Source organism: Dipteris shenzhenensis, chromosome 2 (assembly GCF_047967505.1).
Source record: "Dipteris shenzhenensis isolate YYH24624 ecotype China chromosome 2, Dip_SZ_1.0, whole genome shotgun sequence".
NCBI classification, from domain to species: domain Eukaryota; kingdom Viridiplantae; phylum Streptophyta; class Polypodiopsida; order Gleicheniales; family Dipteridaceae; genus Dipteris; species Dipteris shenzhenensis.
This window is the reverse complement of record NC_141597.1, coordinates 46045456-46333813: the sequence shown is the minus strand read 5'-3', so window position 1 is coordinate 46333813 and position 288358 is coordinate 46045456. Positions and strand designations below refer to the sequence as shown.

General features: G+C 43.4%; 2 protein-coding genes and 1 non-coding gene across 8 annotated transcripts; 2 read left to right on the top strand and 1 right to left on the bottom strand.

Moving 5' to 3' along the window:
* The first annotated feature begins 58793 nt into the window (after positions 1-58793).
* Positions 58794-58865, top strand: TRNAT-UGU (transfer RNA threonine (anticodon UGU)). Its single transcript has one exon. It is a non-coding gene; the product is annotated as a tRNA-Thr (tRNA).
* Positions 58866-79508: 20643 nt separating this feature from the next.
* On the bottom strand, positions 79509-238313 carry LOC147904850 (SET domain-containing protein). Of its 6 annotated transcripts, none has more exons than XM_087388705.1 (16): positions 238184-238313; positions 230187-230304; positions 219013-219106; positions 218407-218584; positions 217141-217246; positions 195049-195131; positions 194756-194782; positions 176668-177095; positions 144439-144522; positions 124396-124454; positions 124199-124255; positions 123746-123817; positions 93511-93762; positions 80367-80467; positions 79942-80025; positions 79509-79827 (listed from the first exon to the last, which is right to left on the bottom strand). In XM_087388705.1, the coding sequence occupies exons 2-16, from the start codon at positions 230274-230276 to the stop codon at positions 79632-79634; spliced, it is 1911 nt and encodes a 636-aa protein (XP_087244831.1). In that variant the 5' UTR covers positions 230277-230304; positions 238184-238313; the 3' UTR covers positions 79509-79631. The 6 variants fall into 6 exon arrangements, with proteins under 6 accessions (XP_087244831.1, XP_087244823.1, XP_087244840.1 ...); XM_087388697.1 differs by having other exon boundaries at positions 230187-230295; XM_087388714.1 differs by having other exon boundaries at positions 80367-80461; positions 230187-230295.
* A 30887-nt stretch (positions 238314-269200) lies between these two features.
* Positions 269201-276875, top strand: LOC147904849 (guanylate kinase 1-like). Its single transcript, XM_087388684.1, has 11 exons — positions 269201-269424; positions 269690-269841; positions 273031-273147; positions 273264-273337; positions 273893-274025; positions 274197-274559; positions 274655-274776; positions 275014-275149; positions 275331-275391; positions 275679-275781; positions 275893-276875. The coding sequence occupies exons 1-11, from the start codon at positions 269283-269285 to the stop codon at positions 276020-276022; spliced, it is 1533 nt and encodes a 510-aa protein (XP_087244810.1). The 5' UTR covers positions 269201-269282; the 3' UTR covers positions 276023-276875.
* Positions 276876-288358: the final 11483 nt, after the last annotated feature.

Sequence of the window (288358 nt, the reverse complement as noted above, 5' to 3'; positions counted from 1 at the left end):
TGATGCAACTAGGAAAGTGTGGGCTTATGCTATAGCTCGAAAGAGCGACGTGTTCCCGGTATTTCAAAAATGGTTGGCTTTGGTTGAAAGTCAGTCAGGTAGAACGCTTAAGACTGATAATGGTGGAGAGTATATCTCTCATGACTTTCAGCATTTCTGTGATACACATGGGATTAAGAGGGAGTCCATGTCCCCTCGTACTCTAGAGTAGAATCCAATTGCAGAATAGATGAACCGCACCATTCAGAAAAGGTTGCAATGTATGCTTTCCAATGCAAGTCTTTCTGGTGCTTTTTGGGCTGAGGCAATGAAGACTGTAGTGCATGTGATCAATAGATCACCTTGCAGGGGTTTGGATGGTGGTATTCCTGAAGAGGCATGGAGTGGCAAGAAGCCCTCTTACTCTCATTTGCGTATATTTGGGTGTGAGGCATATGAACATGTGCCAAAAGAGCTTCGGAAGAAGCTAGATCCTAAGTCTAGGAAATGCATCTTTCTAGGTTATGGTGAAAGTGGAGAGATGGGCTATCGTCTTTGGGATCCACAAGCAAAGAAATCATATGAAGCCATGATGTGGTCTTCAATGAGAAGAAGATGCATAAAACGCCCATGAGGGATGTGGAAATGAGAAGAATCATTTTCCACGATGTGAATCCACTTGCATATGTTGATAGACAGTAAGCTGTCCATGCAGCAAATGTGCAAGAAATGGTTCCACCAGGTACTTCCATAGGTACCCAATCAAGGACAGATGATGGATCATCTATTGGTGACAATGATGAGCCAAATGTGGCTATATGTAGGCGGGACAACAAGCTAAAATGCCCTTGAGAAGAACATCTAGAGTGTCTAGACTACCTGAGAGATTTGTTCCAGGGGTAGAGTATGTGATGCTTACTGATTGCGGGGCCTTCTTGCTATAGAGAGGCTATGATGCACAAGGATCAGCGCAAGTGGGAGTATGCTATGCAATCAAAGATGAGTTCACTCATAAAGAATAAGACTTGAGACTTGGTTTCTTTGCCACATGGAAAGAAAGCATTGCCATGTAAATGGGTCTATAAGATGAAGGTCACAGGTGATGATGTGCCTAAGTACAAGGCCCGTTTGGTTGCTAAAGGGTTCAAGCAAGAGAAGGGTGTGGACTTTGATGAGATATTCTCTCCCGTTGTGAAGATGACCACACTTAGATGTGTACTTGGACTTGTGGCAATAGAGGATATGGAGCTTATGCAGATGGATGTCAAGATAGCTTTCTTGCATGGGGATTTGCATGAGGAAATTTACATGATATAGCCAGAAGGCTTTGAAGAAAATGGCAAAGAACATTTGGTTTGCAAGCTGAAAAAGAGTCTCTATGGCCTCAAGCAAGTGCCTAGAGAATGGTATCACAAGTTTGATGCTTTCATTCGGTCCCAGGGTTTCAAAAGAAGTGATATTGATCACTGCCTCTACACTAAAAGGGCTAAGGATAATAGCCTGTTACTCCTGGCACTTTATGTGGATGATATGTTATTGGCTAGCAAGAATACTTATGAGCTTGATGCATTGAAGTACAAGTTGCATGAGGCCTTTGACATGAAGGATTTGGGACCTGCAGGTCATATTCTTGGTATGCGCATCACGTGTGACCGGAGTAGGAAACTCCTTTGGCTTTCACAGAAGGAGTATGTTACAAAAGTGTTGCAGCATTTCAATATGGACGGGGGAAGGTAGTAAGTACTCCATTGCCTCCATATGTGAAACTGAGTCAGGCAGATAGTCCCAAATCAGACGAGGAGAAGGCCATGATGGCCAAGGTTCCTTATGCGTTAGTGGTTAGGAGTCTTATGTATGCTATGATAGCTACTAGACCAGACATTGCATTTGCTATGGGAGTTGTTAGCCACTGGTATATGGCTAATCTAGGAAAGAGGAATTGGGAGGTAGTTAAGTGCATCATGAGGTACATGAAGGGTACCAAGGAGATGTGTATCTGCTTTGGCAGAGGAGAGATGTGTGTATTTGGGTACATAGATTCCAACTATGCAGGGCATGTGGATAGCAGGAGATCCACTTTTGGCTATGTGTTCACCTTTGCAGGTGTTGCAGTGTCATGGATGTCTCGTGCACAGAAGTGCATTGCTTTGTTGTCTACCACAGAGCTGGAGTATGTTGCAGCCACAAAGGGTTACAAGGAGGCTATATGGCTTGATCGGCTAGTGAGGGTTGCAAGGAGGCTATATGGCTTGATCGGCTAGTGAGAGATTTGGGGATTCATACAGGTTTACCGACATTGCATAGTGATTCCATGAGTGCTATTCAGTTAGCATGGAATCCTGTCTTTCATGCAAAGACCAAACACATTGAGGGTTAGGTACTATTTTATAAGAGGGAGTAACTTGAGGACAAGTGCATAGAGCTTATCAAGGTTCATACAGATGATAACCCTGTAGATATGCCGACAAAGAGTCTACCTAGTCACTTTTGAGTATTGCCATGTATTGATGGGCATTGGATGGTATGGTTGTTCTCCCTTAAAGGCACATTGGCCTTTAAGTGGGAGGGTGTGGGGGTTAAAGTCCAATGTACCTTAACCTTGGTTATGTATAATACTCAAACACATATATAACAACATGGACATGATACACCATGTGCCTCTCTTTCTAGTGATGCTCCACTTCTCAGGCCTCCTAAAGGAGTATTGTACCATCCTCACTCCATTGGGAGACATTTTAGTTGGTGGTGGAGTCACCAGCTCAGTCGATAACATCAATGGGTAGTAGCAGATGACAAAGTCCCTAGACTTAGGCTGATAGTGGAGATGTGAGGACACAACGGAAGCTGAGAGGGACCTTGAGAGACAAGTTTTGGTGGGTGCAGAACACCCTAATCTTCTATTTCATCCAGAATCCATGGTACTAGGGAATGAAGTAAACTAGGCATGGGTCTAGCAAGAGAGGGGTTTGAGATATCTCGACAACGAAAGCGGAATAGAAGAAGGTCAAAGAGAGGGAGAGCTAGAAGAGAGAGCCACACAAGTTTTGGTAAGTGCATAACACCCTAATCTTCTATGTCATCCATATATATATGTATTTGAGTATTGCACATAACTGGGGTTAAGGTACAGTGGCCTTTAACCCCCACAACCTCCCACTTAAATGCTAATGTGCCTTTAAGGGAGAACGACCAGTGGACATACTATCCAATGTCCATCAATACACGATAATACTCAAATTGCTGGCTAGGTAGACTCTTCGTCTACATATCTGCAGGGTTATCATCTATATGAACCTTGACAAGCTCTATGCGCTTGTCCTCAAGTACCTCCCTAATGAAATGGTACCTAACCTCAATGTCTTTGGTCTATGCATGAAAGACTGGATTCCATGCTAGCTGAATAGCACTCATGGAATCACTATTGCAATGTCGGTACACATGTATGAATCCCCAAATTTCCCGCTAGTCAATGGCCTTTAACCCCCACAACCTCCCACTTGAATGCTAATGTGCCTTTAAGGGAGAACAACTAGTGGACATACTATCCAATGCCCATCAATACATGACAATACTCAAATCGCTGACTAGGTAGACTCTTCATTAGCATATTTGCAAGGTTATCATCTATATGAACCTTGACAAGCTCTATGCGCTTGTCCTCAAGTACCTCCCTAATGAAATGGTACCTGACATCAAAGTGTTTGGTCTATGCATGAAAGACTGGATTCCGTGCTAGCTGAATAGCACTCATGGAATCACTATTGCAATGTCGGTACACATGTATGAATCCCCAAATCTCCCACTAGCCAATCAAGCCATATAGCCTCCTTGCAACCCTTTGTGGGTGCAACATACTCAGCCTTTGTGGTAGACAAAGCAATGCACTTCTGTGTGCGAGACATCCAGAACACTACCTGCAAAGGTGAACACATAACCAGAAGTGGATCTCCTATTATCCACATGCCCCGCATGGTCTAAATCTATGTACCCAAGTGCATGCATCTCTCCTCTACCAAAGCAGATATACATCTCCTTGGTACCCTTCATGTACCTCATGATGCACTTAACTACCTCCCAATGCCTCTTTCCTAGATTAGACATGTACTGGCTAACAACTCCCATAGCAGATGCAATGTTCGGTCTAGTAGCTATCATAGCATACATAAGACTCCCCAACCGCTGATGCATAAGGAACCTTGGCCATCATGGCCCTCTCCTCATCTCATTTGGGACTATCTACCTGACTCAGTTTCACATATGGAGGCAATGGAGTACTTACTGCCTTCCCCCCCTCCATATTGAAACGTTGCAACACTTTTGTAACATACTTCTTCTGTGAAAGCCAAAGGAGTTTCTTACTCCGGTCATGCGTGATGTGCATACCAAGAATATGACCTGTAGGTCCCAAATCCTTAATGTCAAAGGCCTCATGCAACTTGGCCTTAAATGCATCTAGCTCATAAGGTTTCTTGCTAGCCAATAGCATATCATCCACATAAAGTGCTAGGAGTATCAGGCTATTATCCTTAGCCCTTTTAGTGTAGAGGCAGTGATTAATCTCACTCCTTTTGAAACCTTGGGATCAAATGAAAGCATCAACATTCTGATACCATTCTCTAGGTGCTTGCTTAAGGCCATAGAGACTCTTATTCAGCTTGCAAACCAAATGTTCTTTGCCCTTTTCTTCAAAGCCTTCCGGCTATACCATGTAAATTTCCTCATGCAGATCCCCATGCAAGAAAGCTATCTTGACATCCATCTGCATAAGCTCCATATCCTCTATTGCCATAAGTCCAAGTACACATCTATGTGTGGTCATCTTCACAACCGGAGAGAAGATCTCATCAAAGTCCACACCCTTCTCTTTTAGCAACCAAATGGGCCTTGTACTTAGGCACATCATCACCTGTGACCATCTTCTAGACCCATGTACATGGCAATGCTTTCTTTCCATGTGGCAAAAAAACCAAATCCAAAGTCTTATTTCTCATGAGTGAATTAATCTCTAATTGCATAGCATACTCCCACTTGCACTGATCCTCGTGCATCATAGCTTCCCTATAGCAAGAAGGCTCCCCGCAATTAGTAAGCATCACATAGTTTGCCCCTGGAACAAATCTCTCAAGCAGTCTAGACACTCTAGTTGATCTTCTCAAGGGCATTTTAGCTTGCTGTCCTGCCTACATATCAGCCACATTTGGCTCATCATTTCCACCAATAGATGTTCCATCATCCGACCTTGATTGTGTACCTGTGGGAGTACCTGGGGGCACCATTTCCTGCACATTTGGTGCATGAATAGCTTACTCTCTATCAACATATGTGGGTGGATTCACATCTTGGAAAGTGATTCTTCTCATTTCCACATCCCTCATGGGTGTTTTATGCATCTTCTTCTCATTGAAGACCACATAATGGCTTCGAATGATCTTCTTTGCTTTTGGATCCCAGAGATGATAGCCCATCTCTCCACTTTCACCATAACCCAGAAAGATGCATTTCCTAGACTAGAATCTAGCTTCTTTCGAAGCTCTTTCGGCACATGTGCATATGCCTCACACCCAAATATACACAAATGAGAGTAAGAGAGCTTCTTACCACTCCATGCCTCTTCAGGAATACCACCATCCAAACTCTTACTAGGTGATCTATTGATCACCTGCTTTATAGCCTTCATTGCCTCAATCTAAAAACCATCAGAAAGACTTGCATTGGAAAGCATACATTGCAACCTTTCCTGAATGGTGTGGTTCATCTATTCTGCAACTAGATTTTGTTCTGGAGTATGAGGGGATGTGAGATCCCTCTTAATCCCACGTGTATCACAGAAATGCTAATGAGAGAGATACTCTCCACCATTGTTAGTCCATAGGCATTTAAGCATTCTACCTGACTGATTTTCAACCAAAGCTAGCCATTTTTGAAATACCTAGAACACATCGCTCTTTCGAGCTATAGCATAAGCCCACACTTTCCTAGTTGCATCATCAATGAATGTCCCAAAGTATTCTCAGCCCTGCCTAATGACCATGTAGGCATGGGACCACATACATCTGAGTGCACCAAATTAAGCCTTTCAAGCTCTTTCTTTCCCCTTCTTTTATGGGTTGATTTAGTATGCTTCCCATAGAGATAGTGCTCACAAAATTCAAAACTCAAATGCGGTACATAACCCAAACAGCATAAGAGTTTCATTCCATTCTCGCTTATGTGCCCTAACTTGCAATGCCACAAAGAGGTACTTGACTGCTCGGTTATTGCAACAACATGATCAGACACCTCTGATACATGTAAGGGATACAAAGTCCCACTTGGCACCCTTGGCCAAAACCATAGAGCCCTTTTGAATTTTCCAAATCTGAACGCCAAAAGTGGTCTGAAAACCAGCATCATCTGGTTGACCCACTGAAATGAGACTCTTAGTCAGCTTAGGCACATGTCTCACATTTTTCAAAACAAATGCAGACCCATTTGCAAAAGAAAACTTTATGTCACATGCTCCCACTATGTCACATGCATAGTTATTTCCAAGATGCACACAACCTGTCTTTCCACCATAAGTGGAGAACCATTTCCTATGGGGAGTAACATGGAATGAAGCACCAAAATCCAAAATCCAATCCTAGGAATATGCATCATCTAAAGTGGTAAGCAAGTCTACAGGTAGACTAGTCATGAAGAGAATGTCATTGTCACTATTATCAGTGACTACATTAATCTCCTCGATCTTCATTTTTTAAAATTCCTCCCTTGGAATCTCTTCCTTCTTATTTGCACCCCAATTTGCATTCTTTTGCTTATCCTTTTTCTCTCTTTTCAGCTTGTAGCATGCCTTTTTCATGTGGCCCTTCTTGCCACAATGGTAACACTTAATGTTGTGTACCCTGGATTTGCTACGAGACTTCCCTCTTTCTTGGGACTTCCCCCTGAATTGTGATTTGCCCCTTTGCACATTCAAGGCTACATACTGCTTGTTGCCTTCCATAGACTTCCATATAATCTCCTCGGCCAACAAGCTACCCAAAACATCATAACGTCAATACTCCACCAGGTGCAAAGTTACTGACAGCTATACAAAAGGTATCCCATGAGGATGGCAATGAACACAAGAGAAATATTGCCTTAGTCTCCACATCAAAATTCATATTTTGAGCCTGAAGCTAGCTGAAAATAATATTGAATTAATTCAAGTGAGACGCAATGGAGACTCCTTCCTTCATTTGTAGCTCAAACAACCTCTCATTTGTAGCTCAAACAACCTCTTCATGAGATAAACTTTATTAGAGGCAGTTTCCTTCTCATAAGTGGCACATAATTTCTTCCACAAATCTTCTGTAGTTTGCTCATTTACTACTGTGAAATAGACCGACTCTGCAAGATGAAGTCAAACAATAGACTTTGTTAATGCATCCAACTCATTCCAATCATCCTCAGGCATATCTTTAAGCTTAGCTCTAATCCCTACCAAGGGTTTAACCTACTTGTTTTGAATCAGCACATCCCTTATTTGTTCTTTCCATAAAGAAAATTTTGCCACATCAAACTTTTTAATGTTGAAAAACTCCTTTTCAGACATGGAAGAGAATGCCATAATGCAAATTAAACAAAATCCCAAATGATAGTGCCTATAAGAAAGAATCACACGAAATACCAAGTGCACCCAAATGTGTATGCCAAAATGGAAGGTAATATCACCAAACCTCAAAGGCTCAAAGCATCAAAATGCATCTGACTCATGTGCATATACTATGCATCCATATGAGCAAATCCGGCCCAAAAGAAAATGCCAATTGTAATGGCAATCCCAATGCCAATAAGTGCCAAAATGCCTCAAGCATAAATATTGTCCATGAGCATATGCATCAATAAAATCTCATCCAAGAGATCATAGCACAACATGTGCATCCACTGTAATATATCAAAGCTATCCCTCAGCATAAAATAGCATCTGTGTGCTAAACGTCCATTAATAAAGCATCTCACAAGGCAATCTGGGCCTATCTACGCATCCACAAGGATCACAATGCATACAAATGGCATGTAAAACATCCAATGTAGCCCAATGCAAACCACAAATGAGCGCACACTGCAACCAAAGTGATCTGCATAAGGTATATCCAAGAAATCATGGCCCCACGGCAATGACTCCTAGTGAAAATAAAACCTAGGATGCGTCAAAACATGGGCGTCACTGCATAATCAAACTCAGCAAGACAATCTACAAATATCTATCTTCTGTTGGAACTCCAAAATCACAACCAATGAATGGGAAATGGGGAGTGAACCCTTGTAATTAACCTGTAATCAGAGAGAGGGAGAGCCAGAAGAGAGAGCCACACAAGTTTTGATGGGTGCAGAACACCCTAATCTTCTATGTCATCCATATATATATGTATTTAAGTATTGTACATAACTAGGGTTAAGGTACATTGGCATTTAACCCCCACAAGGTTCACTCCACAAGGGTCCTAGTGGTGTCAGGGTATTTTAACTGGAGAAGGAAGACCCCCCTCCCATAAATAGTGACATCTTATATGTGGTAATCCTTAAGAGCTAAACTTTCATGAATCTAATCTCACACCTGGCTCCTCGTAGGCATGAGTCTGACTATCTAGCCCATGGCCGCTTTGTCTTGAAGTGACTCAATTGATTTCTTCACTTGCGACTTGTCTTCTTGCCTTGGGTTTTATGAAGACTCTTTGAATAGTGAGAAGATGCTAGCAATGTGGCTAGTCGATTGGGTTCCTTTTTGTGCGAAATGGATTTTGATGTTTAGCCTTATAAAGGTCTCGATGCTTAGATATAGATTTGTCTTGTTAGCTTGATTTGTTTCTATACTGAGAGACTTTGTTATTAATTTATTGATGATTGGAGTCCTAATTTACTTTTTTGTTTTTGTTTTTCTATGAGCTTTAGGATAAGTATATATAGCCATCGTGGTGGTGAGTAGATAGGATCCAACATACATGGAAGTATCAAATGGAGAATATAAGATGTATTATGAGACCAGTGGGAGCATGTGGATGGGTCTACACCTAGACCATTTGGCGACCTCGAACTAGATCCTACCATTTCTCCTGCACAAGAAGAATGGGACAAGAAAGACAAGTATGCATATCATTTGATCTCGAACTAGATCCTACCATTTCTCATGCACAAGAAGAATGGGACAAGAAAGACAAGTATGCATATCATTTGATCAACTAGAATGTTCAAGATGTCATGGTTGGACCACTCAATGCAGCTAAGACATCAAAAGAAGCATGGGATATGTTCTCAATTCTTTATGACTCCAAGAACACTTCTAGAATTTTGACATGTTGAGATGGCATAGTGAAGCTAGCAAGTGTCCTTCTTTGATTGTTTTTCCCAAAAGGTGATATCCTCTAGATTTATCTGTATCAAAGATGACTTTATACCAATGTTTCGCCATTTGTCCAACTGACAAAAGATCTTGTTGAGTTTTGGAACATAAAGTACATCTTTCACAAATCCTTTCATACCAATAAAATTGTTCATAGGGACTATGCCTTTCCCTTGAATTGGATTCAGTATGTTATCTATAGTGTAGATAACATTCTTGGGTTCTTCCAATCATTTGACCTCTGTAAACCATTCGTGATGCTTTGTCATGTGAGATAAAGCACCACTATCAATGTACCATGGATCCTAGTCTGCAATGTCCACTTGATAGCAACATTCTTCCTTGGATTCACAATCACACTTCTACAACAGTATGCGTTCATTGGAATAATGACTATGACTTTGATTTCTACCATGATGATTTCCTATCCCACGAAAGTTTCTGGTATTGTTGCTAGATCGATCTCCTTGGTCATGTTGCTTTTTGCAGCATAATGTTCAATTTTGTGATAGTTGAATGTCCTCACCACAAGTAACACTCATTATACCTCTTCAAGTGTTGGAACTTGCCTATCCCATGAAAGTTTCTGCTATTTTTGTTAGATCGACCTCCTTGGTCATGCTACTTTTTGCAGCAATCTCTTGCATAATGTCCAATTTTGTAATAGTTGAATGGCCAGAGTTCTAAGTTCATCACCAAGTAACACTCATTCTACCTCTTCAAGTGTTGGAACTTGCCTTTGAATAGTAGTACTCTAAAATAGATTCTCATATCCCTCGCCTAGTCCATTGAGGATGACTTGAACCATCTCTACTGGCTTCGTTGTCTCTCCTGCTCCTGTAAGTTGATTGTTATAGTCATTAATCCTGAGCACATAAGCATGACCAAATTCAAAGCTATTATTGCAAAAACTTTGATGGATCTGGTTTCTAAGTGTCATCGTAGACGGGTATGTTACTTGTCACAATCAATCACATGGAGGTAGTGAAGGTGTTCCAATTGCCAAATATAGGTGATGACTCTATTGTCCTAACTACAACCAACTATGATGTGCTCTTCAATGAAAATGTACGGCAATAGGGGCATGGTATGTAATGACCAAAGCAAAAGACATGGAAGCAAACAACTTTCTTAGATTTCTGTGTCTAAATGAATCTAGCTAAGTACGTTGTATACATGTGTACTACAAATATTGGTATCGAAGGCATTGAAGGTGATAGGATGAGCACAAGTCAATTAGCAAAGCTGTTGACTTTGCAAATCAACAATCAAGTAGTGAGTATCGAAGTGGGGTATCAAAGTTAGAATACGTGGGCTACCATACAAAATGCCCATGAACTATGTGTGCAAAAGGGGACCTTACCTGATATTGTCATGCCATGCTCTGAGGGCAATGAACCTCATGTGATATGTAGTGAAAAATTTTCTACCACCAAGGGTCATTGAATATAGGGTGCAAATACTAGAGGAAGAAAATGAGTCACATTGGTAGAGCAAATACTACCACTATCAAAGAGGAGGATCATAGAATATTCAAGTCTCTCTCTTGCTTTGCTTTGCCTTGACTGGTGGGCTATAGAATCAAGTTCCTTTGTCACACATTATGGTATATCAAATCTCTTCCTCTACATCTCATATGCATGTACCAATCTACTACTAGATCCTACTTATAAGTTATCTAAACCTCACCCACAAATAGAGGATTTTTCCCAATACTCCTAATGACATTTCATGTACCTCATTGGCATCTTATTACATGTAGAAATGAACCCAAAAGAATAGGACACTTACATTGAAACAATTACACTCAAAATTGACATGAGGTGACATGAGGCATGGTGATCTTTGTCCTCAATCCATCTTTATTAGAATGAATCTAGTCCCATTTCACCTAGAGTGGTGCATGGGTGCTTTCCTTCTGCTAGATCTCCTGAATCATATTTGTTGCCCTTTCTTCTCAATTGCCAACATGACATTAATCGATTGGTTCTCTTATTGCACCCTCTATAGCTATTTTGATCAGCCTTGTATCTTGATTCTTGAATTTAGAGGCTTGTAGCTCGTCGACTCAAACATGGTCCAAGTATCTCTTCAATTGTGCAATTGTCTTTGGGGTCTTTTCCTTTAGATTAGCCAATTGGGTTTTGATCACGGATCCTCTACCCTTGGAGGCTATGTTCCCATTCTGCTACTTTGTATAACAAGGCTTCCTTTCAAAATGTTTTTCCCCAATTGTGAGCTTGAGCGTACTACTCTTCTTGCTACAATTGAGTTCGATGGCTCATCATTTCATAGGCCTTTTAGGTCTACCAAATGCGCAATACTTAACAACTCTCTATGTATAGTTTGGGGTATTATTTTTTAAAATTATAGGCTTGATCTTGTTCATTGGATTCATCCTCATCTTCATCTTCCTCATTATGCATATCTTCTCACTCAAAGGACTCCTTTGGAGGAAAACCTAACACTCATTGAGTAGAAGAATCCTCTTAAGCAAACCTCCTTTGTGCTATCGAGGAATAGCCAAGCAAGTTCAATAATGTGGCTGATGTTGATGAGCAAGTAGTCAACTTCAACAATATATTGAGGTTTGTTGCCTGTAGCCATCTTACAAAATCCTTAAGTAGATGCAAAAAGGATATAAGAGGGAGCTATTGAAAAATGACCGTGACCTTAGACACGATGATGAAAGTTTTATGAAGACAAGGAGTCTAGTGAAATTTTGATAGAGTTTCAATAAGTAATGGAAAGAATGAGGTAATATTCTCACTCTTCCTTCCTTCTTAACATAGCTCAACTTTAAACCATTGATCACCATACTCTTCATTTCTTCTTAGCATAGTCTAGCTAGCTCTAGCTTAAACCATTGATCACCATAGCTAGGGACAAATTGTCTATTTCTTTTACCCTTTTCGCATCATGAATTTCTCATAGAACTAAGGGGATCTTACAAATCCAATCTAAGGTAGAGTTTTGACCAAGATTAACTTCTTTAAACCCATCACAAGGTGTCTACTTTGATCTCTGAGATTACTTATTTAAACACAATCCTTTTGAACAATCATGGATCTGACAAGAGTTATTAGATGGATTATGTGGTCCTTTTGATATAGAATTTGTGATTCTTTTTATGTGAATTTTTTGATTCTTTTGATATAAAATTTCATTTGAAAGATGCTTTCAACCAGTCAAAACATTTTCAACACTAATTCACAAAATAAATTACTATGCAAACTACTTCTATTGAATATTTGTTAGGCATGTTCTTAGTCTACATCATGCAAACTCAACAATGGTGAGGTTCTTTGTTTTCACTATTTCATTTACTTTTTGTCTCTTAGGAAAAGAAAATTCTTGTGTAGTTCCTCACTATTTAAAAATCCCAACAAATGCTTTGGAGACATTCTCCCTTGAGAATTGGGCTAAGTTTTTACGATAGGCTTAAGCTCTATAAACTTTTTAAGAAGTTAAGACCTTTTCTTCATGAAGTAGAGAAATATTCTTCTAGTGTATTCATGAATAAATGTGACAAAGTATTTGTTACCATTGAATGAAGGCATATTATTCATGTACCCTCTAGTGTACCTGCGCACTAGTTCTAATGGTCCCTTGGCTCTAATGGCCCGATCTTTAGAAAAAGGCTCTCTATGTTATTTCTCATAAAGGAATCCTTCACACAAATTTCCCACTTGGATACATGGGAGTTTATTGAAAATATTTGTGCATTCAAGGAGCTACATGATATAAATTGAAAATGTCCATATCTCTAGTGCAATGGAAAGTTAGGAAAGTTAGTATGTGCAATCATTGCATGCTCTATGTCTAAGAGGTGTGACTGCCAACTTGTAAAAAATGCCATCTCTCAACCCATGTCCAATGGTCCATTCTTGCATGAATAAGATCATCTTCTTTTCATCAAAGAGAACCTACATATTTTAAGAGCAATGTAAAACTAGCAATAGATTCATGGAAAGTCCCAACACATAAAGCACATTACAAATGGATTTGCTCCAAACATTTTGAATATGAATTGGTATGTCACTAGCCAGTTTGAATGGAACTAACTTTTTTGTCTCTAGCATGAGCATTTGACACTCTACTAATTAGATCAAATTTCTTGAGCCAATCACAATTGCAACACGTGTTGTGATGCACCTCAATCTTTTATCCAAACATCACGATCAAATTTCTTTCATGCAATAAAAGTTGTGCATAGTTTGATGTCTTTGACATGTCCAAGGTCTTTACATGGCCTCTTTACAATAGCTAGCACCCTTTCCATTGCAGAACTCATATTACATAAGGGTTTACCTCTTTTCAACTGTTTTAAAGTATAAAAAATATTCTACTTTTGCTACATGTGCCCTAAACAATGTCTTTCCATGGTTGTCATGCCCAACCTTATGCTTGTTGATGAAATCTTTAGCAATGTGGCTTAGCTCACCATAATCATAACAAAGGTCTCAATAAGTTAATAACAAAGATGGGATCATACTGGTGTAGCATGGTAGCTAAGGAGACTTTAGAAGAATGTACATAGTTACCATTTTTGGAGCTAGGAGATTTATGTCTAGATCATGAGAAGGGGAAGATTTTGACTAGGTTGTCTTAGACAGGTTAGGAGTCTACCATGAAATAATAGACTAGGTTGTCTTAGACTGGTTAGGCATCTACCATGAATTAGCTATCAAATCTATAGAAGTGGCCTAATAGCATTACTAGATTGTGCAATAAACTCCTCCCTAGTACCATGTTCAATAGGCTATCTTCATCAATGGTTAACTAAGAGATATGATGTGGCTAATCGCAAGATTAAGGGCAAATATCTAAGGAAACCTAGGGATACTAGAGCTAGTAAGGTTCACAAAACCATTCGATATATCCTAGAATATCTTAACATGGTAGAATTGGCACAACATGAGCTAGGAGATAGTCATAATGCCTCAATCTCAAAAAAAATTGTGAGGGTTTCATGAGCATCCTATGTTACGTAATGAGATAAAGAAAGGGGGAAAAACCACCTTGACTTGCTACCAATGTGGAGCATTAGAAAATATTGTGAGATCATGTCCTATACCTCAAAACATATCATCAATTAGAGCATCATAATGGTTAGGTATAAGGCAAGAAGACCCTAGGGTTGAGTAATTGTAAGTAAGGAAAAGTAGGAATAAGAGTCTGCTATGAGGACCACTAGATGTTGTTGTTATATGCTAGATTCGATGGAGGTACCAATGATGAAGAGGATATTGTTTTGCATAAGTTAAGATTGCGGCAATAGTATGTACCCTTGATCAAGGGACTAATGTAGATAAATTAAGGAATTTTCCATCATCCTTAGTTATATAAGGTAGCAAAATTGTGGTATGCATGCTATAAGACTAGGCATTTTAGATCACGAGAATAGTAAAAGTTAAATCTCTTAAACCTTTCCCTACTAATGAGGTTATAGGAGTCAACATGATATAGCTCGAACCAATAGGGATCCCTATAGAGTTAGAGGGAGATGGGGAGATCACAGTTCGAAACTACACTCCATGCCTCTCAAAGTCTACCTTGGGTCATAACCACTTAAATACCCAAGTGGGATTATCCAATGTGGAAATGTATGAAGAAGGTCAAAATCCAATACATTCTCAAGTAGATATTGTTAGATTAATAGGACGTGGTCCACATTAATAAGAAGGGTTAGATCCCTCACGATACAATAAATAAGTTTTCCTATTGTAAGAGTACTTAAAAAGAATGGAAATATGAAGGTTTTTTTAAATAAACATAAGCCCATAGTTATAGTACCCAAGAAAAGCCAAAAATAGAGAGTTTGTATAGTTGATCAGTTACCTACCATTGAGGACATAGGGGCTAACATGGTGGAGGTAGAGCCATCAAATCTATCAAACATATAGCAAGTTTGTTGAGCTTAGAGGAGAAGGTGGAAGAAAGACTAGGGATAATCCTCTCTCTTTCATAGAGCACACAATCAAGACTACTAAGTTAATTGAAAGACCAACTTATGCTCAAGGAGGATCCTTAATGCAAGATCTTGTGGAAAGGATTATTCCAAACCTATGCCTATGTAAGAAATAAACCTCAAGACTAATGAGTAAAAAAAGATGATGGCCTTGGGAGCACAATTGCGTGTCACACACACACACACACACACACACACACACACACACACACACACACACACACACGCGCATGCGCACACACACACACACACACACAGCTCAATATGCTCAAAAAATCGAGGATCTATTAACATGATCCTACAAGGATTTGAAAGGTATTCCTACAAAGATTTGTTAGTGTATGATATATCTAGAGGATGAGTTTGCCAAGCACCCTATCAACTAGTCCCAAAATAGTTAAGGAGTGATTTGGTTTTATGTATCCCAAACCATACCATCAATGGGTATCACCCATTGTCATTATTCCAAAGAAATCTTCCTTTAAGTCTAACTGGATTGCTACGAACTTAATGTTGCCACCAAAAAGGACCCTTTACCATTATTATTTACAAGCATTGTGTTTGATAATATAGCTATAAAGGAGTTACACTCTTTTGGTTTAGTGGGTATAATCAAGTGAGTATACATTTAGATGATCATATGTATGTATGTGTGTGCACCCGTGCACATGAGCACACACATACACGCATGCACACACATGTATGTACATCCACACATGCATGCATGCATGTATACATACGTATGTGCACATGTAGTATGTATGTACGTACAAGTGTATGCATGCACCTGCACACCTACATATCTAAATGTTGGCATACACACACACACACACACACACACACACACATGCACACACAGACACAAACACACACATTTTAATTGTACCCTCTCACATACACATACACACAGAGGTATATGCACACATATTTTATTTTATTTTTTTGTTGTTGGTGAGACTTGGGAAATATTTTGCACACCCATTATGTACCTTTCTTGATAGTCCAGTTCTAATAACTATTTATTGGATTTACATACATGAGCTAGTCCATACATGTCATGACACCGTTTTTGATAATGAATATTTAAAATAATGCTAAAACTTATGAAAATCCTCCCCTAGCCCTACTATTGTCATACACACACACATTCACTCACACTTTTTAGCCAACTCATAACTTCGCACACACATACACATTGGTTTACAACACACTAGCAAACCCAAATCTTTTATGACACCTGTACTAAGTCCTAATCTATCACTTATGTGGATTTAATGAGTAAAAGTTTTTTCAAAATGTATGTATTAGAAGGAGTAAAAGACGCATATAAATCTTTTTCACTACTCCCTCCCCCCTCGGTTACCATGCTACAATAATATTTGACACTCTATGGACTTATGGATGAACATTTGGGTATCTAAGAACAAATAGATTTATACCTTACTTAAGAATTTCATGGTTAGATAAGAAGATGGGATGAGTTGGCATCTTGGGCCTACTTTGTGGTGCATGTGATGGAAATTTATTAGTAGGAAGATGCTCCCTATTTCTATAGTGCTCCCTCCCCCTTCTAGCTATCTAAACTGAGCTCTGTGCAATCTCTGATTTTATGATAGGCTTTTTTAAGCAACAAGTTCTGCTCCATGAAATGCCTTGCTCGCTTCATTAGTCTTTCTGTGGTTAAATGCTTCATTAGTCTTACCGTTGTTAAACAGTGAGAAATAGGATATGATTTATGTCAATTGTGTGCTGTGCCTATTTTTGTGTGTAGTTGTAGATTGCCGATTAGCTTTTAATGTTACTTATAGTGTTACCTTTAGTATTACTATTAAATGTTACTTATAGCGTTACCTTTAGTGTTACCATTAGTAATGTCTTAGTCCTTTTGGTAGCGTTAATTTTAGTGTTAGTTTTGGTGTTCCATCTAGCATTACGTCTTTTACTTAGTCTTATAGGTTAGGTGTTCTAAGGTGCTAGATAGTGTATGGTTCCGTTACTATAAGGGTGAGTCTATAGATATGGGTGACTTGTACATTAGCATGTTTATTTTGGCAAGTGCTTGGTCATTAAGTTAGCTACTTACTAAACAACATCCTTTTTTGCTATCTAATTGCCTATGCCCCCCCAAAAAAAAAAATCTTTCCTTTTGATTTTTTAATGGGATTTTGTGTTGTCATCTTTTCAACCCTTGATTGGTGTACTTATTAGGGCATTTGGAGACATCTCATTTACGTAGTTGATTAGCTAGAGTACAATGCTACAACATCATGATTTTCCTATATAGATATTGGATAGTTCAACATACTTGAGCTGACTCATGAATGTGCTATCTGAATCTCTCCAAAACTCAATTCCAAGACAATAGTGCATAAGTCCAAGATCTTTCATGTCGAACTCTGTAGATAAGTCTTGTTTCAATTTTCTGATGAAGCTATCCTTGCTTCCTGTCACAATCAGATCATCTACATACAAAAGTGCAATAGTAATGTCTTCCCCTTGAACTTTGTAGTAGAGAGTATGATCTGCATTGGATTTCATGTATCCTAGATCAGCAAAATACTTGTCAATTCTACTGTACCAACTTCTGGGTGCTTGCTTTAAGCCGTAGAGACTTTTCTTGAGATGGCAAACCTTATTCTCCTTTCGTGGTTCAACTTAACCTGATGGTCATTGCATGTAGACTTCCTCGTCTAGATAACCATTGAGAAATGCATTCTTGACATCGAGCTGGTACACATTCCATCTACTGAGTGTTGCTAGTGAAGAACCATATGGAATCCATCTTTGCTATTGGAGCATAAGTCTCATCATAGTCTTGACCATATTGCTGTGCAAATCTGTTTGCAACTAGTCTGGCTTTGTATCTTTGAATACTGCCGTCTAGATTGTACTTCACTTTGTATACCCATTTGTTTGCTATGGCCTTCTTTCTTGGTGGAAGGTCGCATAATTCCCAAGTATTATTCTTATACAAAGCATCCATTTCTTCATTCATAGTAGTTTTCCTAGTTTGCTTTCCCTAGTAGACTGCCATCTGAGCTGGAGGTCTACTTTCTTCATTCCCTAGCAAATATCCATTGTATGATCCCATCAACCACAAGGTCATTATCTCCAGAGATGTAATCTTTGATGAGGAATCAGAATGGAAAACCTCACCTACACAGGAGATAGAAGCATCAACTTCAGAGTCATCTACAGAACAGGATAATGAAGAAGGGCAAGAATTGCTAGCAACACCCCAAGCAGAGCCACAGTAGCTCAGATGGTGGTTGACTAGGGAAAGCTCAATCTGGCTGGAGGTATGCTTTCCCTAGTAGACCGCCGTCTGAGCTACTGTGGCTTTGCTTGGGGTGTTGCTGGCAATTCTTGCTCTTCTTCATTAACCTGTTCTATAGATGACTGTGAAGTCGATGCTTCTATCTCCTGTGTAGGTGAGGTTTTCGATTCTGATTCCTCATCAAAGATTACATCTCTAGAGATAATGACCTTGCGATTGATGGGATCATACAATTTGTATGCTTTGCTTTCTTCACTATAGCCAACCATGATGCATTTGCATGACTTCTGATCCAATTTTTTGCGATGATCATCATGTATGTGGGCATATGCTATGCAACCAAATATGCGGAGATGCCCAATGTGTGGCTTGTGTCCAGTGAATGCTTCATAAGGAGTCATACCTTGTATCAGTTCGGTAGGAAACCAATTAAGCAAGTAGTTTGCAGTGGCTATTGCTTCTGCCCAATACTGATTTGAAAGATGCTTTTCACTAAGCATTGCTCTAGCATTGTTTGCTAAAGTCCCATTCTTTCTTTCACCTCTTGCATTTTGCTGAGGAGTATCTGCACATATGAATTGTCTTTGTATGCCATGATTTTTGCAAAAGTTCATGAATGGTGAAGACATGTATTCACCTCCTCTATCTGATCTCATGACCTTAATCTTTCTACCTGTCTGGTTTTCTACCATGGCTTTAAATTCTTGAAATTTGGAAAACACTTTAGATTTCTCTTTCAGAAAGTAGACCCAACAATATTTGCTGTAGTCGTCGATGAAAGTCAAGTAGTAAAGTGAACGATTGATGCTGCGGGTCTAGGCATAACCCTTACATCTGTATGTATCAAATCAAGAATACCTCATGCACGAGAGATACTTCTGACAAAGTTGGCTTGCTTTTGTTTGCTGAAGCAGCATGCTTCACAAACTTTTCCAAGAAACTGTAGCTTCGGAATCCCAATTGCCATATTGTGATTCTTGAGATCTAACAAGTACTTGAAGTTAACATGACCATATCTCTTGTGCCATTTTGCAGATAGTGGCATTTGTTGCGGTTGAGCTGACATGGCATGCTTATTAATGGCTTCATTTTTGTGAACCATTCCTGATGATTTGTTATGTGAGATGATCCACCGCTATCGATGTACCAAGGAGCTTGTTCCACTTGGTTGACTTGATAGCTGAAATCCTCTTTGGGATTGTAGTCAGTGATTGGGTACATTGTATCAGTCTGATACATTTCCTCGCTTGCAAGAAACATATTTCCATGTTCATTTGCAAAATGATTGTGACTAGAATGTCCACCACGATGATTTCCTCTACCTCAAAAATTCCCTCGATTACTGTTGGATTGACTGCCTTGGTCGTTCTGCTTCTTGCGGCAATCTCTTTCATAGTGTCTAAACTTGTGACAGTAGTTGCACTAGATCTTTGACACATTGGTGGATGCATTCCTTCGTCCTTGAAATCTTCCTCAGTTGGAATGATTTCCTCTTTGCTGATTCTGATGTTGCTGATGCTGACTTTGATTTTGTTGCTAATGATGACCACTTTTTTGATATGATCTACCTCCACTACCTTTGCCTCTGCTTCTGTCTGAAGCTGTGAATGCCTGATCATTAGAATGACCTTTACGTGCTTGGATTGCCTGAGTCTTGAGTTCTTCACCAAGTAAGACTGCTGACTGAAGTCCTTCTAGTGTCGAAATTTGCCGTTGGATGGCAATACTCTGGACTAGATCCTTGTATCCCTCTCCTAGTCCATTCAGAATGACTTGAACCATTTTTGTAGGGTTCATAGTCTCTCTTGCTACTGCAAGTTGATTGTTGTAGTCTTTTATGCGGAGTACATAAGCATGACTAGTTTCACTACTGTTGCAGAAACTCTGGTTGATTTGGTTTCTTAGTGTGAGAATTCTAGATGTGTTCTTGGACTCGTAAAGAGCTGCAAACATATCCCATGCTTCTTTCGATGTCTTGACTATGTTGAGCTATCCTAGCATGACATCTTGCACATTCTACTTGATCAGATGATAGGCATACTTGTCTTTCTTATCCCATTCTGCCTAAGCTCAGGCAATGGCAGGATCTGCTACTGGTGCGAAAAATATTTGTGTAGCTGTAGATGCGGTTGTAGATCCCGTTGCTAGTGTTGTGACAACAGATGGAGTAGAGCTACTGGTGGTTGGATCAGCCAATGGTCTAGGTGTAGACCGATCGACTGTTGAGAGATATGGTGCCATGAGCACATAGATTAAAGGGCAAAGGTATGTGATAAGGAAAGAATTAAAGTAGCCACCCTAGGATGTGGACTACATGATGTGGAGATGTGGATTGAGGATATCCACAAGGAGAGATGTGGATGAGAGGATCCCACATGGTTTGACTATTCTTAAGGCTCTCTCTATATAAGAAGCCTATCATGTATTGTTGAGAACATAAACACATTGCAATAGATATAGATTTGCTATCTCCCTCTCATGTCTTATTTAGTGTGCTTTGAGCCTCCTTAGTTCTTCTGTTGATCTTGTGTGCACTAGGCTTAGTGGCGATCATATATTGGACCTTTCTCATGGTATCAGAGCATAGGTTGCCCACAAGCCTAGGTAGTTTAGAGTGACTGGCACACTCTTATCTCGATGTTAGGGAGAGTTTGTGCGATTATGTCCAATAGTTTCACTTCATGAACGAGGTGGATTCTTGAGTGTTCATTGAGAGCTTTGAGATTTTGTGAGAATCCTTTGTGAGAGAGTGTGTTCATTTTGAGAGACCCTTAAAGATCAAACATCCTCTCCAACATCCGACCTTATGCTTCTTCAACAAGCACTCAACAAAGGCGCATCTCCAACTAAGGCTTCTCTTCAATAGCCGCTCCAAGCCTCTCCATCGTGCCAAGCCTGGCCAAGTGCTGCAGTAGTCGACCCACACTACAAGCAAGTCCAAGATGCCTCGAGCGACTACCATAGTTTAGATCTTCAACCTTGATCTTCAACGACGACCACTGCTACTACGACGGCCTAAATCTAGTCACGACGGGCTCTATAGCTCTCAACAGCTGCCCATCTCTACTATGCGCTCTGCCAGCCCTGAGCGTACCTTCAGCAGCCAAGCCAAGCCTCCTCCAAGCGGAACCGCACAAAGGCAAGGGGGTGTAGAAAACGCAAACGAAAACGATGCCCATGCAAAGTAATTGCCATGGAGGCTCTTCATCAACAGACTCTACAAGGCAGCCACAGCACAGAAGTCCTCTCCAATAGTGCCTCTTTCAAACCAACGAGCCAAGCGGCTCTCAATAGACTTCCTACTCTAGCGAGCAGACGTCCAACTCCAACAATGAGTCTGCTTCACGTTGGGAACTTGAGCTACCTGCGAAGGATGGCCTATTGCCAGAAAAATTTCTATGTTTGAGCACTGTTGGTTGAGTCGGTGCCTTCCAAACGACTTCTCTGGGGAGTCCATCGGAGAGATTAAGCATGAAGGCTTGCGTTTTTTGGTGTTTCAACATAGATGCCCACGAGACCAAGTGCTTTTCTGAGCCACCGACACACCCGTATCCTGGCTCACCTCCAAGTTCCTCTACACAGCTCCGTTCGCCCCATTAAAGCTTTAGCGAAGTTTCCATCGATTTCACAGTGGACAAAGGTGTTGTAAACAATCAAAATCGGTAGGCAGCAAGCTTCCACCAACATCGGAAGAGATCTCGTGCCATCCTCCTCCTCCACGTCACTGTCGTTTTCGAGATCGCGCGCCATCATCCTCCTCCGCGTCGCCATCGTCGTAGCTGCAAAGAAGCTTCAAAGCTTCCATTTCTTTCTTCTAAGCTGGTAACCTTAGGACACGTGGTAGCCAATGGTAAAGACACGTGGCAGACACTCAACCTAAGTCCAGCTACCTTAGGTTAGCCTATGGTTAGGATTTTGACATGTGTCAAGATGTGATGTGACCATGGTTAAGTTTTCTTAAACGTGGGTTAATTCAGTTCAGTTAAGAGATTGCCACATGGCATAGTGCCACCTAAGCACAGTCCTGCAAGCTGCATGTGACCAACCTCTGCCACATCATCAATTGGCTCCCCTTCTTCACAAAAACTTTTGACAAGCCGTAACTTCCAATCCAGGAAGAATTTGGACACGCTCCAAAAAGGAACAGTGATCGCCTTTTCAAGCTCTACGCGCCTGTCAGATCAGAATCATTGTATGCAATTAGACACTGCCAATATTGAAAGAAATCAATTGGTAAGACCTTTGCAACAATTGGAAAAGCAAAGCATGAATGCAAACATCGATGTAAAAAGCAAGCCGAAAGCACAAGTGCATGAGATGACCATAGCAGAAACCATGGCATCCACACATAAAGCATCAAGGCATATGGTAGAACAAAGCATCATGCAGGTAGCTACACCAAGCAAAGAAGCAAACGAGTCGTCATCAAGCCATGAGCCAAAAGATGACATAAATGGAATGTATTGAAAAGCAAAAACCTTACCAACCTTGCCTATGTTTTGTAATCAAACCTGACCACCTGAGAGTAGCTATGAAAGCACCCAGGGGAGGTATTGACATGTAAACCACACTTTACCACCTTAAGTAGCAATGCAAGCACTAAGGGGAGGTGATGGAATGTAACTCACATCTGACCACCTTGCAGTAGCCAAAGGATTATGGCACCAAGGGGAGGTGTTGAGAGATATGGTGCCATGAGCACATAGATTAAAGGGCAAAGGTATGTGATAAGGAAAGAATTAAAGTAGCCACCCTAGGATGTGGACTACATGATGTGGAGATGTGGATTGAGGATATCCACAAGGAGAGATGTGGATGAGAGGATCCCACATGGTTTGACTATTCTTAAGGCTCTCTCTATATAAGAAGCCTATCATGTATTGTTGAGAACATAAACACATTGCAATAGATATAGATTTGCTATCTCCCTCTCATGTCTTATTTAGTGTGCTTTGAGCCTCCTTAGTTCTTCTGTTGATCTTGTGTGCACTAGGCTTAGTGGCGATCATATATTGGACCTTTCTCATCGACATACTCCCATTTGTCTTGAATTACAAGAATGGTCTCCATTCGGTATTTCCATGTACTGTAATTAGAATTGTCTAACTTTGAAAATGCCTCCAAATTGAGGTTGCTAGTTGTAGACATGGTGCAAGAAATGTACTCAAAAGTGTCGTGAAAATCTCTGTATGAATCAACTGCAAATACACTGACTATGCCAAGTGAAATCTCTGAACCGTCGGTGAAGATACAAATGCAATATATAAAATCTAATATGTATTACAAGGCTTGTGGCAATGATGCCAAGAATAGCCAAGAGGCTTTACAAGGCTGAAATGATGTGCACGATGCCATGAGATAGCCATGTAGGCTTTACAATGGTGGCATGTGTGTGTGAAATCAAGTGCTATCTGACCACTGAAACAATCTGCAATGCCTCTATACTCTCTGAAGTTTGCTCACTGAATTGATGAACATAAGGTTTCAGGTGTGAAACCATATGTGAGCATATGGACTAGGTACTAGTCGAGAATTTCGGGCATAGCTTAGATTGGCAACTTGGGGAAATTCAAAGCGTCCCCTCTATGGCAATCTAGTCTACTCTGATCTAGATCTATACCAACCGTCGATTGATGAAAGAACATCAAATAATTCCTTTTCTTTTGTTCTTTTTAAGTGCTAAGTTAGATGCGTTGATGTAGAGGCAAATGTGTGTGAAGGAAGTGATTTTGACGGCGAGGCTATTGTATGCAGGTGCCAATCAACATCTTCAGAGATAGAAGAAATCTCTCGTACCTTTCCCTTTTTCTTGCTCCTCCTTGTTGAGAGCCCTTGCTACAACTCATGTCTCACCTTAGGGCTTAATGCTATTGGTTGAGGAAGCGTGATGCTCAAAGATCGATGAGCAAGGTCCTGAATAACTGAATAATCTTCTTGCCTTGAGCTGGTAGGGAAATGTGAGGGCGACCAATTACTCGTGCGAGATCTTTTAGGCTTCTTTGTTGGTGGGTTTGTCATCTCAGCATCTGAGGGCTCTGAGAAGGAAACCTTCTTCCTGGGGTAGCTCGATGCATGGTTTGGAGAGGGGTCCGAGGTGGTACAACTTCTCTTCCCGAGGTCAAGGACCTCTATGTTAGAATCCTCGGTGCCTGATTCACCTAGAAGATTCACCCTTGGAATATTAGGACATTTGGTGAGATAATGACCCTTTTGGTGGCACTCGTAGCACACAACATTGGCACATTCTCTTAGAGGGCAATTGGCTTGATTTTTGATGCCCACCATCTCAAGCTGAAGATCATTCAGGGCCTTGGCAAGGTCATTGACTCTGCATTCTTTAGTAGGAGGGGCCAAGGGAGTAGGAAGGAGGGGGGCTCATGGGTAAGGTTGGGGAAATCTTCCAGGTAGAGGGTGAGGATATACATCTCATTAAAGGTAAGCATCCACAAGCAAAGAAAATCTTACGAAGCCATGATGTGGTCTTAATGAGAAGAAAATGCATAAGACACCCATGAGCGATGTGGAAATGAGGAGAATCACTTTCCAAGATGTGAATCCACCCACATATGTTGATAGACAACAAGCTGTCCATGCACCCAAATGTGCAGGAAATGGTGCCATCAGGTACTTCCATAGCTACACAATCAAGGGCAAATGACGGATCATCTATTGGTGGCAATGATGAGCCAAATGTGTGATATGCAGGTGGGATAGCAAGCTGAAATGCCCTTGAGAAGAACATCTAGAGTGTCTAGACCGCCTGAGAGATTTGTTCTAGGGGTAGACTATGTGATGCTTACTGATTGCGAGGAGCCTTCTTGCTTACAGAGAGGCTATGATGTGCGAGGATTAGCACAAGTGGGAGTATGCTATGCAATTAGAGATGAGTTCACTCATAAAGAATAAGACTTGGGACTTGGTTTCTTCGCCACATGGAAAGAAAGCATTGCCATGTAAATGGGTCTACAAGATGGTCACAAGTGATGATGTGCCTAAGTATAAGGCCCATTTGGTTGCTTAATGGTTCAAGCTAGAGAAGGGTGTGGACTTTGATGAGATATTCTCTTCGATTGTGAAGATGACCACACTTAGATGTGTACTTGGACTTGTGGCAATAGAGGATATGGAGCTTATGCAGATGGATGTCAAGACAGCTTTCTTGCATGGGGATTTGCATGAGGAAATTTACATGATACAGCCAGAAGATACAACCAGAAGGCTTTGAAGAAAATGGCAAAGAACATTTGGTTTGCAAGCTAAAAAAGAGTCTCTATGGCCTTAAGCAGGCGCCTAGAGAATGGTATAACAAGCTTGATGCTTTCATTCGATCCCAAGGTTTCAAAAGAAGTGAGATTGATCACTATCTCTACACTAAAAGGTCTTAGGATAATAGCCTGATACTCCTGGCACTTTATGTGGATGATATGTTATTGGCTAGCAAGAACACTTATGAGCTGGATGCATTGAAGGAGGCCAAGTTGCATGAGGCCTTTGACATGAAGGATTTGGGACTTGCAGGTCATATTCTTGGTATGCATATCACGCATGACCGGAGTAGGAAACTCCTTTGGCTTTCACAAAAGGAGTATGTTAGAAAAGTGTTACAGCATTTCAATATGGAGGGGGGAAGGCCATAAGTACTGTTGGGGTAAAGGCAGTGTGCCCACCCACTTGTACAATGCCCATGTATACTCATATATATATGATAGAGGAATAAGTTGGAGTAGCTTTTGCTCCACCACTTTTGGTGTCTCCTTATCCCTTTGTGTGTGCTCTCCTCTCCCATAATTGGTATCAGAGCCCATGGTGTTCGATCTACGAGGAGCTCGGTGAGAGGAGAACGGGCACTGCTTCGAGAGATCTACCGAGAGCTTTGGAGAGCTCGATTCTCTCATTCATGGAGAGATTTTGGGTAGACATCATCCAAACATATTTCTTTGCCATTTTGCAGAGCTTGTTTGAAAGCCGTCCAGGAGCTTGTTGAGTAGCTGGTGGTGGCATTTCGGATTGCCTGTGAGCCCTTGAGCTCGTTTATGAGAAGGGTTGTGGAGTCAATCGCCTAGCGTTGGAAGGAGACTGTCAATGGAGATCATTGATGATGTCGTGTGTTGCCAGCTTATGGAGCCGTGGAGCAGCCATAGATCCCCTTGCAAGTGAATCTTGCTCGTCATTGGAGGTGAGGCGTTGCATGGAGGGCTATAGGGAAGCTCTTTGTAGATGCAGCTGCTGCAGACGGCTCGTGAGCAGGAGAGTATTTCAAGTCTGAGGCACTTGTAAGGGCTGATGGAGCCATGGACACTAGAGGTGCCCTTGAGAGGATGGCACGAAACAGGCTATTTCAAAAGGAAGAGATGTGAGCAAAGGAAGAAGAGCATCCCAGCAGCACTAGTAGCAACTCGCTGTTGGCAAGCTTGTGGATTGCATGTTTGATGCAGTTGTATGCTTGGGAGATAGCCGGTGTTGCATTTGAGGTCTTGGAGCTGAGCATTGGCTGATTTTGGTCTCTTTGCGAGACATTTTGCAAAAGTACGCCTTGTGGACATTGTGTGGGATATGTGCTTGTGCACTATGCAGCTTCTTTCGGTTGCAATTGAGCTTTGTTAGCTCATGTTTTCCCGTGCATTTGGGTCCTGTTGGACATAATTTGCTGCATCTTGTCCATGCTGGGCATTAGACTGTCAGTTTCTTTCAGTTGGTCTGGCTCGAGGACAGGTGTAGGTCTCCCCGAGTGACAGTAGGCTAATAGAGACTCAGGTTAGGAGTTCTCTTGTTAGAGGCCATTGCAGATACTTTTGTCGACTAAGGACACATGCTTTGAGGTCATTTTGACACTGATTCAATGGACATTTTGATAGTTTTACACCTACATGTATGGTGGTGTTTATGTAAGTTCATTGAACAGCTGAGGATGTATTGTCAATGACTTGCCATTGTTTGGAGCACATTTCGGGGCTGTTTTGCTAGTGCTTTTGGGCTATTTTATTGTTGATCTATGAGCATTCTCGGGGCTGATTTGGTTGGGCATTGTACTTGCCATTTTGCTGGTGTTGCAGTTGACATACGAGGTGATCTGCTGGATGTATTTTGACCATTTTTGGGGCTGTTTTTTGCCAGAGCAGATGAGTGCTATAAAGGGCAGCAAACATTCAAGGAAGCTGCTGTTGCTATTTTTATGACAAAACAGTCATTTTTCAGGACTAAATATCTCTTTCCTGGTGCGGAATTGCACTTTGTGCCGAACTGGAAAGTTGTAGTTCATAGAACATACTACAACTTTGCTTTTGGGAGCAAGTTGGTCTGGCATAAGCTGCAGGAGTTACAGCCTCTAGAGACTCAGGTTAGGAGTTCTCTTGTTAGAGGCCATTGCAGATACTTTTGTCGACTAAGGACACATGCTTTGAGGTCATTTTGACACTGATTCAATGGACATTTTGATAGTTTTACACCTACATGTATGGTGGTGTTTATGTAAGTTCATTGAACAGCTGAGGATGTATTGTCAATGACTTGCCATTGTTTGGAGCACATTTCGGGGCTGTTTTGCTAGTGCTTTTGGGCTATTTTATTGTTGATCTATGAGCATTCTCGGGGCTGATTTGGTTGGGCATTGTACTTGCCATTTTGCTGGTGTTGCAGTTGACATACGAGGTGATCTGCTGGATGTATTTTGACCATTTTTGGGGCTGTTTTTTGCCAGAGCAGATGAGTGCTATAAAGGGCAGCAAACATTCAAGGAAGCTGCTGTTGCTATTTTTATGACAAAACAGTCATTTTTCAGGACTAAATATCTCTTTCCTGGTGCGGAATTGCACTTTGTGCCGAACTGGAAAGTTGTAGTTCATAGAACATACTACAACTTTGCTTTTGGGAGCAAGTTGGTCTGGCATAAGCTGCAGGAGTTACAGCCTCTGCAATACCACAAAAAGTTGCAGTCTACTATCTATTTGTGACCAATGTGCAGGAAGCTATTTTTCAGGTGAGAATATCTAAGAATCCACAAGGATTCGGCTCTTGAGGTCAACTGATAAGTTGTAGATCTTTGTACAAGCTACAACTTTGCTGTTTACAACTTTGGCATCCGGTCTTTCGGTGAAAAGATATCACTGTTCAAATACAAGGACAACATGTTATCTTGCCCAAAGTGGATGTGATTTCTCTTGCACAACAGTAAATTACAAAAATTGATTGGGATCTCACTTCAGTCCAAGGGCATTATTGGCATTTTGGCAAGTCACTTTGGCACATTTGGCAAGTGGTGAATGCTTGATTTTGTTGCCAAAGGATTGCACACTTGAGGTGATGCATTAGTGATGCAGTAAATGCCATTTCGATGTATTATGGATTTGCATTGGTGGATGCCGCACTGATGTTTATGGATAGTTGAGCTAGGCTTCTATTGCCATTGGTTGAGCAGGCATTGCTCATTTGGTTCAGTGCATTTCTTACTTGGATTGCCAGGCATTGGCAGCTTATTGGGTTGCATATATTCTTATTTATGCCTCTTTATGGCTGAGTATTTTTTAGCATTGGATCAGCCAGTTTATTTGGAGACCTGATTGGTCTGGACAACACTATATTTTTTGGTCATTTGGGTTGCCTATTGCACTATACTGCTCTTTGGTTGTGAGCTATTGTGCCACAGATCTGGCATCTACAGCTGGTAGTGCCCTCTTTGATATTGAGAGGTTGGATGGATCAAACTTTCAGTATTGGGAAGAGCAGATTTATGATGTGTTAGTGCAGAAGAGGCAGCATAAGCCCATTCAATGCAAAGGTGTCAAGCCTAATGGCATTAAACAGAGTGATTGGGATGACATGGATGAGCAAGCATGCTCTATCATTCAGTCATCACTCTGGAAGTCAGTCTACTTGCAGGTACATGATGGTGTACAGGGTGTAGACTACCATGCATATGAATTCTATACTTGTATATGCCGGATGTATGACCATGATAGTGTTATGTTACAGCATGATGGGTTGAAATGTCATGATGGGCTGAAATACAGCCTTGATATGCACTCCAGAGGTAGATCAATTGGTAGAAACAGGTCATGTTCAAGGGGGAATTCCAAGAGCAAGTCTAGCTCTCGGACTTGTGTTAGATGTTTCTATTGTGGAAAGTATGGCCACATGAAAAAATATTGCTGGAAATGGCTGAGAAAATACAAGAAGAAAAGCAAGGTTAAGAATGACAGGAAGAAGGAGAAGAAGCATGTTGAGCTTCAAGGCGTGGATGCTAGGGTTTCCACTGACAGTAGCAGTGATGAAGGCATTCTTTTGTCTATGTCTGACACCTCCTTCTTGGCCACTAATGTACCCATTCTTGGTGATTGGATGTTAGATCCATGTGCTTCATGTCATATGACCCCTCATAGATCATGGTTCAGTGCATATCAAGAATGCATTGTGGAGAGTGGTATGATGGGCATTGATCATTCTATGGATGTCTATGGTTATGGGGATATCCACCTTGTTATGCCTAGTGGCTCTATTCTTGTTCTACAGAGGGTTAGACATATACCAGGACTTGCTACAAGCAAGATCAGTACTGGACAGTTGGTTGAGGTAGGTTATCATGTCTCTTTGGGTGATCATGCATGGAAGATTGCTAGAGGCAATCTGGTTATGGCTAGGGGATCACGGGTTGGATTCTCTTATGCATTGCATGTATCAGGTGTCCAAGATAAGATGCTTATGATTAGTAAGCAGCCATCAGTAAGTTTATGGTATGCCAGACTTGGACATATGTCTACTGCAAGTATGGAAGCCCTTACAACATTGAGATACATTCCTGTTATGGATGTCTCTCAAATTTTATGTCATGATTGTGATGATGATTAGCAATCAGGATCCTCTTTTGTGATGAAGACAGTCAGTGAGAGGTATGTCGAGCCATTGCAGTTGGTTCATAGTGCAATTTGTGGGCCTATGCCTATCGTTTCACTAGGTGGCGCCTCTTACTTTGTGACATTTATTGATGCTGCTACAAAGTACATATGGGTATATTCAATTCGACAGAAGCATGATGTATATGATACATTTCAGTGCTTCTTGGGTAATGCTAAAAATCAGTCACGAAAGAAGCTATTGAGCTTGATGACTGATGGTGATGCGGAGTTTACCTCTTCTAGATTTTAGCATCTATGTGATACACTTGGTATCAGGAGGGTGTTGACCACCCCTCATCTTTCTGCTCATGATGCCTTGGTAGAAGGCATAAATCAAATTTTATTAGGCAGGATTGGTAGCATGCTACGGTATGTAGGTCTTACCGAATGCTATTGGGTTGAGGCATGTAAGACAACTGCGTACTTGCTTAACAGGTCACCCAGGAGATCTCTGAATGGTAGAGTGCCATTTGACTTCTTGACAGGTAGGGCATCATGTTATGAGCATTTATGTGTGTTTGGCTGCGAGGCTTATGCTCATGGTTCCCGATCGAGGAGGTGTATCTTCCTTGGATACAGTGAGTCCAGTAGGGACTACAAGTTATGGGATTCTTCAACTAGAGAGTTGATGTGCAGCCATAATGTCTATTTCAGAGAGGATGCTATGTTTAGACAGCCCAGGATTGTGGATAGCAGGAGAGTGGTGTTCCAAGAGGGTGTAAGTGCACTAATACCTCCGAATTATTTGCAGGGGCAGCCCATATCCCTTGGAGTGGGAGGTTTTTCCCATGGTGAGCAAGTTATAAAGTTGGGACAGCCACGATTACTTCATGGTTTTGGTCAAAGATGGTCAGATGTCTCGAGTATTCCACAGGTTTATACTCCTATGGAGATTGTTGATGCATCTTCTATGGACAGTTACAGTTTACTCCCAGGATGCGGAGTGCCTCTTGCAGATGAGGATGAGGCTATGCATGGTGAGGAGGATACCTTGGTTAATGATGCCTGGTATGATCCATTGGCTGGTTATGCCAGGACAGATGTGGTTTCTGCAGTTATTGGCTCAGGTCATATTGCGCATGGGCAGGAATCATTGATATGTTTGCTTCGTAAGTGCCTCCATGGATCAGCCCCTTGAGCTTGGCTTTAGCCAAACATTGCATTTGCAGTGGGAGTTGTTAGCTGGTATATGGCTAATCTAGGAAAGAGGCATTGGGAGGCAGTTAAGTGCATCATGAGGTACATGAAGGGTACCAAGGAGGTGTGAATCTACTTTGGTAGGGGAGAGATGCGTGTATTTGGATACATAGATTCCGACTATGCAGGGCATGTGGATAGCAGGAGATCCACTGTTGGTTACGTATTCACCTTTGTAGGTGGTGCAATGTCATGGATGTCTCGTGCACAGGAGTGCATTGCTGTGTCTACCACAAAGGGCGAGTACGTTGCAGCCACAGAGGGTTGCAAGGAGGCTATATGGCTTGATCAGCTAGTGAGAGATTTGGGGATTCATACAGGTGTACCAACATTGCAGTTTCCATGAGCGCTATTCAGCTCTAGCACGGAATCCGGTCTTTCATGCAAAGACCACAAACATTGAGGTCAGGTACCATTTTATTAGGGAGGTACTTAGGACAAGTGCATAGAGCTTGTCAAGGTTCATACAGATGATAACCCTGCAGATATGCTGACAAAGAGTCTACCTAGTCAGCGGTTTGAGTATTGTCATGTATTGATGGGCATTGGATAGTATGCTCATTGGTTGTTCTCCCTTAAAGGCACATTGGCCTTTAAGTGGGAGGTTGTGGGGGTTAAAGGCCATTGTACCTTAACCCTGGTTATTTACAATACTCAAACACATATATATATGGATGAAAAGAAGATTAGGGTGTTCTGCACCCACAAAACTTGTGTCTCTCAAGCTCCATCTCACCCTCTCAGCTTCTATTGTGTCCTCACAGAAGTTTGGCATTTTCGTTCCTTTGAAGGGGTATCTCCTTTTGATTCATAGGATGCTCATGCTAGTGAGTCGATGATGCTATTCTGAGTTCTTGAAATATGCTTCACTTGAATCTCTTCAAAGTTTTGACAAAGTTGAGTAGCCTGTTGATGGTGGCCTATCAAGGCTTCACTTCTCACTTTCCACTTGCTCACTTGTTGGCATACCAGTTGTGAGTCGCCTCGTACCTCTAGCTGAGTGATTTGATGTTCTTTGGATTTTTGCAAGCCAAAAATGAGTGCAGAGTATTCGGTCTAATTGCAAGTGTCTGTTGCCATGGGGTTGCCATACAAAAACTTTTCTCCATCAGGTGAAGTCAAGGTCACTCCTACCCCTGCCACTTTTGTCGAAGGTCTATAAGCACCATCAAAGTGTAAGACCCAAGCTGACATCATATGAGCACCAAGACACGTACATCCCAAGTCTCCTGATAATCTAGGATTCAGAGGATGAGTGGATGAGGGGATGCCAAATTCTCAGCAAGGCGTTCTACCCCAAGCTCAAAATTTTCTGTTGAAAATTCACTTTGTGTCAAACAAAATTACCACATGAAGTTCATGATGCGGAACAAAAGGTTGATTAGGAACAAACGGGTTCTGAGGGTGAAACATCTTAACCATATAAATGCATGTTATTACATAAGAATTTGGAGAACCCTAGCTCCTTGGCATAATCATAGTAATAGCTCCTTGGCTTTTCCTGGACCTTCATCTTTTTCTTGAACATGCTTTTCTTCTTGACCTTCAAAGGGACAGAGTAAGATGAACAACTAGATTCTGGCATTTTGTCGGCCGCTTGAGAGAATTATCTAGAAGAGACTCACTTTTCACTTGTCTCCTTTGCCTAGGAATACCTTCTGATTTTGACCAGCCAGTTGTGAAGAGCTCGGAGAACTAAACACTTCTCCTTTTCGCGTCACCAAGAAATTCCAACCCATCAAAAAGATACGGCCCCCAGAAGCTTTGTTGCCATAGAAGATGTAGGATGCAAACCAGGAAGGAGGCATGGCAGCGGACGCGAAGCACGAGGGAGGAGTGGATAGGGAGGTGGGCAAACACGATGCACGGAGCATGGAGCTGGCAGCACAAGTAGAGGTAGCAACGGGATCGACGACGACAATAGCACAGGTGGTAGCAACAGTGATGGTGCAAGCAGTGGCACAACCAGAAATGGTAGTAGGATCGGTGGTGGTGCATGGCACAGATGTCAAGGTGCGGGACACGGTGCTCGATGGTGGTGCATCGTAGTGTGGCAATGAGGCGCAAATGGAGAGAATGCAGGTGAGAGAGAGGAGAGGAGAGAGGAGAGAGGAGAGAGAGAGAGAGGAAAAGAGAAGTAAAAAACTTAGAGAGAGGAGAGAGGAGAGAGAGTGAGGGGAGAGGAGAGAGGAATAGGGGAAGAAAATAAGGTGGGGGAAAAGAGGGACTAGACGGAGGACTAGAGAGAGAAGATGAGAGGGAGAGGGGGTGAGATGAGAAGAGAGGGGGAGGGAAGAGAGAATTTGCACAAGAGAACTACCAAGTTGTCGAAGGTGGCATGATCCTCATACATGGAGATTCGTATCCCAGCAGCCACACCATTTCTATTAACTAGAAAAGAAATCAAGGCATGAGGCTAAATGCTAGGCATGGCGATGCTCGAGGGCCATGGGGGAAAGGGAACATGAGGGGAGAAGCATGAACATGGGTGGGGAAAAGGGATTAAGAGGGGTGGGAATGAAGAGGGAGACTATGGCATAAGGGGGAAGGGAGAGGGGGAAGAGGAGTATGTACATGATGGGAGGTGGAATGTAGAGATGGAGACATCAAGGGAAGAGAGTCATGCTTTATTTGAAAGGAAGGATGGGGGAAATCAAAGTACTAGCATGGTGGCTTTACAAGAATGAGCGTGTCACATCAAGGACTAGCCCCCTCCTTTTATAGCCAAGAGAGGGGGCCTCTCCCAATAAATGCATCCTCCCACATGCATGGTGTGTATGGAGGAATCTCCCATGTGGGCTAGGTGGGTACGCACTCTCAATTGTGTGCGACAACCCTTTGCCTCATTTTTCCACATAAATCAAACCCCATATCCCAAGTCTAAGTCTCAATTTTATAATACGTTCAAACATTTACGAGGACAAGTGGAGGGTTGGCACAAGGAATCTTGCCACCTCATCCTACTTTCCCCATTATTTAACTTGCATTCTTGGACTATCTACACCTCCCCCACATGGGCCTATCCTACATGGAGGGAATAATCCAATATAATATCCATCTCCACCTATTTTATATTACTTCTCCCATGGTCCTTGGGCCATGTCTCACTAAATTCAGGCATGGGACCACCTGGGTGGAGGGGTGGCACATGGAGGAACCATGCCACCTTAACATTTTATAATATTACTACCATGGATTATGTACAACACACCTATGGGTCCTCTTATGTGGAAGGGTGGCACATGGTCATGCCCTGCCACCTCAACCCTGGGCCCTATGCACACCATATTTTATTATACTATTACCACACATACGAGCACACACACATATTTATGCCTTTTACCTTGGTCAAATTTATCCATAATGTGGGGGTTAAAGGTCACTGTGCCTTAACCCCAGTTATGTACAATACTCAAACACATATATAAATGAATGAAAAAGAAGATTAGGGTGGTTCTGCACCCACCAAACTTGTGTGGCTCTCTATCTCTCTCTCTCCTTCTTCCGTTCTTGCTTCCGTTGAGAGCACTCTCAACTGGTATCAGAGCTCGGGTGATCTAGCTGAGCGTGCGTGAATGCTTGGAAGCTCAGCAGCTCTGTGGGAGGAAGGAGAAGCTTTGTGGGAAGCTTTGTGGGTGACTTTACTTGCATCCGAGTGTGCAGAGACCTTGGAGGAACCTTTGGAAAAGTCACTTTGGCTTTACGAAGTTGTTTTGAGCGCCTATTAAGAGCTTTCAAAGAAAAAGTCGTTTTTTGAGCTTTTCCCTGTTCCGTTCGATGACAGAGACTCCGTATTGACTTGTGGAGGCAACTATTGCTTGCTTTTGGTGTCCACATTACTTCAGGAGCTTGGAAACATCTTCATTCTTGAATCTGAGATCATTTCAGTGGATTTCTGACTCACTGTGTCAATTCCTGCGTTTTTTGCCCGGGTGTTGGAACTCAAGTTTGGAGCAACCATTTGCAGATCTGTTAGTTCCGGTGGACTCAGGAGATCCTAAAACTTCTATGTTGCTCATCATTCGCACTCCGGTGGAGTTTACAGATAGCTCTGTTTCCAAAAACGTTTTTCAGTCTGTGTGTTGGACCCAGTGATTGAGGCCACGGTTTCCAAAACCGTCTGTCCCATTGCGTTCCGAATGCCCAAAAACCCCTACCTATCAGTTCTTGCGTGATTCGGTGGAGGATTTTCAGAGTTATAAATCTCTGTGTATTCGATTTCGTCTCTTTGTTATGCATTTTTCATACTAAGGTTTTGAAACCTTAGATTTATGCCACATGGCAGTGGATAAGTGTTGACTCCCATTTCTCACTCATCGGTTGGGATTTTGGAGTTTTGGCAGAAGAGAGATATTTGCAGATTTTCTTGCTGAGTCCGATTATGCAATGGCGCCCATGTTTTGAAGCATCTCAGGTTCTATTTTCAGTAGCGCTCATTACCGTGGGACTATGATTTCTTGAGCATACCTTATGCAGATCACTCTGGTTGCAGCAGTGTGTGCTCATTCGTGGTATGCATTGGGTTGCAGTGGATGATTTATAGGCCATTTGGATGCATTGCGGTCCTTGTTGGATGCGCTGATAGGCCCAAATTGCCTTGTGGGATGCTATTTTTTATGGATGATTTGCACATGGATGCTATTTTTAGCTGAGGGACAGCTTTGACACATTGCAGGTGATGCACTGATAGTGCTATGCTCTCTTGGATGAGACATTATTGATGCATATGCCAGTGGACAGTGTTTATGCTTGAGTCATTTGGCACTTATTGGCATTTTCTTTTGGGCCAGATTTGCTCATATGGATGCATAGTATATGCACATGAGTCAGATGCATCTTTTGATGCTTTGAGCTTTGAATTTTGGTGATATTTCACTCTATTGTGGCATACACATTTGGGTGCACCTGGTATTTGGTGTGATTCTCTCTTGCAGGCACTAGCATTTGGGATTTTGCTTTATTTGTATCATGGCATCCTCTTCCATGCCTGAAAAGGAGTTTTTCAGCATTAAAAAGTTTGATGGGACAAACTTTTCTTTGTGGAAAGAACAGATAAGGGATGTGCTTATTCAAAAGAAGCAGATTAAACCCTTGGCAGGGATTGAAGCTAAGCCTGCAAATATGTCTGAGGATGATTGGAATGAGTTGGATGCATTAGCAAAGTCTACTATTAGACTTCATCTTGCAGAGTCAGTTTATTTCACAGTAGTAAATGAGCAGACTACGGAAGATTTGTGGAAGAAACTGTGTGCCACTTATGAAAAGGAAACTGCCTCTAATAAAGTTTACCTCATGAAGAGGTTGTTTGAGCTGCAGATGAAGGAAGGGGTCTCCATTGCTTCTCACTTGAATGAATTCAATATTATTTTCAGCCAGCTTCAGGCTCAGAAAATGAATTTTGATGCGGAGACTAAGGCAATATTTCTCTTATGTTCATTGCCATCCTCATGGGATACCTTCCGTACAGCTGTCAATAACTCTGCACCTGGTGGAGTACTGAAATTTGATGATGTTGTGGGTAGCTTGTTGGCCGAGGAGATTAGACGGAAGTCTATGGATGGCAACAAGCAGGATGCAGCCTTAAATGTGCAAAGGGGCAGATCACAGTTCAGGGGGAAGTCCCAAGAAAGAGGGAAGTCTCGTAGCAAATCCAGGGCACGGAACATTGAGTGTTACCATTGTGGCAAGAAGGGCCATATGAAAAAGGATTGCTACAAGCTGAAAAGAGAGCAAAAGGATAAGAAAAAGAATGCAAATTGGGGTGCAAATCAAAAGGAAGAGAGTCCAAGGGAGGACAAAGGAAAAGTGAAGATCGAGGAGATCAATGCAGTCACACATGATAGTGATAATGATGTTCTCTTCATGTCTACTTTATCTGCAGAGTTGCTTACCACTTCAGATGATGCATATTCCCAGGATTGGATTTTGGATTCTGGTGCTTCATTCCATGTTACTCCCCATAGGGAATGGTTCTCCACTTATGATAGTGGAAAGACAGGTTGTGTGCATCTTGGAAATGACTATGCATGTGACATAGTGGGAGCAGGTGACATAAAGTTTTCTTTTGCAAATGGGTCTGCATTTGTTTTGAAACATGTGAGACATGTGCCTAAGTTGACCAAGAGTCTTATTTCAGTGGGTCAGCTAGATGATGCTAGTTTTCACACCACTTTTGGCTTTCAGAGTTGGAAAATTCAGAAGGGCTCTATGCTTTTGGCCAGGGGTGCCAAGCGTGGGACTTTGTATCCCTTACATGTATCAGGGGTATTTGATCATGTTGTTGCAATAACCGAGCAGCCAAGCACTTCTTTGTGGCATTGCAGGTTGGGGCACATGAGCCAGAATGGAATGAAACTCTTATGCCGTTTGGGTTATGTACCGCATTTGAGTTTCTCTGATTTTGAATTTTGTGAGCATTGTCTCTATGGGAAGCAGACTAAATCAGCCCATAAAAGAAGGGGAAAGAAAGAGTTTGAAATGCTTGATTTGGTGCATTCAGACGTATGTGGTCCCATGCCTACACGGTCATTAGGCGGGGCTGAATACTATGTGACATTCATTGATGATGCAACTAGGAAAGTGTGGGCTTATGCTATAGCTCGGAAGAGTGATGTGTTCCAGGTATTTCAGAAATGGCTGGCCTTGGTTGAGAATCAGTCAGGTAGAACGCTTAAATGCCTACGGACTGACAATGGTGGAGAGTATCTCTCTCATGACTTTCAGCATTTCTGTGATACACGTGGGATTAAGAGGGAGCTCACATCCCCTCATACTCCAGAGCAAAATCCAGTTGCAGAAAAGATGAACCGTACCATTCAAGAAAGGTTGCAATGCATGCTTTCCAATGCAAGTCTTTCTGGTGGTTTTTGGGCTGAGGCAATGAAGACTGCAGTGCATGTGATCAATAGATCACCTAGTAAGAGTTTGGATGGTGGTATTCCTGAAGAGGCATGGAGTGGCAAGAAGCCCTCTTACTCTCATTTGCGTATATTTGGGTGTGAGGCATATGCACATGTGCCAAAAGAGCTTCGAAAGAAGCTAGATCCTAAGTCTAGGAAATGCATCTTTCTAGGTTATGGTGAAAGTGGAGAGATGGGCTATCGTCTCTGGGATCCAAAAGCAAAGAAGATCATACGCAGCCATGATGTGGTCTTCAATGAGAAGAAGATGCATAAGGCACCCATGAGGGATGTGGAAATGAGGAGAATCACTTTCCAGGATGTGAATCCACCTGCATATGTTGATAGACAGCAAGCTGTCCATGCACCAAATGTGCAAGAAATGGTGCCACCAAGTACTCCCACAGGTATACAATCAAGGGTAGATGATGGATCATCTATTGGTGGAAATGATGAGCCAAATGTGGCTGATATGCAAGTGGGACAGCAAGCTGAAATGCCCTTGAGAAGATCATCTAGAGTGTCTAGACCGCCTAATAGGTTTGTTCCAGGGGTAGACTATGTGATGCTTACTGATTGCGGGGAGCCTTCTTGCTATAGAGAGGCTATGATGCGTGAGGATCAATGCAAGTGGGAGTATGCTATGCAATCAGAGATGAGTTCACTTATGAAGAATAAGACTTGGGACTTGGTTTCTTTGCCACATGGAAAGAAAGCATTGCCATGTAAATGGGTCTACAAAATGAAGGTCACAGGTGATGATGTGCCTAGATACAAGGCCCGTTTGGTTGCTAAAGGGTTCAAGCAAGAGAAGGGTGTGGACTTTGATGAGATATTCTCTCCAGTTGTGCTCCTACTATCCACATGCCCTGCATAATCTGAATCTGTGTACCCAAGTACACGCATGTCTCCTTTACCAAAGCAAATGCACATCTCCTTGGTACCCTTCATGTACCTCATGATGCACTTAACTGCCTCCCAATGCCTCTTTCCTGGATTAGCCATATACTGGCTAACAACTCCCACTGCAAATGCAATGTCTGGTCTAGTAGCTATCATAGCATACATAAGACTCCCAACTGCTGATGCATATGGAACCTTGGCCATCATGGCCCTCTCCTCATCTGATTTGGGACTATCTGTATGACTCAGTTTCACATATGGAGGCAATGGAGTACTCACTGCCTTCCCCCCCTCCATATTGAAACGCTGCAATACTTTTGTAACATACTCTTTTTGTGAAAGCCAAAGGAGTTTCCTACTCCGATCACGCGTGATGCGCATACCAAGAATATGACCTGCAAGTCCCAAATCCATCATATCAAAGGCCTCATGCAACTTGGCCTTTAAAGCATCTAGCTCATAAGTATTCTTGCTAGCCAATAGCATATCATCCACATATAGTGCCAAGATTATCAGGCTATTATCCTTAGCCCTTTTAGTGTAGAGGCAGTGATCAATTTCACTCCTTCTAAAACCCTGGGACCGAATGAAAGCATCAAACTTCTGATACCATTCTCTAGGTGCTTGCTTAAGACCATAGAGACTCTTTTTCAGCTTGCAAACTAAATGCTCTTTGCCCTTTTCTTCAAAGCCTTCCGGCTGCACCATGTACAAGATATCTGAGAGGAGGCTAAGACATCACCATATGCAGCTCTTTATCAGTCCATTGTCGACTTCTCAAGCCACAGGGAAGTCCTCCTAGTTAAGGACTTCAACGCAAGGACAGGCACCTGTCAAATTCCACTCCTCCACTTCAGGGATAATTCCATTCTTCTCCCAGACATTGACCTTGAGGGAGGAGGTATGTTGTGTGTTTCGGCTAACAGGCAAGCACCAATCACATCTTATGGATAGGCCTTATTAGATCTAGGTAGGATGCATGATCTCAATCCACTTCTGGTTATGTGTTCACCTTTGCAGGTGGTGCAGTGTCGTGGATGTCTCGTGCACAAAAGTGCGTTGCTTTGTCTACCACAGAGGCTGAGTATGTGCAGCCACAGAGGGTTGCAAGGAGGCTATATGGCTTGATCGGCTAGTGGGAGATTTGGGGATTCATACAGGTGTACCGACATTGCATAGTGATTCCATGAGTGCTATTCAGCTAGCACGGAATCTGGTCTTTCATGCAAAGACCAAACACATTGAGGTCAGGTACCATTTCATCAGGGAGGTACTTGAGGACAAGCGCATAGAGCTTGTCAAGGTTCATACAGATGATAACCCTGCAGATATGCTGACGAAGAGTCTACCTAGTCAGCGGTTTGAGTATTGTCGTGTATTGATGGGCATTGGATAGTATGCTCACTGGTTGTTCTCCCTTAAAGGCACATTGTCCTTTAAGTGGGAGGTTGTGGGGGTTAAAGGTCACTGTGCCTTAACCCCAGTTATGTACAATACTCAAACACATATATAAATGAATGAAAAAGAAGATTAGGGTGGTTCTGCACCCACCAAACTTGTGTGGCTCTCTATCTCTCTCTCTCCTTCTTCCGTTCTTGCTTCCGTTGAGAGCACTCTCACATAACAGTAGGCAGCTACTTGTGATTTGATAATTTTTAATGATTTCCTAACATAGTGTCAGAGAATCGTTTCATGCCTCCTCTATGGAAGGCTAGATGTTTGTGTTTTAATACAATTTTCCCTTTTACTGTCTCCTTTTTGCTAAGCTAATTTTGCCTCCTCTATGGAAGGCTAGGTCTTTCCCTGTTTTTAAGTTCTAGATGCCTCCTACATGGAAGGCTTAAAAATCTATCATGCCTCCTTTATGGAACGCTAGAAATTTTCTAATGCTCTTCTATGCCTCCTATATGGAAGTCCAGGTAATTTGACTTCAAAATTATTGCCCTTCCTTATGCCTCGTATATGGTAGGCCAATACTTTTGTCTCCAACATTTCATGATGTCCCCCTAGCATTTTTACTTTGTAACATGCAATTTTGAATCTGGATGGGTCTCTGTCTCCTAGGTAAAGCAATAACAAGCCGGGGTCTGTAGGCATTACCTGTCTACCCATTTAAAACTCTGTTGTTCTAACAACTGGTTTTTTCTAGATGGTGGCAGGTAAGTGGACCCTGACCGTGGAGTATTGGACACTTGAAAGATTCAACTTTGATTTCCTGATGTATTTGCAAGCTTTACATACTATTACAATATAATACAGAGATTACTTGTTACAAGCTTTTAAGGGCTTCAAGTACCATGTTCTTGGGGTGTTTTTGTCTACACACACACACACACTTTTTTGTGTGTGGTAAAAAGCGTACATGCATACACGCACACACTTGCCTTGCACACTTCTACTATAAGGATTGTGTACCAAATGGGGTTGATGAAGAAGAATATATGGTGTGAATGATTTGTATTGGTATAGTTGACACTCAACAAAGAGAGAATGAGGAATGAAATTGATCACCAATATAGGAGAGCAATAATATGTTGTATGTACATATAGTTGACAACCTTTAGACAAAGGGTTAAGTAGCTCCCCCTCTTTAATCTCCTTCTAGTTTTTGTGTTTTTGTATACCTAAGAGTTTGGTTTTTGCATTAGATTTCATTGACACACCCATGAGCTCCCAAACAAGGAGGACAAGGGTCAATTGACCATAAGTGGTTAGGGTTATGTGTTGCATAGTAGTTGGTACTATTTTGGAGTAGTGGGTTGCATGGAGGAGTGGTTGGATGGAGGAAACACCCTAGAACGTTTGCGGCTTTACATGACATATATGTGTGGTAGGAGGGGTGAAGGATAGCTAGGAAAGAGCATTACTAGGGCCTATTTATAACCTTGGTAGTAGGTGCGTACTATGGAACAGAGTGCAAGACAAAGAGAAGTCAAAATTAGGTGAGATCTAGTTGGGGGATTTGATAGTCCCAGTCAGTGTTGCAATAGGCCTAGTCAGTTATTTTTGGGTAAGTCCTCAACCTATACAAACCCCCTCACTTCTCCACATCACATAGTACATTCACTAAAACATGCTTATTGCTGGCAACATGGACTAGATAGAGTATGGAGTTGTATTTTGGAGAGTCCTTAGCCGTGCAATCGCTTGGATTAATGTTTTGTGCTTTTAGTGGAAGCCTTGTACTCTTTTGTAAGTTGTTTTCCCACATCAATGGATTAATCAAACCTTAGTAATCTCTCCCTTTTCTCTTCAATTTGCTATCTACTTTTTACATGGAGGCTATCTTTATATGACTGCACCTTGAGTGATTAGGAAGGGTTTCTAAGTTCATTATATTATGTGACGTTTGAGTGGTTTGGACCTCTATTTTCTAACATGGTATGAGAGCACCATGCATGGCTTTGAAATAATATTGTGGCGCATAGAAACCCACCCTTATTGTATTGTGTATGGATGAAACCGTCTCTCATGTGTCAATCTTACGATAGGTGTGGTGATTGGATTACAACTCTTGTTTTCACAAGGTGTCCCTCCAAGTTTGAAGGCAACCCCAATTCAAAAAAAGGTGTGTTGTTATACCGAGTTTGTTGTTATACCGAGTTTCATTTCATTTCTTTGTGATTCTCAAAAGTAATGTGTAAATCTACTCCCACTTTTATTCCTAATTGTATTCCTTTGGTTGCTACTGCTTCCACAATCACTCCTTCTATGTTAATTCCAAATTTTGGAGAAGTAGGGAGGGCATGGATGGTCTTGAAGGATTTGTACAAGATAGATAACATATCTAGGATCCTATCTCTCTAGTACCAAATTTTCAACATGAACATGGAATAATGGGATGACGATATCACAAAGATGAAGATGATGAGAGATAAACTAGCTTTAATTGGCCAAAAAATTAGACTCAAGCCAACTAGCATTGCTAGTACTTGGGATGTCTCCAATAAGTTTGAAACACTTAGCCTTTGACGATCAGGAACTGACACTATATTAGTAACTTTGGGAAAATCTCAATTCCCAAAATTTTTTAGATCCCAAAAATCAAAGGCGTTTTGGTTGTTTTGGAAGGAAATTAATAGAAAAAATCATATATTAAAAGATGTATTTGAGTTTTAATTTGGCTAAATATTATATCCTTCCATTGAAATATTGACAATACTATATCATTATATTCAAATATAAAAGGTGTTTTGCCATGACGTGGAGGAAATTAATTGAAAAAATCATGTCTTTGAAGATGATTTTGAGTTTTTATTTGGCTAAATATTATATCATTCCATTGAAATATTGACAATACTATATCATTATATTCAAATATAAAAGGTGTTTTGTTTGATGTGGAAGAAATTAACAGAAACCGTTCATGTATTTGAAGATGATTTTGAGTTTTTATTTGGCTAAATATTATATCATTCCATTGAAATGTTCCAAACATGCTCATATAATTGCCATGCATTGTGAATCCAAACAATGTGAATTTTCTCAAGAAAAAGATGGTATTAAGCACCAACATATTAAATTAAATTGGGAGTACACTAACATAACGACAACGGTTTTACATCTTAAAAATCATACTCACAAAACAACTCCTCTCCTGCATGGATATCTCTAAGAGAGTAGACAACAATAAACCCTAACATATTAGTAGGGAAAAAATCTCGTTTGTCTTTGATCCAAGGTGGTATTCTAGGGTCATATACATACATAACATTTTTTCTATCCTTATAATGAACAGAGCTATTGATGTATCCAGCTACATTACCATACCACACATCTCTTACGATGTATTGCATATCCTCTTTTGGTGTAACATTTTGATCTCTTCAAGGAGGCCATAGGTCCTAAACCTTGGAAGGTAAGAGCAAAGAGTAATCCAACTATAGTAATCATACTTTGGGCTTTCTTTGCTTTTACACCCGTATGTACAAACAAGCCATAACCTATGCCTACAATCAATGATGTCTTGACTTCCAATTCAACATCATTGAGCTTGAATATAGAAGCAATTGGTATCGGTAGATCTTGATCCCACAAGCCATTCAGCTTAGAATCAAAGTGAAGAATTACTTTATTCTTCAATTCTTTCGGCATGTCTTCGAACCCTGTGCAAAAGAAAAAGAATGATGAGTTATTGAATAGTTACACATAAATAATGAGAAGTCAAAGGAAATTACAAAAATAATGCATCACAAATAAGCAAATAATATGAGTAATTACCATTCTCAAATATTTATTACATGTTTAATGCAAGTGAAGCTTGTAGTCTTGTATGTACACTTTGGCAGAAGTTCCAATGATATACGGTTGATCATAACCCAATTCCAGGGCATACAAACAAGCTTGCATCTCATTCAAAGAATTTAGCCACTTTATCCTCTTCAAGAGATCCAGTTTAGAAGAATCCAAAGTACCTTCGCATGTTTTGAGCTATTGTTCTTAGGCTTTTGATGATTGTTCCTTATTTGGCTCACAAGCATCTCCCCTTCCATTACTATGTTGGACGATCTCCAAATGACTTGAGTTGGTCGAGCTAATCTTTTAGCTTGGAGCAGATTCCTCCAAGGAGTGTTTTATGTACTTCGTAGTGAACTCCTCCCACTCCAAAATCACTTCTTTGAAATACATATACTAATGATGATTGGTATGTATTGGTTCATTTCCATAACGGTCAAGCTTGATAATATTTCTTATATCTGATGCATCTCTCCATCGGAGGAGATAAGGGAGAAGTTCAACATTCAATATGTCATCAGTCTCACCTATGTCAAAAGTATCTGGATATATACCATTTCCTTCTAGGTTCACATAGCCCTTAAATGGACAATCATCAATAAGCAAGGTATTACTAGGATTAAACTCTTTATCATTTGCCCAAATGGCAAGCTTGAAGGGCTTAAACATGCATTGAACACCTGGCTTGTCCAATCTATACAATATCTCTGTAAGTGGTTTGTAGCATTGATCTTGCCCCATAATTTTGTAGAACAAAAATTGTTTCTTTGCAAGCTTCTCCATTAAATGAACCATGTAATTCACATTCTTAATTAACGCAGTTGACCATAGGCACACATGAAAGTGCTCAAACAATCTATCCAAGAATTGAACACATCCATTTCGAAGCACAATCCATGTCCTCTTAAAAATTTGTATGCTTTTGTGTTTATCAGAAGGTTTATTCGACTTGAGGAGCAAATTTCCATTCAGGTACAAGTAATTTCTTTGTTCTCATAGATGGAGAACATTGAATGTGTTCCATTGACTCATCTGATTTTTCTCTATGTGGTATTTCTATATGCAGGCGATTTCCATCTGTATCATGGCATGCAAAAGTATCAAGGTGTGAAGTTAGGATTCAATGAATGTTGTCCATGCTTAGATTTAAAAATGTGAGCTTAAATCTACATTATATTCTCTCATTTACATTGACAATGGTAACCTAAGTATTTTGGTGTATTAGATTATATCTCCAATCTTCACAGGGGTCTCATCATCAAAGGATATAATTTGTATTTACTAAGTTAAAAAAGCATTGATCATAATCCAAATGCAAATTCGACATTACATTTCCATACACAAATCTAAATTAATATCTACATAAACATCATATAAAATATGAAGATAACAACTCAAAACTGAATTGTATGTTATATTTCCAAACAAAAGTTCAGCTTTACAACCGATCTCAACATCTCATAATCCACCAAGTGGGAGATGTTAAGATCGATTATAAAATCGATATTAGTCTTTCATCTTACTTCCATGCTCTTTGTGTTGGAGTTCATAAGATCGGTTTTAAAACCGTTCTTAGCCTCTCATGCTGAAAGCCAAGATTGCATTCAAAACTGATCATATCCTCTCATCATTGGTAAAGGATGACAGACTAAGTTCAATAATCGTTCTTAGTTACATAATAATATAGCACTTGCAAAATCTACATGAACAATTCAATTTTGGAAGCATTAATCAGTTTCAAAGATGCACTATAATCCAAAAGATAAATTTAAATAAGTGCCTCTAAAATTGCTGAAGATTTATGACTTCTAACTTGCTCTTTTGGATGTGAATATCTGCTCGGCCATTTTCTCAATATCCTCAAGGGTTCGTTGGTCTTGTACACCCATTGGTCCTGCCAATTGTTGCTCAATTGAAGTCTGCATGTCTGCACCATGCGATTCCTCTTGGTTTTTTGTAGTTTCATCCTCTAGGTTTGCCCATACTCTCAACTCTTTAGATGCAGAAACTAGAGTCGAGCACCTTCCATTCACTTCAATCTCATCTTGATTCCTGGCTACAAATGCAAGTGTCTTTCTCTTTATCTTCAATGACTCTATGGTGGCAATTCCCTCTGTGAAGGCATCAACAACACATTGATCTGGCCGACAGAAGTACTCAATGAAAGAAGAGATAAAGTTTTGCATTCCGCAAGTGTTTGGGGGCTTCCTCCTCATCAGTATCTTCACTGTTCTCGAAATCCTCATCATATAATCCAAAACATGCAGATGACTTGGTCGAATTCTTCTTTAATTGATTTATCATTGCATCACAAGATTCTTTGTAAACCACACCCAAAACAACCAAGTCTCCAAGGGCATCTTTAAACAAAGCATCTTTTGAAGACTCTATGTCATACGCACCCACTTGATACTTGAATTGCAAGCGTAAGCCTTTGATTACTTCCAACAAATATGATACATTTTTTATCGAAACAAAGGAAAGTAATCCATATTCGGGTGCTTCGTGTGTTATTTCATTTAGCATTACAAAGAATCTTTCAAAGAAAGACACGTTCCATTCTTGCTTCAATGGAGCCTGTGTCAAGAACAACTACTCCAATTTGTCATTCTTCTATGTATCTGTTCACACTCTCTAGTCCCTCTAACTTGCCTCCAACATTTACGGTCTTCCATGGCATTTCTTTCACACTTTAACTGGAGGTACCAAATTTAGAGTTATGTATCCAAGTAAGGAATGTCAAAGCAGTTTGAGGTAGCATTGCATCTGTCGTCTTGCTAGGATTTAAGTGGTCTTTTAACCACTCGTTTGCAATATCCAAATATAGTCTGATACCTATCATTGGTGATGTCATAAAATAATTTCATCTCCTCCCAACTCTTACCTAGATTGTCTTGTGACTTTGCCTTGAGGAAAGTAGCAATCTCTGGTTAAAGGACTTTGTCACTTTTCATTTCCCAGCACCTTTCATCCATGGTTTTGATGCTTGCTACCTTGGAACCAGATAAAATCACCTTTTTCTCTAAGATTTCATGCTACAAAGTGGATATCATAGAGTCCTCCATGCCCAACAAATAGCAGAACATTGTCGGTCCTAGTCTTTTCGTGCCCTTTGCTTGATTGATTTCTCCCACTTTATCGAAAGTGGGAATTTGTGTAGTGCTCATCTCTTGGACTGATACTTGACCCTTTTAATTTGGCAAATTTCCCTTAACATATCTATGCATGATATCCATCCATCCTTGGAAGAGATCATCTAAAAACCGAGCTTACACAAGGAAAAGAAAGCAGAAACAACATGGAATCACATACTGCTCTCGAGATCGGTTTTAAAACTGATCTTGTACCGTTAATAAATAACACCTCTGAGAGAGAGTGTCCACCTTGTTTTTGAAATGGACCTCAAGCGTGGTGATGGGGACTCTAAGTGCAACTTCGATGTCCTCCCAAAACATGATGCAAATATTAACGATGGAGCACATGATGGCGACGTCCTCCCAGACCGTGATGCAAATAAAAACGTCCTCCCCTAGAAAGTGATGCAGATAACAATATCCTCCCAGAGCGAGATGCGGATTCTCAACGTGGAGATCTAGACCTTGATGTAGAATCTGAGAAAGATGTAGACTCTTAGCATGGACCGTAGCGTGATGGCAATTGCGATGGCGATGGGCAGCGTGCAGATGATGCAGAGTTTGACGACGATGGCAATGGCGATGTTGATAGGTAGCATGCAGAGGACTCCCTAGACGGCGCAGAGCTTGATGGCGATGGCGAGCTGCAAGACGTTGGTGGCGCTATAGCTCACGATGGTGGCGAAGGTAAGATTCGACTCCTAAACTAGCTTTTGGACTTTAGGTTTAGGATAGTTAAGTCTAATTAGTATATTAGTTTACGTTTATATGTTAGTTGGTCATATTAAGGTTAAACATTAGTTTAGGATAGTTAAGGCTAATTAGTCATATTAGTTTAGGTTTATACATTAGTTAGTCATATTAAGGTTAAACGTTAGTTTAGGTTAGGATTAAATGTTAGTTTAGGTTTAAATGTTAATTAGTCATATTAAGGTTTAAACATTAGTTAGGGAGTGAGTTAGGAAATTTAAATAAAACGTATGATTAGGGAATGTAAAACATTAGTTAGGGATTAGTGATTTAAGGCATTAATTTAAAATATTTTAAAGCTAAATATTAAAGCTAACACCGTAATTTACGCATTAAAGCATTGTAATTTAACATTTTTAGGGAGTTAGTTAGGAGATTTAAATAAAACATTAGTTAGGGAATAGTTTGAAATATATTTAGAACCCCATAATAAAGAATTTAAATATATTTTAGTTAGGAATAAATAAAACATTGGTTAGGGAATTTAAACCAAACGTTAGTTAGGGAGTTGGTTAAAATTAATCATTTTTAGTTTAGGTTTAGGATAAATTTTAAGGTTTAAAACTTTAGCCTAATTAGTCATATTAGTTAATTTAAATCAAATGTTGGTTAAGGAGTTTGTTAAAAAGTTAGTTAGGGATTTAATTAAAGAGTTAGCTACTATTTAATATATTTTGTTTATTACATATACATATTTTATATTCAGTAGGGTTTATTTATTAAAATGTAAGTAATATATTTTATTTATAACATTTTAATAATATACTTTATGAATATAAAATATTTGAATTAATAATGGATATAATATGGAAGAGATTTAAAATATATTTTCGTATTCTATTAATATTTTATTTAGTAAAACATATTTGGAATAGATAAAAGTATAGACAAATGGAACTTCGTATGAATATAAAATATTTTAATCTTATTAAGAAAAAATATTTATAATAGAATGTATTAATATAAGTAATTTTATTGCATTTTTACTATGTCTTTTAGTACACTTTAATCATTAAAATATGTTTTGATAAGGGAAAATACATTAAATATATTTAGAACCCCATAATAAAGCATTTAAATATATTTTAGATAGGGATAAATAAAATGTTAGTTAGGGAATTAAAATAAAAGGTTAGTTAGAGAATTTAAACAAAACATTAGTTAGGGAGTTAATTAAAATTAATTATTTTTAGTTTAGGTTTAGGATAAATTTTAAGGTTTAAAGTATTAATATAAGTAATTTAATTACATTTGTACTATGTATTTTAGTACACTTTAATTATTAAAAAATGTTTTGATAAGGAGAAATATATTAAATATGTTTAGATCCCCATAATAAAACATTTAAAAATATTTTAGACCTCACCACACATGAGAGTCCAAGACTGATTTCAAAACCGATCTTAAACTGTCCCATGATGAGAGATGTAGATCGGTTTCAAAACTCATTCTCCCCAAGACACGATGGAAACCATGATCGATCTTAAAATCGATCTCAAACTATGATCCTCCACAACATGCATGAGAGTCCAAGATCTGTTTTAAAACCGATCTTAAAGTTTTCCATGATGAGAAACAAAGATCATCCTTAAAATTGATGTCGGTTTCATCCTCCACATGACATGTTGGAGGCCATGATTGGTTTTGAAACTAATCTCAAACTTTCATCATTAATCTGGCATGAGAGATTAAGATCGATTTTAAAACCGATCTCAAACTTTCATCCTTCATCTGACCTTGAACTTTTATTCTCCACCACGCATAAGAATCCATGATTGATGTTAAACTTTCCCATGGTTGAGAGATGAAGATCGGTCTTGGCTTGAACCTTCACATGACATGATGGAGACTATGATCGGTTTTAAAAACAATCTCAAATTCTCTTCCTCCATTCGGCATCCGACATGAAGATTGGCTTCAAAGCCGATCTTGATCAATGATCCTCCAACTCGCCTAAGAGTCCAAGATCGGATTTTTTTTTTTTTAAATCTTTTCCATGAAGAGAGACCATGATTGTTTTAAAACCAATCTTGGCTTCATCTTTCATATGACATGGTAGAGTTTGAGATCGGTTTTAAAACCGATCCAGACATGAGATATCAAGATCCAGATCTAGATCCAGATCAGTTTTTAAATTTCAACCCCCATTACATATGAGTGACCATGATCTATTTTAAATCCGATCTTCTACTTTAATCCTTAACACGCATTTTGTACTAGATCAGTTTCAAAACCATTCTTGACATCTCATCCTCCATAGGACAAGAGAGACCAAGATTGGTCTTGGAAATTATCTTAAACTTTCATCCTCCATCGGGCATGAGGGATGAAGATCGAGATGAAGATTGGTTTTAAAACCGATCTTGAACTCTTGTCATCCACCGTGCACAAGGTTTTTAAACCGATCTCAAACTCTCATTATAAATCACAAATGGGAGACAAAGATCAATTTTGAAACCACCATTAAACTTCCATCCTTCATGAGGCATGAGAGATAATGGTTTTAAATCAATCTTGAACTTTTATCATCCACCGTGCATGATAGTTCAGGATTGGTTTTAAAACCGATCTTGAACTTTCATCCTCCATCAGGCATGAGAGACAAAGATCAGCTTTCAAACCACTCTTGTACTTTTGGCTCCCAATTAGCATGTCAACAAGAGAGAGAGAGAGAGAGAGAGAGAGAGAGAGAGAGAGAGAGATGAATTATATAAGATGATGATGTTAGACACATGAACATTCTATAGGCACAGAGAGAGAGAGAGAGAGAGAGAGAGAGAGAGAGAGAGAGAGAGAGAAACTTTATTCATTTAAAATTTAGTAACTTATATGTTCATTTAAAGTTTAGTCATTTAAAGTTTAGCCTAGTTGAAGAGACTCCATGCAATTATGCCTTATCGTTGACTTTCATCGTATGTATACTAAGCATGTTTTCATTATAACTGCTTCCATTGTTTAAAGATGTCACTTTGGAGTGGACTACCCCCCAATTACATTCTATTCTATTAAAAAGGTTATTCATCCCTTGAGGACTCTAGTATCGATTTTTTATCATTTGTTGTAGACCTAGTTGGTTTGATTCCTCTTTGGTTTATAAAATAAAAAGTTGAGAGTGACTAACCTAAGGGAGTGGAGTATCCCCCACTTCATTTTTTTCTTTCTTTTAAGGGTGTGGACTACCCCCTTACACACTTTGGTGGCAAACTAATGATGGATTTGTGACACTGATTATACATTTTACATGGTATTTGCAAAATTTTAATATTTGTGAATCTAGACAGATGTCTTTGTTCCTAGGTAAAGCAATAACATGCCAGGGAACACAAGCATTACCTGTCTACCCAATTGAAACTATGATGTTCTAACACCTAGTTTTTCTTAGGTGGTGGTAGGTAAGTGGACCCTAACCTTGGATCCTGGACTACTTGACAGATTTGACACTTTTTGTACCAATTGTATACATATTTTATGTGCACCCATAAAATGGAAAATTTATTATCCACCCTTATTTGAGCATCGTGTGCCATGTTGTTAAAAGGTTTTATTTTTTTAAATGCGTGCACACACACACACACACGCACGTGCATGCATGCACTAATAATAGCAATAATATTTGACAATGATGCAAGTGTAGCTTTGGCATAAAATACCAAACATGGTATAGGAACTAGAGGATTCGATCATAATGGACAATGGAGCTGTGTTAAGTAGTAAAAATATATTTTTTTCACAAAGAGATTATGACCACAAGTAATTATTTTCCCTATAATAATGTATATGGCATGTGATAATGGAAAATGACCATGTTTGTGAGAGCCTTTGATGACAAGTGCATGGATTTGAGGAAATGAAGAGTTGTGGGATATTAAACAAATCTTGATTGGGTTGCTTGTTAGGGTAGAGAAGAGGCTATATGATTATGCCATTTTGACGTAAAAACCAGCTGCATCTATTGCTCACTATGAGAAGTTGATCCTCCAACTATTCCATATAGGCACCAGCTTGAGGCCATGAGGTCTTATCCATGAGAGGCCTCATAGGAATATATATCTAGCATAGACAACTTGGCTTTGTTGATGCCTTGGGGGCTCAAAACTTCTTTCTCACATCGGTATGATTGTTTTGGCAATATTACACGCATGCTGTACTTTCTTTGATCATTGGTTCATGATAATTTGTATAGTGGTGCATGCTGCTTTGCTAGGTATGTGTAGTCACCTATCTTACATGTAATTAAGAATAATTATCGTGATATTCATATAGAGTCCAAATGATTATCTAATAGAATAAAAAATAGATTGTTATTGGTCATCGACGACGGCAATGGTGAATCCTCCAACAATAGTCTTCACCTTCCTGTGATGCTAGCTCAGTAGGCAAAGCTCTTGTAGCATTCGCCATTACACTCAAGCCAGTACTGGAGATCCTAGCCAACACTTACTGCTGCTAGGCATGGGTAAGGATATATGTAGGTCACTGGAGCTTGTCCTTTGTCCACGTGTGCATCATGGGGCCCTCAACAATCAATGAAATTTTTTGGCGCAATGCCTCCAACGAATGGTGTGCCTATGTGGCACTCAACCTCCATGTCAACCCAAACTAGCCATGTCACATGCCTCATCTACCAACCTTGTCATCACATCATCACTTACATAGCTCATCACTAGGCCAAAGTGGACCGAGTAGTCGACTGGTGATTCAATGATCCTCTGACTCCATGAAAGCGTTGTCGATGCTCAAAAATTTGAAAGTGCATTGGAGATTCCAAGGTTGGCATGTTTAACAAACTTTTTCTTGGAAGTTGGAAGCCAAAACGAAGAGGCTCAGACCTCCCTACGGACGAATAAACAAAAGATGGACTGACAAAATCTTGCCCTGGGATGTGTGCAATATAAACGTTCTTCCTGTTTCCAATTGAAGAGCCCAGGTAATCCCAAGCCTCTTCAGCTCATGTCCATGGTAGCATGTTTGTCATCCAATGAGAAGAAAAGATGTCAATGCGTGGACTGTATGGGTGTGTTGGCCATGAGAAGGCAGTGCAAGCCTATCATCCATGACACACTAACTCTCTTGCTTGTTGTGGTAACTACTCATTTACTCACACCTAAGTTTGCACTTAGCTCTTTGATCCATGTCCCGTTTGTTGAACTTTTCTTGCCTTCTATTTTGCAATAATACCATTTAGTCTCTCCTCCACTTCACCCCATTGCTAGGTCATTTTTTGTCTACCCAAGGAGGAGGGAAATAGGATAAGGTGGTGCAATAAAGATGAGGGAGGAGATGAAGTGAAGAGGAGGCAAGACACTTGAGCGACTACATGATGGTAATAGAGGGTACTGAGGAAGGTAGGGGGATGTGGTAGAGATTGTAACAGAAGAGGAAGTGAGGTAGGTGATGAAGCAAAACACAATTATGCTATTTACCATTCCAAGGAGTGAAGCTTAGTCCCACATATGACTCAAAGGCACTCGATGTGTTGAGAGTTCACGCTCAACATCATGTGATCATATGTGCATAGCACTAACCCAATAGAGTGCTATAAAGGAAAGGGTTAGATGCCCTAACCCTAACCCTAAATGGGTTTGTATATATTCTACATTTTAACCTAAATCTAGTGTACAGCTAGTCACTTGTGGTGTGCTCTCTAGCTATGCCCTCTCTCCTCATCATCGCAGGAAATTGGATGTGAAGTCACGCAAATGCATCATGGTTGGCTACAGTGAAGAAAGCAAAGCATACAAGAAGTATGATCCCATCAACCGCAAGGTCATTATCTCTAGAGATGTAATCTTCAATGAGGAATCAGAATGGAAAACCTCAAATACATAGGAGATAGATGCACCAATTTCACAGTCATCTATAGAAAAGGTCAATGAAGAAGAGCAAGAATTACCAGAAATACCCCAAGCAGAGCCACAACAGCTCAGATGGTCTACTAGGGAAACCAAACCACCACCCAGATTGACATATGCTAAGAAAGGCAAAGCAATTTAGGTTGAACCCACCAACTATGCTCTTATGACTACCATCATGGCTACAGAAGAGCCAGTGTACTTCGAAGATGCAGTAGACAAGCCGAATGGCAAATTGCTATGAATGAAGAAATGGATGCTTTGTACAAGAATAAAATTTGTTGGGAATTATGTGACCTTCCACCAAGAAGAAGGCCATAGCAATTGATTTAACAATTTCTTTTCTTTCAAACTACGTTTCACCATTATTTATCTCAACCAAACACCTATAAATGCTCAACATTATCCCTGTCGATCCAACATGCATGATTTGGAATTGTCTACTTGCATAAATGACATCAAAAAATCTATTGTAAAGGAATTCCAATTCATGTATGATCCTCCATAGTGAGAAAGAGCTTAACTTCAAAAGATTATTATTTTGGAGGACTCAATGACTTTGAGCTTTCATTTTCAAGAGTGTTAATTTAAGAGGATAGTAGTAGATGGCAATAGCCACAATATTGTAAACCAAGATACCCATGATGATTTTCAGCATATATATGTGATTTTGTGGCTCCAAAACTTGTAATAGTAATGCTTACTATGTCTTCAAAATTATAAAACAATTTCATATCATTTTTATTTACTTTTCTTCAAATCTTTTCATAACCTCAATTAGAGACTTTTTATTGAATATCATTAAAATCTGAAGTTTGTAGGTGGCATTGATGAGCATTGTCCATATATTCTTATGATGTAGATAACTAAGTGCAAATATCAAAAGAGGCAACTGGTGTTTTGAAAGTTAAATGGTCCATGCTTTCTATGACAATATTAGACAAGGTATGGTAGAGGTTGTGTTGTATGTGATGCTAGAAGGCTTGCTATAAGTCAATCACTTTCACTAATAGTCAAAATTACAAGGAGATTTGCTATTTTCATGTTTGGCATTGTATGTCACTAATCTATGTATTCTATGCATTCTAGACTTTTATATGCTATTCAAGATGAATGGTTCAAGTTAATGTGGTGAGCACACTACTCAAAACTGCAAGTTTTAATCTATTGGCATGTATGTGTTCCATGTCTTCTAACTAGAATGTTTGAAAGTTCTCAGAATGAAGAACATGTTGATACTAGGCTGCCATGCACTTCAAGTGGTGTATATTATCTACTTGTATGTGTTCTATGTACAATGATTTACAAGCTTTGAGGCTCGAGTTAAATAGGAGAATGCACAAGTGAAGATGGGCAAAGTGGATTCATTTATTTTTGTGAGGAAGGCAAAGCCTCTTAAGCAAGTAAGCAGTCATGCAAGCATTGTGCAAGATGTGCCATCCCAACATAAACTTCCCAATGTAGAGCACCCTCTAACTATTGTTGAGGTGTAGAGAACAACTATAAAGGAAGGATAGAAAAGTAATCCTCTTGAATGGAGAAAGCCCCTCCAGCCTATAGCTCCTCTTAGATCTTCCAATGAGAAGGGTTTGGTTACATCAAAAAGATTGTTAACAAATAGTGGGAAGGGATAGTTTAGCAAAAAAATTTGTAGGGCATGGTGAGATCTATAAAGATACTTAGTAGTATACAAATGGCAAGGACAAACCCACCCTCAAATCCAATGAAGATACACAAAGCCACTATAGCAAAACGAACCCATTGGCCCTGTAGCATCACATCAAAGACCCACATAGCATTGGCCCTCATTGGGAATATTACAATTACCAACGAATGCCCAATGAACTAGAAAAGGAAGCAACAAAGAATTCCAATTACCAACGAATACCCAACGACCCAGACTGAGCGCACCCTCAGATGCAATAAACCCATGAACCTAGACTGAGCACATAGATAAAGTTTGGGATTTGGCACTTATCGTGTCTTCATGGCACCCAAGCACCCAATTGATGCTTGACTCATCTGAAGCATTTCCCTCGATTCATCAATGTATGCCCCTTCCCCTGGAGCAAATGCTTCCGAGACATATACATTTGTAGTTGCTTACTTCTCCTCGTCCTACACATTGGCTACCTATGCTGGAATCGTCATTGTCTCCTAGAGCCATGGCTGCTATCTTCAAGAGAGCAGAAGCTACAATCGAGTTGGCAGAATTTGGGGACGAGCATCCATGGTAGACTCTCGGGTTGCAGAGGCAAGGAGGAAAGCAAGAGCTCCAAGGACGAACACTCTGATACAACAAACCCACAAACCTGGGCAGGCAAGGAGGAAAGCAAGGGATTGACAAACAAACACTCTAATGCAACTAACCACAAACCCGTAGCGGCAAGGAGAAAAGCAAGAGCTCAAAGTCTGATGGGAGGGAAATTGAAATTATAGACGTCTTCCTCCCTAATAGTTTGCATGGCCCACTCTGAGTACTGCATATGACATGCTAGCATGCAGCTGGGACTGTGAGCGGCTTATAATAGAGGCAAGGTAACCATATTGAGATCCATAGCCTCGCTTGTTTCACGCAAAGTAGAGGCTTTCTTATAATCATATGTCACTATGACTTGCAACTTGGGTAGTAGGCATACTAACCTTCAAATACTCCTCCTATGTGGACACAAACACACTATGAAGGTAAGCATCCCCTCGAGGCTAACTTTTTGGAGACCTAGTTTTGTAACCATTTAATAGTAGGTGACGGTGATGGTACTCTTTGGTTCACACAAGTTTTGGTGTCCCCATATTGTATATGGCACCCCTTAATGTGAACTATTATGAGTTCTAAACTATTGGATGCTCATGTCGCCTTCACGAACCACTATTGATAACAGGAGACTTCCACACGAAGAGAATGATAGATAGCTACTGTTGCAAAATGGTATTACCATCCATGGGCAGTCATGAGATATTTTGTACATTTAAACTCCATGATATGGCTCTTTCATTGGGACTTGGCACCTTTGTAAGGTTGTGCTATGATTGTAATTGGATCCTTCACAAGGTAATGGCTTGAAGCTTTGCATACTTAGCAATCCAACTTGACTTTAATGATGCATGCTCTTAGGATGTAATATGAAGTACTCACTGCATAGCTCTATAAGCATTCTAGCCTGTAACCCATTGGAGCATTTCTAGTTCACGGCCTAATTGAGTGGTAGCTCTCAACTGCGCAATAGCCAGATTTAAAGATCATACGATTTGGGACTAGCGAAATTCAAAGCCCATAAAAGTCTTGAGGTATTGTACACTTATGATTATATACTTTGAAGCAAAATACATGGACTATGTGAGGTTAATTCTCATCAAAAGTTAAATTTGTCCTTATGGCATATTTTATTCATGTGTTCCTTATTATGTAAGTAAGGTTGGCGATGTACACCTCATTGAGGATAAGATGATTGCTATAGGATTTGATCCACAAGACCTATGTGTGACAAAAATTGACATGGTTCTTTTCTTCTCAAAGTCTTGACCTCATAAAATTTCAATTGTATTATTTTTAGTATGTAGCATCTCAATGATTCTTAAAGAGAGCAATTTGAGTAGTAGTGAGCATGTTGATCATCAGAGAAAAAAGTGGTTGGATGAGAGTGATGGATGTACACAATGGGAGAGGGAATTTGAAAGAGACAAAGCAAAGTAAAATTTTCAATGACACCCGGAAATGTCCCAAACTTCACAGATGTTTCAATGAGCTCACTCACTCTTAGAGGAATCGAGAGAAGCTTGGGACAAGTTCCTTCAATGGATGTAGTAGGAAATGCAATATTTATTTCACTCTAGCTCGCGGTGTCCAGCACATCATGTGCTCCCTTGTTTGTTCTCCTTAATACAAAATTTGAGTGTTCCAGAAAATTAGAGAGAGCTCACTAGGCTGCCTACTATTTAAAAAATAAATAAAATTGTCAAACAAAGCTTAAGTCCCGTTAAACATACGTTTGCTGGAGCTCGTGCACGTCGTCCCGCGGCTGCATTTTCGATTGTCCCACCGATTGATTCCACAATGACCTGAATTGCCTTAACGTTGGTCACGCGACGGAAAGTATTAACGCTAAGACACGTTGAAGCCTTTTGGAAATCATCTAAAGATAACTCATTGTAACGGTATCAAGCACGACGATCAGCGGCAAGTACCAACAAAGAAAGTCACGACCGTTTTGTTTTCCCAAAGCGCACGAGATTCTCATCGTTGTCGTTAGCCAAAAGCCACGACATGCGAGAAAATGCTTGAGCTGTTATGGGCTGTTATAATACAGGTATTAAAAAAAAACTGTTATATATAATGTTTGGCGTGCCTTTATAGCTCAGTGGTAGAGCGTCAGTCTTGTAAACTGAAGGCCCGGAGTTCGAGCCTCCGTGGAGGCAATTTTGAGAGCATTCAAATGATTGTACTTACATTTACAGTGAATGCCTGAATCCGTTTTTCCAGTACGCATTTCGAGCTTTACCCCATTTGAAGCTTTGATTAAGTACGCATTTCGAGCTTTACCCCATTGGAAGCTTTGATTACAACATGCGCTTGTCACTTATTTGGTACATAACCCACACCGAGACACGGACTGTTGCACTGGGTGAATCCATTTTTTATCTGCCCCTCAAGGTAGCCTTAGCAACGATGAGATTTTGGCAAAGCAGAAATTAGGCATTTCTTAAATTTTTGGAAGTGCATTTTTCCTATTGGCTCTTCTTCATTGGACTTGAATGCAGACTTTAAAGTGGTTGACTTAGACTTTAAAGTGGTTGACTCTCTCTCTCTCTCTCTCTCTCTCTCTCTCTCTTCCCTTCTTTATCTCCTCAAGTCTTCTTACACACTATCTCCACCTTTTCTCCCACCTCCCACACCCCCCCTTCTCTTTCTCTCTCTCTCTCTCTCTCTCTCTCTCTCTCTCCTCTTCCTTCACACCATTTTCCACCTTTTCTCCCACACCCCCCCCTTCTCTCTCTCTCTCTTCCCCCCTTTAGCTCCTCTTCCTTCACACCATTTTCAGGATTCCTTTTTGTTTACTTTTTTTATCTTGGGAAGGCCTAATGAATGATTGAATATCATTCACCTTAGCTTTGGCTTTTAATCCCCTTGGCTTTGGCTTGCATCAACCATGGTAATGCCATTGGAAGCTTTGTTTTGCTTTGAGATGTATCGCTTACAAGATGTGCTTAATGACCACCTTACTCGACTCCCTCAACCTCGATGCATGGCCCTTGACCTTGACGTCACCCATGCTCCTTTTTTAGTGATTGATATAAGAAGTTCATGAGGTTGTGCTCCTTGTGGCTTCAACACTGGGATGCTTGTCATTGAGTAAGAAATTCATTTATTTAAAAACAAAAACTAGATCCGGGCAGGTAGCTGTATCGACCCGAGAATATGTTTCATTTGAATTTTGTAGTTTTAGCATATAACCACACGTTCTGATTTTAGAAAATTGAATTTTGTACATAGCGATTTAAATATGGTACATAGCACTTTGCATTATGCACATAGAACTTTGCATTTAGCACATAACCACATATTTTTGTGGGGGAGAGTTGGTAGAGTTTCTCTCCAAAGACATAAGACCAAGGAGTGCTCCCTTTCTTAGGGTCCATTTCAATTTGCATTTAGTACAAGAAATTTGAATTTTGCAATAGCGATTTGAATTTGGCACATAGCACTTCGCATTTGGATTATAGTACATTGCATTTAGCACATAACCACACATTTGTGTGGGGGGAGGGTTGGCACATTTCCTCTTCAAAAATTATAAGATCAAGGAACATGCCTTTCCTTGGGTTCATTTTAATTTATATTTAGCACAAAGCAATTTGAATTTTGCACATAGCAATTTGAATTTGGCACATGGCACCTTTGCATTTGGCTTATAGTACTTTGCATTTAGCACATAACCACACAATTATATGGGGGGAGAGTTGGCACACTTCCTCTCCATAAATTATAAGACCAAGGAATGTGCCCTTCCTTGGGTTCCATATAGATTTGCATTTAGCACATAGCAATTTGCATATAACATGTAGCAATTTTAGCATATAGCACTTTGAATTTAGTATATAGTACTTTTCATTTAGGTCTAAGGTTCATTCAAATCACATTCTAAATTTGAATTTAAATTTGAGTTTAGTAAATAGGAATTTAAATTTAGTATTTGCATGTGGCACATAGTCTTTTTTATTTTGCATATAACCACACATTTGTGTGGGAGGAACTAGCACACTTCCTCTCTTAAAATTATAAGACCAAGGAATGTCCCCTTTTTTGGGTTCATATCAGCTTGCATTTAGCACATAGCATTTTTCATATAGCATGTAGCAATATGCATTTAACACTTTGTATTTCACACACAAAATTTATAACACCTCTACCTTAAGTTGATAGCAATTTGAATGTAGGACATAGTAATTAGCTCTTTGCATTCTGCACATAGCACTTTACATTTTGCACATAATACTTTGCATTTAGCTCATAACCACACGTATGTGTGGGGGGAGAGTTGGCACGCTTCCTCTCCAAAAATTATAAGACCAAGAAATGTGCCCTTTCTTGGGTACTTGTACTTTGTATAAAGCAGTTTCAATTTAGCACTTAGCAATTGAATTTTACACATAGCACTTTGGATTTTTGCACATAGTACTTTGTATTTTAGCACATAACCACACTATAGTATGGGGGGAGAGTTGGCACACTTCCTCTCCAAAAATTGTAAGACCAAGGAATGTGCCTTTTCTTAGATTCATATCAATTTGCGTTTAGCATATAGCATGTAGCAATTGAATTTGGCATATAGCACTTTTCATTTAGTACATAGTACTTTTCAACTTGCACTTAGCACAAAGCAGTTTTGATTTAGCACTTAGCAATTTGAATTTTGCACATAGCACTTTGTATTTTGCACATACTAATTTGTATTTAGCACATAACCACATGTATAGTGTGGGGGGAGATTTGGCACTCTTCCTCTCCAAAAATTATAAGACCAAGGAACGTGCCCTTCCTTGGGTTCATATTAGTTTACATTTAGCATATAGCATCCTGCATATAGCATGTAGCAACTTGAATTTGACATATAGCACTTAGCATTTAGTACATACCACTTTTTATTTAGGTCATAATGTTAAAATATAGTCTATTATTAAATACATAAAATAGCATCTTCATTATGAATTAAGAAATGTTCTATTATTCAAGAACTTTATTGCTTAATTATCTTAAGAAATTTTGTTATTTAAGTTTTATAATTTAAGCATATAACCACTAGCTTTTAAATTTAAAAAAATTAAATTAGCACATAGCACTTTGCATTCAACATATAGCACTTTACATTTTGCAAATAGTACTTTGCATTTAGTCCATGACCATACATATGTATGGGGGCACAGTTGGCATGCTTCCTCTTCAAAAATTAGAATACCAAGAAATGTGCCCTTTATTGGGTTTATTTCAACTTGCATGTTTTCACAAAGGAATTTCAATTTAGCACATGGCAATTTGAATTTTACACATATCATTTTACATTTTGCATATAATACTTTGCATTTAGCACATGATGACATGTATAGTGAGGGGGGAAGAGTTGGCACACTTCCTCTCCAAAATCATAAGACGAAGGAATGTGCCCTTCCCCGGGTTCATATCAGTTTGCATTTAGCACACAACATTTTGCATATAGCATGTAGCAATTTGAATTTGGCATATAGCACTTTCCATTTGGTACATAGCACTTTTCATTTAGGTCATAATGCTAGTTATATTTTATTATAAAATGCACAAAATAACATTTTCATAATGTATTAAGAAATGTTCTATTGTTTAAGAAATCTATTGATTAATTACCATGAGGAAAAACTTCATTTGAATTGTCGTTTCCTTTTTTGAATTCTAATATAAGAAGCTACTTTTTATTTTTTAATAATTGATGTTTTCATGTTTGAGTAGGTGAACTAGGAAGATATACCAGGCCGATCATTTAGCCTACAAAGGAGGAGACAGCCCCAACCTCAGCTACATCAATACCAAATCACAATACCAATACTGAACTTGAAAAACCACCTAGTAAGTGAACTAGGAAGATACACTTGGCTGGCCATTTAGCCTATAAAAGGGGGGCAGCCCCAACCTCATTAAACATCTAGTTGCAGCCTTCAATCACCAAGATGGACCTTCAAAAGAGTATCAACAAGCGTCTACATATGCAATCAAACTGTAGTAATAGCAACCACTCAACTGAAACACAGATTGGCAAGCTAGATTCATTGTGATAAGCCAAAGCCACATCATATCGTTTGCTATTAAGCAATGAGGCATTCGTATCTAGATCTAAAAAGTACCATGGAGAGCTAACTTTTGGCATTTCTAGAAGCAAGCTCTCCTTATAAGCTTTTTCCCATTGTTATATTATTAGTTCATTTTGTACTTCCCCATCTTGGAGTATTTTGAGTGCACCAATTTTGAATGTTCATAATACAATGTGCATTCACGTTGTGTATCAAAGTAAATCCTAGTCAGCACCACCCACTACTAAATGAGTTAAGCCTAGCGCACATGGTTTATTGAAGGCCTCTTTTCTCCAACAATCATCACAGCTGAGGTGTGAAGGTTCCTCAACCTAGTTCATCAGAAATGGAAATAGCCAAAGCTAAGGAAACTCTAAGTGCATATTTAGAATGGCCCTTGGCTCACCACAAAATTCATCTGTGGCATCATCGTTCATCATAAATATATACATGATGAGATGATGCATAGCAAGACAAACATTGATATGCACCAATGTAGAAGCCCATGATGGACTTTGAAGGGACTTGAGAGGATGAATTATCCATATCCATACAGTATCATGCCAAGGCATCACTAGCTTCAAGCTTGCCTTATAGGCCCAAGTCATCAAAACCATTAACCCCATGCTCTATGCAATCTAGTTCAATGGCTTAAAAAAGGATCCTTTCAACTGAGCTTCCAAGTCCAAGTGAGCCAATATCAAGAGTCTCTCTATTAATGGCATGTCTGGAGCAAATAGAAACTCATGCTTGGTGACATCCCTATACATGATCCACAAGAGCAGCCTACAGGACCCAACTAACATCTCAGCACATGCATAATTTGGTCCTTTGCTAGATAGATTGGTGACCATTCTTGAGGTTACAAAAATAAGGTGGGTGGAGCTGCCTATTGCTCTCATTAGCATCCCTCTCCAAGATGGAGAAAGATCACAGTGGGAGATAGTATGATCTTCAACAGGACAGCATCCAGATCCTCCACTAGCAATTGTAACTTTGAGACTTTGTCATCCATCCAAATTGAAGCCACCATTGTGGGGGTCTCCAATAGTATGCCAAAATGCATACCAATTGATAAAAGAATGGCCCTATACTTCCCAATAGGCCAACAAATCTCAAGACAACTAGAAACAAGGGCACATGGTGCATGGTTTCCATAGCATCAACTAAAAAGCCATGGTACCAAAATATGATGGATACAAGGTGTGAGCTTAAGTACACTATATTCGCTAAAGCAAGGACTAAGCTATCTATGATGCAATAAGTTGAAGAAGAAATACTCCCCTAGCACATATTGTCTCATCGTAGATGTGGTCACCCTCCAATGCCAAGATGTCTATGAGCTCCCATTCAACATAGGCTTCTCAAGTTAAGTGCTCCTATCCTCTTTTGTCAAGGTTTACACATTCTTGGGCAGCTAGATCACGAACACAAGCATCTCATGCTAGAGTTTGTCACTCACACATTGCATCAATTGTCAATCTATAAATTCTTATGGAACACTAGAGCTAAATGCTTAATAGATCCTACAAGAGGAATTCATGAGTGCTTAAGTAGTGTATGACATTCTGGTGGTTCACTAGTTGAGATACTCTATTCCGTATGCATTCTTAAAACCAACTAAAGCTTGTGGAGGTTTTTAATAGACTACCTTTTACAAAGCAGACCAACCCTATGTACATCGAGCATCAGCAACAATACCAATTAGAAAACAATAGTTCTCCATGGCCAAAAAGGTCATTGCCTATGCCGCCCTACAATTACATTTTGTATTGCCTTCTCTTTGACCTAAAAGTCTTGAAACCTTAACTTCACCTCCTTGAACTAGTGTATGCTTCATCAAAGACGTTGCATAAAGAATTTGAAAAGTTTGTACTTGTATCTCAAAGGCTCTCACAATGAGTCCTTGATAAACTCACATACCTATGCAAGCATGTTGGCTTTTACCTAGGCAAGAACTCAGCTATAGTATCCACTATCAAAATGCCCAATATTCTTTCCAAGTGGAGCTCATGGAGAAAACCATTCTCAAAACCCTTCCAAGTGAAAAACAAGAAGTCCCTGAGTGAAAAACCAACATGTCTTAGACCTTCATACAATTGGTCATGAATAGCAACATGGCACTTTCTCTTCCAACCAATTGGTAATGAGAATCCCCCAGTATTGCCACAACCCTGCATGTGAAAGCAAATTTGATGTAAATTGGGATGCTAAGACATTGTCAAGACAAACCCAATTTTCTTAAGCTGGTTCCACATGTTAGTTTCCTTCCGAATAGCAAGTCGTAAGGAGTCCATCTCATGTAGCTCCATTGATGCATCATTCTTGATAGCTGTTTCAGAAATATTTTTGGACCCAATGACTTTGTTGTTTACTCTCAAAACAATGTATCTCTTCATCAAACTAAATGCTTCTGTTGGATATGGAGCAATAGAAAAAATGAGCAGTTCCCAATAAGTTAATTTTCTATCGGTGAATTTTGAAAACTGACAAAAGCATGCATGGTTGATTGTGGTAGGAGTTAAAGTTTTAGATCTTTGCAAATAAACAATGCACGGAAGAAAGGCATAGTAGGTAATCATGAATTATTGAATGACTTGCATTCAAAAAAATGTTCATTCTGAAATAAAATGTTATTAAGCTTGATCTTGACCATTTAAGACAATATAGAGACTTTTGAAGGACAACCCAAGCTGGCATAAGACGATGGGATGTGAAGGAGTGAGGGCAACAAATAAACTTACTTCCAAGATTGAAAGTGCAATTTCTAGGAAATCGATGGATAGAGTGATACAGAGGGTGTCTGCTCGTGTAATTTCTAGGAAATTGATGGATAGACTGATACAAAGGGCATCTGCTCCATGTGCCCATAGGGCTCCAGGAAAGTTGATCCAAATAATTTCAAACTTGAGAAGACGTAATCACCTCCATCACTGCTATCCAATATGAGAGAATTCTACCCTCTTGCTAAACTAAGGACATCCAAGACAAGCTGGATCACTCCCAACTGGGTCATAAAATGAGAAGAGCGATAACGCCAACTAATAAGGCACATATCCATGCAATGCTTGATGCTTGGCTTCTAGAAAATCGTGCAATATTTCTTGTACACCTCTCGAGGCAGCAACAATGAGCCTAGTGTGCTTTTGCCTAGGCCTCTCTCCGTAGCGTACAAAGAAAACTGAATGTAGAGACTCGAAATTATTCATACTCCAATTGAAGCCACAATTCGATTGTCTCTCAATGCAATCTTGCTTTAGGATGAGATGGAATGTCATTATGTTACTCAAGATGATGCGGATTCCCTACGCCAAGAATTTGAGATGTTGTGAACATGATCCTCCCAAACTCTTATTCTTATTCATATATCATCGCTCTTCAATTTCCAAGCATAACAAACCATTGACGGAGATGAAAGGAGATGGAAACGTTTTGACATTGGAAAGATATGCAGGGCAACTATGGAGACGAGACAGTTGGTTTGAAGTTTCTTTTCATTAAGAAAATTAGAATTAATATATAAAAATTATGACACATGGCTCAACCATAAGGCATTATTTTATTTCATGTCACAATGCTACCTGCCTAATCATTATTAAAGGATGCATCTTATAAATTGGATTGGTTATATTAGTAGCTGATCTTGGCTCTCGTTCCACATAATCTAGTTGGTTTGGTTGAAGAAATATTAATAGGGGCCGCTAGTTAATGTTTTACAGGTATTGATTAATTAGTAGCTTCAGTGATGGTCAATTAAGAGAACGTAGTTGGCTCGAATTAATGTGAAGTTTCTAGAGTTCAAAACTCCAGAATGTTCTATCGCCGCCTCAGCGACAATGAGTCTATGAGGAAAGGGTGGGGGTTGACGCAAAGAGGGGGAGAAAGGGGGAGGGAGAGGGGGAGAGATGGAGACACAGGGAGAGAGGGAGAGGGAGAGGGAGAGATGAATGAGAGAGAGGGGGAGTGAGAGGAAGACAGAGGGGGAGGGGAGAGAGCGGAGCAGACAAAGAGAGGGGAGGGGAGGGGAGAGAGGATGGAGGGGAGCTGAGTAGAGGGGAAGGGGAGAGAGCTGAGACAAAGGGAAAGGAAAGAGAGGGGAATTAGGTGAGGGAGAGAGTGGAGTGGAGCTGGTAGGGGGTGGGAGGGGAGGCAGGTGGAGGCGAGAGGATTACAGGTAGAGCAGCGAATTGCTCAATTAAATGCATTTAAACATAGATTAATTGCATGCGACTACAGAGAACTAATTAATTAATTGATTAGGAGCCAGTAGTGATTATAATTGATTGTGTTGAAGTATTGGGCTATCATGGCTATGGCTATAGATTATGGAATAATTCTATCGAATTTGGTTCTAACAAAAGTAGTGTTGCTTAAAGGATGAAGCTTATTACCAAGATGGTTTTATTGTGGATTGATCGAACTAATCATGACCTATGATATAGTGAGATCTATTAACTCAATGGCTTTAGTAGTAAAAAATGGGGGCTTCTTTAGAAGAGTTGACTCTGATTTTTTTATAATGATAGGCCTGACCTCATTGGTATTCTACTTATTCTACATATTCTAGTATATCCAATTCTATGTCTTCTAGGTTTTCTATCTTATAAAATTTGGTCTAATAAATCTTGTCCTGCCTTGTATGGCCATGGGGATGTGATATACTAGGTCTAGGCTTTCAAACTCTGTTATGCACTTAGGTTGTTAATGCAAATGGACCTTCTGGATCAAATATGTTTATCAAAACCATGTCCTAATGCATCCAAACCATGTCCAAATTAGGGTTTTGATGCATTCAAACATTTCAATATTCTTTTCAAAAAAATATCAACAAGTCCATAAGCATGAAAAAACGTAAATGGTTAACTTTGGTGAAAAAATATATGCCTCTAGACCCCTCATCTATTAACGTGAATTTGAAGGCCATAAAAAGTGACCTCCAAATGCATTGTAAATGAATGAGGGTCCTAGTTAATTTTTTTTGCACCAAAATTCACCATTACATGCTCATGGACCGTCAGCTTTGAAAATTTCAAAAAAGGAAAAAATCATATTTGCATTCAGCAATACCTTAATTAGGGTTTTGATGCATTGAAAAATTTTGGTAGTTTTGTCAAATCTTTTTTATCCACAAGGTCCATAGGGATGCCAACACCTACATGGTGACATTTGGTGCTTAAAAAACACCTATAGGCCCATGTCCATTGTTTTGCTGCAGTTCAACCATCGGACGTGAGATGAACATGAGAATGTGAAGTTCTGGGTTGCAAAAATGGTGGACGTGAGCATGGATGACCAGGGGAGAGCTACAACATTTATAGCGGTATGGTATGAGCAAAAGGCATAAATGCGAACTAGGATAACAATACACTATATACTAGTTGTTTGAAAAAGGAATGGGTCCCAAACCATGAAGCAATTTTAGAGATTTCCATAGAGATAACCATAGTATCCTAGAAATCAAGGACAAAGAAAACGAAGATCTCATTGACTTTGGAACTAAAGAAATTTATCTAGAGATGATGGTGTTCCAACCCTCCCCACATTCCATGCCCACACAAGTCATAGCTCCCTACACCCTCTTGCCACATTGGGCACTAATACTATTTGGTTCTTCAAGCCTCTTTGTTCTTGTGTTCATCCATTATGTAGAATGGAAGACATCTTAACAATGAACTATAAAGCTTTTGCAAGAATTCCCTACCATCCACACTGTGCTCACTCATTGGATTTCTCCACACTAATGATATCAAGTCACTTTCCCTCAATACTTTGACATACCATGAATCTCAAATATGTTAAGCTTGGATACCCTCACCTCATCACACCATTTTTTATGGTACTACTCAACACCCTCATGATATACATTTTGTTAAAGGCTGTTATCTTAGGCCTCAAGATTTGTGGTAGCTTTGCGTTCACCTTTAATTCGATTTAGTGGGTGCCCAACTCTGTTTTGAAGTTCTAGTCTTTGCCATCGCAATGTATGTCATTTAGATCTAGGTGTGTCGATGTCATCAATTACACTTGCTTTATGCCTCTAATACAGCTAATGGTACCTTCTCTCTTTTTATGGGACACTCTAAGCGATCGAGGCCTGGTACAACACTAGCATAAGGAGGTCCAAAATTCAAAGCTAGTAGCAAATTCACAAAGACTTAGTGCAAATCTACAACCAAATCATAACTAATGCTCAATCACCTTTGGTAAGATGTCCAAATCAAACACTCTTGGGCTCCATCCTCCATCTAGTAACATGTCGAAGCTCTTGATGTCATGATTGATGATCGGTGACACTCCACTCCCCTTGCTACTTTGAGTGCAATCTAGACCTTAATCTACCATGGGAGGGCTCCTGTTCCCCCTCCTCCTTTTGCTCTCTCATCATGTGACCGTGTAGTAGCATCCCATTTGGCATGAAATTGTAGAGCAACATGGATCCTCTAGTCTTCTTTGTTCACAATACCCAACCAACCTCATAGCTTCTGTGCTAATGGTTTCCCCCAAGTATTTTGTCGCACAGAAGAGATGATTGACTTACAAATGCTTTGCTTCTTCTCTACAAGGTGGATGTAGAATTCTATCCACCTCACCATCCTCACAAGAAGGGCAAATTTTTTAGTTGTCATCATGCAATTGATGCTCCCTACGAGGGGAGTTCATGGTGGTATCTATGCTTAGTAGGGGTACCTATGCTTCCCAACAATTGTCCGATACCTCAAAGCTCCATTCTCCATTATGTGCACCATCTTTGATAGATTGTCTATTATTGCTACCTCAAAGCTCTATTACTTTAATGAAAGGTGATGCAAGAATCAATTAGCCCACATTCACCAAGCACCTGCCTATGCTTTCTCAGTTTTGATGCATGTTTTGCAAGAATCATGCTTCTTTAAGTAGCGATGATTTATTTAGGAAGTTTTTGCTTTCGTCTGTCGTATGTCTACTCTAAAGGAGAAATGGAGAATCATCCTAAGTTACGGCTGTTTGTCTTTCCTCTTACCTATTTCTGAGTGTTGTTCTTGGCAAAACCAAGCTGCATATCTATGCTGCATATCTGTACTGTTGTTTGCCACTACTTTGGCATATGCTTTCAAAGACATGTTTTTCTCCCATCCATGTTTACTATGCTCTAAAGCATACAACAGCAGCAGGTAGCAGTATAAGGAGCATCCAAAATCTAGAATTGTGCGGACCTCGAGGATCTTACTAATGTAGAAGGGACAATTGCAGAGGATCTAGGCTAGGATGTCCAAATGTGATAATGGAGAGCTGCAAAGGATGATTTAGCATGATGAGGAAGAGCTAAGGAGTTAGGTGCAGATTCTCATCGCTTGGAGATAGCTTGGCAAAACAACGAAATCAACAGTCAGTCTGAATTTTTGCTAATCTTGGTGAGGTTTGGTGGCAAGCGAGAGTTGTCAGGTGGAGTACCTCAGAGATATAGAGATAGAGAAGAGAAGAGATAGAGATAAAAAAGAGAGAGATAGAGATGGAGGGGAGAGAGAGAGAGAGAGAGAGAGAGAGAGAGAGAGAGAGGGAAGGGGGGGTTGTGTATGTGTATGTCTTTTGTGTGTGTGTGTGTGTGTAGAGAGGGGAAGAGAGAGAGAGAGAGAGAGAGAGAGATGTGAACTGAGACAGTCGTGGCCAACTGAGAGAGAGAGAGATGTGAACTGATATAGTCGTGGCTAAGCTCTTCAATTTAGGTAGTCATCGTCATGCGATAGCGTATGACTCAGGCTAAGGCTAGCCAATTTTGTATAGCTCATAGCGAAAGAGGCACCGATAGACAAAAGTGCATCTCTATTCATCATATGTAGTGCTCTCACAGTCTCTTCAGAGAACTCAATGACCACAATCATGAATGGGATTGACCACAACCATGTTCTCAGCTTGCTGTTGCAACCCAGAGTCCATCGTTGGCAAATATAGGAGTGGAGGGTGAGCATAAATGACTCTCTGTCATCTCAAGGAGGTTGCTTATCTCCTTCAAAGGCTTTTGCACTCCATTCATCAAAAAGCAGAGGGATCAAACACGAGAAATGGGCATGACAAAAACTCGTGAAGTAGTGTGCTAATCCTATGCAATAACTAGATGGTCACCTTGCTTGTCTTCACCGTGCTCTCACGAGCACTTAGACCACTCGTCTTGAGGGAAAGCAGAGGGGCGTAGTAGCCTTGTAAAATGTATCTATTCAAAGCTCTGGTGTTTCTCGCCTGCAATGGTGCAGAGGGAGCTCCCACAAGTAGAGGTGCTTGTTCAAGCATGAAGGGATAGAGTGGAGAGATGACATCACTCTACAGAAACTTGCATTTGACACTAAAAGAAGAATATCCAAAGTCAAGTGTCTCTTCTGTACTAGACTCAAGGTTGAGGGAGGTCTAGGAGTTATTGACATATAGAAGGCCTCCTACAACCTTGCTTCCTTTTGGGTTATAAATGCTTTTCTATATCTTGAGACTGACTAGGCTAAGCTATTTCTGAGAAACTCCAAGTTCATCAAACCCTTAAGAGCTCCCAAATGGAAAAACTACCCCTCTCTCTTGGCCCAGTGCAGCCCTCAACCTTGTCAGACCAAGGGGAGCAAGCTTTGCCTTTCAATGAAATATCTATAAAATTTAGAATCTACCAATACATATTATCTCGTAACATTATTATTTTTTTATACATACAAGAATTGTTGGGAAAAGTAACCAAAATGTCACATCTAAAGTGCTTAGTTGGCATTATATTGTATCTTTACTATGACATGTTCTTGTTCCCTGCATAATTTGCACATCCATCCTAGTTCTAAGCTCTTATAAGTATGTCATCTTTGTTTTTATGAATTACTTGCAATTAACAAAGAAATCAACAAAGAATGGGAATGGAAGAAACCAGCTTAACGTAACATTTCGTCCACCAATAGTTGGCTTCATAGTATTTCTCACATCATTGAAGATTCTATTTTTATACGATTTGCTGCTTGGAAGTAGCCACTTTGGACTGTCAAAAGAAGGCAAGTGAAGAGATTCTAATCTTCCATACTGGCCTTCGTGATTCAACATAATGTACATGGAGTCATAAACGAATGTGAGACCTTCATATGAAGACTATTGATCTCAGCATAGGGACATACAACGACCTACTTATGCATGTGGCAGGCTCCTACTCTACATAATAAGATGGATACAAATCTGCCAAACAAATGCAAGGCATAAGGAAGTTGTGTCAAAGTCCCCAATTAAATGCAGATACATTTAAGCATGGCCCAATTACACTATCAAGTAGTTATGATTCGGCCTACAACATGGAAGGTCTACATTCTGATGCTCATATATATCTATCTGTGTGAGTGAAAACATGTTGAATATATACACGAGTGATTGTCTGCTTGCTAGGAGAAATCCATGATTCTCCCCTTTTAATGTTTTAAGAGGTCCCTTACATCCCTCCATTTATCTTTATTACATCCATGATTAATGGGCTGCATTGTGATCCAAGAAAATTTTTTGTAAAGTTAGGGAATGCATTCCTCATGTTCATCCTTGATGTTCTTTTAAACATGTAACAAACTGTAAACTACCTCGATATCTATCATTTTCCATAATCCTTGTTCTAGTATCATATTATTAACAATAGTTCTCTTCCTCTCTCTCTCTCTTCTCACCCATAAACAAACATCGTACTCATTTGAAATATCCCTCAAAATTCACAATCTCTCTTGCTCTCTCTCTCACACACACACACACACTCTCTCTCTCTCTCTCTCTCTCTTTTCAAGCTAACTCCTCACACGAACAGACAAAAGTTTATTTCAAAAGACTTACTTCAGGATGATGTGATCTCTCTCTTTCCCCCTACCCACCACTCATACAAACAAACAACATTATTTTGAAATACTTATCGGGATATCATCTCTCTGTCTCCATCTTGCAAAATTAGTAGCTTAATTTTAAGATGTGATCTCTCTCTCTCTCTCTCTCTCTCTCTATTTGTGTGTCAATCTATCTCTGTCTCCCCCTCTTCCTTTCCTTTTGCAACATATAGATAGACTATGAGATGAAAAAATATATACTTAACAACAAGACAAAATGTAAAGTAAATTCATTACCTTGAAAGTATGTGTTCCTTCTTGTGAAGCTAATTCTCTATACTCCAATAAGACAAAGAAAGCTGCAAAAAAGATAACACATTCATTGTTTATAGTCTTTTCAAGTAGAGTTGGGTTGCACCCTTGGTTTCTAACGGAGAGAGAGAGAGAGAGAGAGAGAGAGAGAGAATGAATAGACATGATTAGTAAAATAGAAGAGAAGAGGGAAGAAAAAAGCTTGGACATAATTTTTTACTAAGAGATTTTCACAAGTGAAAGAAAAACATAAATAAAGAAGAGTGAAAATGTATAATCAAGAGTGGAATGAAGATATTTTGAGAGAGTTGGTTTGGAAATCAAAGTCCTAGGCCAAATGTTCGAACCAAAAGAAATACGTGAGCATAGTTCTATTTAGGGGAAAGTTTAGATTGGAGAAAAGCAAGGAGGCCTGCTTAAGGCAATTTCTTGTTGTGAGCGCCAAGGATTTTGTTAAAAGGTATTTTGGAAAAAAAGTGAAAATTTTCATAAAGCCTCTATTACAAAGAAGTCCATATGGCATAATATCCTTCATGGATTTGATATTCCCTTACTCAGGCATCTATTTTAGTAATTCTCCAAAGGGCCCCTTTATTAGTCCAAATTTTTGTAATGCCACCCAATCACTCAATGGGTATGATCAGACTGCACCCTTGAATTGTTCAAATCACCATTTCCTCCTCTTTTCATGTAGTTGATAGATCCACACTACATGTTGGACCCTTGGTTGACATTTTAAAAATAAAACATTTTTCATCCAATAGGCATTGCCTTGGAAATTTTTTGCCATCATATTTTTCTTTAGTATAAGTAGACCAACATAGCCTTTATTGAAAAGTAGCCTCGCCTTCAACTCTTGCGCAATTAGCTATCTAAAATTGTAACATTACAAGTCTACTATTTAGAATGTGGGTACATCATTCTAAAGTTCAACCAATTGAAAATCACTATACCATTTATTGATTCTCAATTGAAAATCACCCTACCATTGATTCCCAACTAGGGGTACCAACTCCTCAAGAATGTCGATCAACTCTGTCCCTTTTAATAGTCTCCCCTCATCAAGTATGAACCTACAAGCTCTTTGGTAACACTCATTTGAACTTTCAGAAGCTTTTAGGTCCCCTCAAGCTGAGCACATATTTGCTAATTGGGTTTTGTTTGCATCAAGCTTATCTTGGTGCCTTGCCTTTAGAGTCATTGTTGAGCTTTGAATGATCTCTTCTTAAGGCTACAATTTGAGCGATCTCTTTGAGTCATATCCTCTTATGGCTACAATTAAATCTATGCGCTTTGAGCTGCTAGGTGGTATGATTAATAAGGTGAAGATTCTCAAAAAATGGTACCTAATGAAGCTACATAGATCTCCAAAAAATGGGGGGCGTTGAGCCCCCTCTTTCTTTTAATGAAGCAACATAGATCTATGACGAAAGATGGGAGGCTTAGCTAGTATAGGCCACCCTTTTTTTGTAGAAACAAATGCTATTAATGAAATGAACAAAAAAAAGGAGGGTAAGGGGGCACATAGTTCTAAATTTAGATAAGGTGGTTTGAGAGGTATGCCTCATCATGCTTGCTAGAAACTAAGGCAACTATCCCTCTAGAAGAGGGATCATCAGATGATGTAATTAGTCTTGGAAGTTCACAACAGAAGTGCATGAACAGAGGGAGGGCAAGGAGAGCAAGAGTGAGAGTGTAAGACATGGCCACAAAAATGAAATTGCACGTACAAAAATGGGAAAACAAAAAGCTCCAATGTATCAAAGAGTCCTTGGAATGGAAATTCAAATTGGACTTCTACAAGATGTGCTTGATGAATTTTTAATTTAGAGAAGAACAGGTCCCCGTTCTCTGATTCCACTTTGTAGATTGATTCTAAATGAGGTAATTCATGCATCTATAGTGGAGGTTGATGCCTTGTGAGATAGCTTTGATTCAAGGGATTATGCTATAAACAATGTACCATCGCTAGTTTCTTTGTGATGGAAAGTATTAGTGTTTTTTTACCAAGCTTGATCAGACATGGTTTTCTCCGATTAGAGAAGCTAACCATTTCTCTAATTAAAGAAGGTTTCTTGGATTAGAGAAAGTAGACATGGTTTTCTCTTATTAGAGAAGGTAACCCTTTCTATAAATCTATCTTGCATCTTTTCCATTAGATTTGCATTGCCTACAATTATGTCATGCTTATTTGTGGGTAAGATAGGCCACAACTTATTCGATCATGGTGACTTGCCACATACAGATGAGATGCCAATTCATTGAGGTCAAAATTCTCAAGAGTTAGAGCTAGCACTTGTCTTGAAGTCAACCAACGAGTAAGATAACTTCTAGTTATACTCTTATGTAGAGTGTAACCTCCCTTTACGAATTGATCACACCATGTATGCTGATTGGTATTGAAGATTGCACAAGCACATGTAAAGCCTTCATAAGAGCATGCGGTGCTCAAAGTGGAGATGCCATAGAAAGGAAGAACAACGACCCATGGTACACACGTCTTGCTATCTTCCTAGCATAGATTGTTTAGAAGATATCCACAGAAACTAGAAATATTACTTGTTCTATGAAAGATATGCACAAACAAGTAATGCTATCATATCTCCTTCCTTGGAAGGATAACTTTTCATGTGTAGTCAAGATAGCCACTCAAAATCTTTATCATCCAAGATGAGTCTTGAGGAGTACAGTAGCAAATTCACTAAGGTTATTAGGCATGTGGAAGTTAACTTCTATTATTAAGCCCATGAGATAGTGCCCATTACCAATCCCACAAATGGCTATAGCTTCTTCTAGATTCATTTACTTATGACTAAAATTAAAAGGGGGATCTTTCTTTGGACAAAGTGCAGATATTATCGTCATCTCATCTCAATCCAATTTATGTTTCTAGACAAAATAGTTCTATTATTGATGTAAATTATTTTTGTACTTGCCATTATAATAATAGGATAGGAAGGAGCTTCTGTAACAAATGTTGAAAGCACATGGAAATGATAGAGTTGCATCTTGCCAAGTATGAAAATAAGGAGAAGGTTCAACTGTATGAGCAAAAGAAAACATACTAGTAGTACTCGCTTAAGCAAGGGGTTTCCATCATTGACAATTTACAAAGCCATGATTTGAAATTGCCAGAAGGGTTCCATGATTTGAAATTGCCAGAAGGGTTCGAGGCATTCGTTGAGAGCAAAGTTGACATCACCCTAAGGAAGCCTTCCATGTTGTTTGGAAGGATATGAAGCCTCTACAAGTAACCAAAAATGCAAGAGTTGTCATTACACATGGTATATCCCTTCTTTTTGGGCTAATTACCATTGTGCTTATGTATTTAAATACTTCCATGCATAATAGGTGGGTACAATCTTTGCATGAAAAATAAAAAACTGTTTGGGAGAATGTGTCCTTGGTGGGATGGACTACCCACTGGGAAAAGGACATCCCACTGAGATACACACACAATGCTCTACTTGTAGCATCTACATCTAGATCTAATTTATGGATATATCTAGGTATTTGGGTACATATAATCAAGTTAGCAACATTTTGTGCTTATAGACTTTGAGAACCCTTGCATGTCACAATGCCAGAAGATTTTGATGTAGAGAACCCTTGAATTGACATCACATTCCGACCGACTAGCGGAGGGGAGCCAACTATCAAGAAAAGACATTGAGACCCCTACCCACCCATACTAATTGAACCCTATGATGATGATAACATTTATTCATGTTCTTCTCACTCATTTTTATTAGTTTGATTATGTTTTTCATGTCCTTCTTAAGGTTGTTACTTTCGATGTTAATTGAAAAATGATTCTAGGTAATAAGTTTGTGAAGTTTCCCATTAAAGGACGTATTGTTAATTCTACTATCTAATTTTAAATTTGTTAGCTTTTAGCCAAAATAATCTTCAGAGATGTTAGAAATTCAACCCTTGTATGCACCTACCTATTGTTTAAGATAGTTATTACTGTCCTTTCACAAAAGTTTTAAAACTTATAGTAATGATTATTCCTTTAAGGTAGCTTTCTAGTACATGATGTGGGTTTGCAAGTACCAAGCAAGTGACTATTTTGGTGTCCACCTTAAATGGGCAAGCATACCTCATTATTCTCACAACATCAGTTTTTTTAGTTCCTCAAGGATCTATAATACTTTAGATCTAACTTCACACGTGTGCACACACAATAGATGGTAGATACCACTTTGCTCTAGAAATAAAGCAATAACATAGTAAATTGTGCAAGTTCACAGATAGTCGCCTGTGTCACAATACTTATAGCCACATGGTTGTGCATACTACCTTTTATAGATGGGAGGAGTAGACCACCCCACATGCCCCCACACACGATGACTACCTATGGAGGACCTAGATCCCAATGCTAACCCTGCAGATCCACTTGACCTATCCAAACAAGGGACTGAATTGTTGTTGGCCGACCCCACCCTTTGCTTTGGGGTTGAACCCAAGTTGGACCTTGATGTCCCCATTTGGATATGTAACACATGATTCCTCCCTACAAATAGACTCTTCTCTAAGCCATCAATCCTTCCATAATGGGCATGTATTTTCCCATATGGTAGCCATGCCTACTACCCATACGAACACAGGCAAACCTTATTTGGGTAGCCATGTGGCAATTTTATGTGCACTCATTCCTTGTGGCATTTGCATTAGTCCCCAAAATTATTCCAAGAAGGATTCAAAGGTATCAAGTCCTATTGTACTCCACATTAACCCTTATCTTTTTGGCTACTAGTGGGCCAAGGCCTAGCATTCATACCTCAACTAGGGTTCTCTAGATGGTTCAAGGGAAGCATCATGAGCATGCCTACTGTTATTGGACAATACACCAGCTTGTCCTACCCTTCTTAGTTTAACTCCTCACCATGTGCTCCATCTAATAATGAAACACAAGTCCACCACAATCTGCTTCACTATGTCCAAGATCCATTTGAAACTTATTGAAGTATAGGCAAGTGGAAGATTAAGGACTCACTCAAAGAATAGGAGAAAAAGGATAATAGAATATGGGACTAGAAAGTTAGGTAAAGTGGATATGATGACTTGGCTAATCTTTCATAGGCCTTTCTTGACAATTGAAAAGTAAAGGAGACTGAAACTTGACAATGACATCATCAATTTAGTAAAGCAATCAAAATGGCTAAATCAAATGCATCATCAATTGGTAACGAAATTTGGACATTCCAAATCATGGATGTCGAAAGCAAAATGAGCTGAAGTGTTGTACTCATGCGACTTCTATTTTATTGGTCACTACAGAGCTTGAAGTAATACACAAACCATGGTAGCAATCGAGGGCATCATGAAGTAACTCCCTACAATGTGAGAGGGTAGTGTTGAATCCTCCAGCATCACTAAGTAGTGCAAAAGTTCATTTTACATACTAGTTGTTTATGCAGGTTATGCCCCAAGATGATCCATTGATCTTAGGAAAAGTTGAAGGAGACCAAATTGCATTCAACCTTCTTTTCTACCCTCTCAAGTCATCCCTCCTTTCTTGAACCTTATTTGCATATTCAAAGCACATTATACAAAACTAGAGGAGCTTATCACAAGTGCAAATCCCTTCTTGCTTGAATCTTATTTGCATATTCAAAGCACATTATCCAAAACTACAGGAGCTTGTCTACAATTGAATCTCCAATTGCCAATGCAAATCTAAATTAGTGCTTTGTTCTTCCCATCCAACCTTCATAAGCCTAAACTTCTCGTGGAGTATGTTAGCATCCTTTGGACATGATAAATGGCCCCAATGAGCAACTGAATCACATCCACATGCTCAACATTGGATTGGATAGTTGGTCTTTTGCATTGTTTATATGTGCACTACCCTTATATTTTACATTTTGCACTTCTATTTTGGTTAACTAAGCTTCCATTTTTGTCTCACATAAAACTGCTACCCAAGCACACTAGTTGTAAGGTGTTGCATGTAATTGAGTCACTACTATTGTTGACTCATTGACCATTTCAATATCATCTAGGTTGCTAGTAGAGAGAACATGTACCAAAGGGAATGGTGTTGGAATGCGTGATCTTATGTAAACCAAAAATAAATAAATCCAGCAAATGCAAAAAAAACCTGCAATAAAAAGATCACAAGAAAACCACAACCACTATCTTAACCGTAGAAACAATATCCTACACAGTATCCAAGTATTTCTACCGCAAGAAACAATGTCCTTAAATATTACAATCCATACAAGGGGTGCCTTAATGATCCAAAATTTCTTATCTCCTAATCTATGGTTAGAGACAAGGCTTTTACCCTATCTACTGAAGCTATGGAAATGTCACGATGTGGATCTATCTCTTTTGTAGTGTGTCCAGATTTTTGGATGGAAATATATATTTTGGTGGTTTCTCTATTTGGCTGGTTCATTGTCTATTGATGAGTCTGCACACCTATTTTATGCACATCAAGTAAAGAAGTTTGTGATTCCACACCCCACACGCACACTGTGTGAGCTCCTAGGCATTACTATAAGTCTTCCGTTGTGCGTACCCTGTGTTGGGTCATTTCTAACAAGGTATATATATATGTATCTAGGTATATATATATATGAATATATGTATATATATATGTATAGGTATATGTATATGTATAGAGTCTAATATAGAGGACAGATTCGAATTGATATCGTTTCTGCCAAAGCTAGGGCAACCCATCAAAACTGATATTCAATCTAGTATGAAGAATAGCCTTGAAGATAATTGCTGTTAAGCTGTGACAAACTTAACAACTGTCTGTGATACTGTCACCGTCGTTTACTGCTTTACATTGCTCTTCTGAAATACACAGCTCAAGCAGATGTTCTGATTCTTTCAGGAACCGATTGGCAAGATATTTCTGCCCCTTACGATATATTACACAGGCACGCTTATTTTGTGACAAAGAAAGATTTGAAACCAATGCTCTCTCCTTACAGTCACTGCCAAAGGAATCCAATGACCATGTTTTTATTAGCATCAAACTTGCTTAGGTACTCAGCATAAACTTGATGGGAAAAATCAGATCCTTAAAAAGCATCATGAGTTCAAGATACCTATTCAACCGGGCTTGACAGTCTCTTTCAAGGAGCTCTTTGTCTGTGTCTTCAGAACCACTCCCTTCCTCAAGATCCAGCATTCTTCAGCAATTGAAGAAATGATCTAAATTAACACAGGTATAGGTGCGAAAGAATTGCCAACTATACAGCAAAAAATGTACTACAATGACGAGCTCTTTGTCTGTGTCTTCAGAACCACCTACCTCCTTGGATCCATCAATCTTCAGCACTTACAAAAACCATAAGCATTAACTAAAGTGGGAAAAGATTTTCAAGCAAACAGCCAAAAAATGGACAGAGGCAACACCACCAATGGTTATACATATGCCCCTACATAAGATATGCCCTCTTTTCATAGGCAAAATAGTTTTTCTATTAAGTGTATGACTACACAAATACTTTTAACAAAAATACCAGGTTACCTCGCTGCAAGGAGGTCAGTGAGCAATTGCAAAGCACCAGTATTCCCACAAATCTCCCAGACTGCAGCTCTCACATCTTCACCCGAGGGTGGCCGCTGTAACTGCATACATCCCATTAGCCAGATCAAAACAGACGTGTGCGCGTGCGTGCGTTATTAACTAGAAAAGAAATCAAGGCATGAGGCTAGACACTAGGCATGGCGACGCTCAAGGGCCATAGAGGGAAAGGGAACGTGAGGGGAGAAGCGTTAACATGGGTGGGGAAAAGGGATTAAGAGGGGTGGGAATGAAGAGGAAGACTATGGCACAAGGGGGAAGGGAGAGAGCATGTACATGATGAGAGGTGGAATGTAGAGATGAAGACATCAAGGGAAGAGGGTCATGCTTTATTTGAAAGGAAGGATGGGGGGAAATCAAAGTACTAGCTAAGTGGCTTTACAAGAATAAGCGTGTCACATCAAGGAATAGCCCCCTCCTTTTATAGCCAAGAGAGGGGGTCTCTCCCAATAAATGCATCCTCCCACATGCATGGTATGTGTGGAGGAATCTCCCATGTGGGCTAGGTGGGTACGCACTCTCAATTGTATGCGACAACCCTTTGCCTCATTTTTCCACATAAATCAAACCCCATATCCCAAGTCTAAGATACTCCCTTGGTCTCTTCCTAATTTTATAATACGTTCAAACATCTAGGAGGACAAGTGGAGGGTTGGCACAAGGAATCTTGCCACCTCATCCTACTTTCCCTATTATTTAACTTGCATTCTTGGACTATCTACACCCCCCCCCCCCTCACATGGGCCTATCCTACATGGAGGAAATAATCCAATATAATATCCATCTCCACCTATTTTACATTACTTCTCCCATGGTCCTTGGGCCATGTCTCACTAAATGCAAGCATGGGACTGCCTAGGTGGAGGGTTGGCATATGGAGAAACCATGCCACCTTAACATTTTATAATATTACTACCATGGATTATGTACAACACACCTTATGGGTCCTCTTACGTGCAAGGGTGGCACATGATCATGCCCTGCCACCTCAACCCTGGGCCCTATGCACACGACATTTTATTATACTATTGCCACACATATAAGCATACACACATATTTATGCCTTTTACCTTGGTCAACTTTATCCATAACAGTTTCCCCCCCCCAGGCAGGGAATGCACATCATTTCCATGCCTGGGACCATCACGCACAAAGAAGGGCTTGAGATAACGCTTGTTGATCACGTTCTTGCCATATGGTTTATGCAGCTCCTGAACTTGTACAAACCCATTGCTATGTTCCTTGATGACTTTGTATGAACCGGTCCACAGTGGAAGGAACTTTTCATCCATTTGGTGGTCTAATCTGTTGTCAAAGCATAGCACAACATTCCCCTCAGCAAATTGTCTTTCCCATCCCTTGTGAATCTTAGCATCCAAGCGAGCCTTTTGTCGATTCTTTTAGAACTCTGTTTGATGTAGTGCAAGGCGTCGGGTTTCATCTAACTTCTCAAGTAATACCAACCTGGCCTCTACATGTTCATCTTCTGTCATCCTCTATTCTTGTGCCAATCTCAAGGCCGGAATCTCTATCTCTAGTGGTAAAACTACCTCAATACCGTACACCAACTCAAAAGGAGTATGACCTATAGACGTTTTACGGGTGATGTTGTAAGCCCACACGGCTTCAGTGACCTTCTGATCCCACTGGCTCCTGTACCCTATGGCCATTTTTCCCATGGATTTACAAAGGAGGCCATTGGTCTACTCCGTTTGTCCCATGAATGCTGGATCCCATGAATACTTGATAATAGATGCTAGAAGTGCGATGATCAATACCCATGAGATCCATGAGCAACTCCACTGCTTCATTTAAGAATGGACTCCCATGGTCAGATACTATTTCCATGGGTGTCCCAAACCTTGTGCAGATACGTTTAAATATGAAATTTAAAACTGCCTTACCATTTGCAGCGGGGAGGACGATAGCTTCAGCCCACTTAGTGACATACTGAGTGGCTACCAAAAGATACTTCTTTTTGCGGACAGTCATGGGCAAGGGCCCGACAAAATCTATTCCCCACCTCTAAAACAGATGGATGGACATCACTGGGTGATGTTGCCTAGGACACAAATCCTTCCTATCAAAGAATTGGCATGGTTCACAAGTTTTGCAATACATAGTGACATCCTTGAACAAGGTCGGCCAATAGTACCCAGCATGTAAAATCTTCTTAGCTACATAGTCACCGGCATAGTGGCCTCCACAAAATCCATCATGATAATGCTTCAATACCTTAGGTACTTCATCTGCATCAATGGCCTGTCTTAGTATCCCATCCATGCTTTGACAGTACAACATCCCATCAAAGAGAGTGTAGCGCCTACTATCTCTACGGATCTTCTTTCTCTCATAGCTAGTACTTTTCGGAGGAAAGGAGAAAGTGGTCAGAAACCTGTATATACCACCATACCATGGATTCCTAACTTCTATGGCTGCTACAAGGGTTACATCGAGGCACTCCTCTAAATCAATCAAAGCATTCTTCAAGTTGGAACAACCCCCTTTTACAATTTTGAAAGAAAAATCATATTCTTGTAGAACTGTCAACCATTTAGCTAACCGGCCCATGGGATTTGGTGATTGAAGAACTTGCTTTGCAAGACCATTGCTAGAGATTAGAATGAAGGACTTCCCAACCACATAATGCTTAAATTTCTCAATGCATAACACCGAAGACAAGGCATGCTTGTCAAACTCAGAGTAGCGTCGTTTAGTTTCGAGCAGTTGTCGGGAAGCAAATCGAACGGGATACATGAACCGATCCTCCCCTTGCCGGAGAAGAATACCCGCCAGAGTGTACTCACCAAACCCAGGATTGATATAGAAAGTCTTTGACCAATCAGGATTGCATAGAATGGGTTCTGAAGCCAGAGCACTCTTGATTTGTACAAACCCATGATCACAATCCTCATCCCAAGAGAAATCAACCCCATCTTTTAATAGCGTAGTCATGGGTCGCGTCAAGGCAACATATTGATCAATGAAGCGGCCATAGTATCCTACTAGATTGAAGAATGAGCGTACTTGACGTTTGGTTGTTGGCGGGGAGAGCTTGAGGATAGCTTCTACCTTCTCGAGGTAGGCTTGACGTCCTCGGATGAGACAATATGTCTCAGTAACCTCCCTTGAGTGGCTCCAATGGTGCACTTATCAGGGTTGAGATTGCCATTCGCATCATTGACCCTTTGGAAGACCAACCTAACCTTCATGACGTGCTCCTCACGTGCCGAATATATACAGAAATCATCTAAAAACACCTCCAAGGAAACCCCCAAATAAGGAGCAAACACCATCTGCATAAATCTTTGAAAGGTAGCAGGAGCATTGGTGAGGCCAAATGGCATTACTTTGAATGCAAACGTCCCCCAGGGTGTGGCAAATGTGGTTTCAAGCACATCCTCTTCGGCAATTCTGATTTGATAAAACCCTGAGTAACCATCACAGAAAGTATTGTGAAATGCTATACAGGAAGAATCTTCAACATAAAATAGCTCATAGATAATCTTAAAAGGACCAACCCTTATTGGTCGAGGCATGATATTGCATCCATCTTTACATACGAGGGTTAGAGACACGGCGCTGCATGAGGTTGTTCATCAAGGCAAACAAGAATGCCATGACAAATATCAACAGTTGGAGAGCTTGCACATCACCTTCATCTTCTTCCAATTCTTGTAGTCACGATGCTATTTCTTTAAGGGATGTGCGGTTTGGCATCCTTCTTTTAAGCAATGTCTTTAAGGACCTTTCTGATGATGTTCTGAAGTCTGTAAACTCGTATCAAATATGCACAACACTTAGTTTCATGATGACCACAACCTTTGCATTCTTTACAAATGATCACCCTCATTCATGGCTTGCGGCTTTGTTAGGGCGGTGCTTCCACTCGTTTCATGCGTGATTGAAGTTTGGCTGAGCTCTAGAAAAGGAGCTTTCTTCTGATGCTCTCCAACACCGGAGCAAACTGTTGTGAAGGAGAGATGCCCACCCCAACCTGGCAGCCCAAATATCTGACGGAGACACCCCTCTGTACCCAAGTGAAACCAATATCATTACCCCAATCCGAGGTGTCATCATCGCAAATCCAAAAACCATTGGATTTATGCCAATTAATGTGTGCACCTGCAGCCGTGCAAAATAAATCCAAGGCTGTCCGGAAGGAAATGAGTGTCCTAGGGAAGGCATCCAAAAAAATTGGCGTGTCATGAGCCAACTCACTATCCAGGAGCTCTTCTTCCCGGCGGAGAGGAAGCCTCAGCCCATAAATATCAGCTTGAGATCTAAGGTAGATACTCATAGCTTCCGCCACAAACAGAAATAGAAAAGTGGCAAGAGGACATCCTTGGCAGACTGATCTACCGATCTGAAATCTGTCCCCTCATACCCCCCCAATAAGCACTTGGCTATGGGCTGATCTGTAGAGAGAGGATACTCCTCTAATCCATGCATCTGAAAAACCAAAGTGAGATAGAGTACCCTCTAAAAAATCCCGGTCTACTCTATCGTAAGCTTTCTTAAACTCCAAGAGTAGAATGGCCAACCTTTGGCAGCTCTGCATGGCCCATTCTGAGGCCTCCCAGAATGAGAAAATATTATCGAAAATACTTATGCCATGCACAAACCCTGTCTGCGTGTCATGAATCAAATCTGGAAGAAAAACCTATAGCCGCATACTGATGGCTTTCGCCAAAATCTTGTAAAAAGTGCCCAATAGCGTGATTGGTCTCCATTGTGACACTAGATTCCTATTACCCCCCTTTGGGATGAGATGAATGAGACCATATGTAAGTGAGTCAGGCATCTCACCATAGTCCCACACGCCTTGCAAGGCTGATGTAATGTGATCACCAATCTGCTCCCAAAAACTAATTAAAAAAGAAGGGGTAAGTCCATCCGAACCTGGGCACTTGCCCTTGTGAAGGCCAAGTAATGCATTCTTGAATTCTGCATTGGTGAAAGGTGCATCAAGAGAAACATACATCTCATCCTTCACCAATACACGGATACACTGCCAAATAACCTCTCTGGCATCATCTATGGCCTGTGTGCCCGGATCTACAGTAAAAAGGGATGCAAAAAAATCTGAAGCTACACGCATGACGGCATCAGGATCTGACTGTGATACCCCGTCTGAGTCAACACGCTGCAAGACACTATCTCTACTATGTCTGGGCCGATGAGTAGAGAAAAAGTGTTTGTTGACCGTGCCACCCATCTGAATCCAAAAGGATTCCCGTGCATGAAAGGCACACTCTGCTCTCTGATCCAACAATATCTGTATATGAGCCCTTGCTAAAGCAAGGCGCCCCTGAATCCAAGCATCTGTGGGCCTCTTCTGCTCTTTCCTATGAAGGGACGTTGATTGCTGGCGTATACCAATCTCACATCTGAGAATCTCACGTCTCTTGGAATCAGTGAATTGTATGATAATAGTCACTAATTCCGCATAAGGCTGCAGCTACCTGAGATGGGTGGGCAACTCCACCCTGTATGTGAGTAACCCAAATCTGTAAAGTATCCTCCTTGAGGCTCTCCTCTACATAAAAAGCATCCAAAATCTTGACACTCGCAGAGCGTCCTCTCTGATGAGGCTCAAGAATCTGCAACACCACTGGAAAATGATCTGAGGTGGTAACCCCAGTAGAAATGCATACAGATCCGCCTCTGTCAAGTGCCTAATCGTCTACATAAAATCTGTTAATACGTGCATGAATGGGCATGTATACTCTTCTGTTCGACCAAGAGTACAGGAGTGACTATGGCATAACATGAAAGGCATCATCAAACCAAGTGTCCCTGCCACTGCACTGAAAGAGAAAGGCATCCCAGGCTGCCCTCTCCAAAGAATGAATTCCAACCTGTCTGCCTCCCTTTTTGTCTGATGGCAATTCAACCATGTTGAAATTGCCACCAATGATCCAAGAATCTGCAATGAGGGCCCAAGATAGTAACTCCTTCCAAAAGGAGACTCGCTCCCCTCTGTTGTTGGGGGCATACAGATTGAGAAGACCAATCTTACGCCCTCCAATAAAAATAATGATCCATTCAGCTCTAGAGGGGGAGATAATACCATGACCAGCAGCCAAGGGTAGAATAGAAGGAGAGACCGAAATGCAAGTACCTTCCCTTGTGCCCATAGCAGGCGACCAGAAGGTATGTCCTAAAAGAAGTTTGCCAGACTTAGAGCAATCACTGGCATCCAACTTATGTTCCTGGATAAAAAGGATATCAATAGCACCTCTAGTGACACCTAGATGACGCTGATTCCGGATCAACTGCCTACAACGACGGTGTGGAACTCCGCCTAGGCCATGTATGTTCCACCTAACTATCCTCATTGACAGGAGGATGCTGGGTGGAAAGGCTTACCCGACCTAGTAGAGGAGACCAGCTTCCAGTGAGCCGAAACACTCCTGCTGAGGGCAAGAAACTCAACAGGTGAAGGGATCCCCACACCTACTGAGAGGGAGGCCCTATCAAAAGGAATGCCAATGACCGGGACCCCTAAGGTGGAGGGCACAAACTACTCATCATCCATGAAAGTCGCCAAATCTGCCAGTGTCGAAAAAGAGTTCCTAAGAAGCAAGTCTGGCCGAGGAGTGCGAAGAAGACCTGCACTCGTGGAAGATGGAGAATGAGGACCTGCCAAGCCTCACTAGAGCTAGGGGCTGAGGAGGTTTGTGTCTGGGCTGAAGAGGAATCTGGAGTCCTCATCTGTGCATACATTCCCTCAGTCGTCTTGACTATGGCAGGAACAGTCTGTGGGGAAGAGGTATCGGTAGCTCGCTCATGATCAGAAACCAGAGTGACTGGGGCTGGTACTGGTGCATCTAAAGGCCCCTCTTGATGTGGAACTGTAGTGTCTCGGGCTGCAGCAACATGTACCTCTCGAGTCTGGATGGCGTCTGTCTGAACCAGATCAAAGGTCTCATCCTGAGGTAAGGGAGTCGCTCTAATCGCTCTCCATCGTGGTACTGGGTGTGCAGCGGGCTTTGGGCGCCCTACTACCCCTGGTGGTCCTGGGCTGCGCGAAACAGGGCGCCCTGCTGCTCTTGGTGGTTCTGGACTGCATGGTATAGGGCGCTGGGGAGGTGCAATCGGGGTAGTACGTGAAGGAGCCGCACCAAAAGACCTCTTGGGTCTTTTTCTCTTCCTTGGGCAATCTCTAGCAAAGTGCCCAAGGGTCTTGCAAATCCTGCACCGGTCCTGTCTACCTGCAATCTCAACTCTCTGTCGAAAGAGAGAGCCATCTGGGTGTTGAAGCATGATGTGGTCGTCTGAGATGTTAGGGTTAGAGACAATGACCCTAACTCGAGGCACCCCATCCGCTCTGACTACCTCTGTCGAGGAAGAAGGCATGCCAAGAAGAGGGGGGATCTCAGTGACCACTCCAAATGTAGCTCCGATAGTAGCAAGAAGTCGATGGTAGACCTGAGAAAGACCAGGAAATCTAATGAATAGTGATGTGACCTCACTGTCCTCCTCGACCGGATTGATGCCCAAGGTGTAGGGCAAAAGAAAAATCCTCCTCAAACCCAAAGCCAGAGGATTAGCTTTGAGAACAAGGGCTGTGGACTCATGGGAGTCGAAAACCACTTGGAAGAATCCACGTCCCAAAAGTCAAACATCTCTGAGGTGTGGGGTGAGATCTCCTGGTAACGCCGCCAGCATCCAGTCTCTAGTCTGTGATCTGGAAGGATGTGACCCAAAGATGCAGGCGAAAAGTGATGTGGAGCCCTCTAGTTCCACATTTTTCTTGAGTTGCTGCAACTCGTCTTCTGAAAAAATGACGGTTCTCGCGAACAATGGAAGTGGACGAAGATTGGCTAAGTGGGGATCCATTTGCCAATCGATGTGAAGAGGCCGATTCAAACACTGAAAAAGTTCCGCCCGTGAATTGCTGCCCAGGACGCCCTGAAACACGCGCGCTAGAGGAAGAAGAACAGGAGAGGGTAGGAGAGAGGGGAAGAGGAGGAGAGGAGACCGGGAGGCAGCAACAGGGGGGAAGGAGGGGGGCAGGGGAGAGCAGGTGGGGGGAGGTGGAGGGGAGCTGCGGGTTAGGAAGGAAGGAAGGGGGGGGGGGGGCGGGGGAGGGGGCTGGCTGGGAGGGAGAGGGTGGGCGGGGGAGAGGAAAGGAGGGGGTGGGGCGTAGGGGAGGGGGCGGGTGGGAGAGTGGGCGAGGGGGCTGGCAAGGGGGAGAGGGAAGGCGGATAGGGGGAGAGGGGACAGGAGGTTTTGGCTCCGGTACTAGCACAAATGTTCAACCATGCCATATGTCACGGCTTCCCACCCTCATGGAGTACCAACACCATCATACCGATACACAAGGCAGGTGACGCCATGGATACTCGGAACTATCGCACTCTCATGATTGGCCACACGCTGGCCAAGATCTAAGGATCGATACTAGAGAGGGAGATCAGCAGCCATACAGAGGCACATGGGCAACGTGCTCTAAGGCAAGCAGGTTTTCAGAGACAGCACTCCACTCTAGACTACATCTTCACCTAGAGGACTATCATTGAGGAGAGATCGAGACGCCAGAAAGTCTACGCTTGTGTAAACTTTCGGAAGGCCTTTGACACTGTCCCGCGATCCTGCATGATCAGGAGACTACAAGATATGCAGATTCCAAAGGTTCTGATATGGGGAGTGGTGAGCCTATATGAGTTCGTCAGAGGGAGTCATGCCCCAAGAGGCCTATCAAACTGGGTTGAGAGCACGATCGGGGTAAAGTAGTAGGATGACAAGAGCATGCACAATAGAGGTCCAGCCAATCACTGCTCTACGCAGAGGAGACTGGCCGACCCAAGGTGTCACCCTTAATATGGCTCATTGGATACAGAGATCCCGAAGACCACACCCCCCGCCACAGCGAGAGACAGCGAGACAGCTCTAGATACACGACATCTTTGTGTCTCATCAGAGGACTACCACAACCCCTGGATATGTCCTACCTACTTGAGTCTCTTGAGAGTTTCTGGCCTTTTGAGATTATTAGCCCTCCTTCCTTAGTTGCACAACCCTCCAGCTTTCCCTCCCTGCCAAACGCGATCCCCCCTAGCCCTGCCCAGCCATGCACCACCCCATGCATACCCCCACCCCCTCCCTTTCATCCATGCGACACTCAATAGTCCCCCATGCTGGCCACAATCCCTCTCCAACCCCTGCCCATCCCCATCCCTACAGGACCCCGCCCAGCTCCCCCCCCTCCCCCGTCCATGCCTTTCCCCCCCCTCCCTGCCCCTTTCCCCCCCTTCCCCTCTTCTTCTACAAATTTCAAGATTTGAAGACCTTCAGGTCAGCTCCTGCAGCTGACCTACTGCTGTTGCTCGTGCTATAAATCTGAAGGAGGCGGCTGCTGCTACGATTCTGAAGGGACCAGCTGCTGCTGCTTGCTGATACAAACTTGAATTTGAAGGGACCTGATGCTGTTGCTGCTTGTCAGCAGGTCAACAGTAACCTGCTGCTGTTGGCACTGATTAGCATTGTGGCTATTGGACTAGTTGATGCTGCCACCAGGCTGACTGGTGGAGGGAAGAAATCTTGCTGATGACTCTCTGAAGGATTGCTTTGGTTGCCACCGCATCCATATAACATGTAAGGACTGTAAGTCACCAGCAATATACCAGCAAACAAATCTGAAATCTGTCATGTAAGGAAAATTGCAAGAACAGGGTCTTTTGGAGAAACAGGAAAGTGCAGGACTGCGTGCCCACCTTGACAACATTGATGACATGGCGCTGCATGGAAGCTGCATGGAAGACAAGGGGGGGAAGCAGGACATTGAAAATGCTATGAGCTCCTACCTGGTAGGGACACCTCCTAAGGCCATGTCTGAAGTTCTTGTTCACCTTAAGAAAATATGTTTGGTGCTAATTGGAAAAACTGACAGTCTAGAAGCCACAAATGTGGTATTAATGGGTGAGAAGACACATGTGGACAAAGTCCTTGCTGAAGTGAAGAAGCAGGGGGCGGGGGGGGCGGGGGGGGAAAGATACAAGAGGAGTGGAAGAAAGAGAAACATGAGATTTTGGACTGGTTTTTCAGCCTCCTTCAGCTGAATTTCGTTTTTTTTCATAACTCCTCACCTGTTTGGATTGCTGCACTCTCTCTCTACACACACACACATGGGCACGCGTGCACACACACACACACACACACACACACACACACAAATCTCTCTCTCTCTCTCTCTCTCTCTCTCTCTCTCTTTCATTATACAAGCAACCCCTCAAATTGAGTGGGACTTAAAGGACATAGTTTGTGCTGCCCAAGTTGGGACACAAGCAAAAGCGGTTCTCATTGATATGATGGCAAGAAGCAAGGTTCTCAAGCAAACCAATAAGCTGAGAGGCACCAAGATATGGATTTAGGAGGAGCTCACCTCAACTCAGCTCAAGATGAAAGCCATAGAATTGAGCAAAGTGAGGGACGCTTGCAAAGAAGGAAAATGGGCTGTTTATAGAGATGGAAAACCACTTATCAAAGACTTCAAATCCAAACCCAAAGATTCTCAGTCTTAAACTAATGTAATGCAGGCCGATTATCTTTCGTAGATGCTATATGCACTACCAAGAGACTCTCAGTCTATAAGTGATGTTGGTATTTATCGTCTCATAGGCCTGTGACGCCTCCTCTAGATGATAATACATCTCTATCTCTCTCTCTCTCTCACACACACACATTCATGTGTGTGTGTGTGCACGCGCGCGCGTGGAGAGAGAGAGAAAGAGAGAGAGAGAGAGAGAGAGAGAGAGAGAGAGAGAGAGAAAGAAAGAAAGAAAGTTTATTAAAGTCTTCGGGAGACCGTGAAGGTCTATGAGACTAAAGATAACTGATACAATGAGCATAACGATGGTGGTCTCAAAACGGGCCAACCAACCGTTTCTACAAAAAAGAGGTTATGAAGGACTATGTGTCTAGTCCTAATACAAAAAATATGTGTCTACCTCCAGATGATACAAAGAAGAAGAAGGGGGGGGCACAAAAAAATGGGGTAGAGGGGGGAGATACAGTATACATGTACAGGTGGTGATCGTCAGAGACCAATCATAGAGGGGCCGTCAAATGGGAAGTCGGAAAAAACCCTGTGATAGATGATTGGCCTCTGACGTCACGCGGCCTAGTCGAGCTCGGTCGTCGGGGGCGACGGGTGGCCCTGTGGATGAGAGCAACGGTAACCCCAGTGGGGCGGGCCGAGAGCAGAGACGCGATGTCATGGACCTGGATGTGTGAGTCTGTCCGCTGACGCAGTTGTCGTGGCTCTGGCTCTCGCTCACGTCCGCGTCGTCGGCTAGACTGAAAGAGGTATCCTGTGACTGAAAGAAGTCAGTGATAGGCCGCTGGGTGTCCTCACGCTGTGTGTGCTGCTCGTGTCGCTGTGCTCGGAGAGAAGTATCTCGGTGGCGGGTCATCTCATGTAAGAAAGCGGCTAGGCACCGCTGATCCGGGAATTGTAGCATGTGTGGGAGGGAGCCGAATCCGTTGCGGAAGAGGCAGTGGTATCGGCCTCGAATGGCATAATAGATAGGACATCTGAAAGCAAAATGCTCCTCCGACTCGATCTCCTGTAAGTCGCAAAGTGGGCAAAGGCGGTCCTCTCGTGGGATACCCTCTGCGCGTCCACTCTCGATCCGTAGTCGGTGTGACGAGACCCTAAACTGACCGAGGGAGATCCGGAGCGCATGTGGTAGATGAAGTTGTGTGTAACCCGGAGGTGTGATGAAACCCTTCTGTGAGATCTGGAGGCAGTGTCGGCGGTAGAAGTCGAGCTTCACAGGAAGCTCGGAGTGAAGAAACCATGTCCGCCAGGTGTGGAGCTGGAGCAGATCCGCCCGAATGAGCCGGTTGACCTCCTAGTCAGTGGGGGAGAGAGGAGATGGTGGAGCGTCGAGGCTGTACTGAAAAGGAGGCAACCGGTCTAAGTCGAGGCCCAGTCGGGTGAACCAACTGGAAAGACGACTATACCAGCATCGCTGGTCCCCATCAATGGATAAGGCCATAGAGGAGGATAGGGCTAACCAAGGTAGGCGGAGGCGACCGTCAGCGGAGGAGCCAAAATCCCTGACTCTGTGGAGGTAGGTGATAGCCTGAAAAGCCGCATCAAGCTGTAGGGGTGAGGCGCCGAACTCTGCTAGAATGATCTGGTGTGGTACCGATGGTTTACTACGGATCATCCGAGCAAACATCAATATCTGCAGGCGCTCAACTCGAGCCCACTCTGTGTCTGAAAGGTCGACTCCCCACCAAGGGCTACCATACATGCCTGCTGGGCGGACCAAAGAATCAAAAAGGAGAGACTTGGTCAGCGGGTCCTGGAAGTGGGAGTGGTAGCACTGTCGCTCTAGTCTGGCAAGAGCGGCGTATCCCTAGCTGATCCTAGCCTGCATGGCCGGGCGCATCGTGAAGATCGGGCCTGAGAAGACAACGCCCAAGTATGTGCAGGAGTCAACTATCTCAACAGGGTCGCCGGCAAAGAGGAACTGCTCTCGGTGCATAGCGGGTATGGAAGTGTTGAAGATCATCACCTTGGTTTTCCCAAGGTTGACCACCATATGCTACTCCACAGCCATGAATTACTAGTTGGCTGCTAGCACCTCAACTATTGACCAGCTCGTGTTGCTGTGTTGGTTGACAGTCTCCTCCTAGCCATATGCTACTCCACAGCCATGAATTACTAGTTGGCAGCTAGCACCTCAACTAATGACCAGCTCGTGTTGCTTCGTTGGTTGACAGTTTCCTTCTAGCCAATAGCTACCCTTTCTTCTTGTGCACTTTCTTGACCTACTCATGTATCTTTTTCTTAGTCTACGCCCCATGTTTACAGAGCTTCACATGACTACATTCATGGAATTCAAAGAAAATAGTACATTTAACAATAGGATTGTCAAATTATGATAAATTATACTAGAAATACAAATCAGAATCAGCGTCAAGATTTTTCTCCCCATTCCAACACCAGAGATTTGAAGTACAGTTCGCCTATGGGTAGTAAAAAAATGCCGGGTTTAAAAAGAAAATCCTAGCTGTCTTCATTTTCTGGAAGATAAAACAAGGCACACAAATGGCAAGAAACAATTACCTCTTGAAGCATAGACATGACAACCTGCAGATTATTCTCTTTCATGGCCACAACCCGCAATGCCGCAAGTGTTTCTTCAGGGAAAACACATTGATCTTGATACGTGGGAAGCTTTCGATTCCCACTCCAGCTGTAACTAGAGGGTACCATCTCTTCTCTTGGCTCCCTCTTGTTCAGAAATGTAGTTATCTCTTCTCTATAAAAGCCTTTCTTTAGCAAAGCAGTTGGAAGTAGCCACCGTAAAGACAACATCTACACCATTCACAAAAGCCATCAGAATTTATATTTTACCCTGGCAAGATTCTCTCTCAGCCAAGCCCGCTTCTCTCCGCTCAGCCCAGCCTTCTCCTCCCTGCTCAGCTCTGCTCCTCTCTGCTCAGCCCAGCCCCACTTCCCTCCGCTCAGCCCAGCCCTCGCCGCTTAGCTTCACTCCGTCCTGCCTCCCTCCTAGAGTGAAGCTCTGGACTGGGAGGGTGCCCCACCCAGTCAAGGGGTTAGGACAATTGGGGTCCAGGAGAGAAGAGGCTAGGAGGACAACAGCAGCACGAACAAGGATCTTTGAGAAAGAAGCTATGCACTGGCAGCCCTGAATACTCCTCCTTTTACAAATACGTACTACACCAGGCAATCTACCAAACTCCAGCCCAAGCCAAGCCCACTTCCCTCCACTCAGCCCAGCCCTTGCCACTTAGCTGCACTCCGTCCTCCCCCCCTACAAGAGTAAATCTCTGGACTGGGAGGGTGCCCCACCCTGTCATGGGGTTAGGAAAATTGGGTCCAAGAGAGAAGAGGCTAGGAGGACAACAGCAGCACGAACAAGGATCTAGGAGAAAGAAGCTATGCACAGGAAGCACTGAACACTCCTGAACTTTTACAAATACCTACTACACCAGGCAATCTACCAAACTCCAGCAGGACTCAAGGGGTTTATTCTTGCAAAATGCAGGAGGAACAGATCTGTCTACTACAGCTACGTAAATGGAGTAGAACATCAACAAGATGGACAAAGGAGGAGAGGAAGCAGTAGCTAAAGAGAAGGTGCTTGAACCTATGGTAAGTAGAATCTGGGAGATGGAGAAGGAGAAAGGCAATGTACCACTACTGGAATGCAATGCATCTCCTACTTCACAGTTGGTTTCTACTGTGAAAACAGAGATGAGGTCAATAAAAACAGAAGTGATAGTAGAAGTGGGCACAAAAGTTAACAAAAATGACATCTAAGTAGAGATCACAAAGAATCAGGTGACAGCCAATAATGCTTTTCTATTAGAATCGGGGGATTAGCAGACGGATCAGGGAATCTTTCGGAAGTAGTGTTTGAGACGAGAGACGAAGAAAGTCAGTAATTTCATAGGAAGGATACCCTACAATGATTGAAACCATGAAGATATATCAAGCAGAAGGGAGTACACACTCAGTTTTGTTGCAGGGGCAAAGAAGCAAAAGTAAAGATCATGAGACAGACTAACAAACTGAAAGACACGAACATACAGATAGCATGAGACCTTACTCTGAACCATAAAAATCCACGGAACTTAAAGGCTGTCTATAGACATGGCAAAGCACTTATTAGGGACCTCAAGCCTAAACTCTTGTAATAGAAATCTTTCTCCCTTTTTGCTTCAATTTGCCTCTACCACGTAGCAAAAGTTAGGAATGCCATGTAATAATCTTGGAGGGGCTCCATGTACCCCTACAGAGATGCCATGTATGTACTCCCACCTGGACTTTTTATGTAATGGTTACCTTTTTGGTCCCATAGATCATTTTTGTCTTCAGCATACGTTAATAGAACTTTCCTTCTTTCTTTCTTTCATTCTATCTATTTATCAATCAATCACATGCACACTTTTTTTTTGCATGAAATCCACATGTATTATATTACAAGAAACTATGAAACTGTCCCCGTAAAAAGAGGGGACAAGCAGTTACAACATCAAAAGATCTCATTATAGGACAAAAAGTAGGATAATCCAGATCCTATGCATGCAGGCAGTCAAAGAATGATTACCATAGAGAAACATGGAAGAAATGATACTTAGATAGGATTACGGTCCTTCTATAGAGTCCATAGTGCCCAAAAACGGACCCAATGAAAGAAAGATCAAATCCCTACCTGACAATATGAACACCAAACATCCAGAATAGCTTGCCAAAAGTAGCTGTAGGGAAACAAGCTGTAAGTCATTGTTGAAGCATAAATCACAAGAATCCGGGCAATGACAAAATAAGCGAGGCATAGATTCACACACGCGAGCGCACACACACACACACACACTTTTTTTTTTTTGGTGGTAAACCCATGAGAGGTATATTACCAGCAAGATTTACATGAGGGTCTCAAAAACAGAGAGCCTCAACAGGAAATCAAAAGCAAAGAGAAACTATTTCCAGGCATGACTGAGGAAGATCTCCTTGATGGCAAGCATCATAGATAGATTGCCGTAGGGAGAGTCTGAAATATTCATAAGATTGCAAGAACGGATTCCCAAAATATCTCATGTTGTGATCCTGCCATATGGTCCAAAAAGCCCAATATCTGACCCAGTACAAAAATAAAGAGTAATGGACCAAGGTTGTAGGAAGTCTGCCAAAAAGCCAAAAATGTTTCCCAAAAGGAGAGTTAGGGAAACGAAGGCGAAGCAACATGGAAATTTTGCATATGAAGGTCTTAGTGTTGGAGCACATCCAAAACAAATGAGGCACCGTTTCAGAAGGGGCCATGCATCGAAGACAAGAAGCAGATTACACGATTGGCAGTTACACCCGGTGGGCTCAAATTCTCGTCCTGTTACTCTTTCTGACCTAATGGTTAGGACGACATACTCTTTCCTCCAGCCGTCACCATGGATTCACTTACATGCTAATTCTCTTTGGCATATGGCAAAATCACTTGCTTGGTGGCGAAAGAATCTCCGCAATTTATGGAGGAGCAAATTGCCTCTCAAGCAAAAGCTTTTCCTATGGCGTTGTCTTACAGGAACCTTATCCATGGGGGTCACTCTGGCACACACACACACACACATGTAAAGGTACATGTATATGTACATAGACACACATACTAGATAGATACTCATACTGACAATGTACATAGACACACATACTAGATAGATACTCATACTGACAAGGGAGTACGAGGGCTAGGAGAGAGAGCAATATTTCCCACTCATATCCTCAGTCACAGGTCACTATCACAAGCACGATGTGTGTGTGTGTGTGTGGGTGTGTGTGTGTGTGTGTATGTGTCTGTACATATGCTAGAAAAGAAAGACCCGCAGATGCCAAGCGCCGTCCTTCTCAGCCTGCATCACAAGATGATGAGCTTACTATGGAAGCTCAATATGTGTTTGATACACTTAAGGATGACTTTCAGCAGTCACGACAGGAATGGGGCAAACCAGTTCCAGAGGTCACATACAAATTGAAATTGCCCTCCCTTGTGAATCCTCTCAGGAAGCTATCTCAAACCGCGGTAATAATTTTCTTTCCAGGAAGAATCCCAGCAGCCAGAGATGTTGCGCAATGGATCAAGTCCATCCTTGGAGGATGCTTGGAAGAGGGTGTCTATTTTGCATCCAGAGGCTTTTATGAGGTGCACTTATCAGATCCCTTGTGCAAGTAGAGGCTACTTGAGCTTTCTCCCCTCTTCTACGGGAAGCAGATGGTACATGCCATGCCTTGGTCCCCAAACAAGGATTACCAAAGTCTTATATGACATCATTGTCCTGTATGGGTTGAGGTTGTTAACTTCCCGGATTATATGCATGAAGAATTGCCTCGCCTGGCTACTTCATTGGGACAGGTCATTTGTCCTCCACGCCCCATGGGAAATCGTAACAGATTCTGCATCCTCTGGGACACTGACACACCTACCCCTCCTTCTATTGCAGTGGAAGTTGAGGGTGTGCAATTGGGGAAAACGTTTTTTTAATTGAAATGGGGTGTGTTTGCAGGCGCTTGCTTTACCTGCCACAAGTTTGGGCATCTAGCCTCTGAATGCCCAATGGTTCTGCATCAACCCCCTCCTAATGCTTTGCCGCCCCAGACACGGGAAAAGAATGAGAATTTGCAAGCTAAGGCAGCAAATCAAAATGGAGCAAAGAATGCTAAACAAATTAATCACGTGCAATCACTTGCTGGAAAAGGAAAAGAAAAAGAAAAAGAGAAGATGAAGGAATCTGTGGGGACAGATCGGGATGGTTTTCAATAGCCTAAGAAGGTGGTTGCATTGAAGCAACGCCCCTTTCAATCTCGTCAATGGGATGCTTCTTCTTCCTCACCACGACAGGCTTCCACTTCAGCTCCTGTCCTTCAAAATTGGGTGGGGGTTTTGAAGAAGGGCATCCCCATATGTGATTCTGAAGAAGGGGAGAATGCTATATCTTTCATGGATCATGAAGGCATGCAACCCATGTAGGCAGAGGCTTTGCCTCTCTGATAGTTTCATACTTATACTTTCCTGTATATATCTCTTTCATGCATCAGACACTTAAGTGCTTTACATACAATGTACAGAGCCTCTGCAATGTCTCAAAGTGGAGGCTTTTCTGGAATTATGTATATAAAATGCAGCCAGATATTGTTTGTTTGCAAGAGCATAATCAACACTCTAAGGCTGGTCATCATGATCACTTTGGCGGCTATGATATATATTATGCTGGCACCACTACCTACTCAGGTGTATGCATAATGGTTAGACATGAGCTGAAGCCTCAGTTAGCATTCAATGACAGCAGTGGCCGATGGATAGTCATACAATGTAATGTCAATGGTGACATTCTTGAGTTTGCATCAGTCTATGCCTCCTAGACCTCTGCCATGAGGGCTTTTTTATGGGATTCTTTAAGCAAATATCCATGGAAATCCAATGCATTTATCTGTGGAGATTTTAATAATTCCCCTCTACCGAGAGATAGCACCACTTCAAGATCTCATATGCTATCATCGGAAAGACAGAAATGGGATAACATGCTTCTTTCTGTGCAGGCTGAAGATTTATGGCTGCTTCTACAAGGGTCAATGCCTGGATATACTTTTCATCATAATGCATTTACTACATACTGGGCAAGGCTTGACAGATGGTATTTGTTTTATCCACGACAATATGCAGATTTTAGCCTTCATCTCCTCATAGATTTCTCATTGGGCTTGTCAGATCATGCCCCATTATGGATAAATCTGCAATTTGGTATGCCACTGGATGATTTGCCGGCTCTTTCCAACAGATTACTGCATGTTAATCAGGCTTATCTCCGACATCAATATTTCCAGCAAATGATCAGACTTGCAATTCATCCTTTGCCTTTGCGTGCCCAGGAGGACATGAATTATGCTTGGGATAGTTTTGTCTCTCGTATACAGAATGTCATTAGGGAGTATGGAAACTCGCACATGGCTACATGGAGGAATGAGGTCAAATGGGCAAAAAGGACAGCACAACAATTGACTGAATTTTCACATTTAAGGCCTCTCTCTGAATCAGAAAACGATTCCCTCTCACAAGCCCGGATCAAACTGACTGATAATGATAAGAGGAAATTGCACAAATGGCAGATTAGAGCAAGAATGAAGCCCCTCATGGATAAGGGCTGCTCATCAAAAGCCTTCTTCCAGGGCCTGCATGCTACTCGAAAGAAAAACTCATGTCTAAGGGTAAGGAAGCTAGATGGCTCTTGGACGCACTCTTTCTCTGATCTCCAAGATGAATGCCAAAATTACTTCCAGAATTGTTCTCTACCCCTGGCTCCCCATCAAATCAAATGACTGATGCGAGGACTGAATTTCTTCAATATGTTTCTGAGATAGTGGAAATGGATGATGCTCTTACATTCGAGAGACCTTTTACTGACACAGAACTTGATAATGCATTGTCCCACCTCGGCAAATACAAGTCCCCTGCCTGGGATGGTCTTACGGTGGAATTTTATATTTCCTTTTGGGATGATTTGAAAGATGTTCTCTTACAAATGATCAATGTTGCCTGGCAAGAAAATCAATTGCCGCATCTTTGGAAGCATGGCATAATCAAACTTGTGCCCTAAAAAAAAATGTGTGATCATATGTCAGATTGGAGGCCTATTACTTTGATGCCTGTAGTTTACAAACTCATTGCCAAATGATTGTGTATAGGCTTCATGGGATACTGAATGCGGGCCTTCATCCTCATCAGTATGGGTTTGTGCCGCGAAGACAAATCCATGACAATATCTCCAACTCCAATGCATTGACTGCAATTGAATATGCTAAGTACTTGCATCAAGATGTGCTCATATTGTAGGTAGATATCACTAAGGCATTTGACACTGTTCAACGGGATTTTATCTCTCAAACCATCACAAAGTTGGGCTTTGGTCCCAAGATAGCAAATGCAATTTATTGGCTTTATTCTGGCTCTACCTCTCAGTGCATTCTTGGGAGTCATCTATCTCGGTCATGGACATTGGGTAGATCAGTCAGACAAGGCTGCCCCCTTAGTGCTCTCTTCTATGCCATTGCAACCCATCCCCTCTTGATGTATCTTGATCATCTTACAAACACAGGACAGATGACTAGTCTTAAAATCCCTGGGGTTGCATCTTTCTTGGCACAGGCATATGCTAATGATTCCTTCTTTATGCCACAGTTTTCTCCCCGGGAAGTCCGCATGCTTATGACCACATTATCATTGTATGGATTAGCAGCGGGATTGCATGTCAACTTTGACAAATCCAAGTTGCTTCCCCTGAAAGAATGTGACTGGCATTCTATTCTCTGGCCAGGTCAAGTAGTGCATTCCAAAGATGTAGTCAAGCATTTGGGATATCCTATAGGATGGCATATCACCAGGAAGCAGCAGCTAAAATGGATCTTCCAAAGACGTCAACATAAATTGGAATATTGGAAAATTTCCACTTGGCCACTTCATGTCAGGCTCAGAATAGTACAGTCTATTGTAATGTCTTATGTTCAATTCTTTTTGCCTTTGCTACATTGGTCCTCTAGAGATATTTCAGCCTTTATGTCTCAAGCTATGGAGCTATTATGGAGGACAAAAACTGCTGTGAAAGCATTGAGACTGCTGAAGATGGAAATGGTGTGCTCTCCTAGGATGCATGGGGGACTTAATGTTCTCAATATCAGATATCATGTACTTGCAAGGAAGGCGACTATGCTCCATACTTTTTTCCGTCAACAATAGCCATGGACTTGTATGATAGCATCCATGTGTATCAACATGAGGACATCTGCTTATGGCCATTGGACTATTGATTATTGGGAGGTTGTCATTGGGAGATTTGTAGGGAAGATTCCTGGCTGCCCTTTCTCTACTGCTCTGATACTTGACTGGAAACAAGTACTTTCTAAGGTCAAATGGGCTCCTGATAATCGCTCGGGGACAAACTCAATGAGGAAAGAAAGTATTCATTGCAGTGCCATCTTTGACATTCCACTTGCTTTACAGGAACCTGTTCGGGCATTAGATACATCAATGATGTGGTAGATGATCAGGGCTATGTCTTCTCTTTTCCTTAGGCCACTGCCTCCTATGCATTGGGAATGCATCATAGGTTGATATGGAAGAAAATTGCTGATCTATTGCATCCTTTTCTACCTATTCGTCCTGTGGCTGACACAGACAGGCTTATGGATTGGCAATTGCACCCCTCTGCTACATGCACTCATCCTATTCCTCTGCCTGTTTTGACCTCCATCAAAGCCTACAAGCTTCTTCAGCCTGCCCCATGGATTCATCAATATGCTAATACTCTGTGGCATATCTGGCAGCCCCTCTCACGGTGGCGAAAGAATCTCCGAATATTATGGAGGTGTAAAATGCCTTTGAAACAAAGACTTTTTCTTTGGAGATACATGACCAGCACATTGTCAGTGGGAATCACACTTGCCAAACGTCACATTGCACCACCCACATGTTTACGGTGTCAGGCTCCTTCAGAGACTGTCCCTCATTTGCTTTGGCACTGCCCGTCTTCTCGGAACCTCCTTGGGAAAATTTCAGATCATCTTTGCCTCCGTTTCCCGAGTCACAGATTTGGGAAACATTTTTGGTTATTTGGTAGATTTATGAGGTATTTATCTCAATACTCACTATTTCTCTCATGGGTGAGATATTGGGCTCTTTGGACAATCTGGGATGAGCATAATTTGGCATACTTGGGCCGCCAGATTCACAAGTCATATGAATCTTTCAGAGCCTCATTGCGGCAATCTTTATATGATGCCTGCCATGAGGGTGATATACATGCTTCTTGCATAGAGCTTTTCTTTTTATGCTTCTAATCTTTGGGATACTCTCCATTTTGGAGACTTCCCATCTTGTAAAGTTATGAGAATATAAATACAATGCACTGGATTTTACCCAAAAAAAAAAAAAAGTGTGTGTGTGTGTGTGTTTGTGTGGGGTGTGTGTGTGTGTGTGTGTGTGTGTGTGTGTGAGGAGATATTTTGGAAAAGTAAATCTCACAAAAAGGCTTTGCGACTACTTCCCATGCAGTCTGTTTGTTCTCCTAAGACTCATGGGGGACTAAATATTCTCAATCTTCAGTTTCATATGTTGGCAAGAAAGAGCACTATGATTGCTGATTTTTTTCAGCAAAAACAGCCATGGGCTATTATGTTAGCAGCTATGTGTGGAAACATGAAGTCCCACGCATATGGGCATTGGATTACAGATCACTGGGAAGCAGTCATGACCACATTTCAAGGGAAAATTCTTGGCTGCCCTGTTTCTACTGCTTTTATTCATGATTGGAAGAGAATTCTCTCTTATGCTAAATGGTTAGGTGCTTCCTCCCATCATGGTAGTTCTCTTCGTTTGAAAAGCATCCATTGGAGCAAGGTGTTTGAATCGCCTCTTGCTTTACACGCACCTATTAAAGCATATAATCTTATGAAATTGGGCATAAGATTTGTTGGAGATGTGGTGGATCAACATGGTTATGTGCTTTCATTTCCACAAGCTTGTAGGACATTCCCCTTGGGTCTGCATCATAGGCCCATTTGGAGAATACTTACAACTATGTTGCAGCCATTTGTTCCTGTTCCTCCGCGGTTTGTACATGACAAATTACTGGACTGGAATCTGACTTCCTTGTCTCCTGCTACCAATTCACTTTCAATGCATAATTTGACATCCTCGATGGTCTACAGATTTCTTCTTCCACCGCCATGGATTGATAAGTGAAGGGGGAAGAGAAGAGGGAGAAGAACAACAGGGAGAGAGTGAGAGAGAGGAGTGACACTAAAGATGCGGGTGTGAAGTGATGAGCCACACCACAAACTCATAGGTTTTATTAGGATTAGGTTTTTCCCCCTATGACTGTCTTAAGACAGTCATAGGTGTCATATCTTTAATAAAGGGGTGGCAATGTGCCTAAGAGAAGAGGGAGAAGAACAACAGGGAGAGAGTGAGAGAGAGGAGTGACACTAAAGATGCGGGTGTGAAGTGATGAGCCACACCACAAACTCATAGGTTTTATTAGGATTAGGTTTTTCCCCCTATGACTGTCTTAAGACAGTCATAGGTGTCATATCTTTAATAAAGGGGTGGCAATGTGCATTTACCCCAACAACCTCCCACCTAAAGGCCAATATGCCTAAAGGGGAGAAAAGAATAAAAATTACAGCAATATACAGTTACTGTATACAAGACCATAAAATAAGAGTGGTCTCATCCTAATCCCATGATGTGGCGGCAATGTGCAAACCGCTCTGTAGGCAAGCTCTTAGTGAGCAAATCTGCAGGATTATCATCAGTATGCACTTTCACAAGCTCAAGTCGCTTGTCTTCCAGTACCTCCCTGATGAAATGATATTTCACATCTATGTGCTTGGTCTTTTGATGAAAGACCGGATTCTTTGCTAACATGATAGCACTCTGACTATCACAATGCAAGACTGGCATATCTCCTGTAATGCCCAAATCTCCCACCAGCCGAGTAAGCCATATTGCTTCCTTGCAAGCCTCAGTGGCTGCAACATATTCAGCTTCAGTAGTTGACAGTGCAACGCATTTCTGCAACCGAGACACCCATGATATAGCACCTCCTGCAAATGTGAAAATATAACCGGTAGTAGATTTCCGGTTATCTGCATTCCCTGCATAGTCTGAATCTGTAAAACCATGCACCAATGCATCCTGCCTACCATAGCATATGCACAAGTCTTTGGTACCCTTGAGATACCTCAAGACACCTTTCACTGCTTCCCAGTGCCGCTTGCCTGGATTTGCCATATATCTGCTGATGACTCCCACCGCAAAAGCAATATCCGGACGAGTGGCAACCATGGCATACATCAAAGAACCAACTGCAGATGCATACGGAACCTTGGCCATTTCAGCCTTATCATCATCTGATCTGGGGCTGTCCTTACTGTTGAGTTTTAAATGTGGAGGCAACGGGGTACTAATTGACTTCCCCCCCTCCATTTTAAACCTCTGCAGTACTTTGTCAATGTACTCCTTCTGTGACAGAAACAAAAGTCCCTTGGACCTGTCACGAGTAATCCGCATGCCAAGAATATGGTTTGCATCACCCAAGTCTTTCATGTCAAAAGACTTATGCAGTTGTTTCTTCAAAGCACTAATCTCCTGCTGAGATTTACTGGCAATCAGCATGTCATCCACATATAGAATGAGTAGCATCAAACTGCCATCCTTTGCCCGTTTGGTGTACAAGCAATGATCGGTCTCACACCTATGATACCCTTGGGACTGCATGAAGGCATCAAACTTCTTGTACCATTCTCTTGGCGCCTGCTTGAGTCCATACAAGCTCCTTTTGAGCTTACACACAAGCTGCTCTTTCCCTTTAACAGCATATCCCTCTGGCTGACTCATATAGATCTCATCATGGAGATCTCCGTGAAGAAAAGCAGTCTTCACATCCATCTGACATAAATCCATGTCCTCATGAGCAACAAGAGCTAACACTGCTCTCAAAGTAGTCATCTTGACTACAGGGGAAAAGATCTCATCAAAGTCAATGCCCTTCTCCTGCTTAAATCCCTTGGCAACCAATCTGGCCTTATACCTCGGTAAAGCATTTGAATCCACTTTGACTTTGTAAACCCACTTGCATGGCAAAACCTTTCTGCCTGCAGGTAGCTGCACCAAGTCCCATGTATCATTTTGAAGTAGGGAGTCCATTTCTGACTGCATGGCTTTCTCCCACTTCCTTTTCTCTGTTCTTCCCATAGCTTCCTTGAAGCTGGAAGGCTCACCACAATCTATCAGCATAATAAAATCAGCCACATTATTGGCTCCTGGGACAAACCTGTCAGGAGGCCATTGTACACGGGTGCTCCTCCTAACAAAATGTTCCGGATTATGCTGCTGTCCAGCCTGTTCGTCATGCATGACGGGTGGCTGTACCACCATATTTGGCTGTTCTACAGCCCCATTTGCTGGCATATTCTGTGGTGCATCATTGGCAAAATTATCTGGCTGATTTTCAGCCTGTATACCCTCTTGAACAGGGTTATCTGCAGCAGCCTGCTGCTGCATATTAATGGGCATTCTTTGCTGTCCAACATCATCATAAACAACCCTCCTGTATTCCACAGGTTGCACGGGTTCTTTGTGTACACTATCCTCTTTAAAGATGACATCATTGCTGCGTATAATCTTCCGTTTGACGGGATCCCATAACCTGTACCCCATTTCACCTTCGTCACCATAACCCATAAAGATGCATCTAAAAGACTTTGGCTCCAGTTTGGTGCGCAGTTCTTTGCGTACATGAGCAAAGCACTCGCAGCCAAACACACGTAAGTGCTTATATGAGGGTGGCTTGCCAGACCACACCTCCTCTGGCATTTTCAACTCCAAAGCCTTGTTTGGCGACCTGTTAATAATGTGAACTGCTGTTTGCACGGCTTCTGCCCAAAAGCCATGGGGCAATGCAGCATAAGACAACATACATCGAACCTTCTCCTGAATAGTTCGATTCATCCGCTCACTCACACCATTTTGAGATGCATTATGAGGGGCTGTGAGTTCTTGTTTAATGCCCTTAGCTTCGCAAAACTGTACAAAAGCATGTGACACATACTCACCCCCATTATCGGATCTGAGGCATTTCAGCCTGCGACCTGTCCGATTCTCAACCTGAGCGACAAACTTCTTGAAAGCATCTAAGGCATCGCTTTTATGCTTCAAGAAATAGACCCACACTTTGCGTGTGGCATCATCAATAAAAGTAATGAAATACTTTGCACCCCCTAGTGATAACTGTGGCATTTCACACAAATCAGTGTGCACTAGATCAAGCGGTGCTCTATTTTGGGGAGTTCTCCTCTTATGAGGAGTCATAGAATGCTTGCCAAATATGCAATGATCACAAGTAGGCAAATCTGAAAATGAAAGAGACGGCAGATAACCCAAACGTGACAGTTCTTGCATTCCTTTAACGGACATGTGTCCCAACCGGCTATGCCACAATGAAACCTTTGGCAGCTCGGTTATGGCAACAACATGATTACCTACACTGGAAACATAAAGAGGGTACAAGGTATCACTCTTATAACCCTCAGCCACTACAACCTGGCCATCAGTAATCACCCATTTGGAATCCCCAAATGTGGTGTGGTAACCACTGTCATCCAACAAGCCAGTGCTAATCAGATTTTTCTTGATTTGTGGCACATGGCGAACACCATCAAGCATAAATGTGCGTCCATCAGGGAATACTATCTGTATATTGCCAATCCCTGCAATCTGACATGCATAGTTGTTCCCAAGGTGAACAACTCCATGAGTACCTGTGTAGGAAGTAAACCACTCCCTATGAGGAGTAACATGAAAAGAAGCACCTGAATCCAAGAGCCAGGTGTGCATGTCATGGCCATCAATAACCAAAGTATGTGCAATTACAGCAGAAGAGCATAAAACATCATGTCTGTCACTGTCACTGTCCTCTGCTGCAACATTCACTGCATCCAAGTCATCTACCTTGGACTTGCCTTTGCCTTTGCTTCCACTGCCTGCATCCTTTGCTTCAGCCTTCTTGGCTTTCTGATCCCGTATAAACTTGAAGCACTTAGACTTCACATGTCCCTTCTTGCCACAATAAAAGCATTCAATATCCTTTTTACCACGGGACTGACTGCGGGATTTGGACTTACTAGCAGATCTCCCCTTCTGCTGAGTCCTGCCTCTTTCCTGTACCTGCAAAGCATTTGAAGACTTGCTGCCCGCATTATTTTTCCTGCTCATCTCCTCCATGAGGAGAGAGCTCTCTACATCAGCATATATAAGAGTGACATTTGAATTAGACAAGGTGGTCTTGAAAGTGTCCCAACTCTCAGGAAGGGTACACAACAAGAAAGTAGCCTTGAACTCCTCATCAAGGTTCAACCCCTGTGCAATCAGCTGTGTAAAGATGGCATTGAACTCACTCAAGTGTGAGGTCATAGCTGTACCTTCCTTCATGCGAAGATCAACCAGCTTCTTCAACCAATACACCTTACTGGCTGAACTCTTTTGGGCATACAACTCTGCTAGCCTCTGCCATACACCATAAGAGGTCTTTTCAGCTTGAACATTGTACACAAGAGAATCACTGAGAGTAAGCATGATAGCAGCCCTCGCGGACAAATCTAGCTCCTCCCATTCATCATCTGACATCCCAGATGGCTTGACACCCTTCACCCTTATGGGCTTAGAAATCTTCTTAAGCAGAAGTACATTCAAACACTGTTCTGCCCATAATGCATAATTGTGTGCCCCTTCCAATTTCTTTATGTTCAGAATTGATGATTCACTTCCCCCTGATGCCATATCAGATAAGGAAAGTACCTGACTCCCTGTAAGTTTAAAAAAAAGGACTGAATAAAATTCTGATTTCTCAGAAAAAACCTGCTCTATCAAGAGCCAGGAGCACTCACAATAGTGCTGTTTTTTACTGTCAGAAAATCTGCAGCAAAACAGAAAATTCCCTCCAGTTACTGTACCTTCTGACACACTGTACCGTGCTCAAATAGGCATAAAAACAGTAATTTCAGAATGCTGCAGCTGCTCCACAAGTGCTTTAACAGTGCATCATCAGCTGACAAAGCACAAAACACTGCTGTCCTGATCACTTCTCCCACCTCAGATGAGGTATTGCACTGATTTAATATGCATAAACAACTTGGCATACACTGTTTTGTTCACTGAAAAAGAGGCTCCAGACACTTCAGCCTGTCACAAACCTGCAACAGAAAATGGGATAAATCCCAAGCAATCACCCTTCTGCCAAGGGGATAAAAGGCATCTGAAGATATCTGACAGTAACCCAAGTGCTCTCAAGCAAAATCTGGGCAAAAGCCCCTTGATTTAACACCTGTACCAAGTGAAAAACACCTCAACACTGAGGTAGCAAAGAAAATACAGCGCTCTCCTGGCACTTTCACCTGACAATGCAATGCATAAACAGCCCTATGTACACAATAACAACACAGATCCCAACGTACAAACACTGAAGAGAAAATCTTTTGAACACTGTCAACGATGGACAGTTAGGGACCGAGTAAACTCGATGCGCCCTGGCCAAACGTGGCTCAACTGAGATTTTCCAAGGTGTCGTACACAAAATGTGACCTGTAGAAATGTCACTGAATACACTGCGGAAACAAGACCAATGTGGGCTCCCTGGCTCCACACTGCCTCAAGGCATACACTGCATAAGCTTCCAGGCAAAAGCCCTTTGAAAATGTCACCCAAAAGCTGAGATTTGCACTCAGCAAAAGCATAAAAATCCTCTGCAAAATCAAGGCATTACCTTCCCGAAACAAGATAACTGTGCAACCACCACACACTGTGGTACTAGTCACCTCAAGCACGAGGGACAAGAGTGTACTTGCTGTACCTCAAAAAAAAAAAAAAAAAACACAATTGAAGGACTGAACAGCCGGGAATGCTCTCTCTTTGCCTTCTTTCCCCAAAGAAAAATGCTGTACTTGCTGTACCTGTGTACTGGCAGCACTGTACCTGCTGTACCTGTGTACTTGTGCAGGGTACGAAATCCCAGAACAGAGAGAGAAAGAAAAAACAATTTCTGAAATGCTCTTCCCTAATGCAGCTCCCTGTCAAAGAAGTTCCTGACGCTGCTCCCTGTACGTACGGCAGCGTCCGTACAGTACGGACGCCTGTACGGAGTCCGTACGGCGGTACGGACGGCCGTACGGCCGTACACGTGCGCGCCTGCGCGCCGCCCTATGCGAAGCCCGGAGGCTTTAGCAGCTAGCTGCTGCTGTGCAGCTGTTGACGCTGCTCAGCGCCGCCCTGCTGCAACCCGCGATGCGTCCTGCGCTCCTGCCCGCGCTGTCCCGCTGGCCCGCGCTGCTGCGCTGCCGCTGCAGCTGCCCGCGCTACGCCCTGGCTGCTGCCCTTGCTGTCCCGCTGGCCCGCGCTGCCTGCGCAATGCTAAGGGCACGAAGCCCGAGGGGAGGGGGAAGGGTAGAGAGAGGGGTAGGCAGGGGTAGGGGGGGAAGTGAGGCTGGCTCTGATACCAGTTGAAGGGGGAAGAGAAGAGGGAGAAGAACAACAGGGAGAGAGTGAGAGAGAGGAGTGACACTAAAGATGCGGGTGTGAAGTGATGAGCCACACCACAAACTCATAGGTTTTATTAGGATTAGGTTTTTCCCCCTATGACTATCTTAAGACAGTCATAGGTGTCATATCTTTAATAAAGGGGTGGCAATGTGCCTTTACCCCAACAATAAGCATGCCAACACTCTTTGGAATTTGGATAGGCCTTTATCTTGGTGGCAATCAAAACTCAAAAAATTTTGGAAAGCTAAATTGCCATTGAAACAGAGGCTTTTCTTTTGGAGATGTATAGTGGGAGCTTTTTCCATTGGGGTGAAATTGGAAGCACGTTGTATTGCTTCCTCTTCCTGCCCCCGTTGCTCTCATCACCGTGAGACAGCTCCCCATTTGTTATAGTCTTGCCCGCACTCTCGGATATTGATCACTCATGTCTCTCATTTGCTGCAGCTTCGGTTTCCCTCTATCAGATTCGGGAAACTATTCTGGATGTTTAGATGCTTCTCATCTCAGATGTCTCCATTCCTCCTTTTCTTTCACTGGGCTCGTTTTTGGGTACTATGGACTGTTTGGACATAGAGATTGCATTTTAGGATGGGACAACAGTTTCCTCAGGCATATGCTTTCTTCATAATGTCCCTCAAGCAATCTTTATATGATAGTTATGCTCCGAGGGACTTGGATGCTACTAGCCTTGAAGTGTTTTCTCATTGTTTTTGAGTTTTTCCATTAGGCTCTCTTTTGGAGTCTAATGTCATGTACATTGATTTCATGTTAATTTTATAGTTACTGGTTTCACAAAAAAAAAGTGTGTGTGAGGATTCGTTTTCGTCGTGTGTGTGCGATGGAGCCCTCCTTCTCTCCCTCCCTGTTTCCGTCCGTACCATCCCCGTCCGTACCATCGTCGTCCGTACAATCCCCGTCCATACAATCCCTGACCCTGCCGGCTCCTCTGTCTTCAGTTCAGTTGCCGTCAACTGTACGGTTTTTCGTACCGCTGACGTGCAGGATGCTACCTTCCGTACTGCCGCCCTTACAATCTCCCGCGCAGTCTCTCGTACTCTTCCCGTACCCTGTGGACCCCCCCGTACAACCCTCCGTTCCTGCTGTACGGACTTCCGTACAGGCTGTACGGCAGACCGTACAACCTGCACAGTCCCCTCTCTCTTTTGTTTTCTCGGCCTCGGGACCTCCTTCTGCCTCTGCTCCTACTCGTGTGTGCCTTCGCCGAAAGCATGGTGGTCTGCCTGCCTCCCCTTTCATCAAATCGGCAAAGCTGGATAATTCTGATGGCCCTTCTTCTTCTCTCCAGTTGGATCTTCTTCGACAATTGTGCTCTGCCTCTATTACAGAAGTTCTTTCATCGAGTTTCCCGCTTGTTTGTTCCTTGGATTCTGCCCTTTTGGTCTCTAGTCTTCGACAGGCTCAACAATTTGGAGTCTGCCTATACTTCATGGGTAGGGTTTTATTTTCAGCTCAGCTTCATCATTGGGCTGATGTTGCAGTGGGTCTGGATTGTATTTCTTCCTTTGTCTTTCTAGGCAAAGGATTTTACTATGCCCAATGCACTTCGACTGAGGTGGTAGAGCGCCTTGTCAATGATGCTGGCGTTCCTAGAGCAGGTTTCTTTGCCTATGTTATGCCCTGGGATCCGCTTTTCGATCCTTCTGCAACACTTCTGACTCACTGTCCGGTTTGGATTACTCTCAAAGCGCTGCCTGTGTCTCTTTTTCAGCATCTTCGAACTCTTGCAGCTTTTTTGGGAAGGCCTCTCCATATTCTGAGACAAGAGTTCTTGCAAGCCTCCCGTGATGTTCGTCTTTGCATCCTGTGGGATATGACGCAGCCCGTGCCATCTACTTTGGATCTTGATTTGGGATTTGCTCATCCGATGCGCATCAAGCTCCATTTTGCATCTTTCCCCACTGCATGTTATCGCTGCCGACAGGTTGGTCATTTTGCACATGTTTGCCCTTCTATATTCAGGCCCATACCACCTGCTCCTTCTTCAGCTGTCAAGGTTACTCTCCCTTCTCCTTCGGTTTCTGCTATGGCTTCTTTGGCAAAGCCCTCTACCGATCCGAAGTACTACTGGAGAAAGGTTGATAAATCACAGGCAAATCCTCCCGTGATGTTCGTCTTTGCATCCTGTGGGATATGACGCAGCCCGTGCCATCTACTTTGGATCTTGATTTGGGATTTGCTCATCCGATGCGCATCAAGCTCCATTTTGCATCTTTCCCCACTGCATGTTATCGCTGCCGACAGGTTGGTCATTTTGCACGTGCTTGCCCTTCTATATTCAGGCCCATACCACCTGCTCCTTCTTCAGCTGTCAAGGTTACTCTCCCTTCTCCTTCGGTTTCTGCTATGGCTTCTTTGGCAAAGCCCTCTACCGATCCGAAGCACTACTGGAGAAAGGTTGATAAATCACAGGCAAATCCTCCTCTTGCTGAAGAAGCTCAGGATTGCACCATTGTTGAGCACCATTAGTTTTCTTCTACTCAGGATATGGATGTACCCCTTGCAGAGGGCAATTTACAGGATGACATGCATGCTCTCTCTCAGGATACCACCCCTGCTTTTACTCAGATTGATCCTCCGAATGAAGCTCAAATGCTGAACCCTGCTTCATCAGATGCAGCTTCTTCATCGGAAGATACGGATGTTGATTTAGCTTAGCAAATGGTGCATGTTTTGCCATGGTCTCCCACAAGGGATTTTCAGGCTTTGATCCGACACTGATGTCCGGTCTGGGTTGAAGTTGTAGATTTCCCGCAATGCATGGCTTCACTCTTGCCTAAAAATGCAGCGACTTTAGGCAAAGTGGTTTGCCCAGCACGGCCTAATGGCAATTCAAATTGATTTTACATTCTCTGGGATACTAATAATCCCACACCAGAGTCTTATTCAGTCACAGTGAACAATGTTGACATGGGAAGTGCTTTTTATAAATTGAAAAGGGGCTTATTTGTAGGGGCTTGCTTTGTCTGTAAAAAATTTGGGCACATGGCTTCGCAGTGTTCAATGAGTCAGCATAAAATGCCTCCTGCCACTTTACCTGTTCATATGCCCACTAAGGATGCTCCTACCTCTATTGGAAATAAAAATAAAGGTAATAGACAGCTTTTTGTGAATCAGGATAAAGGCAAAGCTCCAATGGTTTCAAATGGGACTGCTTCTTCCCCTTCGCTTCCTGCTATTCAACCCTCAGCAAAAGGACCGAAACCTCCAATTGATGGATGGCAAAGTCCAAGAAAAGTTATTTCTATTCGACAACCTCCACCCCCTCGCACTTGGAATGGTGCATCTTCTAGTGGAAACTCTCCAAAGGTCAATTCAGGAATTGGGATCACTTAGTCTACAGTAACAGTTAGTAGAACCCTCTTCCTTGAAGAAGAGGTTGCTGCTTTGCTGTCTACTCCTCAGGCAGATGTTTCTTCTCAGGGAAGAGGCCCTGACTCTGAGGTAGAAATGCAGGGTTGATATCCCGAAAGTTGCTGCTGTACATAGCTGTTATTCTCCTATAAATATCTGTAAATATAACTGCTCATATCAAATGATTTACACTTAATGTTCAGGGGATGTGTGACAGTAGGAATGAAATTTGTGTGGCTGTATATCAATAGATTTCAGCCTGATATAGTGGCACTCCAAGAACACAATCAACATGTCTATGCAGGAAAGACAGGTCATTACTGTGGCTATGATATCTTCTATGCTGGGGAGCACTCTTTCTCAGGAGTAGTCTTTCTTATCAAGCATGAGCTTCAGCCAGCTATTGCTTTAAATGACAATCAAGGCAAATGGATTATTCTTCAATGCATCATTCAAGGCGAGGTGTTTGAATTTGCTTCTGTCTATGCACCTCAATCTTCTCGGAATAGATCTCCAATTTGGGATGCCATGCAACAATATCCATGGAGATATCATGCCTTTATCTGTGGGGATTTCAATAATGCTCTGCAACAGGGTGACAATACATCAAGACATACTCATATGTTAACCCCTGAAAGGCATGCATGGTCTCAATTACTGATGCACCTTGATTTGGTAGATCTTTGGAAGGAATTGCAACCTTTGTCACCAGGTTACACTTTCCAACATAATGCCCTTCCCTCTTATCAGGCACGTCTGGTCGTTGGTATAGTGTAGCTCCGCAACAGGATGATGATTTTACATGCAAAATGTGGATTGACTATGCCTTTGTGCATTCAGATCATGCACCTTTATGGTTGAGATTATCTTTTTATGATATGCTAGATGATAGACTGCCATAGCTATTTGCAACATGTTGCTTTCAAGGCCATGGTTACTGAAGCATCTCACTCTCTGTCTTCTTAGAGCCACTTTGATATTGATAATGCATGGGATTCTTTTGTTTCTAAAATGCAAGATGTAATTAGAGGTTATGGCAAGTCTTACATGAAGACTCTGAGGGAAACTGTTGCTCAGGCCAAATTAACTTGTCAAGACCTCACTGAACTCAGTCATCTTCATCCATTGTCATTGCATGAGCAAACAACACTATGCCAAGCTAAACATTGTCTTCAAATCAATGATCATAGGAAACTGGCTAAATGGGAGACTAGAGCAAGACAAAGAGCCTTTACAGATAAAGGCTGCTCTTCCAAACAATTTTTTAAAAGCTTGCATCAGAAGAGATTAAAAACAAACATTTGCAGGGTGCTTCTGCTGATGGTCCATGGACTACATCACGGTCACAGCTTGCTTCTGTTTGTGTACATCATTTCTCTCAACAGTTTGGTTCTGCAGATCCTCTCTTGTAGTAGGTTTTATCTGCAAGAAATTTACTTTTACAGCATGTTTCTCCTATTATTTCCATTACTCAAGCTTTGGAATTGGAGGAACCTTTTACTGAGAGGGAATTGTCAGATGCAATCAAATCCTGTGGAAGATGGAAATCTCGAGGATGGGATGGTCTTACAATTGAGTTTTTTCTAGAATATTGGCCTCTATTGAAGCATACATTGCTGCATATGGTAAACTCTGCTTGGCAAAACCAGGAAATGCCAGACACATGGAAGCGAGGTCTTGTTAAACTCCTTCCAAAAAAGCAAATTTGTGATCTTTGGCTGATTGGAGACCTATCACGCTTATGCCGGTCATTTACAAATTTACTACCAAAATGATTGTTGATCGGTTGAAAGGCTATTTACATGATGGGTTGCATCTTGTGCAATATGGTTTTGTTCCTCGTAGGCATATCACAGATAACATTGCTAATGCTTATGTTGGAATCTAATATGCCAAATATATGCAGCAGGATGTTTTGCTATTGCAAGTTGATATTGCCAAAGCTTTTGATACTGTTAAGTGGGATTTTATTTCATCAACTATGCAGGCCTTGGGATTTGGCCCAAAAATGCAGCAAGTTATCAATTGGTTATATCAAGATAGTAAAGCTGCTTGCATACTTTCAGGGTATATTTCTACAACCTAGACTCTTGGTTGTTCTGTTCGGCAAGGATGTCCCCTCAGTGCTTTACTTTTTGCCATAGCCACTCATCCAATGCTTCAATATATGGACCACCTTTTGGACACTGACATGTTGCATGGATTGGAAATTCCTGGCAGCCGTAGCATGATGATTCTTTCTTTATCCCGAAAAATATTCGGAGCAATCTCTCCATGATTATGCAGGCTCTTTCTACATATGGTTTGGTTGCTGGTCTTCGTGTCAATTTCCAGAAATCAAAATTATTGCCGTTGCATGCTAAAGACTGGCATAGTCTTTTGTGGCCTGGGGAAATTGTTCCAACTTCTCAACTGATTCAACATCTTGGCTATCCTCTAGGTTGGGGGCTTACTCGTTCTCAACAAACTGATTGGGTGCTTACAAAGTTAAGGGCAAAACTTAAATATTGGAAGCTTGCAACTTGGCCATTACATGTTCGTTTGCGAATAACGCAATCCATTTTGATAGCATACATACAATTCTATCTGCCTCTCATCATGTTCACTAAGGCAGATCTAGTTTCCTTTATGTTTGCTATCATGGAGATTTTCTGGTGTTTAAAAAATGGCAAGAAAAGTTTCAGATTACTCTCTATGCATCGTCTCTGCTCTCCAAAGATGCACGGGGGTCTGAATATACTCAATATTCAAATGCATATACTTGCTCACAGGGGGAAAATGATGTTGCAGTTCATGCAAGGGGATCAGCCTTGGGCTTTCATGATTCGCTCTCTTTTGTTGCATATTGATACTTCTACTTTTGGGCATTGGCAGCCTACACAGTGGGATTTCCTATTTGGCTCTATTCAAGGCAAGATCAGAGGTTGTCCTTTTGTCTCTCGTTTGCTTCTTGATTGGAAGCATATTTTATCCCACCTGGAATGGTTGTCGGGAAATTCCTTGAGGGCTGAAAATATTTATTGGTCCAAAGTATTTCACCCTTCTTTGGCTATACAAGAACCCAGGCGTTCTTACTTTATATCTTTCAAAGGCATTTCCTCTGTGGCGGATGTACTTCAGGATGATGGCACTCTTTTATCTTTTTCTATGGCTGCTAGCAAATATGGTTTGGGAGCTCATTATTGTCCTTTATGGCATCAAATTTCAGAAATGCTTCAACCATTCTTGCCGGTACCTCGGTTGGAACTTCAGAATAGGCTTGAGGATTGGACTCTGCATTCTTCTTCCTCTTCAGCCCGTCCTTTGAAGCTCTCACATATCACAGTGCCTTCTCTGTATAACGTGTTATTACTTCCGCCTTGGATTTCTGACAGAGCAAATTCTGTTTGGCATATGGACCGCCCACTAAAGTGGTGGAGAAAGCGGCTGCGTCTCCTTTGGCATTATAAAGCCCCTCTTCAGCAACAGCTTTTCCTTTGGCGAGTCCTACTAGGCATTTTTCCATCTGGGCAGTTACTCGCACATAGACATATTGCTCCGGCTGTTTGCCACAGATGTCTACATTCTGCCGAATCTGTGCTTCACATCTTCTGACACTGTCCACACACTGGTGATTTCCTTGCTCTCATCCGACAGAGGCTTCGAGGGAGATTTCCTACTGTTACATTTGGCAGGTTCTGCTGGTTATTTGGTTTTCATCCAGCTAGACAAGGTTTTAATTTATTTTTTGTTTGGGTGCGCTACTGGGCACTGTGGACTCTATGGATAGACAGAAATCATAGAGTCTTTGGTGATCCTACTTTTCCATCTTTTTGTTTTTTTCAAATGATCTCTGCGGCAATCGTTCTATGATTGCTTTGAGACTCGTTTGATTGATCATGATGTATATACAGCTTATACTGAGATTTTCAGTTGAGTAGTAGTTACTCCAATTTGGAAGTAACTACGAATGTAATTATTTCACATCAATAAAATATTTCTTCTCACAAAAAAAAAAGTGTGTGTGTGAGCTGCGCAGGTGTGTGTGAGAGAGAGTTGCGCACAGGTGAGTGTGTGAGCGAGACGACTTGCTCCACGTTTCCTTTGGATTGTGTGCAGCCTGTTCGGAGCCCTTACCTCTGCTCATGGGAGATTTTGTCACTGTTTCGCCATCCTGTGTGCTCTCTAAAGCCACCTTCAACGCCTCGTTTTTGGTTTCCTCTTAGTTTTTGCCCACTTTGTCAGTGCGTTGGATTAGTGTAAGTTGTTTGTAATGCAGTATTCCTGCAAGCTTTATTGTCGCAACAGGTTTCCGTGCCCTCTTGTCCAAGTCTCGTGCTCTTCTGTCCAAATCCCGTGCCCAGCTGCTAAAGCGTTGCCGCCCTTTTTCTGGTTTCAACCCAACCTGTCTAGTTTGTGTTACTGTTTGGTTACTCCCTCCCTCGCTTGGATATTGCTCCGCTTGTCTATTCCTTTTCAGCTAGCTATCTGCCCCGACTGAATTCTCTATCCAGTCTGTTTATTTCGTCTTAGCTCTCATCCCTCTCTATTTCATAGCTTGTTACCTAACTGCAATTTAAAATTTGAATCTTTCTATTGAATCGACTAGCTTCAATGGCAGAAACAAATAAGTATTATGTAAAGAGGGCGCTCTCTCTAGAACCCGAAAGACAGTCAAGGGAGACTCTGTCCCCCATAGCTCCTTCATCTGAAGATGCTTCCTATGTGTTTGATATGTTGAATGAGGAATTTCAACAAAGTAGAAGAGAATGGATGCTACCTGCTCCGGAACTCACTTACAAAATGAAGTTGCCTTCTCTTGTGCATCCTTTGAAGAAGCTCTCTCAGACTGCAGTCATCATCTTTTTCCTAGGGAAAATACCTTCGGCTAATGATGTGGGACAATGGATGAATTCCCTCCTAGGTGGATGCTATGTGAAAGGAGTTTATTTTGCCTCCCGAGGATTTTATGAAGTTCATCTCTTGGATGCCTTGACAAAACAAAAGATGCTGGAAATGTCCCCTTGATTTTTTGCTCGTCAGATGGTGCACATCATGCCTTGGTCTCCTAATTATGATTATCAAAATCTCATCAAGCAACATTGCCCTGTATGGGTTGAAATGGTTGATTTTCCAGATTACATGAGAACGGAGCTTCCTGGCTTAGCATTGACATTGGGACAAGTGATCTGTCCCCCTCGTCCCACAGGTAATAAAAATCGCTTTCGCATCTTATGGGATACTGATAGACCAACCCCTCCTTCTATTGCTGTTGAGATTAAGGGTGTTAATTTGGGAAAGAAATATTTCACTTTGAAATGGAAAATTTGGAGCTTGTTTCTCTTGTCACAAGTTTGGGCACCTGGCTTCTGAGTGTCCCTCTATCCTTCATCCGCCTCCTCCAGCTGCCATTCCTCGGCCATCTAATAAAGGAGGTCAGAGGACTTATGTGGAAAAGACAAAAGCCAAAGGAGCAAAGCCTTCAGTTCATACAGGGAGCCAAGTCATTTCAGCTCAAAACAAGGATAAAGGAGAGAGCAAGCTAGTGGAAAATAATTCATCCATGAATGAAACCTGCCAAACACCGCAAGTCTGGGTAGGACAAGAAATGGGCTAAAATCCCATAACTATCTCTGAAGAGGCAGTGGAAACGTCCTCGGATCTCATAGTACATAGGACACCTGAAGATGAAATGCTCCTCTGTCTCAACCTCCTGTATGTCACATAGTGTGCATATGCGCGGCGCCGCTCCTTGGGTAGTCGCTCTGCTCTGCCGCTCTCGATGCGAAGTCTGTGTGAAGAGACCCGGAACTGCCCAAGAGAGATCCTCATCGAGTGGGGTAGGTGAATCTGTGTGTATCCTAGTGGGTCAATGAAACCCTTTGCTGTGATATGTAAGAAGTGATCTCTGTAGAAGCTAAGCTTCACTGGGAGTTCACTCGGTTCCAACCAGGCCCAAAAAGTGTGTAGCTATAGTAGATCCTCACAGATAACCTGGTTGACCTCGTGTGATAAGAGGGGACAGAACGGAGCATCCATGCTATACTGGAAGGGAGATAGTCTATCCATGTGGAGCCCCAGTCGCTCAAACCATCTCTCTGTACATGCATACCAGCACCTCTGATCTCCTCCTACTGCAAGTGCCATAGAAGAGGATAGAGCTATCCATGGTAGCCTGCTACGCCCCAAGGTATAATCCCCATATTCCCTAACTCGGTACAGATATGTGATGACCTGAAATGCAGCATCTAGCTGTAAAGGGGGTGACCCAAACTCAGCCTGAATGATCTGGTGAGAAATGGATGACTTACCACGAATCATCCGTGATAGCATGAGAACCTATAGCCGTTCCACACGGGCCCACTCTGTATCCGACAAGTTTGACCCCAACAAGGGCTGCCGTACATCCCCGCTAGGCGATCCAAGGAGTCAAAATGCAACCCCTTGGTGCGTGGATCATGAAAGTGTGAGCCGAAGCACTGCCTCTCTAGCCTGGCCAATGAGGCATACCCTCTACTCAAGCATGCCTGCATCGCGGGTCTCATAGTAAAGCTCGGTCCGGAGAAGATAACCCCAAGATAAGTTTATGATGAAACTATCTCAACAGATGACCCCGCAAATGTGAACTGCTCCTGACGCATGATGGCTCGAGATGTATTGAAGATCATGAGACTCACAAAAGGATTGTAGTGCGTCTAGGTGTCTCTGAAGCCCCACTGCTGAGGAAGACAAGAGAGCCACGTCATCTGCATAGAGAAAAATCTGGATCAGCATGCCCGCAACAGAGCAACCTACACCCCCCTGTGTATGCATCACTGTCTCAAGCTCGTCAATGTAGAGGCCAAACAAGGTAGGCAACAAAGGACACCCTTGTTTGACCCCGATGGTACTCATGATCTCGTCTGTCCACCCGGATCTTGCCCGAACTCTGGCAGAAACTCTCTCGTAAAGTGCCATGACAGCCCCAATGATCTCCTGGTCATAACCCAAGTCCTGTAGGCGCCGTATGAGGCGGGCTCTCAGGACCGTGTCAAATGCCTTGCGAAAATTCACAAAGCAACAATAAACCCTCTGCTTCCGTGACCTCGCCTCCTCGATGATACATCTGAGCGTCAGAATGTGGTCCATGGTTCCATGATCATGTCGGAATCCGGCATGTCCTGCTATTCTGAGTCCTCGACACTCTGCAAGTCTGTTAACCTCAGAGTCAAGTACTGATGCATAAATCTTGGACATGACATGTCCAATCATAATGGTCCTGTAGTTCTCCAAGCTCATGGGATCCCCTGCCTTGTGAATGGGTGAGATAGTGTTAATGGTCCAAGTGTGTGGGAATCCCAAACAAACCGCTTCATTAAAAAGCTTTGCTAAGATCGGGGCTAGGAGGTTAATCCCATATGCAATGAACTCAGTGCATAGTCCCTCATGATCCTTTGTTCGGCCATTATGAAGTTTCATTACAGCATCCTTTACCCCTCCTCTAGTGAAGAGGGTGCCAGATGTGGGACAAGGCATGTGTGAGAGACTAGGGACTGTGGCTGATTTGGGATGTCATAAAGTGTGCGTGCATAATCAAACCAGATCTGGGTGTCAGTGAGTAGCGGAGGGGACCGTCCTTCTAGAAATCTCCGCCAGAAGTCCTTAGAGATGTTACTAAACAAAATGTTCAGTAGCTCCTCTTCGTTTCGACGAACGAAGTCTAGTTTCTTCCTCCGTACTGGTCTACGGTATTCACGTAGCGTATCTGGTGCACTCGGAAGACTATTTTTGGTTTTGAATCTGAGTTGACGGCGTAAGGCCTTACACTCATCATCGTACCAACTATTACAGGGTACAGTTCAGGGGGTGGTGGGCGAGTGGAGCGGGTGGTGTGGGGAAAAGCGTGAATGGCAGCCTCGTGTAGTGAGCGGGTAACAAGGGCAGCACGGTCCTCTAAAAGGGGTATGAAGTCAATATAAGCGAGAAGTATGTACACACGGCCAGAGTAAGAAGGTGAGTGATCCTGATCAAAGTGTATATCGTGGTAAGTGGAGTAAGCACTGAGTGGGGTGGAAGGTGCTGTGCGAAGGGAGGTGGAGATGCGAAAGAAAAGCTATGTATGATCAGCCCCTAGGGGGAGAGGTGCTGCAGTGAAGTCAGTAATGCGAGATGTGAAGACAGGGGATCCCATGATGTAATCAACAACACTGGAGCCCCCCCCATGTGGAAAGCATGTGAAACCACCTGAAGAGGGCCATCTGTCAAGACCATTATAGATAATGAGATCATGTATCCTGCCTAGGTCTAATAGGGCCTGCCCATAGGATGAGAATAGACCTCGCCTGTCAGCCGAAACCCGTAGCATACCTGCCTCCTCAAGGTCAACATCTACCAGTAGAGTGGAATCATCTCTGAAATCAAGAAGTGGTACCTGACGGGCCCTTGTCCTCGCGTTCAAGTCCCCCACTAGAAGGACTTCTCCGCGGCTAGAAAAATCAACGATGGACTGATAAAGTACAGCAAATACATCACCTCAAATATCTCTAGCAAAGTGGGAGGTCTCCGGGGGGAAGTAGCAAACTGTGACAAACATCCTGGCTGTCCATGTGTCGTATCCGGGATCCAAAGAAATCTGGAATGTGTATCTCTCTGCTCTACTGAAATGATCCCCCAAAGTGTGGATCTCAAAAGGACTACAACTCCACCTAAACTTCGAACTCCTCCTGTACCCCTCGTCTCATCTCTGTAGGCAGACTCCCATGTATATCCACTCACTATTGGAAGAGAGCGCTCTGGACTCTGATGTGTCTCTGTATGGAAGACTATGTCGTGGCTTGTATAGGATTCCAAGAAGTTCCCTGGTTCTGACCATAAGGTACCATTACAGTTCCAAATGGTGCAGGACAGGGTCTCGGATATCTGAGTCTCATAGACCCCGCTTCCCTATGTAGGGGAGGGGATAGGTATCCTACGAGGGCCTGTAAGAAGGCGTCCCTCTCGTACCACTGTCCACTTTCCCTCCTTCCAGACCTGATCCTGCTGCTGCAGCAAAGAGCGCCTTTCCTCAACCTGTAGAGGTGTGAGGTCCTCATCCATAGAGATCGCTGGTTAATCTCGAAGGACTGACTTGCGTCGTAGAGCTGAAATTCATGCCTGAGTGTCATGAAATCGTATGATCAGGGGTTGCTCTCGGTTGGGATCTCTCACCACGAGCCATGCCCTCTCTATCCTGTGCTCAGCCCCACCCAGATAGCGGTCACGAATGCAGTCGCATCTACCATCGGTGTAGCCTCAGTGCGTGGGATCCCGCGTACTCTGATGTTGAGAGCCTTACTGGCTCTCTGATGCTGCTCCATGAGGGTAGCCGAAACGGTGACCCTTGCAGGTTCCCATTTGGCCACGTCAACCCATCTGGAAGTCTCCTCAATAGTAGATTGCATGCTCACAATCTGTGCCTCGACCACCAGGGTACTCCCTGGGGCAGTGTGTATGGCTGTGACCTCCTGTCAGAGCTGCATGATATCTTGTCTAAGTCCCTGAATAAGATCCGCCTGCTCCCGAATGGCCCTAGCTTGCTCCTGTATGATGCGGCTCTGCTCCTGGTTGAAGTGGACTTGTTCCCGTGCGAAGCGATCCAGCTCCATCTCACGCTCACGGAAACTATGTATCTCCGTGAGCACGGTCTCACGGGCCTCTGGTGTATCAATCCACCCATGTCCATGCTGAAACTGTGGTGACTGTGGCATGAAAGAGTGGGACCGAGTCCGAAAACTGGACGGTGGCTGAGTGAGGAACAGAGATGACAATGGAATGGATGAGGCAGTCCCAGCGGGGTGTGGGAGTGTGGGCTGACTGAGAGGGAAAGGGGAGAGTGAATCGTAATGCGGCACAGTGTATGACACCTCCGAAGTAGGGGTCATAAGCTGTGCAAGAGCTGTAACAGGAGAAGAGGGAAAGGGAACAACAACCGGCGCCATGGGCATGAGTATGTCACTGATCGTAGATGTAGATGGAGTTGAGACTAGAACTAGAGCTGGGCCTGAAGCGGGGATTGAAGTCGAAGTAGAGACAGAGATAGAGGGAGCTGAGGTTGGAGCTGAAAACGAAGCTGACACTGTAGCGGGAGTTGAGGTTGAGGTAGAAGCTGAGGCGGGTCCTACCTTTGCCTTGCTGTCTACCCCGAGTCCACTTCGGTTGTAATGTGTGTTCACATCCTCCAAATTCAGTTGTGTCGTTTGCTTTTTTTTGTTGTTGTTGTTATTTTCATCTTTCTTGGCTTTGTCCCCCGTTTCTCTTGGGGTGCAGGTGCAGATCTTAGTGTTAGTGTTCAGCCGGGAGCGGGAGCACCGGTTCCCCTCCCATAATGGGAGGCACGTCCAGTGCGAGGTGGTGGAGAAGTAGGGCGGAAGCCTGAAGTGGAGAGGCAGCCAAGAGGTGGAGAAGGAGGAGAGGCTAAGATGGCGAGGATGGTGAGGATTTTTTTTTTTTTTTTTAAAAGGTGGTTGTGGTTTCTTTTTTTTTCTTCTTTGAAGTTCCCACGGGCAAAAAAAAAAAGGTGGCGAGGGGAGTAGAGAAGGGGGGGGCAGTGGATGAGCAGAAAAGAAGGGAGGGAGGTGGCTGAGTGAGGGGGTAGCGGGGAGCGAGGGGCTGAGCGAGGGGTAGCGGGGAGCGAGGGGTGGTTGAGGGGAGTGAGGGGTTAGCAGGGAGCGAGGGGCTGAGAGCTGCGAGGGAGAGCTGAGCGGGAGAGCGTGAGCGTAGAGGCAGTGAGGGAGCATGAGCGAGGGGGCTGAGCATGAGCGTGAGCGAGGGGCTGAGTGAGGGAGCGAGGGCGTGAGCGAGGGGCTGAGCGTGAGTGAGCGAGGGAGCATGAGTGAGCGAGAGAGATAGCAGTAGCAGTGTGGACGGAGGGGCAGAGGCTAGGCGGAGCAGAAGCAACGATGGAGGCTACAGGAGCAGCGATGGAGTGGCTACGGGAGGCTACGAGCAGGCTACAGGAGCAGCAATAGGAGCGTTGGGGAGGATAACACAACCACTTGTTTAGGGGAGAGAAAACTTGAAATTTCCCACTTGTTTAGGGGCTCAAGAGTAGATGCTCCACTTTTCAAAGTGATTGGACAAAGAATTTCCCACAAAATCCCATGAAAAGTGCTCTGATACCAATGCAACAGGACTGCTCCTAACTGACAGTAAACACCCCTAAATTTGGTAGAATGTGCAGGAAAGTTAGAGTGCCAGAAATAAACTCAATGAAACAACAAGATTACACAAAATCCTTTTAATCTGGTGCAAGACAGCCTACAGCTACAATTTGGACTTTCTAGGCATGCACATATGATTGAACATTTTGTAAGTATATGGTGTGTCATGTTGCACCTGCTCTTGAAGTAGCTGGATTTTGGCGTCAGCACAAACATCTTGTTCAAGGGCCTCCTTAGGGAAATGCACCTGAAAATTGTCCCCGCCCCCCCCCCCCCAAAAAAAAACACTAAACGTCACTTAAACTTTAAGGCTCTCGTGATCCTACACCTGATATTTTTCTTACCTCCACAAAGTGTGTTGAAATAGTCATATGGACAGAACTCATTGCAAATAACTATGTTCAAGGAATCTTATGAGGTTGATTTACAAAGCACATTAATTTTCTTCCGTTTAGCATATACTTGCATATGTTTAAGAAGATAATGGTATCACTGCTTCAACATGAAGCGCTGAAAAATTTTGCACCACCACCTATGTGCATATGGGAGCACTCTATTGCACGTCATCTTCCTATTTGTGTATTTACTTCTTAGCTTCATGAATTGATTTCCAAGATAGCCAAATTACCATGAGGTAGTCATCAGGATTATCTTCCACAACAAATCCATAAAGAAAAAGAAGTTCCTGCATAGCCAAGATTACCATCAGTACCTTTAGAGTACACCGAATATAACTTACCCATATTTCCCATAGTCCTGCACTAAGTCTCTAAGAGAAGCTGCACATGCACCACACAGTGCCTCTTTGTAATAGAGAAAGCAAACCTCATTGCCCTTTTTTCCATAGCTAATAAAGATCTCTTTGTCTGCAGGAATAGCCACATCTGATTTTTTTAAACAAAGCAAAAAAAATTATTAAAAGTCATGCTCTTATCAGATGATAAAAATATATATACCTCCATAAGACTAGAATATATCCAATCCTACAAATTAAAACTTTTTATGGTACAAGCAAAAGAACAAAGGAAAGAAGAGAGTTTGTAAGCGACTTCAGAAAAAATTCAGAGTAGAAGACAAGAAAAAAGTAGTAATAACTGAGTAAGCAAAGCTACGCTCATGTTCTCATCAGTACCCAAGCAATAAGCTGCCATCTAGGTTTCAAAAGATTCCAGAATCTCTTTGATAAGCATACAAAAACAAATTATATATTGGAGTTCAAAAACAGAAGGAATAGTCACGTCTGTCCATTCATTAGCAAAGAAAAAAAATTGGCATCCATGCTCTTATTAGATGATGAACATAGAAAACAAATGATATATTGGAGCCCGCTGTCGTGACAACCTCAGCATCAGCCATAGCTTCATCAGCATCATCCGCATCAGCATCAGCCTTGATGTGCCCCTCCAGCCCAATCCCTACCATACCCCCTTTTGCCCCCTTGATGTGCACCTCTCAAATGTCTCCCCCTCCCAGTCCTCTGTCGTTTCCACCTCCCTGCCTGCTCTGATTAAATGTCCCCAGCTTATACTATAGACATGCAGATGTCGGAAACAGGATACTCCTCCCAGCCTTTGCATTCAATGTTACAATTCTGCTGCTGCACACACCCAGCTTGGGTTTCTTTTCAATTTTTGTAATAATTTCTAGATTGTCTTTGCAACATGCAGATGAATGCACCCCATCTCCCTAGAAGGACCGTTACTATTCCTAACTGCTTGCCAGTCTTAACCCTTCCCCCATGCATGTATTAACTTTTTGCCCCTCTTGGTCATTTCACTGATTTATTAACCACATTTTGTCCCTAGACACTTACCCTAGGTGAATGGCTAATAAATTAACCAATATTAATACGCATGGAGGTATACGAGCCTTCTGGTTGTCTTGGACCTTGGTCATCAACAACCTCAACAACTAAATCCTTGAGAAATCCTTTTAAATAGAACATATGTACATTTATATACATTACCATTGCTCTCTCTAAGGACTTTATGTCATCGGACCCATTCGGATCATGCTACATTGTAACCCAAATAACATTCCTTCTTCAAGCATGAGTGTCCTCGATGATAAAGTCCATAGGACATGTCATCTCATAGAATTGAATCTCTATGGACATGATAACATTGAGGTGATCCAAAATCAGGCGATCTAAAGAATGGTCATGACGTATGTTCCTCCTGAAGAGATGAGTGGGATAGAAGAGGTGCATAATGACACAAAGGAAGAGCACAAGTGAAGGCAAAATCAAGGCACCTCCCTACATCAGTGGCAATTAGCCCCTACATCATAGGAACTGGCTAAATCAAAGGAACCTCCCATGTGGGGGCCTTTGCACTTACATCATCACTTATGTCATGGTCTAGACACCTCATAACACTAGGTGTGCTTCTACTACACACACACACACACATCTGACTCCCCTAGATGCACACATGCACCTTAGAGCAAGCCCTTGATCACATTTATCCCAGCGTACCCCCCTTCAAGGGTTTGCCTCATGCTATGTCAAGGATACATCTAGTCACATAGTTTCTCATGCCATCTCATGGTGGTCACACATGCCATCTCATGATGGTCACGGATAAATCTATGGCTAGGATCTCATGCTAGCAAAGGTGCCCAAGGGTCTAGGTTTACAAAAATGGAATAGACCAAACACATATCACATGGCCTACATCATATGGTGACCAGAGGTGATTTATAAAAGACAAAACACATAACATTCTTTTTGGAGTACTACTCCAAGGAGAGAACCTCAAAATTTGACAAAGTGATGATAAATAAAATTTCAAAGACAAAGTGCTCAAAAGGCATAGTCTTTGTCTTCTACCACAAAGTTTGATTCTTCATTTGTTGATGGAGTTCTCTCTTCAACTAGATTTGTCATGTTTTTCTTCTTCTCATTGCAAAATTTCTCTGAATGATTGTTCTTGCCACAATAAATGCAAGGGTTGATTTTATAACAATGCTTCTAAAGATGATTGTTTTTCCCACAATGCTTGCATGCCTTCTACTTGCTCTTTGATGAAAACTTTACTGCAAGTGCTTCTGTGTGCACTTTACCCATTCTTGAAGTGTTCTTTCTCTCCTTCTCTTATAAAGCATTGATGATGCCCTCCAGTGTGAGTTGGGGAAGATTCTTCAAAGTAGTCACAACATAATCATAGTCTTGAGGCATACTCTTCAAGAGCACAACCATAGCATCATCTTCAGTAACTGGAGAGTTGATTGCGGCCAATTGTGTCATAAGACTCCTCAAAGCATTAACATGAGCTGCAACATTGTCTCCATCCATCTTAAGTTCAAAGAAATTTATTTTCAAATTCAACTTAGAAGTATATGAGCTAGCACCAAATAACACATCTAACTTATGCCAAGCCTCAAAAGGGGATTCCAAATCTAAAATGTAATGCACATAATCATCTCCCAAACCTAAATGCAATTATTGCATAAGCTTTCTCTATCCTTTTAGCATCTGCAGGTGTAGTTGAAGAAGAGTCACTTGCCTTCCCTTTACCTTTGGTTGTGGTTGATTCACCTTCTTGAGATGATTGATTCCGTGACTTGACCAAGTCCCACAAATTCTCTTTCATAAGCACAAATTTGATTTTCATTTGCCAAGTGTGAAAACCTTGGCCATTGAACTTGTCAAGCTTAAAGGTAGCCATGAGAGGGTCTTACCTTTATCAGGCAGTGTCTACTCTCTTACAAAATGACTAATCTTGCTCAACAAAGAAATCTCCCTCACCATATAAATGTAGATTGCTAGAGAGAAACTCAGAAAAGCCTAGTTGTTTAGCATATGCATACCCAGTTGGCTTCTCCCAAAGCTTCTTAGCCGGGGTCTTCTTTACCTTGTACTTTGTCCTCCTTGTAGTCTTCTTGAAGTGCTTAGCATTGAAAGAGCATTGAGAGCTTGGCATTTTGACAAGATATCAATGCCAACTGAACTTCAAACTGAAAAAGCATTCTCTGAACTGTAGTTTAGCACCACTTCATACCTCAAGCATCAATTAGCATTTACTTTAGCAGCAAATTTCAAGAACTGTAAAAAATGCTTGCAAAAAACTGAGTAACTTGGAGACTTGATATCTCACTCCATATAACTTTACATTTGGGGCTTTGTGAGCTGGAATGAAGTCCCTATATCAAAGAATAAGCACAGAGGAGGAGCGAAAAATTGCACCACATTGCCCGTGAGAGTCACACCAATGCCGACTGGTCTTTTGCTAAATTCTCAGTAACCACTGGACCAAATGGGCTTAGATTTAACTAGGAGCAAGCTCTTAGCATTGCCTAACTTGTCCTTGAAGGGCAGGTTGTCATTTCTACTGTAGAGGCGGAATTTTGCTAACAGTCGCAGAGGACAGAGAGTGTTGGTACGCACATCAGAGACGATATCTCGGGGAGTGCTTTGAGCCAAAGGTGCGCCCCAAGGGGAAGACACTTCAGTTCAAAGGGTTTGGCAAATGGTGCAATGGATGAAGAGAACGGAGCTTAGCAAAATCTGAAGAGAAAGGAGGAGGGAGCTTCAAAAATGGAGGTGGTGGAGAAGATGATGAGGTGGCACTTTCAAACTGGATTCTCTAGAACCTATAAGCTCTGATACCAAATGAAGAGATGAGTGGGATAGAAGAGGTGCATAATGACACGAAGGAAGAGCACAAGTGAAGGCAAAATCAAGTGTATTGAAATGAAGGGAGAACCTCCCTTATATAGAGTGGAGAGGAAGGTGTCCTAGATCATAGGCACCTCCCCTACATCAATGGCAATCAGCCCCTGCATCATAGGAACTGGCTAAATCAAAGGAGCCTCCCATGTGGGGGCCTTTGCACTTACATCATCACTTATGTCATGGTCTAGACTAGCACCTTAGAGCAAGCCTTTGATCACATTTATCCCAACACCTCCTCTGCTTGGAAGATGTTTATCATGTCAAGTTTTCTCACTTTCTGACATTGTTGCCTCAAAGCTTCCCAATGGCTACATAACGCAAAGCATAGTTTTCAACAACTCAAGCAAGTACTTAATTTGACATCGGTAATGCCTACTAATGACCAAATCTTTCATTTCAGGTCAACCATAGGTGTTCTAATATATAGTCAACAATTCCAATAAAGGACAAGGTTTGAGTATTGCTTATTCTTATTGCACGCAAAAACATTATAGGATAGACACCCACTCTATGGTGACTACAAATCACCACTCAATTAAACCTCATTTTCTTAATAGGCGCTCTTATGCCTCCCCTACTCCCACTCCTAGATGGGCTAAACTCCATGGCCTAGCCTAGGGGTTAGACCTCACCTTGGAGCCTCCAAGAAGAGGAGCTTACTGGAAACGAACCTTGGGAGGTCCCTCGCTGGCCGCCATTCATCATCACCTAATCCCAAAATTTTGCCAGGCTGCTGCTCCTAACTGGTTTTTTCACAGACAGACAAACGAACACAACTTTTCGAGGTTTGCTCAAATCACTTTGAAGTAAAAATGTTATTCCTTGGAAGATAAGATACAGATTTGTCTTCTAAGACATAATCTGCATCGGTTCGTCACCGCAGCATCGCAAGAAAGGGTAGTCCATGTACACTCTTATTTTTTGTTTCTCTAATGAGTGACAGAAAACTAGGGAAGCAGCCTTCTTTGCTGCAACAATAGCATCACCTCTGACTAACACTAGATAGAATGAAGCCTTATAAACAATAGATTCTCCTTCTCAAGAAGGAGAGCAGTGAGCTGAAGCATAGGTTTGAAAGTTGTTGAGCTCAAACTAAACAATCCAACTCCCACTTGAGGAGTTAGTTTACATTCAGATGGAAGAGATGCATAAGAAGCTTAATGGATTCAAAGGAGAAGTGAAGCGCTCCTCAGATTCACAGGTGCAGAAGGAACTAAATGAACAGGACGAAAGGATCAACTCAAAGAAGCTCAAGATTGGAGGACTACCAAACAACTAGAATGTAGCCAAAGATTCTCAAAATGAGATCTTCGAAAAACTCAACAAGCAAAGCTTTACCAGGCATTGATTGGGAAGACATAGCTTTCGATATTGGTCATGAAGAAGCTCATGGAATTCATACTTTCAAAACGAGAGAGCAGATTCTTAGACAATCCAACAAGTTTTTTATTCCAAGAAAAAGGAACTTCCTATTAATGCTTGGAAAAATCAACCATACAAGTCAACTATCTCGAAAGCGCCAACCTAGGGAAAAACAAAAGGTTGACAGAAAGAGAAAACCATCCTGCTTCCCGAGAATCCAGCTCACTATCAAGGGTATCTCAGAGACAGTGGCTAACAACCAGGGAGAGGACTATACAGCCAGCGAATCCCTCGCAGCTTGAAAATGTAGAAAGTGCCTACAAGCCATGCCTTGTAGAACCGCTCCAACCTTTCGCAGTGGTCTCGCTCCGGAATCCGATGACCCGTGCTCCAAAGTGGCGCGCAGAGTATAGATGATGACCTACTAAATAGCAACCAAAGTGGTCACTGGTGGAACACGGTGCTTGCCCATCACTAGGCTTCAACGCACAACCCATATGTTCCATGCCATGATGCTGGCCACTATCTCCCACACACCGTCCTCATGAGAAGGAAGAAGACACCGCTGAGATGGAGGGCAAGTCATTCAGTGAATGCTCTGCCCGTGTAGCTTGTAAGCTGGGAGACCTCACCGATGTGGAAGACATGCCCCCCCTCTGTCACCAGGCCATCATGTCCCAAGTGAAAACTCGGAGAATACTTTGTATCCGGGTCACGAACTAGACTGGATCCCAGCCATATCCTCTACGTGCTCGGGCAGCTCCAAAGGCAATGTCTCCGGGACACCATCCATGCAGTGGTGGCAGTGCCCATCCACCATCATCTGCACCAACTAGGGGCCTATGGGTAGACCCTCGGGGGGGCAATCAACCGAAAGAAATACAAGATCTTCGCTGGTCAAAGCCTAGACCATAGCCACATCCAAAAACAGGCTCTGACCTCCTAGAGCACCTGTTGCTGAAAGCGGTCCAAGCTGATGCCTCCATCTATAGCCGCCGTCTAATCTGTTTCGTGTAGGAGAAAAAGGCCACCTCCACTCTTTGTGTGGCCTACCCTGGACGGCCAGAGCCTACCCTCGATGGCCAGAACCACTCTCCTAGATCCCGCTAGATCTCCCAAAGGAGGCAGCCCTTTCAAAGCTAGAGGCACCACCGGGGGGCATCCTGGTCCAGGATGCTTGGAGGGTCGATAAACCATGCCTTGCCTAGGCAGCCCACCATCCTGATCAATTGCTGCTAATGATGCAAATCCAGGCTCCCATCCATTTTTGGGTTTCTCTATGTCACTGGCTAAAGGATCCCTCCACGCCCTACTCTGACGAAGCTGGCTCGGTTGCTACCTCGCCTAATCATAACCCTTAGAGGGACTGATGTCCTGGAGAACTGACCCACATATCTGCATATAAGTCTGCATTGCTGCCCTCCATGTCTCAGGGATGGCTGCATCTCTCTCTCTCTCATCTGTTGTCCTACTCCTTGGAGATGGGAGAGAGCGCCTTTGCATTCGAGGGGAGCCTACTCCATGTCCCAAAGGAGCTGGTTGGGCAGTCTCTCATTGAGCCCATCCTATATGTGTCTACTGCCCAAGCATACATCCATCTTGTCGAACCTCCAGGTGCCAAATAAGTTGTTGACAATTGAACTCCTCTTTGTAGTAGTGAGGTGGGGCCAGATGAGTCCTCCCTGCCAATCTCTGCCACACCCAAAAAAGGCTCCGCATCCCTTAACCGTGAAGAGGGCCTCTAAGAAAAGCCATCGGTGAGACTGTTGCCATTGACCGCCTATGTGTGGGGTGTTCCTAAGAAGCCCCCTCTATAGAAGGAGCTTCCAGGCCTCTAACCTTGGAGTGAGTCACGTACCACTAGTTTGCCCAAAAGGGCCCCGCTCTGCATCTCTGGATCAATGATGCCTAAGTCTCCTCATGCATGCGGTATAATCATTGTCTACCAATTAACTTGGGTTATGGTGTTCCTCGTGCCATCCAAACCAGCCCGCACCAGGCGCCTGAGCTGCCCCATGTAGCCCCCATCACAACACCAGTAGGAGGCCATGTACCAAGCCGTGGCTAGAAGGACCTAGTTGACCACTAGAGACTTACTTGCCATGGAGATTTTGGCCAAGCTTCTATACATAAGCTTCCTCTGGACACTCTCTAGAACTGGGCCAATCTGATTACCCTGCTGAAATTCAATCCCTACCTAGCATCCCAGAATTCACGCTGTCTATCCCCCTGGAATCCACTAAAAACCAAAGGCAGCCCCTCAGTCTCAAACTGGACCTTCTCTACCCCTGTGAAGAAGCCAATCCGTGGTCCAGTTGATATGAGCTCCAGAGACCTCGCACTAGATGGCTAAGGCTTCTCTAACTACCTCAAGGCTCGCTACCGATCCCTCCACGTTCAAGGCCATGTCATCTATGAACTCTAAATCCAAAAGCTCATGCTCCTGCCAGATCGAAAGCCTCATCTCAGACAGTCTAGCAACGTGGGAACGTAGGAAGTAGCGTAACACCTCGGCTATGAAGAGGAAGGGGGTGAGGGCACCCCTATCGTACCGATCGAGCGAGAAAGAAAGAAAGAAAGAAAGTTTATTAAAGTCTTCGGAAGACCGATGGGTCTATGAGACTATGAAAATCATGGTACAAACGAGCTATGAGGGTGGAGCTACTAAACGAGCATCCACACCGATGCAGAATGCAAAAAATGCAGAATGGTAGTACTAAGTACTAAGTACAACATAGTCATGACAGTGTATCAATCTCATCATCATCATCATCATCAGAACATCAAGGTGGATAAGGCAATGGAGGCATGAAATCCGCGATAGAGGGTTGTCGACCACTCACAGATGTGGCCTTGTCACGTCTCCTCGTCATAGCTCTGCGCCTAACAAGGGCTACTATAACCCCTGTCAACCGGGCCCCGATTCTAAACAGGGAGGGGCTATCCCCAAGTGTAATTTGCGCGTCAATCCTCTGTCTAAGCTGTCAAGTCACTCGCTCTAGGTCACAATCATGTCGAGGCCTCTTCTCATGGGGGTCCATGTGATCTGGCTGGAAGAACTCCGTGATAGAGCTCTGAGAGGGATCTGCAAAGGAAGAATTCTACTCCTGTCTCCGTGATCGAAGTATCCTCTCGCGGTGCCTGAGTACCTCATGAATGATGCCTGCCAAGCATCTTTGGTCTGGATAGGGGGACTAAACCCCATAGCTATCTCTGAAGAGGCAGTAGAAACACCCTTGGATCTCATAGTAAACAGGGCACCTCAAGATGAAGTGCTCCTCCGTCTCAACCTCCTCCATGTCACATAATGTGCATATGCGCCTCTCCTTGGGTAGGCACTCTGCTCTGCCGCTCTCGATACAAAGTCTATGTGAAGAGACCCGGAACTGCTCAATAGAGATCCTCGGTAAGTGGGGTAAGTGGATCTGCGTGTATCCTGGTGGGTCAATGAAACCCTCCTTTGTGATATGTAAGCAATGATCCTGTCGAAGCTAAGATTCACAGGAGTTCGGTCGATCCCAACCAGGTCCAGAATGTGTGTAGCTGTAAGAGAACCTCATGGATTCCTTGGTTGACCTCGTGTGACAAGAGGGGAGAAAACGGAGCATCCATATTGTACTAGAAGGGAGGGAGTCTATCCATGTGAAGCCCCAGTTGCTCAAACCATCTCTCTGTTCGTGCATACTAGCATCTCTGGTCACCTCTGGCTGAAAGTGCCATAGAGGAGGACAATATTAGCCATGGTAGCCTGCTGCGCCCAGAACAGTAATCCCCATACTCCTTGACTCGGTATAGATACGTGATGACCTGAAACGCAGCATGTAGCTGTAATGGGGATGACCCAAACTCAGCCTGAATGATCTAGTGAGGAATGGATGGCTTACCGCGAATCATCCGCGATATCATCCGCGATACCATAAGAACCTATAGCCACTCCACACGAGCCCCCTCTATATCCGACAAGTCTGGCCGCCAGCAAGGGCTGCCATACATTCCCCCCTAGGCGGACCAAGGAGTCAAAAAGCAACCCCTTGGTCCATGGATCCTAAAAGTGCGAGCCAAAGCACTATCTCTCTAGTTTGACCGATGAAGCGTATCCTCTACCCAAGCGATCCTGCATCGCGGGTCTCATAGTGAAGAGGGATCCGGAGAAGACAACCCCAAGATATGTGTATGATGAAACTATCTCAACACATGACACATCAAAGGTGAACTGCTCCTGGTGCATGACGGCTCAAGATATATTGAAGATCATAACCTTGGTTTTACCAAGGTTGACCTTCAAATCATGAGACTCACAGAAAAATTGTAGTGCGTCAAGGTGTCTCTGGAGCTCCTCTGCTAAGGAAGACAAAAGTGCCACATCATTTGCATATAGCAATATCCGGATCAGTGTGCTAGCAAGAGAGCATCCATCTCCCCCCCAAGTGTCTGCATCACTATCTCGAGCTCGTCAATGTAGAGGCCAAATAGGGTAGGTGATAAAGGACGCCCTTGTTTGACCCCAATAGTGCTCATAATCTTGTCTGTCCACCCAAAACCTACCCGGACTCTACTTGAGACTCTTGTAAAGTGCCATGACAGCCCAAATGATGTCATGGTCATAACTCAAACCCTATAGGCGCCAAAGGAGGCAGGCTCTTGGAACCATATCAAATGCTTTGCGGAAATCCACAAAGCAACAGTAAACCCTCTGCTTCAGTGCCCTTGCCTCCTCGATGATACACCTGAGCGTGAGAATGTAATCCCTGGTTCCATGATCACGTCGGAATCCAGCCCGTCCTACTGCTCTAAGTCCTCAACACTCTGCAAATTTGTTGACCTCGGGATCAAGCATTGATGCATAAATCTTGGACATGACATGTCCAATCATAATGGTCCTGTAATTCTCTGGGCTCATGGAATCCCCTGCCTTGTGGATGGGTAAAATAGTGTTAATAGTCCAGGTGCGTGGAAACCCCAAACAAACAGCTTCATTAAAGAGCTTTGCTAAGATCGGGGATAGGAGGTTAATCCCATATGCAATGAGCTCAATGATAGTCCCTCATGATCCTTCGCTCAGCCATTATGAAGTTTCATTACGGCATCCTTCACTCCCATTTAGTGAAGAGGGTGTAGGATGTGGGGCGTGGCATATATAATAGGTCAAGGACTGGCTGATTTGGAAAGTCATATAGTGTGCGTGCATAATTATACCAGGCCTGAGTGTCAATGAGTAGTGAGGGGGACTGACCCTTTAGAAATCTCCGCCAAAAGTCCTTAGAGTTGTTACTAAACAAAATGTTCAGTACTAAACAAAACACGCACTTTTTTTTTTTTTGAAATTTTATATTTCTGTGTGGGAAACCCCAAAAAGGGGTAAAAAGCCACCAATAAGTACAAAGTAAAAATTTACAAGTAAAGCCTCAGAGTAAAAGTCATGAGGCAGCCAAGTAAAAAGTTACAAAATTCAAACCGGAGGAGGATCAAAGGCAGCATCCTCCAGTTTCAAATTGTTGCTTTCTAAAAATTGACGCAGTGAAGAAACTGCACCATCAATAAAAACCACATGTTTTTTGCCCTTGTGATTCTTCTTTATATAAGCTGGGAGCCTGAATTTTTTAATCACAGGGTAAAAAACCTATTGCAACATAGGATGAAAAGACTCCACAGAAAAAGAGACATCTGCATCTTGAGAAAGAGACTTTGGCATAGTCATCACAGGCAAAGGAACTGGAGCAATGTCTGCACTCTCTGACGAAGGAGCTGCATCGGATAAATCAGGGCTGATCATATTAGCTTCACTTTGAGTATCAACCAGACAAATAGCAAGCACATCATCTTGTATAATGCCCTCATCAAGGGGCACATCCATATCCTGAGGAGAAAGAGGTTGGTGATGCTCAATAGGATTCCGATCCTGAACTTTCGTAGCAGCAAAAAGATTGGCCTATGACTTATCTACCTTTCTCCAATAGTGCTTCGGAACAGTAAGGAAGGCTTCTCTAGTGAAGCCATAGCAGAAACTGGAGGAGACGGGAGAATAGTCTTGATAGCTGGGGAAGGAGCAGGAGTGGTCTTGGAAGCAGAAGAGCAATCACGTGCAAAGTGACCAACCTGGCGGCACCGATAACATGCTGTAGGAAAAGAGGCAAAATGCAACCTGATTCGCATCGGATGAGCAAATCCCAAATCAAGATCCAGAGTACAAGGCACGGGCTGCATCGTATCCCATAGAACACAAAGTCGAACATCTCGAGTCGCCTGCAGGAACTCCTATCTCGGAATATGCAGAGGCGTCCCCAAAAAAGCTGCAAGGGTAGGAAGATGCTGAAGAAGAGGCACAAGCAGTGCTTTGAGGGTAATCCAAACCGGACACCAACACGGCTAACAAGACTCTCCACCACCTCAGTCGTAGGACACTGGGCGTAATAAAACCCTTTGCCCATTTAGACAAAGGAAGAAATAATAGAGAGAGAGAGAGAGAGAGAGAGAGAGAGAGAAGGCTTCGCCTCTGTGACCACCGATAAGCACGTGACTAGAGCTCCCTGCATAGAGAGCTGAAATCCCCCAGATCCATCGGTCTGAAAAGCCCAATTTGTGCATGGTGCCCTCCAAGAAGGACCACTCCACCCTATTCTTGAAGTTCAAGAGAAGGATAGCTAGAGGCTAACGTTCCTGTAGGGCCCAATCTACTGCCTCCCAAAAGGTGAAGATGTTGTCCAAGATACTACACTCTTGAACAAAGCTGGTTTGTGTATAGTGAATGATATCGGAGAGATGGGGGGGATGAAGCCGCAAGCTCAAGATCTTGGCTTAGTGTGCGGTATCCAAAAGGATGATCGGTCTCCACTGGTGGATGTCTGACTTGTCTCCACCCTTCGGGATCAAGAAAATCCAGCCCCAACTCAGTGAGTGAGGAAGTGATCCGGAGCCAAATATCTCCTGACAATAAACTCCCACAAAACTCCGAAGGAAAACCGGAGATAGGCCATCCTCCCTAGGGCACTTTTGAGGTGAGAGGGCCTTGATGGCCTCCCATAGCTCGTGATTTGAACAGTGCCTCTAGCTGTCTGCTCAAGCTCAATGAGAACACTGTTGGAACCAGATCCCATACTGCCTCTCGGGCTACAAGGACCGTATAGGAGACTCCTCCTTGGACTGGAACAACTACCGGTAGTAGAAGTCTGTGGTCATCTCGAGAATCTCCTGGGGGTCCGTGTGCATCCGTCCCTGTCATCCCTCAGTCGCTAGAGGTCCGTTCCAGCTGGGTTCCGCGGTCTGAAATAACTACCTAGTCATCATGTCTCCTTGCATGGCATGGAAAAAGTGGTACAAAAACTCGGCTTACCGGACATTTGTGCCCTGAAGATCAAGCCTCGCGCTCTCAAAACGTCCACTGAGATACCAATGTAACATGCAACGATAATCTGATCGTGTAATTCACAGCAAGACCTTCTTTAAACCTTTAGCGAGGAATGAGCATTGTTTACCATAGAGAGAGAAAGGAGATGAGGGTAGAGAGAGGATAGAGTCGACAACTGATTGGGTCCCTGTACCCACATAGGGCCCCCTCCCCCAATCAGGGGAGAATTTGCTTTATACTTGGAGAACTGAGAAATACAAAGAACACTCTTTGAGAGAGCACGGAACGCGCTTTTGAAGAGCTCACTGTGCACACGTATAGTAGACCCAAGGACTTGAGAGGCAATGCCAACCAATACCGAGACCTTGATGCTGTCCACACTGATGATGTAGGACGCTTCTACAAGGCAAGGGAGAGGCTTGTGCTGTCTATCGGAATGCAAGGTGAAGGATCGAATAGAAGAGAGAGAGTGTAGGTAGCAAAGGGTCGCAGAAGAACGCCTGTCACGTCAAACTTGGATTAAAAGAAAAAAAAGAGTACAAGGTACAAGTACCTAGACCTAGGACTAAGTGTCCTAGGTGTCACATACAACTAAGTGTCCTATGTGGCCTAAAAGACACTAACACTATAAGTGTCTTTATTTATGCCTACAAGGCACATACCATGGCCTATAGGGCATCACTAGAACCACCAGAGGATGGCCTACAAACCCCCCCTCCATGGGATGGGCTGAAGTACTTTGGAAACGTCTCAGAATACCTGGTATTTTCTAGTCATGGTGGCGGATGTTCATCCAAAAGGATATAGCCACCTATAAATGTACAAGGGATGTCAGATCATGTAACAAAGGGAACCAAGTGTAAAGCCTGTCGAAAGACTTCGAACTTGGGACGAGGAAGTGCCTTTGTAAACATATCTGCTATGTTGTCCTCTTTGGGAAGATAGGACAACTCTGTCTCCTACTGACAACCGCTCCGGAACATAATGATAGTGAACTTCAATATGCTTGGTACGCGCATGAAACACTAGGTTACGTGCAATGGCCAAAGCACTCTGGCTGTCAGTGTAGACAATAGTGGAGGATGTCTGGCGAATACCAAGATCTGTAAATAACAGTCGAAGCCAAACACACTCTACTGTAGCAGTAAAAGCTGTCCTGTACTCAGCCTCACAGCTAGACGTGGCAACTGTTGGTTGCTTCTTGCTGAGCCAAGAGATACATAAATTGCCAAGCAAAAAACAATTGCCAGTATGTGACACTCTGGTGTCGGAACATCCTCCCCAGTCACTATCCGTGTAAGCATGCATGGTAAGTGAACCCTGATCACCATAGAAGGGGGTAAATCCTGAGTGCCTCTAAGATATCTGAAGACTCTCTTCACTGCCTACCAATGCTGTGAACTGGGCATGTGCATGAATCTGCTGAGCTGAGATACTGCATACTGCAAGTCAGGTCTGGTGTGACATAGATAAATAAGGCATCCAACAGCTTGCTGATAAAGAGTGATATGGCATGGTGGGCTCCCATCATGAGCTGAGAAATTGAAGCCAAGGTCCACTGGAGTAGAGATTGGCTTGCAATCCTCAAACTGAAAACAATCAAGGAGCTGTCCAATATACTTGGACTGAGACATCATGATACCCCCCTCAACATGATCAAACTGAATGCCCAAATAATAATGGAGCCGTCCCATGTCTGACATGTCAAAAATCTGCTGCAAATCAGCCTTGAAAGCTGCAATTTGCTGAGTATCTGGGCCCGTGGTGAGCATATCATCCACATATAAAATCAGCATTAAAAAATCAGATCCACTTCCACAGACATAAAGAGTGGGTTCGGTGGGACTATTTTGAAAACCAAGGGATAGTAAGTGTGCATGAATTTTGGCATACCATGCCCTGGGTGCCTGCTTCAAACCATAAAGGGCTTTTTTAAGCTGGCATACCTTATTTTCAGAATTGACAACCTCAAAGCCAAGAGGTTGTGTGACATAGACTTCTTCCTGCAGATCCCCGTGAAGAAAAGCAGTTTTGATGTCAAGCTGGTGCACTTGCCAATGATGATGGTTGCAATGGCAATGACACATCTAATGGTAGTCCTGGATGTACTATCTAGAGTTTGTAGAAGATAAGCAGGGAGCAGCTTCCTTCGCAGAGATGCCGACGGCAGAGAGGAGCACTCGGGAGCAGTTCATCTTTGTGGTTAGCAGCAAAGACCTATAGAGAGAGGGGCGGAGTTTACTAGGATCCTAGGAAGCCTCCTCTTTTTTTCCGGATAAAGGAGACACGACGGTTTGTTGGAGCGTCTCGACATATTCTAAGTTGGGGATTCGGCGTTGCACAGGGGCGGTTCCATCGAAATTTTAGCAGGTATCTTGATGTCGGACCACTTCTACGTAGCTGTGCTTCACCTAGAGCAGCCCCGTAGAGGACTTTCCCAAAGGGGGGTTCGCATCCCCAGATGACCTCTAGGATGAGGAGGTACAACAGGTAGTAGCAGAGATTTGGCAGTAGCCAGAGGGTGGGCTCAAAGAGGGATGGCCCTCGTGGGTGGCTGAGGTGATTCAAAGGAGCAGCACTGAGTTATAGTCTCATGCTCTTATGAAAAAAACATTACTTTCATCTTACTCTAAAACCTAAACACATCCAATATTATGAATTGAAAAAAGTGTTCTAATCTATAATTTGGAAAACATGACAAATTACAAAGGAGAAGTAACTATTCTATTCAACTGGGAAAGTACTTGGACCTTTTGCTTAAATATATGAATTATTTTTTAGTGTTTAATTGTCTAAATTTTTATAACTCAAAACCATATACAAGAACTTTCTATAGCTTGCAATGTAAACATTTCTACACATTGCTGAATTCCAATTTTCTTTCTTTTTTCCCTTTTTAAGCGTCTTTGAATCAGCTTTCTCTTGAGCACTTTTGTAAAAGAGTTTTATACCAATCACTTCCATAGAAGTAACAACATTGCCCTCAACTATAAGTTTTGTATCAATATATGTTTCGAAACTCCATGTTGTATGTAATGTGCTATCCATAAACCTATAGGAATGCATTGTCTTTAAAAATTCCTTCTTTTTATATAGTGTTAATCCAATGCTTGAATTTAAGAAAATTTCATAGGTAGTTATATGGAATTTATGGCCATAGAAGAGGTTTGTTGAATGTAAAGATGTTTTTAGATTTAAATATTAACTAAAGATGTTTATCATCTTATATTATTTGGATCAAATAGTTAAAATTTGATCTAAATAGTGACAATTTTAAGTTTAGCAATTTACGTTATTTCAATCCCAGCCGTTGTGATGTGAACTTGGATTCTGGAATCCCTAATTGGGTGACGCATTGATATTTCCGTCAGAGGGAGTGAAATTTCTGTCCAAAAAAAGGAAGAAACGATGTGTTTCAAAATGTTTGAAATCTCACTTTCATCCAATGAAAATTTCAGTGCCAAAATTTTCCACCAATGGAAAAAAATTTGTCGGTGCCGGAGAGGTCCTTGAGACGAGACTTAGCATATATAGAGACTTAGAGAGCAGTACCCAAGTTCCCAGTGCTTTAGTCTGTATCCAGCTTGACTACCGTGAGTGTATGGTTGTGTTGGGATTCGAAAAGGACACACAACAAGCGCCATGGAAGGGTCACCAACAATCTCGAAGACTTTGAAGAGGAGAAAGACTACCAACAAGATACACTTCCGCCAAATGCTCAAGAAGTGATGGCGAACCTTCTAGAGCAAAATCGGGTCCTCCTGCAGCAACTCGAAGAACATTCATCCCTGCTAGAAGAAAGCAGAAGACAGCTGGACCAGACAAAATGACGTCTGGAGGAAAAAGAAGCAAAAAAGCCGCTGGAAGAAAGAGGAACCACAAATTTTGAAAAACTGCTCTTGTTGATGCGTGAGAAACGCAAAAATGAGGAGGCATTGCGACGCCCAAAGCTTGCACAGACGGAGAGGCAACAAAAGCTAGACCAAGAGGCGATGCTTTTCTAACACAAACAGATGTTAGCTGCTATGCAGGCAAGTTTGAGTGCAGCAGCCATCTCCACCACAGCTTCCACTTGGTCTCGGTATTGGTCAGCGTTGCGTCTCAAGTCCTTGGGTCTGCTATACGTGTGCACAGTGAGCTCTTCAAAAGCGTCTTCCGTGCTCTCTTAAAGAGTGTTCTTTGTAGTTCTCAGTTCTCCAAGTATAAAGCAAATTCTCCCCTGATTGGGGGAGGGGGCCGTGGGTACAGGGACCCAATTGATTGTCGACTCTATTCTCTCTCTACCCTCATGTCCTTTCTCTCTCTATGGTAAACAACGTTCATTCCTCGCTAAAGGTTTAAAGAAGGTCTTGCTGTGAATTACACGATCATATTACCATTGCATGTTACACCAGCCTCTCCTTTGCTGCCTCCTAGGGTTTTTGCCTCATTTCGCCTCCCTCCTGCCATTTGCATCTGCTTTTAGCCCCTGCTGCCTGCCACCTTGTTGCTGCTGCATATTCGACTGCCTTTGCACCTCCATAGCCTTTTACCTGCTGTTTTTTTTTTTTGGCACATCTACTGCATAGCAGATATTACTATCTGCTGGTCGGCTCAGTTTTCAAGTCGTTTTTTCATACGTGTGGCCCGTCGAGGTCATTTCAGAGCATTCTATTGCCAAAAATCAGGGTTTCCAGGCTGCTGCAGCAGAAGTCGACCACCTATGGACATTGGTTGCAGAATTTCGAGGCTTTTGAAGGCTTTTTCGACCCGTTTTGGAGCTCCTATTGCACTTTCGAGTCGTTTTAGGGTTGCTGCTGCAGAACCGCCTCAATATTTCAGAGATTTTCTTGCTGTTTGGAGGATATTTCAGCCAACTTTGGCATTTAGCATCTGTTCAAGGCACCTACAGCACCGACTTGTGAAGATCTCCCTCACCTTGTGACCTGCGACAGCATTCGGAGCTGTCTTGCTGCATTTCGAGGGTATTCCTGGTGCTTTTTCATTAGGGTTTGCCTTTCCAAACACCCTCTTGCTACGTTTTGATCAGGGTTTGCTCCGAGGCTCTTCTTCGCATTCGGTGACTCTCTGATCGGCACATTGAGAGTCATGACATGATCTCCCTTGGTAGCTGCTCCTATGGACTTCATCGACACATCAGGGCATCCTCGCCTGGTTCTTCACCGACATACCTCTTCGCATCAGGATGTGCACACTCTTGTGTGGTAGCTACTTTGGGATCATGGGTTCTTTGCCCTTGCTATGCATAAAATGAATGAAAATATTTATATTTTTATATGTTTGAGTTAAAGGTTCTCAGCCTTCAGTTGTCCCTCTAAAATGAATGTTTGAATAGTCAATAAGAGGTCCTCTGCCCTGGGTTGTCCCCCAAAAATGATTGTATTGTGTTTTACTTTGGTTGATGGTATTGACCACCTGGTTCACAGTAAGGGGGGGTGACGAGTGATGGTTTGCCCTTGCCAGTCGCAAGCTGACTGAGAAGTCACTATCACACGGGAGGTGTTGGATAGTTGGACTTGCTCTTTGTAGTATTGCGGTGGAGGGGGACTCGGTCTACTCTTGCGTGTTGGGTCTCACACCTCTTTGCTCTGAAGGGGGGTGTTGGAGATATCATAGTCAAAGAGTGTGTTGGTGTGAAGTGTTAGTGTGTAGTACTAGGTAATCTAGTACTAGTTTATGTGTGTGAGTGCCACGTGTCATCATGGGACTTATCCCATATGCACTAGGTGCTAGAGTGTTAGTGAGTAGCCTACATAAGGCTTGTACTTCACTTGTCTTGTCATACTTGATGAATGAATGAAAGCCATTGTCATGTCTTTATTTGAGCATCATTTCCTCACACCCTAACCTTCTCTCTCTCTCTCTCCCTTCACCATGTTTCTAACATTCCTCAAATCAAAGATGATTATTTTCTTCTCATTCGCAAGTGTATTCTAGATCACCAATAACACGCAAGTGTATTCTAGATCACCAATAACATGCAACACAACATCAAGTTATCACCCAGTTACTCATTCGTTGACCTGATCTTGACAACTCCAATGCTATGTGGTAGACTATTGATGACAAGCAACAATATCTCCATATCTTGTAGCAGGATTTCCAGCATGATACACGATTCACTATACTCCCGTTCATCTTTCCACTAGGATTTTCTATTGAATGGAAGAGAATGCCACAATCTGGCTTAATCCTTTCCTAAACTTTTTAAATTATGAATGGTTCAACAAATGAACTTTTGTGAAAGGGTATGCTCTTTCCACTAGAGACTCCGCATGAGGTACCACCCTTCACAAAGGGACACTCCTTTATGAAGAGGACACTTCTATTGTATAGTGATACAATTTGACTTATCACACTTCATGTTTGGGTTTGAGTGGTTTTTATCTCCCCAAAGATGTCTATAATGCCTTTAGAATAGCTACTATGCACTACCATCCCCTTAGTTTTTTCAAAGACTCATATATTGCATTCCAAATCCATCCTTCTATGCTTATTGAGTTAACACATGGCTAATTACACACTTTGAAAGGACGTGGACCACATGGAAAAGATTCATGGAGAGTTAATGACAAGAAGATCTACTTATGTGCATCGTTGTAATAGATGTCAACAATTCTCTCTTAGGATTGGGAAGAATTGCATTTTGGTTTCTATCATTTAAATCATATATGAGTTTTTGGAACTTAAAACAGAATTTCAATATTGGTTTCTCATTACCATTTTCTTGGGTTTGGTGAATTGAAATTAGTTACAAAGTCCCTTTCTTTTCCTACCAGCAAGCATGGTCTCATTAGAAAATTATGTGACAATGTTGCTACTTATTTAGCCCATTTATCACGGATTTATATTCTAAGAGTACATACTTTAAGACTAAGGAACATCAGTATGTTTCAGTCTACGTGTACCCAAAAAAAACATCTTGTCCTTGGCTTTGCCCAAAAAGACCATGATCTATTCTATACAATCCTATGCAGAAAAGCAATCAGGCCAAGGATAATGAGCATCACTCTTACTCTTTGTATTAAAAAAATTCATGTTTACTTGGCAATGTATGAGTCACCAACGTCACACCGTACCCAAAAAAAACATCTTGTCCTTGGCTTTGCACAAAAAGACCATGATCTATTCTATACAATCCTATGCAGAAAAGCAATCAGGCCAAGGATAATGAGCATCACTCTTACTCTTTGTATCAAAAAAAATTCATGTTTACTTGGCAATGTCTGAGTCACCAACATCACACAAGTATCAACCTTAAACCTTATTTTTCTGGTGTGTATATCTAGGAAGGCCTGGGCTTCAAATTCTTCTCAAAAACTCAACCAAAGACATCAGGCCACCATAACACATCATTGTACCCTTACTCTCAATTCTACCCCATCATACGTTAGTTCACAAGTTGTACTGAGATGATGTCATTCATGCTTTATGTTCCCCCCAGGTTAACCACGTTTTGTCATTCTAAAGTGGTGATTATACTAACCTGCTGTCAAATACATTGAATTAGGGACTCCAGTCGCATAACCTTCCTTTCCATCAACCTCCCAATGGGCCACGCTTCTGGGATCTGCAGTTTCATAAGGAAACAGCTAGAGAAGATCCAAAAAAACTCAATACAAGATTGGAATTCTGCATTGAAGTAATGAATCTTCTTGCATGGTCATGACTTATTATATAAAAGACAGAAAAGAGACATTGAATACCACCTGTTGCAGAAACATCATAAGTAAACACCTTTCGCCTGAACAGCTCAAAAAACTCTTTCCCCAAAAGTGCCTTCACCAAAATCACAAGACAGAGACAAATGCTTTCATTTCATATTTTCCTCAGCCCCTCCAACCTTACCACTGCAGGCAGCTCTCCTCATCCCCCTTGTCCCTGGGCTTCTAATGGCACAGTCACCCTGAAGCCCTCTATTCGAGTTGCCCGTGCTAAGGTACTCCCTCATCTCACCTTTTTCCCTTGTCCTGCTTGGGCCAGAAAGTTTAAGCACTTGTGAGCTCTGCACTTGCCCCCAGCCCTGTGTCCTGCATTTCCTCCCCTACCTATACCTTGCTCTTCATCCCCCACCTAAAAGCAAAAATAACTCCAACAAAAAGAGATCAGAAGATTCCACATCATCACTTCAATTTTAACACTGAAAAGCTTATGAATTTTGTGTAAATATACTTACAATCCTAGCTCATAGAGCTAGAGAGTTCGAAATCACCTTGCACAATCTTGGAGTTTACAGTCACAAGATATCCTTACAATCCTAATTCACAGAGCTAAAGATTTTGAAATCAACTTGCACAAACTGGGAGTAGAGTCACAAAGATGCATTTGAGAGGTAAAGCAAAGGAGAATAGGGAGAGGAGGTAAGGTAGCAGCAGCCTGCAGGTCATAGTAGCAAGGACAATTTGAGGGGGACCAACGTGAGTATCAAAAGAGCAAAAGCCTAGGCAGTGTTACATGTGGTGGGTAGGACTGTATAATGGGATTAAATGACCTGCATCATTGGCCATGGCAGCAAGCTGACAAATGCCAAACCTGCAAAAAAGAAAATAGAGGGTTGTTTTGCCCCCTCCCTTTTTTCCTCACCTTGGGATCAGTGGCTTCACTCTCTCTTACAGGGCTCTAAGCGTTCTATAAGAGGCGTGGCTGTTCTTGGGCTTTCTTTGTTCGACATCTCTCTGGATGTTGTTACATTCTCTCCATACAGACCTACACATGCTTCGGTGGACACTTCGCGGGAAACGATATCAAGCATTTCAGCCTGGCATATCTTGAAGTCCAGATGCACAGAGGTAGTAGATGGCTCCCAAGTCCACCCATCTCACACTTCGGTCAGTTATTGGATGGACACGATACATACTCTCATGACCATTTGGTTGGATATGGAGGGCTGCTACTTCCAGGAGGACTACTTCCTTAGAGAATGGAGAGGTTGTCTCTTCTTTTAGAGGTTACTACAGGATTGAGATGGCACTTTCAGCCTCAGTCCTGGCTTTTTGGTTGAGTGGGGCTTCACCCTCTCAGTTTATTCTCATGCTATGCATGATGTACTTCTTGCCGTGATCTTTTCACTCTTGGGGCTTTTCTTATACCTGGTAGAAGTCTTTTTCATTTTCAGTTTTTAGTTCTTTAAAAGAAAATTAAAAAAGAGGCCCGCCATGACATTGCCTGGCCCTTATAAATCTGTTTCTGGTCCTCGGGAGTATTTCCCCGGCCCTGGATTGTTTTCACCTAAGATATTTGGTTATCTTTGGCTTCCCTAGTCTTTAAGATAACTTGGATGTCACAAACTATTCTCTAAGTGAAAACCTGCTTTTGCCATGGGCCAAACTCAATAAAAGGCACCTAAGAACGAGCAAAAGGAATTTGGAATGCCTTTGTAGAAAACTTCATCATATGCCTTTCAAGCATATGCCAAGCCTATGTTAGTTGTACTCGTGGTGTAGTTAGACTACCACGTATGTTTTTGGTTTGGGTTCACATATGAACCACGTATTCTAGGCTCCTGTTTTGTCACATATCGTAATGAATGCATTTGTAATGTGTTTCGCATGTGATGTATTTTCTTACTTCATGCTCTTTGCTTAGAATAAAAGCTCAAACATCCAGAACTGATACAACACACAGTATATGTCACGAGAATTTATGGATTTTTGCATGTCACATTGAGCATCACAGCATAGTGTTGTATGCCCAACCAAAAAATAGGACAACGGTAAGACCCAATAGGGCTCTCAAGGAAATTGCATGTTATGTGCTAAAGCATAAATTTTGGCAGATAAAATTTTCAGCCAAGACTGGGATTGTAGCCAACTACATAACTGATCATTGCTCCACAAAAGAGCTTGTAAATAAGACTCCATACCATGCATGTATTGGGTCTGAGTATTATGTTGGAGAATTCATACGTGACATGTGCTAAAGCCTTGCAACAAGAGATTGAAATGCATTTTCATGGATTGCAATATGCAATAAAGATCCACCCACTTTACAATCAAGCCATCAAAAGACGTTGACCAGCCAAGGTGCTTTTGCAAAGGACAATACCATCCAATCCAAGATGTTTCAAAGTATATAGTACCCCTATTCCATTTTATGTTGAGCGTGATGGACCTGACGATGATGAGCAGCTTGTTAGCAGCCACATGAACAATCATATGTTGATGTACAGCCATAGCGCAAGGGATTGATGATCGAGCTTCTTTGCCTCAATCACAGGAGTCTTCTGCTCAGTCCACATGTGGAACCAGCAGGACAACAGGAAAGTAGAGTGATTTGGGAAGAATCACATGACTAAAAACATGTAGTCCAATCTAGAGGGGACAACAAGACATACAAGACATGTTTGCAAAGCCAATGATCCTTTAACGACTACTTTGATGCATTTTCAAGAGCCTCAATCCCGTGAGGATGCCAATGGCAAAACTGCAACTTATGCAAAATGGCATTGGGGAATCAGTCAAATCCCCTACGTGGAAACAACATTACAGGCACTAATTGGGTCTGTAAAACTAAAGTATCATGCAGATGGGACAATTTGTAACAACCCATGTCATCTTAGCATAGCCTTGCTTAGTTAAAATAAAAACTCAAGCATACGCTTCCCTACATTGGCATTAACTCTCATCACCAACAGAATCACATTACTCATATTCAAATATAAAATCTCATACAACATTATTGACTATTAAAATTTAAAGAACTTATAAATGCTTAATAGGCAGGTCAACATGGAGGCCTCTACCCCGTCACTGTTGCTCATTTTATTATTCATCCAACTTCCCATAATCTCTTAACAACAATGACGACTCGAACTCTCCAAGAGTTCTTCATCCTTTTCCTTGGTAACATGAACTCTCCCAAAGTCCACCATCTTCCTTCCTATCCAAAATACTTGGACAGGTCTTGCAAAATTTTAAAGAAAGATTGGAACTAAGAGTACATGACAATATGAAGTGGGACTAAACAATTGTGATAAAACTGGTAATTAGCTAAATGATGCCAACGATAAGACTAGTCAAGGGCTCTAGCCTTCATTGGTTCTCCAACCCTGACAGAGGATGCCTTTCATACGATTCATGGTGACATGGGTTAGAATGGAAGTCTCAACTTGCTTATAGCAAGACCTTAGCTACCCGTTTCAAACTCTAAGAACTGTGTTGCTCTCTAGGTGTGCGTCCGGGTATCCCTGTCTCGATCCTCAACTTGTAGGATAAGATCCGCATTTGTCCAATGGCAATCCTCAATGCATGTGAGAATCGTATGTCCTCCAAGTACCTGATAAATTTGGATCGTGGTAGGGAACTCCTCGCTTTCCCCCCAAAGTCCATGACGTATAGAGCTGGAGTAGTCCCTCTACAGTTGCAGTCTCGACACCCTCTCCCTATGCAAGGACATACCAACTAGGAGGTTTTACGCAGGCTATCATTGGCCCCCAAGAGCAGATTTTCTATCTACAGCAAGAAGTATGAGAGCTAAGGGTGCAAACGGCAACTCTGACAGCCCGAATCTAGGTTTTCGGAGGGCCGGTAAGCCAATAATCAACAAGGCAATTCACACCTGCAAGGCTCTTCTCCTACCCTTCAATTAGTTTCTACAATCCAGGATCTTGCTCAAATGAAGGTGGTCTCATCACACGCCTACAAACACTGGGATTTGATCAGGAGATCATCTGGGCAGTCATGGCACTTTATGAGAGAGTCTCAAGCCAAGTTCGAACAGGCGCAGCTTGGACAAATGAGATCTTGAGTACCATAGGGGTCAAACAGGGTTGTCCCTTATCACCAACCCTATTTGGCCTCTACATCGATGAGCTTGAGACTTTCATGGGGGATTCCAGAGGGACCAGTTGCTCACTTGCTGGGATCATCATCAGGATTCTTCTTTATGTAGATGACGTGGCACTCTTGTCGTCCACACCCGAGGGGCTCCAGCCACACCTGGATGCACTGCAGGCTTTTTGTTTATCCCATGATTTGGAGGTCAACCTTGGCAAGACCAAGCTCATGATCTTTAACACGTCTCGAGCAAACATGCAACGGAAGCAGTTTACTTTCGGTGGGTCACCAGATGAGATCATATCCTCATACACTTACTTGGGGGTTATCTTCTCTAGCTCGATCTTCACAATGAGCCCAGCAATGCAGGCCAGACTGAGTAGGGGATACGCCTCACTGGCTCAGCTAGAGAGACAATGCTTCCACTCCCACTTTCAGGACCCTGGACCAAGGCTCTTCTCTTCGACTCCTTGGTCCGACCAGCCGGTATGTATGGCAACCCTTGTTGGGGACCTGACATGTCAGAGATAGAGTGGACACGGGTGCAGCGCCTGCAGATTCTCATGCTCTCACGGATGATCCGGGGGAAACCATCTGTACCACATCACATCATTCAGGCCAAGTTTGGTGCTTCTCCACTCTAGCTAGATGCAGCCTTTCAAACCATCACATATCTACACCGAGTTAGATCATATGGGGACTGCACATTAGGGAGACAGAGGTTGCCATGGTTGGCTCTCGATTCCTCCATGAGGTTGGCAGCAGAGGGAGACAAGCGATGCTGGTATGCACGGACTCACAGATGGTTTGTGAGACTAGGGTTTCACATCAATAGGATACCTCCTGTTCAGTACAGTTTAGATGCCCCTCTGGTACTCCCACCCACCATCCCGATCGAGCCGCACACCAACCAAGTCATTCGAGAGGATCTCCTGCAGCTACACAACTTTAGGACCTCGTTGGAGCCGAGGGAGCTTCCAGTGAAGCTGAGTTTCTAAAGAGATTACTGTCTTCGTATTTCACAGGAGAGATTCATCACACCACCGGGGTACACTGAGCTTCATATGCCTCACTCAGTATGGATCTCCATCGGACAGTTTCGGGTATCATCACACCGCCTCCGTATAGAGAGCAGCAGAGCAAAGGGGATCCCTAGGGAGCATCGCATATATGCACAGTGTGCGACTGTCAAGAGGTTGAGTCGGAGGAGCGTTTTATTTTCAGGTGCCCAGTGTACTACGAGATCCAAGGTCCCTACCATTAGCTCTTCGGAGATGGCTCAAAGCTCCTTTCCAGATTCCTCACCTACCCAGATCAGAGATGCCTCGCAGCCTTCATTCACGAGGGGGTCCGACACAGAGAGTACTTACTCATGCGATGCCTCTTAGAGCAGGATCACAGAGTTCTTCCCATCGAGTGACATTGATCGTCCAATCTCTAGCCGCAGACGTGACAGAGACCCCGATCCGACGACCGCAGCACAACACACGAGACATCGAGGGGACACATAGATCACTCCGTGGGACCTCCTATCATTGTTTAGACCCGGATACATCCCACGGGAGTCACGGTGGCTCTGGTCTTGCATCGAGCCTCCTGCAGGAGACCGAGATGCACGAGACCCCTTGACGGACGCCATCGTCCCATCACCGGCTATGGACCAGCCAGGGTGACATGACATACGGAGGATTCCGTTTTGCTCCAGTCTTTTTTCTTTTCATTGTCATACCCAGATGTATTTGATTATGTATGATCAGACTTAGGATTCAGCACGGATGATGATCCAGTGGACCATTTTGGGCAGACTGGGTCGGTCTCCCAATTGAGTCTAACCGACTACGACTGGTGGCTATATCTGGTCTGACCCTGGGAACTTCTCAGAGTCATACACTGGACGCGACATCGCTTTCTATACAGAGACACATGAGAGCCCCGAGCGCCCTCTCCCCTTGGTCAGTGGCTATACCTGGGAGTCAGTATTCCGTGAGGAGACCAGATATACTGGGGGGGTCCGAGGGTCAGGCAGAGTTGCAGTACTCCTTCGCTCAGCGCTCACGAGCTTGACATCCGTGGTTAGACGGGATGCCCATGCCGTTAACTATGGCTCCGATTCCGACGCCCCTCCACACGCGACCTCTTTATTGCAGTCTGCTATTTTCCTCCTGAGACGTCACATTTCGCGAGGATATGGGGGTATCCCCCTATCTAGATCTCTACTCAGACATTGTGGAGTTCCCCAGACGCGGAGAGGTCCTCCTACTTGGGGATTTCAACGCAAGGACAGGTGCACGTCAGACATCACTCCTAGATTTCCACTCAGATCCGGTCCTATTACCTGAGATAAACACAGAGGACTCGGGCTTCCCTCGCTCCTCGGCTGACAATCGCGCTCCCGTTACTGGGTATGGGCAGGCTCTTTTGGACCTTGGACGTATACATGATCTGGTCATCTACAATGGACTAGATCGGTGGCCTGCCTCCTCTGGTTTCACATGTTTCCCACATGGCGGAGGAGCCAGTGTCGTCGACTATATTCTGGGATCTCCTGCTTTAGTCCCACAGATCACTGACTTCCGCACTGCACCCTTACCCCCAGGAGCCGATCACACTTACCTTTTCTTTCATATACTTGCGTCTCGAGCCCCTCCCAGCCACACCCCGCACTATACTACCTATCATGATATACACTTCGATCATAACCTCTCACCTGATTACTCAGCCCACCTAGCCTCCCTCCTCAGACACATAGGCACCATACCCTCTCTAGATCACCAAGCCACCCTTATCACCCACTCCCTTCACAATGCAGCCCGCCACATCTTTCCTTCCACTGCCCGGTCCACTCGCCCTCCACCCGCTGGCTCTACCCCTTGCAACAGATGGTATGATGACGAGTGCAAAGCATTACGCCGCACACTCTGACTCACAACCCAACGAAACGCTAGGGCCAACCCACGTCTCACCAGGGATTATCGTCGACTAGTCCGTCACAAGAAGCTAGCCTTCCTGCGCCAGAATGAGGATACGCTACTGAACATTCTGTTTAGTAGCAACTCCAAGGATTTCTGGAGGAAATTCCTAGAACGCCGATCCCCCTCCCCCCTCACGAACACTTCCCTCTGGCACACCTACGCACGCACACTCTATGATATCCCTGACCAGCCCCCTCCCGACCTCTTAGCCACCCCCCGCCCCAATTCTTGTATCCTCTTCACAACTCAGGGAGTCACCCACGCAGCACATAAGCTTCATAACGGTCAAGCTAAGGATCATGAGGGCCTATGCACAGAGTTTGTTGCCTATGGCATCAAAACTCTAGCCCCCATCCTGGCAACGCTGTTCAATGAAGCTGTCTGTCACGGGTTCCCCAGAGCCTGGACCCTGAACACTATCACACCCATCCACAAAGCAGGAGATCCCATGGATCCACGGAATTACAGGACCATCATGGTTGGACATGTTATGTCCAAGATCTATGCATCAGTGTTAGATGGCGAGGTCAGTGCTCGCGCAAAGATACAAGGGCTCAGGGCATCCGGACAGGCCGGCTTAAGGACGGATCACTCGACTTACGATCACATTTTTACACTTAGAGGGATCATTGAGGAGGCCAGACACACGAGACAGAGAGTATATTGTTGCTTTGTGGATTTCCGCAAGGCATTCGACACCGTTCCCCGCGCCCGACTCATCAGACGTCTGTAGGAGTTAGGCTACGACTCGGCGATTATCTAGGCAATAGTAGCTCTCTATGAGCGGGTGACGGGGCAGGTCAGGATTGGCACCAGCTGGACCCCAGAGAGATCACGAGCACTATCGGAGTCAAACAAGGATGTCCCTTGTCACCGTCTCTATTTGGCCTCTACATCGACGAGCTGGAGACCACCATCAGGACACTCGGAGGTGCAGGCTGCTCTCTTGCGGAGACTGCCATCCAGATTCTCCTATACGCAGACGATGTAGTACTACTATCCTCTTCTGCTACTGGTCTTCAGCGACACTTGGATGGACTTCAGGCCTTCTGTGATACACATGACTTGAAGGTCAACCTTGGGAAAACCAAGGTGATGATCTTCAACACTTCCAGACCCACTATGCACCGAGAGCAGTTCCTCTTCGCCAGCGACCCTGTTGAGATAGTTGACTCCTACACATACTTGGGCGTTGTCTTCTCAGGCCCGATCTTCACGATGCGCCCGGCCATGCAGGCCAGGATCAGCCGGGGATACGCCGCTCTTGCCAGGCTTGAGCGACAGTGCTACCACTCCCACTTCCAGGACCCGCGGACCAAGTCTCTCCTTTTTGATTCTTTGGTCCGCCCAGCAGGCATGTATGGTAGCCCTTGGTGGGGAGTCGACCTTTCAGACACAGAGTGGGCTCGAGTTGAGCGCCTGCAGATACTGATGTTTGCTCGGATGATCCGTAGCAAACCATTGGTACCACACCAGATCATTCTAGCAGAGTTCGGCGCCTCACCCCTATAGCTTGATGCGGCTTTTCAGGCTATCACCTACCTCCACAGAGTCAGGGATTTTGGCTCCTCCGCTGATGGTCGCCTCCGCCTACCTTGGTTAGCCCTATCCTCCTCTATGGCCTTATCTGTTGATGGGGACCAGCGATGCTGGTATAGTCGTCTTTCCAGTTGGTTCACCCGACTGGTCCTCGACTTAGACCGGTTGCCTCCTTTTCAGTACAGCCTCGACGCTCCACCATCTCCTCTCTCCCCCACTGACCAGGAGGTCAACCGGCTCATTCAGGCTCCAGCTCCACACCTGGCGGACATGGTTTCTTCACTCCGAGCTTCCTGTGAAGCTCGACTTCTACCGCCGACACTGCCTACAGATCTCACAGGAGGGCTTCATCACACCTCTGGGTTACACACAACTTCATCTACCACATGCGCTCCGGATCTCCCTCGGTCAGTTTAGGGTCTCGTCACACCGATTACGGATCGAGAGTGGACGCGCAGAGGGTATCCCACGAGAGGACCGCCTTTGCCCACTTTGCGACTTACAGGAGATCGAGTCGGAGGAGCATTTTGCTTTCAGATGTCCTATCTATTATGCCATTCGAGGCCGATACCACTGCCTCTTCCGCAACGGATTCGGCTCCCTCCCACACATGCTACAATTCCCGGATCAATGGTGCCTAGCCGCTTTCTTGCATGAGATGACCCGCCACCGAGATACTTCTCTCCGAGCACGGCGACACGAGCAGCACACACAGCGTGAGGACACCCAGCGGCCTATCACTGACTTCTTTCAACCACAGGATACCTCTTCTCAGTCTAGCCGACGACGCGGACGTGAGCGAGAGCCAGAGTCACGACAGCTGCGTCAGCGGACAGACTCACACATCCAGGTCCATGACATCTCGTCTCTGCTCTCGGCCCGCCCCACTGGGGTTACCGTTGCCCTCATCCACAGGGCCACCCACCGCCCCCGACGACCGAGCTCGACTAGGCCGTGTGACGTCAGAGGCCAATCATCTATCGCAGGGTTTTTTCCGACTTCCCATTTGACGGCCCCTCTATGATTGGTCTCCGACGATTACCATCTTCACATGTATACTGTATCTCCCCCCTCTGCCCCATTTTTTTGTGCCCCCCCCTTCTTCTTCTTTGGGGCCCGTTTTGATACCACCACCGTTATGCTCATTGTATCAGTTATCTTTAGTCTCATAGACCTTCACGGTCTCCCGAAGACTTTAATAAACTTTCTTTCTTTCTTTCTCTCTCTCTCTCTCTCTCTCTCTCTCTCTCTCTCTCTCTCTCCGGCAAATGCATAGGGGTGTGTAGAAACGGCGTGGCACGGCGTGTAGTAACAGGTCAGGGTCGCAAGCCAAGGCGCAACTAGCAGGTCTAGAGCGTCACATAGACGCACCTAGGAGGTCCAAGAGGTGTCGCATAGCCCCAAGGTCAACCACCAGCACAGGCTACAGGTCACCGGGGGGGGGGGGGGGGGGGACACGTTCCGAGTTCGGCTCAAACCCCTAGACCATCTTGGGGATTAACACAATAGTGACAGGGGTTCATAAGCATGCACAGGCCGACATTTGGATGCCCAAGATCAAGACTTTCACCCCCATGAAGCCCTTGTACTCTTATGTTGCAAGTTTTGCCCCAACCCCTGGCCCATATTTGAAAACATATCACAAAATGAAGCCCCCCAATCCACAAGAGCATGTGTACTATTTAAGCTTGAAGTTCGAGAACTCAAGCTTCGACTTGAAGCTCATGAAAGGAAAGTACATGATCTGGAGGGAAATGGAAAGCAAAAAGCCATGCGTGTTGTATCTCCACCAACAACACAGCTGGTTTCTAAGCTATGCAATGAAACAAGAGATGACAGCAGATGTGAACCACAAAGGGATGACAGCAGATCTAAAGCATACCTATATTCTACCGCAGATGACAGCAGATGAAAACAATGAAACAAGAGATGACAGCAGATGTGAACCGCGAAGTGAACAAAACTGGTCTCTACAAGGAAGTGAAAGAACAGGGAACCAGAGAAGCTAACAAGTTCATCCTGAGCGTAGGGGGCCTACCAAATGGCTGCTCAGTCACAGAGGCATACACAGAAGACAAAATCAACTACCTCAAAGAGACGATACTGCAAGGGGAATGGGATCCAAATGCTATCTGGAATGTCCAGCAAAAGGGGACACAGATACAAGTCTCTCTCAATGAGACAAGGCAGCAAAGATCAAGATTCTCCAACAAACACACAAGCTCAAGTGCACAAAGATATGGATATCTAAGGAACTTACTCCAACCCCAGCTCAAGCAAAGATCATTGAACTCACTAAAGTGAAAGAAGCCAGGAAAGCAGGAAAATGGGCTGCCTACCATGAAGGACAAGCACTAATTAGGAGTTCAAATTGAGGAGTCTTAAACTGATGTAATGAAGGCCATACTATGATAGCACTAGAATATAGGTATGCTTTAGAATAATTGTGAGATGCTTTATACACTCTGTAGGAGACGCCTTCTGAGCTGCTTTATGCACTCTCTAGGAGGTGCTGCCTTGTGCACTTTCTCTCTCCTTGAAGATGTAGTTTCTCATTTGATGTGTACTTTTGTCTCCTAGGCCCGTGAGGCCTTCTACAGAGGTTAATACAACTCTCTCTCTCTCTCTCTCTCTCTCTCTCTCTCTCTCTCTCTCTCTCTCTCTCCAGAAGAACAACATGAATGAGATGGCCCAGAAAATGCTAGCCATGGACAGCAAGATAGATAAGGGATATGCAAAGGTTCTGAGCATAGAGCATGGAACTGAAAATATAAAAGGAAATATCTGGGCAAAAAGGGCAGGTAGAGACAGAGCAGAAACTTGCACAACAGATGCCAAAAAAAGAATACATCATTAACACCATTGACGAGTTGGTCAATATTAGAATGAGGGAGCAAAAACAGCGGCAAGAAAAAGCTCTAAACATTATGCACTTGGGAGAAGACATAGCTCAATTCTCTACAGAGCATATTATCCTCGCCGGAGACTTTAACGCAAGGACAGGATCATTACAAGGGATCGTTTACAATGGAAGGGAAAGATCCCATTTGGATGAAGGAAATGGAAGAGGACAACGCAGAAAGAAAAGGCTGGAAAAGGACATCCAAACATGATGGGGAAATCACCCAAATGGGAAGGCAACTCCTCGCCCTATGCGGATGCTTTGGAATACAAATTTGCAATGGCACCCCGTACTTCAAAGAAACGGAGCGATACACATGCAAAACTCCTCAAGGGTCGAGCGTAGTTGATTATGTGATCATGAACCCACATGAAAGACACATACTTGAGCACTTCAAGATTTAAGAGGAGTCTATTGATTCCAATCACAGAGCAATATCTTTGGGCATCGTAGGGACAAAACATATAGTAAAAACACAGGAAATTCCTGCGCAACCCAGGCTGAGATTGGATTATAAAAAGGCACACATATGTGAACAGAAACTAGAAGAAGAAATAGCACGTTGTCAAACGCCTTCCACATACCAAGAAATGGTTGAATACATGACAGACTTACTGCAGAAAACAGCTCATGAATGCTTTACAAAAAGCAAGGGGAAGAGCAAAGGCATGCCCTGCAACCACTGGTATGATCAGGAATGCAGAGTAGCAAAAAAAGCATGGACAACAGCAGACACAACCGAGAAGGAGGACAAAGCTAGAGCCTAAAAAAAGTTGGTAAGAAACAAAAAAAGAGAGTTTCTCAAGAGCAAACAAATTGAGAGCTTTGATGAGCTTAATCAATATCCCAGAAAAGTTTTTCCAAAAGCTACATGGCAGCATACCCCAAGAGAGGAAAGCATCATGGGAAGACATGACAGATTTCGTCAAAGGCCTCTATGAGAGAGAGGGAGAAGAGAGGGTCAATAATAACTTTTTCCATCAAAGCTGTAAATGCTGTCATAACAGAGGAAGATGTGGGAAAGGGTCTGAAAAAGCTCACAAACGGGAAGGCTCCAAACACACAAGGGCTAGTGGCTGAAATGCTGAAATGGGGGGGTGAGAAGACAAAGAAAATGCTGACTACACTCATGAATCAAGCCTTAGAAGAAGGCTTTCCCAAGGAATGGCAGCTTAGCACGATCGTACCAATCCATAAGAGCGGGGACAGCAAGGTGGCCAAAAACTACCCCACCATCATGGTGAGTAGCCTAATGGCCAGGTTATATGGCACAATAATTGAGCAAAAACTCAGCAAATGGGCGGAAGAGCAAGGAGCCAGGGCACTGTAACACCCTTCCCAAGTTAATTCCTAAACTCATGTAGTCACGGGCGTTGGCAACTCGTTTATCCACCCAGCCAAACTCTCAAGATAGGATTCGTCTTATTACGTATCTTTCTTTATGATTTTTTTCTCATCCTTATCCTTGAGACCCCAATCTCCCTAGATAGTTCTTGGCCACATGTCACATTTTAGGCCCTTACTTAGATGCATCCTTTTTTCACCCCTCTCTTGGAGTTCCCTTTTAAAACAATTGCCCCTTGGCAATTTACACATTAGATGCACCTAGGCCCTAGCCCTATTAGAACTATCTAGTCAATGCCATTACGCCCTCACCTAGGACCTTGGCAGTTACTTCTCTTGACCATTTAATTACGCACATTAATTATTACAAAAGTTGGTCATCTAAGAGAAAATGCCCACCGATCTATCCGAGGTCATGCTATCTCGGCTAGAGCATAACATTCCTTCCCTCTTCAAGCATCAGCGTCCTCGATGATGAAATCTGGGAATGCTCTCCGCAACTGGTATACGGATTCCCAGGTAGCTTCCGATAGAGGCTGACCATGCCATGCAACCAACACCGTGGGTATCTTCCGATTTCGTATTTGCATTGTTCCTCGGTCCAGGATCCTTGTTGGTTTGCGTCTTGCAATATCCTCTATCTCCTGAAACAAAACCACACCTTCGATTAGTGAGTCACCTGTATGCAAAAATTTCTTTAAGCGCGAAACATGAAAAACCGGGTGCACCTTACACCCCTGTGGCAATTCTAATTTATAGGCTACACTGCCTATTCTCTTTAGAATTAACCACGGCCCACAGTATCGAGGTGATAACTTAGCACACTCTCCTGAAGTCAACGACTTCGACTGCGAAGGAATTCTGAGAAAAACTTTTTCTCCTTCTTCAAATACTCTTATAGACCGACTTTCATCCGCATATACCTTGGCTCTATCCATAGCCTGGCGGATATTAGCTCTCGCAAGTGCTAGCATCTCCCGCATCTGAACTACAAAGTTCGCGGCACTAGGCACTTTCTGAGGTACTCCAACTATAGTTGGATTGGCTGGCCTATAACCATAGTTCAGCTCAAAAGGACTGAACCCAGTAGATGAATGTTTCCTATCATTGTAGGCAAACTCCAACAATGGCAACCACTTGTCCCATGTATGTTGCCTCAATGACACATATGCTCTCAGCATATCCTCTAAAGTCTGGTTGACTCTCTCCGTCTGACCATCCGTCTCAGGATGATTCCCACTACTCATTCCCAACTCAGTCCTTAGTGTCTCAAATACCGCTGTCCAAAAATGACCGGTAAACCTGACATCTCTGTCTGACACTATGGATCTAGGCAATCCATGCAGACGAAATATATGTCTAATAAATAAATCCGCTACTTGCGGGGCACTAATAGACTCTCTAGTCGAAATGAAGTGAGCCATCTTGGTTAGACGATCAACCACCACAAGGATAGAATTATACCCTCCTTGCGTTGCAGGTAACCCTACAATGAAGTCCATGGAAATGCTCTCCCACTTACTTAGTGGTATTTCCAGGGGCTGTAAAAGTCCGGGTGGCTTCACCCGCTCGGCCTTACTTACCTGACACGAGAAACACCGTGTCACATATTCATGAATATGCTTTTTCATCTTTGGCCAAAAGAAATCTCGCTTCACGAGATCATATGTCTTCTCGACTCCTGGATGTCCCGCACACGGGCTATCATGGCACTGTCGAATGACTCTCTGCCTGAGATCATTCTGACCAGGTACTACAACCTTGCCATTTCTAACTAGCATACCATCCTTTATGGTATATCTTGCATAAGTTTGGCCTTTTCTGGATGCCAGGTCATCCTTTTCATTTTCCCCGGGTTTTAACACATGAGCCTTAGGCCATAAGCTCTGGACAAACTCGTCCACCTTCTGAGTTTCTCTAATCTCGGTCATTAGAGCACTCTCTAATACCGTGAAACTCAGGTTGTGCATAATGCGAGACAACGCATCAGCTACCTTATTGTCTTTTCCTCTTCGGTACCGAATCGTTAAATTAAACTCCTGCATGAGCTCTGCCCACCTAGCTTGGCGGCCCCTCAAGTCAGGCTGTTTACAGAAATGTTTCAGAGTATCATGATCCACATCCACATAAAACTCTGAACCATACAGATAATGCCTCCATGTTTTCAAAGCATGGATAACAGCATACAACTCCAATTCATGAGTTGGCCAATTCCTTTGAGAGGGAGAAAGCTTCTTGCTTTCGAAGGCTACTGGCCTTCCCTCTTGAAGGAGGACTGCTCCTACCGCAATGCCACTTGCATCGGTTTCTAGGAACAACGGTTTCTGGGGATCAACTATTTTTAACACCGGTCCTGAGACCACAGCTTGTTTTATGGTGTTAAAACTTTCTTGTTGATTCTGTCCCCAAATAAAAGGTACTTTATCTGAGGTCAGATCAGTCAATGGCGATACTATTTCGGAATATCCTTTGATATGTCTTCTATAAAACTGGACAAATCCCAAGAATGATCGCAGCGGTCAGACTCTGAGGGATTGGCCAAGTTAGTATCGCAGCCACTTTCTTCGGATCCATTTCTACCCCCTGTGGAGTAATTATGAACCCTAAATACTCAAGCCTAACCATACACAGTATAGTTTTCTTTTTATTCACGTAAAGACTGGCTTTTTTCAAAGTACTGAACACTATCCTTAAGTGTTCACAATGCTCAGTAACACTTTTACTGAATATCAAGATATTGTCAATGAAATGTACTACGAACTTTCCAATATACGGATGTAGTAAATCGTTCATAAGCATGACGAAGGTCGCTGGAGCATTGGTAAGTCCGAAGGGCATTACCAAAAACTCATAATGACCAAACCTGCTTCTAAAAGCGGTTTTATGCACATCCTCGGCTCTAATCCGGATCTGATGGTAGCCACACTTAAGATCTATCTTGCTGAAAATCACGGCTCCATGTAATGCATCTAGCAAATCATCAATCCGAGCCATCGGATACCTGTGCTTAACAGTGATATTATTCAATGCTCTGTAATCTATACAGAGGCGAAACGTATCATCCTTTTTCCTCTTTAATATCACTGGTGAAGCAAAAGGTGAGAAACTTGGTTGAATCTGCCCCAACTTGAGGTATTCTTCCAGTTGCCTACGCACCTCCGCTTCTTCAGTAAAGCTCATTCTATAGGGAGGTCTATTTACAGGTTCTGCCCCCGGGATCAGCTCAATCTTATGCTGAACTTTCCGTTCTGGAGGTAACCCATAAGGTAGTTCATCCCTAAAACATTCAGAGAACTCCTCTGTTATAAGATTAGCCAGCTTGGCCATCTCACCACTTTGCGTAACATCAGTGCTAGTCGAAGAATCATCCACCGACTCTACCGATGCTGTGCAAAGGTATAAAAACTCTACTTGAGCCTTTCTGATTTCCATCACGGAAACCAACGGTCCCTGAGGTATATCTTTTTCACCTCGCAAGACATAAAGCACATCATTCATCTTGAATTGATATACGTGCTTTTTCCAATCAATGGCTGGATTCTTCCTAGAATGCCACGCCATTCCCAAGGCTATATCTGCATGAGCAAGCTTGGTCATTTCAAAATCAAGCTTCTCAGCATAGTCCTGAATTCGAAGCTCCAACTGGGTAACCCTTTGGTCCCATACTTCAGTTGAACTTCCATCTGCCATCCTGACTGTATACGCATAGTCAGATGGACTTGTCTTTAATTTCAGCCTCTTCACGAGCTTGGAGTTAATCACATTGTGAGTTGACGCTGAGTCAAACAACACAATGACATCATGACTGGCCACTTGCCCTTTCATTTTAATTAACTCCGTATCATTGAAGGCTGTATACCCCGTTGCTGCGGGCTTAGATAGGATGTTATCAGGTGCACTCGTCACTAACTTAGCAACAGATACACATAACAAACAAGGTACTAACCTCTGAGAAGGTCCCGCCAGTTGCATCTGCATATGTTCCGCACTGGGACTCTCCTGCATTTCTACGTCGCATTCAGATATTATCATATTAGCCGTGCGACGATCTTTATTCAGTGGACAATCCTTCCACTGATGTCGCTGAAGGCAGCCGAAGCACAATCCTTCTTTCCTAGCTTTCTCTTTTTGTTCAGGGGTCAATGAGGACTTTGACCAAGCCCGGGCTGCCATTGGAGTTATTTTCCTTTTCACCCCAACGGTGGTACTTGTTTTTGTTGGTCCCTCAACCGGCTTCACCTGCTTGGTTTGGCCACTTGGCTGCGAGACACTTGTCTTTGAAACCCATTTCCTCTGAAATCCCCCTCTCCTCGGGTGCTCATACTGAGTCCCTGCCTGCACAAATCCACCAGACCTACCTCTGGCATCCTCATAGTTCAGGGCTACTGCTATAGATTCATCTAATGTAGTCACATATTTAGCCCGAACTTCCATTTTTATCTTGTCGTTCAGTCCATAGATATAGTCTTTTAACTGAACCGACATAGGGAGAGGGTCTGTTATTTTCATAACACATTCCCTAAATTTGTCAGTGTACTCTGCTACTGACAAGCTCCTCTGACGAAGATTTCTATAAGCATCCCAAGCTCGGGATTCTTCATCAGGTGGGAGAAAGTGTTTCTTGAACTCAGCTTTAAACCCTTCCCAGGTGGTTGGAGCAACTTGATCCTTTTGTTGCTTTATCCACCATCTGTCCGCTGCCTCAATAAACAGGTGTGTGGCCTCGCGGATCTTCTTTAGATCGGATCTAATCTCACAAATGGCGAAGGCTTCTTCCCACTTGTGCAACCAAACCTCGATCACATCAGAGCTGCGCTCGGTCATCCGACCAGCGTACTTCTCCGGTCTATAATTAGCGATATTAGGCACTTTGACCCTTGCGCGCTCTAAGGAATGTACACTGGGCTCTGGCTCTGCTGGAGCTTTGCCCTTGTCAATCCTAGACGGTCTAGCCGACAAGGCTTGCACCATCTCCCTAATCTCATTTTGACCAGCATTCACCTGAAGCTGCTGGTTCATAACCTGTTGTAAAGCATCCTCTAATATTGAAATCCTACCAATCAAAGTAGGTGCTGCCTGATGTGACATCTGTTGTGTAGATTGAGCTCTAGACTCGCTAGGATTCACCCTTGAACTCTGCCCTTCTGCTTCCATTATGTTGAAAAGGGAAATAAAAATTTTTCTCTTCCTTTTTTTTTTTTTTTTTTTTTTGGGTGAAATAATAATAAATGCGAAAACTCCAAAAGTACCGCACTTCAAAATTCCTTCCTGTACAGGAACAAAGTCCCGCAAACTAAGAACTTGAAATATATATATCCTAAAGAGAAAGAGATGCCCCCTGGTTATCCTTGATCTGTCAATCTAAAATGATAAACAGCCTGCCGTCACCACGTGAGCGCTGATCAACGAATCCAAACGACGTGGGGAAAAAACTGGGGCCGTTCGTAGCCGTCGAATGTCAGCAGCGAAGCATAACAACGAAGTATAACCAAATATACTGCGCTACTTCCCTTTCGCCACACAGGCCCGTTGTTTCTCCGCCAGAGATCGTGCCACGTCCGTTCCAATCTCGTTCCTCGCAGGTTTGAAATTGCTGAGATTAGATTTTCATCACGGCGAACCGAAGGTATTTCGATGCGTCATCTCTCCCCGTTCGTAGCTCGTCGTCATCTTACGTGATACCAAGTGTAACAGATTTTTCCCCCTTGATTTCGTCTGCAGATCCTGTCTAATAGTGTTCCTGCGCACTGACTTTTCACGCTCACGCTCAGTTCCCCCAATCGCTTGAAATCGCGATCACTTTGCCCCTTCTCAATTCGCGATACCGGTTCTAACTGCAACCCGTATGATCGACAATTCTTTCTGCATCTCCTACTCGTCGATCTCCCCCTTGCTGCGCTCTGATACCAAGTGTAACACCCTTCCCAAGTTAATTCCTAAACTCATGTAGTCACGGGCGTTGGCAACTCGTTTATCCACCCAGCCAAACTCTCAAGATAGGATTCGTCTTATTACGTATCTTTCTTTATGATTTTTTTCTCATCCTTATCCTTGAGACCCCAATCTCCCTAGATAGTTCTTGGCCACATGTCACATTTTAGGCCCTTACTTAGATGCATCCTTTTTTCACCCCTCTCTTGGAGTTCCCTTTTAAAACAATTGCCCCTTGGCAATTTACACATTAGATGCACCTAGGCCCTAGCCCTATTAGAACTATCTAGTCAATGCCATTACGCCCTCACCTAGGACCTTGGCAGTTACTTCTCTTGACCATTTAATTACGCACATTAATTATTACAAAAGTTGGTCATCTAAGAGAAAATGCCCACCGATCTATCCGAGGTCATGCTATCTCGGCTAGAGCATAACAAGCACCATCCCAGGCAGGGTTTCGTCCTAAACATTCGACAATAGACCACTTGGTTGCCATACGGGCTGCAACGGAGGGGGTCAAGAATAAGAAAGAAGTAGTCTATTGTTGCTTTGTAGACTTTAAGAAAGCATTCGACACAGTTCCATGCAACAAGCTATGGGAAATACTGGAAAAGCTCGAAGTCCCTCATGAGATCAGAGAAGCCACATACATGTTATATGAGAGAGCATTAGCTCAATTAGCGCAACCACTTGTAGATGGCTCATACTCTAAAGGAAAAGTCATCATAAGCAGTGACATAGGAGTCAAGCAAGGCTGCCCCCTCTCACCAACTCTCTTTGGTCTGTTCATCGATGAATTGGAAGAGTGGAGGAGAACACACAGCGGCAAAGGTGCCCAGATTGCAGGCAATGCCCTCTTATTGCTTATTTACGCAAATGATGTAGTCTTCTTTGCAAAAAGCAAGAAGAGATGCAAACACATTTGGATACACTGGGAAAATTCTACAAACACTCAGGAATGCAAGTCAATATATCCAAGACAAAAGTGATGGTGATTGGGACTCGGAATAAACACGTTGATTTCACTTTTGAGGGAGAGCCTCTAGACAGTGTCACAACATACAAATATTTGGGGCTGGAATTTGCAGACACTTACAAGTGGAATGCATGTGTGGAAAGAAGAATCCTGGGAGGTTTGAAAGCTTTATATAGCTTCCAAAACAAGTGCAGAGAGGCACACTTATGGAACTGGGAAATGAGAAAGTTTTTGTATACCATGCTCGTACAAACAGTGCTCCTTTACGGGTGTCCAACTGGGGCACCTGGGCTCTCTAGGGCCTACTGGAACCGAATAGAGACTTTGCATAAACAATTTCTCATAGGGGAGTTAGGGGTGAAGGCACAAACACCGTACCCCATCTTGTTGGCTGAGACAGGTATGATACCTCTCGAAGGAAAGGCATTGTGCCAATGCATGGCATACCTCAACAAAGTTGGAAGATGGATGCCAATAGGATACCACACAAAGAAATGGAAACTACACGAATCGCTGGATGGCACAAAGAGGGGCTGAAATGGATGGAATTATGGGGTATAACCGCTGCTGCTATCCCCGAATATGCATGGGAAATCAGGGAGTTAGTGACGCAGAGAATGCTACAGAAGCTATGGCAAGAACCGGGGGCAAAAATGCAGTTTTATAAGTAGGAAATCAATCCGATGGACAGCTATGGAATGCAGAAATACCTCGGGGAAGACATATCAACATTTAAAAGACATTTAATTTGCAAAATCAGAACCAGCTCAAATGATCTCGAGGTGGAGAGGGGAAGATGGGCAAGACCCAGCGTACCAAGAGAGGAAAGAGTATGTAAAATCTGCCCCGCAGGAGAAGTAGAAAATGAGCAGCATGTACTCCTAACATGTCGAGCATATGCGCAAATCAGAGAATGTTATAGGGGCAATAGAAGCAACCTGAAATCCCTACTGGAGTGGCCAGCCAAAGAGCTAGGCAACTACATAAAGGAAATTTTAGAATATCGCAACAAAGTACCTGGTCTAGCACAAAGGCTAGCAAAACAAGTACTCACTACATAGCACATTTATGCTTTTATTTATGCTATTTTCTTTCAATGGATGTAAACAATCACTACTTGTTGATAGTGATCACTGTCCCATAGATCCTGAAGGGTCTCATGAGGACATTAATACAATCATATCATATCATATCTCTCTCTCTCTCTCTCTCTCTCTCTCATCATTGAGCCACCAGGTTACTTGGATATATGGAACCTAAGCATGTACTAGGAGCATTAGCTCTAACACCTAATACTCTTCTATTATTTTGCTACTCTGCTATTTTGTTCACTAGCTTTGCACTTTAGCTTTCGGGAAGCGCCTTAGGAGGCCTTTGCTTCAGCCCTTAGTGGCTTGTATGAGTAACATTTTGGTTTTGCACTTTGTCTCATAGGTCCGCGAGGTCTCCTACACACGTTAATACATCTCTCTCTCTCTCTCTCTCTCTCTCTCTCTCTCTCTCTCTCTCTCTCTCTCCTACACACGAGTGATGGATTATGAGGATCAGCATTGCCTAGCTCTTTATGTCAGGGAGGCCACTATGCTTCGACGACACTACCTCAGAGACCATCAATACAGACCGGAGCGTGATAGAGCCCAGCCCGATAGAGCTCAGACACACGCTATACCAGATGACAGGTATCAGGAGGAGCACGAGGAGGTCAGAGCTCACACAGGACACATGCCTCCACCCTGTGGATGTACATATGAGATGGTTTGTAGACGCCGCAGGATCTTGTTACATAGGGGACGTACTCGCCGCTTCATCTCCAGACGATCCAGGATGATGGCAGCTTTTCGAAGGAGACTTACTCATGGAGATCTCGCCCTACCAGCCGCTCACCTCACTTTTGCTCAGATTTGTACTCTCATAGCAGGAGGCAGAGTCGATGGACAGGATTTCCAGTATTATTTTGGTTCTCAGACTCCGTGATACATGGACTTGTATCTTTGCATTGACATATTGTACTCATCCCCCCATTTTGCACCCAGGGGCGGTTTCCTTGCATCTAGCTTACTTTGTATTTAGGCTCGGATTTGACATTATGTACTTTTACTTGCATTGTATTGCGTAGCACTTAGATGATATTCGACGATGCCTCTTCTTTGTGGCACGTTGATTTTGTGCTATCTTGTACGCAGAGTTCTTGATGTCCCATGGGCCCATTTTGGCCTTTAGTGGACAATAATACACTTTCTTTCTTTCTTTCTTTCTCTCTCTCTCCCCCCCATCGACATGACTATGCTATACTTAGCACTTAGGACTTAGTACGACCACTCTGCATTTTTTCCATTTTGCATTGATGTGGATGCTCGTTTAGTAGCTCCACTACCACAGCTTGTTTTATACCAGGTTTTTCACAGTCTCATAGACCCATCGGTCTTCCGAAGACTTTGATAAACTTTCTTTCTTTCTTTCTCCCTCTTTATATCTTTATATATATATGACTCAGTCAAAGAAGTATGTGCCCCTGGAGACCTATCAGATTGGATGGAGCGCAGGATCTAAGTGAAGCAAGGATGCCCCCTCTCACTGACAATCTTTGGGCTCTACATTGATGAGATCACAGCTTTCATTGATCGCCTAGGGGGGAGGGATCGTTGCTTGCTGATTTGATTATATAGATACTGCTACACACAGATGACATAGTCCTCTTATCGTCTTCAGCAACACGCCCACAGAGACATCTTAAGGCCCTAGACGTCTTTTGTAGGGAGAGAGACTTGACAGTCGACCTTGGCAAGACCAAGGTTATGATTTTCAACACCTCATTAGTACTACTTCATCAGCATAGCTTCGTGTACCAAGGAAAGCCAGTGGAGATCGTGCAATTAGTCTTCACGGGACCAATTTTCACACGAGTCATGCAACCAGGGCACGGCTTACATGAGGACAGGGAGCTTTAGGGCAACTAGAGCAACAGTGGTTTCAGGCACACTTCTAGGACCCCTCGATAAAGGATCGATGTATGATACAGTAGTGAGGCCGACAAGCATGTATGCAGCCCCCTTTTGGGAGGGAGTTTGATCTCTCGATGATTGATTCGTGTGTAGATTGGAGAGGCTACACGTGATTATGGGGTCCAAGATGATTTGGAGTAAGCCCGCAGCTCCTCACTAGATTGTACACGCTAAGTTCGTCATGATACCACTCCAAATTGATGTCACCTTCTAGGCAATGGCATATCTTCATAGGGTTTGGTCTTTGCCTAGTTGGAGACTATCGAGGTTGGCATTAGAGTCATCCAAATGACTAGCTGAGAGAAGGGTTAGCACGGCCCGGTATGCACACATATCCAGATGGTTTGCCAATCAGGGTATTCAAATGGACCGACCCCCCCACCCCTCGCCTTCTAGTACAGCTTGGATGCCCCATCCCCCCTGCTGCCACGAGATGAGATCAACTGTATCATACAATTGGATCTACTCCAACTCTATACATCACGAACTAGAAGGGGGGCCAGGGCCAAGATCCAGTTCTACTGCTTGAGAGTATTAGAGGATGGAGTGATTATCAGACCCCAGTACTTGAGGATAGACAAGTCTCACATGCATTGAGGATAGCTGCGGGTCTCGTCCCATCAGCTGAGGATCGAGATAGGGAGAGCCGCAGGCACATCTAGAGAGCAGTGGATCTGTAGGTTATGCACATTGGAGGGGGTGGAGACAAAGGAGCATTTCCTATGCACTTGCCCAGTCTACTATGAGATCCATGAATGATACCAGTGTCTCTTTCAGGAGGGGCTCGGTTTTGGACCTCTCTCTCAACTAATCCACTTTCATGACAGGTATTGCGTTGGTCTCTACCTAATTGAGATGTGGCGACACCAAGAGACCCTACTGAGACAAACCAAACAATAGGAGGTGACAGTGCCACAAGGGACAGAGATAGATCGAGCACAGTGATATGTCACGGATTTCTATGCATTGAGTCAGCCCTAGGACATGGTGTAGTAGAGGAGGAGAAGACAGCCAACATGAGAGAACATTGGATTAGTTGGAAGAAACGATGCAGAGCGGCAAAGCAAACACGCATAGACCACACATGATGCACAAGATGACTAGAGCACGCACGATGGAGGTCCAACCTATCTCAGACCTCCTCACCACAAAAGACCATTTGAGCCGAGGTGTCACTCTTGATAAGGCTCAACAAATACAGAGATCACAAAGGCCATGCCTCTCACCACACAACAAGGGACGACTCGGCAAATATAGATACGATCTCTTCGCATCACACACCAAGCCACCATGCCACCTAGTTATGTATTTTGAGTACTAGTTTTGAGCTTTGAGTTATTAAGCTTATTAGTATAGCACTCAGTAATGGCCCTAGCAAGCCCTTTGCCTCAACCCACAGTGGCATGTATGAGTTACTCTTTGATTGTATTGTCTCATAGGCCTGCGAGGCCTCCCGAAGATGTCTCTCTCTCTCTCTTCGATATTGTACCACGAGCCCGATTTTTCAAATGCCTAGTTGATCCTGGGTACAATCGGCACATTATTAAGGCAGTCCAGGCACTATACGAGCGGATATCAAGATGGATAAAGGAGATCATGAGCACGATCGGAGTTACTCCATTATCACCGACCTTGTTTGGCCTATACATCGACGAGCTTGAGTCCTACATCGCAACTCTAAGGGGTGCACGTTCGTCGTTAGTTGGCTCCTTGATTTCAATTCTACTATACGCAGGCGATGTGGTTCTACTCTCTCCTCAACTAAGGTCTCCAGCGACACTTTTTGCAATACAAATTTTTTGAAGGTCAACTTGGGTAAAACTAAGGTTTTGGTCTTCAACACATCTCGAGCGGTTGCACACAAAGAGCAATTTACCTTCCAAGCGGCTCCAATAGAGATTGTTGCATCCTACACATACCTAGGTGTTCTCTTTGTAGATTCGATTTCCACGATGCGACCAGCTATGCAGGCCCGTTTGAGCATGGGACATGCTGCATTAGCCAAACTCCAGCACCAGTGCTTCCACTCATTTTTAGGATCCCACTACCAAGTCTGTTCTTTTTCATTCATTGATTTGCCCATCAAGGATGTACAATAGTCCCTTTTGGGAGACAAACTTATCGGAGACACGCATAGGAAGACTTTCTACTTCTCGCTCGAATGATCCACAGTAAGCCATCGACCCCGCATTAGATCATACTAGCAAAGTTTGGGGCCACCGCTCTACAGTGTGATGCAATGGTCACTTATCTGGGGCTAGGGACTTTGATACCACGACAACCAAATGACATAGACTACCATGGCTGGCCCCAACTTCATTTATGGCATTGGAGGCAAAGGGGGATCAGAGGAGTCGGTATGCTCAGACACGCAGATATTTCACAAGCTCAGAGATACAGATGGACAGATTGCCAACGTTTCAGTATAGCCTTGAGGCTCCATTCATTCCGCTTGCTTGTCAGGAGGTGAACCTCTTACAACTCCACACATTCAGCACCTAGTTAGCACGCTACTGAGCTTTTGGTGAAACTAAGCTTCTGCAGATATCATTGCTTATGGATGTCAGAGGAGGGGTTCATCGAACCACCAGGCTACATCCAAATTCATCTCCCACATGCACTAAGGGTCTCTATGAGTCAGTTCCCGATGTCTTCACATAGGGCTACGAGTTGAGACAGAATGAGTAGAGGGTATCCAATGTGAGAGACGAATCTGCACTTCATGAGATATGTAGGGACCAAGAGAGAGGATCACTATGCTTTCAGATGCCCTGTATACTATGAGATTCGTGGATGGCACCACTATCTTTTCAGTACTAGTTTTGGCCCACTCACACATTCTTGGCACATCAAGATCAACGGCAAGTGGCTATTTTCCTTCTTGAGGCCTACAAACACAGAGAGAAGCTCATGCAAGCCTAGAGGAGAGCACATGAGAGACTGGCCGACAGCCCCAGTCAGAGCATATAAGGACACCACATGAGTGACCGGCCGATCCTAGTCAGAGCACGATCATGGATTCTTTCTCCAGTGACCCGACAGCAAGGGATCAGACTCGATAAATCCAACCCCGAGTGGACACTCACACGAGGGCTGCAGACATGTCCTCTCTCTACAATGTGGAAGACAGACCACTGGAGTGACGACAACACTTGTCAAACAACAGGCCAAATCGTAGATACTCAAAAGGAAGAATGGACACGAGCGACAACAACATTCTATTGCTGACATTCCATCTTGATGCCACCCCTCGCCAGATCCTAAGCCACTATCAGAAAAGCTCCTCTTGTCTCTCCTCAACCATCCAGGGCTGTTGGTCCCACAGACGGGATACACAGTTCTAGCCACTCAGGGATAGGCGACACATTGATAGACGGCCAGGGGATTCCTCCTTGGTGTTTGTTCCTCCTTTGTGGGTTTCTCTCACAGCGATTGCACTATGTACTAACTTTTTTTTCTCATCACAACCATTAGCCTTTGGTAGGGCTTCCCATGTTAGTGGCCCCACCCTTATGTTTCATTGTATCTAGTTTCTTTTCAATCTCATAGACCCTTTGGTCTTTCATAGACATTAATAAGCTCTCTCCACTTGGTGCTAACCACTCCTAGTTTTCATTCAGCATCTCGATTGCTAATCCTAGACACACGACATGACCCTCCTGCCCCCCCCCCCCAATGTCCAAGTACATTTCAATCGTGCTCTTGATACAATATAGATGAGCCACATATCCCGTGGACTAGCTACCCCCTTGGAGGATGATGTTGATCTGTCTCATAGTTCAAACACACTTGTACCAGTAGTCCATTATGCCGCCGTCAATTCATTCCCCATGAGCCAATCTACAACACACCCTCCACCTAGGAAGATGCTCCAAAACCCATGGTTTGATGGTGAGTGCCAAGAGATGAGATCTCACCTGATATGAGAGCAGGCTCTAGGGCACTTGACAAAATCTAAGACACAATAGATCTCATGGCGTCTGACACGAGGTAAGAGCCAGGCTTCGAGGAGGCGTCATCGACATCCTAGAAAGTCTACACTTGCTTTGTCGACTTTTGGAAGGCCTTTGCATAGTCCCACGATCTCCTACAATTAGGACGCTTCAGGGGCTGCAAATCTCAGAGGTCTTCATATGGGGGGTGATGAGTTTGTATGTGACAATCAGAGGCAGCGTACACTCGCCAAGTGGTCTATCAGGGAAGACAGGGATGCCCCCTCTCACCGACACTTTTTAGGCTCTCCATTGATGAGATCACGACCTTCATTGACTGCCTAGGAGGTGAGGAATCATCGCTCATTAATTTGATGATACAGATACTATTATATGTTGATGATATAGTCCTCATATCCTCTTCAGCAGTAGCAAGTCTCTAGAGGTTTTTTGCAGGGGGAGAGACTTGACAGTCAACCTTGGCAAGACCAAGGTCATGATTTTCAACCCCTCACAGGCAGTACTTCATCAACATAGCTTCGCTTACCGAGGTGATTCGGTAGAGATTATGCAGTCCTACACATACCTCGGGACAGTTTTCACAGGTCCAGTATTCACAATAGTCCACGCAGCCAAAGCACGACTTACACGTGGCCAGGGAGCTCTAGCTCGACTAGAGTGATAGTGCTTTCAAGCGCACTTCCAATACCCTGACGAATGGATGGTTATTTAATACACTAGTGAGACTGACAAACGTGCAGCACCCTTCTAGGGGAGTGAACTCTCAGCAACAGACTGGAGGAGAATTAAGAGATTACAGATGATTACAAGTTTCTGAATGATTCAGAGTAAGCCGTCAGTCCGCCACCATATTGTACACGTAGAGTTCGCCATGACACCACTCCAGATCGAGCCATCTTTCAAACGATGACATATCTTCACAGGATCTGGGCTCTACCTAGGTGGAGATTATCAAGACTGGCATTAGAGTCATCCAGACGAATAGCAAACAAAGGGATCACCACAGCCTGGTATGCACGTGTATCCAGATGTTTGCCAGTCAAGGTATTCAGATAGATTGACTCTCGTCGTTTTAGTATAGCCTGGATGCCCCATCCTCCCTGATCCTACGAGATGAGATCAACCGTATCATACGGTTAGATCTATTCCAACTATACATGTCCTGGACTTGGGAAGGGGACCAGGAGTTCCCCACCAAGATCCAATTCTATCATGACTACTTCCATAGAGTATCAGAGGACAAAGTGATTATCAGATCCCCACACCTAGAGGACAAACGTTTCTCACACGCACTGAGGATTGCCATTGGACACATGCGAGTCTCATCCCACTAGTTGAGGATCGAGGCAGGCATAGCCGAGAGCATACCTCAAGAGCAGTGGATATGGAGGCTTTGCACGTTGGGAGAGGCAGAGACAGAGGAGCACTTCCTATTCACTTGTTCAGTTTACTATGAGATTTGAGGTCGATACCACTATCTATTCTGGGAGGGGCTTGGGTTTGGGCCACGTTCTAGGCTGATTCACTATTAGGACTAGGCCTGTGTTAGCCTCTATCTACTAGAGATGGGATGATACAAAGAGATTCTACTGAGACAGCTTAGATAGCCGGAGGCGACAATGCCATATGCAATAGAGACGAATGGAGCACAGAGACATGTCACAGATTTCTACACATTTAAGTCAGCCCCAGGACATATTGGAGTGGAGGAGGACGAGATAGCTGATATAAGGGCAGAGTGGATCAACAGGAACAGACAACCTAGAGTTGTAGAGTAGAGACACAAAGACCACTCACGATGCAGAGACCGATCAGACCGCACATGATGTGCCAATACAAATAATGACACTGGGGTTTCTATCTTGTTTTATTTGGATACAAATTCTCTCCAATTCCTCTTGATCATTTAATTGGGCTGGGACGTCCCCGTCGTCCGACTCTTTCATTGCATAATAAGGCTCAACAAGGATCGTAACTCCACGAGCATTGTGTGGGAAATAACCACAAGTCTTACTACCTACACTGGAGAAAAGCTATCTTCAATCTTTTGATACAACCAAGCCACACAGCTAATCCCTCTAATACTCAATTCCGGCAACATGAATCCTCTTCTCCTGTGAGTTTCAGAGATGGAGGCAACATGAATCCTCCATCTCCCGAGAGAGCTAGAAAGAATGCTTTAAAGAAGCAGCAACCAATAGATAGATAAAGATCCATCAACGCGTGGACCACCTAGCTAGTCAAAGCCAAGGGGTCACTCTCGACATGGCACACCGGATCTAGAGATCTCAGAGACCAGGCCCCCCACCGCAAAACGTGAGACGACACGACAAATGCAAATGCAAGATATCCTGGCATCCAATTAGAGAGACCGACCATAGCAGCTAGCTATGGATTTTGAGTATATTGATTACTATTTCTGAGTTTATGTTTTGAGCTTTCAGCTTCTTAGTATAGTACTCTGCAACGGCCTTAGAGAGCCCTTTGCATCAGCAATGGCTTGTATGAGTTACTCTTTCGACTATACTTTGTCTCATAGGCCCGTGAGGCCTCCCGAGGACGTAAATCCATCTCTCTCTCTCTCTCTCTCTCTCTCTCTCTCATAGACCCATCGGTCTTTCGAAGACACTAATAAAATTTCCTTCTTTCTTTCTTTCTTCCTCTCTCTCTCCACCTCCTGGGACCGTACCTTGTAATAGTTGGTAAGGCTTTACGTCATCAACTCAGATTCGAATCTTCCATGCAAACCAGAGACGCTACGCGAGTATCATCGGCTCGTACGCACAAAGAAAACTAGATTTCGTTCGCCAGAACGAGGAGCTACTCGCAGATATTCCTAGAGGGACGGTCCCCCTCACCACTCATTGACACTCAAGTCTGGTATAACTATGTACACACACTATATGATATCCCAAATCAGCCAGTCCCTGACCTCTCACATATGCCACGCCCCACATCCTGCACCCTCTTCACTAAGGGGGGAGACAAGGATGCCGTAATGAAACTTCATAATGGCAGAGTGAAGGATCATGAGGGGCTATGCACTAAGTTCATTGCATATGGGATTAACCTCCTGGCTCCGATCTTAGCAAAGCTTTCTAATGAGTGGTTTATTTGGGGTTTCTACGCACCTCGACCATTAACATTATCGCACCCATCCACAAGGCAAGGGATCCCATGAGCTCAAAGAATTACAGGACCATTATGATTGGGCAATGTCATGTCCAAGATTTATGCATCAGTACTTGATTCCGAGGTCAACCAATTTGCAGAGTGTCAACGACTTAGAGCAGCAGGATAGGTTGGATTCTGGCACAATCATGGGACCATGGATCACATTCTCATGCTCAGGTGTATCATCATGCAGGCGAGGGCATGGAAGCAGGAGGGTTTACTATTGCTTTGTGGATTTCCACAAAGCATTTGATACAGTTCCAATGCCCGTCTCCTCCGGCACCTATAGGATTTGGGTTATGACCAGGAGATCATTTGGGCTATCATGGCACTTTATGAGAGAGTAGAGTCCGGGCAGTGTCTGGGTGGACAGATGAAATCATAAGCACTATTGGGGTCAAACAAGGGTGTCCTTTATCACCTACCCTGTTTGGCTTAGTACTTCATGAGTACTTAGTACTACCATTTTGCTTTTTTTTTGAATTTTGCATTGGTGTGAATGCTCGTTTAGAAGCTCCACCCTCATAGCTCGTTCTTGTACCAAGATTTTCACGGTCTCATAGACCCATCGGTCTTCCAAAGAATTTAATATCTCTCTCTCTCGGATGGAGCGCCTACAGATCCTCATGCTCTCACGGATGATCCGGGGGAAACCATCTGTACCACATCATATCATTCAGGCCGAGTTTGGCGCTTCTCCACTCCAGCTAGATGCATCCTTTCACACCATCACATATCTACACCGAGTTAGATCATATGGGGACTGCACATCAAGGAGACAAAGGTTGCCATGGTTGGCTCTCGATTCCTCCATGAGGTTGGCAGTAGAGGGAGACGAGCGAGGCTCGTATGCACGGACTGACAAATGGTTTGTGAGACTGGGGTTTCACATCGATACGATACCTCCTTTTCAGTACAATTTGGATGCCCCCCCGGTACTCCCACCCACCATCCCGATCGGGCCACACACCAACTAAGTCATTCGAGAGGATCTCCTGCAGCTGCACATCTTTAGAACCTAGGGCGCCGAGGGAGCTTCCAGTGAAGCTGAGCTTCTATAGAGATCACTGTCTTCGTATTTCGGAGGAGGGATTCATCACACCACCGGGGTACACTGAGCTACACATGCCTCACTCACTACGGATCTCCATCGGACATCATCACACCGCCTCCGCATAGAGAGTGGCAGAGCAAAGGGGATCCCTAGGGAGCATCACATATGCACATTGCGCAACTGTCAGGAGGTTGAGTCGGAGGAGCATTTTATTTTCAGGTGCCCAGTGTACTATGAGATCCGAGGTCGCTACCACTGTCTCTTCAGAGACAGCTTGGGGCCCTTTTCCAGATTCCTCACTTACCCAAATCAGAGATGCCTCACAGCCTTCATTCACGAGGGGGGTCCGACACAGAGAGTACTTACTCAAGCGACGGGGCTTGGCCACACCACCAGACACCTCTCAGAGCAAGATCATAGAGTTCTTCCCATCGAGTGATATTGATCGTCCAGTCTCTTGCCGCAGACCCGACCCGACGACTGTAGCACGACACACCAGGCATCGAGGGGACACACAGATCACTCTGGGAAACCTCCCATCACTGTTTAGACCCGGGATATGTCCCACGGGAGTCACACTGGCTCTGGTCTTGAGTCGAGCCTCCTGCAGGAGACCGAGGCGCACGGCACCCCTTGACAGACAACAACGTCCCATCACCGGCTACGCACTAGCTAGGGCGACATGACATACAGAGGATTCAGCTCAGTCTTTTCCCTTTTCATTGTCACACCCAGATGTATTTGACTATGTATGATCAGACTTAGGACTCAGCACGGGTGATGATGCTCGTTTAGTAGCTCCACCCTTACTGTGGTTTGTATCAGGTTTTCTTTCAGTCTCATAGACCCATCGGTCTTCTGAAGACTCTAATAAATTTCTGTGTGTGTGTGTGCGCGCGCGCACGTTCGTGCATGCGTGTGTAGGTAATTATGCATTTAATTAGGTATTAAAAAATACGTGTCTGCATTGTCTTGAATTCATGATTGTCTAGAGTATTTGCGTCCGAAATTCCATCATTCAAAAGCATCCTTATAGATACAATCTGTTGCATGAATTGATGCATACATGATACAATGTAGGATGGTCTTACCATGGTTGCAAAAATCAATACCAGGAACCAATCCTTCAACCCATACAGTTGCTTGCTCAGTGTGCTTAGAGACTCTGTTTTCACTGCTGTCAACTAACTTTGCAGCATCTGTACATTCATTACAGTCTCTCACAACAAGACCATCTCTGCCCGGACTGCAAACATAGGAACCCGAGTCCTTGCTTTCCAAAAGATTCACATCATTTGGCCCGTTTATGGTTTGTTGAGATGCATGGTCAGGTGTCATATGGATCTCTGTCCCCTCCTCTTCTGCAGGCTCATTACTGACTGCATTACATTCCAAAAAGGTTTGTTCTTTTCTTTCACAAGAGAAATCAACACTTTCTGATGTTACAAGCTGCTCTGGAAAAACAAAAACGTATGGGCAAGGAATATTTAGTGCCCTTGTCCAAAATATGCAATTGGCCCTGCAAAAATATTACATTTTGAAACATCAGTTATCAATTGAAAGGAATATTACCTTGCTGATATATTAAATCTTTTATTGGAGAGATAGTACTTCACCTCTCACTGCTAACTATTAAGTCTTTTATTGGAGAGATAGTACTTGACCTCTCACTGCTAACTTGCACTTATGTTTGGTCTCAAAAAATTTTCTAACTTCTTTGAAAAACGAAAATACAAGATTGTCATCATGCCCATGATCTTCTTTATTGATTGCTGAGCTCAGTTATTATAAACTTCTCATATCCCAATCCCAAAGCATGCAGACACTACAAGCAAGAAGGATCTACTCCAAATGTCTCCCTCCATTTGCTAACTGCAGTCTCTCCATGTAATCTTCTTATTCCTGAGAGATCTCCAAAGCCTCCTCCAGAAACACCTCTGCAAATCTAAAATGATCTGAAATCTCTCCCAGTGAGCTGCTCTAGAAGGTGTCCAACCTCAAGACAGAATCTGAAATTTTCTGACATTGCTAACCATAAGCTAGAAAAATGGGACGATTTTGGAATGATTGTCTACTACAATCCACTCCCCCTCAGTTAGGATCCCACTGCAAGTACTTTATAGGAACACCCCATAATAGCTACACTTTTCAAGTACCAACACAAATCTCTAAGAACGAGGGTCAACATACCAGCCTTAACAAACTGACACTACTCAATGTGGCCCAGTACTCTTATGGGCTTGAGGCGTGCATTCTGAACTGGATCAGCATCGTGAGATCTCACCCATCTGCCTCTGGACTAACTGAAAAGATGAGGATATTGTGACTCCAAAAATTAATATTTTTAATTTGGTATTGGTATTGTTTTTCTCTATGGTTGATAAGAGTTTGAGTATCAAGTGATAGCCTAGAGGCTCTCACTTATTTCTATTTTCTATGATATTGTATGGGATTGAGAGGATGAGTGGAATAAATCATTGTAAATACCATGGGTATCAATTATAAATACCTTGGTATGGGGTGAGAGTTATTTGTGTATGGGATATTATGGGGTTTTTAGAAAATAGGAAGAGTGAGTCATATAAAGAGGTGGGCTCATGTCCACGTGTTCCAATAATATAAGAGAGGCCACATGCCAAGCGTGTGAAAAGCATGTGGAGGAGTGTGAAGTCAAGAGGAATCCTTCTAAATTCCTATGTGGAATAAGGAGGATGTGGACATGTGGAAAAGAGAGGGTCCCTATGGGCTCCATATGGAGAGACTCTTGGCTTTCTCAATACTTTAAGAGTCTTGAGCATCTTGTGATGGGACACTTGGCAAGAGTAGCCAAAAAGGACATGGATGGTGACATACGGACTTATGTGATTGATGGGAAAAAGAATCTACAGGCAGCAATTGTAAATGGGTGAAGGAGGGTGACAAAATCTCTATAAAAGGAGCCCTTCTCTCCCTTGTTCATTAGTCTCTTCCACCATTAGGCCTCATGTTGCTGTAGCTCTAGTCTCCTCAAGCCTCTTCCATGAGCCTTCTCTCCCTCTTGTAGATATTCTCTTATGTAGACTCTTGAGTCCATCTCTCTCTAGTCCATTTTCTCTCTATGAGTAGTCTTGGAGCTTCCGCTCCCTCTTGTACATATGAAACCTCTTCTTCTCCCTTGTGTTTGTAGTGTTTTGAGTTGCATTGGAGTGGCGTCTCACTCTATTGGTAATGAAGATCACTTCAGTTTCTCTCTCTCTTGAGTGTCTCTTCCCTTTTCTTTCTTTCAAAGCCTTAAAAGTTCTTTCTATTCGGCCACTCACTGTGCACACATGGTCCATCTATTTCCCGAGCCACCATGCAAACTTCTTCCCTTCTTCTAGGCGAAATCTATGAGGGGTGGATCGTTGATGAAGGTGGAGTCTTGAGGGAGCATCCTGCTCAAGCATCCTGCTCATGCGAAATTAGCATGGGTGGAGGGCAGTTTTCATGATAGTTTGACCCCTTGTTAGTGTTTTGCTCATAACTTTCTGCTCGGTAGTCCGATTTTAATGAAATTTATATCAACACGAAGCTCTCTTTAAGGCGCATGTTCCTATGTGATCAGATCTTAAATCAGATACTGCTGCAAAAAGTTATGAGTCTCTGTGTCTGACAGTCTGTTTTCATGACAGTTTTTACCCCCATCTAGTAAACTGTCCATAACTTTTTGGCCGCTTCTCTGTTTCTAACGAAACATATATCAGCGCGAAGCTCTCTTTAAGGTGCATGTCTCTATGTGCTTAGATCTTGAATCAGATATTGCTGCAGAATGTTATGAGTCTCTGTGTTTGACAGTCTATTTTCATGACAGTTTTTACTCCCTTCCAGTAAACTGTCCATATCTCTTCAACCGTCTATCTGTTTTCAACGAAACTTATATCATCGCGAAGCCCATCTCAAGGCGCATCTCTTTATGTGTTTAAATCTTTGATATCATGTCTCTACTGAAAGTTATAGGCCTCTGTGTCTAATGACAGTTTGAAGAGTGTTTTGAGCTAAGTGTAAAGGTGTCTATGAAGGAGGTGCAATGTTTCCTCCGAACCTACCCATCCGACCCAATCAGCCCCTTCAAACTCCTCGATATATATCAGTTCATGTCATGTTGAGCCGCAAGATCTTCTTTCAACAACATATCGCTCTTCTCTTTGGCGCAAACCGGCTCGCTGAGATTATGGCCTCTGCTGATCCTTTCCTTCTCCCTATGCTTGAGTACAACATTACTTGGGATGTTACCATTTTCGTTCTCATCTGAGGGAGAAAAGTATGGTGTGGTATCTTGGCATAAAAGCTTCTTTTTAATGTCCTTTTCTCAATTATAAATATCTTTGTCAGTCAGTTCGAAAGCAGCAGGAAGTGAAGAGGTGCGTGAAGTTTATTACCCCCAACTTCATGTCACAGTATCCCTTCCTCCATCCCACAATGCATGTTCCAAAAAAGGTACCCATCTATCTAATAGGTCTCTGTTGTCCACCATCACTTGTGGTTCACTCCAAAGGGATGTCTACATCTATCTGAGCAATCCTTCTCCCCCTCCTTTAAGATGATGTGCCATGTGAACTCTCGGAGCTCTGGAAGCTCTTGAAAGGCCTTCCATGATCCCCTGAAAGAAGTAAGATCTCCTTTCCACTGCATAAGCTCAAACAGAGTGTCCCCTCTGAGTCATAAGCACAACCTGGAAAGGAGTGGACATCAAGTCAATCAAATTGCAAGGCTGAGGCTGAGAAGGCTTGACTTAGTCCAAAGCAAAAGGCTCCTAGTGTGATAGATCTGGCGCTGAAATCCTGTCATCTCAAACTGCTATCCATCTGTACTGTGGAGACACATGAGTGATAGTAGCATCGTGATGATCCAAAGAGGAATGAATCTTCTTTCTTTTCCTTTTTAGTATACCTTTTGTTCTTTGGTAAATCTGTGGCAAAACGCCCAAAAAGTCTACAAATGCAGCATTAAATCCTAGCGTCCAACAATCTCCATCCTCTGTCTGAAAAGGAGGCATATGGAACTTGAAGCATAATATGTCATCCATAATGTTGAGGTCAAAGACAATGACCAAAAGGTGCCCCATCCAACCTGACTGCATCTGTTACTAAAGTAGGCTGACTGCATCTGTTACTAAAGTAGGCAAGGGAGAAAAAGGAGGAACCTCAACGACCACCCCAAACGAGGCTCCAATGGTGAGGCAAAGGCAGTGGAAGTCTAGGAAATCGAATGATAAGAGATGTGATCTTTTTGTCTTCTTGCATCAAGTCAAAACCCAATGTAAAATAAAGTGGAAAAATAATTTTGGAACTGAGGACTAGAGAGCTAGCTACTTAAACTGCTGCTGAGGCAGCCTGAGGGAATGACAGACCACCTTGGAAAAAACTCTTTCCAAAAATATGAATATCCAGAAGGTGCACGGAGAGCTAAGGGGAAGTGCTGCAAGAATTCAGTCTTTGGCTTGACTTCTAGAAGGATGACACCCTCCTAGTTGCGTCCCCTTTGCCCCCCCCCCCCCCCCCCCCCGGGCTGCTTCTTTTGCTGCCTACCTGCTGTACAATGCTGTACGACAAGCCATACAGCTCCCCTACTTCGTCCTATTGTCTGGCTGTACCATCCTACTCTCCCATCGCCCTGCTTCTTCTTCCCCAAAAACTGCATAGTGTAGAGTCAAATTGATGTATGGGTGTGTGCCTAAGGGCTAGGAGTGTGTGAAAGTAGGTGTGCTAGAGTGGGTGTGATTGAGAGAATCAAGGAGTAATTATAGGATCTAAGGATTCCATCCTGAGATCATTGATGATGTCAAAGATGTATACTCTCTTGCCTATATATTGGGCATTCTCCATGAATAAAGTGTTCTGTTTATGATCCATTGTTTCCATTGATGCTCCAACATGTGGTATCAGAGCCAGTGGCTCTCTCGTGGCTCTTCTACTCCTCTAGGCTCTTCCACCCTCATCAACCTCTCCATCAACTTCAACATTGATGTGGTTGTATGCTCTCAAAACTACTATGTGGAGGACTTCATCTCTCTTTCTTTAATGCTGTGAAGATCTATGTTGATAGTTGTTGCTGCTGACTCTTCTACTGTGGTCGTTGTTGCCACTAAAGATCTACCGAGGCCAAAAGATCGTCGACAATCCTTCACATCTTGCGTTTGGTTAGAGCTTCACCTCAATGCAGCTCCTATATTTGACACTGGAGTTCTGGCACTACAGTTCTTGCTTCTCTGAGGCCGTTGTGGTAGTTTGGAGGCTTCTACCGCTTCTGAGGTGACAACTCGTCCCCCTTGTCGTTTCCATGCTCATCTCCTCTTCTGCACCACTCACGCTTCTTTTTTCCTCCACGAACCACCCTACGACGCAAACACTGTCCGCAAACAAGTAACTGAGTATATTGTGTTGGCTATGAGCCGCATAGCCTAAGAATATTTGTTATCTCTGATGTCCCTCAGCACCTCAGCTGGCACTTGTAGCTATCATTGTTTATAGTAGGAGTAAGGAGATTGTAGACCTCTGCCTTGATCAGATCTTTGCTCCTCGAGTGGCTCTCAGTGGATTACGGTCATTTCTTCGCCAACTACATCCCTTCGGTGCCTTGAACGTGGATGTGACAGAGTTCCAGACAAACTTGGTTCCATATTTGAGGATCCATTTCATGGCATCCTCTGTGTCTTCTCCCACATAAGCTTCCTTGAAGCTCGTTGTCTCTGCAGTGCAGAAGAGCACTCGTCGCCCGTCACTCTTTTTTTTCTTTTTTTTTAAACTGAAGTACAAGGTGAAGAAGACCCCAATTAAGAGGATTTGGGAGAAGCCAACTGGCTATGCATATGCCAAACCACTAGGTTTTTCTGAATTTTTATCTAGCAATTTGCATTTATATGGTGAAGGTGATTTCTTTATTCAGAAAGACTAATTTTTTGTAAAGGGATTAGACACTGCCATTAAATTGGTAAGACCTTCCCAAATGGCCACCAAAATCAAGATAGAAAAGTTTGAGGGAGAGGGTTTTCATACTTGGCAAACCAAACTAAAATTTATTCTCATGAAAAAGGGGATCTGGAATGTGGCTAATGGAAAAGAAAAGAAACCATCCACTAGGGAAGGAGAAGCTTAGTGGCTCCCTAAGGATGAAAAGGCACTAGCCATAATTGCTCTTGGATTGAGTGATTCTTTTATCCACCACATTGATAGCTATGAGACTGCTCATGCTGCATGGAGTCATCTTAAGCTTGTCTTTGGAGCACAGGGAAAGTGTTCCAAGTTTAGCTTGCTCATCAAATTCTTTGATCTGAAATTGGATAGAGGAGAATCCATCTCTTTACACTGAAACTCCATAAAGAGCATACTCACACAGTTAGCTAGCATCAAGTTTAATCTTGATGATGACATTGTAATTGCTATCTTACTCAAAAGCCTAACTGAGGAATATGGCACTATTGTCACTACTCTCACCAATATACCAAAGATTAGTTTAGTGGAAATTAAGGCATCCCTCTTGGAAGAGGAAAGAAAAATCAAACAGAGGAATGACTACAAAGAACATGGTGACTACAAACAACATGGGGCATATTTGGCCAAAAGCAACTTCAAGGGATACACCAGCAAGAGTAAGATGAAGTGCAACTTTTGTGGAAAATCTGGACATTTTGAGAAAGAGTGCTATGCAAAGAAGAAATGTTCAACAAACCTTGTGGAAGAAGCAGAGAAAGAAGAAGAAGAAGAACCAGAAGATGTTAAAGCTCTCACTGCTTTTACCACCCAAGTCAATCTTGATAAGGGTGATGACCCATATGTTTTCTAAGTTGTTTGTGTGTGTGATCAATAATGGTTCTCTGCCATGGATAATCCATCCTTAAATGATTGTTAGTCCTTTGTTTGAGGTTTTACCTTGTTGGACCCATGTGTATTTCCATACATAGTCATTGTCCAATCCTCCAATTGTAAACCAAGAGTCCTAGGAGTGAGTCACAGGTTGGGGCCATGTGTGTTGCCACATGATGCTGGGCCATGGAGCATCCCATGTACTATTACTGAGGAATGGGGTCATCAATTTGTGGGGGGGTATGTAGAGTCAAATTGATGTATGGGTGTGTGCCTAAGGGCTAGGAGTGTTTGAGAGTAGGTGTGCTAGAGTGGGTGTGATTGAGAGAATCAAGGAGTGATTATAGGATCTAAGGATTCCATCCTGAGATCATTGATGATGTCAAAGATGTATACTCTCTTGCCTATATATTGGGCATTCTCCATGAATAAAGTGTTATGTTTATGATCCATTGTTTCCATTGATGCTCCAACACATAGCTATTGGTACAATTATATGGCTGCCATACAGCAATATGCTGCAGCCTGCTTCTGCATTCCTGCACACTGTCACCTCCATTTACTCTCTCTTTGAGGAAGCCAAAACCCATGTCACTCTCATTCTACTTCAGATAGTACATGATACAATATGATATGATATTATATTATATGACATGTTTTGTACTTGATTTTGTTTGAGCTATTTAGCTCTTTATTTCAGCATAGTCAGCAAGGGCCTTAGCTCACCCTTTATTTTGCTTGAGCTATTTAGCTCTTTATTTCAGCATAGTAGTCAACAAGGGCCTTAGCGTGCCCTTTGCTCCAGCCCTTTGTGGCTTGTATGATTTTTTCCCTTTTGGTGTATTCCACACTTTGTCCCATTCTTTAATCTCTGCTTGAATATCAGACTTACTTGCTTTGTTGTCCACTTCCACAATCACTTCCTTCTTAGCAGTTTGTACTTCAGCGTGAACAAGATCTTTGACTGTAGAGACTAGCTACGAGGTGGGGGGGGGATCCTTACAAGATTTTACAGCCTCATCAATTACTGCCTACTTACCAGGCCCTTCCAGGATGTGAAGTCGGGCCTTTATTTCTGCCAGCTCCAATCGTAGCTCTCTCACTGCCTGCTTACTATTGTTTGTCGCTTTAGTAAATATTGTATGCTCATTCCCTGCAAACAAACGGCCAGCGTTGAAGATGTAGCTCGTTTGTTTATCAAGTATTGGTATGGGACTCCAAATTTACGTCTAACTTTTGGCGAGCCTTGTTTGATAATTTTTTTACTAATCTGCAGATGTCCAGCGCTTTCCATCCGCAATCGAACGGCAAGACGGAAAAGTATAATGGTATGGCATTTGATATTTTGAAATCATATTGTCATGATGCTCAGGGAAAGTGGGAGCAGTTTCTCCCGCTTGTGCAGGCCATTCTGAACGATACCTATTCTTCTAGTATTGGTCGCACACTTTATGAAGTGGCGTTTGGACGGCGATTAACCTCATTGGATGGTGTCTCCATCTCTTGAAGCCAACAAAACCACCGAATCCATGGCAAAGATTACGGAGTCCGTGAAAAGCCGCATCGCCAAAGCTCAAGCATTGTATACATGCCAAGCTAATAAATCCAGACGAGATGTCCAGTATAAAGAGGGTCAATTGGTGTATTTACGCAATCTGATCTTGTTGCCCGAGGATGGGTCATTTTGAGCCTTCTTGTTGGTAATTTCGTGCATATGGAGAGGGTGTCATGGCTGCAACTATAGAGTACCGAGTCCGGATGGGTGTTGACGGAGTTGAGGGAGTTAAGGGGGACTTGGAGGAGAGGGTACGCCAGTCCATAATTGGCTGTATGTTGGACACCCTGGCTTAACCTAATCCCAGCGTTGGGTTGGGGGTTTAGCCCAACTCGGGGTTAGGGAGGAGTAGGACTAGGTACAGACGGGAGGTGTTGACTGGGGGAGGTACGGAGGTGATACGGACGACGGACGGAGGTACGGCTGTGGTACGGAGGTACGAGCGAGCTGTACGGTACGGACGGGGTACGGACGGGCTGTACAAGAGGGGATGTACGGACAGAGAGCTACAAGAGAGGCTGTACGGAGGTATGGATGGAGAGAAAGAGAGGCCGAGTGGAGGGGTTAGCGGGAGAGGCTGAGCGGGAGGGGCTGAGGAGAGAGAGAGAGAGAAAGAAAGAAAGAAAGAAAGTGTATTATTGTCCACTAAAGGCCAAAATGGGCCCATGGGACATCAAGAACTCTGCATACAAGATAGCACAAAATCAACGTGCCACAAAGAAGAGGCATCGTCGAATATCATCTAAGTGCTACGCAATACAATGCAAGTGAAAGTACATAATGTCAAATCTGAGCCTAAATACAAAGTAAACTAGATGCAAGGAAACCGCCCCTGGGTGCAAAATGGGGGGATGAGTACAATATGCCAATGCAAAGATACAAGTCCAGGTGTCACGGAGCCTGAGAACCAAAATAATACTGGAAATCCTGTCCATCGACTCTGCCTCCTGCTATGAGAGTACAAATCTGAGCAAAGGTGAAGTGAGCGGCTGGTGGGGCGAGATCTCCATGAGTAAGTCTCCTCCGAAAAGCTGCCATCGTCCTGGATCGTCTGGAGATGAAGCGGCGAGTACGTCCCCTATGTAACAAGATCCTGCGGCATCTACAAACCATCTCATATGTACATCCACAGGGTGGAGGCATGTGTCCTGTGTGAGCTCTGACCTCCTCATGCTCCTCCTGGTCTCTGTCCTCTGGTATAGCGTGTGCCTGAGCTCTATCAGGCTGGGCTCTATCACGCTCCGGTCTGTGCTGATGGTCTCTGAGGTAGTCTCGTCGAAGCATAGTGGCCTCCCTGACATAAAGAGCTAGGCAATGTTGATCCTCGTAGTCCATCACTCGTGAGAGAGGTCCAAAGCCATCCGTGAAGAGACAGTGGAATCTACCTCTGAGCTCATAATATAGCGGGCATCTGCAAATGAAGTGCTCCTCTGACTCCACCTCTCCCATGGTGCAACAAGGGCAGATCCTGGTCTCTCGGCCTGGTCGCCGTCCATCCTCCATGCGTCGCATCCTACCAGCCTCTATCTTGAGCTGATGCGAAGAGACTCTAAGCTGGCCAAGGGCAATCCTCAGTGAGTGGGACATGTGGATACCTGTATAGCCTGGTGGAATGACAAATCCATCCTCTGAGATCCGAAGGAAGTGGTCACGATATGTGGCCATCTTCGTCGGAAGCTGCGTGGGATAAATCCAAGTGCGATACGTATGAAGCTGCAGCAAGTCTGCTCTCGTGACCTGGCTAAGCTCGTGGCGAGTCAACTCGAGATGAGGGGCATCTATGCTGTATCGGAAGGGAGGCAGTCTATCCATGTCTAGTCCAAGAGATGTGAGCCACCTAGTGAGTCTGAAGTACCAGCAGTATCGGGCCCCAGATCGTGCCAACTCCATAGAAGATGCAAGTGCTAACCATGGCAACCGAGCTCTGCCTGCTGCTGAGTCTCCAAACTCCCTAACCCTGTGCAAATACATGACCGACTGAAACGCTGCATCCAATGCAAGGGGAGTAGCTCCAAACTCTGCTAGCATGATCTCGATCTAGAGAGAGAGAGAGAGAGGTAGCCACCAGGAGGCACCAAAGTCAAAGGGCTACAAGCGGGAATCTCCTTAGAAATTCAGAAAGTTCTCGCAGCCTATGAAAGCAAAGTTGGTTGCAGGACAAAGGCGAATAATGTCTCGTGCATGTGTGTCAGATGAAGAAAAGAAAATCCTTTATGATGCCAACAAGTGTTGCATTTGCAAGGAGGAGGGCCACAGGGCTTTCAAATGCCCACACAAGAAGAGGAAGTTCCCTCCTACTGAGCAAGGTGAGCATAAGGAAGAGAAGAGGAATGATCAAAAATATAAGAAGCCCATACCCACTGTTGGTTTTATGCCAGATTTGATTGGGGCTGTTCAGAATCTGGATGCTACAGAGTTATGTCTGGCATGGGGCAAGATAAGAAGAGACCAAACAGCTTTGATGTTTTTCGATCCAGGAGCCAAATCCAACTTCAGTTTTCCTGAGCTGGCTGGAAAGTTGGGAATAAAGGCAGAAGAGATGGGTCCCTTGTGTGATGCGGACATGGCTTGCCCAATGCTCAGCCAATCCGTTACTCCAGTGATAGGCAAGCTGAGAATGCACATTCAGAGCTACATCGACACGGAAGAGTTCTACATTATGCCGCTGAATGGTGATGTGTTACTAGGAATACCCTGGCACTTCCGTGTTGGGGCTGTTAGAATAAAACTATCACAATCACTCACCATGGCAAAACACATGTTCTAGATGCTAAGCTGAAGGGAGGATCTATTCATGTTGTATCTGCTTCTGCCATTGGCAATGTAATGAAAAAACACCTTTCAGCGTACTTAGTGTTTGCATTTGAAAAGCAGTCTCAGTAGAAGAAAAGTCTCATTTCTCTAAGCTGGAAAAGCAGCAGACAGATTTTCTTTTTCAGTTTAAGGAGTGTTTTTATGACTCTCTTCCACATTCGTTGCCCCCTGAAAGACCAGAAGACCATACAAATAGACATAATCCCTGGTAGCAGCCAACCTAACAGACCTCCTTACAGGGTTAGTGCAGCCCAGCAAGAGGAAATTATGAACCAGGTCAAGGACCTGCACGAGAAGGGGCTGATTCAGCCCAGCTCTTTACCCTATTGCTCACCTGTGCTTTTGGTTCAGAAGAAGGATGGGTCTTGGCGGATGTGCATTGACTACCGAGCCCTCAATAAAATTACAATTAAGAACAAATTCCATATACCTAGGATAAATGATATTTTGGATAGGTTACAGGGATCTGGAATGTTCAACCGCATTGATATGAAGACTGGTTATCACCAGATCAGAATTCAGCCAAAGGATGTGCACAAAACAGCATTCCCTACCACATTTGGTCTGTATGAGTTTCTTGTCATGCCATTTGGGTTAATGAATGTACCTGCCACCTTTAATAGAATGATGGACAAGATTTCTTGAGAACACCGAGCCTTTGTTGGCACTTTCTTTAATGATATCATCGTGTTCTCTCAGGATGAGGCTGAACATAAGAAGCACCTGGCAATTGTTTTTGAGGAGCTACGCAAGCATAAGTTGCTTGTCAATGCCAAGAAAAGTGAATTTTTCATGCATGAGATCCATTTTCTCGAGCACATTGTTTCCAACGATGGAGTCCGGATGGACCCCACCAAAGTAGAGGCTATCAGGAATTGGCCACACCTGAAGAACATTCATGAAGTATGTAGCTTTCTGGGCTTGTGCTTGTACTACAAGAGATTTATCCGATATTTTGCAGAGATTGCATCACAGCTCCATGCCTTGCAGAAGAAAGGGGTCACTTTCAGATGGGGTACCAAAGAGATTGTAGCTTTTGAGAAGCTGAAGGAGACGCTCTGCTCCAATCCTGTTATCATACTACCCGATCTTCGCAAGCCTTTCACTGTCTAAGCTGATGCATGTGGGAACAGCATTGGTGAGGTACTTATGCAAGGCGGTAGAGTGGTGGCATATGAGAGTAGAGTGCTCTAGGACGCTGAAATGAATTTTGTCATCTACGAGAAAGAGATGTTGGCTATCATACTTGCTCTTTCAACCTGGAATCATTATCTTGTAGATGCTGATTTTTATGTTCAGACCGATCACCAATCCTTGCGGTATGAGAAAGCTGTCCGAGAAGCACATGAGGTGCGCCAACTTTCTTTCTATGTTTCATTTTCAGATTGTGCATGTGCCTAGAAAGAAAAATGTAGTTGCAGATGCACTTTCCCAAAAGCCCACCCTAGCTGCAGTGTCTGTTAAGCCGCAAGTTTCAGCCATTACCATTGCATATCATGATGAGCTTGATGCCATGAAGGATCAATATGCCAATGATACTGATTTTGCACTGATTTATGATCAGTTGGTCGATGGCCAGAGGCATTAGCACTATACTCTCAAGGAGGTTTTTCTGATGATGCATGGCATATTATGTGTCACACACCAGTTGAGGCCAAAAGTTTTGACAGAGAGTCATGCCCCACCCCATGCAGGACACAAAGGCATTGATGCCACCATCAAAGCTGTGGAGCATTATTTCTTTTGGCCAGCATTGAGGAAGGATGTCGAGGCATATGTCAAGACATGTATCACCTGCTAGAGGGTACAATATGACTGACATAAGCCGGCTAGACTGTTGCACCCTTTACCCATTCTCGATCGACCCTGGCAAAGCATTGCCATGGATTTCATCTTCGATCTTCCACGTACATCATCGGGACATGACGGGGTATGGACCATATTTGCAAATTCACAAAGCAAGGCCACTTTATTCCAGTATGGAAGAAGATCATAGCAGACCAGATGGTGAGACTTTTTATGTCTCATGTGTTCAAACATCACAAGATGCCTCAATCGATTGACAATGATCGACACCCGCGGATGACAAGTCTTTTCTGGAGAGGTATCTTCTAGAATATTGGTACCATGCTGAATTTCTCACTCTTTCCATCTTGAATATGATGGACAGTTAGAAGAAGCCAACTCCACTACCCTTGATCTTCTCAAGTGTTATGTTTCGAATCAGCAATCGAAATGGGATGCCATTTGTTGAATTTGCGTACAACAACATTGTACATTCATCTACAAGGAAAGCACCCTTCGAGATTGTGGCAGGAGAAGGGAAGGTACCTACCATTCTGCATACAAAAGAGAAGATTTTTGAAGCGAATAGATTTGTGGAAAGTCTGGATGTTGCCTACCAGAAGGTCAAAACAGCCCTCCAAAAAAGCGAGGAGAACACAAACGGGCAGCAAATAAACATTCCCGTGAGCTACTCTTGAAAGAGGGCGATTGGGTGTTGTTGCGTTTCCAGAAAGCCAAGGACAAAGTGTACACAAAGCTGAAGATGAGGTACTATGGTCCTTTTCAGGTTTTTGACAGGATTAATGATGTAGCTTACATGCTGAAGCTACCTGGAAATTAGACGATACACAATGCCTTTCATGTGAGTTTACTAAAGCCTTTCCATGGCGATGTGCCTGCTGACTTGCTTCTTCATGATCAGCCCGTAGTCACAAATCTCCTTTGGCAGCCCGCAGCAATACCTTTCAATTTGCTCGGCCAACAGTACATGTCTGTAAGAATTCATTGGCAGCAAGGCTTCCCAAAACTTTGTATTATATTCTTCCAAGATACTGCAATTTGCCACATCTAGCTTGTACCAAGCGGTCATGATATCTACCTCGAAAGTGGTGCTTAACCATGCAACTGAGAACACCTGTTTGAATTCAACCCAGGTGGTAGGTGCTCTGAAATTGGTCCACCATTGGAGTGCATTGCCCTTCAAGAACGTGGCTGCCTTTCGAACTTTGGAAGACTCCATGAAGTGTAAAGCCTTCAATCTGTCCTGCATCCCATTGAAAGTTTCAAACTTAATAGCTGCCCCTACCTCCTTATAATCTTTCAGCTTGCCTTTTGGGGTCAGATTTGGGGCGCTGTAAAAAGGGCGGAGCCATCATTGCTCCCACATTTTCAGCCATACCACCCTTACCCATGGTGGGGTTAAACATTTCGGGTCTCACTCCCTGTGTCTGTGGCATATTCCAAGTATTGCCCATAATTCCAGGCATCCATGTTTGCATACCGGGCTGCATCCCAAGATTTGCATACATCATCTTGGCATTAGCAGGGGGCATTCCTCCCATCATATGCTGCTGGAAATTCTGCATTCCGGGCTGCATGCTGCACACAAAACTGCCTGGCATTACAAGTCCTTCTATGGGCTTTCCCACCATTGCTTGGAACACTGAACCCCCTCCAAAGTACCCTGGATGCATCATAGTATGCGAAAAAACTTGCTGTCCCTGATTCAATGAGTGAAAATTATTGCAATTACCCATTCCAAGGGCAACTGAGGGCATCACTTGTGGCTGTTCGCCTGATGGACTGTGCCTGTGAGTCTTCTTATGCTTCTTCTGTTTCATCTTTTTGCTTCCACGAGGACCAATATTGCTAGGAGGAGCTTGCATAATCTCCATGGAAGTCTGCTGCAATTGAGACAGGGCTCCCACTGCACTTTACATTCGCAACTGCAAAAGGGCATTGGGATCAAGCTCCTCAGCCTCATCTACCTCATCCTGTGAGTCCTCAGCGGCATGCTCAGGAGGATCAGGCTGTTTCCCATTGTCCTGCTCCTGGTCACCCTCATTGATACTATGCTCCTCCTCAAAGCTCTCTGATGCCCTATCTTCCTCTTAACCCTCCTGCTCTGAGATGGTCAACGACCTCTCACGGTGTGACATGCTTGCTGAGTTTATGGCTGAAGCAAAAATGCAATGAAGGTTTCCTTCACCCAACACTACCAAGGCTCACCTCTGTAGAAAGATGGTGATGATCCCAGCAATGGAACCACTGTAACCGGCCTTCAACAAACTAAAGGGCAGTAATCCTCGTCTACTCAGTCATAAACCTCATAAATAGCCACAATGCAAGCTTCAATCACTTCAACCACTTAACAATGCTTAGAAATGAACTTCAACAACAAAAACAACAATGGGGAGGCTAGAATGCCCCTGCTCAGTGAAAACAATACACCCACTGGCCCCAAATGCCTTGGTGCCCCTTTCGGTATTTATTTAATGCTTCTGAATGAATATGCTTTACACCACGGGCTCACCCGTTCCTCTCTGCAAATCCTCTGACTAACTTCTGGGCATCTATTCCACACTGCACCACTAGAATCCAACTAGCAAGGCAATCTTAGGCATCCACTTCTGACCTGACCCAACTGAAAGGCATCCAAGCATCCAAACCACAAGCAAACTATGCTAAAAGCAGCCTCAAGGCATTCACCTGCATCACATTGGCCCTCTGGCCTTTCCCTAGGCACACCCTTTGCTTCTGAGTGCTTGCTTAAGCTTGTGAGAAAGGACTCAAAGCACAAGAAATACACTGCAGATAAATTCAAAATAAGAAATAGCAATCAAATGAAAGACAATAACCAAATACCCACTGTCCGTGGCAAAGGGGCGACCTCAGTCCTCGCACCTATCCCCTATCCAGGCTCCCAGCAGGGTGCAGGTGTCTTCCTGCCTCCCGGAGAAGAGAGAGAGAACAGATAGAAGACGGAAGGAAGGCAAGAAAAGAGCTGGAGAGACTAGGATCCACAGATCTGCCCCGAATGGCAAGGAGAATCCGTACATAAAGGATGATCTACCTCGGGATCTGTGTCTTGCTGCGATCACCTCGAGATCCATGCCCAGCACTCCGTACAATCACCTCGAAAGTCGTGTCATAAATCCGTACAGCTGTACGGACTGTCCGTGCAGCCTATCTAACATCTTCAATTTCTCTAGTTAACTTCTCGGCAACGAATTCGTTGGTCTTGGATTCACCGGTCATATCAATAGATTAATTGAAGGCCTCGCCTTTGAATCTTACAACCATGACATTGATCAAGGGCCTGTTGGTAACGTTCTTCCACCCGTCAGTTTATAATGGTGCAAGCACAATACCATCGTAAACAACTTGCTCAATCACGTCTTTCATCCTATTGTAGTAGGCATCCAACATGTGATTATGGATGGCATCATAACTGGACATTTTGAAACCAAGGCCAGCTCTTGCCACAAAAGCGTACAACAGCCTTGGGATGCATGCCTGCAACCTCAACCTGAGTGCAACAGCAAAAAAGGACGTAGAAGCCAGCAAAAGCGTGATGGAGAACAGCCAACAGCAAAGGAGCAAGCAAACAGTGCAACTAGCATGGAATTCTGCTCCAAGCTCCTTCTGCAGACCTTGGAATGCTTCAAGAGGGTGAGGGAGAGAGATGGTAGGTTGAGGGGAGCACATGCATTTGCATGCATGCCACTTGACCCTTCATTATTGTCCTAACCACCATACCAAGGACAACATTGGTTGTCCTTGGGCCCAAATTTATAGCCCCTCTTAAATGCCTATGCCCTACCCCTAGGACCTAGTGGGTGCACTTAGAAATTGCCCCTAGGGACTTCTAAGAAGTCTGCACTTCCTCTAGCCAGTCCCTCACGGCCAAACTATGACTAGACTTAACCACGGTTAACCCCGGGGTTGAGTTACATTAAATTTACATCACTTTTCATGTCCCCGTGACACTCGCTGAGGGGTCGCATCAGGCTGGAATGGGGCAGGGCTGAGGGAAGGGGCAAATGGGCTGACGTGAGGGCTGAGGGGCTGGGGGGTGGACTGTGGGGCTGAGGGGCTAAGAGAGAGGATATTATTTTAACATTCCACAAAGGCCAAACATGACCCATGGGACCAGATACATCATTTTAATACAGCAAAAAGTGATTGCAGGTGAAAAGTAACCCTCGAGATAATTGCTAGTGATGTGTGCACTAAAGTTGGATTAACCATTTTGCATGCATGATTGCCTGATGCAGGAATGTGAGCCCTGTAATGAGGTGCCAACCAGACAATGGAGGGGTTCAATAACATTTCATTCCTTCAAGTGGTGTGTGTACTAAAGTTGCCTTCAGAACAATTATAAAAGCTGGCCCTGGAATCTTTATCTCTGTCTGTTTCAGCCCAGAAGAAAAGGGCAAGGAGATGCAATTGTACCCCAACAAGATGCACGAGTGATCAGATCTGCTAAGTAATCTAAGAATGCTACTACTCTGTATTCAAAGCTTGCAAGCCGCTACCCATGATAATTTGCATGGTCAACAATACCTCCCCTTATCTCTACATGTGATGGCTTGACCCCACTCACCACTATCCTCTTTACTAATACCCTGTGCCACCATAGCAAAAGCATACCCTAGTCAACCATAGCAAAAGCCTTACGTCAGCACCATCTATTAAAGCAAGCTAAGCCATGTATCACATCCATACCTCACCTTATCTCTACATGTGATGGCTTGACCCCACTCACCACTATCCTCTTTACTAATACCATGTGCCACCATAGAAAAAGCATACCCTGGTCCACCATAGCAAAAGCCTTACGTCAGCACCATCTATTAAAGCAAGCTAAGCCATGTATCACATCCATTGTCTTGAGTGATGGCCTCAAGTCTTAGGTATTCCTGAGATCTATCTACATTGTATTGATTTGGACAAAAGGTGGTGCAATTTGCTTTCCTTCACCAATGGTTTAAGAACAACTCTTACAACTTGGCTTCTCACCAAGCACATAGAAACTATTATACCGATGTTATAATTTCTTGCTTTATCTTCACACGTTTGACTTCACATTGCAGGGTTTGAGTGACAGACAAGCCTCATATTCATGGGTTATTTTCCCATAACATAAAAACAATTACAGCAAAGGAAGCAGATAGGATTTCCTGGAGGGCGTAAATAGCATACCACAGAAAGTCCTGAAATTCAATCTCCCTGCAGGAATACAAAGATTTATATAAGTGACTTAGTACACATTTGTTTTAAACATCCTGCCGAGTGTGCCTACAAGATAAATTTTTTAAAACATATCTGTGTCTATCAGCAAGCATTAGTAATTTCTCACAAGGTGCCATGATTTTAAGTAAATCATATGATATTACGTGAACAAATTTTGTACACCTATCAGTGCTCTATCTAGAATTAACATGGCAAACAAAGGAGAACGGAGATGGCTTGGAACCACTTGAAAGTTCCCTCACCTTCTCAAATCTCCTATGACTGAAAGCAACTGCCTGGCAAAGGGCTTCACCTTGTCCGTGAAAAGTGCCTGCAGATTTTTTAGCTAGAAAACACCAAAAAGAGACTCAAATCAGCATATAGACAAGCCACATTCACTCCCATTTGTTAAACTCTGCCTTGTGCCTCTTTTGAGCATCACAAGCCTATAACAAGTCCAAAATTTGGCACACATGGACTATAATCCAAATGCAAGGAGAAGAGAGGAAGAGTCTCCCACTGATAAGCTGGTTTCTCAACTCAGCAATATGATTGAACAGTCCATAATGACAAAGCTAGGGACTAAGTTCTAAATTTTGGGGATGAATATCTAAGTACTCCTTCGAAAAGAGTCAAATTCCAATCACAAGAGAGAATTGAATTCCCTAAATATGATGGAGCAAGGGAGGGTGATAAATTCCTTAATTGGATTCGCCATTATGAGCTATACTTTGCCCCTTGCCTCTACAAAAGGATGCTTTAACGTGGTGGTCATTGGTACAAAAGGAAAGAGAGCCTATCCTTGAATGGGCTACGTTCCTAGAACAACTGAAAGCCACTTTCATACCATTGAGGCATGAAGAGAACTTGACCTTCCATTGGAAACGGTTCAGGCAATTCGACAATGAGAGTAATTTACAGACAGGTTTTGGAAACTCTCTTTAGAATTACCCAAAAAGAGTGAGGAAGATAGAAGAAAGAAGTATTTAGCAGCCCTAAACTTGAAAGTGAAGTACGAGGTTAAAATGTTCAACCAACCATCTTAGACAATTCACTAAGCTGGCTGAAATAGCTGCATGGAAGTTGAATCCTCATAATGTTAGAGTATGGCATCTCAAGTGAGAGAGGGGCTTATTCGTGGGTGTGCATGCCCAAATAAGTGTAAGAGTTCTAACTCAGATTGGGACTGATTCCACCTGCTCTAAGGCGAGGTTTCCCAGGGCATAGGGGCAAATTAGAGGGCCAAACAAGCCGCCTGGGGTAGCAGACCCTCGTCGGGTTAACCTAGCTTAGTAACCCCGATCGGGTCACCCAAGTCAACCGACTTGACCTAGATTGGCTGATTGACCTTGGGTCGGTTAACAAAGTCCCTTGGGTTGATCAACATACAACCCTATAAATAGGGCTCTCTCTCCATTATCTTGGCAGTCTCACTTTGGGGTTCTCCTAGAGCATTCTCTCCATTCACCCAACACCTTTTAGACCTCATAACTTTTTCAAGGTGTATGCATTTTTGAATGAATAGAGATAGGCATAATCATTACAGGATGAATACGATAGAAATCGAAGAGTTACAAAAATAGATTGATGACTTATAGAAGAAAAGACTATTCATCTAAGCAGTTCTCCATTAAAATTATCCATCACCAATCTTTACCTACTTCAATAACACATTTGGGCGAGAAAGTATTTTTTTTACTAACCAGTTCATTAAGAATATGTTACCTACAATGGACGATTCACAATACTACATCGAATCATTGGGCCATAATTCACAAGAGCTCTCTATCTGGCTCGCTTTTGTCCCTCTCTCTCTCTCTCTCTCTCTCTCTCTCTCGCTCTCTCCAGGCTATCACTTATCTCCACAGAGTCAGGGATTTCAGCACCTCCACCTACCTTGGCTAGCCCTATCCTCCTCTATGGCCTTATCCGTTGATGGGGACCAGCGATGCTGGTATAGTCGTCTTTCCAGTTGGTTCACCTGACTGGGCCTTGACTTAGACCGGTTGCCTCCTTTTCAGTACAACCTCGACACTCCACCATCTCCCCTCTCTCCCACTGACCAGGAGGTCAACCGGCTCATTCGAGCGGATCTGCTCCAACTCCACACCTCGCGGACATGGTTTCTTCACTCCGAGCTTCCTGTGAAGCTCGACTTCTACCGCCAACACTGCCTCTAGATCTCACAGGAGGGCTTCATCACACCTCCGGGTTACACACAGCTTCATCTACCACATGCGCTCTGGATCTCCCTCGGTCAGTTTAGGGTTTCATCACACTGATTACGGATCGAGAGCGGATGCACAGAGGGTATCCCCCCCTTCCCCACAAGAGGGCCTCCTTTGCCCACTTTGCGACTTGCAGGAGATCGAGTCGGAGGAGCACTTTGCTTTCAGATGTCCTATCTATTATGCCATTCGAGGCCGGTACCACTGCCTCTTCCGCGACGGATTCGGCCCCCTCCCACACATGATGCAGTTCTCGGATCAGCGATGCCTAGCCACTTTCTTACATGAGATGACTCGCCACCAAGATACCTCTCTCCGAGCACGGCGACACGCGCAGCACACACAGCGTGAGGACACCCAGCGGCCTATCACTGATTTCTTCCAGTCACAGGATACCTCTCCTCAGTCTAGCCGACGATGCGGACGTGAGCGAGAGCCAAAGCCACGACAACTGCGCCAGCGGACAGACTCACACATCCGGGTCCATGACATCTCATCTCTGCTCTCTGCCCGCCCCACCGGGGTTACTGTTGCCCTCATCCACAGGGCCACCCACCGCCCCCATCGACCGAGCTCGACTAGGCCGCGTGACGTCAGAGGCCAATCATCTATCGCAGGGTTTTTTTCCGACCTCCCATTTGACGGCCCCTCTATGATTGGTCTCTGACTATCACCACCTGCACATATATATTGTATCTCCCCCCTCTGCCCCATTTTTGGTGCCCCCCCCTTCTTTTTTGTATCATCTGGAGGTAGACACATATTTTTTTGTATCAGGACTAGACACACCGTCCTTCATAACCTCTTTTTTGTAGAAACGGTTGGCTGGCCCGTTTTGAGACCGCCATCGTTATGCTCATTGTATCATTTATCTTTAGTCTCATAGACCTTCACGGTCTCCCGAAGACTTTAATAAACTTTCTTTCTTTCTTTCTCTCTCTCTATCTCTCTCTCTCTCTCTCTCTCTCTCTCTCTCTCTCCCTCCCTCCCTCCATCCCTCCCTCCCTCCCTCCCTCCCTCCCTCTCTCTCTCTCTCTCTCTCTCTCTCTCTCTCTCTCTCTCTCTCTCGCGTGTATAAGCCATTCTTGGCATCGTTGCTACGAAGTAAAAAACTCCGCTCTCTCTCGTGTATAAGCCATCCTTCCCCACCAAGTTTTGTAAAACCCGCGTGGGTCTTGGTGGTTGAGGCTCTAGTTCATGTCGTGGTGTGTGTGTGTTCGATCCTTGCGGATCGCTTCGGATAAGCATGTTAAGGCTTCTTGGCATTGTTGCTACAAAGTAAAAAACTCCTCTCTCTCTCTCTCTCTCTCTCTCTCTCTCTCTCTCTCTCTCTCCCTCCCCCCCCCCCTCTCTCTCTCTCTCTCTCTCTCTCTCTCTCTCTCTCTCTCTCCCCCCCTCTCTCTCTCTCTATCTGTCTCTAACTCTCTCTCTCTCGCACATGCGTACGCTCCTGCCACAGGCGTGCCTCTTCTCTCTCTCTCTCTCTCTCTCTCTCTCTCTCTCTCTCTCTCTCTCTCTCTCTCATCGCACATTGGCAGCGCTTGCCATCTCCCGCTTTTCAATGTTGCCAGTTTCCCGTAATTAAACATGGCCGACACCGTCCAGCATGTTACAGAAGCAGCAACATCAATGGCCGCCACGACCGATATGCTGCACTATAGTAGAAGAGGACTTGCATCTTCTTCAAAGGACAGCGCAGTGCCTGCACTTGCCGCACTCCCAGTCGCAGGTACACCGGTTTCAGCTCCACTATCTCATCTTCCGCCCAGCGCAGTGCCCGCACTTTCCGCACTCCCAGTCGCAGGTACACCGGTTTCAGCTCCATTATCTCATCTTCCGCCCATAGCTACTTTGTACCCGCAGTTTTTTTCACCCCTCCCCTCTCAGGTTCCTTCTTCTCCTACCCCTTCTCCACCCTTTTTGCTCCCCCTCTCACAGCCCTCTGTCACCTCTTCCCCCCCTTTGTTGCCTATTTTACCTACTTTGCCAGAGGCTCCCTCCTCCTCATCCTCTCTACAGACTTTACCCATCCCCTCCTCTCCATCCCCGGTACCCGCTTTCTCTCCCCCTTTCCAACCTTCTCCTTCATCCCCGCTACCCACCTTACCGGTTTCCCCCCTTTCTCCCTTTCTTTCTCCTTCCATGCCTTGTGCTGTTTGTCCTTGCCGCCACATCCTACCAGAGCTTCAGCACTTTGAGACCCACCTCCAAGCTGCCCTTCAGATGCTTCACAGGAAGGACAAGACCATTGCTCTACTTACAGCTCAGGTTGCATCTCTTGCTGATCGAGTGACACAGCAGGATCGGGAGATCTTGTCTATTAGGACAGATCTTCAGGTCTTACAGGCGACTCATAGGACTCTTGCTGGAGAGATTCATGGACACACAGAGCGAGTGCAGCAGATCGAGACTCGCGTTCAGCACATAGACACATCTCCCACTACAGCAGTAGCAGCGGTTGAGGAGCGTTTGACCTCCCTTCAGACAGAGGTCCAGAGAGCCACAGAGTGGGTGGATGTCGCCCGCCGTCAGCCATCACAGCCTCAGAGATCGACTGTATCAGCTACATTGGCCGAGTCACAGCAGAGGGCCACAAAGGCCCTCAACATTCGCATTCGTGGTATCTTGCCCTCGGCGACAGAGTCCACGATGACACAGGCTGTGACCTTTGTCTCTCAGACACTGGGAGTACAGGATCATGGCATAGTAGGATCATATAGAGTCGGGAGGGATCGAACTAGAGAGCAGCCCCTCATTATCAGATTCAGAGATGCCCAGGCACGTCTAGCTGCCCTCAGGAGGAGAGGGACACTCAGAGACCACCCACAGATTTCCATGGACGAGGATCTGACTCAGATACAGGTTGAGGAGCGCAAGGCGCTCATGCCTCAGAGAGATGCAACCCGAGCTCAGGGCAAGTGGGCAGTGATCAGGGATGGCAGACTCATCACAGGCACTTTGAGGCGTGCTCCCACAGTGCTTAGAGATGACAGACCAGCAGATATAGCCCCATCTCCACCTCCTGCTACGACCGCTTGATGGGACAGGGCCCATGGGACACACCACCCGTCAGATAGTCTACGCATCGCTGTATGGAACTGCAATGGTTCTTTTACAGCACAGCCAGGCAATCTACGGGGGGCATTCTTTGGGAGAGATATCATCTTTTTCACGGAGACACACGAGAGTCCAGAGAGACCTTTGCCACAAGTGACAGGGTATACATGGAGATCTGCCTTCAGGCAGCACACTCGAACATTTGGAGTGAGAGGATCTGGAGGAGTGGCCATTTTGTACAGAGAGCATCTCGATCGGATCATCACAGTGGAGAGAGCGGATTCACATGCCCGATTCTTGTGGGTACGCATCTGCCGTAGAGCCCCTCAGCGAGATCTTTTTATTGCAGTTTGCTACTTCCCCCCGGCGCAGTCGATCTATTCTTCCACTGGACCAGGCCAGTCCATATTTGAGGATCTCTCAGCGGACATTGCAGATTTTTCACATCGCGGAGAAGTCATCCTTTTAGGAGACTTCAACGCGAGGACCTCAGACAGACAGGCCCTCACTTATGACTTCATGGAGGATCCGGTCATACTCCCAGCATTTCACAATGATAGCCTCTGTCGGACTTCATCAGACTGCACAGTACAGCCCACAGATCAGGGACGTCAGTTACTGGAGCTCCTCACCTCGCACAGTATGGTCATTTATAACGGCTTGTCCAGGTGGCCACAGTCTTCCATGCCTACATTCTCTTCTGCTTCTGGGCGTGGTACTAGCGTGATCGACTACATCATAGGTCCCCCGACTCTAGTCCCTTCCATCCATAGCCTTACTGTTAGCCCCTTCATGCCCTCTGCCGACCATGCACTCATCCACTTTACTTTGACTAATGTCTCCCATGACCCCCCCCTCGTTATCATGACCGCCAACCCTATTACGAGGTTCATTTCGACCACCAGTTCGATGATGTATATAGCCAGAACCTCAGCCGCCTACTCCGTCCTCATCTATTAGATGCTCTACCATCCACGCAGGACCGGTGGGAACTTGTACATACTTCACTCGTTTCTGCCGCTCACATGTCGTTCCCTGCCACATGTCATTCGTCTAGTCCCCCACCGGTTGGTCTTGTTCCTTGCAACGGTTGGTATGACAAGGAGTGTAAGGAACTCCGCAGGAAACTTCACCTTGAGACCAAGGAGAAGTCTCCCCTCCTTGCCGAAACCAAGAGAGACTACAAGTGGTTGGTTAGGCGCAAGAAACGCCAATTTCTAGCCCGGAATGAGGAGGAGCTGAGAAGCTTGCTTTTCAGCTGTGACTCCAAGGAATTCTAGAGAAAATTCCTCCGCTCGAAGTCTCAGAGCCCCCTCACAGATCCACGTGTCTGGTCTGCATACACTTCAGCTCTATACGATGTTCCAGATCAGCCAGCCATCGATTTATCCCATTCCCCTAGGCCAGCTTCATCTAGTCTCTTCACACCAGAGAGTGTCCGTGCAGCAGTCCACCGATTGAAGAACGGGAGAGCTAAGGATCATGATGGATTGCAAGCGGAGTATGTAATCCATGGGATTGATGCCTTAGATTTTGTTCTTTCCCGTCTCTTCAATAAGTCTGTTTGTACAGGCCTACCACAGTCCTGGTTAGGCAATACCATAGTACCTATCCACAAGTCGGGGGACCCTATGGAGCCGTCGAATCACAGGACCATCATGATTGGCCACGTTATGGCCAAGATCTATGCATCAGTTTTGGAAAGCTGTATAAATGACCATGCCGAGATGACAGGACTCAGAGCCAGAGGGCAGGCTGGATTTCGCAGGGATCATTTGACACTTGACCACATCCTCACACTCAGGGCACTGGTAGAGGAGGCGAAGTCACGAAGGCAACGGCTTTATTGTTGCTTCGTGGACTTCAAGAAGGCATTTGACACAGTTCCGCGATTCAGATTGTTTCAGAGGATTCGCCAGATGGGCTTCAGTGGAGAGATACAGTGGGCTATCATGGCTTTGTATGAGAGGGTCACTGGTCGGGTTCGGACACGTGAGGGGCTCTCAGAGGAGGTATGCAGCACGATTGGGGGTGAAGCAGGGTTGCCCACTCTCTCCTACTCTCTTTGGATTATATATTGATGAGCTAGAGATGTTTATACAGATGACAGCGGTGTGGGCTCTACTCTCTCAGGATCCTCCATTCCTATCCTCCTATATGCGGACGATGTGGTTCTCATTTCCTCTACTGCTCAGGGCCTCCAGGCACATATTGAGGCACTCCACAGGTTTTGTCAGGACAGGGGGTTGACCGTAAACCTCGGCAAGACCAAGGTTATGGTTTTCAACACCTCTGATCGTATTTACAGCACGGATGAGTTTTGCTTCACATATGACGGACAGCCCATTGAGCTTGTTAGAGAGCACTTATTTGGGGGCAATTTTCAGGGAACCGGTTTTCACCATGACATATGCAGCACGAGATAGGATTAGTAAAGGGTATGCTTCGTTGGCTCATCTTGAGCGTCAGTGTTTTCAGTCCCACTTTCAGCATCCCGATACGAAATCCTTGCTTTTTGATACATTGGTGAGACCAGCTGCGATGTATGCAGCTCCTTTCTGGGCAGGAGACCTCGGCGCTGCAGATTGGAGACGAGTAGAGAGGTTACAGATCATCATGTTCTCTCGGCTCATTAGGGCCAAGGCTACAGTTCCGCACGAGATCATGCTAGCAGAGTTTGGAGCTACTCCCCTTGCATTGGATGCAGCGTTTCAGTCGGTCATGTATTTGCATAGGGTTAGGGAGTTTGGAGACTCAGCAGCAGGCAGAGCTCGGTTGCCATGGTTAGCACTTGCATCTTCTATGGAGTTGGCACGATCTGGGGCCCGATACTGCTGGTACTTCAGACTCACTAGGTGGCTCACATCTCTTGGACTAGACATGGATAGACTGCCTCCCTTCCGATACAGCATAGATGCCCCTCATCTCGAGTTGACTCGCCACGAGCTTAGCCAGGTCACGAGAGCAGACTTGCTGCAGCTTCATACGTATCGCACTTGGATTTATCCCACGCAGCTTCCGACGAAGATGGCCACATATCGTGACCACTTCCTTCGGATCTCAGAGGATGGATTTGTCATTCCACCAGGCTATACAGGTATCCACATGTCCCACTCACTGAGGATTGCCCTTGGCCAGCTTAGAGTCTCTTCGCATCAGCTCGAGATAGAGGCTGGTAGGATGCGACGCATGGAGGATGGACGGCGACCAGGCCGAGAGACCAGGATCTGCCCTTGTTGCACCATGGGAGAGGTGGAGTCAGAGGAGCACTTCATTTGCAGATGCCCTCTATATTATGAGCTCAGAGGTAGATTCCACTGTCTCTTCACGGATGGCTTTGGACCTCTCTCACGAGTGATGGACTACGAGGATCAGCATTGCCTAGCTCTTTATGTCAGGGAGGCCACTATGCTTCGACGAGACTACCTCAGAGACCATCAGCACAGACCGGAGCGTGATAGAGCCCAGCCTGATAGAGCTCAGGCACACGCTATACCAGAGGACAGAGACCAGGAGGAGCACGAGGAGGTCAGAGCTCACACAGGACACATGCCTCCACCCTGTGGATGTACATATGAGATGGTTTGTAGACGCCGCAGGATCTTGTTACATAGGGGACGTACTCGTCGCTTCATCTCCAGACGATCCAGGATGATGGCAGCTTTTCGGAGGAGACTTACTCATGGAGATCTCGCCCCACCAGCCGCTCACCTCACCTTTGCTCAGATTTGTACTCTCATAGCAGGAGGCAGAGTCGATGGATAGGATTTCCAGTATTATTTTGGTTCTCAGACTCCGTGACACCTGGACTTGTATCTTTGCATTGGCATATTGTACTCATCCCCCCATTTTGCACCCAGGGGCGGTTTCCTTGCATCTAGTTTACTTTGTATTTAGGCTCAGATTTGACATTATGTACTTTCACTTGCATTGTATTGCGTAGCACTTAGATGATATTCGACGATGCCTCTTCTTTGTGGCACGTTGATTTTGTGCTATCTTGTATGCAGAGTTCTTGATGTCCCATGGGCCCATTTTGGCCTTTAGTGGACAATAATACACTTTCTTTCTTTCTTTCTTTCTCTCTCTCTCTCTCTCTCTCTCTCTCTTTTGCTACCTGCTGCGGTAGCGCCTCTCTCTCTCTCTCTCTCTCTCTCTCTCTCTCTCTCTCTCTCTCTCTCTCTCTCGTTTCTATAGTGGTGAATCCGAAGAGCCGATATCTTATGTAGTGGTTGGTGGTGATGGAGGAGAAGAGCTTGAGTTGTAGGATCTGAAATGCATCCAGAGAAAGGGTAAGAGCTAAGGAGCTCAACTTCCAGAAAGAGAGAAGGTTGTGAAGGGCCTCACTTTGTTTTGGGAGATCATCTTCCATCGCTGCAATGGAGTCGGTAACAACTTTGCAATGCGCTCTTACCTCGGCAGCCCTGCATTTGTTGGAGTTATATGTATCTCAGTGTGAGTGAGGGCTTTTATGTGGGTGTGCCCGCCCTTATTTCTGTGAGGATAGGCTGAGATTGAAGACCTTTTTCAAGGCTTTTGGGGGGGTTGCTAGGCCCAGCCTCTAGGGCTGGTAGGCCAGGCCATTTATGAAGCCAACCTTGGTCAGGCTACACCGACCTAGAGATCGGGTCAACCGACCAGCCTGGTCGGTTGACTGGCCCTGGGGTCAGCCACTTGATTGCCCCTGGGTCGGTCTACATGGCAGGTTATTTATAGCCCTGCCCACTCCACTTCACAGCATCACTTCTGGACCATTTCTATCCTCCTCTGCTGGGGTATTCCTCTGCTATATATACAGTTTCCATTGCCTCTATCTGTGCAGATTCTCTCTCTCTCTCTCTGATGCATGCTTCCACACTACTCCACTTCCACATGGTATCATATGAAAGGGACCAAGTTTCAGCACACTGTTTGAGGGCTTTTGCAGCGTAGACTCAGACGAGTTAAGGCGCCATTTTTGTTGCCATTCCCACACTTTGGAGGCTGTGTTGTTTCGATGCTGCTGTGTGCTCCTGTGCTACCATCTCCACGCAAACTGAGAAGGCGGCTGTTGTGTGCAGTCTGCCACTCCCGTGCTCAGTCCATCATGTCGGCTATCGCACATTGTTTGTATCGCGGCTGTTTGAGACAGCCTTCCTCTTCAAGAGGATTGGCAGCAGGTAACGCAGCTCCTCTTGTATGAGCAAGGAAGACAAGCTCGATGGCACCAATTATGCTCATTGGAGGCTCAACATGAAAATTTGGTTTGTTCAATAAAGGATCGTGGCAGCCTGTCCAGGGTTATGAACAGCGGCTTGAGCATCCCAAGAGCTCAATCAACTATGATACAAACCAGGAGGATGAGTTCCAAGAGGAGTTCACGAAGTTGGGGGATCGGGATTCGAAGGCCCATTTAGCTTTGGTCACGACTCACGACCATCACCAAGGAAGTTTATTTGGCGATTCAGACACTGGAGAGTGCATCCAAGGTTTGGCCTACACTTGAGGACCTCTATGCCCGGGACACAGCTATGCGGGATGTCACCTTACAGGGACAGCTGTACAGTCTCAAGTTCCCAAAAGGGAGTTCTATGCAACCTTTTTTGATGCGTCCAAGATTCTCCACGATCAATTATTGGCTATGAGTGCTACTTTGACTTTGAGTCAGTTGGCGTCACTCATCATTACAAAGCTCCCTCCAAATTACGACATTGTTGCCCGAGCATTAAGGAGCCAGGTCACAACACATCAATTGGACTTTGATGACTTGAGCACCCTTCTCCTAGAGGAGTCGTCTATTCTTATCTCCCAAGGGAAGCTCAGGATTAATCCAAACACTACTTCAGGTGGAGGTGAAGCCCTTGCAACAGTGCACACGAAGAAACAGAGCAAGTGTTACAAATGCGGTAAGCGAGGGCATCTGGCCAAAGATTGCAGGTCCAAGAAGAAATCTAAGGATCAAGACTCAGAGTCGAATTCCTCTTATTTGTCTAGAGGTTGCAAGGTGATTATGGTCATCACTACCCCAACATTCTAGCGCTAGTTCCGGGTCCCCCCATGGGTCACAGCCAGGGAGGGCTAGTGGGAGGGTGTGTGGGTTGTTTTTGGCCCCGGTCAGTTGAAATCATGGCAATCCAATAGCCAAACAGCCCGCCCAATAGCCTTGAAAAAGGCTTGCAATCTCAGCCTATCCTCAAAGATATCAGGACGGCACACCCACATAAAAGCACTCACTCACTGTGAGTTGCATATAACTCCAACACCCTCACTTGCAGCTCATGGTGAGCATATAATATGAAGAAGCAAGTCAATGAAAATGCAACCATGGACCCTCCAGCACCGGTATACTTGATTCACCTCGGAGAGAGCACCAAATAACGTGGATTCTCGAACAAAAATGCCACCTTGAACAAAGAAGGGAACTTCCTCCAATGTGATTTCCCAAGCTAGGCGCAGTGAAGTCCCAGGTAGAGACCTTTGATCCGGTTCAAACAGACGCCATCCAGACTCCAAAGGTAGATGTTGCTGCAGCCCCAGACACTACAGATCCACATCAGGAGGGGCCTTTAGATGCACTAGTACCAGCCCCAGTCACTTTGGTTTCTGATCATGAGGGGGCTACCGATACTTCTTTCCCACAAATTGTTCCTCCCACAGTCAGAACGACTGAGGGATTGCATGCACAGATGAGGACACCAGATTCCTCTTCGGCCCAGCCACAAGCCTCCTCAGCCCCAAGCTCCAGTTCTACTGATAGAGGCCGGGCAGGTCCTTCTCATCCATCTTCCACGAGTGCACGTCTTCTTCGCACTCCTCGACCATGCCTGCTTCTCAGGAACTCTTTTTCGGCACTGGCAGACTCGGCGACTTTCATGGATGAGAAGGAGTTTGTGCCCTCCACCTTAGCGGTCCCAGTCATTGGGATTCCTTTTGATAGGGCCTCCCCCTCAGGAGGTGTGGGGATCCTTTCACCTATTGAGTTTCCTACCCTCAACAATAGTGTTTCGGCCCAGGGGAAGCTGGTCTCCTCCACTAGGTCGGGTAAGCCTTTCCATCCAGCATCCTCCTGTCAATGAGGATAGTCAACTGGAACATACAGGGCCTAGGCGGAGTTCCACAATGTTGCCATAGGCAGCTGATCTGGAATCAGCTTCATCCAGGTGTCACTGGAGGTGCTAGTGATATCCTTTTTTATCCACGAACACAAGTTGGATACCAGTGATTGCTCTAAGTCTGGCAAACTTCTTTCAGGACAAACCTTCTGGTCTCCTGCTATGGGCACAAGGGGAGGTACTTGCATTTCGGTCTCTCCTTCAATTCTACCCTTGGTTGCTGGTCATGGTATTATCTCCCCCTCTAGAGCTCAATGGATCATTATTTTGATTGGAGGGCATAAGATTGGTCTTCTCAATCTATATGCCCCCAACAACAGAGGGGAGCGAGTCTCCTTTTGGAAGGAGTTACTATCTTGGGCCCCCATTGCAGATTCTTACATCATTGGTGGCAATTTCAACATGGTTGAATTGCCATCAGACAAAAAAGAAGGCAGACAGGGTGGAGTTCATTCTTTGGAGAGGGCAGCCTGGGATGCCTTTCTCTTCTAGTACAATGGCAGGGACACTTGGTTTGATGATGCCTTTCATGTTATGCCACAGTCACTCCTGTACTCTTGGTCGAACAGGAGAGTACACATGCCCATCCATGCACGTATTGATAGATTTTATGTAGACAATTGGGCACTTGATAGAGGCGGATCTGTACACATTTCTACTGGGGTTACCACCTCATATCATTTTCCAGTGGTGTTGCAGATTCTTGAGCCTCATCGGAGGGGACGCTACCAGTGTCAAGATTCCGGATGCTTTTTATGCAGAGGAGAGCCTCACACAGGATATTTTACAGATTTGGGATTCTCACATACAGGGTGGAGTTGTCCGCCCATCTCAGGTAGCTGCAGCCTTATCCAAAATTAGTGACTATTATCATACAGTCTCTGATTCCAGGAGACGTGAGATTGGTATACGCCAGCAGTTAGCGTCCCTTCAGAGGGAAGAGCAGAAGAGGCTCACAGATGCTTGGATTCAAGAGCGCCTTGCTACAGTAGGGACTCATATACAGATATTGTTGGATCAGAGAGTACAATATACCTTTCATGCACGGGAATCCTTTTGGATTCAGATGGGTGGCAGGGTCAACAAATATTTTTTCTCTACTCATGGGCCGAGACATAGTAGAGATAGTGTCTCGCAGCGTGTTGACCCAGACGGGGTGTTACAGTCAAATCCTGATGCCCTCATGCGTGTAGCTTCAGATTTTTTTGCATCCCTTTTTACTGCAGATCTGGGCACACAGGCCATCGATGATGCTAGAGAGGTTATTTGGCAGTGTAGTATTGGTGAAGGATGACGTGTATGTTTCTCTTGATGCACCTTTCACCAATGCAGAATTCAAGACTGCATTACTTGCCCTTCACAAGGGCAAGTGCCCAGGTTCGGATGGACTTACCCCTTCTTTTTTTATTACTTTTTGGGAGCAGATTGGTGATCACATTACATCAGCCCTGCAGGGCGTGTGGGACTCTAGTGAGATGCTTGACTCACTTACAGATGGTCTATTTCATCTCATCCCAAAGGGGGGTAATAGGAATCAAGTGGCACAATGGAGACCCATCACTCTATTGGGCACTTTTTACAAGATTCTGGCGAAAGCAATCAGTATGCGGCTACAGGTTTTTCTTTCATGACACACACACAGGGTATGTGCATGGCAGAAGTATTTTCGATAATATTTTCTCATTTTGGGAGGCCTCAGAATGGGCCATGCAGAGCCGCCAAAGGTTGGCCATTCTACTCTTTGACTTTGAGAAAGCTTACGACAGCATAGACTGGGATTTCTTAGAGGGCACTCTATCTCGCTTTGGTTTTTCACATGCATAGATTAGAGGAGTATTCTCTCTCTACAGATCAGCCCATAGCCAGGTGCTTATTGGGGGGATAAGAGGGGACAGATTTTAGATCAGTAGATCAGTCCGCCAGGGATGTCCTCTTGCCCCTTTTCTTTTTCTGTTTGTGGGAAGCTATGAATATCTACCTTAGATCTCAAGCTGATATTTATGGGCTGAGGCTTCCTATCCGCTGGGAAGAAGAGCTCCTGGATAGTGAGTTGGCAGATGACACGGCTGTTTTTTTGGATGCCTCCCCCAGGACACTCACTTCCTTCTGGACAACCTTGGATTTATTTTGCACGACTGCAGGTGAACACATTAATTGGCATAAATCCAATGGTTTTTGGATTTGCGATGATGACACCTCGCATTGGGGTAATGATATTGGTTTCACTTGGGTACAGAGGGGTGTCTCCGTCGGATATTTGGGCTGCCAGGTTGGGGTGGGCATCTCTCCTTCACAACAGTTTGCTCCGGTGATGGAGAGCATCAGAAAGAAATCTCCTTTTCTGGAGCTCAGCCAAACTTGACTTGGCATCCAGAGTGGTGGTGGTTAACTAGGTTCTTCTAGCCACAGCATGGTTTGTATGCTCTTGTTGGTGCCACTCTAGGGATTGTATCACTCAGCTCAAGAGGCCCGTACGAAACTTTTTATGGAGTGGTCTAGATGGCACAACTGATGTTACAGCCAGGGTGGCTTGGGAGACCTTGATTCTTCCTACAAGAGAAGGGGGTTTGAATATCATTGACCCGGATCTACAGTGCAGAGCCTTACTCTGCAAGGTCGTTGTGAGAGGACTTATGCCAGGACAAGAGCCTTGGAAGGACTTCTTTATCAGATGCATACAGTCTCGCACACCCACTTCAGGAGATGATTGGATACACAGTACCAGATGGGTCTTCACCACAGCCCACCTCAGATCTCCTTCTTCCCCTCTTATGGTTGCTATCCTGAAAGCATGGGCCAGCTTCAGGAGTACTCTTCGCAGGATTCCCCCGTCCACTCGTGAAGAGATTGAAAGACAGCCTATCATGTGGAACGACAGTATTTTGGATGAGTATGGCAGACCACTTGGAGTACATGCAGTGGCCCAGATGGGAGAGGGGCCCTGCATCTATTGTGGGAGCATGGAAAGCCTTCAGGAGGCTTCCTGCAGACCGACAGGCCCAGGTGGTTCATAATCTCAAAGGGAGTGCAGGGAGAGTTCAACAGATTGATCCAGCCTTGTCCTTGGATAGGGTGGACACAGATGACATGCCTATTACTTGTTCGACCTAGATGGGGGCATTTTCCAGCTCGGGTATTCCTTTGCAGGTGATTGCTTTATGTAACACACATGAGGATGCCCTAGTCTTTGATGTTTCTTCAGGGGGCAGGCTGTCCAAGTCCACAGATAATATATTATTGGAGGTACCGTTTCAGCCAGTCATGATAGTGGGCTTCATGGAGCATGGCTCTCTTTCACAGTGGTACGTGGATCCTGACCCGCTACTCATTGCCCTGTGCTCATGGAGGCTGTGGCTCTATGGAGGTGTCCCAATTAAGTTTTTGCAGTGGACCCTAGGGAATGGGAGTGGATAGATGAAGGGCACTGAGAGAAGGGCATCCCCTTCTTTCGTTACACGGTCAGTAATGCCAAGAAATTCCAGCTCAGTTGTAGGGGTTGGAGGCCCACTAGAGCTCCTCATTGGGAGAATTATCAGATTTCTGCAGACTTGCATAAAATTTTTTGGCAGAGGCTCTGGAAACCCCACCGGAATAGAAAAATCACTCTCTTCTTTTGGCTTTCTATTCATGGTGGGATAGCAGTGAATCATTGGAGATCCAGGTTCGGGGCTGACCCTACTTACCCTCATTGCCTTTCTGCTTCGGAGACAGTACAGCACTGCCTTTAGGAATGCAGACACGCGAAAATCATATGGAAGGGGATTGCAAGACTTTTCAACACTTTTGTTCACCTCCCCTTCTATATGACCTGGGGATCAATGGCTTGGCTCACTCTTTCAAGGCCCCAGGTTTTCTTCGAGAGACATGAATCTCGTCTTGGGCTCTACACATCCGACGACACATTGTGGAGTCGTGCTCTTTAGAGGATGTTCCGGCCACTCTCTTCAGGGCTGCTCATTCCTCGATTGACTCTCCATGGGAGGTTTTAGCTAGCATTGCAGCATGGCACATTTGGAGAGCCAGATGCACTGAAACTATGGAGGGTTCTCAGGTTCACCCTTCTCAGATCTTGGCCAGTACTTGGACAGATACGGTACACACTCTGATGGCCATATGGGCGACCATGCAGGGATCCTCTCGAGCAGCCTCCTCCAGAAGGGTTACTTTTCTCACGGACTGGAGAGAATCTCCCTTCCTTGCTGAGACTTCTACAAGGTTGAGTTGGCATTTTCAGCCTCAGCCTTGGTTTCTTTCTACCTTATTCTTCTGAGGTGTTTTTTATTACATGCTTAGCATGTTGTATTTCCGCACACAGCTTGCTCTAGCGAGTTTCTTTCTTACTTAATAGAAGTCTCTTTTTTGCCAAAAAAAAAAAAAAGGTCCCATCCGGGTATAATGATCTATGGTACCCGCTATGACCTGTATCCTCAAGTGAACTCATCACGAATAACTCTAGACTTTGAACATTGGTACTCACCAGTCCGTAGTCTCTGCACCACCAAGCAGTAAACCTCGAATTCATCTAGTCCATAGCTCCACATTGTTAGCTTGCCTTTGAAGGCCTTTTCCAAGGCTATTAGGGGGACCAAAAATATACCTTGCAAGACTAGAATCTATCCAATTGTACAAATTCATATTTTTGTTGTTCTCACTTTTAGAAATTAATATAATTATTAAACAAAATGAAAAGATTAAAATTACTAAATAGACTATTGAAAATTTTTTTGCTGTTGGGGCTTCTGCACCCGCATAAGATATTTCGATATAGCTAAACAACCGGTTACCACTGAAGAAGTATCCCCCTACATTGTGATCACACATACCATTTCTTTCTACCACATTGCATACATGCAGAAACTCTCTATCTCACCTTGCATATAGATAAAGCAGAAACAAGTACTCTCACGAGGGCGCTCTTCCCCCATTCCCAATCAGTGCAGTTTCCCTTAGCAGTTCCTTGATCCTAATTCTACTATAGGCTAAGATGTGGTCCCAGTTTCCTCTTCAACTGAGAGCCTCCATTGGGATTTGGATGCACTCAAGTCCTTCTAGTGCGAGACACATGATTTCAAAGCCAACCTCGGTAAAAAGAAGCTTATGATCTTCAACAAATCCGGGGCAGCTGCACATCCAGACGGAACACCAATAGAGATTGTTGCATTCCTATACATATATAGAGGTTCTCTTCTTGGGCCTAATCTTCACGATGCGACCAGCCATGCAAAGGATATGCTGCACTAGCCAGACTCGAGCATCAATGCTTTCACTAGGATGCATGTACCAAGTTTCTTCTACTAGCCCTGACTTCATTTTAGAGGATATGCTGCACTAGCCAGACTCGAGCGTCAGTGCTTTCACTAGGAGGCCAGTACCAAGTCTCTTCTACTAGCCCTAACTTCATTTATGGCATGAGGTAGAGAGGGATCAGAGGAGATGGTATACAACAAGAAATGGTTTACAAGTTTGGGACTACAGATGGACTGATTGCAACAATTTCAATATAGCCTTGAGGCTCCATCCCTTCCAACCACGAAATGAACTAGGTCATCAGAAAGGATATCTTGCAGCTCCACACGTATAGGACTTGATTAGCACCTACCAAACTTTGGTTTAGCTTCTACACAACCACTGCTTACAAATCTCAGAGGAGTTTTTTCTCGAACCATCGGGCAACATCCAGATTCATCTTCCACATGCACTGAGGATCTCAATTGGATCGTTTTGGATATCTTCACACAGGCTACAGGTTGAGACAGGACAGACAGAGGGCGTCCCATGTGAGGGACGGATTTTTACTTTAGGTGATATGCAAGAGACGAAGACAGAGTATGACTATGCATTCAAGTGCCCTGTGTACTATGAAATCCGTGGATGACATTAGTCTATCAGTCGCAGTCGAGTTCCTGGTACATCTTGATCAGCAACGTATGCCACTTTCCTTCTTAAGACCCAAAGACATAGAGATCAGCTTATAGAGGACAAAGGAGAGCGTAGGAGAGCCAAATCGGAAAATGATCATGGATTTTTTCTCCGGTGACCTGAGCCAGGGACTGCAGGGAATCAAACATAGCAGAGAGCCCAAGTGCACGACTCAACAGACCCAAGCCTGGTTGGACACTTCCCATGAGGACTGCAGATATACCCGCTCTTGTCAACATGGGGAGACAGACCAATGGCGTGACGATAGCACTTATTAGACGGCACACCACCTCACAGAGATTACAGATGAGGAGGGAGGGGCTCGAATAGGCCAACCATCAACAACGATCCATCGGTTATTTTCTTCCTTGATGCCAGCCCTCACCATATCCAAAGCCATTGCCAGACGAGCTCCTCTTGTATCTCCTCACTCGTCCACTGGAGTTGGCCCCACAACTAGCATACATAGGTCCAATCACTCGGTTGGATACCTAAACAATTGTAGATGATCAAGGCTTTCTCTCTTTGATATCCTTAATATTTTTCAATAGGATGCTCTCTTTCATGCTTACCACTGGCCTCTTACTTATACATACAATCTATCTCTTCCACCATGGGATTTATGCCTCTTTGATTTGCTTTATGCTAAGGCCTCTACTATAGTCTCAAGCCCATTCAATAGGCCTCTCTAATATCAATCTTAAACAACATTCCCATGTTCTAGCTTGTAGGAAGTCTCCACATAATCTTCAACTCATTAATCCCATCATCGACTCAAATTGTAGTAAGATTTTTAAAGTTACATCTACTTGTTAAATGAATGAATTTCCTCTTCCAAACCCGTTATATTAAGATTTCGATGTTTTTAAGCGAAAAGATCCTTTCCTATTATGTATGCTTCCACCACGATAATAACATGTCGATTCTACCCAAATCATCCAAGAGCAATTGACCGATTAACATATCATCTAAAGAGGCATCATAAGCTGCAATTTCTACCCTTGCCTTTACCATGAGGCCTTTGTGTGCAATTTTTGGGAGACAAAGCTAAGCTAACTTCTGCTTGCTTCTCAAGAGCCTCCTCTTTCACCTTTTCTACAACTTCCTTTTATTGTTACAACCATTCATCCGATCTATTCATAGAAGATTCACCTTCTACCTTTACTTCCATCAAGTATGCAGAACATCTTTTTAATCAAATTGAATATGAAACTAGAAACTTTCACTTCAACCCTCCCAATGTTGGGATTTTCTCGTGCACACAAAAAACAACTAATAGTCGTGTTTCTAAATATGACCTCCCTATGTTGTGCCCCTTTAATCTTGAGGAGCCGCACATCTTGGAGAATGAACACACTGAGACACAAATTGACACTACATTATGCCACAATGGGTGATGATGGATGGCGCTTCTCCGGCTTCCTTTCGATGGAGTTCCCATTGTGAGCCCCCCTAGTGTTACAACAATGCTCCCCATCCACACATGGCTATGGAGTCTCCCACATGAGCCCTCTCCACATTGCAATAAACACAGAAGCAATTTCTTCGAAATAAAATAAGAACTTTATCTTGAGCCCTCCAACATTACAATTTCTCCTTCTGCAACAAATAGATGGAAGTGAGTCCTTTTTGACATTGCAGTGACCTAACATTAAGAATATGCCTACAAAAGCAATAAGAATGATTGACATGTACAATCACTATTCTCACAATGCTAAGCTTAGAACTCTCGAATTTTCTAGGATTTTGACATTTTGCAAATCCTCCTCCATGCCTACAAAAGCAATAAAATGATTGACATGCAGTCACTATTGTCCCAATGCTAAGCTTAGGACAATTGCATTTTCTACAATTTTGACTAAATCTATAACTAAAAAATCAACAAAAGAAACCTTCCAAGAGTCAATATGCCAAATTTGCCCTCTTTCAACTCTTCTTCAAATTCTAACTATATATATCTAGATGCATTCAAGAACATGCACAAACTCATCCTCTATTGACAATTTGACACCAACACATAGCATAATTTCAATCTTATGGTCACAAGGTTGATAAACATAGACTCCATCACATAGCAAGAACTAACTACTATGGCATCACCACCAATATCATCAATTCTAACAATGGATGTTAATTCATAAGCAACCAAAATAGAAAATGAAGGATCCCTTTCAAGAGAGAAATCAACTAACCACCAATAAGCAATGCCCTCTTTCAAGTTCTTAAGTAACAATACGTAGGGGGGGGGGGGGGTCTATCTTCCAAGAGTTGCAACAAAATTTAATCCCAAGTATAAAATAAAGATCCACTAAATCTTATCTCCTTTAAAAAATCTTGCAATTCTATCCAAACTAGAAAATTCATGTCTAAGGTTTGACCGTAAACTAGAAGGCTTGAATTGGACAGGCAAGCGTAATAGTGCAAAAGTTTTATTAAGTGGTCTTGAAGCACTATTAAGTGGTTTTGCAGATGGTCTAGAGGTACTATTAAGTGCTTCTATGTGATCCAAAAGTATTGGTAAGTGGTGCTGAAGCAATATTAAATAGTTCTATAATTTTGAGGTATTATTAAATGGTCTAGAAGTACTGTCAAGTGGTACTTAAGTAACTCTAGGTGCTTAAGTATTTTCTTGCATTGAGTTTTGTCCATAGAATGACTATGGATGGTGGGATCCCTCTCAGCTTAGCCGAGCTGCTCTGTGATGGGCAACAAGAGAGGCCAAAAGTGTATGGGATCCGAATTTGTTTGGCTCTTTTTTATTTGCCGAGTCCAAAAACGCTCAAAAGGAGGAGATAGACTAGGACTCGAGTTGTATGAGACTACATTACATTTGCCCTGATCCATTGCTCAAGACTCAAACCCAGACCTGCTCGACCCAATTCGGAGTGCATTTCTTCTAGAGATATGTTCAGCTACCTGCTTTCTGGCTTAAAAAGCTCATCAATGATTGTGCTCTGAGTGGAGTCTGGCTGTACACCCTTATCTCCCCTATGTGCCCTAAGTAGATGGTCTTTGGATTGGAATAATGAAAGTCGCCATGCATCTATGATCTGGGTAAGACATGAAACTGGAGAGGCGTCCGAACCCATCCGGAAGAGATAATGGTAGCGACCTCAGATCTCATGGTACATAGGGCATTTGAAAGCGAAATGCCCCTTCGACTCGATCTACTATCAATTAAATAGAGTACAGATGTGACACCAGGTAAGCCCTTAGCTCCCCCCCTCTTAATGCGTAGTCGGCTTAATCCCTCTCTTAATGATTATGAATGGTGGGATCCCTCTCCATGTTTTACTGTTTTCAACCTGTTTTTGCTGAAAATGACCTGCAACACTCTGTATCTGGCTGAAACTGGCTGGACCAGTAAAAGAATGCTGCAACAGGTCTGTAAATGACCTCAAATCAAGGGCTCCAGCTCAAAAACGGCCCAAAAACAGAGGCGTTGCTCCAAAACAGGTGCAACGGCTGCAAACCTTAATTTCAACCTGAAAAACCTGCTCTAGTACAGATGCGGTAGTTCAAAAATAGGAGTGCCTTCCCCAGAGCAGTAAAAATGGCCCCAAAACTGCTCGAAGCTCTGAAACACCCCAAAATAGGTGACCAGGTTTAAAACACCTGTAGAATGTGGCGGCTGAGCAAAAACGAGCTGTTCAGCAGAGTTTCTCGCAACAGAATGGTGAGTCTTCACGACAAAAGTGCTCTCTCGAGGCTTGGAGATGTGGGCAGGTATGGGGGAGGCTATGACAGCTTGCTCTGATACCGAATGATGGAGATGGGGACAGGGAATAAAGCGCCGACTATCCAAAACGTGCTAGAATGAAATGAGAGGTACAAAATTTAGGGTTATGTACCCTCAACCTTACCTAGCCCTGGGGATAAAAATTCCCCTAGGGTAAGGTGCCCACACAAACCTTTGACAAGTGTAGTTGTCCATCTAATTAGCGATTACTATTACCCCGCCAATATTGGTCAGATACTAGACCAGCTTTGAACAGTATCCTAGAGTTGCAAAATCCTGGAGAATCTGACTTTCATAGTAGCTCTAAGTCATTACATTTACCTGTATTCTTGTGGCATTGTACAGGCTGGTGCCCTTAAGTTCTTGAAGCTCTTGCTCTGTAAACCAAAGTGGAGTTCCAAACCTTGTAGGAAGGACATCAAGATAGCTGATTCACCTGGCTAAGGAAACCAACCTCGCATGCAGAGTAAATTAGACATAAAAGTATGCAAAGAGCAAGCCTAATTGTGAGAAGCATTTCTGATAATATTTTAGAACTTTCACCTAGTTCAAGAAAATACTGAACATAACATAATTACTGCTCACACAACATACATACATACATATATATACCTAGATGAATCCAGGAACATTCCCAAACTCATCCTCTAAAAACACAACATAGTGCAGTTTCAAACTCATGATAGTCACTCACAAGGTTGAAAACCATAAACTCCATCATGCATAGCAGGGACTAGCTACTATGACATCCCAACTGACGTCATCAGCGCCCAGCAGTGGGTGTAGACCATAGTATAAAAATATGCTCCCACACATACAAATCCACACACCCATACATACTTGAGCATATATGTATATATATATATATATAGTTCCTATTTGTTTTGGCCTAGGAGGCTCATTAATCTATATACATAGGTTAATTTATGCTTAATTTATTTTAAACAGAGCTTAATCTAAGTCTTAGAGGGTGCACATTATATTATGGGCATAGCAACCTTTTGAAGATAGCATTCAAGCCCACAATCTTATTTTTTTCAAAAGTGAGCCCTACCACTAAGCTATAGTGTGGTATAGCATGCCTATTTCTAACCATAATATTATAAATGGTCCCTCTTCCCCCTCCCCCTTTAGGACGTCCCTTCATCTTTATTACCCCTTCATAAGTGGTCCTTCCCCCTCTCCCCAATCTCACATGCATCTCTCTTTAAGGCCCCCCACCCTCCATTATCCTTTAATTGAAACTCCTCCCCTCCCCCATTTATCCCTTACTTTAATCATGCCCTTGCCCTCTTCCTTTTCACCCCTCTTCTTTTATCCACAACTAATTAATAGGAATTTTGATTTAAAGTTCTCTGGGGGCACACATATAGAAAGAATTGAAAAGAAACAGGTGAAGACAATAACATGAAGCAACTCACAAACCATCTCCATAACATACTGAAAGGTTTGAGGACACAACTCTGAACCTACAGGATGATGACAAATTATGATTTAAAGACAGAAACACTGATTCTGGGAGTTTCGAACCACAACAAACGTGCATAGCTAATGATTTGCAGAAGATAAACTAGTTTTATAGGATACGGTGCCCAAAATGAAAGTGGCCCACGGATTCGCTCCACCATTAGAAACAGAAACATGAGCAGCCTGTCATCGACATCTCCATCTTCAAACAGCTTCCTATATGTGTCTCCCAAATCAGGGTCCTGAAGAACCCTCATTGGGGTGATTGCCAAGTGAAGCGGTGTTACCATTATCACACCTGTGTGACAGACCTGCACATCAGAATTTCATACCATCCAGGACAACATGTACTATCAAGGTGACCATTACAATGCATTTTGGTAATTCAATCATGTAACCTTGCGCTCAACTCTTTTGAAAGATGTTTTAAAACGTCCAAAGCTAATTAAATGTCATAATCAGTAAATCAATATCGCAGATTTTACTTTTAGAACCCACTCTTCCAAGCAGATGCAATTGTGATCTTGATTCCTTAATTCTTTCCATTCTTAACAGAATATGTATCTTGCCATTTTTTGTGCTATTAAAGATGCTAAGTGTTCCTTTAAGACACAACTATTATTAAAAACCATATTGTCTAATAGTAATAATTCCTCAGAACAGATCACAACTAATTCGCAAAAGTGGATATTCAAATGGTATTAGCACACTACAAAAGCTTTTGACCTTCAATGTGGTCGCTTGCAGAGAAAATCCCAAGTCCATCAAAACAGCCCCCCGAATGCTTTATTCCTGAACCTCGAAGCTGTACTCCATTTGCCTATACACACCCGCTAACACCAGTAAGAATTAACTGAACTTCTCACTTCTCAACATGAATGCCATGTCAGGAAATGCATCATTTTCCTGTGTATAATACAGACCAGTTATAAAAGAGACAAGGGAACAAGGGAGTTTGTAAGAGATATTATACAAATTAGGGCATCATCCCAAGCAGAGTTTCGTCCCAAGCACTTGACAGTGGATCATTTGGTTGCCATAAGAGCGGCAAAAGAGGGAGCCAAGAATTAGAAAGGGCCAGATATTGCTACTTCATAGACTTCAAAAAATCCTGTGATATAGTTCCACGTTAAAAATATGGGAAAGACTAGAAAGGCTCGAAGTCCCTCAAGAACTCAAAGAAGCCACATACTGACTATATGAGAGGGTGTTGGCCGAGTTAGCGCAACCACTGGTAGATGGATCATGCTCGAGGGACAAGGTCATCATAAGCAGGGGTCAAGCAAGGTCTTTTCACTCGCCGACTCTTTTTGGTCTTTTCACTGATGAATTGGAAGATTAGATGAGAATACACGGCAGAGAAGGAGTCCACGCTGCGGGGTATGCCCTCCTATTGCTCATCTAAGTGGATGATGTAGTGTTCTTTGTTAAGACAAGAGAGACATGCAAGCACATTTAGATGCATTGGGAAAATTCTGCAAGCACTCAAGCATACAGGTCAACATAACCAAGACAAAAGTAATGGTAATCAAGACTCGAAATAAACAAATGGACTTCACATTTGAAAGAGAGACTTTGGACACAATCACCATATACAAATAGGTTTCAAAGCTCTACACAGCCTCCAAAATAAGTGCAAGAAGGCGCACATATGGAACTGGGAAATGAGAAAGTTTCTATACAGCATATTTGTGCAAATAGTCATCATCTATGGAAGCTTAGCCTCGACACCCGGGCTATAAAACTTATTGGAGAAGAATAGAGACACAATATAAAAACTTTCTCATAGGAGAACTAGGGGTCAAAGTACAGACACCCTACCCCATCCTATTGGCTAAGGTTGATACGATATCGCTCGAAGGGGAAGCACTATGCCAATACATGGTCTACCTCGATAAGCTCAAGAAGATGGATGCAAGCAGGATACCACAAAGCAATGGAGGCTACAAAGACCACTAGCTGGCATGGCAGGGAAGGAAATGGATGGAGTCATGGGGCACAACAGCTGCTGATATAGCATAAGGTATATGTGAAATCAGGAATTTAGTAACACAAAAAATGCTACAGAAACTATGGCAAGACCCAGGGGGAAAAAAGCAGTTTTACAAACAAGAAATTAATCCGTTGGACAGTTATGAAATGCAAAAATACCTCAAGGAGGATATATCAATGTTCAAAAGGCATTAAATCAACAAAATAAGAACCCGCTAACATGACCTAGAGGTGGAGAGGGGCAGGTGGGCAAGACCCGAGTCCCCAAGAGATGGAAGAATATACAAAATGTGCCCCACAGGGCAAGTGGGAAATGAGCAATAGATGCTCCTAAAATGTCAAGCCTATGCAAAATCAGAAAGAAAGAAAGAAAGAAATTTTATTAGAGTCTTCGGAAGACCGATGGGTCTATGAGACTGAAACAAAACCTGATACAAATCACAGTGTGGAGCTACTAAAACGAGCATCATCACCCCTGCTGAATCCTAAGTCTGATCATACATAATCAAATACATCTGAGTGTGACAATGAAAAGAAAAAAGACTGGTGGAGCGGAGCAAAATCCTCCGTATGTCATGTCGCCCTAGTTGGTGCATAGCCGGTGATGGGACGTTGGCGTCCGTCAAGGGGTGCCGTGCATCTCGGTCTCCTAGACGAGGCTCGACGCAAGACTAGAGCCACCATGACTCCCGTGGGACGTATCTGGGGTCTAAACAATGACGGGAAGTCCCCCATAGTAATCTGTGTGTCACCTCAATGTCTCGTGTGTCGTGCTGCGGTCGTCGGGTCAGGGTCTCTGTCACATCTGCGGCTAGAGACTGGACGATCAATGTCACTCAATGGGAAGAACCCTGTGATCCTACTCTGAGAGGTGTCTGATGATGTGGCCAAGCCCCGTCGCCTGAGTAAGTACCCTCTGTGTCGAACCCCCTCGTGAATGAAGGCCGCGAGGCATCTCTAATCTGGGTAGGCGAGGAATCTGGAAAGGAGCCCGGAGCCGTCTCTGAAGAGACAGTGGTAGCGACCTCGAATCTCGCAGTACACTAGGCACCTGAAAATAAAATGCTCCTCTGACTCAACCTCCTGACAGTTGCACAATATGCATATGCGATGCTCCCTAGGGATCCCCGCTGCTCTGCCACTCTCTATGCGGAGGCGGTGTGATGATACCCAAAACTGTCCGATGGAGATCCATAGTGAGTGAGGCATATGAAGCTTAGTGTACCCCAGTGGTGTGATGAATCCCTCCTCCGAAATACGAAGATTGTGTATCTCAATCAATAGGGAGTCCCAGGCATCTAGTGGGGGCCTAAGATATCCTGGTCCAGGTGGGAACTGGATCTCGAGAGGGGTTGGAATGAAGGTGGGCTGCTGAGGTTATACTGAGGGTGGGGACAGCGTGATCTAGGCGGGGGAGTGGTATGTAGGAGTAGCGAGGCCGGACGAGGTGATGAGGAGTGGCTGACTAAGAGGTAGAGGTGATGCGAGGGAAAAGTATTGTGGAGCCGTGGCAAGTGGGGCTAGTGATGAGGCTACTGGAGAGGAAACCTGTGATGATGATGCAAGAGAGGGGGAGGAGAGGTGGAGTAGATGATGAGGCAGATGATGGTGGTGAAATAGTGGTGGTAGCCATAGAGGTCGAGGATGTGGTGAGCGGCATCGGCTTCGGGTGGGTCCCTTTCTTCTGGGCCACGGTGCTGTCCACTGTCAAGCTGCTCCGGTTGCTGCGTTTGTTGAAGTCCTCCAGACTGAGTTGCTTTTGTGTTTTCCCCTTGTCACCATTCCCCTTCCCCATCTCCTCACATATGTAAGTTTGGACCGAAGGGTCTCCCGCCTAGTCCCCTGTCCTCATCCCCCTATGCCATTCATTATGGGGGAGGCAGCAGCGGGCAAAGAAGGGATTGCAGGAGGGCGGAGCTGCAGGCGGAGGAGGCAAAACAAGAGCAGCGTGGGAGGGGCAGCGAGAAGGCAAAGGGGCAGGGCGGAGGGGAGAGGCTACGGGAAGGGGCGGAGAGGCTAGCGGGAGTGAGCGGAGAGGCTAGCGGGAGGGGGTGGAGAGGCAGGCGGGAGGGAGCGGAGAGGCTAGTGGGAGAGAGGGCAGCGGAGAGGCTACAGGAGGGGGCGGAGAGGTTAGTGGAGAGGCTACGGGAGGGGGCAGAGAGCCAGCAGGAGCGGAGAGGCAGGGCGGAGAGAGGGCAGAGAGGCTACGAGAGAGCGGGAGCGGAGAGGCTAGAGGAGGGGGCGGAGAGGCCAGCAAGAGCGGAGAGGCAAGGCGGGAGCGGAGAGGCATGGCGGAGCGGGAGGCAGGGCGGGCGGGGAGGCAGGGCCAGCGGGAGGCCAGCGGGAGGCAGGGCGGGAGGTAGGGCAGGAGCGGAGAGGCAGGGCGGGAGCGGAGAGGCAGGGCGGAGCGGGAGGCAGGGCAGGCGGGAGACAAGTGCAAAGCAATGATAACCAAAGTACTCACATAAAACTTGATGTAGACCGCGAGAGAAAAATATAGGGACAGAAGGAACAATCTGAAAACAATGTTGGAACAACCAGCCAAAGTTTGGAAGCTACCTAAAAGAAGCTTGCAACACCACATTAAAGTCCTCGAGGAAGCACACAAGTTAGTTAACAAGGACTCACAAACCAACAAGCTTTGTAGAAATTTTATTCAGTGGATGTAAAAGACTGCCATTAGTTAATAGTGGTCACCAGTAAAATAGATCTTCAAGGGTCTTAAGAGGACTTTAATACGATATATCTTATTATATCTCTCTCCCCTCTCTTCTCCTTCTCACCCCCTTTTTTTGGGAAAAAAATAATAATTTACAAAGACGACGTACCTAACTTTGATACAATCATATTATATCATCTCTTTCTCCCTCCCCTCTCTCAGGGATACTCAGGCTCGACTTGCAGCACTCAGGCAGCGTGCTACACTACGGGACCACCCTACTATCTTCATGGATGAGGATCTCACACCTTTGCAGGTGGAAGAGCGGCACACCCTGCTTCAGCAGCGAGATGTAGCCCGTCAGGAGGGGAAGTGGGCTGTCGTCCGAGATGGCCGCCTGTTAGTTGGCCCCCGCCGCCGAGCCCCACCAGGTACTCCAGACATGGTAGCAGACTCCCCCCCCAAATAGGGAGACATGGTCTATGAGACTCAGACTCAACACACAGTACCCTTGGCATGCACCGTATGGAAATGTAATGGTACCCTCTGGTCTGACCCTGGGAACTTCTCAGAGTCATACACTGGACGCGACATCGCTTTCTATACAGAGACACATGAGAGCCCCGAGCGCCCTCTCCCCTTGGTCAGTGGCTATACCTGGGAGTCAGTATTCCGTGAGGAGACCAGATATACTGGGGGGGTCCAAGGGTCAGGCGGAGTTGCAGTACTCCTTCGCTCAGCGCTCACGAGCTTGACATCCGTGGTTAGACGGGATGCCCATGCCCGTTACCTAAGGCTCCGATTCCGACGCCCCTCCACACGCGACCTCTTTATTGCAGTCTGCTATTTTCCTCCTGAGACGTCACATTTCGCACGGATGCTTCGCGAGGATATGGGGGTATCCCCCTATCTAGATCTCTACTCAAACATTGTGGAGTTCTCCAGACACGGAGAGGTCCTCCTAGTTGGGGATTTCAACGCAAGGACAGGTGCACGTCAGACATCACTCCTGGATTTCCACTCAGATCCGGTCCTATTACCTGAGATGGACAGAGGACTCGGGCTTCCCTCGCTCCTCGGCTGACAATCGCGCTCCCGTTACTGGGTATGGGCAGGCTCTTTTGGACCTTGGACGTATACATGATCTGGTCATCTACAATGGACTAGATCGGTGACCTGCCTCCTCTGGTTTCACATGTTTCCCACATGGCGGAGGAGCCAGTGTCGTCGACTATATTCTGGGATCTCCTGCTTTAGCCCCACAGATCACTGACTTCCGCACTACACCCTTACCCCCAGGAGCCGATCACACTTACCTTTTCTTTCATATACTTGCGTCCCGAGCCCCTCCCAGCCACACCCCGCACTATACTACCTATCATGATATACACTTCGATCATAACCTCTCACCTGATTACTCAACCCACCTAGCCTCCCTCCTCAGACACATAGGCACCATACCCTCTCTAGATAACCGAGCCACCCTTATCACCCACTCCCTTCACAATGCAGCCCGCCACATCTTTCCTTCCACTGCCCAGTCCACCCGCCCTCCACCCGCTGGCTCTACCCCTTGCAACAGATGGTATGATGACGAGTGCAAAGCATTACGCCGCACACTCCGACTCACAACCCAGCGAAACGCTAGGGCCAACCCACGTCTCACCAGGGATTATCGTCGACTAGTTCGTCGCAAGAAGCTAGCCTTCCTGCGCCAGAATGAGGATACGCTACTGAACATTCTGTTTAGTAGCAACTCCAAGGATTTCTGGAGGAAATTCCTAGAACGCCGATCCCCCCCCCCCCCTCATGGACACTTCCCTCTGGCACACCTACGCACGCACACTCTATGATATCCCTGATCAGCCCCCTCTCGACCTCTCAGCCACCCCCCGCCCCAATTCTTGTATCCTCTTCACAACCCAGGGAGTCACCCACGCAGCACATAAGCTTCATAACGGTCGAGCTAAGGATCATGAGGGCCTATGCACAGAGTTTGTTGCCTATGGCATCAAAACTCTAGCCCCCATCCTGGCAACACTGTTCAATGAAGCTGTCTGTCACAGGTTCCCCAGAGCCTGGACCCTGAACACTATCACACCCATCCACAAAGCAGGAGATCCCATGGATCCACGGAATTACAGGACCATCATGGTTGGACATGTTATGTCCAAGATCTATGCATCAGTGTTAGATGGCGAGGTCAGTGCTCGCGCAGAGATACATGGGCTCAGGGCATCCGGATATGCCGGCTTCAGGACGGATCACTCGACTTACGATCACATTTTTACACTTAGAGGGATCATTGAGGAGGCCAGACACACGAGACAGAGAGTATATTGTTGCTTTGTGGATTTCCGCAAGGCATTCGACACCGTTCCCCGCGCCCGACTCATCAGACGTCTGCAGGAGTTAGGCTACGACTCGGCGATTATCTGGGCAGTAGTAGCTCTCTATGAGCGGGTGACGGGGCAGGTCAGGATTGGCACCAGCTGGACCCCAGAGATCACGAGCACTATCGGAGTCAAACAAGGATGTCCCTTGTCACCGACTCTATTTGGCCTCTACATCGACGAGCTCGAGACCACCATCAGGACACTCGGAGGTGCAGGCTGCCCTCTTGCGGAGACTGCCATCCAGATTCTCCTATACGCAGACGATGTAGTACTACTATCCTCTTCTGCTACTGGTCTTCAGCGACACTTGGATGGACTTCAGGCCTTCTGTGATACACATGACTTGAAGGTCAACCTTGGGAAAACCAAGGTGATGATCTTCAACATTTCCAGACCCGCTATGCACCGAGAGCAGTTCCTCTTCGCCGGCGATCCTGTTGAGATAGTTGACTCCTACACATACTTGGGCGTTGTCTTCTCAGGCCCGATCTTCACGATGCGCCCGACCATGCAAGCCAGGATCAGCCCGGGATACGCCGCTCCTGCCAGGCTGGAGCGACAGTGCTACCACTCACACTTCCAGGACCCGCGGACCAAGTCTCTCCTTTTTTATTCTTTGGTCCGCCCAGCAGGCATGTATGGTAGCCCTTGGTGGGGAGTCGACCTTTCAGACACAGAGTGGGCTCGAGTTGAGCGCTTGCAGATACTGATGTTTGCTCGGATGATCCGTAGCAAACCATCGATACCACACCAGATCATTCTAGCAGAGTTCGGCGCCTCACCCCTACAGCTTGATGCAGCTTTTTAGGCTATCACCTACCTCCACAGAGTCAGGGATTTTGGCTCCTCCGCTGACGGTCGCCTCCGCCTACCTTGGTTAGCCCTATCCTCCTCTATGGCCTTATCCATTGATGGAGACCAGCGATGCTGGTATAGTCGTCTTTCCAGTTGGTTCACCCAACTGGGCCTCGACTTAGACCGGTTGCCTCCTTTTCAGTACAGCCTCGACGCTCCACCATCTCCTCTCTCCCCCACTGACCAGGAGGTCAACCGGCTCATTCGGGCGGATCTGCTCCAGCTCCACACCTGGCGGACATGGTTTCTTCACTCCGAGCTTCCTGTGAAGCTCGACTTCTACCGCCGACACTGCCTCCAGATCTCACAGAAGGGTTTCATCACACCTCCGGGTTACACACAACTTCATCTACCACATGCGCTCCGGATCTCCCTCGGTCAGTTTAGGGTCTCGTCACACCGACTACGGATCGAGAGTGGACGCGCAGAGGGTATCCCACGAGAGGACCGCCTTTGCCCACTTTGCGACTTACAGGAGATCGAGTCGGAGGAGCATTTTGCTTTCAGATGTCCTATCTATTATGCCATTCGAGGCCGATACCACTGCCTCTTCCGCAACGGATTCGGCTCCCTCCCACACATGCTACAATTCCCGGATCAGCGGTGCCTAGCCGCTTTCTTACATGAGATGACCCGCCACCGAGATACTTCTCTCCGAGCACAGCGACACGAGCAGCACACAGGAGATCGAGTCGGAGGAGCATTTTGCTTTCAGATGTCCTATCTATTATGCCATTCGAGGCCGATACCACTGCCTCTTCCACAACGGATTCGGCTCCCTCCCACACATGCTACAATTCCCGGATCAGCGGCCTGATACTGGCAGAGTGGCCTCTCGCCCGAGGCTCTGAAACCACCAAAACAAGAAAATGATCTAAAGTGGACACCCCTGCGCTAATGCATACTGTCCCACCTCTATCCAATGCCCAATCATCCACATAAAATCTGTCAATCTGTGCATGGATAGGCATCCTTACTCTCTTGTTTGACCCAAGAAAACAAAAGAGACTATGGCTAAGTGTGAAAAGCATGGTCATACCCAATATCTCTGCCACTGAACTGAAAAAGGAAGGCATACCATGCTGCTCTCTCCAGGGAGTGAATGCCACCTTCCCTACCCCCTCTTTTGTCTGAAGGCATTTCAACCGTGTTGAAATCGCCCCCAATAATCCAAGAATCTGTGATATAAGACCAAGAGAGCAACTCCTTCCAAAGGAGGACACTATCCCCTCTCAAGTTGGGTGCATAAAGGTTAAGGAAGCCAACCTTACGCCCACCAATCATCAAAATAACCCACTGTGCTCTAGAGGGGACTATGACTCCGTGTCCAATGACCAAGGGGAGCATCGAAGAAGAGATAGAAATGCAAATGCCTCCCCTGGTGCCTAAGGCAGGTGACCAAAAAGTATGGCCAGAAACAAGTTTACCTGACTTGGCACAATCTCTACCATCCAGCTTATGCTCTTGGAGCATAAAGATATCAATAGGACCACCTCAAATACCTGGATGGAGTTGGTTACGAATGAGCTGCCTATGGCGGCAATGAGATATACCACCGAGGCCCTGAACGTTCCAACTAACAATCCTCATCGACCGGAGGAGGAGGCCGGGTGAAAGGTCCTACCCGATCTGGTGGTGGAGGAAATCCTCTCCCGTGAAAGAGTCCTCTTGTCAAGTGGAGGGAAATCAACTGGTGAAAGAAAACTCACTCCAGCAGAGGTGGAAACCCTATCCAACAGAATCCCAATAACTGGCTCCCCCAGGGTAGAGGGTACAAACTCCTCCTCTGTCTCAAACTTTGCCAAATCTGCCAGTACTGCAAAAGAGTTCCTGTAGGCGGGAACTGGCATAGGAGTGCGAAGAATCCCTGCACCTGAGGGAGAAGGAGAAAAAACCCCCTTACTTCTATCAAGAGGTGAAGTGTGACTAACCGAGGGAGGGGGCTGATCAGGCACATCAGTGATAGGACCTGAAAAAATGGGTTGCCCCTCTTGATAAGCAGGTGGGGGGACTAGGGCAACCACATCTACGCCTATAGTAATATCACCTGCCTGTAACTGAGAATGGTCTGAGGTGCCTCGTAGAGGTGGCAGAGTCTCAGCAACCCTCACAAGCATCCAACGGGATACTGATTGTACTGTGCGCGCTGAAGAAGAGGGTCCAGGTCTAGGGGCTGGTCCCAAAGATCCTGGGCGAGAAGGGGGGGCTCTAGTAGCGCGTGTAGAAGTAGGATGAGAAGGCGGAATAAACCGTTTGGGCCTTTTCTTCTTCCTTGGGCAATCCCTGTCGAAGTGTCCAAGGGTCCTGCAAATCCTGCACTGATCCTATCTCCCAGCAACCTCGACTCTCTGTCGAAAAAAGGAACCATCTGGTTGCTCAAGCATAATGTGATCATCTATAATATCAAGGTCAGAGACGATGACCCTGACTCTTGGCACCCCATTCAATCTAATAGCCTCTGCCACTGAAGAGGGCATGCCAGGGAGGGGGGGGATCTCTGTGACCAACCCAAAAGTAGCTCCTATGGACGGTAAGAGTCGATGGTAGACCTGAGAAAGGCCGGGGAACCTAATGAAAAGTGAGGTAACCCTGCTATCTTCCTCTACTGGATCGAAATTCAAAGTGAAGGGTGTCAAAAAGATCCTCTTGGAGCTCGATGCCAAAGGACTAGCCCTGAGTACTGAACCTGCTAACTCTGGAGAATCAAATACCACCTGGAAGAACCCTCATCCAAGCAGACAAACTTCAGTGAGGTGCCCTGTGAGGTCTCTAGGTAAAGCCGAAAGCATCCAATCCCTAGCCTGTAGCCTGGAGGGGTGGGAACCATGGATGCGAGCAAAGAGTGAGGTGGCATACTCCTGCTCTAAGTCTGTCTTGAGCTGCTGAAGCTCGTCTTTGGAAAAGGTAATTGTTTTTGCGGCCGGTGGAAGCGGTCGAGGATTGGCTGAATGGAAACCCACTCGTCAATCAAGGTGGAAGGGCCGACACGAACACAAGGATGCTCTGTCCATCCGACAACCTGCTGCCAGAGAGAGAAAATCTCTCTCTTGTTCCGTCAAGGGTTGAAGAGGGGGGAGGGGGAGGCAGGGAGGAGGTGATGCAGAGGAAAATCACCTACTTTTCATAAGAGTATGCATGCTTACAAGACAGTTAAAATGTTGAAGGAGGCAGCATATCAACCATTTATTGGAGACTTGGCCAAAGACTCAACGTCCATCTGCTATTTTATCAAAGCACATCCCAAAACGTCTAGTAAAGGGTCTTTTTCTCTCAAAAAGAGCTGGGATTTTTTCCAAACATGGCTCTTGATTAAGGGAATCATTAAATAGGAGTAATCTGGCCACACACAAAAAAGTAGACAAATTTGATAGCCAATGAATAAGATAGTTTTTTCATATCTATTGGTTTCTTAGAAACCGCTTCGGATGCTAACCTGTATGTTGCTAAGCAAGATGGCAATACTACATCATTTCTATAACATCTAAAGGAGAAAAGTAATGTTATTTTCATAGGTAACCAACAAGTGTCAGAAACTAGTGACTTCTCCAACCTATGAGTGGTTGTTATTAGCACATCGATTGTCTGCTACATACAGCACAATGATGCCTTTAATATCACATTTTCCATATTGTACATCATTACATTTTAGGAGATATGATTGGACAGGAGAAAAGTAATCTATTGGCGTGTCGCAATAGTTGTTAGCTAGTCAGCTTGGCCTTGGCAAGTAGACCTTTAGGCACAGCTACTATACAAAATGGGCTGCACTACCTTAACCACATTTTTTCCACTATTATAGATTGCATCATGTTTCCACATATTTAAAAGCAAGGTTTACCAGCTATAAATATGTTTCCACATATTTAAAGGCACGGTCTATCGGCTTTTCCAACTAGCTGAGGGGAGAAGCTAAACCGATCGGTGTTCCTTGTTCTTTGTTTTTTCCCAACTTTACATAGTAGAATATTAAAGGAAAGTGGGCCCCCAAGGAGAAGTACTTGCAACCATTGGATGAAGCTCTGTAGCCGCTCTACTTGCTCACGGGAGGAGACGAGTTCGGTGCCTGCATGAGCATTGTCTGGCTCCATCTTCGTGGACTTCACAAACCTGCACAACCTGAAGTTGACTCAGTAGCATTTCCACTCCTCTCCTTTATTAGTTTTCTGGATTTCAACATGAGACCCATTAGAATTCGATGGGGAGATATATTTGGCTCTGCTTTCGTTTAAAAACTCATGACTTTCATAATAGAATTTATATGATCATGATTCAAACACTAATATTTTTCATTGTCTACCTAGAAAATTCACATGCCATAAAACCAATTCTCATTGCATTTGATAAATTTGCATTAATTAAGTGGAACTTAGTCAGGAAAAGGGCAAAAGAGACCCATTACAAAAATTCAGATTAACCAAATCTAACTAATAGTGTAGTTTAGACTAGCCTAGGCAAACATAACCTAACCAAGCTAATGTAACCTAGACTCACCTAAAACCATCCTAGCTTAGGGCTGGCAGCAAGCAGACGGGAGGCTCTAGCCAAACGAGAGATTGGACCTCGCCCATAGAATGGCCACTCTCTTTCTGGACGGACTCTACAAGCAAGGCATCAATCACGACATCTGCAATAGCAGTCCCTACGTCGCTTACCACAAGAATTCGTATCACGGAGGATCTGACCCCAAATGAAGAGCAATGATGCTCCACAGAAATACTTGCAGTAAGGACAGGGCTGCCTATGCAGCGAGCAGGCTGGGAGACCACGGGCTAGGTGAGGTGCAGGCTAGGAAGGGGGAAGGTGAGCCGGTGCTAATGCAACCTAACGAGGGTTGCTCAGAGAAGGGGGCTTCTGAGAGGGGCAAGGGGAGGTAGGGAGAACAGCTAAGGGGACGAGTGCCAAACATAAGATCTATGCAAAGTTCCACTGCCCTTTTCGAGGGTCCAACTTATCTCCTCTACCAAACGCTTTTTTGGGAGCGCGGCACACTGAGAATGCTTCAAAAGAGACAACCCGAGGCAATTGGTCTAATAAAGAATATGAAAATGTCAAATGTTCGCTGAATAGCTACAACCAAGTAGGCCAAAGGAAATTGAAAGCTATGAGGAAAGGCGAAAACCAAAACCTATATACCTAGATAAATTCAGGAACATTCCCAAACTCATCCTCTAAAAACACAACATAGTGCAGTTTCAATCTCACGATAGTCACTCATAAGATTGAAAACCATAAACTCCATCACGCATAGCAGGGACTAGCTACTATGACATCCCCACTGACGTCATCAGCGCCCAACAGTGGGGGTAGACCATAGTATAAAAGTATGCTCTCACACATACAGATCCACACACCCACACATACCTAAGCATCCATTTATACAAAGTCTTCGTACTGAGTTTCTGTCGGCACTCCGGAGGTGAAGGGCAAACTCAGCCATGACGAAGGCTAGCACTAAAGGAGAAGGCTAATCACAAAGTAGTCCAAATCTCTTTATTCAAGCTACAACTGCTTGTGAAGTCTAAACGATTTCATTTTAGTCTCTCCCAAACGAGCATCTAGATCTAAATCTAGCTAATAGGGCAACGCACCATTTAAGATAGAAAAAATTATCGCGGCAGGCTGCAACTTGGAGGGCGTTTGAGGGCATTGCAAAACTTAAGGAATGAAGGAGAGGAGAAGACCAAAAAAAGGCGAGAAAAGGATGAAGAACAGATCGAGATGCAGGGGATGTTAGAAACGAGAGTGGGAGAGATTGTGTGCTTAGGCCAATGCTCCCCGCATGCAGCAGAAGCTCAAACACACACAGAGAGCCCAGGAATCACACAGTGGTATCACTTCTGTGATGTATACTATGTAGATGTGCGCATAGTAAATGAACAATGCACAACAGAGATGTAGAAACAGCAATATATATTTGTCCAATGTGGACCAAATCATATAAAAAATGTGTGTCTAGTGTACCGGCCTCTATCAACCGAGTGCTAACTAGATGTGGACCCCTATTCACTCAAAACCTGTTCTCCTACCTCCTCGTTGCACCTCCAAAACACTTGGTTTGCGTTGCTCCTCTAGAGCTTAAGTGGGCCTCATATGTATGCCCCTGCAGTCACGCCTTCTTGCTGCTCCTGCTGGTCAGCCTATTGTAAGGCACTGCTTGCCCCAGATCCTTGACCTCCTTGCTAGACACAAGTCTCCCCCTTGTTCTGTCTTCCTTTCCTGCTGTGAAAGCAGCCCCTTGACCAAGACTTCTGAGACCCCCGATAGCTGCAAGCAGCCACTTCCTTTGCTGCACCAGAAGGCTCCTGATTTGCTCCTTGAGGCAGGCTGAAATTTGACTCTTGAATGACATACAGAATGCCTCCTTTGCTGGCCTTTTATAGGGCTGGATGTGCCCTGGACTGGCCAACTTTTGCAGATCTACCAGCCGACCCAGTCCGTGAACTCCACAGACTGGCTGACCTGGCGTTTGCCTATATAGGCCCTAACATGATTCCCAGACTGCGGCATGGCAGTCCCCAGATCTGCACCTGTTTTCTTGGTCCGACTCCAGCCAATGTCCATCTCCTACAGACCCTTTCCAGGCCCGTACACTTGCACCAACAGCTGCACACGTTCACATGTCATCGCTGCAGACATTTGCCAGGTGTCCCTGCACACAACCAACCTCCGGATCGTCTCTAGACTGCTCCAGACTGCTGTGCAACATGCAGGTCTAGTCTGCTATCCATTTGACTGGTTCCTGGACATTCTCTGATCAGCTCCGTACTGATCCTGATGGCCACGCCTCTGTTCCGTACAGTTCTATCCACTAGGTCTACTTCAATCAGGTCGGTTCCAGCCTTCACTGCCAACCAGGTACAGTCCTTAATGCTGCCCACATGGCAGCCTGACTGTTGTCCATGTGGCAGCCCGATTTTTTCTTGTACATGCTACCCACATGGCAGCCCATGTGCTGCCCATGTGGCAGCCTTGCATTCTTTCTCGTCTCTTATCCCGTGGAGATCCACATGGCCTTTTGAGATCTGTATGTTGCCCCTCCCTCATGCTCTCCTCATTTGGGGGCTCACAGATTTGGAGGCGACAACCTAAACCCCAACACCCCCTTTCACCGATACATCATGGGCCAACCCCAACTCGTCGATGCATGTGCTCCATTTGGCTCAGATTGGAGAAGCCCTTTGAAACAATTAAGTCGTTGTCATTCCTTGTCTTTCAACCAGCAGGTCCTGCTTCACCAGATCCCGTCCCATGCAAACTTCCTAATGTATTCTCTCTTCTTTGGGTACATCCTGCCCTAGGTCTCCCTCCCCCATGCTCTCCTCATTTGGGGGCTTATAGATTGGGAGGTAACCTTTCCAACAACACCGTGCTTCCAAGATCTATTTCAACCTCTCCTCCTTGTGGCAGGGCCCGCATCCAAATAACCAACCTGAGCGATGAGACCCTAGTGGATGATCCACATAGATCTCCCAACCCAAGCATATCTCCTGATAAACTGGACCATGAGCTCCCAATGAGTTCTCAAGCAAGTACTCTTCTGGCTCCAGCATAGTGTCTTCACTTGCAGATGTTCGGTCTCCACCACCAAGGCTTCGACAGGTCCATCATGTCCACCTCCCAACAACCTGCATTCGAGACATGAAGGCATACCAACACTTCCCCTTTTGCCTTCTAGGAAGGCATACACCTTCCAATCTCTCGTAGCCTAAGAAACATAAATAAAGAAACCTCCCAAACAAGGTAAATTTTAATGGCAAAACTACAGCTTGTCTGATCAAGCCAACCAGAGGCTCCTCCCACAGCCTTTAAATAGGGGCTATTCCCCACTGTTGTATACATCATTTGATTGGGCAGAGTTCCAGCATCTTCTTCTCTTGCATTTCCTGCGTATATGTGCTCTCTCTCTTCGCATCTATTCTGCTGCATGTTCTAACGGTTTGAGGCTTGCTGATCCCTTTGATTTTATGCTGTATATTCTGACGGTTTGAGGCTTGCTTATCCCTATGCTGAGATGTAATACGTTCTCACTTATTTGAAGGAAGAGAGACACGAAGTGGATCTCTCTCTATATCACATACTTGCATATGTGCACATTGCCATTGGGCCAATATTGCCAAGTTTTGGAGGGGGGAGGCTTAATATTTAGAGCTTCAAATTAGAAATTTTCACCCAAACATTAACATAACTTCCTCATATGAGGCCCGAATTTGGCCCTACAAGTACTCAAATCGATCGGAATATGTCATCTAAGAGCCATCTATAAGGATACAATTCTCAAATTTTAGCTTATAAAAAACATGCATATGAACTTTAAGTATACTTCAACCCATTGAAGCCTTGAAAATGGTAGCATGGGCTGATATTTGTAATTCTATCCGGGAAAGCTTCGCCCAATGATCTACACTTCCATAACTCTATGGGGTAAAGATTCACCCCAAGACCTTCACTTCCATAACTGTGCTCCCTTCTTAAAAGTTACGCTGCTCCCAAAGCATGCTATTAAGGTTTAATAAATATATAATGGATGCAAATACCAGTAGATCCACCCGCTTGTTTTCTTGCTTTGAAAACAAGGCATGTACCTCAAGGAGGCACTCACAGTTTCCATGTCTTATACCTAGATGAATCCAGGAACATTCTTAAACTCATCCTCTAAAAACACAACATAGTGCAGTTTCAATCTCACGAGAGTCACTCATAAGATTGAAAACCATAAACTCCATCACGCATAGTAGGGACTAGCTACTATGACATCCCCACTGACGTCATCAGCGCCCAACAGTGGGTGTAGACCATAGTATAAAAGTATGCTCTCACACATACAAATCCACACACCCACACATACTTGAGCATCCATTTATACAAAGTCTTCGTACTGAGTTTCTGTCGGCACCCTGGAGAGTTGATCCCTAACCACCTTCATCTTGGTGATGTGCTCGTGTATCAAATCCCCCTCATCTAGTTGTATGTTGTACAACTCCGTCTCGAGGTCGAGAATCCTCGCATCATTATCTACTTCGTACATGCCTTTGAGGATGGTCCATATACCAAAAGTAGTGAATCCGCAGTGGTGCCTGTAATGATGGTCAGGGCCTTCGATCACGCATCACCAAGTCTCACTGCTACCCGATCTACCAATGTCACAACCACGATCGCAATCGCGGTGCCCGCAGTCGTGATGGCCGTTGGCATCACCTCTACTCAAGTCATTATCTCCCAACTCAACCTCACGACTAAGTGGCTCCCGACCTTCATTTTCCAAAGAGGATAATTTGTATCATTAAGCTTGCCTACTTTCCCAAATTTATTGAATAGCCATGATGAGGATATGAAAGGCTTAGGAATTTTGTACACCTGTCCAAAAATCTAAGTCCTCCTCCTCGCAAGGGCACCTATCCTTCAAATGTAGAAGTTCATGTCTACAAGCTGAACCGAGATCTCCTTCTTGCCTTCAAGCTCCTACCACTTGTGCATCTCGCTCAGGGCTCTGATACCACGTTAGAAAAGAGAGTAGATAGAGGTTGCTTGCTTAGGCAACACTCCCTACACGTAGCGGAAGCTCAAACACAATGTAAATGAACAAGAGAGATGTAGAAACAGCAATATATATTTGTCCAATGTGTGTCTAGTATACCACCCTCCTCTATCCGCAGAGTGCTAACTAGAAGTGGACACTTGTTCACTCAAAACCTATTCTCCAACCTTCTCATGACACCTCCAAAACACTTGGCTTGCATTGCTCCTCTAGAGCTTATGTGGCCTCATATGTGTGCCCCGCAATCACACTCCTTGTTGTTCCTGCTAGACAGTCTATTGTAAGGCAATGCTTGCTGCGGATCCTTGGGCTCCTTAATGTAGTGTGGGCAGCCAATGGTGAGGCACAAGTCTCCCCCTGGTTCCATCTTCCTTTGTTGCTGTGAAGGCAGCCCATTGACGAAGATTTCTAAGGTCTCTGCCTGCTGCAAACAGCCACTTCCCTTGCTGCACTAGAAGGCTCCTGGTTTGCTCCTTGAAGTGGGCTGATCTGCCCAAAATCTAACTCCTGAATGAACTACCCAGTGCCCCCTTTGGGGGCCCTTTTTATATGGCTGGATGTGCCCTAGATTGGTCGAGTTTTGCAAACCTACTAGCTGACCCAGTCTATGAACTCCACAGACTGACCTGACCTGGTATCTGCCTACAAATACGCCCTGATATGATCCCCAGACTGCAGCATGGCAGTCCCTAGATCTTCTTGGTCCTGGTCCAGCCAATGTCCAGCGCCTACAGACCCTTTCCCGGCCCATACACCTGTGCCAACAGATCCACATGTCCACACGCCATTGTGTTGTAGACCATGCATCCCTGTACAGACCCAACCTTCAGATCATCTCCAGGCTACTGCACAACCTGCACATCTAGTCTGCTATTCATCTGACTGCTCCGACCTAGTCCTAGACCTTCTCTGACCAGCTCCGTACTAACTCTACTGGCCACGCCTCTGTTCCGTACAGTTCTGTCCACCAAATCTCTTTAAATCCACTGCAAACCAAGTACAAACCTTATGCTGCCCACATGGCAGCCTGACTGCTGTCCAAGTGGCAGCCCTGATTTCTTCTTGTACATGCTGCCCACACGGCAGCCCATGTGCTGCCTATGTGGCAGCATTGCACTCTTTCTCATCTCTGTCTCGTGGAGATCCACATGGCCTTCCTAAGATCCGTGTTGCCCTCCCCCATGCTCTCCTCATTTGGGGCTCACAAATGAGGAGGTGACAACCTACACTCCAACCGAGGAAGATCATGAAGCCAAATCTCCTTACAGATTGAAGGTCGTCACAAGCCAAATCTCCCTCTGTGCTTCGATTGATGGATTGCTCTCTCGCTTAGATCTGCAAACGCAAGGGCCACCTTCAAATGGGTCTCGAGAGAGGGGCGATGGAGAAGCAAAGGGAGGGAGAGGAGCAAGAGAGAGGGAGAAGGACGAGGAGAGGGCTGCTGAGAGGGGAGGGAGAGGGATGACAAGAGGGTTGGTGAGCTGCAAAAGATCATTTGCGAGGGGGTGGGTATTACATTTGCGAGAGGCCCCTACTATGGGCCTTATGTCATGGAAGGAAAAAAGGGAGAAAACAAGTACGGCTATTTTGGATGTTTCCCTCTTGGAAGAGCATATTTTGAAAGTTTTTTCCAAGGTGCATGACATGAACGATCCAAGGGAAAATTAGAGAGGGCTATAAAGAAAATGTCACATCAATAACATAGAGGTGTCACATCAATGCTTCTAAAGGGTGTGGGAAATAGTGTATAAAGGGCGTGGGAAATAGTACACTGAGGTCTAGAGCATGGAGTGTTATTTCTCATGGTGCAGTTTTGCATAGCATAACGGAAATAGCTATTTCCCCTCTTTTTCCTCTCCATGACATAAGGCCCTTAGCATGGCATGACCGTAACGGCCTTATGTCATTCCCAATTGGCTATTTATGTTATGCCATGTATCCCTTCAAACCTCTTTGCTCCCTCTCCCTTGCCTTGCTGCGCTGCACTTCCTTTGACTTGAGCTCATAGCAGGAGCATGTAGGTGGGAAGACTGCTCCTCATCAGGCTTCTTGAAGCTCACAACAGGTTGATGGGGCTGGGCAGCAGCCGTTGTGCTGTGGATGGTCATCATTAGGACGGGCAAGAACCGTAACAAAGCCCCCCTGCTTCTTTCTGTTGAACCCATGGTTTGAAGGTGCGCGTCGATTGCAGGAATGCTGCGGCTTTACAAAGCCGTCACTCGTGCTACGGTGTTTGTTATTTGCTCTATTGTTGCAATTGTTTTAAACTTGGTCATTCGTACTAAAACAATGTTTTGCATTTGAGCGATTATGCGGTCCAAGATTATGACTTCTTCCATAAGAACCGTATACCCAACTGCAATCATGAAACCATTCTTCCAAGTTCGGGGGAGGGCAGGGCGGGGGGGGGGGAGGAGGTTTTAAAACCGAAAAAGGCAATGGGCAGAGAGGGGAACCTACAAAATTCCAGCTGCTAGGAGCGATCCTTCGCGGGAGGCCAAGGGAGGCGACAAATGCAACAAAGGGAGGTAGAAACGTGTTGAGATGAGAAAGCTAAAAGCTATGAAGTGGCGTTGGGAGTCGATTCCCGGGAGGAGCGTCGATTTCTGGCCATCAACGGAGGGGAGAGGCAGCGCCAATCGGACAAGTGTCAATTTCTAATTGGTAGAAATGGCGGCATGATTTGGTTGCGTGACATGTAGGGCGTTGTGCGTGTGGGATGCGCACAGTGATTTGTCTACTTCAGCCTCTGAAGATGCACACTATGTTTTTTATATGCTCAAGGATGAATTCCACTAGAGCCCGAAGGAGTGGGCCAAACCTCCCCCGGCACTTAAGTATAAGTTGAAGCTGCCCTCATTGGTTACTCCTCTCCGGAAATTCTCTCAGTTTTTTCCTGGGAAGTTACCTTCTGCAAATGATGTGGCTCAATGGGTTCAGGCTTTGTTGAGAGGTTGCTTTGTTGAAGGAGTATACTTTGCTTCTCGAGGTTTCTATGAAGTGCACTTTTTGGATGCCGCATATCGTCAGCAGATATTGGAGATGTCCCCTCTATTCTATGGCAGACAAATGGTGCATGTCATGCCATGGTCGCCAAATAAGGATTATCACGGCCTCATTCGCCATCACTGCCCTGTAGTGGATTTTCCGGAGTATTACCAAGTCTGGCAGCTACTTTAGGGCAAGTTGTATGCCCACCCCGTCCTTCGGGTAATCGAAATCGGTTTTGTGTTCTTTGGGATACAAATCACCCAACCCCTCCTTCCATTGCAGTAGAGGTGGAGGATGTTCCCTTAGGCGAAAAATATTTTGACTTGAAATGGGGAGTATTTGCAAGTGCTTGTTTTACTTGTCATAAGTTTGGCCATCTAGCTTCACAGTGTCCTTCAGTCTTGCATCAGCTCCCACCTACGGCTATTGCTCCAGAAAATACTACCCCTCCAACTTATGGTCCGGGGCCTAAGGCTATGCCTAGCAAGTTGGGTGATGTGACATCTAAATCTGCTCTTCCCAAAGAAAGTGTGGTCCATGTTTCAGCCAAGCAAAAGGATAAGGGAAAGGGCAAAATTTCAAAATCTCCCCAGGGTGCCTGGCAGCAACCCAAAAAGGTATTTGCACTTAAGCCACGACCGTTACAATCTCGGCATTAGGATGCCTCTACTTCCACCCCTGGTCAGGCCTCTACCCTTGCTGAAAGCCTGACTTCTCGATTGTGGGTTGATGTGCTAAAAAAGGGCATTCTTGTATGTGACAATGATGAGGACGATAGAGCTATTGATCCAGGAGGCCAGGTGGACGTCGATGTCATGGCTGAGGCCTGACACCTTGTACCTTTACTATGTTTCTCGGTTCCACTGTACATATCTTTTATGTCTGCTTCAATTACTTGCATTACATACAATGTCCAAGGTCTTTGCAATGTCAATAAGTGGAGACTTTTTTGGCACTATGTACATAGAATGCAGCCCGATGTAATTTCCTTACAGGAACACAATCAACATTTCTTGGCTGGCCAGCAAGGCCACTTTGCTAGTTATGACATCTTTTATGCTGGTACAATGCACTTTTCGGGGGTATGCATGCTAGTGAAACATGATATGCAGCCCACGGTTGCTCACAATGACCCCCAGGGTCGATGGATGGTAATTAGATGCATCTGTCATGCCGATCTTTATAAAATAGCATCGGTTTATGCCTCTCAAACTTCTGCGATAAGAGCTCAAATGTGGGCCTCCCTCAAGCAATATCCATGGCTGTCTAATGCTTTTTTGTGTGGAGACTTTAATAACTCGCCTGCCATGCAAGACAACACCACTCATCGATCTCACATGATCCCCACTGAGCTTCGACATTGGAAGGATATGCTTTCTTTCTTGCATGCAGAAGATTTATGGCTCTCAACAAGGGATAGAGATATGGGTTATACATACCTTCACAATGCTTTCACTCATTACTAGGCTCGACTTGATAGATGGTATTTGTTGCATGGTCAACAGTATGCTAGTTTCACATGTGCATTGTGGATTGATCATTCCCTCTTGCTGTTTGATCACTTTCCAGTATGCTTGACATTATCTACAGCACGATTGACAGATGACATGCTTTTTTTTTGTCGTCATCTACTCCATATTAATAGTGCTTATTTGCTTCATCAACAATTTCAGAATATGGTGAGAGTGGATGTCCGCCCCCTCCTCTTACATGCTCAGGAGGACATGGATTTTACTTGGATCAGCAGTCTTGCCCATCACTTGCAGGCTGTTATTCAAGATTATGGACGAAGTCACATGGAAAACCTCAGGCTTAAGCTGAAATGGGCTCAATCTCACAAGCAACAAATGGATGTAATCAGCTCTTATAGGCAGCTCACCTCCTCTGAAGAGGATTCTTGCACTTATGCAGTTCATATCATCCATCAAAATGATCTTCGCAAATTAAAGAAGTGGCAAATCCGAGCTCGCATGAAACCCCTCTTGGATAAGGGTTGCTCCTCCAAGGCCTTCTTTAAAAGCCTGCATGCGGATAGGCGAAAGGAGGATATTTGCAGGATCAGGCAGGATGATGGCACCTGGACCACCTCTAAATCAAAATTGGAATCGCAATGCTCTAGTCATTTTCAGCATCTCTTTTCTCCTCAGCCTGATTATTCGATGCAAGTGAATGCAGCTAGGTCTCAATTTCTTATGCATGTTCAGCCTATATTGTCTCGGGAACAGGCTCATGCTTTGGAGCAGCCATTTATGCTTAATGATGAACTGGATGATGCTTTGAGTCATTTACGTAAAGGCAGCTCTCCTGGTTGGGATGGATTGACTGTTGAATTTTTTCGTGCATTTTGGGGTGATCTCAAGGATGCTCTTCTTCTTATGATCAATCATGCTTGGGCAGAACAATCTCTTCCTCCTTCTTGGAAACATGGCCTTGTCGAATTGATCCCCAAAAAAAGGTTGTGTGAGACAATGGCTGATTGGCGGCCCATATCTCTTATGCCAGTCATTTACAAACTCATTGCCAAGATGATTGTCCTTAGGGTTTGATTTATCTTGCAGGCAGGACTTCATCCCAGGCAGTATGGGTTTGTTCTCAGAAGGCAGATTACTGACAATGTCTCCAATGTTTTGCTTGCAATTTAGTATGCCAAATATTCTAAACAAGATGTTCTCATTTTGCAAGTGGACATTGCGAAAGCATTTGATACTGTCCATTGGGATTTTATTTCTCAAACTATGCATAAATTGGGATTTGGCCCTTGGCTGGTCCATGTTATTTACTGGTTGTATTCTCATGCCATTGCGCAGTGTCTACTTGGTAGTGGGTTGTCAAGGACATGGACTAGTGAGACAGGGATGCCCTCTTAGTTTGCTACTGTATGCCATTACTACTCATCCGTTATTGTTGCATATGGACCATCTTGCAGATACTGGGCAGCTTCATGGCTTGCAAATTCCAGGTGCACAGCCGTTTCTTGCACAGGCATATGCTGATGATTCATATTTCATGCCTAGGAATTCTCAACATGACCTCTCTCATTTGATGCATCCTTTGAATGATTTTGGCATAGCTGCTGGACTGCATATCAACTTTCAGAAATCGAATATTCTAGCATTGAAAGAAGCTGATTGGCATGCACTTCTCTAGCCAGGCCACATTATTTCTTCTCATACCATTGTGAGGCATTTAGGGTATCCCATTGGCTGGAATATTACCCCTCAACAACAGCTCAAATGGGTGCTTCAAAAGATTAACAAGAAGCTGGAATACTGGCACTTGTCAACTTGGCCTCTACATGTTCGACTTCGGATAGTACAGTCTATCATTATGGCATATGTGCAATTTTATTTGCCTCTTCTTCACTGGTCTTTTAAGCATTTGGCTTTCTATATGTCCCAGGCTATGGAGATATTTTGGAAAAGTAAATCTCACAAAAAGGCTTTGCGACTACTTCCCATGCAGTCTGTTTGTTCTCCTAAGACTCATGGGGGACTGAATATTCTCAATCTTCAGTTTCATATGTTGGCAAGAAAGAGCACTATGATTGCTGATTTTTTTCAGCAAAAACAGCCATGGGCTATTATGTTAGGAGCTATGTGTGGAAACATGAAGTCCCTTGCATATGGGCATTGGATTACAGATCACTGGGAAGCAGTCATGACTACATTTCAAGGGAAAATTCCTAGCTGTCCTATTTCTACCACTTTTATTCATGATTGGAAGAGAATTCTCTCTTATGCTAAATGGTCAGGTGCTTCCTCCCATCATGGTAATTCTCTTCGTTTGGAAAGCATCCATTGGAGCAAGGTGTATGAATCGCCTCTTGCCTTACAGGCACCTATTAAAGCATATAATCTTATGAAATTGGGCATAAGATTTGTCGGAGATGTGGTGGATCAACATGGTTATGTGCTTTCATTTCCACAAGCTTGCAGGACATTCCCCTTGGGTCTGCATCATAGGCCCATTTGGAGAATACTTATAACTATGTTGCAGCCATTTGTTCCTGTTCCTCCGCTATTTGTACAGGACAGATTACTAGACTGGAATCTCACTGACTTGTCTCCTGCTACCTGTTCACTTTCAATGCATAATTTGACATCCTCGATGGTCTACAGATTTCTTCTTCCACCGCCATGGATTGATAAGCATGCCAACACTCTTTGGAATTTGGATAGGCCTTTATCTTGGTGGCAATCAAAACTCAAGAAAATTTGGAAAGCTAAATTGCCATTGAAACAGAGGCTTTTCTTTTGGAGATGTATAGTGGGAGCTTTTTCCATTGGGGTGAAATTGGAAGCACGTCGTATTGCTTCCTCTTCCTGCCCTCGTTGCTCTCATCACCGTGAGACAGTTCCCCATTTGTTCTGGTCTTGCCCGCACTCTCGGATATTGATCACTCATGTCTCTCACTTGCTGCGGCTTCGGTTTCCCTCTATCAGATTCGGGAAACTCTTCTGGATGTTTGGATGCTTCTCATCTCAGATGTCTCCATTCCTCCTTTTCTTTCACTGGGCTCGTTTTTGGGTACTATGGACTATTTGGACACAGAGATTGCATTTCAGGATGGGACAATAGTTTCCTCAGGCATATGCTTTCTTCAAAATGTCCCTCAAGCAATCTCTATATGATAGTTATGCTATGAGGGACTTGGATGCTACTAGCCTTGAAGTGTTTTCTCACTATTTTTGAGTTCTTCCATTAGGCTCTCTTTTGGAGTCTAATGTCATGTACATTGATTTTATGTTAATTTTATAGTTACTAGTTTCACCAAAAAAAAAAAAAAAGACTGTGCAAGCTAATGTCATGTACATTGATTTCATGTTAATTTTATAGTCACTAGTTTCACCCCCAAAAAAAAAGACTGTGCAAGCTCCAAAGCCCATCCAAGTGGCGACGGCCGTGCAACATGTTTTCTTGGACTTTTACTCATTACCGTGTGGGCTAGATATTATGACTATTAAATGAGATCTAATCTGATGGTCGAGAAATTTGCTCCGCCAACCCCCATTTTTGATGGTTTCATTAGGCTGCCCTTCGAAGAAAGGCAAATGAATTGGAAATTTTGGCTTGGTCCTCTCACCCGGTGGCCATGGAGGAGGGCAAAGCACTTGTTTTCGCGAGGGAGGAGTGCGCACCCGCTTCAGTTCACGCATGCTGGAAAAATGGGATGGTGTTGTAGATCTACGTACATACCTGGGTGGCTCAACAAACCACTTCGGCCACCTAGGTGCTACGTTCGACACTTACGATGCCCAACGAATCGTGGCGTTGGCAGTTAGGCATCTCGTATGCTTTCCTCCTTACTATATATTTGCATTCTACCATATACATGTGTTGCTCTCGAGTCTGTCTCCACCCTGCCTGTGGCTTGAATGCTTTGAAGTAGATCCTGAGCCCTCTCACCACCGGTGCCCAAATGTGCAGCACATCTCCCCATCGTGGAAACAGACCCAGCTAGATTTGCGGTAGGCAGTCTTTCCATCGTAACCACTAACTTGAAATTGAAAGCTGAATCCTTCTATTTTATCAATTGTTTAACGAAAAAAGAGAATGAGTAAAATAGTGGACATGAGACGCGATATAGGGTCCATTACAAGGACCCAATCCTCCCTGCAAATAAGGGTGGTGATTTATCATTCATTTTGTGATGTCCATATTTTGGAAGCTGAAGTCAACAAATACATGAATAAGGTAATACAATAACTTATCCTCGTTGCAGTTTTAACAATATTGTCACATGGACTACAACCATATGAATAAAGGTGTAGTCACCTTCAATCTTGCATTCATCTTGGATTTCCTTGCTCCCTTGCATCAATAACATGCATTAAACGAGAGAAATGTTGTAAGAATTCAGATTAAAAACATGAAATGTTGAATGGACTAGTAATTGAAAATATTTAGATTATAATATATAATATGTAATTATTATAACCACACAGTGTGGGCGGGGAGGTGGCGCACTTCCTTCCCCAAAGAGTTATAATCCGAGGGAATGGGCCTTTTCCTGGTGCCAAGATAACGCCGAGAATATTAGCACCGAGGATAAGTCTCGCAAATGGATAAGAAACTTGCATATTACTTGAATGTTAATAGTCGTAATCATAGTCGAACCCGAGAGTATCTGAAAAACTTGTCAATGTGACCCTGAGAGGATCTATGTGTATCCTTAAGCGGAATGATTCCAACATTCTCAGATCATTCAATAAACTCTGGACAGCACAAAAAGATAACTATCATTAGAGGAAGTCCGAAGTAGAGCACGTAACATTCTCACTCTCCACTTAGCCCAGCGTTACGTGCCTCTCTAACCTCGGGAAAATGGGAGTTTGATCACTGTAGTAAGTCTAGCTTTTATGCTTGTGAGAGTAGAGCATAAGGTCATCGTGAGGCTCTCCAAAGCTTCACATGCCAATAAGCCCAAACTTGCAAATCAAGTAGACCATCTCTTCAAATCGAATTGGTGCAATGCTTGAAGGATAAAGTGAGTGTCAGGTTCCATCACTAATAAGCATAGTTCTCGTGATACTTTTTTAGCCACCCATGGACCTAGGTGACCTTCATATGCTGAATACAAATTGTGTGTATCTGTGGAAAGGTAATTCCTTGGCTAGGATGGTGCCCCTTCGCCTTACCTTGTTGGAGAATGGCCACCGGGTGGTGTGAACCACGCCTTAGTGTCTATGTTTTCTTTTGTGTTAGAGAATGTTATGGAGCATTGTGAATGGTCCGACTAATATGTGAAGTTAGTTCCACATGACCTATTTGTGGTGATAGTGCTGTCTTGATCAGTTGTTTCACATTGTTCATCGACATGAGTTGGCGAGTTATGCAGCACTTGTGCTAGTTGTGCCGATGTCAATGTTGAGGTCGCCTAAGACGTACATTGGAGTTCTTGGGATTAATGTCAAGAGCAATTGATGGAGGATTAAGAGGAGAATGAGTGAGCAAGCATTCGGTGGAAGAGATACGGGATGTGTGGTGGCACATGCATTTCTTATAGACAAATGATTGTCACTACTAAATTACTTTTGCTTGAGAAGATGTCCACCTCGGGTTTGCAAAATGATAATGTACTGAGAGGTTGCATGGTTGGTGTATAGTTTTTTTCAATTGAGAAGCCAATTAATTGTAATGGCCAAGGACATCTTGACTTTACGTTCAATTTCTTGGAGCATTGGGTCCAGCTTAATGTGCTTATTTTCAAGTTGCTACAAGAGAACGAGGTTTGATGGACAACACACTCGGGATAGAGCAATGTAGACAAGGTTACATGCTTTAATGTTTAATGGATCAAAGGCTAGTGAGTTTATTGAAAGGCTTTATGCACAATGAATGGTTCTAGCTATAGCTTCTTGGATGGGGAACTATATAGGACATATAGTATTAGGATGGTTTCTTCCAATTCAAAACTCATGATTTATTTGTTGACGTGGAGTCCACGTACTTGAAGTGTTATTTGAATACCATAATTTGTTGTTGTAACAGCTTGGTTTACAGTCTGTGTGTCATGGAGTTCAATTCAAACAATGGGTGGTTTTTTGTTTGTTTGTGAGTGCCTAAAAATTTAGCTTGCACCATTTATGAGGCCATCGCTAATGTTGAGATTGCCTAAGCAAATTCCCATGATCATGTCAGGTTTGAGGCTAAGTTGTAGATGGAGGCCACCTGTGGCTTTTGGGTCGTCAAGGATTTTGATTGTTTTGTTAGAAGTTTTATGTCTTATGCTAGTTGCTTGAAGGATGTGAGGAGTATTGAGAATGTTGGAAACATTGTGATTATGCTTGTCCTTTGCAACATTCATGTAGAAAAGGATTTCAAGCCAAGATTTCCACCTGAAAAGGTCTTTATTCCATAGCTGACCCCAAGATTGGATACCCTTCTTGAATAAGATGGCTGCCACTGAAAACTGCTCATCTCTCAAAGTGCCAGATCTGAATATTGAGGACACCCAAATTGAGTTAATGGCCATAAATGTTCCTTTACCAAAGAATTGGAGGAAAGCCTTTATTTATTCAAAAGCCTCCCAGATAGACTTCCATAGGGACTCCCCTGGGACTTACAGGGTTCAGGGTTAAAAAGAGCAGATATAAAAGGGTAATTTGTCCAATTTGGAGCCCTGCAGGGTCTGAAGTGCCTCATATTTCTCCATAACAGCTCAGTCCAATCCTCCTCTGGATAAAGTGATGCTTTGATAATCCAAGTAGTAGAAAGCTTTTTGGCAGCATGAGAGATATCTATCACCCCTAGTCCCCCTTCTTCTTTGGGCTTGATACCGTAGTCCCACCTTACTTTGGATATTTTATTTTTCCCTACCCATAAGAATGATCTACACAATCTGATGAATCTGTTTGGACCTGTTTCAAAATGAGACCAACAAGAAAGATAAAAAATACCAATGGGGTAGAGGCAATGGTTAAGAACCACTTTTCTTCTAGCTAGGTTTGCTTGGAAACTTCTCCATTCTTCCAACTTCTTCTGAAATCTATCCATTACCCGGTCCCACCTCTACTTCATTGTAACCTCAAAGCCCATTGGATTGCCCAAAAGTATGAAAATTGTCCCTTTTGGTATATTGAGGCATCCTAATTATTGGAGAACCCCTTTCTCCTCGCCACCACTGAGTGTGTCGTATCCTGTTTTGGAGTGGTTGATAGAAGATCCTGAGGCTTGACAAAAAACTTTAAGACAATCCATTACACATCTAACATCCTGATCGGTGTTTCTAGGGGTCGTCATCTGCAAACTGCTGGCATACTAATTGTTTACCATTAATTAGATCAATGCCTTTTAGACTTCCCCCTTGGATTTGACTTCTAAGAAGCCATCCTAGGGAGTTTGCAACTATATCAAATAGAAGAGGATCTAAAGGGCAGCCTTGTCTGATTGATCTCTTGAGAAAAAAGGGGTCACTCATCTTCCCATTGACATTGACCTTAGCTGTAGCATTAGTGAGCATAAGTTTGACACTAGACACAAAAGAAGGTCCCATACCCATGTCCTGTAGAGATTGAATTATAAAATCCCATTCTAGCATGTCATAAGCCTTATTCTTTAGCATATTCACATCCTTCCCATATATTAAATATGGCTTCAAGAAGGTGATGTCCCTTGATAAACTCCTTTTGCTCTGAAAGAATCCACTCTTTCATTTTGCCTTGAATCCTAAGAGCTAAAGCTTTTGTACAAACTTTATAGTTGCAGTTTAACATTGTTAAAGGCCTCCAGTTCTTAATTTCATCTTTGGGACCCTCTTTAGGGATCAATTTAATAATGCCCCCATTATTGTGAAGGGGAAGAAAACCTTTCACTGAACTTTCTTGCCATAACAGTAATAAATACGGGATAACTAGATCCCATAAAAACTTATAGAACTCAATAGGTAACCCATCTTCCCTAAGTGTATTACCATCTGCCATGACTACCCACAACTTCTTTTAACTCTTCCAAACTAAAAGGTCTCTCCAAGTAGGGTAGTTCAAAATGTTTGACAGCCTTCTACCTTATGACTTGACACAACTGTCTTGCTCTTTGAGTGTCTTCATTAAAGGGACTTGTGCTGGACATCAATTCTAGAAAATGTTGCTGGATGTATTCATCAAGTTGATTTCATTACACGATGGGGATTGGTAGGCATAAGCTTGTGGAGCTTCTTTTAATTTTGTTGAATTTATTGTTCATGGTAGTGTAAAAGTCATGCCATGTAAAGAATTGTTCATCTCGCTGAAGAAAAGTTCATTGCCAATAAAGGGTCAGTAAAGCAAATATAGCTCTCTGTAACGGTTTTTAGTGTCTTTAGACATGTTGTAGCTGTTGAAGCACATAATCCTTGGGTGGTTCTTTTCTTTGGATTGTGTGGTCATTATTGTCTATTCACTAGTGAAGCTTGCAAGACATATTTGGGCAATAGTTGGTTTGCACTGTAGGTGTTTGTTGATAATATCTGGGAAGAGGATGTCATTGCTTGATGGGTCCATTTTTTGAGTTGTGGCGGGCGCTTCAATACTAAATTGTGTTACTTAGGTGGGCTTGTGTTTATGTAGGTGAATTCACACATGGTGCTTGTAAAGGTAACGAAAGGCATGTGTGAATTCTCCTATGTGTTGGGTGTTATGCACCTATGTGTTGGGTGTTTGGTATTGCATTGCACACCCTATACAACTGCTCATTATCTAGTGAATTTGTTTGCAAACTTTAAGAGAGAGAAGCATGTATTGCTTTGGTATTCTTTGTCAATTTTGGTGATGTATGACATGCAATAAGCAGCAACGACTGCACGTGGGTTGATGATGAATTGTACATCAGTGCTGGCACCCCATGATTTTGAAAATGTATCTTTTGGATGTCTTTTCAATAAAAAATGTTGGCTAACAAGTATAGGCGCATAAGTCCAACATGTACTCAACTTCAAACCATCCAAGTTGTTAAAATAGGGTGTCTAAGTCCAATAGTGTAGGTGGTGGTTCTTATAGAAACATATCAATTGTCTTCAAGTTGCTTTTAGTGGAGGCATCAATTGTGTCATAGTCCACTGGCACAAGGATTTGTGTTGTGCACATCTGTGGATGCGGGAAGCCAAAATGACAGACTTCATTTCCTTTGCAGCGTGTCTTTCTATGCTTATGGATTTGGAACTCTTTGTGTGCTATGTCGAGCTGTGAGATGTGATGAACCTATCAATGAAGTGTTATGTTTCCTATTTATTAGAAGTATTAAAGGCAGGTGCATCTTTTACCCAAAGTAAGCCATGGTCATGTTGGCTTCCTATATTTTGGAACTCAATAACAAAAAATAGTCTACAATATTGCCCAATATGGAAGAATCTTGCTTCAAGGGGGTCTTAATAGCCTGAGATCTGTGGGCATAGTATTGAGCAGTAGTGGTAGGGTCTAATCAACTAAGTAACAAGTAGAGTTGTTGGTCTCTACATTGGGTTACAGTACTCTCAAGCAACTCAACAATGATTGCCCAAAAAAGTTTAGTTTAGCGGATGAGCATGTGATGAAGAATGCAAGGGCCCCCAGTTGTTCAACCATTGGGAAAATGATTTTCTTAAATTTTTGTTTGTGGTTTGTTGACGTACGCAATGCAGCAAAGTCACAAAAGCCAATCTTGGATTCTAAAATTTTTGGTATGTTTGTGTATAAGAGGGCATCTTTACCATATAGAGTTCTACCTCTTAGCTAATCCTTGCACATGCAAACCCAAGTTGATGATAGTGCTTGGCACACCAAAATTTTCATTGTCTTAAATAATAAATTTCCTATGGATATAGAAAATCATCTATCTTTGTTGATGAATTCCCACTAGGCAATGTAATTGTAAGAAGTGCATTCAGGGATGTGATATGGGCAGCAATAAAACAATGTGAGAAATGCCATTTCTTCATAGGATTTGTCTTTGAATGTGCTAAGTGGAGAGAAACCCTCAAAGAGAGAAACAACAATAGGTCTGTCACCAAAGTCAACTACTTGTTGGCTAGTGTATATCCCATGGACCAAAGTGTATGTCTCAGCATCTCCTTGCAATGCAATTTATAAGCTAAGCTCATTGATTGAGCCTTTGTGTTGCTTTTGTTGCTTGCAAATTGCGTATGTGATCTGCCCACAAAGGATTTACCTACACTTTATTTTGCTTGTAGGGTAGGCTTTCAAGCAATTATTCCAATGCTTGAATTGTACAGGTGGGCCTTACAAGGCCTCTGAACTTGACACAAATGTATTTTCTCAAATTTTTATATGAATTTATTTTCTCACAAAAACAAAATAGTGAGAATTCCACAATTAGACTATTACAAAACAACAACTTCAACCCATTGGTAAGACAATCACATGAGCTCTAAGACAATTTAGCTTATTGCAATTTACTGACTTGCATTGTGTCAAGCATGTGTATGATGTTCTTGTTAAACTGCTTGCATCCCATCCATTTTCTACAGATGTCCTTCTTACTTTGGAAAACTCTTGTGTTGTTGTGCCAGAACAATGTCACTTAGCAATGAAATCATTTTCTTGTGTTATGTTGATACCCACAAACTCCTCACTTCAAGATGGAGCTACATTGCTTCCACTTTGTGGCCGATTGCTAGAGCCATGTTGGAGCCTAGATTAGTAGACAACATCACTTGTTGATTAGCAAATTGACACAAGAGAGATACACAAATGCTCTATCACTACCTGTATGTTAAATCCTATGTGGTGAATTAGAATTCCCTTTCGAGCATCAAATGAGACACTAACAACAACTCTTATTGCACTAATGGTGGCACAATATAATTTTGAATAAAACAAGGAAACAACACCATTATGAGCAAATCTTATTGCGATGACCCAAGGTACAAAGTGGGACTTTATTGGTTGATTCTTTTGTCACACTCATAATCATGGATGAATAAAAGCATTTTGAAACAATACATCATTCACCCTTGAAAAAAGATGTGAAATCCTTAAGTATTATTTAACTCCTCCTTGATTGTGCTCTTCTACAAGACAATTTTGGAGGATCAACCTTTAAAATAAGTAAACCTTTTTGGAGATATTCCAAGGCAATGGACTTGGTTAAATTTGTATGAAACTTCTAAAATATAAAGGGAACAACATATCCAATATATGCTATGTCTCTAATATAAATAAATAAACTATTAATTCATAATCTTACAATTGCATTTTTTATGAAATCTAAGAATTGGAGCTTGTTAACAAATCCATCACATGATACATATGATAGTTATCACAAGCTTGGATTAGAGTACTCCAGTTCTGACCAATCTAGCATTCTAACAGTCATACCGGCGTGCAGATATATAATCTCAGCAGCACACGGAGTGGCCACCAAGAAAATTTCTCCTACCGCCACTTGAACTGACTTCTTTGACTCTAAGCTGGCACCCTTCTTCTTCTAATCAGCCTTCTTTTTGCAATCTTTCATGAAATGTCTTGGCTCATTGTAGTAGAGGCACTTCCTCTCTTTCTTTCTCTTCTTCGTGTTGTCTTCATCTGAAGAGTCCACTCCGTCATCAAATTTGGGCTTGCCTTTACTAGCTCAGCCTGCAACTCCTTCAGGGTCACCTTCACCTCTTCAATGTAGGCCCAAGGCTCCCCAACTGCTACTCCTATCTATTGTCTTGAGGGCTGCTCCAAGTGATATGTTGTGAGGCCTAGAGGCCTCCCTTTTAAAGGGCTGAAGACCTTCCCCATTCTAGCCGCCTTGCCGCCCCCTCCTAGTTGACTCATCAGCCTGCCAACCGACTAGAAAGTTTGGGTGCTTATAAATGCACTCCTGGGCTCTCTTTCTTGGTCTGATACATGGTACTTAGAAAGAGTTCAAAAGATGAGGAAGAAAGTCGGAGGGAGGTACATGGATTATAAGCATGGCTTTGATTTAGCAGATAGGCCCTAAGGTTTGGAAGTTCAGCTTGGATGGTATCAAAGGGCAAAAGGAGCACAAATGTTCACTTATGATTTGACAGACTTAAACATGGTGGACATTCAAACAATTATTGCATTAGCAAATTTGACATTTAATGTAAGAACGTACAAGTACCACATCAGCTAGATGAGAATGACTGCAAAGCTTTTAATGACTTCTTGAAAAGTGCTAGGTAAGTTTACTTTTCATTTTTCATGCAAGGTGAAACTTTACAAAACGTCTTATAATGAGCTAGATCATCTAAGGATCATCTTGGCTAATTTTGGTTTCGGATAATGATATGTCACATGTATCGCATAAGGAGTTGGGCTAGTTCTTGAGGCAAAATTCTACATTTCTTGTAAGTCAAATGCCTTAAGATAAACTTGAATACAAACTTTTCTTGAGATATAATTCTATATTTTTTGTAAGTCAAGTAATTTAGATAAACTTGAGTGCAAACATTTTCTAGCTTTATCTACTTACATTAATCATGCAAAATTCTTGATTCTTGTTGGTGAATAAACAGGGCAATATTGGATGGAGGGTCAAATTTGGAAGCCAAGTGGCGTGTTTTAGGATCCTCCCTTGGCTATAATCTTTACACTATAAACAAGACAATTCCACATCCTCCATGTTATCCAACTAAGGTCACTTAAGGATCCATTAATGAGGAGCAGAAGTCTGCATAGCAACCTTTAGTCTAGCTATCTCTAGCTGATTTTTTACCACATCTAAGTCTAAGGTTTTGATTAAACTCTCGATGACAAGTCTGGGTTGTAACTTGTATCTATTTTTAGATATCAATATGCTTGTACTTTGGATCCAACTCTACCTTTTCATTTAGTACTTTTGATGAAATTTGACTAATGCTTGTGACCCTCATTGTGTGCTAGAGTCTAAATATCAAATTGAGCATCTATAAAATAGAGTTTATCTACCAAATTGTGTAATCAATGCAAGTGTGATATGGATCTCATCAAAGCTTGAAACATCCCAAACCTCTAACTAAACCTTCATGTGAAATTCCATATTGTGTAGCAAAAGATGGATTGTAAAACTCTAAAGGACTACTAAAGGAAGAATAGACTATATCCAAGAAACTATGCATCCAATGTACAGGTGGTGTATGGCTTCCCTTAAAGATCCACGCATTCCAATTCTATCTGCAAAAATAGCTCATTATTTTATTTTACATATGGTCTCAAAATTATGAGGGAAATCATGGGTCCTTCAAAAGTTTGAATGGAAATATAGTAGAAATGGAATAAAGGGTGCTTTCCAAACTAAAAAATTATTAGATGCATTAATAATTAATATTTGAATTCAATAAAGAAACTATAATATTTCATCGTTCTACAAATTTTCCTTTTATATCATATGCATCTAGCATATCATTTGGAAGTTAAGATATTCAAAAATTTAGAAAAAAGTGATGCAAATACATAATTATGAAAGCATGTAACTTAAAGAAAAGTAAAGCGACATAAATTGACAAAAATGTACAGATTGAGTGATAATAAGCTTAATAACTTTGTGCGCTTAACATGATTAAGTTGGATGCCTTTATGATGAGATGATAAACACTATCTTTTCCTAATATAGAAAGTGGCATATAGGCAACATGATGCTAGTGCATGCATCATATTGAATATAAACACTTGCAGTAAATCAACATAATACTACTACATGCATCATATTTAATATAAAAACTCCCATTAGATCAACATAAGGTTAAAGTTTGGGCCATCTTCTTATAAGTTTGTTCCATTTTATTCATAGTTCAATTCAAGTTACTTCATGCAAATCTCTAGTAGGTAGTGATAGTTTGGGAGCATGCAAGGGAAACAAAATTGGATAAGGTGGAATAAATATATGAGATTTTGGGAATTAAAAAGATCAAAAGTTGACAATACGTTCTATTAGGTACTAGTATGGGTGTAAAGCATGCATCTCCGTGACATACAAATTAAAGGGTTTTACTCAATTATACAATACAATTTCTCAAAAGTGGCATATGTTTCAACTTACACTGAAATGTACAATAGGAGGGCAAAAAATATAGGCTTCTCAAATTTTAAATTTATTGAAGGGATATAATTATTGATCCAAAAATTCACAGTAGGGGTATATAAATAGATAAAATGTGGTTATAGAGGGGTTTTTTAAATACCTTTCGAATGCACATTGTATAGCTTGCTTATGTAAGGTGGACCCCCCAAGGATTATCTACACAACACTAACATCCTTATCATCAAAGCGTCAAGGGGGATAAGGTAGTGAGGGCATAAAGTCAGAGATAGAGTGTTGATGACTGCCTGCGGATGTGGTCCTATGTCGTCTCTTGGTCGTAGCTCTGCATTTGACAAGGGCTATTGTAACCCCTATCGATGGAGTCCCAACTCTGAACATGGAAGGAATATCCCCAAGTCTAATATGTGCATCCTTCCTCTATGAGTTCTCGCGTCACTGGATCTGTGTCACGATTATGATGGGGCCTCATGGTACGGGAGTCTGCATGGTCTAGCTAGAAGAAATCAGTGATTGAGCTTTGAGAAGAGTCTATCAAGGAGGTTTGCTCCTATGCTCATGATCAAAGTAGATGCTCTCAGTGTCTGACTGCCTCGTGAATGAAGGCAGCTAGGCATACTTGGTCTAGAAAGGAGAGAAAGTGGGACAATATCCTAGAATCGTCTCTAAAGAGGCAATAGAAGCATCCTTGAATCTCATAGTATACTTAGCATATGAAAATGAAATGCTCCTCTGACTCAATCTCCCATGTGTCACATAATGTGCATCAGTGCCTCTCCCTGGGAAAACTCTCAGCCCTTCCACTCTCAATGTGAAGTCTATGTGAAGACACCCAAAACTAACCAATAGAGATCCTCAGTGGGGTAGGTGGATCTACCTATATCCTAGTGGGTCGATAAAACCCTCTGCTGTGATATGTAAACAATGATCCTTGTAGAAGCTAAGCTTCATTGGAAGCTCCTCGGTCCTAACTAGGTCTTGAAAGTGTGTAGCTGCAAAAGATCCTCATGAATGACCTAGTTGACCTCATGAAACAGGAGATGGAAAAAAGGTGCATCAATGCTATATTGGAAGGGGGGGAGTCTATCCATGTGGAGCCCTAGTCCCTCAAACCATCTTTGAAAACCAACATCTCTGATCACCTACTCCTCTACTGATAGTGCCATTAAGGAGGACAATGCTAGCCACAGTAATTTGCTACATTCAGAAGTGCAATCTCCGTACCCCCTAATCCAATATAGGTAGGTGATAACCTGAAATGTAGCATCAAGTTGTAGTGGATATGATCATAACTGAGCTTGAATGATCTGGTGAGGAATTGATGGCTTACTATCTGCGAATCATCTATGATAGCATAAGAACCTATAGGCACTCCCTGAGCCCACTCTATATTTGGTAGATCCGACCCCCAACTAGGGCTGCCATACATCCCCACTAGGTGGACCAAGAGTCAAAAAATAAGCCCTTGGTCTCGGGGTCCTAGAAATGTGAATAGAGCCAGTGCCTCTCTAGTTTGGCCAATGAAGTGTATCCTCTACTCAGTTGGGCTTGCATCATAATAAAGATAGGCCCATAGAAGAGAACCCCTAGGTATGTATATGACGAAACAATCTCAACCAATGACCCATCAAAAGTGACCTACTCCCTGTGCATAGTGGCTCGGAATCTGTTGAAGATCATGACCTAGGTTTCACCAAGGTTGACCGTCAAATTATGGGAATCACAAAAAGGAATGTAGTGCATCTAGGTGTCTCTGGAGACCCTTTGCTGAGGAAGATGGGTGCCACATCATTTGCCTATAACAAGATCCAAATCAGATGCCATCAAGAGAGCATCCCTTCCCCCCTAGTGTCTACATAACTGTCTCAAGCTCATCAATGTAGAGGCCAAATAGATTTGGTGGATAAAGGACACCCTTGTTTGATCCCAATACTACTCATGATCTCATCTGTCCACCCAAACCCTACCCAAACTCTACCTAAAACCCTCTCATAAAGTGCCATGATAGCCCAAATGATCTCTTGGTCATAACTCGGCTCATGGAGATGCCTGATGAGGCAAGCTCTCACAACTGTATCAAAGGCTTTGTGGAAATCCACAAAGCAATAATAAACCATATGTTTCCATGCCCTTGCCTCTCTCAATGATACCGCTAAGTGTGAGGATGTGATCCATGGTCCCATGATCACGTCGAAATATAGCCTATCCATCTACTCTGAGTCCGTGAATAGCTGCGAATCAATTGACCTCATAATCAAGGACTGATGCATAAATCTTAGACATGACATGTCCGATCATAATGATCATGTAGTTCTCTTGGCTCATGGGATCCCTTGCCTTGTGGATGGGCAAAATAGTGTTAATAGTCCAAGTGCATGGGAACCCCAAACAAACATCTTCATAAAAAAGCTTTGCTAAGATTGGGGCTAGGAGATTAATCCCATATGCAATGAATGCATAGGCCCTCATGATCTTTCTCTCGGCCATTATGAAGTTTCATCACGGCATCCTTCACACCCCCCCTAGTGAAGAGTGTGAAGGATGTGGAGCAGGGTATGTGTGAGAGGTCAGGAGCTGTGGCTGATTTGGGATATGATAAAGCATACATGCATAATTATGCCAAACTTGAGTGTCAGTGAGTGGTGAAGGGGACCTCCCCACTAGAAATCTCTGCCAAAAGTCCTTAGAGCAATTATTAAATAGAGTATTTAGTAGTTCCTCCTTGTTTTGGTGGATGAAATCCAGCTTCTTCCTACGTACCAATCGATAGTACTCACAAAGCATCTCTCTTTCATTTGAGAGGTGGTTTTTGGTTTCGAATCTAAGTTGATGGTGTAAATCCTTGCACTCATCATCGTACCAGCTATTAGAAGGTATAGTCCCAAGTGGTGGTGGAAGAGTGGAGCATGTAGTGTGAGGGAAAGCGTGAAGGGCAGCCTGATGTAGTGAGCAGTGACCAAAGTAGCACGGTCCTTTAGTAAGGGTATAAAGTCAATATAAGTGAGAAGTATGTAAAGGCGAGCTGAATCTATAGGCAAGAGGCTACAGTTGAAATGTGTCATGATAAGTAGTGTGAGTGATTTGTGGAGTGGGAGGTGTTGTGAGATGGGGTGTAGAGATACTAAAGAAGAGGTATGTGTGATCAGCCCTGAGAGGATAGGGTGCGACCGTAAAATGATGTAATCAACAATGCTAAAGCCCCCTCCCCATGGGAAGCAAGTAAAACCACCTGAGGAGGGCCATCTATAAGGACCATTATAAATAATAAGATCATGCATCCTGCCTAGATCTAACAGAGCCTGCACGTAAGATGTGCCCGGAGCTCCTCTGTCACCTAAAACTCATATCATACCTGCATCTGCAAGATCAATGTCTAGCAATAGAATGAAATCGTCTCTGAAATCGAGAAGTGGTACTTGATGGACCCCTGTCCTCATGTTGAAGCCCCCAACCAAGAGGACTTCCCTGTGGCTCGAGAAGTCAACAATGCCATGGTAGAGATCTGTGTATGGTGATGTCTCTATCTCCTCTTGGACATCTTGAGCAAAGTGGTATGTCTTAGGGGGAAGTAACAAACTACAATGAACAAATCCCAGCTATCTGTATGTCCACCAAAATGGATCTGGAGAAATTTGGAGTGTGTATCTCTGTGCTCTATTGAGATGGTCCCCAAAAGGGCAGATCTGTAAAGAACTTCAACTCCTCCCGATCCTTGTACTCCCCTTGTGCCCTCATCTCATCTCTACAAGCAGACTCCCATGTGTACCCATTGACTATTGGTAGTGGGCACTTTGGACTCTAATGTGTGTCTATATAAAAGACTATGTCACGACCTATATAAGACTTCAAGAAGTTCCTTGGTTCTGACCATAAGGTTCCATTATAGTTCCAAATGGTACAAGACAAGGTCTGGTATGCTGAGTCTCATAGACCCCGCCCCCCTATATGGGAGGAGGGACAGATGCCCAATGAAGGACCATAAGGAGTCGTCCATTTTGAACTACCGCCCACTTCCCATTCTTGCGGGCCTAATCATGCCATTTTAGCAAAGTGTGTCTCTCCTAAACCTATAAGGGGGTGAGATCCTCATCCGTGGATATCAATGGCTGGTCTCGTAAGGCTGATTTATGCCATAGAGCTAAGAGTCATGCCTGAGCATCATGGAATCATAAGGAGTTGCTCTCAATTGGGGTCTCTCCCCACCTACCGTGCAATCGTATGCTTAGATACTCCAAGAGTGGTGGCCACAAATGTAGTTGCATTGCTCATTAGTGTAGCCTTGGTGCATGGAATGCCACAGACTCTGATGTTGAGAGCCTTACTAGCTCTATGCCGCTGATGAGTGTCCAAAACGGTTGCCTTCATAGGTTCTTCTTTGGCCACCTTTACCCATCGGGATGTCTCCTCGATTACAAATTGCATGCTTGCAATCTATTCCTCATCGACCACTGGGATACTACTCCCTGAGACTGCATGAATGGCTGCTACCTTTTGTCATGGCTGCTGTAAGATGTCTTGTCTGAGCCCCTAGATGAGGCCAGCCTACTCCTGATTATCCGGGCTTGCTCCTACATGGCACGAGCCTGCTTTTGGATGAAGCAGGCTTGCTCCTGTGTGACATGAGTCAACTCCACCTCTCGTACAATGATGTGTACCTCCATGAGAGCAGAGATTCCTAGGCATCTAGTGATGGGTCAGCTAGTCCTCACCCAAGCTAGAACTGAAAAAGCCGTGGTACAAAACTAGGAGAATGTCATGGTGGGCAGTGACTGGGCTAGCTAGTTGAGATAAGGGATGCCATGGGTGGAATGATACCAGCTGGGTGTGGGAGAATGGCTAGCTGAGAGGAAGAGAGGAAAGAAAAGTTGAAGAGTAGTGTGGGACGATGTATGATGCCTCCGATGTTAGGTGACATAGGTAATGAAGCGGATGGGGAGACTGTAATTGTAGTGGGAGAAGGAGAGAGGGAGGAGATCGGTGTCGTTGGAGAGGGGAGGAAGTCAATGTCGGAGCTCCTGTCATTTATATCTGTAGCTGAAGAAGTGATTGGAATGGATGTGGTTGTAGATGAGGCCATGGCTAAGGCATATCCCATCTTATGAATTGCTTTGCTATCCACTCCGATTGAGACACTTATTCATATCCTCGAGCTTATTCATATCCTCTTTCTTGATTTTGCCCCTTTCCCCATTTTGAGACATGACTCTTGTTATCCTGTAGCTTATTCCACTTTATTTGTATAGCTCCTAATGTGGGGGCATGACAAGCCCTCCCATTGTCGGAAGGAGAGCTATCATCAGAGGTAGGAAAGGTTCGTGTGGAAGCATAGCCCAAAACGTGATATTGTGTAGAAGTGCATCCCAATACGGGATGTTGTCTGTGGGATCATGCTAAGGAGGAGGCCGGGCGAACAGTGGGCAGGAGGGAAGGGCAAGGACGGAGAGCTAGAGCGGAGGTGGGAGGAGCTAGAGCGAAGATGGGGGAGCGAAGGTGGGCAGAGAGGCAGAGTGAGAGGTGCGAGGAGAGGGAGCTGCCAAGAGCAGAGGAGCTACTGCAGTGGAGGGAGGATGAGGAGAAGGAGCTAGGCAGGTGGAGGAGCAAGATGTAGGCATCGAGGGAAGAGGCAGAGTAGGAGCTAGGCGGGCAGGGGTAGAGGCAGAGTAGGAGTGGAGGAGCTACAGCGGGCAAAGGGGCTGAGCAGAGGAGGGTAGAGCAAGAGTAGAGGTGGGCGAGCGGGAGGAGTAGAGGCAGGCCGAGCAAAGGTGGAGGAGCTAGGTGGATAGAGCAGGAGCAGAGGCGCGTGAGCGGGAGTAGAGATTTGTGATGCTTGGTTGGCGGTTTCCTATGCTATGTGCAACAATTTGTAGATTTGTGTTATGCACTTGGGTTACTTTTGAACATGTTAGTCTATTACCCTCAAGAGGGGACTCAAGTGCATATATTTTGGGGCTATGCCACCGAGTGACTAGAAGACTAACATCTCTAGTTACACACATGCTAGACCAAAACTGTAATCTTTACATTAGCCTCTATAGGCCTCTATCTAGCTTCCTAACTGTGTCGTGACCTTCTCCCAATAGTCCACACAATGGATCAAGTATTTTCCTTTTGTAGTGTTTTAGCTATGATGTTTTCCTGAATTCCCTCATCCAATTGCACCTTGCACTTTGATTTCCTTGATCATCCCTATCATGACATCTCTACACTGTGATCAAGTTGACCATTCTTGAATGTCATGCTCCATGGCACACGTCAATCTACTGTGCCATGCCTATCACTTTGTTGATTCCTCGGATAATTGCCCTGACTTTACTGCTTCGTTGGTTGGTGCTTCAGTATTTCGTCTTTGTTGGTCGAACTTGTCCTTTGCTCTTTGCATTTTGCCATTGTGCTGGTGTTTTTTTCTTCCTTTCTCCGCCTTTGCCCTTCTTTGTCATCATTGTCTTTTGCCTTCGTCTCTTATCTTTCGGAGTTGAAGCTGCTTTATTCCTTCATAGCCTATTCCTTTGGTGGCTTTGTCTTCGTTCTTCATCTTTGATCCTAACCTTTGGCCTTCGTCTTCAGACTTCGATTTTAACCCTGCTTTGCTTTGTCGTTAACCTTTCCTCCCCCCTCTAACTTCATCTATTTCTTCATGGACCTCATTCAATGTGATCTCTTTCGTGACCCTTTGTCAAAGTCACCTTTCATTCATGCTCCCACTGCCGGCCTTCTCTTAGTCTCGTGTAGTTAGGTACACTTTGCAATGCTTCAAGGCATCATGGTTTTGTTTTGGAGGCCGTATCCCTCAAAGCTCTTGGCTCCTTCATGTCAACTACCTCGATTTGCGATGGTCTAGGTCCATGATCTCCTTCGGTTTGTCTTTTGTCTTTCTTCAACCATGTATATTGGATTTAGCTTTGGTGTCGGTTTGTGACGTCAGCCTCATACACCTCTTTTCTTACCTATTGGTGCTACTTCTGCCATCATCTCCCATTCCTAGTCATTGGTCTCCATAACCTCTCCTTTGGATTGGTGCTCTCTTTATGTTCTTGTCTAGCTCCTTTGTCAATTGATTTGGCTTTGCTAACTTCTTAACCCAGAACATACAGTCATATACAATGCCTTCGTGCATTTCTTGGCTATTGGCCTTCTCTTGGTGTTATGTATTCCATAAGTGCTCTTTCCACTCCATTTCAAGGTCAGTTGCTTTACCCGTCATCTTACTGACTTGGTCTGCTCCTTTGTTGACCCACACTTTGTCCTTTCTTCTATGATTTGAATTTTGTCTTCTAGATCCAGTCTGCCATTTACTTTTGGATTGCCATTTTGTGGCCCCTCTTGGCACCGACATTCTACCAGTGGACATACGAACTTGGCATTGCCTTCTTCACCACTTGGCTACCAGCCTTTTATTGGTCTCACGTAGTATACTGTGCTTTTTTGGCTTGCCTCTTCTTCCTTTCTTTGTTGCATGCTTGCCCTTGGGTGCTCTTAAATCTGGAACACTTTCATCTTTAGGACGCATTCATTCTTCAACATTTCATCATCCTCTGCCTCAATAGTAGAGATGAACATACGATCACAAAGTTACCCTCTGGTTGCCACTTTGTTATAAGCTCGAATACGGTCCCAATTCTACAAAGTTGGTCTCTAGGCACTCCCATGGTTCATTGTTTTTGGGGGTGTGTCCTTTGGAATTTGCTTTCATGCATCGGCACTCCCATGCTTTGGCATTCTTCGACGTGTCTCCTTCTTACCATCTCCCTTTTCTTAGCTTTGTGGGACTACATTCCTTGAAGTTCACTATTGTCCAGCATTTTGGCCTCAAACAGCCTATCCACTACCCCTTAATGCTTTCTTCGCCCCTCCTTTCCATGAGGGTACACCCCTTGCTATCATCTTCATGTCATCCAAAGCCCCTTTATGCTTGCTCAACCTCACTTCTTTTCTTTGCTCTCCCTAGGGTTTGTGGTTCTTGGCCACTTCACCCTTCTTCTTTGGCCATTCCATTGACCTCTTGACCTTCAAATGTGACCTTTGTTCTTCCTCAACCTCGAACCTTTGGCTATTGTCTCTCACTCTATAGGGGGACTTTTGTTCTTCGTGATGTTCTAGGTCCAATATATAGGGATCTTCCTTTAGAATTCATTGCCACATCATTTGGTTCTTTTCTCCTACCACTTTGAATGTAGCTTGCAGGTGTCTCCAACTTCCCTCCTTTCTTCTCCTTTACCACCTTGGGTTTTCTTGATGCCATTCTTTTGGGGGTCTTCCTTTCTTACGTTAGCTGCTTTTCTTTGAGTAGCAAGTAACTTTTCGAGGTCATGGGCTACTTCGATTTGATGTCCGTGTGGTGACTTCTGTGCTTGTTAGTTATTTTGGTTCTATTGTCTTTGTCTCCATGGTAGCATCTACGCTTGAATCATCATTCGAGGATGACTTGTACCCTTTGTGGCCTCTTCATGCGCTAAAACTACTTCATCTTTGCTGTGTTCCCTTGACTATGTCGAATCATCTTGTGCTTCGTGTTGGTCTACATGCCATGGAACTACATCATCTTTTATTGCTTCATTGGCTTGCTCCCACCTCCCTACTTCCAAACCCTTTGCCTTATAGATTCAAAGGGCGTATAGTGTATGACCATCCATCTTTGTTTCTAATGCCATAGCAGTTCCCCTTACATTAGTTTATGAGATGTCATCTTTGGGGTCTTCTCATGCTTGAGCACCTTGAACTGGGATTGTTGCTTGTAATAGGTTGTAGGGTTTGTGCCCTTTGCATTTGTCTTTGTCTTCCTTTGAGGGGTCGTAGTTCCACTTTTCTCCTAGAGTCAGTTGGGGCTCCTTTTCTGCCATTGTCAGGCTATAATCTTTCCTTGACTCGTACCTACCTCTACCATCCTTTCTAACTAGCTTACTCGTCAAAATCTCTATATATCCTCTCCATCCCCTCACGGACACTCCATATTGAAGTAAAGAATTACTTGACTCGTACCTACCTCTACCATCTCTTTCCTTGTCTCGTACCTACCTCTACCATCCTTTCTAACTAGCTTACTCCCCAAAATCTCTATATATTCTCTCCATCCCCTCACGAACACTCCATACTAAAGCAAAGCATTAGCCTACCCATCCCCAATAGGACCACCAAGTGTTAATTGGGTTCTTTCCTCCTACTTCACTTTGTTCACCTCTGTTTTATGGATAGGGTCACGTTGTTATGGTAGCAAAGTTTCGCGCATGCGCGTGTGTGTGTATGGGGGGGAGAGAGAGAGAGAGAGAGAGAGAGAGAGAGAAAGAAAGAAAGAAATTTTATTAAAGTCTTCGGAAGACTGATGGGTCTATGAGACTGAAAGAAAACCTGATACAAATCACAGTAAGGTTGGAGCTACTAAATGAGCATCATCACCCGTGCTGAATCCTAAGTTTGATCATGCATAATCAAATACATTTGAGTGTGACAATGAAAAGAAAAAAGACTGGAGCGGAGCGGAATCCTTCGTATGTCATGTCACTCTGGCTGGTGCATAGCCGGTGATGGGATGCTGGCGTCCGTCAAGCGGTGCCATGCATCTCGATCTCCTGGACGAGAGAAAGAGAGAGAGAGAGAGAGAGAGAGAGAGAGAGAGAGAGAGAGAGAGAGAGATTTGCAATGTTGGATTGGTGGTTTCCTATGCTATTTGTGACCATTCATAGATTTGCATTATGCACTTGGAACATCTTCTGGTCTCCTAGCTAATTCCTTAGCTACACTTGCATAGAACTGAAACTGTGATCTTTACATCGGCCTCCATCTAGCTACCAAACTATCTCATAACCTTCTCCCAACAGGCCCCTGCAATGGAGGGTGGTTTTTCCTTTTATAGCTTTTTGACTGTGACATCCACCTAGATTCCCATTTACTTGCACCTTCATCCTAGATTTCCTTGGCCATCCCTATGTCGACATCTCTACGCCACCATCAAATTGACTAGTCTCGACTATCGTGCTTTGTGGCACTTGTCAGTCTACTGCACCACGCCGACATTTTGCCCCTCCTTGTGATAAACTCCTTCTTAGCTTCACTACTTCATTGTGTTTCTTTCTTCCCTTCTCTCATTTCCCCTTATGCCTTTGTCCATTGGCTTTTGCCTTCATCTGTTGTCTTTCTCTTCGTCTCTTGTCTTTCAAAGATGGAGTTGCTTTGTTCCTCCACGCCTTGTTCACCTTCAACTAGATGATTCATTTGGCAACTTCATCTTTGTTCTTTGTCACCTTTGGCCTTCTTCTTCAATGTTAATGCCACTTTCCTTTGGCATTAACATGCATGCATGCATACATACATACATACATGTATCTACATAAGTGTGTGTGTGTGTGTGGGCACACACATATGTGTGTGTGTGTAGATTAAAAAGTCCCATTAATAATTGAGCCATACAATTCATTCCATCAATTGGATAAAAAGTAAAAAAAAGGGGAACATATAAGGAGAAAATATTTGAGACATCTAAGTTGAAAAATACAAAAATTAGAGTTCGCAAAAATTTCCACCAAAATTAAGAATTCTTAATAATATTGAGTTTGACAAACACAATGTTGAAAAAGATGTTGAATCCTCAGGTAGTCCAGGTTCTAAGGTCAAAGTCCACTTACATGCCACCATCCAAACAAAGTAGGTGTTAGAACATCATAGTTACATTTAGGGAGACAGGTAATGCATGTTTTCCCCAGCTTGTTATTGCTTTACCTAGGAATACAGACAACCATATGGATTTTGAGATAATTAAAAAAAATTTTAAGTCACAAGTGGAGTAAGGAGCGAATGAGTGCATGGGTTGAGAAGGGATTAGAGGAGGTATGGGAGGATTAGTGTGCTTGGTGTGTGGGCTGGTTAAAAAGAGAGTGTAAAGAGGAGATTTCACGAGCGGTACATAAAATAAGAATTCATAGTTGGGGAAGTATACGTGTGTGTGTGTGTGTGTGTGTTTGTTTAGATTAAAAAGTCCCATCAATAATTGAGCCATACAATTAATCCCATTAATTGGATAAAAGGTAAAAAAAAGGGGAACAACTAGAGTTTGCAAAAGTTTCCACCAAAATTAATAATTTTTATTCATATTGAGTTTGACAAACACAATATTGAAAAAAGATGTCGAATCCTCAAGCAATTCAGATTTCGAGGTCAGAGTCCACTTACCTGCTGCCACATCAAAACAAACTAGGTGTTAGAATAACATAGTTATGTTTGGGTAGACAAGTAATGCTTGTTTCCCCCCGCTTGTTATCACTTTACCTAGAAATATAGACAACCATAAGGATTCTTAGATAATTTAAAAGACATTTAAGTCACAAGTGGAGTAAGGAGCGAATGAGAGCATGGGGGTTGAGAAGGGATTAATGGAGGTATGGGAGGATTAGTGTGCTTGGTGTGTGGGGTGGTTAAAAAAAGAATGTAAAGGGGAGATTTCATGGGGTGTACATAAAAGAATAATTCATCGTTTGGGAAAGTATACATGTGTGTGTGTGTGAGAGAGAGAGAGAGAGAGAGAGAGAATACGCGTGAATGTGTGTGCTCACACGTGTGTGTACATATGGACGTGCATGTGTGTGTGTGTATGTGTGTGTGTGTGTGTGTGTGTGTGTGTACAAGGCTAGGATCATTATAAATCTTGAATGCCTATATATATAATTCAAAAATATATATGAGGTGCAGGGACGCTAATGACTTTTTGAGTGAGAAGGTGCTAAAATGAAATTATAAAAGGATTGCAAACAAGTAGTATTTTTGAGGACAAATAATCAAGATGATGCAGACATATATCTTGTAATTTTGCCACCTAAAAAATAGAAATACAATAGGTTACCAATGGCCCATCTCATGAAATTTTAGCTCGTACCCAACGCATAAAATATTATGCTTGAAGATTGGAAGTCTTAAAAATGTCCTAAATTTAAGGAAAGAATGTATGGTTTTGTGTAAGATAGGAATGCTCTTTAGGATGTTCCCGATGTCATATATTTAAATGAACTCAATTGCATTCCCAAAAAAGTTGAGCATGAATGAGGATTCATATAAGAGAGTATAGTCTTAGTGAGTGTTGGACTTTGAGAAGACGTGGAACGTGGTCTCTACATTTGTGTCAATATCAAAGTTAGTGTTCTCGCTCAAAAAAAAAATGATAGGATCCATTAAGATCTATATATGTTTGTGGCATAGGGATGCTTGGTAGTTTTCCATTGTGAAGTTGTTATGTGGTATCTACATTCTTTTAAGCTGCACTCTCACCCAAAAGATAAGCAATAAGATCCTTAAAGGACTATACATATTTTTATGGAATGGGGATGCTTGTTGGCTCCCCAAGCTTAAGTGAAAAATGGAGTTTTAACATTTTCATTACATACTTTCATAGATTTTTGATCAATAAAGCTATGGTAGCAACTTTTAGGAGTGGAAGCATGGATGCTTGGTATATCCATTATCATATGCCATTATTAGTAAACCTCTTATCCTGTTTCATAATTTACTCATAATCAATTCTCTAGGCTCCCTATTGTTGCAAGTGTCACAAGTGTTTGTAAATGGTTCCAAATGTTTTCTACCATGTTGAGGAAGGAAAAATGGCAGATTCACTTGGGACTTAGTCTCATTGAATTCTTATTTTATAGAGGATACGGATTGCTAATAGTACAAGATGTATAAATATAGTTTCTAATAAATCTAAAGTCAAGCCTTTAGCTATTGAGTTCTTGTTTATAGAGCATATGGATTGCTAATACACACATCTAGCTAGATGTATAAAAATGATTTCTAATAAATCTAAAGTCAAGTATTTAGCTATAAGGGTTTCCCTAGAAATGGGCACATTTATGAAATGGACGTGCATTTAATCCATGAAGAAAAGTATGGGCATTGGTTATGTTCCTTTCAACTTTGGAAGTAGATGCATAATTGGAAAAACATGTGTAATGACCTATATATAATAACCTTAGCACCTAGATGGGAGTAGCATGGGTTTAGTATAGGAGTCTATTTGTCATCACTAGTCCTATCCTACACCAAGTGGCCTATAGGATGGGAAAACCACTTTTTGTCCCATCCTCGACCATGGCTTCAAGAACTTGGAAACCATAATGAGACTGCCCTTTTTAGTGATTGGAAAGAATAGAATGATGACATGTGTCCTTTGTCCCCACGTCCTAAACACATGAAATGATGCCATATGTCCTCTCTCACCTAACCCATCCTTAATTCTTTTGACTCTTAGAACATGGTGGGATGAGAATAGAATATAAATACATTTGAATATGAATGGGACCGGTTTTCTCCATTTCTTTCCCATTTTCTAGCATGTGCTAGGACCCTAATATACCCCATATCTTCCATTTTCCCAAAAGAAGACATTTCAAACATTTTGAGGGGCTTACCAAACATTGTGGTATTAGCCGAGACGAAAAGTAACCCGTTTATTCCCTTGGACATTATGACTTGATGGTCCCTTTGAAGGCTTCGTACAATGTACAAGATCCAAAGTAGGATTTGGGGAGGAGTCCTCTTGAGACATTATACATTTGGAATGGCAAACTAAAGCGCTCTCTAGGTTGCATTTGAGATGACGATCCTAAAGGCTTCATAGTGGGATAAAACAATCTATGCTATTAATTTGGAGATGTGACTTGAATATCAAAAATAGTGCATGTCCCTCCAAATGCAAGTGGGCTCATGACCATGGGCTCATGACCATTAGGGATTCTTTTCTTTAGGAATATATTTTATTGAAGCTTGTATGAGGGGGGATACCTATGGTAATTGTACCAAAGGCGAGTGAAGGTGTGCAGTCACCTTGGAGATGGTTAGAGGGCTACATATAGTAATTGTTCCAAAGGGGAGTAAAAGTGTGGAGTCACCTAGAGGTATGATCAGATGGACTCTCAAAGTCATGCACGATAGTGCTTATACAATACTTGCCCATCCAATTGCTCTTTCTCTTTGAAACCTTTTAGAAGAAAAGGACCTACATAGATGGCATACTTGTCGTGGAACAAAAAGGTGAGAAGGATCAATATCATATTTGAGAACATCATTTGCTGTTGTATGGTTTTGGTCCACCAAAAGTGTTAGCTTGATAGTAAGACGCACCAAAGCTTCATAGCATGACCAATCTTGTACATCAACAAGATCAAGCTAATGGAGGCAACTAACGTGAAAACGAACAAGGTGGGCTTTCCACTTTATGTGCGTCGAGATTGAGACAGAATTTCTATATGACCCAAGGGCACGTGAATTCACTAGCTTGCAATTCTTGTCAAATAAGAATCTGTCACCCAAATGCATTGGGTCAATCAAACGAGAGGCAAAGTCAAGCATACCCTAATGAAAAGGCGCAAGGTAATATCGAGGTTAAGGCAATGGCAAAGGATAATATCTCATGAAAAGGCACATGATGATATCAAGGTTAAGGTAATGGCAAAGGATAGTATGTAATGAAAAGGCACGGGATAATGTAGTAACATATCGAGGTTAAGCTAATGTCATAGGTTAAGGGTAAGCTAATCAAAAGGTTAATTCCAAAAAGGTTAAGCTAATGGCGCAATTTAAGGTTAATCGAAAAGATCAGTTAAAAAGATTAAGCTAATGACACAATGTAAGCAAAAGATTAATAAAAAAGATTAAGCTATCGGAAGAAGTTAAGGTTAAGCTACTCGAGAGATTAAGCTAATCAAGAGATTAAGCATAAAAAGCTTGCAAACTGTATTGGCTTCCCCTCGCAGCTCATCTCCATCTTCTTCTTCATCACGGGGTTGTGTGTGCATGTCATCGGCATAGGCAATATCTAATGAAAAGGCATCGGGTATAATAAAGCAACATAAGAAGGGAAAGCTAAAGGCAAGAGGCAAAGGTTTAAACTAATGATGAGAAGGGTAAAATCCCAAAAAGGGTAAGCTAAGCGAATGGCAAAAGGGAAGGGTAATTAAAAAAAGAGGTTAAGCTAATAAAGAAAAAAGATTAAAGGCTAATGAAGAGGTTAACGATAAAAAGCCTGCAAACTGTGTTGTATTCTTCGTCTTCTTCATCATCATCTTCTTCTTCAGGGGGGGTGTGCTACTCATCGCCATAGCCAATCTCACAGTTGCAATCAGCTTGCAAATTCTTCTTCTTCTTCTCCATGGCTTCTGACTTCCATAGATCCCTCCTCTCCGCTTCTTCCATCCCCGATCACCGCCAAAAAATCGAACAATATCAGCTTCTCCTCTCTTCCATCATGTCCACCAATAATGTCGCCCACGCTAAGGCCTTCATTGACCACCGTAAGCTTCCTCCCCCTCCCTCATTCGCCTCAATTTCTCCTTCCTATCCGCGATCTCCTATCGCCTAGCTCCCTTGCTCATTTCGACGTCACCTCACTCTGCCCTTCCTGCTGCGTCAGCTTGCATTGCGCATTTTATCATGCTCTGGCTCTCTGTTAATTGCGCCTATTCACTATCTCTTGAATCTGATAGAGATGGCAATTAACTTGCGCGATCTCTTTGTATCTTTGATGGTAGTTTTCTGGTGATGTTCGCGCTATTGCAGTGGTTTCGGATGAGGTCTCCTTGAACGCTTTCCGTCAGTTGCTCCAGGAATTTGCCCAAGATCTTGCCAAAATGGAACCGGATGATTACAAAGATATCGCTCAATATGCCTTGGCGCAGATTCGGCCTCGCTTGGTTTCTTTTGAAGAAGAGGTGCGCCATTTCTGTGCTTCGTCTTCAGCTTTATTTTAACGGGGCCTTTCATTGTGAGTCGTATTCGATCTGGCCCGTAATGTGTCACCAATATGATGCCTTTCCTGGTTTATTCTATGCATTGCCAATACCGGTCTGACTTCACGACATGCAATGGGCTGGGTCCATTTTGGCATTTGAGCTTTCGGGAAACGTTAGAAAGGGAAACAGCAGTTCCAAGTAAAGCATCATGTCTTGAAACATAAATTGAACCACGTAATCTAAGAAGAAACGGTCACTATGAGGCCCTGTATACCTTTAGTCTCGATTTTCAGTAGTGTAATCAAATGTTTTGAGCATCAGGGCCCTATATGTTTCAATGATTGGTGTCATCTTTGAGACTTAGATGGCCTCACCTTGTACAATGCAGTCCACCCACCTTCGGATTCCCCTGTTTTTAGTATGTGTTATTTCAACAATTGTTTGCTCAAAATTCTATCTTCAAGGTAATGAAAGCCATGAAAGCCCAGGCGCATGGAAGAAGCTGCATCATAAGCTTTTGCATTTGTTATTTGGGAAATTTTGGCATTATTCTTGACACCGTCGAGCATTCACTAACTTTTCACCAACTAGCAAATTGGCACACCAGGACTTCGATTTACGCTCTGAACTAATTCCAATCCTTCCATGCTTTGTTCCATTCCATTTACCCGAATGAATAATTATATCCAACTTTTACGACTTTATTCTCGAATCTTGCTTAAGCTTGGTCAGTACTTGCTTATCTCATGAAATACTTTGAAGTGGCCGTGGTCAGTTATGAAGGTCGTCTTCGTAAGATCTTCTTCTCTGATCTGCTTTCGAGGAACAATTATCTTGTTTAGAACTTCATATGTAGGTGCACAAGGAGATCAAGCACATAAACACAAGTGAATTGAAAATTGAACCCAAAGCATCTAAGCTTCTTCCCATTAAGAGATGTACAAATGCTATCTGCCGACATTACCAATAAAAGAGGTATGGAAAAATGAGACTGGCGCAGTACAAGGAAGCCCTGATTGTCAAAAATGTAGTTTTCCAACATGTGGACATGGTGCAGAGTCATGGTCGTGAATTGTCCTCCATTCATTACTCAACCAACATTATAAGTACGTTAATGGTCTCCCTGGAAAGAAGAAAGAAAGAAAGAAAGAAAGAAAGAGAAAAGGTAGTCGTATTACTTTTTCAGTCTTGAACCTTTAACACAACCTCTAGCTGCAAAATTAGAAAGAAATTTGGGAGAGGCTTACTCTGCCAAAGTAGTAGATGAACCTTAAAACCTCTTTGTCTCTGCCCTCTGTCCCCATAGCCTGAGAGGGAAGCCAGGGATCATCTGAATGTGGCAATGGAGAGAACCAAATTATTGAAAGAGAAAATAAATCGAAAGAGAAAAGAAGGTAAGTCTCAACCAACTTGAAAAGAATGTTGGGGTTAGAAGAGTCACTGCTCGACTTGTGAGCCCTCAAATGAGGCATGGGGGCTTGACACCTGCAACAGATGTGGGCTTGAGAGGGCCGCCATGTGGGCGAAATATCTGAGAGGAGAGTGGGAAGTTCTAATGACTATATGGACAGCCACATGAACAGCCAGCAGGCTTCCACATGGTTGTGTCTGGTGGCCCATGAAGGGTTGGCCTTCTAAAACAGGCCCCTCCAGGGCTACAGAAACCCCTTTTCAGCCTGCCTTTCCAGCCCCAATGCTGGGCCACCCAGCCCTCATGCCTGGCTGCCCATATTGCAGCCAGACCCAATGTGGATCTGCTGCCCCCTTGCAGCCCGACTTACTGCCTACATGGCAGCCATAGTAATGCCTTGAAGCCGCCCATGCAGGCTTAAATCTGACCATGTGGCAGCCTCTACAACTGCCCATGTGACCTCACATGCATGCCCCATGGTGGGTGAGGTGTGGCAACCCAAACCGTAACTGAGTGAAGTATCACTCTTCCCTCTTGTTATATGGGGAGGAGTTGATCCTTATTTTCTGACAGACACTTTTCATAAGTAATAGAGCTATTGAGGTGTGGCAACCCAAACCATAACTGAGTGAAGTATCACTCTTCCCTGTCATTATATGGGGAGGAGTTGATCCTTATTTTCTGACAGACACTTTTCATAAGTAATGGAGCTATTCCAAGGGTGAAATGCAAGAAAATGCAGATTTGGGAGAGCACAAGAAGACGTCAAACCTGCTGTAAGAAGTGTGAAAGGTGATTACTGAACACAATGTACAATAACCAATTAAAGGTCATCTCTGGTACCCTATCAATTGTTCGAGCTCACTGCGTGCGCTCTTTTTTTGTGTGCCCAGTTTGTTGATGTGAAAGGGATAGCAAGAGAATTTCCTATCTTGCCTTTGTGTACGAGTAATTGAGGCCAGCAATTGGTTGCTTGCGTGGCAGTGCCAGAGATGAACAGTGAAGGTCCACTGTTATCACAACAATCAATTTGAATTTTAGAAACAAGCTGGCAATCCTTTCAACATAAAATGAAAAGTAAATAACTCAAAGCAACGAAACACATAGCATACAAGTTGTGCTCCAAACTTGATCTGTTTGGTAGGAATCAATGATGGGACCTCAGCCTACACAATCACGTCAACATTGTGCTTTTTTTGCACAATTGGCACAAGAAATCAGCCTCCAATCACTTGTTGCAATCAGAGTTTGGAAATTTCACAGGGTTGGGATATTCTATGGTTGCCTTCAGGAGAGGTGTAGGGCGACTGAAAAGAAACAATTCGAGGAAGGCTAGATGGCCAAAGTGCAGAACTTCAAGAAAGAGTGCAAGGTTAGCTGTAAAGCAAATATTTTAATTAGGGATACTTGGGTGAAAAAGTAATCTTGCCCTATAGCTATAGGTTGGCTTAATTAAGAAGGCCTTCTAAAATTTTGTCCCCCCTGACCCGCTTGCCCTTATGTTCAAGGTGCTTGTCCAGTGACAGGTGCCGAGAGTGTGACTGTGCCTAAGAGCTCAATATGTAAAACTTCCTGGAAAGCATGTTCACAAAGTCTCAAACCTGCTTCATAGATGCTGTACCAGCAGAGATGCCTGATGGCTGAGCGTGCAATTTGCCTTTCTGTGTGCTTGCAAACTTTCAAAATAAATTTCAACTAGAGCACTTTCTTTTGCAGCATTGTTTGAAAAACTAAGTGCAGATTTTTCTGTGGTTCAGGATCGCCTTCATATCTATACTCTGGAAAAGAAACTGCATGATTATTCTCTTTTTGTTCCTAGTGAAGTTTCTGAATCCAGGTCTTATCATACAGCGACAGCAGTTGGAAATAAACTGGTATGCCTTATCTTCTATAATCTGAGCTGCTTGTAATCATATGCCTTATTCCCTTTTCGGAGGTGAGTCTGAATAACATCACTGTTATTTATTTATTTATTTGTCTTTTTTTTCAGTTTGTCTTTGGTGGCATTAGACAAGGGAAACACTTAAATGATGTGCAGCTACTTGACACAAGCACTGGAAAATGGTAAGTTTCAAGCTAAAAGTATAGTACACCAAATTTAAAATATTTATTTTCATGTAACTTCATTGTTTGTGTATTCCTTGTTGTTTCACTTGCCTGATACAAATGGAAGTGTCATGCTTGAGATGATGCTTTCCTCCATACTTGAGTTTTATTGCGTTCATGGGACGTATGTTAGTACTTTCAGTGACTACCTAGAATGCTCTCCTTGGTTCAATGTTCATGCTCGATTGATCAGACTCCACACCTGGCTTCTCTCAGATGATCTATTGTTTTCCAACCAGCTTTACTACTGTAGCATTGGGCATTGGTCCTTCATCCTTGCTTGCCCCTATTATCTTTCTTTGCACATTTCTATTTCGTTCTGATTCTTCTCTACACTTCCGTTGTTGTGCTGTTTTCTCCTCCCTTCGATGCTGCCCTTGCTGTTGAAGCATTCTTTCTACATGTCTGTTAGTTTATTTGTTGGCCTTAGATTTATTTTTTCCATTGGAAAGTTGATTTTACTAAATTTAATTGGCTAGGTATATAGTTGCCTTATAAGATCATTTTGTCCAGGATAACCCCGAGAGTATTGGGTACTCCACCTGCACCCCGCTGTGGTCATTCTGCTGTGTTGCTCAATGGAGAAAGAATTCTTGTTTTTGGGGGTAACAGTGATATACCTCAAGATATGATCTGGTTCCTTGAAGTAAGAGCTTTTTCTTTCTGTAGACTAACAACTGTCTGTTGAGTTGCCCAGTTTTTGTGACCAACACCACTGTTTGCATCTGGATGCCTTTGACCTGAAGTAAAGCATGTTTTCTCCTTTATAGCTCTGATCATCTCAGGAAGGCTCTGATTATCCGCCTTCTTGAACTAGGTGGACACTCCCTTTGTCAGATCACAACGGCGATTGCTTGGGAAGGATGTAGTAGCATGGAGCAAAGGGATTCTTGGCAGCATGCCTCAGCCAGTAGTCATCTGTGGTCCTTCCGGTGTGGGTAAAGGTACCTTGATAAGTAGGCTTATGAAGGACTTTCCTAGCATATTTGGATTCTCTGTGAGTCACACAACTCGGTTACCGAGAGAGAAAGAGAAAAATGGTGTACATTACCACTTTATAGAAAGAGATAATATGGAACGAGCGATTCGGGAGGGCAAGTTCCTGGAATCTGCAGATGTGCATGGCAATCTGTATGGGACAAGCATTGCTGCAGTTGAAGCCGTAGCAGATGAAGGCAAGGTGAGTGGCTTGACTTTCATGTTGTCAAGAAGTGTCTATATTAAAATTTGCAACTTCATTGTATTGCAAAGGAATAAACTAGATATTGTGTGCAGAGATGTATCTTAGACATTGATGTTCAAGGGGCTCAAGCAGTCAAGAAGAGCTGCTTAGATGCTTTGTTCATCTTTATTGCACCACCCTCATTTGAGCAACTGGAATGTCGGCTTAGAGGAAGGTGAGGACACTAAAAAATTGTTAAATAGACTCAGTTAGGTTTTTGTGCCTTCTTCAAGTGGACGACGACAGGTTTTCAAGAAGTCACAACAAAATTATGATTTAAAGTTGTGTGGGTAGAGGGAGGCACACAATAATGGCAGGGACTCAGTCATTGTATTTGTTTCAAAAGACATTGAAAGAAGAGTGCTTTTCCCTGGGCTCTGATTTTATAGTATGTTTGATGTCTATGATCCAGGGGAACAGAAACAGAAGAGCAAATCCAGAAGAGACTTAGAAATGCGAAGGCAGAACTTGAACAAGGGAAAAACTCATCTCTCTTCAATCATTACGTTGTGAATGATGACTTGGAGCAATGCTATCTAGACATTAAGGTTGGAGCGGCAATAAATTTGTTATTTTTACACCTATCTATCTAGCTTGATTATACCAGATTCTTAGAGTTCATGACTGTCACAGCATTGAAATCGACTATTCATTGATTGACGATTTTTGTCTTGAAGATTTTAAACGAGGATGTTCATGAAGGTTTGCTTGTCTTCCCTGGAGATGCAGAGGTTGCTTGGGCTGGAGGGTACAAAGTCAGATGTATCACAAAATGGTTCCGAGGAGCCAGGTACATACCTTGCACTTGGCTTGCATTTCAAACAATATTAATAATTTCATCCTGTTTTGTTTTGTTAAATTATGTAAATTTGGATTTTGCCATAGTCAGTAGCTTTGCACAATACATCGTCTTGGATTGAATGTGTTTTCTTATCAGTGTGCCTTGGTGTGCACTATGCCCAGAACACTGCTTGTGTTGGAATGGATTTGATTTTGTTTTCAGCCTGCCTTCTCTCACCTTAAGGAATTGAAGTTATGATTGAAGTTGAATTGAAATATCTGCATGACTTTGCAAAGGTGTAGTAGAATTGCAGCCCAGGTGTGGACATTCTGCAACACTCACCGGCCAGCGTGTTTACATATATGGTGGAACAGCTAATGGGAGTCCATCTAGGAATTTGTAAGACCTTGCTTTGTACTTCCCTGTATAGTAAGGTAGGTTGATTGAAATGAAGATATTGGTCTTCTTTGGTATTTCAACCAAATGACGCCCCTTGTCTGCTATGTGCAGAATTGAGCTTGATGTCTCAAATCTTACTGGTGGGGCTCCGGGCAGGAGCACCGGATTGAAATGTTTTGCTCTGGATTCAAAGTGGGAAACGTCAAATGGTGTCATGCAACCTGTATTCTCTGTACAGTAAATGAAGAGTCCTAGCATCATTTTAGTGATAAGGGAATACAAAATCACGCATATGGCATGGAGGATTTTGACATGCCCTTAAGAGCATCGGAGAAAATTATAGCTATACAAATCAGCCAATTTTCCCAGAAAGGAATGTGGCTTTTCTTTGATTTTAACGGGACGATATAAATGGGTACAAGTTTTGGGTGCATTTCATTGAAGGGTGAAATTGGCAAGTCTGGTAAGACAATTTTAATGGAGAATGGAGTCTTTGCAAGAAAAAGTTATCAAGCAACTCAGATGCTCACTTGGAAGGAAGCTTCAGAAGTCACAGAACGGCCATGAGCTGTTTCCATTCAAAGTCAATCACAAATTGTTTAAGCTTTCAAAATTGCAGTGGCAGTTGTCAAGGTGGAGTTTTGATGAAATACATATTGCTCAGTGCTGTCAGAAATTGCGCATGCTGTCAGTTACTCTGCGAAGAAGGGCCGTTGTTTTGAGGTTCCTCTTTGACAGTCATGAATGGAGAACATAGCAGACGAGTGCTGCTGTTAAAATCTGATGAATAAATGACTGATAGTAGAGCAAAGCACAAGGAAAGAGCTGGCTTCCTCTCTTTTTGTACCCATTTCAGTTCATTTTTTGGCAATAGAGCAGGCTCCAAATTGGGCAGTCATTTTGAATCCCTCCTTGTTAGCAGAGATGAACTCTCTCTCTCTCTCTCTCTCTCTCTCTCTCTGTGCTGGAGTAATCTCAGCCCAGTTTGACATGAGACAGGATTCTGGAAATGAATTTCAAGCTTATTCGTTAATGAAAGGTCATCTTGGTCGGTAGCATAGCATGAAGTCAACAGTCTTTCAGTGTCAAATCTGTTCTGAACTTTGAGGACCTAATTCAGTTCTTCTGTTGATATCTCTGCTTTACTACTAGCCTCTCATGGCTGTCTGTCGTTTAGCTAGAGAGACAGAAACCCAGCATTCTGGACATCATTTTATGAATGTAAAGTGGGCATATCTGGTTCATGTGGTCTGCATCAAGTTTTGATGATGCGCAGACTGCAGTGATATCACAGCGAGTGGTCTTGGCTATGCATGAAGCTCTGAGTGGGGGCTGTCCAAGACTAGGCATGGACAGTTTGGAGTTTAATCAGGGCCTTTTGGCCTTACAACATGCTCCTATCTATGCATATATATGTACATGTGTGGACATACATACAGGTGTGTGGGTGGACGCACGCACATGCCCTTGTGCATTGCCATCGGGATGAGGGAAGAACCATTCTTTATCAAGTGAAAAGTTAAACAAATGAAAAAACATTTCCATGGTTATACAATCTAGACCTTATGCATAGCAGCCTAAGTTCATGGTTTACAACTAAAAATTCAAGGTTGGTTTGCACTACGGCATGATATGAGGCATGTCGGCACCCCTCAATGGCCTCAAATCATGCCATAGTGGGAAATGAGGTTGTTTGCAATGAGCTTCAAGCTTCCGAGCTCTTGATGTCAAGGGGTCCTGTTGATGTCATTGAACCCATGCCACAAGCTAGCATCTTAATTTTCACAAAACGATATTTTTTGGGTATCTCACCTTTACTAGTAATTATCTAATAATCATCCTCTAATCATTCTCATTTTGTAATGAAGGGGAAAAGGGGTTTAATTTAGGGATGCTTTAGTGAGGGGACTATATAACTCCAAGACCTCCACTCTTGTAGCACTTTGATGTGACATCTAATCTATCTACTCTCCTACTTACTCTCTCACCGTCAATCCCCCCCCCCCCTTCTCTCTCTCTCTCTCTCTCCCCCCCCTTCCCACCTTTTCCTCTCTCTCCTATCCCTTCTTCCTTCTCTCCCTTCATCTCTCTCCATTCCTTTCCTCACTCCCCCTTTCTCTAATCTGTCCCCCTACCACCGACTCTGGCACACCATTGCTTTCCCCTTCTCACCTTCATCCTAGGCCTTCCATAACGCAAGGACCATGCAAGCCTAGAGATAGCACAAGCCCGACGGTAGACTAAGAGCTTGACGCATAGACAATATCTAATTGCAAGACAACCTAGTGACCTGTACGTACAAGGAAACACAGGAGCAATAGATACTATAGACGCCACGCCAAAAGCTTACGACTCATTGACGTTGGAGTGGCCAAGGAGTGGATTGCACCTACGGTAGCCCATGCCACTACAACTGTTGCAGAGATAGCTATTGGCTCAATTGTTTGCCCAGAAAGAGTACTTCGGGAAGCTCCCCTTGCATGACCAATTACATCGAAATGATAGAAGCTGAGAGATTGCACCCCTTTGAATTGCAGACCAAGAGCACCCAATCGAGGACCAAGCCACAACCAATGCAACCTTAGCATAGGTTATTCCTTATTAGGTTAGTCTGTCGGGGTTACGTTAGATTAGGTAGGGGTAGTTCAATCTAACCAAGGTTAGGTTAAGTCATGGCAAGGTTAGGTTGGACTAACTAATGCTTAATTGTCCTAGAGGTCTTTAGGTCAGAATCCTAACTGTCCTACGTGACCCAGGATCTTCGCCCCCCCCCCCAAAAAATAGGTGACAAAGATTGGGTTTTGCTAGCCTCTTTTTACGGCCTTGCACAGCCCGTTTGGAGTCATTTTGAAGCTGCTTTGTCGACATTCCTTCGAGCTTCTCCATCGGAACTTTTGTGGTTCTATACACTGTATCAAGTGCTCATTGCAGTAAGTTTCTGCAACCTATTTCTTTGAGTCAGCTTCTTTCTTTGCTTGCATCGTACTGGCTTGTGGGGGCAACCGTATCTGCCCGCTTGGGATTTTCTTGTAGAAAGCTAGCTACATTTGGGCTTCCACTCTCCCATGACAATTCACCATGGCACCCAAGAATGTCACTCATGTTGAAGGGTCACGACATGATAGTGATAAGGCTGCTCGGCGAGCATGAGCATATGCCTTCCATAGTGGATGCATCCACTGTTGGTACAGATGTTCCTACCATTCAGCCTCTCTCTCCTACATCTCAAGCTGTGCATGCTCAATTCCTTGAGGCATTCTCCTCCATGCTCCAGGGTACATTTCTATAGTTGGGACAATAGATTGGTCAGCAGATCTCTCAACAGATTGGCCAAGTTGTCACACATGCATTATTAGACAAAGACAAGCAGCCTATACCCCAGCATGGGGACGTTAATGTGAGGCTTTGTTTTACTTATAGTGCACAGGGCCTCGTTTACATGTGTCTCTATTACTTAACTTCTTGAGAGCTCCTAGCTTGTGACTATTGTCTAGCTACTTGACTAATCATGGACATATACTCAAGGTGATGGGTATTACATTCCCTAACCAATACAGAGTTAGAAGCCCCATGCTTCTCATCTCATTGTTCTTAGTGTCCCATGAAGGCATCTTCCCCCCCCCCCCCCCCCCCCCTCTTCCAAACTGGATAGCACTGGTGGTTACTTAACTTGCTACATAAAGTGCTGGGGTCAATTGACATTTAATCACAACCATCTGATGATGGCACTTTCATAGAAGGAATATGACCTCTTGATTTCCAAATTTGCCCACAATTCGTTTAGCACGTGCTCACCCACATGAATCCCTTAAATCATATTGCTCACAATCAATGTTTTGATCAAGGGTTAATTATTTAACTCTCCCTCTAGCCCTCCACATGGGAAAAGGCCCTAAGTTAGACTTTTCGATCTGAAAGTCCTCGAAACCCCACCCGGCTCGCACCCTTTGGCTACTCACACCATACTTTGAGGACTTTTCTCCCCAGATTGTTCTCCCCCTACTCTTTCCCCTACAAATTCCTAGGCAATGCATGAGGTTTTTCTCCTTGAAGCACTCTCTTTGAATCTCATCTAGTCATGGACCACACAACACTTGTCCTCCTTTCAAGAATCCATTATAGTGCAATGATTGCAAGACGAATGTCATCATGTCAATAATTCAAGTTTCATGCAGTCGAATATTTTTCTTTTGATTCTCTACTACCAATATAATATTTCGAAATTTCATGGACATTTTCTACAAGGTTTGTCTTAGGTATTGCATATTGGTCCCCTACTTCTTGAAAGAAAAAATAGATCATGATTCCTAATGACTCCATCAAAAATTTATGCAAGCAATTTCATTACATTAAATTTCAATCTATACAGAGATTTGTACCCTAATGGATATGTGCATGTGTCACCAATGAATCTGAGTTTGCAAACAAAGAATCTAGAATCTCATTCTTTATAACATGTTCATTCTCGCATCAGCTTTCGATTCTTTCTTGGTAGCTTCTCTTGATGGTGCATTTTTCCACAACCTACATAGTCTTATGATCCTCTTGAAATTTCAGCTTGATGCAAATACATGTGTGATGACTTATTTTTTGCTCCTAGTGTGATATGCAAGAACTTTATATGTCTGGATTTACAATATCCGAATCACCATTGTAGATAGTTTGAATTGCCTTCCCCTCAAAAGGTTGGACTCCAAAACCTTTCTTTTCCATCTACAAGAACGATCCATAAAGGCACAAAATTTATCCAAATACCAACTTTTTGCATTTTATTCACAAGATCAACCCTAGAGGCGAGACCCATTGTTAACATTTTGAAGACATCACACCTTGCATTGTTGCCAACTACCCAAGAGACAATATGCTATGTATTCATTCACATGTGGAGCACCTCCTTAAGTCTAGAATATTAGAGATATCATCATATGCCAAGCATTTTGATGCACACTTATGATGCATCCATCAATCCAGCCTAGAGCACAAGCCAAGAAGTAATTAAAGTAGCACAAATTTTAGTCATACAATACTCATAGTATTTGCAATACTTTTTTTTTTCAAAGGCTCTTAGACTCTAATTTATACCTAGACCTTTTAGTTGCTATAGATCTCATGATAGTTACATCATCAATGGAACCATCTTGAAGCTATAAAAGATTGTAATAGCAAAAGATTGTTCAAAGAGACTAATCAAGACGTTGTTGCTAGCATGGTTGTCTTTCTAAGTTGACTTGCAAGTCAACATGTTTCTTATCCAAATTTGGATCTATACCTTCGGATTCGTGAGGAGTGCTCATAGGAAAAGATCCGGTTGCCCAAGGTTGGATAAGAAAAAACCTTTGAAAATCCAATGCCAACCCAGCTTGATGATTTTTAGCGATTCTAGCCTAGCATTCCTCTGCTGAATTGGGATACCTAGTAGTTGGCCTTATCAGAGACATTGGAGTGTCTATCTTAGGAATGGTGGTAGCATTCTGTGCAGCCGAGAATGGGTGGTGGCTATGCAAGAAATGTGGGAGGAAAGCTTCCCCCATGCTCCCTTTGCTAGTTGGTTGACTCCCAAGCAGCACTAGAAGCAATGTGGGAATCCCTCCAACTATTCCTCAGATTTAGAGTTGGCTCTTAGATAATTGGATCTAGAGGTAGCTCCTAGATCCCTCAAATCTGGAACTGGTTCCAAATGGCTCCTAGATTTTTGGACATGTCTGGAGCTTGCTCCTTAATCCCTTGAATATAGATTTGGTTCTTGCTTCCCCTAGGTTTGGATCCCTTGGGCCTGGAACTACTACTGATTGGCTTCTAATCCTCCAAATCTAGAGCTCGCTCTTGGATCCTCCATATTTGGACCTACACTCAGATAATGCTGCCACACTAGTGACATCTTTGTGACTATAGTGGGGCAAATGTATGTATCCAATGCATATAGATATCTTGAGTTATCCTACTTGTATTCCTCTTCTATTATCTCAAGTAATGCCTTGGTTCTATGATTCCCCTCCCACACATTAAGATTTTTCCTACTAGTCCTTGTACTCTGGACTTGATGTAAAAACTCTTTTAAAGTCATCATTTTTTGAAATCAAAATCAAGCCCCATTCTACTTTGATTTCTTCACTCACATCCTTTGAAGTCGCATTCATTAGTGAAATAGATAAGATGGACATCACCTTCTCCTTCACATACTTCTCTTCTAGAAAAGTATTCTTCATATCTCTTAACTCCTTCTTAAAAGGTGCACTCTTATGTTAACACTTTCTTTGGCTTGGAAAGGAAAACTAGAAATCCTAAACCAACATATCAAGACATCGCAAAGTGGGAGTTAACACACACATCCCTCAAGTTCTCATAGAATATACCCAACCTTTTCTTTAAATCAATTAAGATTCTAATTAATCAAGTAATGCAATCCATTGGGTGCACTTACGCAAAGGAGCACTCCAAAATAAAACAATATATGCAAAAGAAGTTGTAAATGACACCAACATTTCAAACATTTTAAAGTTGAGAATTGGATATAAGGACTTTGAGAACCTACACACTTCTTTAGACCACAAAGAGAGCCTACACACTTCTCTAGACCACAAAGAGAAACTCTAGAAAGATGCATTTATGAAGATGAGACAATTAGTGCCTCCAATATTGTTTGTGCATTATCATGTACGGAGAGACTGTGGGAACGTTTGACAAAATGTTTACACGCCAAATATTCAAGAAAAAAGAAAAGTCACATGATACAAGTAAACATGAGCGTTGAAATAAGAGAATTAATAAGAGATAATCCAATAATTTGTGCATGTATTACACTCACAAGCTTTAATGATTTGTTACTCTAATAATGAAAGACAAAGAATTACTTGGAAATGTCCTTGACTAATTCTTCATGGTAGAATTCCAAAGTAGAGGAAGCCAACATGAGCATGGCATCATGTGGATACAAAATGCACCTATATTTGGTGTCCATGAAACTGGTGAGATTGCATCTTTTATTGACAAGTACATAACATGCAACAAGAACCTCTTGACAACAAATATTAAGGAAATCCAAACACACAAACACACATCCAAATGCAATAAGAAAAAAACACACATCCAAATGCAATAAGAAAAAAAACAGCCTCTGCAGCTTCCACTACCTTAAATCTCCACTACATCAAACCATGATACTAACACCCTTGCAGATAGTCAAATGCACATTTACAAACAAATATACACAACCATTACTACACATATAGACTGCATAGAACTTGAAACAAGTATGACATTTGCCGAATGGATCAACAATATTGGAGTAGACATCTCAACATACATACTAACACTATGGGTGGCAATCGAACATGGACATACAATACATTATGGACCCAAACTCTTCCACGACATATTGCACTTTATACATTACAAAAATTGGACAATATAATAACAAGCAACCTCCAACAAGCAATTAAAACATGTATACAAGATAAAATTAGCATATAGATAGATTACAAAGAATTTTAAATACATTTTTACATGCACAACAAATGAGTGCACAACTGGTATCCTTTATTTCTTTATCTTTACCATTACATAGAACAACAAGGAACTTCTACTTTATAAACACAAATAAACAAGAAAATAGAGCACTCATTTTTAAAAGAAAACAACAGCTACAACATCTCCCCATTGAATCAACAGACATAACATGTGAGACTATTATAAACAAATACACAAGAAGAAAAGCTCAAGAAAAGATATGGATAACTTTGTCTCACAACATTTGTAGCACGAAAATTAAAAGAGAAAAAGAGGAAGAATAATTAAATTTGTAAAGTCCAGCTTGGCAAAAGACCTATCGTGAACAACTATTGCTGTATTACACCTTCAAAGATGATGAGAATCATGAACTATCAATACATGGTAATTATCAACGTGAAAATATACATAAGATCACAACAAAAAACAAAAAATAGAAGAAAATGGCATCCAGCACATGAATAATAATGATACCCAAAAAAATGAAAACCATGACTTATAACAAAATGACTTCCCCACATACGACATTACATTAGACATAAAAAACATACATCAAATACCCCATTGAATGATAAATTCATTGTTCCTAATAAAAAACAAATCCTCATGCAAAACGACTGATATTTTAAGATGACTCAATCTTTAAACATTGAATAAAGACAACTATTTGATGACATCATGATAAAAAAAAGAAATCATCCATTTAAAAAAGAAAAGTAGCTTACAACATAAATGGAACCACTATACACTTTGCATTACATTTACCACTGCAAACCAAAAACTTGACCTCCCTTTTAAGGAAAAAACTAGACACACTGATTCATCTTTATGAACAAGTGCAAATAATAGTATTTGATGAGATTTCATTAGTGGGAAGATGAAATTTGGATTTCAGAGACCTTACATGAGAAGCTTTAAAAGAAATTACATAGACGACTTTGGAAATGTTGATGTTATTTGCTGTGGAGATTTGTACCAAGCCAAACGAGTCATAGATAGTTGGGTATTCAAACTAGAGAGAGATACATAACAAAAACTAACAAACACATACTGGCTAACAAAACCCCGGTGTTATGAGCTTCAAAAAACAATGCGGCAAAACAACAACCAATTCATGCAAGCCCTAAACTCTTTTAGAAAGTGCATGCTCATTGCTAAACAAATACAGTACTTCAACCAACAATGCTTCTGTGAACCAACTCAAGATCAAACTTTCCCCCACCTTTACTACACCAACCTTGAAATGAGCAAACATAACAACAAAGTATTCCACATAGCAAAACAGGTAAAGAATACAACATCAAAGAAATTGATACGTTCAATAATAATAGTCATATTTCATCTAAAATATTACAAGACCCTAAAGCAATAGATGGACTAAGAATGATGATACAAACTAAGGAAGGAATGCTAGTTGAACTATGTTAAGAAACATTAATCAACAAGATGGATACGTAAATGGTGCAGATGGTGTTTTCATGGGTATGCACACATATGAGAATGATGAAATTGTATGGATTCAATTTCAGAACCGACAAATAGGAAATGAAACAAGACAAAACAACTTCCATAACCATCAATCACAAATGGATACCAATATTTTGAGTTACAAGAGAAGTACAAATTGGCCCCTCTAAAATAAGCATCCTCACTTGACAACAATTCCCAAGTTGGAGATAGAACAATTCATGGAGCACAAGGCCTTATGATGGAGAAGCTAGCTTTCTCACCAATAGGAATTTGCATGCATGGTCTCGCATATACAACACTCCCTGTGTAAAGAAAATTGAAAACCTTACGTCACCCACTCCAACAACAACAGCTCCTTGTAGATAGAGACGTTTACAAAGAAATGGAAAGATTGACAACTCAATCAAGATGGCAAAACCTATAGTAAAATCCAACAAAATGAAGACATGACTATACTCATACAATCTTTAAACACTAGGTCATTACAAATATATAAAGAAGACATACAAGCCACATAAACACATGAACTTTGACATCATTTGTTTCTAAGAGATTAAAACTGAGCATTATGATCCACATCTTCCAACAAATTTCCAATTCATTAACAATCGTTCTACTTGCACTTGATACAAAACAACATTACCATTGAAAAAGCTGAGAAAATTGTCTACTATGAAATTGAAATTACAACAACCCACATAAATGAAGAACACAAAACATATGCAATTTTTAACATATACAGGCCACCATCCAAACACTATAAATTATTCTTTCAATTACTATAGGATCTGCTATCATCTACTTTTGAAACAACATACATATATATATATTACAAGAAATTTTGAACACTTTCAATTACACATTACAATGTAATCACATTACAATAATATACAGAACACAACTAGATCACATTTAGAGTAACATATCAAACATGAATAATCACTGCAGAACAACATATGCATATTGGATAGATCACTCTATAACCTACATACATGCATAACACAAGCCTACATTTCAACCACCCTTAAATGTTAACTATTACTACTTCACTTTTAATACATTGTATAAAAAATCATATACACCTCGAATGTTACGATGTCATAATAGTCATGCTTCAGTTTATGATTTGGAAACATTCTGTATTGATTTTGTAGTAAAGAATAAACTACTGCACTTTTTTCGAAGACACTACCAAACCATATCTTTTCCAAAAGTGTCACTTTGTATGCATAACATAATTTCTTCACCTACAATTGTCAAATTCATAGTACAAACTATTATTCTGATTCTAAATGGTACAATGTAAGATTCCCAATGCTTAGCAGCTCCAACTGAAACTACCAACATTACATCTTCTTCATTCCTTGCCATCCTACGTTGTACGAGAATGGAAGGCTGCTACTAAGAACTTTTCATAGTCCATGGTAAACTTCAACTACCCCTCTTTCTAAAAAGACCCACTTTAGTAGCACATGATCATTAGTAGTGTTGCTCTGCAACATCATAGCAGCTTGCTATTATACAATTCAAATTTGATGCTCATTGGTTCGAGGACAGTTGTTGTCCAATGTCCCCTTCTGCAAACACATTCTCTCTACATGAGAAGAAAAACAAACTTGCACATAGAAAATGCTCGCACATCTAATCTCTTTCATAAGTAATTACTCTTGCATGATGCAATTTCTTTGTCTATGAATTTTAAACTGATAACATCATAATCCGTAAATCTTTTCCAACATTAGATATTTTAAAGATGGACTTACAAATTCATGACAAATGAATATATTCCAACATTAGATATTTTAAAGATGGACTTACAAATATATGAACATGTTTTGCTAAGCTTAGGTTTGTTTATTACATGACACATTTTCATTCTACATTATAAGTCCATTAGTCAGGTTGGTCTATTCATTTCATAGTGAAAACCCAAACTATTGCACATATTTTGAAGTCATTGCCAAACCCTATCTCTTGTAAAACTAATAGCTCCGTATGCATAACATCATTTGTTCACCTACAACTCTCAAATTTGTAGTGTAAAAAAGTGTTGAAATTCTTAAATGGTACCTATGAGTTTAAAACTATTATATTCTTCATTCATTACATAGTCTAAGATCTCCAACACTTCGTAGTTTCAACTCAAGCTACCAACATTACATCTTCTTCTTTCCTTGGCATCCCTAAAGAGAAACACGATGTACAAGGATGAAAGGCCAATACCAACAATTTTTCATTTATCCATGCTAAAGTTCAGCTACCCCTCTTTGTAAAAAGACCCACTTTAATTTTCCGCAAGCACTTGAAAAGCTCTCAACACCAAAACTAACATAAATAAAATCTCTCCCACATCTAAAAGAATAGTTACTTCTTCAATACTCTGCTTATAACACATGACTACAAGTATGTATAGCTCTTTTAAAATGAACTATCCCAAAAATATACACACTTCCCCAAAAAAAAAGCCTAAAAAGTAAGACAACAACTTAAGAAATAAACATGTGAAAACCTGAGGCTTAATATAGACAAATGAAGATTGAATTTATCATTACTACAAAGCAATTTCAAAATCACTCAACTACTTCCCTCTTTCTATTCATTACACAATACACAATTTAGCACAAAACGAGTAAACACACACTCTATTGCATGTGAACAACTTCATAGCATCTTTCGCATGTTGTGAACAAAACTTTTAAAATAAATCTGAACTCATGTTCGAAAATTATTGCCACTTCTACTCACTCATACATCCTCTTCATTAAAAATACACAGCTCTCACTCGGTGTACAAAAAACTTAGTGAAAACATACGTCTCAGTTGGCATTGGAAGACTCGAGTTTCTAAAACAAATACGTTTAACGTCGCGCACGTAAACATGACCTCTGCTTCATTATGGTAACATTTCCTCAGATAATGTACTATGTCACTAAGCACAGTCAAAACACAACAGAAAACTATACATTAACTAAAGTTTGTCATCATTTTCCTCTCATTGTTTCCTTGTAGGAGGGCCATAGTGGTCCTTGCCACCTTATTTTAACAAGTTGAAGCTACTTCAGGGGGCCTAAGCTAGAATGTTGTGTTTAGTTTAAGTTGGATGCGTCTTTAGAGTTGTATTATCGTGTAAAGCAATGAATGGTTTGACCAGTATATGTAGTTGGTGCCGCTTTTTTGTTCGTTGGTTGTTGCATTTGTCCAAAGTTGGTCTATTGCACTTCCGTAAATTGTTGTTGGTGATGTTATCAGTGGTTGCATGCCATGGTTACTCAGCAGTGTCCTCAGTGTGACGGCGGTCCCTATCTTTGAGTTGTAGTCAACGTTGAAGTCTCCTGCAATGTAGGTGGTTGATTGCTCTGGTATGCAGGCAATCATTCTTTCCATTGTTTGTGTGAGTATTTGTGTCTTTTTCCTTGGGGCTTTGTATGTGTTGATGATTGATAATTTCATCCCCGTTGTTGTTTGGAATATTGTGAGGAGACATTCACAACCATGGTCATACTAGTCGAAGTGTTGCAAGAGTTGCAAGTCCTTGTAATGTGTGGCCGAACCTAGACCTGATGTTGTTGCGACATTATTGAATATTGTTGTGTCAAGTGGC

Bases quoted from the DNA above. Each gene is read 5' to 3' on its own strand.
- LOC147904850 (XM_087388705.1), bottom strand. From the start codon at position 230,276: ATGGAGCCAGACAATGCTCATGCAGGCACCGAACTCGTCTCCTCCCGT. The intron at 123,818-124,198 runs GTAATTTGGCTA...GACAATTTTCAG, and splicing joins ATCCTGATGACTACCTCATG to GTGCATTTCCCTAAGGAGGC. The intron at 93,763-123,745 runs GTGCAACATGAC...TGAATGGTGTAG, and splicing joins TCCAGCTACTTCAAGAGCAG to ATGTTGTCTTTACGGTGGCT.
- LOC147904849 (XM_087388684.1), top strand. From the start codon at position 269,283: ATGGCTTCTGACTTCCATAGATCCCTCCTCTCCGCTTCTTCCATCCCC. The intron at 273,148-273,263 runs GTATGCCTTATC...CTTTTTTTTCAG, and splicing joins CAGCAGTTGGAAATAAACTG to TTTGTCTTTGGTGGCATTAG. The intron at 274,777-275,013 runs GTGAGGACACTA...TCTATGATCCAG, and splicing joins GAATGTCGGCTTAGAGGAAG to GGGAACAGAAACAGAAGAGC.